Consider the following 263,727-nt stretch of genomic DNA (forward strand, 5'->3'; position numbering starts at 1 on the left):
AAAAATAATAAAATAAAAAAATAATAAAAATAAAAAAATCTCTTCCAAGCATCCTATAGTATTCACTCATTCATTTGGTACATTTCTCGGCTCCCAAGGACTGAATTCCACCCAGAGTTGATGTTGCAAAGTAACTTTGCCTTAAGTTCCAAGATATGTGTTGTGCAGGGAGCCAATGAATTCTCATATCCTTTTAAAAAAAGAAAAATTTTTTTAGGGGCGCCTGGGTGGCTCAGTGGGTTAAGCCACTGCCTTCAGCTCAGGTCGTGATCCCAGGGTCCTGGGATGGAGCCCCGCGTTGGGCTTTCTGCTCAGCAGGGAGCCTGCTTCCCTCTCTCTATCCCTCTCTGCCTACTTGTGATCTCTTTCTGTCAAATAAATAAATAAAATTCTAAAAACAAAAAAATTTTTTTGGTGGGGACATTTGGAAGATTTTGATTTTTTCAAGAAAAAAAATTTTTTTAAGCTTTGGTTTTGTTCTTATTTCTCTATACTCAATGTGGGGCTCAAACTCAGGACCCCGAGATCAAGAGTTGCATGCTCTTCAGGTGCCCCTGAATTCTCATATTCTGATGTTCCTTTCTAAAGAACCATGTCGCGGCCTTAGGGATTCTCTTTTCTGATCTGTTTGTCCTGGGAGATTTCCCTCACCTATATCACCGCTGCTGAGTTAATCAAAACTCTTTTCAACAACTCCTTTCAAGCCTTTGCGTTCCCATTCACAGCAGAAACCCCCTTCGCACTACCTGCTGCTCCTTGGAGCACTGACAGCTCCCTCCCTCTCCCATACCCCAGCCCTCTAAAAACGTAATCAGGAGCAGCTTCTGATGCAATTAGGTTCTGCTGCACAGCAGAAACACTCAGGCACCTTAGCCCGCCCCCCAAAGACTAGACTCCTAGTGGAGACCAGGCTATGGGTATTTTTTTTAGCCTCCCCTGATGATTTTAATACACTACCACGTTGGAGAAACAGGTCTCCAGAGTTTGCATATATCTATTCCCTCTACTACCTGGCAGGCAGGGAGGTGGGAGAGGTAGGGGGGTGAGGTGGTGGGGAGGTGGGGAAGATAAGAAAGCCCGCAATTCCTGCTGCTGCAGCAATGTAACTCTACTTTCTAAGGCCTATGGTAGGAGGCTATAGTAGTATATAGTTCACTTATTTTGTGAGTCAAGCAGGCCTGAGACTTGGTCCAGGAACCAAAAGAGCTTACTATATTCCCTTTACAAGCTTTCAAGGAGGGCTTTCTCTACTGTCATTCCTAAAAACATTGGATTTTTTTCCCCACAGGGTGAAGTTTCAACAAAACACAGAAATTGAACTTTAATTTGTTTTTATTTTGGAGTTGTTCTTTCCAGCCCCAGTTTTGGGAAGGCAGGAGGTTGGGATTCTACCAGGCTAAGGAATATGCTAAGGACCTTTAATCTAACTGCTAGGGCAGGAAGAAAGCCCATTTCCTTGATCTTCCCAGCTCTACACTCTTCTCCTTTCAGCTCCTCCTTCATAATTAAATTAGATGTTACTTTAAGTTCTTATGGTTTTGAGAGTCTCCCTAAAAGGAAAAGGTGACTGATCATTAGAACTGGGGTAAAACCGTCACTTAGAACCAGATAGGACCCAATATCAACAGTGTTGAGGCAGTGTGAAAAAACATTTGTTGCTAATTTTACCCTGGATGTAGTTGAAGTGACCACTTCCACATGCTAATCTATGAAAAAAACTTTAAAATATCTAATTAGGAGGGGAGATGAGAATTACTTAAGATTATTGGGGTGAAGCAAAGAACCTGCTTCATTGTCATGCCCCCAAAACTCTCAGACTCTCTCCCACTGTGCCCTTGCTGGGATAACTGCAGCAGAGTGACCAAGGCTGAAGATACTGCTTGTCTATCCCACATTTCTACTCAAAATGTTGTAGAACTTTAGAAGTGAGGTCATTCAGACAAATTTCTTTATTTTAAAGTGAGACAACCAAAACTAAGGCTAATAATGTGCGCTCGGTCACTGAACTGGAATTTACAAAGTAAATCACTGTATCTGCATCTCCTTTTTGCTGCTTTACACACCCCCCATTATCACTCATAACCTAAGTAATAGACCAGAAGACTCACAGCTCAGAAGGGACAAATTAAGGATTCTGCAAACATTAAGAGCAAGCAAATAAGGACACATGAATCCCTCTCAATACTGCCTGTAAACCCCCAATAACTTATCCCTCAAACCATTTTTTTGCAGCCCCCATCCCTACTTTTCCCCTAAAAAAGGTGCATCCGGGGAAATGGGCACCTAGAATTTTCTATCACAGACGTCATTTGCAACCTACAATGAAGTCCCAACATAAGTAGCCAAATCCTGGCTCCTCACAGTGCACATCTCTTCAGAAGTACTGTCCCTTTCACCGATCTATGCAATTCAGATATTCCAAGAGCCCATTATCCCCTCTCAAATAAAAATAGACTCACATTTTTTAACATTTTATTTTTCATCATGAAGTATACAAATTATAAAAAAAAAAAACCATACGAACCTAAAATGACATTCCAAGACTTCTGGTGTTTACATAGCAAAATTGGACAGAGGGTGGCAGTATTTACTCATTTTACAGACAAAAAAAGAAAGAAAGAAAAAAAAAAAGCCTTACAGTACCAGTTACTTTAAATGCAAAAAATTCTACTAAACACACTGTTACACTAGAAAGAAATAATAAAGACAAATACCATCAGGTAACAACCTAATTTTAGATTGAACTAAAATAGTAGAAAATGGAAGGTAGAAAAAAAACCAGCGCAACAGCAAGGTCCGCAGGTCACTTCCAACTTGTAAAGAAACAGGAAGCAATGAAGGCAAGGACCCTAATCCACCTCCTCAATGGTAGGGCCAGACCCAGAGCCCCCTTTGGGGGCCTGAGCCCCAAAACCGCCGGCCCCAGGGCCACCCGCCCCCTGGTACAGTCCAGTGATGATGGGGTTACACACCTGCTCCAGCTCCTTCCTCTTGTGCTCAAACTCATCCTTCTCCGCCAGGGTGTTGGCGTCCAGCCAGGAAATCACCTCCTGGCACTTGTCCAGCACCTTCTTCTTGTCCGCCTCGCTGATCTTCCCCTTGAGACCCTCATCCTCCACGGCACTCTTCATGTTGAAGGCGTAGGACTCCAGGGCGTTCTTGGCAGACACCCTCTCGCGCTGCACCTCATCCTCGGCCTTGTACTTCTCCGCCTCCTGCACCATGCGCTCGATCTCCTCCTTGCTCAGGCGGCCCTTGTCGTTGGTGATGGTGATCTTGTTGGCCTTGCCGGTGCTCTTGTCCGTGGCCGTGACGTTCAGGATGCCGTTGGCGTCGATGTCGAAGGTCACCTCGATCTGCGGCACCCCCCGGGGCGCCGGAGGAATGCCGCTCAGCTCGAAGCGCCCCAGCAGGTTGTTGTCCCGCGTCATGGCCCTCTCGCCCTCGTACACCTGGATCAGCACGCCGGGCTGGTTGTCTGAGTAGGTGGTGAAGATCTGCGTCTGCTTGGTGGGGATGGTGGAGTTGCGCTTGATCAGGGCGGTCATCACGCCCCCGGCCGTCTCCAGCCCCAGCGACAGCGGGGCCACGTCCAGCAGCAGCAGGTCCTGCACGTTCTCAGACTTGTCCCCCATCAGGATGGCCGCCTGCACCGCCGCCCCGTAGGCCACGGCCTCGTCGGGGTTGATGCTCTTGTTGAGGTCACGCCCGTTGAAGAAGTCTTGCAGCAGCTTCTGCACTTTGGGGATGCGGGTGGAGCCCCCCACCAGGACCAGGTCGTGGATCTGGGCCTTGTCCAGCTTGGCGTCGCGCAGCGCCTTCTCCACGGGCTCCAGCGTGCTGCGGAACAGGTCCGAGCACAGCTCCTCGAACCGCGCCCTGGTGATGGACGTGTAGAAGTCGATGCCCTCGAACAGGGAGTCGATCTCCAGGCTGGCCTGGGTGCTGGACGACAGGGTCCTCTTGGCCCTCTCGCACGCCGTGCGCAGCCGCCTCACGGCTCGCTTGTTCTGGCTGATGTCCTTCTTGTGCTTCCTCTTGAACTCCTCCACGAAGTGGTTCACCAGCCGGTTGTCAAAGTCCTCCCCTCCCAGGTGGGTGTCCCCCGCCGTGGCCTTCACCTCGAAGATGCCGTCATCGATGGTCAGGATGGACACGTCGAAGGTGCCGCCGCCCAGGTCAAAGATGAGCACGTTGCGCTCCCCCTTGCCCGTCCTGTCCAGGCCGTAGGCGATGGCGGCGGCCGTGGGCTCGTTGATGATCCTCAGCACGTTCAGCCCCGCGATCACCCCCGCGTCCTTGGTGGCCTGGCGCTGCGAGTCGTTGAAGTAGGCCGGCACGGTGATCACCGCGTTGGTCACCGGGTAGCCCAGGTACGCCTCGGCGATCTCTTTCATCTTGGTCAGCACCATGGACGAGATCTCCTCGGGATAGAACGCCTTGGTCTCGCCCTTGTAGCTCACCTGCACCTTGGGCTTATCGCCATCGCTGATCACCTGGAAGGGCCAGTGCTTCATGTCCGACTGCACCACCGGGTCGCCGAACTTGCGGCCGATCAGCCGCTTCGCGTCGAACACGGTGTTCTGCGGGTTCAGCGCCACCTGGTTCTTGGCCGCATCCCCGATGAGCCGCTCCGTGTCGGTGAAGGCCACGTAGCTGGGGGTGGTGCGGTTGCCCTGGTCGTTGGCGATGATCTCCACCTTGCCGTGCTGGAACACCCCGACGCAGGAGTAGGTGGTGCCCAGGTCGATGCCGATGGCCGCGGTTTTCGCCATGCCGCTGCCCTGCTCTCTTGCTTGCCCCGCGCTCAGGTTCAGGCTTTGGGAAAGGCGGTCGGAATCCGCGACGAGGAACTCGGTCTTCTCGAAAGCTGCAAACTCGCAAAAACGCCGCGAAAGTTGCGCTAGCGGACGCCTCCGGACAGCCTGGAGCCCCTTTGCCGCTTTGCTGTTTGTCGGCGGCGGCGCGGCTCTGCGCTTATAACGCTTCATCCAGCCCCGCCTTTTCCGTCCTCGACCAATCGCGGAGCTCTGCGGGGCTGCCCGGTCGGGAATATTCCAGGAGTTTCGCCTCGCGTCCCGCCTCCAGGCTTCCTAGAACCAATCTGTGTCCCGGACGCCGCCCCTCCCAGAACTCTCCAGACTCTTCTGGGATTCTTGGGAAGGGACCCGAGTCGTAAGTCGTAAGGGGAGGGAGGAGAGGAGCTGGGGTTGGGTTGTTGTTGATTCCGCCCACCCAGCCTCCGTTACCCGCTGGCGATGGTGTCCCCTGGTATTATAATTGACCGGAAGGACTAGCACTGGGGTGGTAATTGTAGGGCGGTGAGAGGCTCGTGGCGTTTAAACTAGTTTGATGGTTTAAGATAGGATGATGGGATACAGGGGTCCCGGTATACCCCAAATACAGAAAGTTCCCGAGTTTCTCGAAGTGGGTGGGGTATCTGGGGGTCCTAGAGACTCCGATTGGACTGTAGTGATGACGGACGGGTTCGCGTTTAGGACCGCTAATGGATGGGTACAAAGGCTTGTGGGCTGTCTGAGGATTGCCTTGGCTCTCCGCGGAGTTTTTCCCACCTTCGATTTAAAGCGGAAGAGAAGGAAAGATAATACTATAGTTTTGACATCATCTTTAACCTACATGGATGGAATATCTGGGGATGGGGAATTTGAATTTTTTGAAAGAAAATCAATGAAACGGGTGGTTCCTAAACAGAAGAACGTCCCCATCGCCCTAGAAGGGACAGGCTGGGTCAAAGGCGGGGTGAGGGAAAGGCAGGGCTGGATCGGTGAACCCATTTGCCTAGGTTGGGCTCAAACCGGAGGAAGAAAAAAACTTTCCATAGGACTACAGCTGTCTTTAAGGCCTTTGGGGCTTTTCCGTTTCCCTGTTCTTCCAGCCTGTGGATTTGAGCTACCCCTTTCCCACTTTTCCCCCTGTTAATCCCTGGTTCAGAACCCTGAATTCAGTCTTATGCACTCTCCCTGTCGCCCTTAGGCTGTCCGTCCTTTTAAAATGTAGTACAGAGGCTGGGGAGCCGGCGGGGGAAGGATGGGGATGTTCTGTCCTCCTTAGTAGCGTAATAAGCCACAGCTGGGTGCAGGTGGTCCCTTTTAAAAAGAATGTTCCGGAATCCTTATGCTGGGAGGTGGGAGGGGTTGGTCCGACCCAGGTTCTACTTCCAACTCCTTTAAAATTTATTTGTCATGCATTTAATGCAACCACATAGTTTTTTATCCTAGATTCCAACTTCCTGCACGTTATCCTCCCTCCTGCTTTGAATACAAACACATTTTATCATTCGCCCCCCACACACACACACTTTTTAAATCCTTTGCAGGCATGGAAAACCACTTGTTGGGTGCCTGATATAAAAATCTAAGGGACATTAAAGTAATAGCGCCGGGTTCACAACCCATCAAAAATAGGCTCATTGCTGTATACACATGGTTGAACACAGTAAATACAGTGGGAGAAGACAGTTTTTTGTATGTTTGCTTTTATATGAGAAGGCAGTTTTTGATAAAGGGAAGGAATCTTGCTTCTGAACATTTTGCTCCGCTAGAATTGCTTTCACAATCCCGTGTATGTTTGGGCAGGCAAGTGATAACTTTTTTTTTTTTTTTTAACATTCAGATGTAGCTCCCTAATGAGTCACCTCCTAATCTAGTCAAACTGGTCAAACTTAAGGAATTTTCCATTTCTTTATGCAATCTCTGGCGACTCCCCAAGCTTCCGTTTTAGCTGCCCAATGTGTCAACACTTCTAAGGACCCTTAACCTCACCTCCTTCTCCCTCTGGAAACTTCCTTGGCATTAGCTGCTACTAGAGGCAGTTCTGGAATTACTCCTTCCTTCTCTTCAGATCTGCAGTGTAGAATACTTTTTTGGCTGGAAGCAAAGGGCATCGCTGTACCCACTGCCTGGCAGGTAGACATGGTGACAGGACCTCAAATCTTGTTACTGTGTGTATAGCAGAAAAAGATCCACTAGAAATACTGTTTTCCGTGAATCATCAGCTACCCCTTACAGCTGACTTACGTTCTGAGTCAAATCTCTCTATGTGGACTGGTCTGGAAACCCAAACATCTATATTCTTTTCCCATTTCCTGACAAGGAGAGGGTCTCCTGAATTTTGTCTTTTATGCTGGATGCCTCCCAAGGCAAAAAGAAACCCAGTCGCAGGTTTAACTGCTGTGTAAGGTGACTGTAAGAACCCCAAGAGCTTTCCAGAATTTTATTTTGGCTAATTCTGCAATTAGGTTTTTATAGGATTTGGCATTTTAAAGCATCAAGTCTTAGGTTCGCCAAACTGGTGGGGCTGTCAGGTACTTATTTAAGAGTGGGGAACAAAAGAGAGAGAGAGCCAAGAACTTTGCATTGCAGTTAGAGTGGAGGAAGTGAGCCTTCATGACCCTGAAGCTGCCACATTCTTTTTCTTCTCTTCTTTTTCCTGCAGTTTCTCCAACAGTACTATTCTCCTCGGTTCTTTTAGTTTTAAAGATAGTACAATTCTAACGTTAGTTAGGAAAAAGCAAAAGAGATAACTGATATGAAACCCAGAGCCAGGCATTTTTAACAAGTCAATGGCAAAGGCTTCTGTGACTGGGGAGTACTACAGATTTCCAGAAGCTTTTGGGAAAACCTGGGAAAGGGAAAATCTGCATTTGCATCTGACTCTACCTCCTGTCCTCCTCCTTCTTCACCATGCAGTACTTGTAAGTTAACTAACACAAGTCTCTGTATCTCTAACATAGAATTAACAGTATCCATCTAGTAGGATGGTAGCATCAGGAATTAATAGGATAATGCTTCTCAGGCCTTAGTTCTGTGCCTGGGACAGAGCAGTGCTCAAAAGTTTGCTCCCTTTCTCCTGTGTTTGTTGGGATCCCACACTCTAGGGTCTGACCTCTCAATATTCTCGAGGTGCTTACAAGATTGGGGACTACTGCCTGGACAATAATATTACTTTCAGTTTACTGGAGAAACTATCTTAAGATTTTTAGGCAGAGGCTATTTAGTCAAACCTTTTCCTTTTTAAAGACGAACACAAAAGATCAGAGTTCAATGGCTTAGTCTGGTCACCCTGAAAGCTAATTTTAGAACTGATGATTGAGCCTACATGTCCTCATACTCCCTATTTTGGACTCCTCTCAATGCTGGCATATGCATCCTATCCTTCATTCTCTACAGAGAGGAAAACAAATGGCCACAGAAGGGAGTGAAGTGAATGTCAGGCCTCTGTGCACATTAGGGGCACCACGGGATATATGACCAGCTGGGACTCCCTTCCAGGCTGCCACTTCTGATTCATGATCACCCCCTCCCCCACCTTTCCCACACTTCCAGATCTCCCAGCCCCGCCTCCCCCTCCTTTCATAAGAGAATGTTCGGTCCGAAAGGGGAAAGCGGGGTGCGGGGAAGGCGGGGGAGCCCTGTTACTATGGCTAAGCTGGAACATAGTTCACAGAATCTTCTGGAAATTAAATATAGAGCCATGACTAAGCTTGATGTTTTATTTAGGGCGGGGTTGGGGTGTTGGGGGGAGGTGTTGGGGACCTTGGACGGGGCAGTTTGTTGAAGCACGTTCTTACAAGTCAGTCCCCACCCCCGAACCCAGAAAACTCCAAAATACTCCTGAGGGCGCCGGGCCGCGGGATACGGACAGGATAAGGGCGGGTGCAGAGCGCGGAGGCCGCCGCTGGAACCTAGCGGCGGGGTGGCCACGGGATTGCCTGGCCGCTACCAGGCATTTGTGACTTTTTCAAGACGGGATGAAAAAAGCAAAAAAAAGGCGAGATCTTCACAGTTTCTCTCACACTAGGTAATTTATGCGACGAAAGCACTGGAAAGTCTTGTAACTCCTACAACTAAGCGGGGGGGGAGGGGGAGACGGATGGCCAGACGCCAGAGGAGGAGGTCCCCAGAGCCCGAGGCGAGCGCGCACCGAGCTAGGCGGGAACGCGCGGCGCAGCGGTCCCTGCTGGCCTTTCTCTGGCGCAGTCTCGCGGCCGCCTGTCGCTCCTCGCCCCGTGGGGACGTTGGGAGCGGTAAAAAAAAAAAAAGGTCAAAGGCCCTGGGAAGTGATTCTCGTCTTCTGGACTCCGTTGCACGCCCCCATCCCCCATCCTTCGATCCTTAGTTGGGCGCTACAGGGACCGTGGGGACGCGGCGGGCGGGGCGGGTTTCACCCCGGCCTCCGGAATTCGCTCCGCGGCCGGGGCCCTTAGACTTTCTGGGAGCGGTGCTAGGGAAGGGGGGCGGGGCTCGTGGCGTTGCCCTGTTCCAATGCAGCGGATTCTCAAGAGGTGACCCACGGGGACGGATTTAGGGTGTTCAGTTAGGGTGAAGGTTGAGGACAGTTGCCATTTCTTATCCCTACCCTGAGGATCGCCCCCTCACCTGAAATAACCCCATCTCCTCTTTAACCGAAAGTCCATGTCCCTGCCCACTTTTATATTTATAAAATTTTGATTATCTTTTTAGTTTTTGATGACTAAAGATTGGTGTAAAGATTCTCTTAAACAGCAGAAATAACAGTAAGTATATATGTTGCTAACAAAGCAATTATCTTGGGTTCAAACAGTTGCATTATCATAGCCGCTTGCCTTCTGAGGGCTGGCATAGGGAAACAGGTGGGATTGGAAAGGAATTAAGGAAAAATTTGACTTAGAAAATCCTTTCCTCGGGGCGCCTGGGTGGCTCAGTGGGTTAAAGCCTCTGCCTTTGGCTCAGGTCATGATCCTGGTGTCCTAGGATCTAGCCCCGCATCATCCGGCTCTCTGCTCAGTGGGGAGTCTGCTTACTCCTATCGCTCTCTCTGCCTGCTTGTGATCTCTGTCTGTCAAATAAATCTTTAAAAAAAAAAAATCCTTTCCTTACCCACAGTCATTTTTCTTCCATGTACCTCCCCCACCCCCAAAATTTCTTCTGTTACCCAAGACATCACTTTCTCCAGGGATGGCACTGCATTCTCTTTTAAATCTACAATTTTGGAAAAATTTAAAATAATAATAATAAATAAATCTACAATTTTGGGATGCCTGGCTGGCTCAGTCTCTTAAGTGTCTGCGTTCAGATTAGGTCATGATCCCAGTACCCTAGAATCGAGTCCCCTGTCAGGCTCCTTCTTCAGGAGGGAGCCTGCTTCTTCCTCTGCCTGCTGCTTGTGCACTGACAAATGAATAAAATCTTAAAAAAAAAAAAAGTCTACAGTTTCATCAGCCTGCTCTCCTTTGACCTTACAAAGTGATTATTTCAGTCGTCGGTGCAGGTGTATACAGGCTATAACTTCTTATATTGATTTCTTAATAAAGCAACCATTCAATAACTTGACTAACTGGGCCATAGGAACTTATTTTCACCAGGGTTATTTCTAGAGATTTTTCTAAACACTCTGCTCAAAGGTGTTTGGTAGGACCTTCCCAATCTCCACCCTTTTTCCTTTTCCATCCACCTTCCTCTGCCACCTCTCCCCTAAGTAGTCATTGTGGCTGCTGGCTTGAAGAGTCACTGGTATCTGCAAATGAGTCACAAATGTTCCTGCAGCTCTAAGGGGGAGAGGAGGTACCATAGCAAATGCAGGTCCTCACGAAGACTGGTTTACATTGTGGCTAGAGTCCACAGTCCTACAGTTCAAATGTCTTGAAGGTTATAAGCTGGCCTGGAAGCCTAAGCATCTCTTAGATTTCCATTTCCATACTTCCAGGACAAAGTCCACAAGTATGGGCCATTCCCAGGTTGCTGATTTTCTTCAGAAGTGACTATTTACTAAAAGGTTTGGTGGGCTCTGAAGAAAACAAACTCAGAAAATGCTTCTATGGAATATTGAGTGAGACTATTTTTTTTAAAGATTTTATTTATTTATTTGACAGAGATCAGAGGTAGGTAGAGAGGCAGGCGGGGGGGTGGGGGGGTGGGGGAAAGCAGGCTCCCTGCCCAACAGACAGCCCGATTCCGGGCTCCGGATCCTAGGACCCTGGGATCATGACCTGAGCCAAAGGCAGAGGCTTTAACCTACACTGAGCCAGCCAGGTGCCCCGAGTGAGGTTGTTTTTGTTTTTTTTTTTTTTTTAAGATTTTACTTATTTGAGACTATTTTTTATTTTTATTTTTTTTAAAGATTTTATTTATTTATTTGACAGAGAGAGATCACAAGTAGGCAGAGAGGCAGGCAGAGAGAGAGGAGGAAGCAGGCTCCTTCCCTCGTGGTGCGCCTGGGTGGTTCAGTGGGTTAAAGCTTCTGCCTTCGACTTGGGTCATGATCCCAGGGTGCTGGGATCAAGCACCGCATAGGCCATCTGCTCAGCAGGGAGCCTGCTTCCTCTTCTCTGCCTGCCTCTGCCTCCTTATGATCGCTGTCAAATAAATAAAATCTTTTAAAAAAATGTTTTTGTTGGGCGCCTGGGTGGCTCAGGTCATGATCTCAGGGTCCTGGGATCGAGTCCCGCATCGGGCTCTCTGCTCAGCGGGGAGCCTGCTTCCCTCTCTCTCTCTCTGCTTGCCTCTCTTTCTGTCTACTTGTGGTCTCTTTCTGTCAAGTAAATAAATAAAATCTTTTAAAAAAAATGTTTTTGTTGATGAAGTGAAATTCACATAACATAAAAACCACCTTAAAGTGCACAACTCAGGGGCACCTGGGGCACTCAGCCTAAAGAGCATGCAACTTGATCTCAGGGACTCAAGTTCGAGCCCCACATTGGGTGTAGAGTTTACAAAAATTAAAAAATAAGAAAGTGGGTTTAACAGGGATACCAAGTATATCCACAATGATCTGCAACCACCATCTCTATCCTGTTCCCAAACAACTTTGTAACCTCCACATGCAACGGATTCTTAAAGGGGTTTCCTTCCCAAGCCTTGAGGGGTTGTGAAGGGGATTATTTCTAGAATACTAGCAGCTAGGATATGCAGTATCTCAAAGGGAAGTTAATGCATGGGAAGAAAACCTGTAGTAGACCTCCCCCCTTCTCAGTTAACAAATACTAAGCCTTTGTTATCAGTCCCAGTGTTTATCTGATATAATTGTTTGGGATTCCATAAAGCAAAGGCAAAGGGGTAATGATTCTGAAACCCAAGTTAGAACCAACCCAGAACCAGGCATGGTAAAAACAAACAAACAAACAAACAAACCAACAAACCAAAATTCCTGTGAACTTGGGACAGTCTGGCAAAAACGGAGGAAACCAGAGTTGGAATCTAGGTTTAACACCTTTGCTGAACTGAAAAATTTTTTAACCACTAAGGTAATTTTAATTAAGTCTTCCCATGTGTTCACCTGTGCAAGTTATGCACCCCCTCTCAGTGTGGTAGAATGAGGATTTGTAACACATAAAAGGCCCCCAAACAGTGCCTGGTACATAAGAGCACTGATATATTAGGTCCTTCTGCTGGGGCACCAACTCAGTGACAGTTCCTTCTGGATACTCACTGGGTACTTAAAACGTAAACAACCACTGTCAGAAATGTGATACTTCTATCTCAATAACCTCTCAGAAATGAGAACTATAGACTGAGGCATCAAACCAGACTCTTTCATTTTAACGTATGAAAACAAGAGGTCAGAGTGGCTAATCCTAACTGGGCAACCCAGTGCTTTATCTCACATTTCCTCACTACCAATTTAGGACTCACCTGTTCCTTCATGCTGAAAACAGATTATACATCATGGCTCTGACAGACCAGGGGCACTTACAGGAATGGGCAGCCAGGACCTTCCCACGTAGCTGCCTCTCCCTTCTGTCTCTTGCCAGCCTCTCTGGGAACACCCTACCCAATACCCCTTTCCCAGGCCACCCTTACATAGGGTCAACCCCTTCGCCAAACTCAAGGCCACTATATCAGTAACCCTTAACCTTTTCTACAACCAGACCCAACCTACCCAATACAAGTTGTTTAAAAAACAAAAACAAAAAACAAAAAAACTCCCCAACATACCATTTGCCTGAAAGCAGGAGTCCGCTCAAAGCTGTAGGGCGGGGCGGGTGGGGGGTGGGGGAACACCGGCTGCGCGTTTTGGATGTTGAAGGAGCCCCCACCCTCAGGGGCTCCGCAATCAGAACATTATCAAACTGGATCGCAGGCGACGGGACAATAGGTGAGCCTGGTGGGCTCTCACTGAAATGGAACGGCAGTAGGCAAGATTAATAGATCCGTATTTGAGAAAATGTTTGAACGTTCTGTAGTTTTAGTCTAAGGTATGGAGCATTGACCAATCAGGGAAGGGGAATTCTTTGGCAGGAGCCAAGGTGGGTGGGATTTGTCAAAGCTGCTGGGAAGAGGTGGAGGAGCTGATTGATTAGTCTTCAGATAGGAGCCTTACTCCAGCGGAGGTTGGAGAGAGAGAGTGCTTGTTGGTGCTGTCTTGTCTGAGAGTTTTTGAGGGTTTGATTGGGTTCCTAGCAGCCATTTTCACCCCCACTGGCCCAATGTTACTCCCAAGAAATTCCTAATTGAGCGTAAAGGAGCTGTGGAAGGTAACTAAACCAAAGGATGGAGATTCATGTCCCCTGAGGAGACCAAAACATAAAATAATCTTAGTTCAGCAGAAAGACAGGTACGATTGCAGAATAAAACATCACAGAGAAAGGAGCAAGGTAGTTGAGTAGGCCCTGTGAAAATTGAACACAATATATGCTAAGTGCCTCCCACTTGCTTCCAGTTTGCTAAGAATACTCTAGTTCAAAAAGCACTCTCTGTAAAAGAAGGGACTAGGAAAAGATACTTGTACACCAAATTTATGGCAGCATTATTCACAATAGCCATGAAGTAGAAGCAACCTGGGTGTCCAAGGAGGGAATGACTAAATAAGATGTGTTATATACATATAATGAATATTATTCAGCTTTAAGAAGTAAGGAAGCTCTGATACATGCTGTAACATGGATGAACTTTGAGGACATCTTTCTTTCTTTCTTTTTAAGATTTTATTTATTTATTTGACAGATCACAAGTAGGCAGAGAGGCAGGCAGAGAGAGAGGGTGAAGCAAGCTCCCCGCTGGGCAGAGAGCCCGATGTAGGGCATGATCTCAGGACCCTGAGATCATGACCTGAGCTGGAGGCAGAGGCTCAACACACTGAGCCACCCAGGTGTCCCTGAGGACATCTTTCTAAGTGAAATAAGCCAGTCACATAAAAAAATTATTGTGTAATTCTATTAATACGAAGACCTAGAGTAGTTGAATTGATAGTGATAGAAAGTAGAATAGTAGTTGCCAGGGAGGGAGGAGGGGAATGGAGAGCGGCTTAATTGGTATAGAATTTCAGTTTTGCAAGTTAGAAAGATTTCTGGAGGGTGGTCAACAATATGAATGAACTTACTGCTGAACAGTATACTTAAAAAAAAACAGTTAAGTTGGTAAATTTCAGATTATGTGTATTTTTCTACAATTGAAAGTAATGAAATAAAAAAGCCCCGTGCCAAAACTTTATTTCATTTTTTCTTCTCAGGCCTCGGAAGACCATGGCTGCTGCTAAGGGAATGGCCATCGGCATCGACCTGGGCACCACCTACTCCTGCGTGGGGGTGTTCCAGCATGGCAAGGTGGAGATCATCGCCAATGACCAGGGCAACCGTACCACCCCCAGCTATGTGGCCTTCACCGACACGGAGCGGCTCATTGGGGATGCAGCCAAGAACCAGGTAGCCATGAATCCCCAGAACACTGTCTTTGATGCCAAACGTCTGATTGGCAGGAAGTTTAATGATCCTGTCGTGCAATCAGATATGAAACTTTGGCCTTTTCAAGTAATCAATGAAGGAGGGAAGCCCAAGGTATTGGTGTCATACAAAGGAGAGAAGAAAGCTTTTTATCCTGAGGAAATCTCTTCTATGGTGCTGACAAAGATGAAGGAGACTGCTGAGGCTTTTTTGGGCCACCCCGTTACCAATGCTGTGATCACTGTACCGGCGTATTTCAATGATTCTCAACGCCAGGCTACTAAGGATGCAGGCGTGATTGCGGGTCTCAATGTGCTAAGAATTATCAATGAACCCACAGCTGCTGCCATTGCATATGGCTTAGATAAAGCAGGTCAGGGAGAGCGACATGTCTTGATCTTTGATCTAGGTGGAGGCACTTTTGATGTGTCCATCCTGACCATAGATGATGGAATTTTTGAGGTGAAGGCCACTGCCGGGGACACCCACCTGGGAGGGGAGGACTTTGACAACCGTCTGGTGAGCCACTTCGTGGAGGAGTTCAAAAGGAAGCACAAGAAGGACATCAGCCAGAACAAGCGAGCCGTGAGGCGGCTGCGCACGGCGTGCGAGAGGGCCAAGAGGACTCTGTCGTCCAGCACCCAGGCCAACTTGGAAATTGATTCACTTTATGAAGGCATTGACTTCTACACATCCATCACCAGAGCCCGGTTTGAAGAGCTGTGTGCAGACTTGTTTAGAGGCACTCTGGAACCTGTGGAGAAGGCCCTTCGGGATGCCAAGATGGATAAGGTGAAGATCCATGACATTGTGTTAGTGGGGGGCTCCACTCGTATCCCTAAGGTTCAGAGGCTGCTGCAGGACTACTTTAATGGTCGTGATCTCAACAAAAGCATCAACCCCGATGAGGCCGTGGCCTATGGGGCAGCAGTGCAGGCGGCCATCCTGATGGGGGACAAGTCTGAAAAGGTACAGGATCTGCTTTTGTTGGATGTCGCTCCCTTGTCTCTAGGGCTGGAAACGGCCGGGGGCGTCATGACAGTCCTGATCAAGCGCAACTCCACCATCCCCACCAAGCAGACGCAGATCTTCACCACCTACTCAGACAACCAGCCCGGCGTGCTGATCCAGGTGTACGAGGGCGAGAGGGCCATGACGCGGGACAACAACCTGCTGGGGCGCTTTGACTTGACTGGAATCCCTCCTGCACCCAGGGGAGTGCCTCAGATTGAGGTGACCTTTGACATCGATGCCAATGGTATTCTCAATGTAACAGCCATGGACAAGAGCACAGGCAAGGCCAACAAGATCACCATCACTAACGACAAGGGCCGCCTGAGCAAGGAGGAGATCGAGCGCATGGTTCTGGATGCTGAGAAGTATAAAGCTGAGGATGAGGTCCAGAGAGAGAAAATCTCTGCAAAAAATGCTTTAGAATCTTATGCTTTTAACATGAAGAGTGCTGTGAGTGATGAAGGCTTGAAGGGCAAGATTAGTGAGTCTGATAAAAAGAAAATACTGGAACAATGCACTGAGGTCCTTTCATGGCTGGAGGCCAATCAACTGGCTGAGAAAGAGGAGTTTGATCATAAGAGAAAGGAATTAGAGCAGGTGTGTAACCCAATCATCACAAAACTCTACCAGGGAGGATGTACTGGGCCTTCCTGTGGGACGGGGTATACTCCTGGAAGGGCCGCCACAGGCCCCACCATTGAAGAAGTAGATTAATCTTATCTGGAGCTGGAGGGTTCTAGGGTGCCTCTAAGGTGAAATTTCTTCCCCTCATCTTCAAACGTTGTTATGATTATTGAATTGACTGTCCTGAACCTAAGTTACCATCCTTTTGGATTCTGACAAATCTTTTGTATACCATCTTTTCACAGTCCATGTTTCTGACTTTTAGGAAAACTAGGCCCCTCTGAACCATTTGATGAATTCGAATGTCTGCTATTTATTTCTGACCTCCCAACTTTCTTCTTCCTATGTGGATGGTTAAATGTCAGTCAGTAAACTTGTTCCTAAAACAAATTTTTTCTGGTATCTTTATTGATTTATTATTTTTAAGTTTATTATTTTTAAAGATTTATTTTAGAGAGAGAGCACATACACGCATGTGAGCACACATGAGAACGCTGAGGGGAGGAATAGAGAGAGAGGGAGAGAGAAACCCTAACGGACTCCACACTGAGCTCAGACCCCGATGTGGAACTCGATCCCACCACCCTGAGATCATAACCTGAGCCAAAACCAAGAGTCAGACCCCACTTGACTGAGCCACCCAGGATCCCCTGGGGTTTTTTTTGTTTTTTTAAATTTATTTAAGTCATATCTACACCCAATGTGGGGCTCAAACTTATGACCCTGAGATGAAGAGTCATATGCTCTTCTGACTGAGCAAGCCAGGCACCCCTTTTCCGGTATCTTTAGACTGTGAGTGTACCTTAAAAAGTAAGGTAAAGATTTCATGAAGAGTGTGAGTGTGGTCTGATTGTGAACTCATTGTGAATGATTAATTAAACTGGCTAGGGGAAAGTGTTTGAATTTTCATGAGCTAATTGTTTCCAGCAGGAAAATGACTCTTAATCATCAGGCACCTTTAGCTCCAGCTGGAGCAGTTGCTCACTATAGTTTCTGCTTATACTCAGTGAAAGACCGGTTTAGGTGCTTAGGGTTCAGCTGGGGGAACAAACTTCTGATTGATGTTCTCCTTATGACATTTAAAGCTGAGGTCTAGGGCATCCAGCGTCTGTGTACTCATAGAGTCTATTATTACATCCTTTACATGCAGAAAACATTTTTAAAACAAACTGCTGACAAATGGGTACTTTTCTGGGAGATGAGAAATGGAGAATTTAGTAGTCTTATTCCTTGAAGAAAATATTTTCACCTATTGTGTCATAATATCATATATTTATAAAACCCTTAGGGGCATGAGTGTATAAGTCTGTGTAACTGTACACTTGTGTCCTTTAGTGTTTGAGGGAACATATTTGGAAGTCAAATATTAGAATAGGAATTTCTACCCCTGAGCAAGTTTTTGTTTGGTTTTACTCAGTCCTTTACAGGGTGTAAGGAGGGTGTGAGAAACATGGGCTTTTAAAGGGTGTAAGAAACATGGACTGAGATTGGGTCCTTGGGAGAAATATGTTTATTGGGAACCTTTTTAAATTTTATATTATGCTAGTCACCATACAGTACATCATTAGTTTTTGATGTAGTGTTCCATGTTTGTTTGCATAAAACACCCAGTGCTTGGTGCAATCCGTGCCCACCTTAATATTCATCACCAGGCTCACCCATAACCCCAATCCCCTCCCTCCTAAAACCCTGTTTCTATTGGGAACCCTTGATAAAATCAAGATCAGTGCTCAGGCTCCTGATCTCAGGGACTTTGCAACATTTCATTTTTTTTTTTAAAGATTTTTATTTATTTATTTGACAGATCACAAGTAGGCAGAGGCAGGCAGAGAAAGAGGGGGAAGCAGGCTCCCTGCTGACAGGGAGCCGGATGCAGGGCTTGATCCCAGGACCCTGAGATGGATCGTGACTTGAGCTGAAGGCAGAGGGTTAACCCATAGCCACCCAGGCGCCCCAACATTTTATTTTTTAAACTTTTTATCGAAGTGTAACGGATATAGAAAAGTGCATAAATCAGGAGTTTTCCCAAGTTCCTCGACAGTTTTCTTTTTTTTAAAGATTATTTATTTATTTATTTGACAGAGAGAGATCACAAATAGGCAGAGAGGCAGGCAGAGAGAGAGGGAGAGGAGGAAGCTGGCTCCCTGTTGAGCAGAGAGCCCGATGCGGGACTCGATCCCAGGACCCTGAGATCATGACCTGAGCCGAAGGCAGGGGCTTAACTCACTGAGCCACCCAGGCGCCCCTCCTCGACAGTTTTCTTTTCTTTTTCTTTTTTTTTTTTTTTTAAAGATTTTATTTATTTGACAGAGAGAAATCAGAAGTAGATGGAGAGGCAGGCAGAGAGAGAGAGAGAGAAGCAGGCTCCCTGCTGAGCAGAGAGCCCGATCCTCGACAGTTTTCAATAGAGTGTCTGGAGGGTGTTAGCACCGTGGGCAGCACCATCAAGAAAAAAACCCCAAAGAGTCCATGAACCTCTAGAAAACTGGGCTAACAGCTGGGGCTCGCGCCTGCGTCGTGGAAGCCCGCCACTCCGGGAGGAAGTGGGAAGGCAGGAAGGCCCGCCCCTTTCCCCCGGCTTCAGCGCCCCTGCGGCTTTCCACAGCCCGCTCTCCCAAGTCCGCGAGTCGGCAGTGCGCTCCAGTCATTACTCAGAGCTCCCCCGGCTCTTCTCGCTGCGCCTGCGCGATTCTGTGCCGCCCGACGCGCGGGCTTCCATCCCGGTTGCCGCCCGGCCCCAGCCCCGCGGTTCCCGGCCCTCGCCTTCCCCGTCCGGCCGGCAGCCCGCGGCTTGAGCACCATGGTAGGTACCGTGACGTCACAAGGGGGCGCCCTGGGGGAGCGCAGGCGGGCCGAAGGTTGGGGAGCGCGGAGGGGGTCGAGGCTTTGACCCTCGGAGCCAGAGTTGGGCCCTTGGGTTTGCTCTTTATTCTTAGTTCCTGCGCCTTGCACACTGTGGAGCTCATGGGATTTTTTTTTACCCTTATGCGGGAACAAAACAAAAGAAATGCGTGGAAGAGTTGGGGACAGGAGGGGAGGGGAAAGCTTGACCTCGAGGAATATTTCTATGACGGAGGCCAGGCTTTGGGAGGGTGAGAATGGGACGCTTTCTACAGTTGTGCCCACTGGGGGTTGGGGGGTGGAGAGGAGCCCAGGAGAGGTGGTTGATTGAGAGCCCGACCCGGAGAGCGAGAGGGGTGCAGGGCAGAGCATCTCTCTGGAGCTTTAAGTCAGGGGCTCAGTGAAGTGTGTTTGGGCTCCAGCCGGAGTATTGTGTTCCGGGGGCCCACAGAGTATTTTTTTCCTGTGAAGTTTTGAGAACTGCCAGAGATGTGGCCGGGATCCCAATATCAGTACTGGGAGGGGCACTCCTTCCTACCCTGTGTATAACTTCCCCGGTGATATTTTCCCTCTCTCGCCCAATAGCTCTTCTATTCCTTTTTCAAGTCCCTGGTGGGCAAGGATGTGGTCGTGGAACTCAAGAATGACCTGAGGTAGGCACCTGTTCCCGCAAGTTGTAGGGGGTGGGTATATGCGGGGCTCTGGAACCCCTTTTGACAAGTATTATTTGAGGGCTGGACAAAATGGGAGAGATACAAAAGAAATAAATGACCTGTGCCCTTTGGTTAAAGTACTAGAGAGCCATGAGAGGGCAGAGGCATCGCTAAATTTATGTTTTTACAAAACGAACATAGTTTTGTTTTTTTTCTGATTAAACTGTTTACTCAATTATGGAAATGTAGGAATCAGTTCCACAAGTAAAGCTGTATTACAGGGGCGTTTGTAATTTTATTTGCAGTAGCCAAAAATTGGAAACAAATAGCCATCTACAGGGAATGCGTTAAGTTGTGATATTCATGATATTCAGCTGTCACAGAGGAATAGATGTATTGATACGAAGAGCTGTTGCAGAATGGTAGATGTGGCACAACTCCATTTTGTTAAAGAGAACGTAAAGGATAAACCGAAGACCAGTGCAGTCCCTTATGTCTGCTTTTACAGCCTCTACCCCCTTGTGTCATTAGCTCCTAATTAGCAACCAGGACATGGAGTAAATGCTGTATTCTTGGAGAGACTTTTTTCCTGGTCCTTCTAGCCAAAGTTAGTATCTGTTATATAGTCTATTTTCTTCCTAGTAGGTGCTTCTGAAATTGTGATTTCATAAAAGTATGTTTAGTATTTACAGCCTGTCCTTCCTACAGGACCAGGACCATGTTTAAGCTCACCTTTGTGTACCTGAGTTCTGCAATAGGCCTAGTATATCATAGGTGCTTAATAAGTGTGTGCTGAAAGAAGAAAAAATGGCTAACATTTGAGAACATCTTATCAACTAAGCACTATTCTGAATACTTTACATTTATTAACATTAATTCTTTTAACAAGTCTGTAGCACACATACTATTGTTGTCTTACACATGAGGAAACTGAAGCATAGACAGGTTAACTGCTCAAGTCTACACAACTAGTAAATGACAGCCAGAACTGAAGTCCAGTTCTATCTGGCTTGCACACGTTTGCACTCTTATTTATTTATTTTAAAATATTTTGTTTATCTATTTGACAGATCACAAGTAGGCAGAGAGAGGGGGAAGCAGGCTCCTTGCTGAGCAGAGAGCTGGATGTGGGGCTCCATCCGAGGACCCTGGGATCAGGCCCCTGGGATGGTGACCCGAGCCGAAGGCAGAGGGTTTTAACCCCCTGAGCCATGCAGGCGCCCCACATTTGCACTCTCTTAAATTAAAAACGATTGGTTAGAGAAGGACAAATACCATATGATTTCACTAATATGTGGAATTTAAGAAAACAGATGAACATGGAAAAGAGAGAGGCAAACCAGAAAACTTTTTTTTCCTTAAGATTTTATTTATTTATTTGACACACAGAGAGAGGGAGAGAGCACAAGCAGGGGGAGTGGCAGAGAGAGGGAGAAGCAGGCTTCCCTGCTGAGTGGGGCTCGATCCCAGGACTCTGGGATCATGACCTCAGCCAAAGGCAGACATTTAACCAACTGAGCCACCCAAGTGCCCCCAGAAAACAGACTCTTAACTATAGAGAACAAACAGGATTGTTGGAGGGAAGGTGAGTGGGGGCATGGATTTGGTGGGTATTGAGGCCGGCATTTGCTGTGATGAAGCTTGGGTGCTCTATGTAAGTGATGAGTCACTAAATTCTACACCTGAAACTAACATTACGCTGTATGTTAACTAACGAATTTAAATAGAAATTTGAAAAAACAAATAAATAAAAATGGGGTCATATTCTTTATGCAACTGTGAAACTTGCTTTTTGCTTAGCAATATGTTGTGGATATCTTCCATGTCAATAAAGTTGATCTTTAACATTCTTAATGTCTATATGGCATTTTTTTTTTTTAAGATTTTATTTATTTATTTGTCAGAGACAGAGGGAGAGAGAGCGAGCGAGCACAGGCAGACAGAGAGGCAGGCAGAGGCAGAGGGAGAAGCAGGCTCCCTGCTGAGCAAGGAGCCCGATGCGGGACTCGATCCCAGGACTCTGGGATCATGACCTGAGCCCTATATGGCATTTTTTTAAAAAGGTTTTTTATTTTATTATTTATTTGACAGACAGAGATCACAAGTGGGCAGAGAGGCAGGCAGAGAGAGAGGAAGGGAAGCAGGCTTGCTACCGAGCAGAGAGCCTGATGCAGAGCTCAATCCCAGGACCCTGGGATCATGACCTGAGCCAAAGGCAGAGGCTTTAACCCACTGAGCCCCCCAGGCGCCCCTATATGGCATTTTTATTAGCTGGCAGGAACTAATTTAATTGAGACTTTGCTGTTGGACATTTTAGGCTATTTCTTGCTTTTACAAATGATGCTGCCCGGAACATCATTATGTGTGCAACTTTGAACACATCTTTTTCTTTAGAAAAAAATCCTTTAAAAAACTTTCCTTTAAATTAAATAATATTTAAAGTATTATTACCTGATGCTCTTTTAGAAAATTCTGTTTATTTAATTTTCTCAATTTTTAATTTAAATTCCAGTTAACATAAAGGGTAATATTTTCAGGTGTAGAATTTAGTGTTATCACTTATATTCAACACCCAGTGCTCATCCTTAATAGGATGAGCCCTCCTTAATACCTAACTTTTTTAAAAAGATTTTATTGGTTTTTTTTTTTTAAGATTTTATTTATTTATTTGACAGATAGATCACAAGTAGGCAGAGAGGCAGGCAGAGAGAGAGGAGGAAGCAGGCTCCTGCTGAGCAGAGAGCCCGATGTGGGGCTCGATCCAAGGACCCTGGGATCATGACCTGAGCCAAAGGCAGAGGCTTTAACCCACTGAACCACCCAGGCACCCCTAAAGATTTTATTTTTAAATAATCTCTGCACTCAAGGTGGGGCTTAAACTCACAACCCGAAGGTCAAGAGTCACATGCTTAAACAGACTGAGCCAGCCACGGTTCCCACCTTTAGAAACTTTGAATCAGTGTATTCCCACCTGCCCCCAACAATATCTTCCATGATTCTTTTTGAGATAATTTCTCAGTGTGGGAAACATTGACACACTGATGTCAATGTCAATGTCAAACATTGATGGCGTATAGATTGGGGCCATATAGAGAGACAAGTATGGAAGTCAACCAGCTAGGCAATTCTATGAGAGGATTTGTTTTTGGTTTCCTCTTTTCTTCTTTCTGGGTCTTCCATATGGCAAGAGTGACTTACATTATAGCCCCATGTCCTAAAACACGGACTTAGAAGATTTGAAGATAGTCCATTGGTATGGGAGAAGGGTTCTTTCCTCTCATGCTTGTTTTCAGACCATTGTGCCAGATATTAAGAGACTGAATGAAATGACACCACCTATGCAGTTTCGGAAGTGACTTCACCGCTGCAGAAGGTAATATGGTGTTGTCAAAGTCTTTCCAACAGTCAGGGATGTGGGGAAACCATCATAAAGAAGTATGTTTCTCAGGCAGCGGATTTTAAAGACTTAAAATTTATCAACAATTGGGGCCCAACCGAGAACTGCCAGCTTTATTTTTGGCAAGATAAAGACTTTCTTAACCATCTGAAACACCCAGATGCCCCCAAGAGTCCGACACTTAAGCAACTGCACATTACAGTCATTTCGTTAAAGTTTTAAAAATTTTTTTTGAAGATTTTATTTATTTGACAGACAGAGATCACAGGCAGGCAGAGAGAGAGATAGGAGTAAGCAGACTCCCCACTGAGCAGAGAACCCGATTCGGGGCTCAATCCCAGAACACCGGGATCATGACCTGAGTCAAAGGCAGAGGCTTTAACCCACTGAGCCACCCAGGCACCCCAGGTTTTTAAATTTTTTTTTATTTCATTTGTGAGAGAGAGCACAAGAAGGGGGAGCAGTAGGCAGAGGGAGAATTAGGCTCCCCGCCGAGCAAGGAGACCAATATAGGGACTTGATCCCAGGACTTTGGGATCATGACCTGAGCCGAAGATCGACACTTAACCTACTGATCCACCCAGGCAGCCTGAAAGTTTTTTTAATAACAAAAAAATAGCAAGGGCAATTAAAGAATTATTCTTAGGGAGGAAAATATTGATAACCTTTAGCATACTACATATGCACCCAACAAACGCTATCCTAACCTGTGTTTCTTTGTCTCAGACTTAAGAAACCTTTGAGCACACATCAGTGTTTGAGAACCACTGTTCTAAGGAACATAGAATCTGGTGATGACATGCAGGGTAGTTAGGATAAAGGCGGCCAGGATGGAGGCTGGCCTAGACTGAGGTGTAATAAGACCTTGGCTTGTAGAAGTCAAACTAGAAAGAGAATTTTAGAGATGTTAGGAAAATGTCACCAAATGATGGGGACATGGGTCATGGAGGATGGTGAAGTACAACTCAGAATTTGAGGTTGTGAGACTGTTGAGGCCACTCACACAAAGTAAAGAAGTTGGGAGAGAGGTAGCATGACTTGGAGCCTCGGTGACCTGATAACATTCCTCATTCACATTTCAGAGGGCCCAGGGATTGAGAAAAGGAGGGGACATCTTGTGCCTGCATCACCAAGAACAATGTTAAGCTACTTTGTCTACTTTACATATGGGGTTCCAACAGATGTTTGAGAATAGCTGCTGGTTTGGGGTATCAGACAGATGTGGCCTCAAGTCCCTGTTTCTTTTACACTTGTGCACATTACACAATCTCTGAGTCCCTGTTTGGTAAGAGCTACCTTGTGAGGTATCCGTAAAGATTGCAAGTACTATGTGGAACGCGGGAAGTCCCTGTTTCTTTTACACTTGTGCACATTACACAATCTCTGAGTCCCTGTTTGGTAAGAGCTACCTTGTGAGGTATCCGTAAAGATTGCAAGTACTATGTGGAACTCGGGCCTAGTTTGTAACAGTTGTTTAATACTAGCTTCTAAGAGTGCCTTGGCTTGGGTGCCTGGGTGGCTCAGTGGGTTAAGCCGCTGCCTTCGTCTCAGGTCATGATCTCAGGGTCCTGGGATCAAGCCCCACATCAGGCTCTCTGCTCAGCAAGAAGCCTGCTTCTCTCTCTCTCTCTCTCTCTGCCTGCCTTTCTGTCTACTTGTGATCTCTCTCTGTAAAATAAATAAATAAAATCTTAAAAAAAAAAAAAAAAGTGCCTTGGCTTTAGGAGATGTGAGGTCTAAAATAAACACTGCAATAAAAGCGTTGTCTTTCTTGATCCTGGGCTTAGGAATGCCCCCTTTTTAGTTCTCTCTTCTGCCTTCCTCAAACCCCAGCTATGTTCCTATCCATGGTCTGAAGTTGTCTCTCGGTTGATTTTGGTGTAAACTGATTGGGTTCTTTCGTCTTCTCCCCCAACAGCATCTGTGGAACCCTCCATTCTGTGGACCAGGTGAGATATGTAGGAGCCTAGAATGGGGTCTTGGGGAAGGAGAAGGGAGAGTTTCAGGGCTGGGTGTTTGCATCTTGTCTCTAGAGCTAATGATGGTGTTTGTCTTCTTTTCTTAGTATCTCAACATCAAACTAACTGACATCAGTGTTACAGACCCTGAGAAGTACCCTCACATGGTGAGTTGGTGATGGTGAAGAGGAAACAAAAGCAGGAAGTTCCTGGGTGGATAGCTGACATTCTTTTTTTTTTTTTTTGAAGATTTTATCTTATTTCTGTTTATTTGAGAGAGAGAGTACATGAGCTAGGGTGGGGGGCACGGGGGACAGGCAGATGGGACACCACCCAGTGCAGCACCCTGAGATCACTACCTGAGCCAAAATCAAGAGTCAGATACCGAACCGACTAAGCCACCCAGGTGCCCCAGATAGCAGACACTTTTAACGGTGTTTTCTTGTTTATCTCTCTGGGTCTAGTTATCAGTGAAGAACTGCTTCATCCGGGGCTCAGTGGTCCGCTATGTGCAGTTGCCAGCAGATGAGGTGGACACACAGTTGCTACAGGACGCAGCAAGGAAGGAGGCCCTGCAGCAGAAACAGTGACGGTTCCTCCCTGTCCCTCTTCTGTTGGTGACCTTTCACCTCAAGTTGCAGCCCAGGACCCCTCTCCCGTATTTGAAGGCTTTTTGTCTTTTTTTTTTTTTTTTTTTTTTTTGTCTTTTTTGAATATTGGAGACTTTTTTTTTTCTCTTTCAAGGGATGAGTGGATGAGAATAATAATAGTGGGGAGCAGCTCTCCTCTGTTGAGGAGGGGAGGATAAGTAGGCTGGGGAACTGCAGACCTGCCTTGTCCTCAGCACCTGCCTTTCTCACTCCTTCCCTGGATATAGTGAGAGAATCTCCTAGATCTCTCCAGGACAGCATGTGATTCATTTTGGGGATGGAAGGAATCTGTCCCGCATCGGGAATAAACTTATGATGCACATTCGAGTTCTGGTTCTGTGTGTGTTTTGGGAAGGAGCCTGGAGGGTGGGAAAGGGATGTTGGAAGTCGTCAAAGCCCTGCTGCTCTATTATCCCAGCCAAGAATCCAGCCCAAATTCCCAGCATTATCTGCCACTCTTCTCCCTGGTGTAAACTATGTAATACCTCACCTGGGCTACAGCATGTTTCTTGAACATGCCTCTACCTGTATGGCTTGCCTACGATGGTCTTCTGCTTGTACTGTACCCACAAGGAGTACCTGTTGCCTTTCCATGTCTGTCCTGTGAACCTGACAGTTAATGTTATGAGACACCAAGATGCAACCGATGTTGCCAGACTGCCTCCTCAACCCAGCCAAACCACTTCACGCTTTCGGAAAATAACGGATTAATACGAGTGACATAATTTTTCATCGTGGAGAGTTAGGGCTGGGAATGAGTCAAACCGGTTCATTCAGCAAATAGGAGTTTCCTCCAGACTGGAGTTCTCAGTTCTAAGGGGCCTTCCGGGCCACCCGGCGTGACGCCTGCTTCTGCGGGAGGAACCAGGCTCTTGGAGCAGGCGGGGCGCCCCCTGGGTCCTGGGGCGGCAGCGCCCGGCCCGCGGGTTCCCGGGCTGCCCGCTGGGCGCCGCCCTCCCGCCGGCCCGGCCGAGGACCCGCGCGGGGTGCCCGCGGTGGCGCCTGACGGGAGCGCGTTCCCGGGAGCATCCTCCGCTCCTGCGCCCGCGCCCCTTGCCGTCCATCGTGAGCGCGGCGGGCGGCGAGCGGCGCGGCCCCGGCGGGGTGTCGGGCAGGGCAGCCCCCGCCCGCGCAGGCGGAGCACGGCCGCCCGCGCCAGGACCCGCGGGCCCGGAAACGCTCGTTGTCACAAAGGGGGGAACACGTGGGTGCCCGCGGCCCGGCTGCGGTCGCAGGGAGCTGGGGTCGCCCGGAGAACCGCCCACCGTCCCCGCCCGCCCGACTCCTCGACCCCGGCCACCAGGCCGGTCCACCTTCGGCCGGCGCCCGGCCGCGAGGTGGCCGTCCGGCTCGGTGTGACCACCTCCCGCCAGTACGTACCTGCGGCCCGAGCCCGCGTCCCGCCGGGCACCGAGGGGCTGGCTACCCCGAGCCTCCCGCAGTCCCCGAGCTCGCGCGGTCATGGGGAGTCTCCCGCTGGCACTGCCACTCCGATAGCCGGGCCCTTGGCTCTTAAGGCCGGGTCAGACCTCCAGCCCTGGGGGTCCCGGACGCCTGCGGTACAGGAGTCCCCAAGGGGTCCCCTCTGTTCTCCCAATAGGACACCTCAGGGTCCCTCAGTCAACCCCTGTCTCTCTTGCATCTTAGGTTTTCTTCCATCTCGTTCGGACCCCCAGCATAACCATGTCCATCCTGTATGTGTCCCCTCATCCTGACGCCTTCCCCAGCCTCCGGGCCCTTATAGCTGCGCGCTATGGGGAGGCTGGGGAAGGGCCGGGCTGGGGAGGAGCCCACCCCCGAATCTGCCTCCAGCCACCCCCGACGAGCAGGACTCCCTTTCCCCCACCCCGCCTGCCCGCCCTGGAGCAGGGGCCCGGTGGACTCTGGGTGTGGGGGGCCACCGCTGTGGCCCAGCTGCTGTGGCCGGCAGGCTTGGGGGGCCCTGGCGGTAGCCGGGCTGCTGTCCTGGTCCAACAGTGGGTCAGTTACGCCGACACCGAGCTAATACCAGCTGCCTGTGGAGCAACGCTGCCTGCCTTGGGGCTCCGAACCTCTACCCAGGACCCTCAGGTGAGTGGGAAGAAGGGAAGAAGGAGACGGAGATAGAAGAAAGATTGGAATGGGTAATGAGACAGGAAGACAGTGTGTCAGACCTGGAGAAACACTGATCAAGTCCCAGGTTGATGCCTGGTATGATAACCTTGGGCAGGTTTCTTAAACTCGAAGCCTTGGCCTTCCCATGTTTGAGAATGGACGTTTTCATTTTGAACACGTTGAGACGGTAAGAGGTGTGCAGAGCGGTCTAGTGCCAGGCGTTTTAAAGTCTGGGAGTAGAAGTTTGAGGAGTCTTAAGCTGATGAGAAACAGGAAAAGACTGGAGAGTGGCAAGTGGGGTTGGAGAGGTGGCTGTGCTTGGGGAGATGGAGGAAAAGGCAGATGAGGAGGGGAAGGAAAGGAGAGGAGAGAGAACTAGACCAGATTGAGGCTGTGAGTCCTTCCAAAGCAGACTACCTCCTTGCAGAGTTGTTTTTTGTTTTTTTTTTTCCCTAAGATTTTATTTATTTGTCCGAGAGAGAGCACACAAGCAGGCAGAGACTTAAGAGAGAAGCAGGCTCCCTACCAAGCAAGGAGCCTGATGTAGGACTCGATCCCAGGACTCTGGGATCATGACGTGATCCGAAGGCAGTGGCTTAACCAACTGAGCCACCCAAGCATCCCCTCCTTGCAGAGTTTTGAGCACATGTTGGATCCTTAGTATTTCTTGAATGAATGAATGAATGAATGGGATGAATATGTGATTCAGAACCTGGCTTGCTCCCTCATATCCTGCTTACTCTGTATACCATAGAGGTCCCCTCTCTGGAATGCCTTGTCCCCCTCAGCCCGATATATTTTTCTTCATAACACTTACGGAGAAAAATAGGGTAATGCATTCTGTATTCACACCTTTACCGTCTCCCCCATTGGAGTGTAAATTGCACCAGTCAGGGTCTGTGCTTGTGTCTACATTCTTTAGAGAAGTGCGGGGCCTGTAGTAGGTGCTTGATAAATACTTCTTGAAGCGATTACTGTGTTGCCTCCTGCAGTCTTTAACTTCTGATGTTTAATATATTTCACCTGGCACATAGTAAGTGTCCAGCAGGAATTTGTTGAACTAATGGGAATGTTTCTGTTATGACCATTTGACCTCGGAGGTGGGAGCAGAAGGGGGCCCCAAGGATTGGGTGGGGGTGGGAATTGAGGTGGGCCAAACCTTGTCTCATACCCCTTCCCTTTCCTGCTAGGCTGCCCTCGGGGCCTTGGGCAGGGCCCTGAGTCCCCTGGAAGAGTGGCTCCGGCTGCACACCTATCTGGCAGGGGAGGCCCCCACGCTGGCTGACCTGGCGGCTGTCACAGCCTTGTTGCTGCCTTTCCGTTACGTAAGTCACTGGGTCTTGGAGAAGAACCAAGGCAGCCCCCCTTTGACCTTGCTATAGGGTGACCTTGCTATAGGGTATTTCGTTTCTGTTCACCCTCCCAGGTCCTGGACCCCTCTGCCCGCCGGATCTGGGGTAATGTGACTCGCTGGTTCATCACATGTGTCCAGCAGCCAGAATTCCGGGCAGTGCTGGGAGAGGTGGTTCTGTACTCGGGGGCCAGACCCCTCTCTCAACAGCCAGGTGAGGAAGGCTTCTTCTGGGCCTTCTCTGTAGCTTGCTTTCTTTTTTTTCTTTTAGGAATGGCAGAGTCACTCAGGAAGGGGCCTGAGGGAGGACAGGGTGGGAGAGCATGGGGAGCCCTGGGGCAGCTGGAATGGCCCATCTGAAGTATCGTGATGTGGTTGACAGAGAGGATTCCCAGTGGGCTAAGTTGGCATTTCTGTGCCTCTCTCTAGGCCCTGAGGTCCTTGCACCCCCAAAGACAGCTACTCAGCTCAAGAAAGAGGCAAAGAAACGGGAGAAGTTGGAAAAATTCCAACAGAAGCAGAAGACCCAACAGCAGCAGCCACCCCCGGCAGAGGTGAGAAGCTAAGGGTAGAACTGGAGGGTTGGCGCCGTGGTGGGTGGATGATCTCCGTGCCTATATTGTTTCCCTCCTAAGCAGAAGAAGCCAAAACCAGAGAAGAGGGGGAAACGGGATCCTGGGGTCATTACCTATGACCTCCCAACCCCAGCTGGGGAAAAGAAAGGTACGAGAAGGGGGAAGGGACCCCCATCCTTCCTTTCCAGTCTCCTCAGCTGCTGCCTTTCCTTGGTGTTACCCCTTCCTGTTCTGCCCTCGCTGCCACCATTTGGCTTTGGAGGACCCCCAGATCTCCCCGTGTCTGTGCTGTGATGTGAGCAACAGAGGCCTGGTGCCTCTGCTGGCCCACTGTCCCAGCTGCTCCTGGCCTCAGGGAACAACCTGAGGGAACTGACCCTCCCCATCTCTCCCCCAGATGTCAGTGGCACCATGCCCGACTCCTACAGCCCTCAGTACGTGGAAGCTGCCTGGTACCCATGGTGGGAGCAGCAGGGCTTCTTCAAGCCCGAGTATGGAGTGAGTGGGCTCTGCTGCCCAGGCCTGGAGGACATGTGGGAGGGCGACAGCAGGGCCCAGGACCCACTGCCTGGGAGGGGGCTGGGAAAGGTGGTGGGAGGCCTTAGCGTGTGCCCATCCTTCCTCCCCTATCAGCGTTCCAGTGTGTCTGCACCAAATCCCCGGGGAATCTTCATGATGTGCATCCCACCCCCCAATGTGACAGGCTCCCTGCATCTGGGCCACGCACTCACCAATGCCATCCAGGACTCCCTGACCCGATGGTAAGTTCCAGTGCTGTCCTTGGACCCTATCCTTCTGCCTTCTCTGCCTCGTCACTTTTCTCCTTCCTTTTCTTACCTGACAGGCCCTCTGTCCTCTCTTCTTCCATATGGGCCCTCAGCTATGCCCCCTGGTGGTGTTCTGTTTCTCTCCTCATCAGTCCCCTTATTTGATCATCAGCATAAACCCCTAGTTAGGCAACCAGTTCCCCTCTCTTGCAGACTCTCAGTCTCCCTTCTTTTGCTATTAATACTACTGTTATTTTGAGTTAAACAAGAAATACATAAATATATTTTTGTAAGAAATGTAAAGCTTCAAGTCTCTTTGACTACATCCCTGTAGACCTACTCCCGTGCAATATTTAGCCATTATTAACACTTTGATGTGTATCATTCCAGATCTTTCTTACCTATTTACTTACAAATACGTGTATCCATAGTAATTTGTAATTTTGTTTTTGGGTGGTTTTTTCTTATTCCTGTTCTTTAACATAAGGGAGTCAACACTAACTTTTTCCTTGTACTTAGCCATTTATTTTGGAGCTTTTTCCTTGTTCTTATACACAGACTGACTTCATTCTCATTCATTGTTCCATAGCATTTGATACTGTAGCTATCCCATAATGGAGTCTCTTTCTTTTTTTTTTTTTTTCTTAATATTTTATTTATTTATTTGACAGACAGAGATCACAACTAGGCAGAGAGGCAGGCAGGGAGAGGAAGGGAAGCAGACCCCCAGCTGAGCAGAGAGCCCGAAGCGGGGCTCGATCCCAGGACTCTGGGATCATGACCTGAGCTGAAGGCAGAGGTGATGGGAGCCACCCACGCACCACCTTGGAGTCACTTTCTTATTTATGGTTGTTTCCTAATTTTTCTCTGTTGAACACCTGGTTGGAATGCTCATTCCTATATATGCTTTCTCCAGTGCGAATGGAAGGATTTCTCTGGTGTTCTATCAGGAATTGAAACTGCTCAGTTGGAGGGGCATGCTTCTATTCAGTTGCCTCCGAAATGGTCTTGGTGACTTACACCTCTGTGAATTGCCTGGGAGGGTGTTCATTTCCCCATGCCCTCTCTGATCCCAGACATTATCGATGTTTGTTTGCCAGTCTGATGGGCAAAAACATGCTACCTCTGTTGTTCCTGATTCCTGAGGCCGAGTGGAGTCTGTCTGTGTTGCTCAGCCAGTCAGGTTTCCTTGTATACAAATCATCTGTACCTACCTACCTTTCATCCATTTTTCTATTGATTGTGCTGTTTTTCTTTAATTGGTTTGTTGAGGGACGCCTGGGTGGCTCAGTTGGTTAAGCGGCTGCCTTCGGCTCAGGTTATGATCCCAGGGTCCTGGGATCAAGTCCCACATTGGGCTCCTTGCTTGGCAGGGAGCCTGCTTCTCCCTCTGCCTCTGCCTGCCTCTTTGTCTGCCTGTGCTCGCTCGCTTTCTCTCCCTCTGTCTCTGACAAATAAATAAATAAAATCTTTAAAAATAAATAAATAAATAAATAAATAAAATAATTGGTTTGTTGGAAGATTCTTTAATATTCTAGATATTGATGATTTGGTTTGTTACGTTTATTATGTTTTCTCCTGTTCTAGCACTTGCTCCTCTCCCTGACACATTAACAGCGTTAGCAAGTATGTAATCTAATATCCCACATGACAGGTTCCTTTAAAAAGCACTTTTTATTTACTTTAGAGAGAGAGCATGAGCAGGGAAAAGGGCAGAGAGAGAGAGACAAGCAGGCTCTCCACTGAGGGCAGAGCCTGATGCGGGGCTCAGTGTCAGAACCCTGATGTCATGAGCTGAGCTGAAATCAAGAGTTGGATGCTTAACCAACTGAGCCACCCAGGCACCCCTAAAAATGTATTTTAAGACAACTTTTTATCTTTGGAAGCCAGAGTTTGTTTATTTTAAGTTTTGAGAAGTTTTTCTACAGTCCTACTTACTAAATGAACATGGTTGAAAATATTTACTGGACATCACTGTGCCAGCTCCATTCTGGGCACTGGGGATACAACCTCGGATTTAGAATTTTTTTTTTTTTTTTTTTAAGATTTTATTTATTTACTTGACAGAAAGAGATCACAAGTAGACAGAGAGGCAGGCAGAGAGAGAGAGAGAGGGAAGCAGGCTCCCTGCTGAGCAGAGAGCCCGATGCGGGACTCGATCCCAGGACCCTGAGATCATCACCTGAGCCGAAGGCAGCGGATTAACCCACTGAGCCACCCAGGCGCCCTCGGATTTAGAATTTTGCAAGGAATTGAAAGCTGGAAAAACAGAATTATGTTTAATATGTACATAACACACAAAGAGTTATGTTAAATACATACATAACAAACAATGATCAAGTTTTCTGATCAAGATCAGAAAAGAACGAACACTTAGAAACCTCTTAAGGTAGCAGCCTTTTATTTGTTTATTTACTTATGGACAAGGAGGAGGGAGGGATACAGAGAGGGGGAAAAGTGACCCCTGCTGAGTAGGGAGCCCAATGCAGGGCTTGATCCCAGGACCCTGAGATCATGATCTGAGCCGAAGGCAGACACTTAACCAGATGAGCTCCGATTTGCCAGGTTATTTGACTTTGTGTCTTACTAAAGATGGCCTCTCCTACCTCAAAGTTATAAATACTTTCATCTGTGTTCTTCGTTTTTTTTTAACTTTTTTCTAATAGTGTTGAGTTCACGAATCAGACTAAAATTTATCTTGGTGACTATTGGCAAGTAGGGAACTAATCAGCTAGTTGTCCCAAACAGACTTATTCAGTTGACTGTCCTTTCCCTACTGACAGGAAGTACTGCTTTCAGCGAATACTAAATTTGCTCAGATCTGTTTCCAGACACTGTTTTGTTCCCTTAATCTGTAACTCCATTCCTACATAGTAACTTACTGTTTGAATAATCGTAACCCTCTCCTGTGTTTGGTTTCTGGTTGGACACGAGCCTCCTCTTTGTTCTTTTGTCAGATTGCCTTAGCTGTCCTTGCATGTCTCTCCCTGACTAATTTTACAATTGGGAGGATCCCTCCCACCTCCCCTTTCTTTCCTGAGTCCATCAGCTCCCTGCCCAGGAGCCTCTTTTTCCTTCGGTGCCAGGTCCACAGACCCACTCACCTCAGGTCCTCTTGGCTCTTCCCACAGGCACCGCATGCGCGGGGAGACCACGCTCTGGAACCCTGGCTGTGACCACGCAGGCATCGCCACCCAGGTGGTGGTGGAGAAGAAACTCTGGCGTGAGCAGGGGCTGAGCCGGCACCAGCTAGGCCGAGAGGCCTTCCTACAGGAGGTCTGGAAATGGAAAGAGGAGTGAGTGCAGCACCCCGTCCCCTGTCCAGATAAGACCTCTGTAGCCTCCAGCCCTGACTGCAGGCCCAGGTCCTCACAGAGGCTGAGTGTTAGTTGGCTCTGGGGCCCAGGTCACTTTCAGAGGGATGAGTGATCCCCATCCCCTCCCGTCCACCACCTCATTTCTCCCTCCAGCCCAGGCCTGAGTGCCTCCGGGCCTGTCTTTCCACTTCCAGGAAAGGTGACCGGATTTACCACCAGCTGAAGAAGCTTGGCAGCTCCTTGGACTGGAATCGAGCCTGTTTCACCATGGATCCTGTGAGCAGGAAGGGTCTCAGGCCTGGGGCAGGAGTGGGTAGCTCCCCAGAGCAAGTAACCCGCAGAAGAGACCACACACGCTGTGGCCCTCCCCTAGGAGGGGAGCCCACCACCCCTAGGAAACCACTAAGGGCTCAGCTGCAAATAGCACTTCTCAACCCTTGTCCTGGCCCTTTGTTACCTGGGAGCTCAGATTCCCCCAGGTGATACACGATAGGGCCTCACTCCTATGGAGCCTGAACTCCCAGGATTCTCTTCAGCAGCACCTGTCCCTAGCTGAGTGGTTTCTTTGCCATCTCCAGAGTCCTCAGGCTCGTTGCCTGCCTTCATGTCCCCATAGCCCTCTCCTCTTCAAAAAAAGTACTTCTCCCCTCCAGCCCTCAAAGGGGTCTGCATGCTGGACAGTGGGACTCCAAACAGTGCAGGTATCACCAGATCCTGCTGCCTTGGCAAGTCTGCCTGGGCCCATCTCTGCCTCTCTCTGCTCCCTAGAAACTCTCCACAGCTGTGACGGAGGCCTTTGTCCGGCTCCATGAGGAAGGAGTCATCTACCGCAGTACCCGCCTTGTCAACTGGTCCTGCACCCTCAACTCTGCCATCTCCGACATCGAGGTGCCCCCCCACCCCAGCCCAGGATCTCTCCCATCTCCGCCCCCAGCCCCTGCTCCTAGGCACTTCTCTTAATACCCATATCACAGGTGGATAAGAAGGAGCTGACAGGTCGTACTCTGCTCTCCGTGCCTGGCTACAAGGAGAAGGTGGAGTTTGGGGTCCTTGTCTCCTTTGCCTACAAGGTCCAAGGCTCAGGTAGGAGCTGGGGGCACCAGGGTCCTGGGTTGTGTGGAGAAGGGGCCAGAGCTGAGACCGCAAGGCTGCATGTCACCCCAGACAGTGACGAGGAGGTGGTGGTGGCGACAACACGGATTGAAACGATGCTGGGAGATGTGGCCGTAGCTGTGCACCCCAAAGATCCTAGATACCAGGTGTGGTGGGGTGCTGCCCACAGCTGGGGAGGAGTGCTGGCTGGAGGGGCTCCAACCCTGTGAGCGGGTGTGGGATGGGCCCTTAGCCCCTTGGCTGAGGAGAAAATAGGCTTAGAAACTCATCTGCACCTCCTTTCTGGCCCTGAAGATGGAATTTGGGTGTGGGGCAGTCAGAGCCCTGGGTGGGAGGGAGTCGGGTCTGGGCCCTCTTGAAGTTTTGATGTCACCCCCTGTCCCCAGCACCTGAAGGGGAGGAGTGTGATCCACCCATTCTTGTCTCGGAGCCTCCCCATTGTCTTCGACGATTTTGTGGACATGGAGTTTGGCACAGGTGAGCAAGAGGCTATCCTCGGGGGAGAGAAGGAGGCTATGAAGCTCACTACGGTCATTCATCTTCCCTCTCAAAGCAAAACAAACAAGCTTTTCCTGAACCAGCAGGACTTGGGCTGGGTTTCAGGGCACGGTACTAGATACATGAGGAACAAGGGAGGTCTGGGAGCGACATCTTCCAGCAGAGGGGGGTTGTGTGTGGAAAGAGACTTCACTGAGTCCCTCGTGCCTGGGCCGTGTGTACCCCAGGTGCGGTGAAGATCACCCCTGCACATGACCAGAACGACTATGAGGTCGGGCAGCGACATGGGTTGGAGGCTGTGAGCATCATGGACTCCCGAGGGGCCCTCGTCAACGTGCCCCCTCCTTTCCTGGTGAGACTGTAGGGGGTGCAGTGGCCGGTAGAGAGATGTGTGGGGTACCTAGGCATGGTCTTGACAGGGCCTGTCTTCCACCCAGGGCCTGCCCAGGTTTGAGGCCAGGAAGGCAGTGCTGGCAGCACTGAAGGAGCGGGGACTGTTCCGGGGTGTCGAGGACAACCCCATGGTGGTGCCGCTTTGCAAGTGAGGAGGGGGCTGGGGCGGGGTGGGAGGAGGGGCAGGGCTCCTCGGAGCACTCACATCTGTTCCCCCACCCATGCGTCCCCGCAGCCGCTCCAAGGATGTGGTGGAGCCTCTGCTGCGGCCACAGTGGTACGTGCGGTGTGGGGAGATGGCCCAGGCCGCCAGTGCTGCCGTGACGCGCGGTGACCTCCGCATCCTGCCTGAGGCCCATCAGCGGACGTGGCACACCTGGATGGACAACATCCGGTGCGTCGGCCCCTCCGTGTGGGGAGGGGTGCTGGGTGAGGGGCCCGGCAGGTAGGGGGCACAGGCAGGGGGGCACCTTCTTCCCCTGCCTGATGTACCCCTTTCCCCCACACCCTCCCCGCAGGGACTGGTGCATCTCCCGGCAGCTGTGGTGGGGCCACCGCATCCCGGCCTACTTTGTCACAGTCAGTGACCCAGCCGTACCCCCAGGGGAGGTGAGCCCAGGCCGGGGCTGGACGCTGGCCCATCTCCGGGGACTGAGGTGGCTGTGAGTCCTTGCTGATGGGAGGGGGCGGGCGAGCCAGAGGTGGTCCCTCAGTGCTCACTCCGCCTGTGGCAGGACCCAGATGAGCGGTACTGGGTGAGCGGGCGCAGCGAGGCTGAGGCCCGGGAGAAGGCAGCCAAGGAGTTTGGAGTGTCCCCTGACAAGATCAGTCTCCAGCAAGGCAAGGCTGGGCCTGGGGGGTGGATGGCAGAGCTGGGGCTCTGATCCCTGTCTCTGCCTGCTCTGACCTCTGACCTTTGACCTCCCTCAGATGAGGATGTACTGGACACCTGGTTTTCGTCTGGTCTCTTCCCGTTCTCCATCTTTGGTTGGCCCAACCAGGTGTGTTCCTGAGGGACCAGCTCGGGGTGGGATGAGGTCTGGGAGGTGGGTGCTGGGCCTCCCATCATGGCCTGCTCTGCCCCCAGTCAGAAGATCTGAGTGTGTTCTACCCGGGGACGCTGCTGGAGACGGGCCATGACATCCTCTTCTTCTGGGTGGCCAGGATGGTCATGCTTGGCCTGAAGCTCACTGGCAAGCTGCCCTTCAGGGAGGTGCGGAGACTGCCAAGACCTGTCCCGTGGTCCCTACCCTCACCGCCCCCCCCTCAATGCCACAGCTCGGGCTCAGCATGCACAGGGACATGGGGACACAGACCTCCCAACCAGGGAGGTCTCATGGGTACTGAAAGCTGGCTGGGCTTCCCCGCAGTGCTCTGTGACCCAGCTCCCCGTTGGAGGGAGTACCTCTGATTCCCGTGAAGGTGCTGAATGGACTGGCAGGGACACTGAGGGGTCTAAGGTTCAGAATGGGGCCCGCATGGGGCAGGGCCCGGGGCAGGCGCTGGGGTCTGGGTGAGGAGACACGTGGTCATGGGTCTTCCCTGCCAGGTCTACCTCCACGCCATCGTGCGAGATGCCCACGGCCGAAAGATGAGCAAGTCTTTAGGCAATGTCATCGACCCCCTGGACGTCATCCACGGAGTCTCCTTGCAGGTGGGGCTGCGCTCGGGGCCAGGCGGGGAAGGACTGTGGAGCTGTGGCGTCAGCCCCCTGACCACTCCCGCCTCACTCTCAGGGCCTCCACGACCAGTTACTGAGCAGCAACCTGGATCCTAGTGAGGTGGAGAAGGCTAAAGAAGGGCAGGTACCAAGGGCGGGCTTGGGGGCTGGAGTGTGGGCCTGGGGAGGTGCGGCCGCCTCAAGGTGCCCCCCATTGCCTCCTCCCACAGAAGGCAGACTTCCCAGCAGGGATTCCCGAGTGTGGCACCGACGCCCTGCGGTTTGGACTCTGTGCCTACACGTCTCAGGGTATGGCCTCCAAAACCTCTTGGCTGGGCCCCTTCTCCTTCCCCGAGGCCCACCTTTCCCTTCGCCATGACGGGCACAAGTCAGGAGGGAGAATGGTGAGGACGCAGCCTCTGCTCCCACGCAGGTCGTGACATCAACCTGGACGTGAACCGGATATTGGGGTACCGCCACTTCTGCAACAAGCTCTGGAATGCCACCAAGTTTGCGCTCCGGGGCCTTGGGAAGGGTTTCGTGCCCTCGCCAACCTCCAAGGTGAGGACCCACTAGACGGCAAGGTGGGCAGCATCTGCACGGGCTGTACTGATGCCACTCAGGCATCAGGCGTGGCCCGTGCTGGTCAGGATCACAGCGGCGGGGTTGGGTGGCCCAACCCTTACCCTCTAGCAGCCTTTGTGTAACTGAGGAGATGGATGGATATAGGGACGGACAGTTATAGTGAAAGCCTGGGGCGTTGGGGGCCTCCCCCAAGGAGGCAGGAGGCCTGTCCGTTTTCCTCCAAATAACAGGCACATGATGGTTGTCTCGGACCTGTCAGCCTCTAGGAATGCAAACCTGCCCATGGTTCCCGCTCCCCATGGGCTTTTGCCTCCTTCCCTGGGGCATATGGTACCTACTAGCTGATACGCTCCTTTTTCCCAAGCCTGCAGGCCACGAGAGCCTGGTGGACCGCTGGATCCGCAGCCGGCTGACTGAGGCCGTGAGGCTTAGCAACCAAGGTTTCCAGGCCTACGATTTCCCAGCTGTCACCACTGCCCAGTACAGCTTCTGGCTCTATGAGCTCTGTGATGTCTACCTGGTGAGGAGGAGTGGGATGGGGCTGAGGGCAGCAGAGCCCTGGGCCTTTACTTTGCCAGTGGCTTGCCATGAGACCTGGGCCTTCCTCTCACCTTCCCAGTCCTCATAGGCACAGGGAGGGCTGGAGGCTAGACCTTTTCCATCCCTGAGCCCCATGCTTCCTGGTCCCCTAGGAGTGCCTGAAGCCTGTGCTGAATGGGGTGGACCAAGTGGTGGCCGAGTGTGCTCGCCAGACCCTCTACACCTGCCTGGATGTTGGCCTGCGGCTGCTGTCACCCTTCATGCCCTTTGTGACTGAGGAGCTGTTCCAGAGGCTGCCCCGGCGGACACCACAGGCTCCCCCTAGCCTGTGTATTACCCCCTACCCGGAGCCCTCAGAGGTATGGGATGAAGCCTGGAGGGGGCTCTGGTCTGCCCACCAGCCTCCCTCACTGCCTCCTGCACCCCGCAGTGCTCCTGGAAGGACCCTGATGCAGAAGCTGCCATGGAACTGGCCCTAAGTATCACACGGGCTGTGCGCTCCCTGCGTGCGGACTACAACCTCACCCGGATCCGGCCTGACTGTGAGCCTCCGGCCTCCACACCCACCTTGTCCCCTGGTCCCCTCCACCCACTCGGACCAGCATCCGGCGCGGTGGCCTCATGGCACGTCTCCTAAGAGCCACATCTCTCCTTCTTCCATCCCCACAGGTTTCCTGGAAGTGGCCGATGAGGCCACAGGCGCTCTGGCATCGGCAGTGTCAGGCTACGTGCAGGCGCTGGCCAGTGCGGGTGTGGTGGCCGTTCTGGCCCTAGGGGCTCCCGTGCCACAGGGCTGTGCCGTGGCCCTGGCCTCTGACCGCTGCTCCGTCCACCTGCAGCTGCAGGGGCTGGTGGACCCGGCCCGGGAGCTGGGCAAGCTGCAGGCCAAGCGCAGCGAGGCACAGCGCCAGGCACAACGTCTGCGGGAGCGCCGTGCTGCCTCAGGCTACCCGAGCAAGGTGCCCCTTGACATCCAGGAGGCAGACAGAACAAAGGTGTGTGGGGCAGCCGGGCGCTCCTTCTCTGTTTCCCTCACCATCTGCTCCCTCATCAGACCCCAGATCTGGGCCGTCCCGGGGGAACAGGTAGCCTGGGTCCCTTGAACACGTGGGGTTCGTGTAGTCCGTTCTCTTCCATGAGGAACAGGCAAGGGGCGGGGGCACCACCCAGGGTCACATAAGCCAGGTGAGGATGGAGGCAGACCTAGAACCAGGTATCCTGTGCTCGCTTCGGCAGCACATATAGAACCAGGTATCCTGCCTCCCAGCCAGAGCCCTCGTGCCTCACCCAGTGCCCGGAACGTGGCATCCCACATGCCTGGGGCTGCTCTGCGGACCTCCTGCAGTCAGGAAGCCCAGTGGGCTCAGCTGGGGTCTCTCCAGGGAGGAGCAGTGGGGTGAACCACATGGACACAGAAATGAGCAGAGGCTGTTACTGAGCCTTGGCAGCTGAGTGGGCTGTCTGTTCTCCTGGAAGCTCTACCATTGCCATTTTACAAATGAGCACCCAGTGCCTGCCTAGGATCCTGTGTTCCTAACCCTGGTGCCCCACCATTCATCTGGGGGCGGGCCTGCTGGTTCTGAGGCCCCTTTGTTTTTGGGGACTGGCCACTCTGGCAGAAGGCAAGCCCTGGGAGGTCAGTAATGCTGGAAGAAAAGGCAGGTGGTGCTGGGGAGACGGGAGGATGAGGGGGGCACAGGCCTGCCAAGCTCACGCAGTCCCCAGAGTACTCCCCCCATCTTTCCACCTCGGACCCCTCTGCCATTGTGGGCATTGCATCGTTTCTCACCTACTCTGGGCTGTGCCCTGCTGCTGGCATTTGTGTCCTCTCTTGGGCCTGGGTCCTCACCACCCACACCCCCTCTCCTTTGTTCCACCCCCAGCTCCAGCAGACAGAAGCAGAGCTCAGGAAGGTGGATGAGGCCATTGCGCTATTCCAGAAGATGCTGTGATACACCCGACTCCACTCTTCATAACCTCCAGTGTACACCTTGGGGGTGGCAGCAATAAAATATTTTGCCACAAAACCCTCTGTTGTCTGTGTGTGCTAGGACTGGGGAGGGCACAGAGGGCCTGGGTGCCTACACCCGCAGACACAGCGAGCATGAGCAGTGCGAGGGCTGCAGGCCAGAGGCACTGGGTGGGCAGAGGTGTGTCCATCTGGGTCTATGCCTGGCGCTGAGCCAGGCCTGAGTCATGTTGCTCACTCCCTCCTCCCAGCTCTTCTCTGCTCACCTCTGCGCTGCTGCTGCTGCTGAGGGAGGCCCGCCCTGGTGCCGGCTGCTGCTTGGGCCCTTGGGTGGGCATGGGTAGAGGGGCCGGGGCTGCTGATCCTGCCCCGTCCCCTGCCCAGGCTTCCCTCCCGCTCCACTGAGTCTCCATTTAGGTTAATTATAACTCTGACCTAAGTGCCCTGTGACGCCAGGCCCCAGCGGCCCTGCCGGAGAACCAGCAACCAGGTAGGGGAGAGGCCTAGAGAGGGGATTCAGACGTTCTGTATGTGGGGAGCTAGGGAGATGTAGGTCTGGGGTTGGGGAGGGGGCGTCCTAGGGGAGGAGCCTCTGCCCCTCTCCTGCAAGTGTATGTCCCTAAGAGCCTGATAAGGCCCTCGGGTTATCTGGGCAACCGAGGAGAAAGGGTGGGGAAGCCAGGTTGGGACCTGTCAGGTGCTTGAGGCAAAGCAGATGTCCAGGCAGACAGACAGCTGGGCATGCCCTGGACTCGCAGCTGCTTCCTACTTTTAGAGACTTCTGTCTTCCAGGTCCATGTCCCAGCCATGCTCTCCGCAGACGTGCCCCTCTCCCACCTGAGCCCTCTGGTGCTGCCGCTGCTGCTGCTGCTGCAGCAGCTGCCCCCCACAGCTTCCTTCTTCCCCAACATCTGGAGCCTCCTGGCTGCCCCTGGCTCCATCACTCACCAGGACCTGACTGAGGAGGCAGCCCTCAATGTCACCCTGCAGCTCTTCCTGGAGCAGCCGCCCCCAGGTCGGCCCCCACTTCGGCTTGAGGACTTCCTGGTGAGCGTCCCCAGGTCCTGTCACATCCCAACTGGATTCCCCAATTCCTTGGGACTTCTACTCACTGAGGGCTCTGCTTGCAAAAGAAGGGACATCCTCTCCTTCTTGCCTCCCCACCTCTACCCCCTGTAATGAGTTCCCAAGGGTCCCGGTCCTGAAAATCAAGAGTCCACACTCCTTAGAAAGATCCAGAATTGCCCCTCCCTCATAGGGTCCAGCACTCAATTCCTTGCACACCTCACCTGAGGAAACGTGGGCAATGGTCCACTCCCAGGGACAACCTATCCCCTAACCCACTCTCTATAGGGCCGCACCCTCCTCGCCGATGACCTCTTTGCTGCCTACTTTGGACCTGGATTTCCTTCCCGGCGGTTCCGAGCAGCCTTAGGTGAGGTGTCTCGTGCCAACGCAGCCCAGGACTTCCTGCCAACATCCAGGAACGACCCTGACCTGCACTTCGATGCGGAGCGGCTAGGCCAGGGGCGCATGCGCCTGGTGGGGGCTCTCCGGGAGGCCCTGGTGGCAGCCAGGGCCCTGGAGCACACCCTGGCCCGCCAGCGCCTCGGGGCCGCGCTTCACGCTTTGCAGGTGAGAATAGCCTGAATCAGTCAGGGGGGGTCTTTGCTCTGGGTCTTCCCATCCCCCAGAGAGAGGTTTCCTCGGGGTACCTCCTTGTCACACCTCCCCCTGCTCGAGAAGGGATGGGGTGCTGCTTGCCAAAGCCCTGAGGCTGGTCCCTAGTGTCCCAGCTGTGAACTGGCAGCACTTCCAGTGGGAGCAGCAGGAGGCCATTGTGGTCCGAGAGAACACAGAGGCCAGAGGTCTGGCCTCTGGGCTCTGAGGGAGATGGGAGCAAACACTGGGAGACTCTCACTTGAGGAAAGCTCCCTCCTGGGCAACAGGCAGAGGGTGTGGAGGGAACTTGGGGCATCTGACAGCAGCCGCGGCATTGCAGAGGTTAAGAGGACACTTTCTAGATGGGGAGACTCAAAGGAGTGGGGGTAAGGGCTGGAGATCGTGATGACAGTCGCCTTCTGCTCCCCTGCACCCAGGATTTCTATAGTCACAGCAACTGGGTGGAATTGGGGCAGCAGCAACCACACCCTCACCTCCTCTGGCCGAGGCAGGAGCTCCGGAGCCTGGCACGAGGTACAGCCATGACCCTGGTTCTGCGGGAAACCCACAGAGCTGAGTCCTGTCAGCCTACCCAACCCCTGTGTCATATCCTCAGGTCACATAAGATGTGACATTGCTTCTTCTCTGGAACAACCTGTGAGGTCCCCCCAGCCCAGCCAAAGGCCAGGTCACTTAGATAGCGTCTCCAAGATCATACAGGGGAGGACAGCCAGAGCCAAGGTCTGCAGACCTCAGCTGAGTTCTCTTTCATGTGGCTTCCTCACCCAATATGGCTCTCCCTCAGAGTCCCCTCTTCCTTCCACCTGAACTATGGCCGCCTCTTGTCTACTACAAGTTGGCTTCGTGTCTACAGCCCACATAGGGCTCAGTCCCTGCAGTACTGCTCACCACGCTTTCTGGGTTTCCTAGCGCAGTCTCTGTCTTATATATTCAGTCTAATCACCAGACAATCTCTGAGGTTTTTTCCCCTCCAAGCCTAGAAGAGTACATATGGGCTTGGCAAGCTGGGAGGAAAGCCAAAGTTTGGATGGACAGGGATAAAGGTCAGTGGTGGTAGAATCTTGGGGTCTAGACCCCTGTTCTCTCTTCCCAGTGGACGATCCTACCTGCTCTGATTGTGAGGAGTTGAGCTGCCCCGGGAATTTGTTGGGCTTTACACTCCTCACGTCTGGCTACTTTGGAACTCATCCCTCCAAACCTCCAGGTACCAGACAGAAGTAAGGGGAGAAAGTCCCTTCCTTTCTTCTGGCCGTCTCCCTAGGGATCTCAGAACTGTAGACCCTTGTTCCATTTCCTATGGCTTCACTTCCCGGAAGAAAGCGAGGGCCTTGGGAATAGGGTGGGTGGATGGAGGCCCACTGAGGAGGCCATGATTGTTGGGAGGGAAGATCTTCTTACTCAGCTGCTAAGACTTCTCCATTACCCAATGGCAGCTTCTGGGGACTGACTGGAGGGATCAGGGGATCTACTGTGTACTGTGATGACTGACCCTTCCAGATTTACTCTAGATTTGCCCTCCACAAAATGTCATCTTTCTTGCTGATCCTTTGCTAAAGGCTGAGAGGTCAGGCCAAGTCAAAAAGGGCCTCACTTTCTTAGGAGGCAGTGGCTTGTTTACCTCCACACCCCCCAGATCTCTTTCCCAACCCAGGGAAATGTAGCCATGGGGGCCGTTTTGACCGGAGCAGCTCCCAGCCCCCACGGGGAGGCATCAACAAGGATAGCACATCCCCAGGCTTCTCCCCCCACCACATGCTGCACCTCCAGGCGGCAAAACTGGCCCTTCAGGCCTCCATCCAGGCCTTCAGTCTCCTGAGAAACCGCCTGGGAGACAGAGGTTTCTCCAGGTGAGTGGTCTCTGCGAGACGCGCTCCTCAGTGGGCATGCACTCCTGGGGGACCTGAGTAGTCAGTGGCTGGGGACAAATGTGCAGGCTCTTCCCTGTGTCTCCGGCCTGCTCCCCAGACTGCTGGACATCAGCCCAGCCTCCAGCCTGAGCTTCGTCCTGGACACCACAGGCAGTATGGGTGAGGAGATCAATGCTGCCAAAATCCAGGCTCGCCACATTGTGGAACAGCGGCGGGGCAGCCCCATGGAGCCTGTCCACTACGTCCTGGTGCCTTTCCACGATCCAGGTAACTGTGGTTGGCGAGGATAGTGGAAGGAAAGTCCAGGGCAAGGGGTAAATGCCACTGGTGGGGAAGTGGGGTCTCATGGCTCCACTTCCTTAACAAAATGGTGACACTTCCCGTGGTTGAGTCTTTACCGGTACCTGTGTGCATATAGCAAACAACTGGGCACGTCTGGTGTTTCCAAAATGGTAGCACTTTCCATATGAGGTTAATCATGATCTGTGCTTAGGCAGGGGACTCTGCTTCCATGCTAATCAGCCATTCTCAATTCCCTCCATTTCCTGTGGATGGATGTTGGGATAAGGGCGGGGGTTGGTGGGTGCAGGCCCCCGTGAAGCCTCTGAGACAGCTAGTTATAGTGTATTTCCTTTCCCCACTGAAATGGAAGTCAGACCCTCTGCCCTGGGTTGACCAGTCACTGTGCATCCTTAAGCTGATCATTTAGCCTTTTTTGCCTCAGTTTCATCGTCCATAAAATGGGTCAGTACTTGTCTTATCCCGCCCATCTCCTAGGGTTGAAATGACCGCCAAATACCCATAGGACTGAGAATTCCCTATGGGCAGGAGTTGAGTCCAATCTACCTGCATAAATCTCACAGTAGCTAGCATTTAATAGGGGCTTAACACATATTTGATGGAGGGTTTTTGTTTTTTTTTTAAAGATTTTATTTATTTATTTGAGAGAGGGACACAGTGAGAGAGGGAACACAAGCAGGGGGAGCTGGAAAGGGAGAAGCAGGCTCCCCACAGAGCAGGGAGCCCAATGTGGGGCTCCATCCTAGGACCCTGGGACCATGACCTGAGCCAAAGGCCCACGCTTAAAAACTGAGCCATCCAGGTGCCCTGGAGTTTTGAATAATTAAGAATTTAGCACTTATTATGGGTCAAAGCACAATTCTAAGGTTTACAAAATCAACCCATTTAGTCCCAATGACTCTGTGAGGTAAGTACTGTTATTTTTCTGGTGAGGAAATCAAGGCCCCAGGTCTTTTCATACTTACACGCGTACCTGATAAAGGCCTGCTCAGGACCACAGGAGATGCTGCCATTTTTTGAAGGAAATGAGGTCCATTTCCCCCGAAGTGTAACTAGCCCTTGCCCTGCCCATATAAATATAAGGGAAAATTGTTATTTCAATACTTGTTCACCCTAGGAGCCTAGCCTCGACAGCAGGCCTCTTGACTGGGGAGGTGGTCCTGGGTAGGGATGGGGACCCCGCTCCTCACTCACCTCAACCTCCTTTCTCCCTCCCCAGGGTTTGGTCCTGTCTTTACAACCAGTGACCCTGACAGCTTCTGGCAACAGCTCAATGAGATCCATGCTTTGGGTGGTGGAGATGAGCCTGAGATGTGCCTGTCGGCCCTGGAGGTCTGCCTTACCACCCCCCCCACTCCATCTTCTTCCTTTCCAGGTCCTACCACCCAGGGGAACTCGAGCCTTCCTGGGACCTCCACCTCCCTCCCCACCTTCAGAGCTCAGTCCCCCTAGCTTCCCTCCCGGTTTCCAGGGTCCTTTGTCCTTCAGTTCTGTCCTCCCTGGTTCTACCCATTCACCTGCTGCCACCATGTTTAATGCCAGCACTCTCCCTCCCTGCCAGCTGGCTCTGCTGCACACCCCTCCGCTTTCAGACATCTTTGTCTTCACTGACGCCTCCCCGAAGGATGCCATGCTCACCAGCCGGGTGGAATCCCTGACTCAGGAGCGGCGCTGCAAAGTGAGCACAGCTGACGGGGACCTGATGTCAGCCACCCAGGGATGTGGGGCACCTGAGGCTGACACCTTCACAACAAGCATCACCCCACACTCTGGCGGCCGACCCAGCCTTGGGAAAAGCAGACAATGAGTATAATGTTTTTGGATCCCTTATTTGATGCTGAATTCATATTTGAACCTGTCGCCAATAAACCTCTTAAAAAACTGGGGATCTAGTTGCCAACAATCCACCCTGTGGGTGACATATGGTGACAAGTACAAAGGAGTGGCGACTGCTAAGTGAAGACCTTGGGGTCGTGTCACTGAGAGACCCAGCAGTGGCAGTCGGAGGGCAGACAGGGACCTTGCCACTGGTCATCAGCTCTGTAGAGCCCTTGGGCACAGGAGACCCCTGTTTACAGTGGGGGAGTTCTCAAGTACTGGCTTCTCTTCTGGGCACAGGTGACATTCCTAGTGACTGAAGACCCATCGAGGGTTCAGGGCCGAGCTCGGCGTGAGGTCTTGTCCCCTCTGCGTTTTGAACCATATGAAGCAGTGGCCCTGGCCTCAGGAGGAGAGGTCATCTTCACCAAGGACCAGCACATTCAGGATGTGACCGCCATTGTTGGGGACAGCATGGCTGACCTGGTGAGTAAGTGCGGGCATGGGAGGGACTAATGCTTTCCACTAAGAACTAAGGGTATGGGTGACACGGCTTCTCTTTCTCACAGGTTAATGGTTTAACCCAGCGTGTTGCCACTACAGTCAGAAGGGTGGGAAAGGAGGTTTCTTTCCCTCTGAGATCCATGACTACCCACCTTCCACATTGCTCCTTCCCTATGAGTACTGTCCCCTGGCCCCCAACCTTGGCCTCCAGTAGTCTGTCCTCAGGGCCACCACAGGAAATCCTGCCATCTTTTAAGGAGGGACAAGAAGTGAGGGCTTCACCCTCAATCCCTTGTCTCCACTTTGTCACTGACCATAACTCCATCCCTGGCCCTGGCTCCCTCCCTGTCACTGGCCTCCCTTCTCCCCGTGTGACTTAGTTTCCTTCTGTCTCCACCCTTCTCCTTAGTTCCCACCTCATTCAAGGCCTTATCTTCTCCTGTGTTTTGTGGTTCCTCCCATCCTTCAAGGTTACCCTTCCCCTGGAGCCTCCTGTTGTGGTGTCTGGGAGGCCACTTGTGTTCCGTGTGGATGCGCTGCTCCAGAAGGTCACAGTTCGGATCCACAGGGAGGTCAGCAGCTTCTGGATCAGAAACCCTGCAGGTACTTCCCCGTGTGTGTCTTGAGGCAGAGGGAAGAATGGAGGAGAAGGGTGACATACTAAGGGATGGGGATGGTTCCCTGTGCCAATCGCTTGCTCCCCCACTCCCATCAGGGGTCTGCCAGGGCCAGGAGGAAGGTGAGGGGCCTCTAGGTCACACACGTCGCTTCGGGCAGTTCTGGATAGTTACCTTGAATGACCCGCCACAGACAGGGACCTGGGAGATCCAGGTCACAGCTGAGGGCACCCCCCGGGTGAGAGTGCAAGGTAAGGAGGGAGCTACTCCTGAGAAGGGAAGGGAGGGGAAGGGAAGGCTGCAGAGCTCAGAGAGCACTATCAGTCACATTCCTCTCCGGAAGGTCTCTGATTGCCTTGACCCTCCTCAGCTCAGACAGCTCTGGACTTCCTCTTCTACTTTGGGATTCCCATGGAGGATGGCCCCCACCCTGGCCTCTACCCCCTGACTCAGCCAGTTGCAGGTATATCTATCCCCCTGCCCCAACTTGTCCATTATTATTTTTTAAGATTTTATTTATTTATGAGAGAGAGAGAGAGAGAGAGAGTGCGCACTTGCTCTCACGAGCTGGGGGGAGGGGCAGAGGGAGAGGGAGCAGCAGCCGGATGCAGGGCTCAATCCTAGGATCCCCGATCATGACCTAAGCTGCAGGCAGATAGATGCTTAACTGAGGCATTCACGTGCCCCCATTATTTTTATATATATATATTTAACTTTGTATTGAGTTATAACCTGTATAACGAAGTGCACTAAACTAAAGTACACACGGGGCAGACTTCATATAACGAACCATGTAACCAGTCCTTGGTTCCAAATTTAGAACATTTCCAGCATCCCAGAATCTTTCCTGACCCTGCCCAACAGTAACCCTCAGAGGTAACCCCTTTTCTCCATCTGTACTCCCCAGGAATAACCCCTATTCCAAAAGCCATTCATTATTTTCTCCCTGTCTCTATCTCCTGCGGACCTCGTTCTCCCCACCTGTCCCCGACCCTGTCCCAGGCCTCCAGACCCAGCTGCTGGTAGAGGTGACAGGGCTAGGCTCTAGAGGCAAGCTCGGAGACCCTCGACCACACTTCTCCCACATCGTCCTTCGAGGGGTCCCTGATGGTGCCGAGCGGGGCCGGGTGCCTCTGGAGCCCACAGGACCGCGGGAGCGCAATCTCCTCACCGCCTCGCTTCCACCTGCGCTTCTGTCCACCACGGGACCCTTCTCCATGGAGCTGATCGGCCAGGATGGAGAGGGGCGAGGCCTGCACCGAGCGGCCCCCCAGCCATGCACCGTGGTTCCCGTCCTTCTGGAGGTGAGATGCCAGGGTAAGGTGCGCGTGGTGAGGGCTGCAGCAGCTGCTCCTGCCCTGACCCACCCTCTTCCTCCACAGCTCGGTGGCTCCCCAGGGTTCCTGGCTCCAGGCAGCAAGGCCCTGCTCAGCCTCCGCATCACTAGTTTCTCAGGTCCTCAAGATCTCGACCTTAGGACATCTGTCAGCCCCAGCTTCCCTCTCACCTCCAATCTCTCCAGGTATAGCCCCTGAACCCACCTGCTCAGTTCTGGTGAACCTTTTGGTTCCTGGCATTAGGGTCTGATGCCTGAAGCCCCGCCTAAGAGCAGCCCACTCTGATTGGCGCTGGGTCTCCGCCTGCCCGCTGGCGCTTAGCTCGGACCCTCGGACCACTGACTCCCAGTTCTTCAGAGCTTGGCCCTCAGCCTGGTGTCTGTGTCCACTTGGTAGGGTTCGCCTGGAACTGAATGAGTCTGCCTGGGGAAGCCTATGGTTGGAGGTTCCAGACTCAGCCACGCCAGACTCAGTGGTGACAGTGACTGTGACCGTGACAGGTCAAAAGGCTAGCCCAGGGCCTCCCACTCATGCTTTCCTCCGGCTCCTGGTGCTGGGCCCTGCCCTGCAGGTGAGTCACGCCTATTCCCATCTCAGGCCACACAGCCTAAGAGGAGGGCCCTGTAGGCTTAATTTGGGTACAGACATCCTGACAGCCTCTCTCCCTTCTCCCCAGGACCCTCTGGCCGCCCCTGCCCACTCATCTGGCCCCATCCTCACCTCGACCAGCCCGGCCTCCACTTTGGTGACTCAGGGAAGGACCGGGGGAGGGCGGGTGGACAAGCCCTGGTGGGGCACAGTTGGCGGGGTGCTGCTCCTGCTAGGCCTAGCCTCCTGGTGACACGGAGGGATGGCTCTCTAGAGCTATTTGCAATCTTGCCCCGCTGGTGAGAAGGTAACGTGGGCCTTGGGACCCCACCTCTCCCAGCTGGGATGGAGGTTTTCCTTCTCTTGCACTTGTCCCTCTCTTTCTTAGTGAGATCGGGATAGAGGGCAATAGATTTTCCCACAGTGCACTTTTTTTTTTTAACCCTGGTGGGAACTAAACCAAATACCTCTTTTTGGAGAAAGTTGCTTCCTATCTCTCCACAGCATCTCCTTATTCCACTATTTATTCATGCTTTCCCAAGGTCAGGTAGAAGGAAAGATATATGGAGAGGAGACTAAATTTGGGAGTGGGGTTTATTTATAGAATTGTTCTTATTTAAAATTCTGAAGAAGTCCCTATTTTATTTTTGTATTTAAAGTTGAAGGACAGTTTCAATAAACATGTGTTCTCTAGAGCGGGATTTCAAAGAAAGATCATTTAAGCATATCATATAAAGGAGAATAAGGGCAGAAGAAGATGAAATGGAAGTTTTCAGTTGCAGAGAAGAAACTTTACACCAAGATGTTGGGACTTCAGTCGACCCACCACCTGGAGCCATTTATCTGTTAAGTCAAGAAGCAGAATGAGGAGACTGGGGGTTCTGACTCAGCCTTCCCCCTCACCAAATGAGGAAACCCACAGGAGGCTTTACACACGGGTTGGGCCCTTCTGCATCTTGGGACAGCCCAGCTGAGGGGTCTCTCCTTTTGGCCAAATGCCTCCCTTCTGCCTCAGCAACTCCTGAAGAAGAGGAGAGAAAGAGTGTGGGCATCTGCCCACCGCCCTCCCCACCCCAGCAAGGGTCCAGAGCTTCCGCCCTATACCCCCCCCACCACCCAATTCCTACAGTTTACCTGTTGCTGCTGTAAGTTCTGCTTCCTTGGCCTTCCCTTCCAGTCCTGGGCAGCACAGGAACTAGCCTTATTTAGGGGATATGGGGAGAGTGGGGGTGGGGGAGGGGGTAGGGTTTGCTTTTTTTTCTGTTAAACATTGATCCCAAGTCCCCTCTCTACCAGCACCTTCCCAAAAATCTAAACGAAAAACAATAAACTCACCTTCTCCTGAATCAGATTCTGCAAACACATATTCACCTTTTGAATCTGGGCTAACTGGAGGCCACGAGCCTTTGAGTGTAAATCTGTTAGAAAATTCTAAAGGAGGAGTTGGTGGTGAAAACTTGGGGTCCATCTGCCACTCTTTCTGTCACCACAGGCCATACATTTTCTCCATCTGGATCCCCTCATCTCAGTAGCCCTCAAGGCAGGTGGAAAAACCTGATACTCTCCACTCCCATCTCTTTAACAATCCAGTTCCTCCATCCCCCCCCCGCCCCCCCCCGCAAATAGCACAGTACCCCTTTCCTTATTCCTTATGGATCCTCCCTGTCTAGTCCTGCCCCACTGAAATAATCCAGGCCACTCCCCCATCTCAGTGGAGTGATCCAGACCATGTCCCTCTGAATGGAATGCAGGCCAGCCTCCTCTAATCCCAACAATGAACACCAACCTAACACTTGGTGGCATCCAGTCATCAGCTGCTTCCAGTTCATGATCCCTACCTGTTAACTCTTGCCTTTCCAGGGTGGTGTCAGGCTCTGCCCCCATGTCCCTGCTCCCCCACACAGCACAGCAGCTACTTACCTCACCGAGGGCCCCTAGATGCAGCTGTTCGTGCTGGGCCTCCCTCAGACGGCCCTCAAACCAGGCCTGGCCATGCTCCAGCAGCTCCAGCCCCTGCCACAGGGCATCCTGCTCCCTCTCTCCAGAGCCTGCATCCTCTGCAGCTGGGAAGGCAAGAAGCAGAGGCTGACTTGCTCCACAGCAGGGCTCTGGGCCGTGGCCCTTCCTCTCAGCCCTTGGTTGGGTTCACTGTCTGGTCACGGAGTGTGACTCCAGACTGACCACTGAGCACCTGGAGGGCAGGGGAGAAGACTTACGGGTCCTCAAAGTTGAGTGGAAATGGAGGGGCAGATCCAGGGAGCGGGCGTCCCTGGGACCACTTGCTGGACTAATACTCACCCAGAGGAAAAAGCTACGGGCCCCTGGGTCTCGGCAGCTTGTTCCCAGTGGCAGCAGCAGAACCGTGTAGGGAGCCTGGACCCGGGGCGGTCCACCAGGACCCTGGCTCTCCATGGCTCGGAGGTGGGAAGGGCAGAGCCACGCCCACAGGTGCCCGGGCTGGTCCCTCCCCTTCCCTCCTGCCTTGTGCCTGTCCTACCTTGTTTTTCAGCCTCCCAGAGCCCCTTTCTGCTGTGTCTATCTGAGGCTAGGGTGCCCCTACTTAGGAGAAAGACCATCTCTGTTGGGCTTCTTTGTCTTCCCTTTCATCTGCTTTTGTAGTGTCTGTTGAGACACCTGGTTCTCCCCCTGGGTGGAACCCAGGGTCCCCCTACCAGCACTGTCACTGTGGGTTTGTGTGTGTTTATTTTTAGTAATCTCTACACCCAACGTGAGATTCGAACCCACAACCCTGAGATCAAGAGTCGCACACTCCCACACTCCCAACTGCACCAGCCAGGCACCCCGTTGTCCCTGTGTTTCTAATGAGGCAGGGTAGGCCCCTTTGTGGACTTCCGCTTGGTGTTTCATCTTGTTCTTATTCTTTTGTTTTGTACTAGCTGGTCTAAAGAAACAATAACTTTCTCTGAAGTAAACTTTATTCCTAATACGAAACAAAATATGCAGAAAAGCTGAGAATTCTGGGTCTGAGGAAGGTGAGGAAACAGGGCGTGGCAGCCCGCTGGGGTCTTGGAAGGTGGAGGAGGGCCAAGGAAGGGCTCTCAAAGGATGGCAGTGGCAGCAGGCAGCACTTCCTTATTCATGAAAAGGTCCAGGTCCAAGTTGGGATCTTCCAAATCCAGTTTCAGAAATTTATCAACTAATGTCTGGCAACTGAGGGGAGAAAGGACAGCAGGGTTTATGGCAGAATAGAAAGCTGTGTCCCCAGGCAGAAGGGAGAGGCTGTAGCACAGTGAACCAGGAAAATTTAGGGATTTCAGAAACAAATCATGGGTCTTTGAAGGGCAAAGAGGCTGTCTGGGTCCCTAAAAGGGGAAGAAGAACTGTAGAACATGCCGGAAAGAACTAGGACACTGGCCATACACTCACTTTTCCATCTGCTTCTCCTTCAGCAACTCTTTGACAGGCTTGATGGGTTTCCCACTGCGGATCAAGTCTGAGACCTAGCAATAGGAAGTGGGGTGAAGTGGGGAGTTGGGTAAGAGAACCAGAAATAAGGATCAGAAATCCCATAGACCCAGAAACCTAGGCCCCTGAGAGGAGTAGGGACAATGGTAGGGAGGCCTGATGGAGGTGTTTGACCTTTGGATCTCACCTCCTTGCCACGAGTAAGGAGTTGGTCAGGAAGCCCAGCCTGGGCAGCTGTGTGGGAGGCATGGCTGGCCTTGGCAATGCCTTCACACACCTGATAGAAGAAGACAAGGTCGTCCCCATCCTCACAGGTCTCCATGGTCTTAAAAGAGATAGATGGGGAAGTGAATCATGAATCAGTCTGTGCCCCGCCCTGAAACCCCTGGCTGATCCCTGTGGGGAGTGAGAAATGGGAAGGATGCCTCTGTTCTAGGGAGCCTGTTCTGGGTTCTGGTAAATGTTCATCCCAGGGATCCCCAGAGGGCTAGACTGGTGTCCTTACCAAATACTGCAGAAGGGGCCCCTGGGGCAGCAGCTGGAGCTGAACAAGACTCAGAAAGTTGGTGGCCACAAAGATGTGAGGGCACGCGGGTCCAAGTGCCAGCCAGTGTCGGAGGACAGCAGCTAACAGCGCGAGCCCGTCTACCTGCACACAGGGCAGGGGTGAGGGTACTGAACCACTGGTGTGCCCCCTTATACACTCCACCTGCCCTAGCTATCCCCATCTTGTACTTTCCTGCCCACATACCCCCATTTCTCTCCTGGGCACCCCATCCCTCCATTTTCCCCTCCTCGGTTTCTCTTCATTTTGTCTCCTCACCGTGTTGGTTCCCTTTCCAAATTCGTCAATGAGGACCAGAGACTGCTTGGTGGCATTGTTTACTGCTTTCGCCACCTGCTGGGGACCAAGTGGACAAGGGAGAGTTTCAGTAGCGTTCAAGGCCTGCAGTGAACTGACCAGTCTGCCTGTGGGTAAAGCTGCTTCTGTGTGTGTCCACCCTACTAGACTGCAAGTTCATTAATGGCAAGACTCGGGTTTTGTTCACCCTTTCATTGCCAACAGTGCTTCATGCAAAGCAAAGGTTCAAAGTTGATTCTCCCAGTCTCTGAACTCGGTGCTCCCTGCCCATAATATAGAAGGCACGCAGCAGAGGGAATGGTTTTCTTGTTCTGATCATTTTTCAAGAATAGAGTTCCTTCCTCATTAACACCCTCCACTGGTCCCACCCCCCCTAACTTTGCTCCCTTTGACCTGGTTGAGGTCGATCATAAAGGTCGAGAGGCCCAGGGAGATGGATTCACAGCTGTGGATTCGGGTGAAGATGGCATCTACAGCCCCAATTTCGGCTTCCTCTGCTGGCACGAAGCTGCCCACGAGGGCCATGAATGTGATCAAGCCAACCTAAATAGGGAGGAGACAGGGTCTTGAGCCTGGTGGTGTGGGCCAGGGTGGGGGTGAGGCAAGGCTGAGAGGTGAATTATAGATCAAGGAGGGGTGGACACAGTTTAAGGAGAGCCCCTCAGCTCTCTTTAGAATCACAAAAGAGGGTGGAAGAGTGGGCAGTGTTCCCAAGTGTGAACAGCACGGACCTGTTCAGAGTAGGGGGAGGATTTCAGGCCACAGAGGGATCTGTTAGAGCACGGCTCTCTCTCAAGTAGAGAGAACATGTGTGCACAATGGCCTTTCCATGACAGGTCAGGTCAGAACACCTGGGAGGAGCTGCAGGGACCTGTGTTTGGAGGCAGGAGGGAGATGGAGACAATGAAGAAGATGCCAGAGGCCCAGTGTGCAGGGACTCTCCTCACCTGTTTGATGTATATGCTCTTCCCTGAGGAGTTGGGTCCAGTGATGACTTTGACCCTCCCTCTGTCCCCACCACATTCTGCAGAGTTGGGCACGAAGGTTCGGGCACAGAGTTCCATCAGAGGATGTCTGCCGTGGGTAGAAAGTCACCTCACATGTGGCCTCTCAATGCAGACGAATGAAGCCACCAGAAGATGGGGCCTTTGGGCCCCTTGAGTCTATGCCTCCACCCGCTTCTGTTCTCACCTGCCATTCTGGATTCGAACCCCAAGGAGCTGGGGAGAGTAACGGGGCCTTGAGTAGCCATAGTCCCGGGCAGCACTGGCTAGAGCCAGCAGGACGTCCAGGCGGGAGGCAAGGTCCAAAACCCGGGTCAAGACAGAGGCCCGTGCCAGCACCTGACATTGCAGCTGGTACATCAGCAGGGTCTCCTGGTCTGGGGACAGGGGAGGGAGGAGCTGGGCGTCAGCTCCAGGAGAAAATGAAGAAGAGACAAGCCCCAAGACACCAGAGGTAGTCTGAGACCTTCCAAGACATTGAGAGGAAAAGGTGCGGAGTCAGAGTGAGAGAGAGCAGAAGGAAAGGAGCCTGTAGACTGTCTTCCAAACTGCCCGCTCCCCTCCAGCCTTTTGCTTCTCCTCACCCCGGATGTCACAGTGCAGGTCCCCCAGCAATGCGTCCAGCTCCTTGGTTCGAGCGCTACGATAGTGCAGCTTCTCCTCTGACAGGAACTGGGAACAAGGGCTCAAAGCTATGGGCTTTGTCTCCTTGGTCTAACACCACCTCCACCCCACCCTGACTTTTTTATTCTTTTAAAAAAACTTTTATTTAAAAATATAACAGATATGGGGTGCCTGGGTAGCTCAGTGGTTAAGCGTCTGCCTTTGGCTTGGGTATTGGTCCCAGGATTCCGGGATTGAGCCCCACATCGGGCTTCTCCGTCTCCCACTCCCCCTGCTTGTGTTCCCTCTCTCACTGTGTCTCTGTCAAATAAATAAATAAATAAAATAAAAACATACACAGAAAATTGTATAAAACAAATACATGGCTTAAGGAATTATTATGAGGCAAATACCCTGGTAACCAACCATGTAAGTTACAAAGTAGTTAAAAAACTAAAATTTTGGGCGCCTGAGTGGCTCAGTGGGTTAAGCCTCTCCCTTCAGCTCAGGGCATGATCCTAGGGTCCTCGTTTCATAAAAAGACCCTTAATCCATTTTGAGTTTATTTTTGTACGTGGTGGAAGAAAATGGCCCAGTTTCATTCTGTTGCACGCAGCTGTCCAATTTTCCCAACACCATTCATTGAAGAGACTGTCTTTTCCCCATTGTGTAGATTGACAAGGGTGTCTTATTTTATTTATCTCAGAGACAGAAGGGGAGAGAGCATGAGCTGGGAAGGGGGGAAAGGGAGAGGAGGGGCAGAGATAGAGGGAGAAGCAGATTCCCCACTGAGCAGGGAGCCCAACATGGGGCTCAGTCCTAGGACCCAGAGATCATGACCTGAGCCAAAGGCAGATGCTTAACCGACTGAGCCACCCAGGTGCCCCAATAAATAAAATCTTGGAAAAAAAAAATAGATTAACTGACCATATAATCACAGGTTTATTTCTGGGCTTTCTGTTCTGTTCCATTGATCTACATGCCTATTTTTGTGTTAATATCATACAGTTTTGATTATTACAACTTTGTAAGGTAACTTTAACTCTGGAATTGGGTTACCTCCGATTTTGTTTTTTTTTGTTTTTTTTTTCAAGATTGCCTTGGCTATTTAGGGTCTTTTATGTTCCATTCCAATTTTAGGATTATTTGTTTTAGTTTTGTGAAAAATGCTGTTGGTATTCTGATGGGGACTGCATTAAATCTGTAGATCACTTTGGGTAGTATAGGCATTTGAACAATATTTGTTCTTCCAATTCCAGAGCATGGAATGCCTTTCCATTTCTTTGTGTCACCTTCAATTTCTTTCATCAAGGTTTTATAGTTCTTGGAGGACAGGTCTTTCATCTCTTTTCCACCCTGGCTTTTTTCCTTTTTAATCTCAGAGCTGGGAAGGATCAAAGTAGAACTATAGAAGAGACATTTCATATTGGGCAGTGCTGATAGGGTAAGGCCCTCCCTCAGCTGCTGACTTATTTCTTTTACCTCCCCCTATAGAAGTCAAGGGTCTTACCATGAAGTCCAGTCCTTCAATCTCAAAGTCACTAGCCTCTGCCATGGAAGGCAGGCGGGGAATAGAGAGAAGGAAGCCAATCTGAGGAGAGTAAAGAGATAAAACAGGGAATAAAGTACCAAGCACTGGGATGCCTAGGTGGCTCAGCCAGTTAAGCATCTGCCTTTGGCTCAGGTAGTGATCCCAGGGTCCTGGGATTGAGTCCCATGTCAGGTTCCCTGCTCTGCAAGGAGCCTGCTTCTCTTTGCCTGCCGCTCCCCCTGCTTGGGTTCTTGTGCACTCCCCAACAAATAAAATCTTTAAGAAAAAAAAAATACAGTACCAGGCACCTCCGTGGAGGACAGAAAGATTCCTGTGTTCTGCAGTGCTTCGAACCTCAGGGGCCTAACACTACCGCCGGGTGTTCATCATCTTCCAGCTTCTCCAGGAGCTTTCTTACCTAGCAGTCTGTCCTTCATAAGCCTACTATCTCCCATGAAAGATCCCTGGGGGTTACACCCACCATCTTGCCCTCACCAGAGGGATGTAGATGACACTGCATGATGGAATACGGGAGTCCAGATTCTCTAGCTCCTTCCTGGCAACCTCAGTGAGGAAACTGGGAAGTCCCATCAGCCTTCGTTTTTCTAGGAGGGTGGAGGACATGTGGGTATCAAAAGGAAGGCTCCTGCCCTGTTAGCAACCCATCCCCAGTTGTAGTGCCCGCCTATTGATGATGGCACCATGTCACCTGTGCAGCACTGACAGGCTGCACACCCAACACTCACTCTCATCAATGTCAGGATCTATGTTGGGGAGGACTGTGAAGCGGTTTTCAGCAAGACTGCCCTCAAAGTCCACCTGAGGAGATAAAAAGTCCAATTGCTCATCACCTAGAACTGTCCCCAGTCCTGTTCCTCACCTCTCCTTGGGCCCCTATTCTCCCTGCATTTCCTGCTTTGATATTAACCCTCCAAGCATGCCTCTGATGCTCTGCCCACTCCTCTCACCATCCCATTCTTTGGTCATCCAACTGAACTTGATGTCTCCCATTTCCAACACCATCCTCTAATCAATCCCTCCTCTAATCCCTTCAACCCCATCCTCTAATCCCTCCTCTCTCCCCTAGGTCCCCAAGGGCTCTGCCTCATTCTTCCACTCACCACCTTCCCAATGAGGTTAGCAATATGGAGCAGGTCGTCAGAGAACTCTTGGGCAATGTCCTGAAAGAGCTGGATGGACTGGGGCAGGGAGCGGCAAGCATCCCTCAGACCGAGGGCACTGTACACAGTCTGCAGCAGAAATGGACAGAAGGTGGGTTGAGGCGAGGGGACGGAAGGACAGAGGAGAAAACACAATAGGACAGACAGAAGATCTCAAAGGCAAAGAAGAAACAATAAACGAGGAAATGGCATCTGTCAAACTCTGCCAGGCACTCCACTCAACACTGAGGCCACAAAGAACTAAAATATGGCCCTTCTCCCAGAGGAGCTCATGTCTAGTGAGGAAAACAGAAATACACCCAGAAGATTTAAAAATAAAGTAGTAGGTGCTTTCATAGAGGAGAGGATTTCATATTGAGGAAGGAGAAAGAGAAGAGGGGATATGAAAGGCAGAGAATTACATGTACAGAAGGGGCAAGACACACTAAGTTAAGGGAGCAGGAAGAGAAAAAGGGTGAGGGTCACTGACAATTAATTCCACAGGGTGAAGGCCAGTGTCCTGAGGTGGCTGCCAAGGTTAGACAGTGTGGACACACTGACATCTACTGAGCCTTACTCGATGACAGAGGACTCAAGTATATGAATCAAAGGTTTATAATCTAGCCACGATGGAAACAAACAAGCACCAAAAACAATGGCTACCCACAAAAAAGATTGATCAAGTTATGAAACTGACTAAAATTATTAAGGAAGTTCAGAGAATAAGACTAACTCGGGCTAACATTATTGGAGATATCTTTACAGAGAAAAGGAAACGAGGAGCCCCTAGGTGACTCAGTTGACTGGGCGCCTGACTCTTGATTTCGGCTCAGGTCACTATCTCAGGGTCTTGGGATTGAGTCTGGAGTCAAGTTCCACACAGGCATGGAGCCTGCTTGAGATTCTCTCCCTCCCTCTCCCTCTGCCCACTCCCACCTTCCCTGGCCAAGTGTGTGCATATACTCTCTCTCTCTCTCAAAAAAACAAAAACAAAACAAACAACCAAACTAGGTCATGAATAAGGCTATTCAAAGGAACGAGGGTGTTCTGGTTGAGAGCATGAACAGGGCAAACAGCAGTGGGAATAAAAGCTAACACTTTCTGAATGTTTACTAAGTGAAAGGCAATATTCTAAACTCTTCACATATGTTAACTTCATTCATTCCTCAAAATAATCTTAGGAGATAGGGACTAGTATTATCTCCATTTTACAAACAACAAACCTGAAGCACAAAGAAATAACAAAATTTGCTTAAGGTCTCACAGAGAGTAAACAAAAGAGCTGGGATTTGAACCCACATGGCTGGTGTTAAACACCACTCTATACCAAGCAGAACGTGGGTGTCTTAGTCGGTTGGGTGTCTGCCTTTGGCTCAGGTCATGGTCCCGGGGTCATGGGATTGAGCCCGGCTTTGGGCTCCCTGCTTGACAGGAGGCCTGCTTCTCCCTCTCCCACTCCCCCTGCTCGTGTTCCCTCTCTGGCTGTGTCTCTGTCAAATAAATAAATAAAATCTTAAAAAAAAAAAAAAGAATAGTGTGGGTCTCCTCGGCAGAGTACCCAAATGCATAGCCTGGCCAGCCTGAAGTAGAGGATGAATGTGGAGTAGTGGAAATGCAATATCCAAACAATCACCTATAACTGTCCATGTTCAAAGAAAATTGCTATAGATAATGAGAAGCAGGTTTCACACTGTCAGAGAAGGAAGTTACAAATGAGGAAAGGAGGAATACCCTCTGTGGTATTGACCTGTAATCAGAGGTATAAGTATGAACTTGTGGGTTCTTTAATATATAAATAGACTTAGGAATATAGGTATGAGTGCATGGGTTACCATACATGGATCTATTTCTTAGCTCTGTCTCTGGTGAGACATGAGATACCCCAGTAGCAATAACCACATCTAGTGTCCAGATCCTGCTTTCTAATACTATTCTCCAAAGAAAGTAAACAGGACTCCTTGGAGAAATGGTTGATTCCAGAGCTGGGGCAAGGAAAATATGAACCTGGAGCATCTTGTAGTTGCAGAAAGTTAGGAAATGTTCAGAAATGCACTGGGGGCCATGTCAGAAGGGCATTATCAGAAGGGCAGTATCTGAATCTGAAAAGTCAATCTGAAGGCCAAATGGGCAGTTAAAAGTCAATCTGAAAAGAACTCTCAAGGCTTTTAAATAGAAAAAATTAAGCAAAAATAAACAATAGCATTGAATTATAAATAATAAAATATGAGATAACTGGACTATGGTTATGTAACATGTTAACATTTTAAAAATAATATATTAACATTAAGGGAAGCTGAGTGAAAGAAAGGTATATGAGAACACCCTGTGCAATTTTTGCAGCTTTTCTTTACGTCTTAAATTTTTTTTAAAGATTTTATTTATTTGACAGACAGAGATCACAAGTAGGCAGAGAGGCAGGCGCAGGGGGGGCGGGGGGGGAAGCAGGCTCCTTGCTGAGCAGAGAGCCCGATGTGGGGCTCGATCCCAGGACCCTGAGATCATGACCTGAGCCAAAGGCAGAGGCTTAACCCACTGAGCTACCCAGGTGCCCCTTAAATTATTTCTTAAAAAAGAAATTAAAACAAAACAACAGAAGGATAAATCTTAAAAATTTTATAATAATCTTTTTTTTAAAGATTTTATTTATTTATCTGCCAGAGAGCAAGCGTGGGAGAGAGAGAGTACAAGCAGGGAGAGCAGCAGGCAGAGGGAGAAGCAGGCTCCCCGATGAGTAAGGGGCCCAATGCAGGACTCGATCCCAGGACCCTGGGATCATGACCTGAGCTGAAGGCAGACACTTAACTGACTGAGCCAAATCTTAAAAAATTTTTAAAGAAAATGTTATTAGGTGGAAATGAAGAGAAAGAAACTAAAATTCGTTACCTATACCTTGTTTGGATTACATTTTGGAGCTGTGTTAATATTTTACATAATTATAAAGGTAAATTAAATATTAAAAACTAATTCCTTAAAATCAAAAATAGAATGAAACATATGGACATGAATATATATTCAGGTAGTGATATAACCACACAGACAGGAACTATTCCAAGTTACTAAAACAGTAATATGACTGTATCCTTAGTAGGGACAGAAAGAACTTCCCTTCTTCCCCCACCAAAAAAATCTCAAATTATTTTCAGCAATAATATCGTTGGTAGTAGTGCTGGAATTGCTATACTAAGACTGTTGTGGGTGTAATGTCAGAAAAAGCAAATGAATGATATTCTGATCTTATCATTCTTACTGTTACCGAGAACCAGAATTTCCACTATGGAAGAAGGAGTGTTGAAGAGGCTAGTATAGGAATATACAAGGTAAGAACCCTGTGCTTCTGAATTTAAATTGCTGGCATCGGTACCAATTTATCATGTATTTTACTTTTTAAAAATTCCTAGATATGTCTGCAGAAAAGCCTTTAAAGCAATAAGCAAACCATGCTGTGCACCCTCTAGGATTCAGACTGTGATACAGAAATGCCGTTTTTCATTAAAAGGAACTGGTGCTCTTTGGAGAAATGTCTGATTTGGATCAGAACCAAGAGATGTAGGGGTGCCTGGCTGGCTCAGTCAGCACAGCATGCAACTCTTGATATCAGAATTGTGAGTTCAAGCTCGCTTAGGGTACAGAGATTACTTAAAAAAAAAAAAAAGAAGAAGAACCAGGAGATGTAAATGATATATCTGGTACATCTTGTCAAACCAGAGAGCAGGAGGGAAGCTATCAAGTGGGGACACCTACTGGGGTCATGTTTAAAGGACTCAGAAGACAACATGAAGAGGCTCCCATTGGCCACAGATGGAACAATCTGAACATGCAGAAAGATTAAAAATGCAATCGACTGAAACACATGTGTAAATCTGAGCTCATGATGATACTAAAACAACAAAAACCACACTGGCTACAGTGGGGGATGGAGGGTGTTAGGGAACTAGTACCTTCCTGTATGCTGAGAGCTGGTAAATAAAGGCAGGGGAGAAAATCAAGCAGTTTCTATTATATTAAATGTACCACTGAGTAACCAAAAAGCAGATGAGAGGAAATTTCTCTTTACAGAAACATTCAGACTAATAAATGGAGAAAGAATGACAGAGTAACATTATTTTGTAATCCCTAAGGAATTAATGGACTTCATTATGAAACATCAAAGCCACTAATGTCACAAAAGGAAAAACAGACATATCGGGCATTATATTCCTCTGCTTATAAAACAATATTAAAGGGGCGCCTGGGTGGCTCAGAGGGTTAAGCCTCTGCCTTCGGCTCAGGTCATGATCCCAGGGTCTTGGGATCATCAGGCTCTCCGCTCTCTGCTCTCTCCTTTCTCTCTGCCTACTTGTGATCTCTGTCTGTCAAATAAATAAATAAAATCTTTTAAAAAAATTCTAGAACAGAGTAAAACATGCCAAAAACACGTACAGAATGTAATCTGCGAAATCCGGGTTAAGGAAAACTACTAGGCAAACAATCCAACTTCTTCACCAAATAACTTGCAAGGGGAAAAAGAGAGCTAAATATTGAGATAGAGATGGAGGGAGAACAGTGAAATGAAAAAGGAACCCAAAAGGTGACTTCAAGAGACATCATCCCATTATATATATGTTGACTTTATTTGCATCCTAATTAAACAAAATGTATTTTTTTTAAATCATGGCATTTAAGAGAGGATTAGAAATGTGTACATCAGGGGTGCCTGGGTGGCTCAGTGGGTTAAACCCTCTGCCTTCGGCTCAGGTCATAATCCCAGGGTCCTGGGATCGAGCCCCACATCGGGCTCTCTGCTCAGTGGGGAGCCTGCTTCCTCCTCTCTCTCTCTGCCTGCTTGTGATCTCTGTCTGTCAAATAAATAAATAAAATCTTTAAAAAAATGTGTACATCAGATAATTGATGATATTCAAGAATTATGCTAATTGTTAGCAAGATCATGGTATTGCTTGTTTTTTTTTTTTAAACATTCATTTATTTATTTATTTGACAGACAGAGATCACAAGTAGGCAGAGAGACAGGCAGAGAGAGAAAGAGGAGGAAGCAGGCTCCCCGCTGAGCAGAGACCCTGATGTGGGGCTCGATCATAGGACCTTGGAATCACGACCTGAGCCAAGGCAGAGGCTTTAACCCACTGATCCACCCAGGTGCCCCTTGTTATTCTTTATTTTTTTTAATATTTTATTTATTTATTTGTCAGAGACAGAGAATGGCAGGTAGAGAGAGAAGCAGACTCCCCACTGAGCAGGGAGCCTGATGTGAGACTCGATCCCAGGACTCTGGGCGTTGGTAGTATAGTGGTGAGCATAGCTGCCTTCCAGGACTCTGGGATTATGACCTGAGCCGAAGGCAGAGGCTTTAACCCACTGAGCCACCCAGGTGCCCCTTGTTATTCTTTCTCAAAGTAATTTTCTTTCAGCAATCATACTGAAATAGTTATGGGTGAAATGATATAATCCAGGAAGGAGAAAGGGGGAGAAGATATACATCAAACAAGATTGGTTATGAGTCTAGGTGTTAAAACTTCATGGTAGGTACATGGGGGTCATTATATTATTCTAATTTTTTTTGTTAGTTTCCACAATACAAAGTTGTTGTTGTTGTTAAAGTGTTGGGATAAAGTTAGATGGGTGAGCAGAGTGCAGAGGATCTGGATTGCTTGCTGAGAGGCTTAACCTGGACCTCTAAGCTTCTCGAAGGGAGGCCTTACCTTGTACAGAACCTGCCAGTCGCTGGCCTTGGTGTGGGACAGCTTCATGCGTTTCAGAATCAGCTACAGTCAGACAATGGGACGACTGTTTTACTTCTCCCACTTTAGTGCCCCCCAAGAAGCCCAATGTACACTATTGACCCTCAAACTCCTTCCCCACCTCTCTGCCCCCACCCTGGGCTCACAGGTACATTCTTGATATGACTCAGCAACCGATGCAGCATTTGAGCCATGTCCAGATTCTGAGGTAGGAGGAAAAACTGAATGACATCCAGCCGAGAATTTAGCTCTCCCAGGTCCTGAGTTGGACGTGTGAACCACAGCCTAGAAGTGAGGGATAAAGTAGGGGAGACCAGAAATTACATCTGTTGTCATCAGTGTCTTTTTTTTTTTTTTTTTAAGATTTTATTTATTTATGGGACGCCTGGGTGGCTCAGGTCATGATCTCAGGGCCCTGGGATCAAGCCCCACATTGGGCTCTCTGCTCAGCAGGGAGCCTGCTTCCCTTCTCCCCACCACCCCCCACCTCTGCCTGCCTCTCTGCCTACTTATGATCTCTGTCAAATAGATAAATAAAAATCGTAAAAAAAAAAAATCTATAAAATTAGCTTTCGAAAAAAGATTTTAGGGGCGCCTGGGTGGCTCAGTGGGTTAAGCTGCTGCCTTCGGCTCAGGTCATGATCTCAGGGTCTTGGGATCGAGCCCAGCATCGGGCTCTCTGCTCAGCAGGGAGCCTGCTTCCTCCTCTCTCTGCCTGCTTGTGATCTCTCTTTGTCAATAAATAGATAAAATCTTAAAAAAAAAAAGATTTTATTTATTTGAGAGAGAGTGAGCTTGAGAAGGAGGGAGGGTCAGTGGGGGAATCAGACTCCTCGCTGAGCGGGAAGTCCAATGTGGGGCTCGATCCTGGGACTCCAGGATATGACCTCAGCTGAAGCCAGACACCTAACCAACCGACTGAGCCACATAGCCCCCAATCACTTGTCTTGATCTCAATTTGTGAGAGTGTATGTTTGGAGGGCCCTGGGGATAGTGGTGATATGTATCTGTACTGGCAAGCCCCGTATCCTATCTATGCGGGTATGTTTACACATATTTACTAAAAATCTCTGCATGTGAGCACGACTCTGTTTATCCTGGTTTTGATGGATGTGACCATGTGTCATTCCATGTGGATAGCGATGGCGCTTGTCAATATTTAGAGGGAGAGCAGCGTATTGAGGTATTTGTGTGCCAACGCTCCAGCTTTCTCTGCGGCTGAGTAGGAGAAGATGAGTCAGCATGAGTTTATCTGCATTTAGCTGTGAAAAGTGCCTCTGGGTGTAATGGCACAGACGGTAGTCTTTTCCTGTTCTTCTGTAAAAGTATATAGCCATTCCATGCAGAATGGTAAGTCCTCAATTCATGATAATGGTCATCTCTGCAGAGAAAAAGGGACTGGGGAGGGACACTTTACAAGGCTTCAGTAAATTGTCTTTTTTAAAGACTTGTACAAATTAGTATTTATTTACTTATTTATTTGAGAGAGAAAGCATGAACATGGGGAGGGCCAGAAGGACAGGCTCCCCCCTGCCGAGTGGGGAGCCTGACGCAGGGCCTCCATCCCAGGACCCTGAGATGATGACCTGAGCTGAAATCAGATGCTGAACTTACTGAGCCACCCAGCTCCCCCCTTTTTTTTAGTAAGCTCTATGCCCAACGTGGGGCTTGAACTCATGACCCCAAGATCAAGTCACATGCTCTACCGACTGAGCCAGCCAGGCACCCCTTTAATAATTCTGCCTTATTCTTAATTTTGCTGGTGTAAACACAGAGGTGTATAACATCATCATAATTATCATCATTATGTCTACCCTTTGTGTGCCTGAGGTATCTTCTAAGAAATTAAATTAGTATACAATAATAAATGTCTCATCTGGTTTGTCTAATTCTGGGTGTCCTTGTCTTTTGATGGCTATGAAGAGTGTGAGATTCTGCAAGGACACGTGAGCCATGAATTCTTTTCTGCATTACAGTGGGCCATTAGGCATGCTATTTTATATAAGAAACCTGTGGAGACACTGGGGCCTGGGGATATGCCAGGATATGCCATACCATAGTCGAGGGCCAGTTACCCTGGGTTAGGATACCCCACGTTAGAGTGAAGCGGAAGGCTGAGTGGGATTCAAGGGTGGGTTTTAGGCACCTCTGCTCCTTAGCCACAGACAGCTCTACTTGCAGCAGTGTAGGCCAGACTGAACACCTGTCCCCAGCCTGGAGAGCTTTGCCAAGCCTCCTGTCTTGTAAAATCCTGAGGTTTTTCTAACTTATGTACTGCTACTGCCAGCAGAAAACTTAGACAAGCTAAACCTTCTAAATTCTACAGCTGAGAAAATGAAGCCTTTAGAGAATAAGCCTTTAAACCGAGGCATCTGGGTCAGAGGTTCGGGTGTTGGGCTGGCTGGCCTGGGGGCGTTCCCCAGATACTTATCCAAAGTTACTGTCCTTTTAAGAAGTATAGTTGGGTCTTGAACTCAGGTGTGCAGACGGCTAGAACAGTGCTCTTCAGAGCATACTGTGACATTCTGTCACCTTCCTGGTGCCCCATCCAGCTGGGCCGATTGTATCCTTCGTTCATAATTCAAGTTATGATTCCATGTCCTACTGGAACCTTCCTGGGGGATGTGCACTCCTTCCCAACTTAAACTCTGTTCTCTTCTCCCCTAAGAACGCCTTCCTTCTCATCCCTGGCTGAGGAGAGAGATCTGCACCTGCAGAATGTGGCGATAATTAAATCATCCCAATTGCCTGGAGATGACCTCACAGATTATCCTAAATTAACCTCCAAAAGACACACAATGCAGGGCAGGTGAGGTGGGGAAAGAATTGTGCACCTGTGGGCTAGCAAAGTTTTCAGCTCTGAGTCTGCAGAGAAGATGTGATCAGCAGGCTTGCATCTGGGTACCATGCTCACTCACTGCGTCTACCATATCCAAGGCCATGTGCCAGGGACTGAGGCCACAGGCAGGACCCCTGTATGGAGCTTGCAGTTATGAGAGGGAGCAGGTTCACTGACCACTAACTCCAAGCTGATGTGACAGTGCAACCAGGAAACATAAACAGGCACTAAGTAACGGGAAGATGGGTGCCAGTCTCCCCACAGGTGCCTGTGAAAGTTTCACGGAAAAGGTGATAGTGGGCTGGCACCTTGAGGAGGATGTAAGATTCTGACAGGGGAAGAACACGGGAAAGACTTTCTGGAAGGAACTGCATAAACACAGGCTTGGTTATTTCCATGATGGAAAGTGGCCCAAAGGATTGGAATATAGGGTGGATCCAGAGAGAAAGGATTTAGGCAGGGCTCAGAAGATAATCATGGAGGGCGCTTGGAGGGCTCAGTGGGTTAAAGCCTCTGCGTTCATCTCAGGTCATGATCCCAGAGTCCTGGGATGGAGCCCCACATCTCTGCTCAGCGGGGAGCCTACTTCCTTCTCTCTCTGCCTGCCTCTCTGTGATCTCTATCAAATAAACCAATAAAATCTTAAAAAAAAAAAAAAAAAGATAATCATGGAAATTCAAGTTGACATAAGTGGGAGGGGCTTTGAACACCACACTGCTGAGGATGCTGATCTTCACCCTGGCCAGGAATGGGGAAGTCTCCTGAGGTTTCTGTTATTTTGTTTCTACTTAAGGTTTAAAAAAGTGGAGTGACATGCTCAGATATCTATTTTGGAATGACAAGTATTTTGGAATGAAGGACAGATTAGAGAAAGAAGAGATTAGAGGCAGAGAGACCAATTTGAAAGTGACTGCGATGTTGGAAAACATTATAGCTGGAATTAGAGCAGTGGGAAGAGGAAGGGAGATGGCTGAGAAAGACATCTCAGGGTAGAATCAATAGGCCTTACTGAATAATTGAATATGAAGGGTGAAGGCGAAGCATCAATCCAAGGTTCAGCACTTGAGCAGTATTGCCAGCAATGCCATTAGCTAGAGAAAAAAAGGATGCAGGAAGAGGAACAGGTCCAATGGGCATCAGTTTAGATGTTCTGAGTTTGAACTGCCTGTGGAAATTGCAAACGGGGATGATGTGAGGTGCACATTCCACATATGGAAGTTGGAACCAGAGACACAATTTTGAAAGTCATCAGAAAAGAGTTTAAATTTGAAGTATGGTTTTTATAATTAAAGATAGTACCATGTTGGATGCGTGGCTGGCTCGGTCAGAAAAGCATGTGACTTTTGATCTTGGGATAGTGAGCTGGAGCCCCACGTTGGCGGGTATCCTGTACTTAAAATTAAAAAAAAAAAATCTTTTAGGGGCACCTGGGTGGCTCATTTGGTTGGAATCTGACTTTGGCTCAGGTCATCTCAGGGTCTTCGGATAGAGGCCTGCCTCAATCTCCTTGTTCAGCAGAGTCTGCTTGTCCCTCTCCCTCTGCTCCTTCTCTCTCTCAAATGAATAAAATCTTTTTTAAAAAATCTTTTAAAAATAAATAAATGAATAAAGCCCAGGGTGCCTGGGTAGCTCAGTGGGTTAAGCGTCTGCCTTCAGCTCAGGTCATGATCCCAGGGTCCTGGGATGGAGTCCCACATCAGGTTCCCTGCTTGGTGAGGAGTGGGCGTCTCCCTCTCCCTCTGCCTGCCACTCCCCCTGCTTGTGTTCCCACTCTCTGTCTAATGAATAAATAAAATCTTTTTTTTTTAAATTTTACTTATTTGACAGAGAGAGGTCACAAGTAGGCAGAGCAGCAAATAGAGATAGAGTGGGAAGCAGGCTCCCCGCTGAGCAGAGGCTGATGCAGGGCTCGATTCCAGGACCTTGAGATCAGGACCTGAGCCAAAGGCAGAGGCTCAACCCCCTGAGCCACCCAGGTGCCCCAATAAATAAAATACTTTAAAAATAAATAAATAAATAAAGCCCTACCATATGGGGTAGAAACTTCTAGTTATTAAGAAAAAAGAAAATGTGACGGGGCGCCTGGGTGGCTCAGTGTGTTAAGCCGCTGCCTTCGGCTCAGGTCATGATCTCAGGGTCCTGGGATCGAGTCCCGCATCGGGCTCTCTGCTCAGCAGGGAGCCTGCTTCCCTTCCTCTCTCTCTGCCTACTTGTGATCTCTCTCTGTCAAATAAATAAATAAAATCTTTAAAAAAAAAAAGAAAAAAGAAAATGTGCAGCCTAAGAAATGTAGTTAATAATATTGTAACAACTTCACATGGTGACAGATGGTTGCTAGATTTATCGTGGTGATCACTTCATAATGTATATAAACGTTGAATCACTATGTTGTATACCTGAAACTAACATAATATGGTATGTCAACTACACTTCAATAAAAAAAAAGATATTACCATGTGTGGATTAGTGTTTTGTGACTGTGTTTCTGCTGCTTGTGTGTGTGCAAGTCTGTATCATCAATAGGCATATATGTATTTGTGCTGACAACATCAAATGAAGATAACATGAGCTAACCCATGGTAGCCAGCATTTGGAAAAGGGCAGTTGCTTTTATTACCAGCAGATGGAGTGGTGTGTGTGAGTGGAGGACTGCAGGCCTAAGCCTGTGGCATGTCTGTGAGACTCACCTGAGCAGCTTCTCTCCCCACTTACAACGGCATCTGTTGAGGATTCCTGTGAGGAGGAGCAGGAGCCAGAAGTAAGCTTGTTATAAGGCAGAGGCAGGGAAAGAAATGTTGCAGATGTGTCTAAACCAAGGCATCCCAGCCAGAGGTTCGGGCAGGCTGGCCTGGGGGCGTTCCCCAGATACAGGACACAAAGGCAGCTAAAGCCAGCGCGCCTGGCCGCAAGTCTGAGCCAGGATTACTTTACATGGGCTTAGGGGAGGGAGGGGCACTGCCTGGACCAGTCAGCCAGAAAAATACACAAGAGTTGTTGTAGTTGGAATCACCAAGAGCCCAATGCATATGTAAACATTAAACACAATCCACCGAGATATGCACAGTGAAACCATGTAGATATTTGGGGCGATGTCCCCACTACACCCTAAAGCCAGAGATATCTGATGAAGACTCAATGCCAATAAAACACAGGTAGTTATGCAGTTATGTAACTCTCTCTCTACACTGGGCCTCCCCAAGTCCCTGGACAGGTGCTCAACTAGCAGAAACAGTCATACAAGCCCAAGGAATGAACATGGAATTGGTAAAGAGAGAGATGATAGGCTAATGACACTGGGCAACTGTGGGCCAGGGGAGATGCCCAAGCTCAGGGAAGGTACAAAGATGCTAAGAGAGCTGGATGGGAGTGGAAGAGACATCTGGCAGTGGGAGTGAAGTGGGGAGAGAGGGGCTAGGACACGTGTTTGGAGGCAGCAGCTTTTCTGGCAGGCTTTGGCAGTGAGGGATGAGGGAAGGGGCATACTTACCAAAGAGGCTGAGCCCCTCTTTCAGTCCACTGGCCACTTTGTACACTGAGGGATGGGACTCACTCTTAAATATCTGCAGAACACTGTCGGGGAGAAATGGAGGAGTTTGAGGTAACTTGGGTTTTTAAAAGGAACTAGGAAAATGGAATGGAGGTTGGGAACATGTTCCTGAGGACAAGGGTTGCTGTGAGGTTTGTCCTGCCCTCCTCTCTGCCTCAGTTTGTCTCTTTAGGATAAGTGACTCAGGAAGGCAGGATATCTATTTGACACCTTTGTGCCTTTCTTCCTTTCTCCTCGCCCTCTCTTCCCTTCCCCTCAAAGAGACAGACCTTAATAACCCCAGGACTAAAGAAACTGGAGCCTCATTAGGATTATTATGGCATTAAACTTAATCCTTTTCCCTCCCCGGAGATGACAACCTGCCTCCATCTCCTTACCTGTACGTGTCTTGATCTATGCTTACCAGATGGGTCCTGAGGACAGAAAACAAGCAAAAGTGAAGGTGGCTGGGGTAGGGGCAGTGTGAGTTCCTTGCTAGGTTCCATCCTTCTCAGTCTTCTCCCCAGAGCTCTATATCCCCTTCAGCGGTCCCTGTATGTCCTAGAGCACTTTTCCAGATAGGACACTGCCCACTTCCTGCATCCCCCACCCATCTTACTACTCAGGCCTCCCAATCCCACCTAACTTTGCTTGAGGTTAGGGCGAATCACGTACAACACAAATTTCTTAAAGCCCAGGATGGGGACGCTGACATTATAGTCTTCCAGTTCAATCCCAATCCTTCTTCGACCCAGAAACTTGAGCAAGCCTCCAAGGGCCCGAACCTGGAAGGGGATCAGGAATGGAACTGAGGTCAATCCCAATGTCCTTGAGATTGAACACCACCAGGGAAAACTATTATTTTCCAGCGCTGGACTAGTATCTCCCAGGACTCAAAACCAGAAATGGGGTGCTTGTCCCTTTCTCCAGCCTGCTACATCCCAGCCCCTGCATCCCAGGACCCTTCTCACCGTGAGGACGCAATCAAAGGGAATAATAGAGGAGAGGAAGAGGATTTTCTCAGTGGCAGTCATGGAGTCTGGAATGAAGGCGTAGTTTCCAGAAAGGAGGCGCTGTTTGCTTATCTCCAGACCTATTTTGGGGGAGGTATGGGAGAGAAAGTTCACATAGCCCAATTTTTCACCCCATTTTAAAAATGAGACAATACTCTCTGACAAATAAACAAATAAAATCTTTTAAAAAAATTAATAAAAGAATGAGACAACAGAAGCAAGAGAGATGATGTGACTTGCCAAGCTGCCACAGGCACTTAATGGAGAGCTGAAACAAGAACCAAATCTTCCCTGTCTATTTCTCTCTTTATTTTACATTTAACATAAAGATCTTTGGCTAAGGGCACAACCTGACAAAGATAAGTGACTCAGGAAGATATCTATTTGGAATCTGGAATCAAAAAGATCATCTTAATAGAGGAATGAATAACACTAACGTTAACACTTAACATCTAATTAGGATAGAACATTCACTATCCTTTTTGCAATCCTGGGAAGGTTGTTGTTATGGAAGTGTCTTATGGATCATCAGCCTTTCTTTTTCTTTTTTCCTAGGGACAAATGCCTTTGTCTTAAAGGTGAAATTTTCAACAATCAAATCTATCCACAAAGTGTCACCACTCCTTCTTCTCAGGGAAGGCCCTCAACCCTAGACATGTCTATGTGGAAGTTTCACAAGGTTTCAGGTTATTAAAGGGTAGGGAGCAGGAGAGATCTTGAGGACACTGGTCATGGGACTTAGAGAACACAAAGGGTTAGGATGAGATAAAGCTGAGGGGAGACTTGGGATAATGGGGCTGGTGTAAGAAGAAAGGGTAGGGAAACTGGGATAACGGGCTGGGCAGAGCAAAGGAAGTACCAAAATCCACACTTGGCAAAAATACGATTTCAGGTCTCTTCAGCTCTCTGTGCTCCTGGGAGGCTGTGGAGGAAGCAAAGAAAGGGCCATTAATCTGGACATCTCAGTCCCCTGCTTCTGTCCAACCTTCCCTCTCTCCCGATTCTGGCCTCCTGGCTGTAGCTCCCTCCAAGACCCTTTAGTCTCCTGGAATATTTCATAGTTTAGTCCTTCCCCATTTTCACTTTTCCCTTACCCAGTCCTTACCAAGCTTCCCTAGAAACCGAGTCATATTCTCATCCTGTTTGGCACTCGTAACAAAAGACCGGGGATTGATTTCATCCAATACTTAGAAGAAGAATGGAGACCAAATAAGTTAAAGGATCTTTACCCTCTATCTCCCTTTACCCCTCCAGGAAACCCTCCGAAAAAACAAACAAAAAAAACCCTCATTTCCTCCCTCAAAAAGTAAGGAGTGCTCTGTGCTCTGCACATTGGAAGCATAGGTATGAGTCAAGCATGAAGTTTTGGAAAAGAGTAGTGAGACTGTCAAGGTGGTACCAGGGAAGAGGAGGGCATTGGAGGTTGACGCTACACTATAAACCTCTGAAGGACAAACATGACTGATTTGCCCAGGACTATATGTCCAGCACCTGATACACTGTAAACACCTAATAAATGTCCCTTGAATAATGAAATGAATTCCTATAAACAACAGAGAGAGCCTCTAGGAGTCAATAAAATAGATTGAGTCAGGTGAGGATATATGAGTGAAATACACATCCTGTCCCAGAATAGAGGAACCCATGGTTCTGCCCCCACCTCTCTGGAGAAGCCTGAGACTCTCCTGATCCGGAGCATCTGGCATGAAGTGGATGGTGGAGTCACTAGTGTCATAATAGGCAATGCCCAAGTATCCTGAAGCCCACAGGACACACAGATGGGTCTGTCCCGGGAGGAAGAAAGGAAACATATTTGAACTGCTGGGTTATGCCATGTCTTGCTTAACTATAATCATTTTATCAAACCCCTGAGAGAGTCATCATCGCGGTTCATTAAGGTGAAGCAGCAGAGGCATGCGACTAGCTAGCTCTTCCCAGCCCATTTATTCTAACATCCCGAGGGGCCAACCAAAGCCCGGCTCTCTGGACCCAAAAGCCTGCTCCCAAGGCCACACCAAAGACCTCGGCCAGCTCCTGCTCGTTCTCCTCCTCCGCCTCCGTCTCCCCACGGCCTGGCACCGGTGCCGGGCTGGGAAAGCCGGCCGAGGCTTCCCCGGGCCCCGGGTTCTGCGGCGTCCTGCCTGGGATCACTCCGACGGAGGCCATGGCCTCGGAGTTTCTGCGGGTGCAGAAAATGAAGGCAGTTCAGGAGCGAGGTTTCACCGCGAGGAGCCTGGGGTAGGGGGTGAACAGAAACGCAAACCCACCCAGGACTTCTGGGAGGGGGCTGAGGTGCAGGGCGGCGAGGGCCGAGGAGAGCTGTGGTAACATTTTGTCTTTAACATCTGTGGGACATTTTTTTAAAAAATATTTTTATCGCCCAACAGAGAGCCCGATGTGGGGCTCGATCCCAGGACCCAAGCCGAAGGCAGAGGCCTAACCCACTGAGCCCCCCAGGCGCCCCGTCTGTGGGACTTTGACAGGCGACTTCTCAGGTACGTCACTAAAGTCCAGACTATGCAAAACTTCACTCGCCCCACCCCCATTTCGGTCACGCGGAGGTTGTACTTTGGCTGGAGGGCCCTGTGGGACGGGGGTATGTATCTCTCCTCTCTCCGCCATTACCAGTTATACTCCCACGATCGCAGCCTTAACCTCCTGAGTTTCCCACCCCAGCCGTGTGCAACTCGCGGCGTTTTCCGTCACCTGGGTTGCTACGTGCCCGAAACCGCTTCCCTATCAGCCCTAAGCCCGCTGGAGAGTCTTATGGGAGTGAGGACTAGGTGCGCGCGCACACGCCCCGCCCCTCCTAGCGGCTATTGGTCGGAGAGATCCGGATCCTGCCTGGAGATCCAACGGAGCGCGAGAGAGGAGAGAATGGCGGTGGTTGGGACGGTTGGACACTGATTGGCCTATTATGCGAATAGGGGCGGTGCCAGAACGTTCAAACTTCCCGCCCGTGGAGTTGCTTGGCCTTCGAGCTTCTGGCCTTCCCGGTTTCTAGGCTTTGATTGACGCGAAGTAGAGCCTGTGAGAAAGTCGGAAGGGGAGCTCGAGTCAGAACCCGGGGAACTGGTCTAGGGGTGTTGAGGGGGGAGCTGGCTAAAGGGGCAGACGCGAGTTGCATTTTTTTCTGCAGAGTGGAGATAAGCAACATTAATTAAGCCTATGCCAACAACTCTAAATTAATATTTGTACCCACGAGGGACACCTGGGCGGCTCAGTTGGTTAAGCGTCTGCCCGCGGCTCAAGTCAGGATCCCAGAGTGGGATTGAGTCCCCACCCATCGCTCAGCAAGAAGCCTGCTTCTCCCTCTTCTTCTACCCCTGGCTTGTGCTCTCTCTCTCTGACAAATAAATAAAATCTTTAAAAAATAAATTTGTACCAAGTTCATATTTGTGAAAGCTTAGGACAGTTCCTGGAAAACTAGTAAGAGCTACTAATATTTCAAATAAGTAGAAATAAGTGAGGCTCCTATTTTAGTCCTCCTTTGCCTATTTCCTTGATGCAGGGTATGACCACCCCCAGGAGGGCAATACTGTGCCAGACTTAAATTTTGGTCTCCCCAGAGGAGCGTAGAAGTGTTCAAATTACACCAAACTCCGGTGGGGAGTAGACCTGAGAACACCTACACCCCCAACTGAGACATGTCTATAGCCCTCTGCAGGTGCACACACCCACACCCCTAAAGACAGAGGGGTGTCATTTACTCACCCAGCAACTATTTAGTGCCTACTCTGGACCAGGTGGCAGACTCAAAGTACTGAACATTAATTATGGGCTTCATGAAGCTTACCTTCTAGTGTGTGTGAGAAGAGAAGCAAGGAGATTATGAGGGGGACAGAAATAAATACATACTTTTAAAAATAGATCCCTTGGGATGCCTGGGTGCCTCAGTCAGTTAAGAGTCTGCTTTCAGCTCAGATCATGATTTCAGGATCCTGGGACCAAGCCCCACATCAGGTTCCTTGCTCAGCGGGGAGCCTGCTTTCCCCTCAGCCTGCTGCTCCCCCACTTGCGCCCTCTCTCTCTGACAAATAAATAAATATGATCTTTTTGTAAAAAAATTAAGTTAAATGAAAAATAAAACAAAATAATATCCCTTAAAATGCATCTTCCTCTCCAGCTTTGTCCTAGGTACCCTGAGACGGGGAGATCCCATCCAGGAGGTGAGACAAAATTGTGGGTTAACCCGCTTCCACCACGCAAGGACTGGAAAATCCCCTCCAGCAAGGAAGGTAGGGGAGGGAGTTAAGGACTAGGTTAATGGTTACCCCTGGCAAATTGTTGAGCAATGGAGCTATGGAAACCTGGAAGAGACGTCACAACTCTAAGGCGTGTCAGGGAGCGACACACCTTCCAATCTGGGGTGAAAAGAGATTAGAGACTGGTTTACCAAGCCAAGGCAGGAGAGGGAGTGAAATAAAAAACCACCCTTTGAAGGAAAGGTTAGATACGGAGATAGGAGAAAAGCAGGGGCAAGGAGGTGAGACCAGAGGGAAACATCTCTGATAGAGGATTTGGGGGTGCAGCCCAGGGGGCACTGCTGGATAGTACCAGGAGAGGGCAGCATTACCTGTCATCTGGGAAATTAAGGAGAAATACCTTGTGGGTAGCCATGCCAGCCACCCAAAGTCAATATTGATCGAACCAGCTCTAGCCATAAAGCCATAGGACAGAAAAAGGCAGGAAAGAAGCTGCCAAAACCTGTTTGAGCTCAGGCCTGGCCCCATTTGCCTGAGGCATCTCCCACAAGGGAGATCTTTGTGGGGCAGATTCTCTGATAGACATTGATCGGCTGGAACAGAAGAGGGTCCTGAGTAGGGGTGTTCTGACCTCCTTTCCTCATGTGGAAGGGATTTGTGTGCAGAATCTGAGGATCACCCATGGAGGAGACCCTCCCCCCCAACATATACACTCATGAAATCATCCTACAACCTTACAGGATCTTAGAATTCAAGGGAGCAAACACTGAATATATCGTCTCACTGGGGAGGAGAGAGATAGGCCTTCCCCCAGGGAGGCGAAAACCCACAGAAGAGGAAGCAGGAGAGGAAACCACTAACTGCTGGTTTCCAGCAGCACGACTCTCACTCCACCCCAGTCCTCCTCAAAGTCTCCTTTTCTTTCAGTGTCAAGTCCTGTTTTGCTCCTCTACGTCCTTCCACTTCCACTGTGTTTTTCTGTAACACAGAAGGTCTGTTAGACAACAGGTGGTGAGAAAGAAAGAGAAGATATGGTAGGAGAGAGATTCAAGATATGGAGGCCGGAATGTGTCCAGTTTGGAGGACATATTTTTAAGCCGTTTTTCAGCAGTTCATAAAGAATTTGACAGAACCTCCAAAAATCAAGTTACTCTTCCTCTACCTCCCTACTTATTTGTGTCCCCAAGGACTCCACTTACATTATGCCCTTCTGATCTTTGCTTAAGACCAGCTACCATCCCCTCCAGGATCAGTGCAACTCTATTATAGGGCCACAATAACCCCACTCTCCACCCGCCCCCATTCTCTCATCTTCAACATATCAGTGAGAAAAGGGCAAGGGGCACAGGAAGGGGCCCCGCAATGGGGGCAGAAGTGGAAGCATTTAAGCTGACTAGGCTACTGAGGAGGAGCTGACCTCCCCCAGAGATGAGTCCCTTTGGCTCAGCTTCTTGTTTCCCTAGCAGGAGTCTTGGGAAATCACCTCCCCTACCTTTCACTACTCTCTTCCCCCAATCTCAGTGTCTACTTCCAAGTCGGTCCTGCTGGAGTCTGGGAGGAATGTGGGAAAAGGAATAAACGACCACCTTCACATTTTCAAGTTCCCCCCTGGGACCTCATGGGCTTGACCAAGCTGTTGGGGTCGTTTCTTGTGTGAGGGTGGAGTGGGAGTGTCCTCTGATTAATACAGCAGGGAAACTGAGGCAGAAAAAAAAAAAATCCCGTGTTCAGGGAGACGGGTGGAGAAACAAGAAGGTTCCCAGGATTCCCTCTCCCTAACACCCCCATCCCTTATCCTCTAGGAGACCTGAGGCTCCCTCTCCGGACCCACTGCCTAGATCGTCGAGTCCCGCCCCCCTCCTGTCCCCTCCCCAGGTTCAGGGCGGGGCCGGTCGGTGAGTCAGCGGCTCCCTGATCTAGCCCGGGAGGGGATAGAGCTGGAGGGGCGGGGTGTGGGGTACGCTGGTCTGGTGGGGAAGCCGGGTCTTGAGTGAGTGGGTCTTTTCGGGCTTGTGTGGCGCTGAAGGGACAGCCCTAAGTCTGGGGGAGAGAATCCCTGCCTGTGAGACCCGCCTTCCCCGGCCCGAGCCCCTCCCAGTTCCCCCAGCGCCTGCCGCTTCCTGGTCCCCGTCGCAACCATGGCTGAAGAACAACCCCAGGTTGAATTGTTCGTGAAGGTAGGAACACCTTCTCGCTCCTAGGCCGGCCTCCCCATTCTTGGAAGGCAACTCTCACCTTGACCCAGCTCCAGTCTTGACTCCCCAATCCCTTCCCTCCTGGACCCCCACCCAACCCCACGTGCAGTCTTTAGTGTGCGCGCGTTGTTGGGGGTGGCCTCGGGAGGGGAAGACGGTTGTTGTGAGTGCGGGTAATAAGAATTCTGTGCTTGACCCTGAAAAGTTTGTGGAAGTGCAAGTTTCAGCAGCCTAAAGGGCCGGAAGGTAGAGAGGAGGTCCCAGGAGTTGAGACTATTCACGGGGTTTGGCGGGGCGGGGTGGGGGGGAGGCTGATGGAAGGACTGGGAGAGAAGGGAGCAGTGGGACTCAACAGGGTTTGGGAGGGTCAGAGGGAAACATCAGGACATGTGGTCATAAGAGAAGACCAGAGTGAGGGGTGTCTTGGGAGAGACTTGGAGAAGTGATAGAGAGAGAGAGAGAGAGAGAGAGTGTGTGTGTGTGTGGCGGGGCAGGTTTCAAAGAAGAGGGTGTGGCGGGGAGGGCTGAAAGGAGATCCCCAGCAGAGGACTGGTGGGGTGGAAGGAGATGGAGAATGGGAGTGGGGTTCTAGCAGTGCAGCCCGAGAGAGGGTGGGCCCGAAAGGGTCCCCGGGACTTGGAGAAGCGAGAGAAAGGGAGGTGACCATATGGGAGTTTAGCTGGGGCTACCAGGAGAATAGGTGGGGAGAGGGATCAGAAGGAGGAAGAGAACTGGGTTAGGGTGTTTATGGTTTGGGGGTTTTAGAAACAGGAGAAAGAGTCACCCAGCTCTGTCCTCTCTCAGTGGGTGTGGATGAGGAACGGTGGTCCTTTGGCCTTTGGAGATGAAAGCGCAGACAGCGGACTAGCGGACTTCACTCTCTCTGTTCTGCTCCCCTCCCCACTGCAAGGGCATTCTTACCCAATCCCGGACCTCATCTCTGCACCTCCCTCTCCGTCTGTGCCTCCTTGTTTGCACATTCTCCCCACCCTTCACTTTCCTGCCGCCTTTCTCTCCACTTCCCCCCTTTGTTCATCCTTCTTTGTGTGTTCCTGCTGCTTTTTCCCTCCTTGCTGCTTGGGGCTTCTGGGGAAGCCATTACCTCTCCCTGTGCCCAGCCGTGCCTGGGTCCGCCCCCCCTTAGGTGTGGTCCCCACCTCACTCACACTCGCCTCAAGGGCTATTTTTATTCGTGGGTGAGGCTGCCCTACAGAGTCTGGCCTTGGGTCCAGTGTGAGGAGAGTCATCTGGAGCCGGGGCCATGTGTTGGGAGACCCCGCAGGTAGTGTGTGGGGAAAGAGGAAGGTGGCCCTCCGCTGCCCAGGCCTCAGCCTCACAGGTCCCTGCCCCCACTCCTTGCCAGGAAGGAAGCCGCTGAGGCAGAGACAGTGTGAGATGAATCACTCAGCCCAGGGGGAGGTCCCTTGGGGGATGAGGTCACCACTTGCCAATTAGAGGGCAGCCCCCCTCTGCAAAGCCCTCTACATCTTTAGAGGCCCTGGGCCTCTTGACTCCCCACCCAGCTGCCAGAAGGAGGGTGGAGGTATAGAGAACCAGAACTCTGGCTTCCAAACCCCATGGTACCTTGCCCATTCTCGGGCTCTACTCCATTCAGGAATCCAGGAATCCAGGCCTCTAGCCTACAACCCTGGCCTCACCAAAGTCCCTCTCTAGGGATATGGGAGAGTTAAATACGCTTTTGTATGTAAAGTGCTTAGGATACCAGGTAACACTGCATTACTGTTTGTCTTCCCTCTCTAGGGTCCAGATCCTCCCGAGTTCTCCCAAACCCAATCCCTCTGCCTACCTCCCAGCTGTCTTGAACTCTATGGGGAACCAGAAGCTGACCTTTGCAGAAAACTTTCCTGCTAACCTGCCCTTAGGTTTACTCTGCCTCCAGAGTGGAGAGCCCATGTCTGGGGAGAGCTGTTAGCCCTGAGACTGTGTGTCATGATTAGGCAGAAAATGGTGTGATCTGGGAGGGGGGTTGGGCAGAGAATGGCCTGTGGTAGGTGGGGTGTACCAGGCCTAACCTTGGGGTGGGGGTTACTTTTCAGGCTGGCAGTGATGGGGCCAAGATTGGGAACTGCCCCTTCTCCCAGAGACTGTTCATGGTGCTCTGGCTCAAGGGAGTCACCTTCAATGTCACCACTGTTGACACCAAGAGGTGGGCCAATTTCTGTTCCTCTTAACACCCCATTTGTGTGCGTGCTCACCCATCCTAGTCCTTTCATCCTGCGGCCCTTTCATCCCCCAGGCCCCGCCCTTTACCCAGAGCTCCTTTTTCTTTCCACATGCTTCATCTCCCCTTTCTGATTCTCCGAAACCTCATTTTCCTGTCCCGATGCCTCACCTGTTCTCAGGAGGACGGAGACAGTGCAGAAGCTGTGTCCAGGAGGGCAGCTCCCATTCCTGCTGTACGGCACGGAAGTGCACACAGACACCAACAAGATAGAAGAGTTCCTAGAGGCGGTGCTTTGCCCTCCCAGGTACAAGGACACTTGGAAAGGAAGGGTTGGGTAGCTGGGAGATTCTAGGGGAGGGAGGTGGAAGGAATGGAAAACAGAAATGGTGGTGGGCTGGAGCACGGGAGCTGAGGCTCCTCCCCGGAAGATAGCTTCTCCTGTTTCTCCTACTGGCTTTCAGGTACCCCAAGCTGGCAGCTCTGAACCCTGAGTCCAACACGGCGGGGCTGGACATATTTGCCAAATTCTCTGCTTACATCAAGAATTCAAACCCAGCACTCAATGATAGTGAGTCTCAAGGGTTGGAGGCCAGGGTGCTAGAAGGAATGGAGAAGATCCAGGGATTGGGAGGCATTAGGGGCACCTGGAAATTCTGATATTGGGGAGATGGAGCAGATGTCGCAAACCCTCACTGCCTCCCACCGCAGCCCCCTTATTTTGTTTAAACTCAATATTTCCTTGCATTTTCATTGCCTTTGACTTTAGGTTTCTCTTCATTTGCCACCTAGCCTCTTGTGTACCACATGTTAGTTGGGTTGGCTGCTGGCCTGTTTCGTGGCAGAAGAGGGTTGTGCTTAAAAACAGTGACTCTCTGGGTGCTTGATTGGGTGTCTGCCTTTAGCTTAGGTCTCTGTCTTGGGGTCCTGGGATCCCTGCTCGGCGGGGAGCCTGCTTCTCCTTTTCCCTCCGGCTCGTGCTCTCTTTCTCATATAAATAAATCTTTAAAAAGGCCTGGGGGGGTGGCGCCTGGGTGGCTCAGTGGGTTAAAGCCTCTGCCTTCAGCTCAGGTCATGATCCCAGAGTCCTGGAATCTGCCCCACATCCCATCTGGCTCCCTGCTCAGCAGGGAGTCTGCTCCTCCCTTTCCCTCTCCCGGGGCTTGTGCTCTCTCTGTCAAATAAATAAAATCTTAAAACAGCAGCAACAACAAGGACTCTAGATCCAGACAACCTACACCTTCCCTAGCTAGATTAAACCCTACTAGCTGGGTGAATTTGGGCAGTTCATTTAATTTCTCTGTAAATCCATTTCCAGATCCATAAAATGAGGCTAACAATGCCTGTTTCATGGGTTGATGTGAGAATTAAGAGTTTTTGTGTGTAAAGTGCTTAAAATAACACATGGAAAATGAACTACATTTGTGTCGGATACTATTATTTGGACTGGCCCCACTCCCAAGGCCCTCCTGGACTATGTTGCTCTCCTGTTGTTCTTACCAATTCCCCTTTCTTGCACAGATCTGGAGAAGGGGCTCCTGAAAGCCCTGAAAGTTTTAGACAATTACTTGACATCTCCCCTCCCAGAAGAAGTGGATGAGACCAGTGCTGAGGATGAGGGCATCTCTCAGAGGAAGTTTCTGGATGGCAATGAGCTCACTCTCGCTGACTGCAACCTGTTGCCAAAGCTCCACATAGTACAGGTGGGTGGTCATTGTATGAGCAGAGGGTGGCCTCTGGGATGGCTCTTGAAGAAGCTCCCACACAGGTTCCCTATGACGACGACTCCAAAGGTGATTTCTTTCTTAGGATGGTTTCCATGGATTGCCACCAATAGCAGACACACCCCATTCCTTCTCACCAGTCATTGCTTCAAGGCTGTTGCTTTAGAGAATTAACATTCGGTGATACAGGCTGTGGGTGCAGACTGGCCGGGAGTAACATATCCCAATGTTGTCAAGAGTGCTCTTCCTGTCTCTATCATTGCCAAATCCCCACAAATCACACAAAGCAGGCTTTTCTTAAAATCAGAGCTTTAACTCTTTTTATAGCATTGGTCTCCACCAATAGCCTTGTGATGAAAGATGAAAACTGCTGGTTCCCATGTTTTTTACTCAGCCTCAAAGCTGTGGTTTAGTTTGTGAAACATGGGCCTAATGTCAGTCTGCACAGACCTCTGTATTGAACATCTAGGTACTAAGTACTGAAAGACACAAAGATGGATGACTGACGATTGGTCCTTGCCCTCAAAGGATTTGAAATCTAGCCAGGAAGTTAGAACAGTCACATGAAAGTTAAGTAACAAAACATGATTAAAAGCCAAATGAAAAATAGGGACAAAAGTCACTGTGGAAATTCAAGTGGAGAATTCTCTGATGTGTGAATTACATCTCAGTAAAATCAAGAAGAGAGCAATGGCACCATGGAACAGGGTGGTCTGAAAAGGAGCTGGTTAAAAATGGCCAGGATTTCAGTGAGTGAAGAGGAAGAGTGAAGACAGAAGATCGTGAGGAGTTAAGAAAGCCAGTTGGATGATTCATATAGGAGAGAAGAATCACAGAAAGAGAAGCCAGATAGCGGGGGTTCTTGAATTCCTGGTCAGGAAGGCAAGATTTCATCCTGGAAGTCTTGGGAGAAGGGAAAGACCCAAGAGCCAGGGCTGCTCCCCTGAGGCTGACATGTTGATCCCATTGAACCCTCTCCTCTCCCCACCCCCAGGTGGTATGTAAGAAGTACAGGGGATTCTCCATCCCAGAGGTGTTCCGTGGAGTCCATCGGTACCTGCGCAACGCCTATGCTCGGGAAGAGTTTGCCTCCACCTGTCCAGATGATGAGGAGATAGAGCTGGCTTATGAGCAAGTGGCCAAGGCCCTCAAATAAGTACTTTCTGAGGCTCCCTCTCCCACTGCACAAAGGCAGCAGCTGGTTTCCACGTGGCTATCCAAGGGACACACTCCAAAACGGCCAGTGGGCAGAGAATCCTGGAGCACTTGTGCAGGGCTGGCTGGGGGGCTGAGGGGAAAGATGGGGAATCTAGGTAAGATTTTTATTGTGGGGTGGTGCGGGTAGGACAATGTATTTCAGTAATAAAATACAGAATGAAAATATAGTGTCGTTTTACACAAAGGGGTCTTGAGTGTGGCTAACACGGGAATGAGAGGTGGGTCAGTGACCTTGAGCTCAAGGCAGAAGCGAGGAATTTAAGAGGGATATTGGTGGTCAGGCTTCCATTCCTTGTGCCGGTCCACCGTAACGCTGTCTTGTGGTCCATGTCGCATTTGCAGCCCAGCCGCCGGGGCAAGCCAGATCTGGGTGGGCCTGGGCAGCACTCACGGGGCGGGGCCAAGTTCTGAGGAGGGGAGCGAAGTCCCCCCGGAGTGGGCGAGGCGTAGCAGGGCGGAATGGGCGTGGTCTCTAGGAGCCCCGCCCCGTCCCGCTTAGACAATGCCCCGGAGCCGCCAGGCCGTCGCGCCCCCGCCCCACCGTAATTCTTGAGCTCGCCTACCCGGCGACCCCCTCAGAAGCAGAGAGCTCCAGTCCCCGAGGCTTGAAGACTAGGACTCCCTTCTCCAACTCTGTCCTCAGGGGGGTGGGGCCCCAGCCAACATCACAGAACGCAGGAGTCGGGGTGGCCACTGGAGGTAAGTCTAGGGGTTGGAGATGTCCTCTGGACCGTGCGCGGGCCGGAGCTTGAGGATGCCGGGCCCGTGCCTGCAACGGATAGAGTGCAGGAGGCCGAAATTCGGGTGCGGAGCTGAGCGGGGTAGACTTTGGGGAAGATGGACCGGGAGACGGGGTCCTGGAGCCGGTAGTGGCAGCTGCTCCCTGGGACCACGCCCCCGTTTCCCCGCCCCTTGGATTTCGTTTTAGACCTCTCCCAGTCCTCGGGGACTCGGTCTGGTTTATACTGGGTCGCGCTAGGGGCAGCGGGACCGGCCCGGGTGGAGGGAGTTTTAACTCCTTGGATTCTAATTTCTCCCTCGTTACTCCTCTTCTCTTTTCTCGTTTGGGCATTCAGGACTTCCATCTTCCAGGCCTTGACTCTCTCCCCAGCTGCCTCCTCCTGTCCCATAACCCCTTTGGGTCCCTTGCCGCACTTCGGGTCCCTATGGCAGCGAGCAGCTGAGGGTTAAGGGGGCGGGACCGTTGCATTTTTGGGGAGTGAGCGCATCCTAGCGGCTGCCAAGAGGGGCGCCTAGCAGGGACCTCGCAAAGCCCCCTAACTGGGGCAACAGGTGTTGTGAAAATTAGGGGTCCGGGTCTTGTTCCTCGGACTCCTTCCAAAGAAGCAGACCAGACCCAGAAGGGTGGGGGGTGGAATGGGGTCGGCAGGAGAGGAAGGTCTGGAGGGGGTGGGGCGAAGTGGGAGGGGCGCCCGGAGATGGCAGAAGGAAGACCCGGGCGCTCTTAACCACCCCCCTTACGCCCTTCTGTGCATGTCTCTTATTCTGCCAACCCCACTCCCCTTTTCTGTCTCTTATCCCAGACAGGTGAAGTAAAAAGAGAAAACTAAGAAATCAGCGCGGCCGGAGGGGCGCTGTGTGGATGGGATGGGGACGCCAGGGGAGGGGCTGGGCCGCTGCTCCCATGCCCTGATCCGGGGGGTCCCTGAGAGCCTGGCTTCGGGGGAGGGTGCGGGGGCTGGCTTCCCGGCTCTGGACCTGGCTAAAGCTCAGAGGGAGCACGGGGTACTTGGGGGTAAACTGAGGCAGCGGTTGGGGCTGCAGCTGCTAGAACTGCCTCCTGAAGAGTCGCTGCCGCTGGGACCGCTCCTCGGTGACACCGCCGTGATCCAAGGGGACACGGCCCTAATTACGCGTCCCTGGAGCCCCTCCCGCAGGCCGGAGGTGAGCGCCGCGGCGCGGTTTGGGGGGTTAGGGGTAAGGAGGAGCTGGACGTGCGGGGCTTTAAGAGTTATGGTTGGGAATGTCTCTGCTCCGCGCCCTCTTTCCTGCTCTAAGGTCGATGGAGTCCGCAAAGCCCTTCAGGATCTTGGGCTCCGGATTGTGGAGATGGGGGATGAGAACGCGACGTTGGATGGCACTGATGTTCTCTTTACGGGTGAGGCTGAGGTGCCTGCATCTCTGGGCTTTGCATTGGGAAGCAGAGCTGGGGAGACTAGGCCATGTTGGGCCTTGTTTCCAACTCACTCTGGCTCTCAAACCTCCGCGGCCTCCCTGGGCTCAGGCCGGGAGTTTTTCGTAGGCCTCTCCAAGTGGACCAATCACCGAGGAGCTGAGATCGTGGCAGACACGTTCCGAGTGAGGAGCGGGACCAGCTTCTTGCTGGGGAAGCGGGGAGCGGATGGGGTGGGAGGGGTTCACGGAGGGGGCGCGGAGTAGAAAGGAGCCCAGAGCAACCTGTGTTTGAGGGAATCCCCCATCCCTCCCGCGTCCCAGAATAATTTCTTTTGTTGCCCCTAGGACTTCGCTGTCTCCACAGTGCCGGTCTCGAGCTCCTCCCACCTGCGCGGCCTTTGCGGCATGGGGGGACCCCGCACTGTCGTGGCTGGTAGCAGCGAGGCTGCCCAAAAGGCTGTCAGGGTGAGGAGGGTGGGGCCAACAAAAGTGGGCGTGGCTCTTGGCCCCTAAGGCTGAAAGGGGGGAGGTTCAGAGACTTAATTCCAACCCCTGCCCTCATGGAGCTGTCCATCTGGTATGAAAACACGTCAGAAAGCAAGAAGTTACTATGGCAGGACAGGAAACACAGTCGATTAACATCGTCTTCCCGAGTTTCAAGAAACTTCTCAAAGGTGGCATCTAAGCTACGAGGAAGGATGGATGACATGGACTGGTGGGGGCTGGAGAAGGGGAGAAGAGGGCTGCAGGTAGTAAGAACTGCATGTGGGTCTGAGGTGGAACTTAACAAAAGTCACTAAAATGCTTAGAACAGTGCCTGACACATACTAAGGGCAAGTACTTGCTATCATAATCATGCAACAGATGTTAATTGTGTTCCCAGCCCTTAGTGGTGGTAGGGTCACCAGACTCGGTTGTGGGGAGGCTCTGAGACTTGACCACTTCCCTCTTTTTCCCTTCCTCAGGCGATGGCAGTGTTGACAGACCATCCCTATGCGTCCCTGACTCTCCCAGATGATGCAGCTGCTGACTGTCTCTTTTTGCGACCTGGGCTACCTGGTGTGCCCCCTTTTCTCCTGCACCGCGGAGGCGGGGACCTGCCCAATAGCCAGGAGGTGAGAGGAGGCAAGAGCTCCACTACTAACAACAACCAGAGGAAGGAGTCTCAAGCCTTCCTAGTGGGACACAAAGAAGGGGTACCTTCTCTAGAAGCATAGCCGGCTCCAAGAAGGGCCTGTCTGTGGCCTCAGAGTCTTACTCCCCTCTCCCATTTCGTGTCTTTCCTGCAGGCATTGCAGAAGCTCTCTGATGTCACCCTGGTACCTGTGTCCTGCTCAGAACTGGAGAAGGCAGGCGCTGGGCTCAGCTCCCTCTGCCTGGTGCTCAGCACGCGTCCCCACAGCTGAGCTCCTGGCCATAGGGTTCTGGCTGGCTAATGTTTGGGCAGCATAGGGAGTAGAAGTGGAAGGAGGCTTAGACAGAGGACGGTGAATAGGTATAGTAGTGGGGAGAGGGCCCCAAGATGGGGGGGAGGGCTTAGTGTGGGAAAAATGATAGAGTCCCCTGGGTGAGTCCTCTTCCTCGGAACTAATAAAACAGAACTGACCTTTTAGACTGGGCTGTGGCTGGTGTCTTAACTGGGATAGGGGCAGGGCTGAAATCTGAGGTTGAGGTTAGTCTTTCATTCATCAAACCCTCATTAGGCACTTACTGAGTCATTGCCCAGCCCTATTATAGGTGTTTGGGTGCAAGATGGACAGGATAGTATTTCTATTGTGGGGAGCATACGTGACGCAGAGAAGAAAGAGTAGGGTGGATCACTCCTTATCTAAATGTCAGATGATTCAGAGACTGGTAGATTACCAACCCACCCCTAATTGATAGAAAGGAAGAAGTAACGCTTCCAGGGGCATTCATTTTCATTCATTCATTTACTGAGGCTTAGCAGTAGTATAAAAAGGGTCAGTCTCCTGAGAGCAGGGAACTCACAGTACATTGAAACTGAAATACAGGTTGTGATGGAACAATTTACAGGGTGTGGTTGCTAAGAGATAAATAAGGAGACTGCCTACAGCATCAAAATCAAAATGTATGCAGGGGTAGGCAAAGAGGGTCAGGAATGGCTTCCCAGAAATGGCTACATTTCAGCTGAGTCTTAGGGATGAAGAATTATTAGGCAGGAAGGTAGTGGGGAGAAGGAAAAAAGGGTGATCTGGAAAGAAGGACTTGCCTGGCACAAAAACGTATTTGGAGGCTGGGGAGAATCTCTCCCAGGCTGGCATGCTGTGCACATGTGGGGGTGCCAGAGACAAGTCTGGAAGGTAGGCAGAGTGCTGCCAGCACCTTGTACCCAAAGCCAAGGCCCATGGGTCCAAGAAAAGGTCCTGGAAAGACATCCTGCAACTCTGGAATACAGGTTGTGAGGAGGAGGTTTGCATTTGGGGAGGACCCCTCTGGCTTCAGGGAGGAGGGCAGGGGCAAAAGGATGAGGTGGGGCTATGAGTCACCCAGGGAGGAAATGAGGAGAGTATATTCAGGTGGCAGCCCTGGGCATGAAGAAGGGTATGGATTTCACAGTGACATTAAAATAGAAAGACAGGACTTGGTTCGTTGTGTGGGAGTGAGCAGAACAAGGTCTGCATGACTCCCAGTTTCTGGCTTAAGCAACTGGTTGATCAAGAGAGACTACAGAGGAGGATTAAGTGAGTGACAGTGAGTTGGGTTTGGGATATGCTGTGTGCAGAATGTCTATGGCTGACCAGGCAGGGCTGTCCCGGTAATAGATGGGAAATCTCATTACTCGAGATCTGAGCTGGAGAGAGTTCTGAGTGTTGTTTGCAGAGGTGAGGCTTGAGGACTGGCTGTGGATGCCAAATTCCCGGAAGAGAGGGAAGTCAGATAAAGGGACGAACCTAGAATAGTGGGGAATACCGTGAGAATAGGGAGGAGGGCAGAGGAGTCCAAAGGGAAGATGCCAGCATTAAAGAAGGAAGTAACCAAAGACCAACTAAAAACTCTACTGGGCATGGCCATTAGGACATCACTGGCAACCTCATAGAGAGATGAGGAGCAGTGTGAGTGGAGTCAAGGAGAAGACAAAGTATAGGCCCCTGGTTCAAAGAGCTGGACTGTGCAGGGGAGGGAAGAGACAGGACAACTATCTAGGACTTGTTGATGTCTTAAGATAGGGAGACAGGGCTTGGTCAGGTTTAGAGAGGGCACCAGTGGTGAAGAAGATGTGAAAGTTACAGGAGAGATGGGGTAACTGAAGGAGCAAGATCAGTGGCAGAGCAGAGAACCCAGGGCTCCTGACTCCCATACTAGTGCTCATTTCTGCCCTGTGGTACATCCATTGCCAGATGAGGGGCCAAGAAGGAGAGGGGAGCTGTGGAGAGCTGGGAGCCTTCAGCTTGTGAGGTTTGGAATAAGGGCTTCCCTTCAAACTACAACCGCATAGATGGTCGAGGCATCAGCTGGGACCATGGGGGACAACCGGAGGGGCCTTCTGAGGGCCAGATGATCCAGGTCTGCGTAGAGGAGGCTCTGAAGGGTGGGGAGGAAGGCAGGAGAGTTTAGAAGTCTCACTCGCTGGGGGATTCAGGCCTCTCTCTTTCTCAGTCCACTCTTCTCAGGGGTTTGTTTGGTCTAACCCCCTTCCAATCGCCAGGCCCTTACCGCCTCCTGGTCCAGGTCCCCAGTCTTAGGCTCCTCCTTTACTGGCCTCTGGGGCTCGACTTTCGCGAGTGGATCTATATGAGGGGGAGTGGTGAACAGAGCTGAAAAATGGAGAGAAAGGGACCAACATTCTGCTTCCAGCAAGGGCTCAGACTCAGGAATTGAGAGGTGGGAAGTGTGGGAGCAGTAGAAAAATGGGGTGGTTAGTCTCACCAAATCTGGGGAGTGGTCGAGGCGGGTGCGGGGGTGATCGTCTGTAACGGATGTATAAGTCTTTGAGAGCCACCAGTTTTATCTCGTCTTCCTCGGGGCCAACAGCAACCCAGCAACTCAAAGGCTCAGACCCGCAAAACAATTTAGGCTCCACCCCTACAGATAGTTCCGCCCACGCTCTGATCCTGCTCGGGCTCTAGCGTCGCCTCCCTAGCCAGGGCTCCGCCTACCAGCCTGTGGCCTCGGCCCAAGGGGTGACCTCCCCCCCGCCCCCTTCCTCTATAAACCGCACGCCGGAGCTCTAGGTCTAGGTTCTGTCTGCGAAGGTTCTGGTCCTACCCCTCCCGCCTCGGGTCCCGACCCATTTAACCAGGCCCCGCCCATTGTGCTCACCTGCGCCACCACCAGACCACGCCCAACGCCCCGGCTCCCAGCACCAGCCCAGCGCCCAGCAGGGGGATCAGGAGCTGGGGATTCACGGACCCTGGGTGAACGGAGGACAGGGTGGTGACGAATACTGAGGTCAGGGGTGCGAGGACAGAGAACTAGATCTCCCGTCCAGGAAACCTCCCGCTAAGGCCTCTCTCCTGAGGGTGTGTCAGTGAAGTCCCTGAGCAAAGGCCTGGACATACCGTGGGTAGACCCCGGTGCCCTGCAATCAGCCCCGTCCCCTAGCACGTGAAGCACTGTACGGCTTTCTTCTTCGTGGCGGCCCCTGCAGAAAAAGGTGCCTGAGTCCCCCGCGCTCAGGAGCAGCTCCAGCCGCCGGATACTGGGGTCCAGGGCACGTAGGCGACCAGCAAAGGGCTGGACTGGAGACACAGTAGGGGTCCCGCTCGAGGAGGCCCACAGTATTGGGCGGCGTCCTTTGGACAGGCCCTTGCAGGCAGGGAAGCTAGGCGCCCAGGCCCAGCGGATGGGATGCGAGACCCCTACGCAGGAGAAATTCACCCGGTCTCCGGGACGGCCGTCCAGGGAAGCTGGGGTTGGAGGGGACAGGAGTTAGGGCAAGTCCACAGGGCTAGACTAACCCCACTCCCGAACCCCATTCCCGTCTCCTCTCTTTCCCCTCTCTTCTGCGCTCCCGCCAGCCTGGATCATCCCCCACACATCAACCCTCCCCTCCCCAGCACCCGCCGCCCTTCAGTCTTTCCTCGAGCCCACTCCCAACTTTCCTGGCGGAAGATGGCTTACCCCCGGGGTCTCCCTGGGCCCTTGACAGCAGCAGCGGCAGTAGCTGCAGAACCAGAGCCATGGCTGGGATGTATGTGGTGGGGATAGGAGGCAAGTGTATCAGCGGAGGAGACCGGAAAGAAACTCGGGAAGAGGGGGTTGGGAGTGGCACGGTTTGGGGGCTCTGATAAGAGCGGGGCGGGGCTACCAGCCTCCGGGATCCCTCTGAGAGTCCTCGCTGGCTCTCTTTCAGCCCTCAGACAATACTCAGTTGAAAGTGGTGCTCTGCTGGTTATGGAAGCACTTTCCTGTACTTTAACTCCCGCGGGGTAGCAGTGGCCTGGAGCATCCTGGCTGTCTGAGTTCAAATCCTGCCTTAGCCATCTACTAGCTGAGTGATGTGGGAGAGTCGTTCAACTTCTCTGGGCCTGTTCATTCATCTGTAAAACGGGGAGAAAAAGCACCTACCTGGGGCGTCTGGGTAGCTCAGTCGTTAGGCGTCTGCCTTTGGTGCTTACGGTGATCCCGGGGTCCTGGGATCTAGCCCCACTTTGGGCTCTCCACTCCGCGGGAAGCCTGCTTCTCCCTCTCCCACTCCCCCTGCTTGTGTTCCCTCTCACGCTGTGTCTCTGTCAAATAAATAAAATCTTAAAAAAAAAAAAAAAAAAGCACCTGCCTTCTAGAGTATTGAGAAATTTAAAATAGTAACACACCTACAATGCCTAGAACAATGGTTGACATATAGGAGCACTGGGTGCTCATCATTATTGTTATTACTGCAACTTCTTATTCTAGCTTCTCCTTCACCTCTCTGTGCCCACGCTGTCCCTCCTGGCCAATTGTGCCCCACCCAAACTGGCAGGTTTTGGTCTGGGAGACACTTTGGAACGGGCCACATGCCCCACACCCTGGACTTCATCGGCCCTCGCCCAGGCTAGGCCAAGCCCTGGTTTAGCCAGAGCAGGTTCCCAGAACCTTCTGAGGGCCTAAGGCAGCACCTCTGCAGGGAGCCCCAGCCTAGGTCCTTGCTGTTGTGACATCACAGAGGCCCTTGGTGACATCACAAATCTTTCATCTTTCATCCTGCGGCTGAGCAGGGGTTGGGAAGACCATGTCAACGCTGAATCCAGATGAAGTTAGCCCCTTCTATCCTCAGTTTCTGCTCACGCGCCCCTACCAATGCCCCCCAAGGACCCAAATTGGGCAATGAGTGTAGGCTACACCCCATTATCCATTTCCTGGAACCAGTAGGTGCTCCCACCATAGCCACTGTAATGTCACAGGGGCTTCAGTGATGCCTTTTCAAAGGACTGTGCAGGCAGGGCTGTCAGCTGGGAACCAGGAAGGGTGTCTTGGCCTGAAACCAAGAACCAAAATGGAGTTGGCCATAGTGTGCCTACCTTCCAGTACCTCTCTCTCCCATCGCTACTCCCTCACCCAGTTCTGCTTAGTCCCTCCCCACCCCTGGTCATCAGGGTATAAATGGGGAAGGAGGGGCCACCAGAGGCAGGGAAGGGAGGGACCTTTGGGATTATAAATTCCAAAAAGGCCACTGACTCCCAGAGCTGGATCCCTGAAACTCTACTCTGTCAGCTGCTGCACTTGCTACCATCCCCGGGGACCCTCATCATGAAAGGCTTTCTGCTGCTCATCCTGTCTGCTCTGCTCTGCTGGGTCTCAGGTGAGCACTGGGGGACCCCCAGGGACTTCTACACCTTCCCCCACCCACTGTGCTCCATTGCCCACTGCTTGGGATCTCAAGTACCCCTAGCTCCAACCAGCGCAGCTCTCCTGTGACGGGGTCCTTGCTCCATTTCTCAAGGACCCATGTCTCCTTTACGCTTCTCCCCACCTCCAAGACCTACCCTTCTAACTTGCCAGAGCTCTACATCCCCTGTCCCCCACTCCACGACCAAACCCAGCTTACTGCTTTGTCCTCTCATCACCTGCACTCAGTGGAGTCCTCCCAGAAACCTAGGCGTCCAGCCTGGGGCTTCTTGTGCACCCCACCCTCCCCACCTCCTCCTCTAGATTCTGTTCTCAGTCATTCAAGCAATAGCCTTTCCTAGTTCACCCCTGCTCTTCCCCAGAGAGCATACTCACAGGGACACCAGCTTTCTGGAGGGTCCCAGTGATGATCTAGAACCTCCTGGGGAACCGGGGAGATAGCCCGGTTTTAGGGAGGGGATGCCAGGGCTGCTCACCCCCAGGGTGAAGTGGATTTATTTCACAGAGGTGCAGTCACTGGGCTCCTCTGCCCTTGGACTGAACCCCTCCTTCACCAAACTTTGCTCACGCAAGCCTAGAATTAGCTGAGGTGGGAGCCTGGAAGGTGACACTTTTTGCATCCAGCCCCTCTCCATCATGGAATGGTGCTCAGACAGCACCTGACCATCTGCTTGTCAGATATTATTCTTTTCTGTCTGAGAGCTGCTGGAGAGGATCCCTCAGGTCTGGTTTCTCTTCCCACCCTCATGGTGGTCCCAGGTGGGGAGAGTAAATCGCTAAAACTGGCCACAGGTGGTTTTGTTGCCAGCCTCAAGTCCCAAGCCACTGATGCAAGTGTTGCAACCATGACTTTTATTTATTTATTTTTTAAGATTTTATTTATTTATTTGAGAGAGATCAAGCCGAGCACAAGCAGGGGAAGCTGCAGAGAGAAAGGGGGAAGCAGGCTCCCTGCTGAGCAGAGAGCCTGTGGGGCTGGATCCCTGAACCCTGAGATCGTGACCTGAGCTGAAGGCAGACGCTTAACCAACTGAGCCACGCAGGCACCTCAAGAGCCATGGTTTTTTATTTGTAGTATTTCTTCTCATTTCAAGTCTCCGTCTGTGACATCTTCTGAATTCCTTCATCTTTTCCCCACCTCCTCCATTCCTTGCCCATGGTAGTCTCACATTCCATCTATCCCTGGCCCTGTGTTTTTGTTGGTAGCTCTGCCCCTCTTGACTCATCCCCAAATGGGGTGGGGTGCAGGACGATATTTAGGGTGTAGGCATTCACAGAGCAACAACTCCACCCTCAACCACTTCCACTATTTCTGTTTCACTCACCTGCTCGGTCACTGTCAAACCAAACAGGTCAGAACACCTACTTGACTGGCTCTTCTCCACCCTACCCCACAGCTCGGCTGGTCCCCAGGTGAGTCAGACACCCCATCCCCTCAGCCTGACTTGTGTCTTCTAGCTGACATTCGCTGTCACTCCTGCTACAAGGTCCCCGTGCTGGGCTGTGTCGACCGGCAGTCCTGCCGCCTGGAACCAGGACAGCAGTGCCTGACAACAAATGTGTACCTCGGTAACACGCCCCTCTTTAGTAGGGACAGGGGGCTGGTGGGAGACTCTATGACAAGGACCAAGGCCCAAATGTGGCTCAGACTGCAATGAGACACACAGTCCCAGCAAGGACAATATTTGGCCAAGTATTCTTAAGTGCCAGTCACCATTCTATGACTTTATACGGATTGTGGGCAGCAACAAGGCCAAGGACCAGGACTGGGGTGAGGGGGTGGGGGACGGAAGTGCAGAAAGACAGTCAGACTTACTGAGAAGAGATAAGGAGGGGAGGGGCACGGGCAGAGTGGGGAAGGAAGCCTGGGCAGGTGCATGGGCAGGGGGACACAGGCACAACAGGTACCCGTGCTGGCTGACCCCACGGTCCACTCCTACCCTCAGGTAAGATGTGGGTTTTCTCCAACCTTCGATGTGGCACACCAGAAGAGCCTTGTCGGGAGACCTTCAACCAAACCAACCACAAGCTGGGCCTGACCTATAACACCACCTGTTGCAACAAGGACAACTGCAACAGCCCAGCTCCTCGGCCCACCCCAGCCCTGGCCCTCGTCCTCCTCACCTCTGTGGCCGGCCTTGGCCTCTGGCTGCTGCACTGAGACTCACTCCATAGCTGTCCCTCCTCCCACCTACCTTAGCCTGAGTTTAGCCTTAGGTCTCCTTGTCCCCCAGCTCCCTACACTGGTCTTTCCTTAACTCCCTTCACTCAGAATAGCATTTCTCCAGGCTCTTCACATTTCTGTAATTAGACAGCGGTCTCCCCACCTATCCTTCCACCTTACATTCTCCACTGACCTTCTCCCGAGTCCCTTCCTATATCCCTCTAGACCATCCCAGATCCTCCAGTGGTCCCAGAAGAGCTCTGCACTTTGCGTCCTGCACTCTACCATGCCCAGCTCAGAGAGGGATGGAGATCTGGGCCTGAAATGGGACTTCTGTCCTGTCCCCCGCAAAGGCTCCCAGGAAGGACCTGATGACCTCACTGTATGGGGTTGATTCCCCAAACCCTCGCTCCATACGTACTTCATCCCCATGCTCACCTCTTTGCATTTTGAGTAATAAATTTCTATGTCTGATAAACTGTGTGTTTTTTTGTCAAAAGACTTGTCGTCAGAGGCTCCCCTCTTGGGAGATAACACTCTCAGCTCCTGCCCTTCCCCAAGCATCCTCCAGGGACTTTCCCTGGGAGGCTGGTCTGGGGCAAATGGAGAAACGGGTTTTTCAGGCCTCCATCCTTTTTCCTTCCTGTGTCTGGGGTTGACATACACGTCCAGTGTTTGGAGCAACAATCCTTAACCCAAATTTAGGCCACACCTCTGATGTACTGCCAAGAAGGAGATGCGGCCTGACTTGCGGGCTCCCCACAAAGGGTAGGAGAGCTGCGTGGGGATGGAACACAGGACCCTCTTAGCAGGTTAGAGTCAAGGGCCTCACTTGGCCCCATTACTAAGCAGGGCAGCAAGCAACCCTCCCATCACGGTGTTTCCATTTCCTTTCTCAATCCTATAAAGTCACATTGAGAACCAAGTTGCAAATGGGAGAAAGGGGAAGAAACCCACCCATGTTCTTTGGTTCCCGGTGACCCCCATTTAGCCCAGAGCCCACTCCCCCCCGTTCAGTGGTCCTCACTGCTAAAGAAGATTCTCCCTAGCAATAGGCCCCAGGGGTCACTTAGGGCAGATTCTCCATTGTCCTTTGGGGGTTCGTTGGTAAAGGAGTGCACTGTTGTAACTAAGTCCGCTGACACTTGGTAACTAGAGCATGGATGGCCCCATAATACTCCTGCAATTCTCCCATCAGCGAAAGATAGATGGCATTTTCCAGTCAGCTCTAGAGTGGTGAAGAGATTTTAATGGCTCACAGAGGGTTGTTTGTCTTCTCACCTCAGCTCTCCTTTGTTCCCTTGCTCCCTTGCTCCTCCCGCCCCAGCCTACTAGTCTCTCCACAGTGCTGGCAAGAGCCAGGCCAGGGCGGCGGCTGCTGCAGCCAAGACACATGGCGGGGCCACGGTGCTTGCCACAGCGCTGTTACACAGGTCTCCGACGCAGCATTCCCTGTGGGTTGTGTAAGTCACGTCTCCCACCAACTCCGTTTCCACTTGATTGCAATGATGGGCCGCCACACAGGCTCGATAGTGATGAATCAAGGTCACTGAGGCTGAGAGAGAAAACAAGACTGCGGTGTTGGACTCTTGGCTTGAGGACTTGCCTTTTAGGGCAGAGCGGATGTGACTTCCAGGAGCCCGGAGGGATTCTCTGTCCCCTCCAGAAAACACCTCCATGAAACCAAGTAACCAAAATGAACACTGACATTGCTAGCCCTCTGATTCAAAGGTGCTGAAAAGGCCCGACCTCCCTTCGCTGTGCTGTTCTGGCCAAAAATCCATGACTGCAATCTAATTACGAGAAAATAGCAAATAAATATAAATTGAGGGATGGTCTCTAAAATAACTTATGGGGACTCTTGAGAAGTGTCAAGGTCATGGAAGACAAAGATGCAGAACTGTCCCGGATCAGAGGAGACTAAGACATGGTGAGCCCTAAATGCAAGGCGGGATCCTGATTTGGACTGAAGCCAACATCCCTCTTGTCAGTTCAGGTGGAAAATGAATACTCCATGTCCTGTCACCCTCAGGCACAGCTGGACCGGCCAACGAACACACAAGCCTAGGCTCAAGGGACAGGAATGATGGCTTATCACTCAAAGAAACCTGCGGACAAGTAGTTAATCATCACTATTCTAAAGACATAATCATTGGCTGGGCCTAATGAAATGTCTAACATGGAGAATAAAGAAATTTTTTAGATTCCAAGGCGGTTGAGATGGAAAAGACTTCTGGGGGACCAGACAAAGTGGCACCACAGCGCCTGCTAGCACAACCTCATGGGGCTCCAGTCAGCAGAGCCCACCTTCTCAGAAAACCCCTATCCCCGGGACGCCTGGGTGGCTCAGTTGGTTGGACGACTGCCTTCGGCTCAGGGCGTGATCCTGGAGTCCTGGGATCGAATCCCACATCAGGCTCCCAGCTCCATGAGGAGTCTGCTTCGCTCTCTGACCTTCTCCTCACTCATGCGCTCTCTCACTGTCTCTCTCTCTCAAATAAATAAATAAAATCTTTAAAAAAAAAAAAAGAAAGAAAACCCCTATCCCCAATTTTGCCCTCAAAATCTCTCACTTGCCAGCTGTCAGGGGGAAGGGTGGGGCTTTTGAGCATCAGCTCCCTGTTCTCCTGGGTGACACCACACTAATAAATAGCCTACTTTTCTTCACTGCAGAAGCTCTGTGTCAGATTTTATTGGCTTGCTGTTGCAAGCGGTTGATGAACTCTCATTTGGTTTGGCTATAGGACCAGAAAAAAGACGACTAGATCATCTGGCTACACTGAATAAGGTTTGTAGATTAGTTGGTATTTTTTGAAAGACTCATTTATTTGACAGTGAGCGAGCAGGGGGAGGGGCAGAAGGAGAGGGAGAGAGAATCCCGAAGCAGACTCCCTGCTGAGCCAGGAGCTTAACTCAGGGCTTGATCTCAGGACCCTGAGATCCTGACCTGAGCCAAAATCAAGAGTCAGAAGCTTAACCCACTCAGCCACCCAAGTGCCCCTAGTTAACAGTATCGTACCAGTGTCATTTTCTGATTGTGATCATTGTACTATGGTTATATTAGATGTTAGCATTACAGGAAGAGAGGTGAAGGAGATACAGGAACTCTACTATTTTTGCAAAATTTCTGTCAATCAAAAATTATTTCAAAATCATATACATGTGCGCGTGCACACAAACACACACATACACACACACACACACCCCAGTCCTTAGCTAATACCTGCAAGTTTGGTTTAATATTTTGGTCCCTGCGTTCAAGGGACAGAACTTTTTAGGGACAGAACTTTTTCAATGACTTAGGAGTGAATGGGCCTTTGAGACTCTGGAGAGTTAAGAGGAGGAGGTGACAGGGCCAGTGGGCTGCTGAGGGGCTCAGTGCCAGAAGGGGCTCCAGACCTCTCTACTCTGCCATGGCACCATCTGCCTGGAGCCAGACTGAGCCTGGGGGCAGGGGCGGGCTGGGGGAAGGGGGAGAAGCTGAGGACTCACGGTTTCCAGACAGCTGGTTCTGCCCGGGGCCAGGCTGGGGCTTGCGCTCCAGGAAGCCACAGTGCTCCCCCTCCCCGCAGGTGGCCACCGTCTCTTTGCAGGAGTTGCTGGAATCTCCTTTGCACTCGAAGCACCGCATGCGGGTTCCTGGCAGAAGAGAAGAGGCGCTTGACCTGGGCTGACCGGGAGCCAGCTGGCAGAGGCAGACAGGGCTTGGCTGCCTTCTTACCCAGGGCAGACCCCAGTAGGGTGCTGAGCAGGACCCCGACCAGTAGAGAGTTCATTGTGTCTGCCAGCAATGTCAGTATCACCTCTCTCCCACCCCCCTCCCTGGCCCTGATCCGCCAGCCTTATATCCCCCTTGCCTTGGGCTTTATAGGGCAATAAAAAGGGAGTAAAGAATCTCCCCCAGCAGGCACTGGGGCCCCACTAACGACAGGGAGGCCCCCCCCACCCCGCCCGCGGCAGAAAGAGCTCCTGGCGTCCTCCGGAATCCCCAGACAGCTCCATCCTCAGCAGCGGTTCTCAGGCTGTGGCCCCAGAACTCCTGGCCAGAGGGTCCTCAATGGTCTTCCTTTCCCACTTGCATACCTACAGGAGGTTGCCTTTTCTCAGCGTACTGTCTCCAAAACAACAGGTCTCAATGGCCTAAGGGCAGAAGCCATGTGACAACTGGGCCATCTTCTATTCAGCCTTTTATGTAATTCCCCAAAGTGGAGAGCAACACTCCTTTTCTGTGTTGTTGGGAAAGAAGTTACTTTTCACAAAACTGTGTTTCGTTAACATGTGATAGATTTATTATTTTTATTTTTAAATAAATCTACTTAAAACGCTCTGTGTTGATTTTGAATAGAGTAAATACCAATATTAACCCACACAGAGGAAAAACTCTTTCGGGCCTTCAGTAATTTTTATGAGTATAAAGAGGTCCTGAGATTAAAAGAAAAAAAAAAGGGGGGGGGATATCTATCTCCTCTGCCCTCCTCCCTCCCCTTTCTTACTCCTGATACATCCTTGCTCTGATTCCCCAGATCAGGCTCTCCTCCCTCAAGGTCATAAACCTCAGTTTTCCAGAATCTACCATCACCTCCTGAATCTTTTCCCCGCATTCCTTCCCAGTCTTTCTGCAACAACCCCCCCCACCACCAGTGGAAACACATCTGTCCCTCTGGCCCCACCCATGATTAATTCCTTCCTCCACAGTAGTAAAACTGGGAGAGATAATTATAGGGTACAAATGTTGAGGCTTGGGGGGATCAAAGGGATGTGAAGCTGGGTGGGGTCCCACTTATGCAGCTGAGCTTTGTGTGGAGGGAAGGGTGGGAGAGTGCATTGTTGGTTCCACATACAGACACCACGCTGGAACAATTCTGGGCCAGGCCTTCTAGGAGGGTGACCTTGAGAGACTCCAGTGCACGGAGAGGGGAAGGATGGAGCAAACAAAGACAGGGAACTGAGCTGACAGAGCCCAAGAACAGCTTGAGACAAGGGGAGGTGGGGAGGAATGAGGGGGAAGGTGACAGACAGAACTCTGGAGCGGCAGACACAGCTGAAAGCACAAAGCACAGCACAGAGAAGACCCCGAAGGCTAGACTCAAGTAGGGGGCAGGGAGGATGTGAGAGGTGTGGGACATAGGAGCTGCGGGACCAGGGCCTCTACTGCGTCAGGCTGGTGAATCTGGTCCCGGTTCCACCCCCCAGATTCACTTCCTAGGTGTGTTTGTTTACTGGTCCCTCCCTGCCTCGCTCAGATCCTCCAGCTCTCCGGATCTCTGGGTGCAGATCACATTCTCCCAGACTCCTGAGCCCTGGGTCCAGCCATGGGTCCCTCCAGCATCTTCCTGTGCATCCTGTTCCTCTGTGGGGCACTGGGTAAGGGGGTGCAGGTGGGAGAAGCAGGGATGCTGAGCAGAGATTTGCATGGGCTTCAGAAAGAAGAGCTCCTGGGAATGGCCTCAGGCCAGGAGAAGGTGGAACCAGAAGTTTCTTTTCCAAGGCATTTGAGAATGAATAACTCTCTCTTCCTTGCAGCATCTTGACATGCCTCTGTCCTCTGTCTCCCCTGTTCCTTATCTCACCTCTTGCTTCTTTGCAGGGAACTTGCGGTCAGTGTCAATTCTTATTTGCTCTCTGTCTGGGGCACGATGTGCTTAACTTTTTCACTGTCACCCCGCCTTCCTGGGTCTGGCTTTTGGTGTCACGCTCTGCCTTCGTCTCTGACTCTCTTGGCTTCTGTCATATCTGTGTGTTTCTCACAACCTCTGGATCCCTCTTGCCTCTGCGATTTTTGTTTTCCTGAGTTGTCTCTCCTCCCTTCCCTGTGTCTCTTCCGCGACTTCTGTCTGCCCTTCTCCTTCCCTTTCCCCGCTTCCTTCTCCCCACTTTGTGAGTCACCGCTCTGCATGAATCTCTCTCCCTTATCTGGGCTCCAGCCTCTCACAGGCCTCTTTGTCTCTCCTGTTCCTCTGCCAACCACCCCCCCAACAGGTCTCACCACGCCCCCGTCCCCTGCCCGAGGTCGGCTCCGCTGTTACACCTGCAGCTTTGCCAAACCCTGCTACCCGGTTCCCACCGAGTGTCAGGAGGACGAAGCTTGTGGCATCAGTATTGGCACCTCAGGTAGGACTCTGGCCCAATGGCCCTTCTCTAGGCCAGTCTCCATCCATCCATCTTGCTTTTCCTGCTGCCCCACTGCCCTTACCTCCTTCCTGCCTGGACCTCAGCATTCTCTCATTCTGTCCCACAGAGCAGAATGAGATCATCGAGCGGAAGGGCTGCCTCCCACGGGCCCAGTGCCCTCTGCGGGGCCATGCCACCTACTGGTCGCGCTCCTACGCTCTGCGGCACCACTGCTGTGAGCAGGACCTGTGCAACACAGCCACCACGCTGCGGCCACTCCCCAGCCCCCTACTCGCCGCCCTGCTCCTCCTTGCAGCCAGCTTCACCTGGGGAGGCCCCCTCCTCCGCTGGCTTCAAGCCAATCTGCAGCCTTCAACCCAGGACTCTGCCCCCCTCCTCACCGCCCTCGAGACCCCTGCATCTGAGATATGCCCAAGAACCTGATTCTGTAGAGAACTCCGATTCCCAGCCTCACACCTTCCCAGACCCCTCCCAAGGTCTGGTTCCTGTGGGCACCACTCTAGCCTGGATAGGCACCTGCCCAGAGCCCCGCCTCATAAACAATATCTGTTCTAGGTCTTTTGTCTTTTCTAGATGCCCACAGCTGATGCCCTATCTCAGCTCCAGGTCTTGGTCAAGGCAGGCAGTTTATTGAAGCTGGGGGTCCCAGGCAAGGGGATTGAAGGGGCATCAGGTATGGTGAGGAGGACAGTCTTGCTAGGAAAGATTAATTTGGCAGTTCGGGAACTCAGGAAGGAGGTTCTTGGGGGAACTGTGAAGAGTAAATTTAATAAAAGTGCTATCTGAGAGTCTAGGACACTGCCGTGTGTGTGTGTGTGTGTGTGTGTGTGTGTGTGTGTGTTTTCTCTTTCTCTCCCTCTCCCTCACTCCCTCTCTCTCTCTCTTTAAAAGCAAGCTAGAGCTGCCTAGTGGGTTGGGCTGGACTGCTGGGACCTGAACTGTTAACTTTCACCTCATTCTCCCTCTGTGTCATTTGTGTCCTCCTTCTTGCTAATAGCTTAGCTTGAGCCCCTGTAGCATGGCGGCTTTCGATGACACTTCTGAGAAAGATTTCCTCCAGTGAGGCCCAAATTTGAGCAGACACACAAAAGGGTGTCTGGTGGAGTTGCTTGTGATGGTGTGTGGGGGAGACTGGCTCCTTTCTGCCAGAGACCAGGAACAGACCAGTTAGGAGCATCGGTGCCCTTCCCTGCTCTACCAGCTCAGGCTTGTCCATGGCTCAAAGACAGCCCAGCACACACCCCACCAGGGAATCCACCCACCGCCCCTGTGGACACTCCCTCTACCCCCAGAGATAGCATGTGACTCTAGGGCCTCCCAGGGTGTCAGGATGTTGATAAGCCTCTCACAGCTCGGCTCCGGATGCCACAGGAAGTGCTAGGATAAGGAGGGCGGCTGGGAGTGCACCCCACCCCCCCACCGCCCCACCCCCCACACCCCCACACCCCGTCCTGACTCAGTGTGAGGAAGTCTGAGGTCTGATTAAAGGTGCGTGTTCTCCTTCCACTTCTCTGTGCAAACGAGACGGAGCAGGGATGAGGGGATGGGGGTGGGGGGTGGTCGGGCTTAATTTCAGGGCAACCTGAGTCTTCTTCCAATTCTCTGTCATTCAGTCCTCCCACCTGGTGCTTCTGTTGTCTTCTCTCCCTGCCTGTCTCTTTCCTCTAACTTGAGTCCCTTCCCTTCTCTCTTCTTTAGTTGCCTCCATTTGTCCAGTGGTTTCCTGAGACTGACTCTCCAAAATTGCTCAAATCTCTGGATTCTCCTGTCTCATCTCTGCCCATCCCCACCCCTCCTCACCCCCTGGCAGCCACCCTGGGCTCCCCCTCAGTCCCATGGTATTGATGGCTCAGGACCACCCCTTTACTGGCTGCTATGAAACAGGAGATCACACCTGTGATCTCACAGGTGACATTGCAGAATAATACTTTGCTTTCCTTCAGCGCCTCTGAACACACACACACACACACACAGCGTGACTGCTGGAGACCAGGTGGACTGTAGGGCAGCACTCGAAGCCCTTCCCCTCCTTGCCAAGGTTTTCAGGCGAAGCCTCAGGTGCCAGATGGCCAGAGGGACAGCAGGTCACACTTCCAGCAGATGTCATGGAGATCATTTGATCTTGGGGGCAGGTGGGCTGTGGGTTTTGTGAAGCAGAAAGACAGATTAAAGATACTTTCATTCTCTACCTCCTCAGGAACAGGGGCCCCCATACCCACCCCAACCCCAGTCTCCTTGGGATTTAAGCCTGCACCCCGGAGTGTTCCTCACCTGAGACGGGCCAAATGGATGTTCTCATAGACCTGGATTTCAGGTTTGAACTGAGGAACTGAGGCACCTGGGAAGAAGGAGCCACACGGGGTGCAGCAGAGAAATCACCAGATAACTCAGAACTATATTCCTTACTACCTCCTCCCCTAGAGAAGGTAGGGATAGAGGCAAGACGTGAGCCCAACCCTCTGCCACCCACCCACTCACACCATGCTCTCTTCTTTCCCCCTGGGAGGGAGGGACTCACCTCTGCACTGAGTCCCCTGGGCCCTCTGTCTGCAGAGCACGATGCTGACGGCCAGGATGGTGAACCCCTGACCCACTGTGAGCAAGAGCATCACAATCCAGGACACGTCCCAGCCCGTGGAAGGGGCACAAAGGGCAGGGGAGGCATCCGTGGAGGCTACAGTAAGGGCAAGACAACAGGGATAAGGAGGGAGGCAGTGAGGGGTTTGTTCCCATGCCCCAGAGAGAGGCTTTCCCCCTGTAGTCCAGCAGGCTCTTACCACCAAAAGACTTCATAAGCTTCTTTGTCCCTAGTTTCCACCATCCCACTTTGCCCATTTTCAAGCCTCTCATGTTGACCCCATCAGCTTCTGTTGGTAGCAAATATCAACACACCTGTACCCACCTATGGACAGCTAACTCCAGAACAGACCATCAGCCGTAACTGCAGTTCTTCCTCATATCCTTAATAGTAACCCAAACTTCCAGGAAAAAGTAGTGCCTTCCAATTCATTCTTTCTTTCACTCATTTAGTCCACAAGCATTCCCTGAGTGCCCACCAAATGCCAGGCACCGTATTAGGTGCTGAGGGTGTAGAGGGAAGTAAAACCCATTAATTGGCCTTTGCTTACCAAAATAATGTCCATTTGCTCCTCCCTCCTGCCTCATAAATGGGTCATTCTACGTTCAATAGCATTCTTTCCGTGGGTAATGGACTTCTAATTGTTAAAACAATTATATATATTTTCCCCTTCTATTTTCACTCACAGTAGTCCATTATAACATTAGCACATGTATCTTTACTTCAAAAGACAATTCCCCCATCAATAATTCTTTTCTTCATGTCTGCTATGAGATATTCCATAAAAGTCATAGATCACCCTATTTGTAATTAATGGTATATTCCACCAGAATCCTCATCCCTTTTGGCCAATGGTCTCTTCCACCAGAGAGCTGGCTTAAACAACCCCCTTCTCTATTAGGGAGTTATCAATGAGAAAAAAGGCCCTCTTCCTACAGGCGATGGTCTGCTCTACCAGAAATCACCCCACCCACCCAAATCTGGCCAATTACAAAGTCATGTCCACCTCCTCTAGCCAGCAAGTGCAGAATGTGCCAGAGGCAATATCTTCTCCCAAATCCTCCCTCAGTTTACCTGTCAGGCTAAAGCTGACCCCTTTGTTGTGAGGCATGAGGCAGCGGATGATTCTTGATCTATGTTCCTCCGACTCAGAGAGTCCCTCCCCAGGACACACCAAGAGCAGGGCAGCCCCATTGCCCCAAAATGACTGTACACGGCCTCTCACAGGACCCTTTCCCTCTAGCCAGGTCACAGAGTCTAGGCGTCTGGCAGGGGCCACAGAGCACACGAGGACAGAGCAGCGGGATCCGTCGGCAGCCCTCGAAGATAGCTGGGATCCTGTGGGGAGAGAGGGACCTTAGTTCTCTGCTGGGCTTCCTGACCCCCAGTGGCCCCCGATTTACATGCCTTCACTAACCTCTGAGCACGGAGACATCATACATCCTCCAGTTCTGGTACCTGTGGTGCTGACCCAGCACAGCACACCAGTACCGACCAGCGTCTCCCTCCTTGGACCCTTCCAGCCACAGTGAGAAGTTTCCCAGTAGTTTGAGCCTGGATGCCCTGGTGGGCTTCCCAAGCTCTGGGGCTGGCCTGACCACTTGGACTTGGGCCACCAGGGCAGTGGAGGAACCTGCTGCTGGGCTGTGGAACCAGGATAGGAGTTCGTCTCCACTCAGGGTGGGCGGTAAGGGACATGGCAGCTCCAGCACCTCCCCTGAGGCTACAAAGATGGTCTGGATATTGTCTGTGGGGAGGAGATTGTATGAGACTAGAAACCGCCATCAGATCAACAGCTCCCACTTGACCTCCAGCCCCCAGCTTCTGCCCCTCCTGGGGACTCCCCCAGCGTGGGTCTGGCTATGAGCACTTTCTCAAGTGACAGCTACGAAGAAGTGAGGAGGGGAGGATAAGGTAGGGCCTTCTTCCCCTCTCCTCCAGTGGGTGAAGGAATCTGAAGGCAAGAGAAAAAAGGCTAGAATAGTTGGCAAAGACCCTTTCTCTTCCTCTCCTTTCTCCTTTTCCGGATGCATTTTCTCATCTATTCTTATTTTCTAAAGGAAACTGCACATAACAACAACAACAAAAAATAGACAACAAAACAAAAGCCCCCAAATTAAAAAATTAAACATTAGGGACACCTCAGTGGCTCAGTCAGTTAAGCATCAGCCTTGGGCTCAGGTCATGATCTCAGGGTCCTGGGATCCAGCCCGCATCAGGCTCCCTGCTCAGTGGGGAGCCTCCTTCTCCCTCTGCCTGCTGTTCCCCCTGCTTGTGCTCACTGGCACTCTCTCTCTCTCTCTGATAAATTAATAAATAATTTTCAAAAGATTAAACATTAAAAAAAGAAAGAAACTATACATAACCTGGACCCTCATTGTCTCTGGGTCTTCCCAAGAATTAGAGGAAGGGGGGAATCAGTTGGGGTAAATCTATCTCCTTGAGTCAAATGCCTTCCCCAGGCCTCTGAGGAGAAACAGCAGTAGTTCCTTACAACCTTCCGAATAACCAAAGAATCCCCCACTTCCTCCTCCTTACCTGCAGCAGACCAGGGGGCTCCACATAGGAACAGAAGGAGGAGGAATAAGACCGCCATGGGGAGAGGCTGCCAAGTTCTCTTGCCCAGGACCTGGTGTCCTGTAGAGGAAACAAAACCCAGATACAGTCCACGCTCCCTGGTTTGGAGTGACATGGGCCTCTGAGGGGATGGGAATGCTGGGGAGATAAAGCCCAGCTTCATGTTTACTGGGGAAAAAGTGACCACCACCTTTCAGTTCTGAGGGGGAAAAGACCCAGTCCAGGGTGTTCTGAAGAGGATCTCCTTACACTTCGGACTCCACATCAGCTGAAGGAGACAGATCAAAGACTTTGTGCTAAAAAGCCTCTGCAGAAGTGGGCACAGCTGTCTACCTTCATTCAGTCTGGAAGTACATTCTGTGCTCTTTCCTCCACCCTAGGAGAGATGCCAACCATGAGCGAAGAACCTGAGTCTTCATGTTGGTCTCCACAGAACCTGGCATAAGACTGCATACCTAGTCAATACTCCATAAATAATTTAGAATGACTTTCCCTGAGGCTCCCTGGCATACCATTGACCTCTTCTGAGCCCCTGATGAGTGTATTAAGTTACTACTGAAGGAAATGGATAACAGGGGCCTGGAGAATTCACCAAATCCCTCTACCCCGGGCAGGATTCTCAAAGCAGAGTTTCATATAGCTCTAATAGTTTTTAATGTGTTATTTGTTTATTTATTTATTTATTTTAAAAAGATTTTATTCATTTGACAGAGAGAGATCACAAGTAGGCAAAAGCAGGCAGAGAGAGAGAGGAAGGGAAGCAGGCTCCCTGCTGAGCAGAGAGCCCAATGCAGGGCTGGATCCCAGGACCCTGGGATCATGACCTGAGCTGAAAGCAGAGGCTTTAACCCACTGAGCCACTCAGGCGCCCCAAATGTGTTATTTATTTTTAAAGTTTAGTTTAAAAAAAAATTTTATGGGTGATCTATTTTTAATTTTCTATTTTTTTTTAAATTTATTTGTTGGAGAGAGAGTGCGGGAATGTGAGGGTGGTGTGCCACAGAAGGAGAGGGAGCAGCAGACACCCCACACGAGCTCTGCCCAATGCAGAGCTCAATCCCAGGGCCCCCGGGGGGATCCTGACTAGGATCATGACCTGAGCCAAAAGGTAGACACTTAACTGAGGCACCCAGGAGACCCTTTAAGTTTTTGTTTTAATTCCAGTTAGTTAACATAACAGTGTTTTATTAGTTTCAGGTGTACAATATAATGCTTCAACACTTCTAAACATCACCTGGTGCTCATGACAAGTGCTCTCCTTCATTCCCATCACCTTTTCCACCCATCCCCCACTCCCCCAACCATCAGTTTTTTCTCTATAATTAAGAGTCTGTTTCTTTCTCTCTTTTTTTTCCTTTGCTTGTTTGTTTTGCTTCTTAAATTCCACATATGGGGATGCCTGGGTGGCTCAGTCAGTTAAGCATCTGCCTTTAGCTCAAGTCATGATTTCGGGGTCCTGGGATGGAGCCCCACATTGGGCTCCCTGGTCAGCAGGGAGCCTGCTTCTCCTTCTCCCTCTGCCACTCCTCCAGCATGTGCTCTCTTGTGCATGCTCTCTCTGTGTTAAATAAATAAATAAAATATTTTTTAAAAATTTCACATATGACTGAAATCATATGGTATTTGTCCTTCTCTGGCTGACTTATTTTGCTTAACATTATACTCTCTAGCTCCATCCATATCATTGCAAATGGCAAGACTTCATTCTTTTTTATGGCTGCATAATATTTTATAGAGATATATGTGCATGTGTGTGTGTGTATGTGTATACACAAACGTATCTCACATCTTCTTTCTCCATTCATCAATCAAAGGACACATGGGCTGTTTCCATATATATTGACTATTGTAAATAATGCTGCTATAAACATAAGGATGCCTGTTTCTCTTTGAATTGGGTGTTGTTGTTGCTGTTGTTTTTAAATATTTTACTTATTTATTTGACAGACAGATCATAAGTAGGCAGAGAGAGAAGAAGGGAAGCAGGCTCCCTGCTGATGACAGCCTGATGCGGGGCTTGATCCCAGGACCCTGGGACCATGAACCAAGGTGAAGGGAGAGGCTTTAACCCACTGAGCCATTCAGGTGTCCCTGAATTGGGTGTTTTTTAACTCTAAAATTCTTTTCCTTTTTTTTAAAAAGATTTTATTTATTTGAGAAAGAGAGAGAGAGCACAAGCGGGTGGGGATGGATGGATAGGGACAGTGGGAGAGGGAGAAGCAGGCTCCCCACTGAAAGCCCAACTTGACCTGAGCTGAAAGCAGATGCTTAATCAACTGAGCCACCTAGGTGCCCCCTTAAAATTGTTTCTGATTAAACATTCTATGCAGGGGCGCCTGGGTGGCTCAGTGGGTTAAGCCGCTGCCTTCCGGCTCTGGTCATGATCTCAGGGTCCTGGGATTGAGCCTCGCATCATCGGGCCCTCTGCTCAGTGGGGAGCCTGCTTCCCCCTTTCTCTGCCTGCCTCTCTGCCTACTTGTGATCTTTCTCTCTGTCAAATAAATAAATAAAATCTTTAAAAAAATATTCTATGCATACCAAAGACTATATCAAACGTAACATAATAAGTAAAAGAAGCAGGAAACAAAGGGCATGATTTGTATGATTCCATTTCGGTAAAGTACGAAATTAGGCAAAACTAATCTATGAGTTTAGAAATAAAGATAGTGGTTACCCTTGGTGGGGCAGGTAGTGATCTGAGGAAGATCTTGTAGATGTGGTATAATGTATTCTTGATCTGGAGGCTGAGTACATGGATATATTGAAATGGCACAATTTTCTGTATAGGTGTTTACTGCAATAAAAAGTTAAAGAATGTATATTTTATGTGGGTGTAAGGTACAAGGAAAAAGAAAACAAACCTGAATCTCTAATAAGAAACAGTATTACCATTTCAAAGGTTCTCTATGCTGTGTTACACTATTCTAAATTTGCTCTTTGTCTTTCACTCTCTTGATCATTAAATTTTATTTTTGGACGTTATATGTCCAAATGGTGTCAGGTTGTATGTAACCTACGGCTTTCTTTTTTCCCCTCAACATTACGGTTTTGATGTTTTGAGATTCGTCCACGCTTGAGAGCGATAATTCATCTTTTCTCTTTTTTTGACCGTATTTCACACCCCTTAACAATACTGAATACTCCTATCCATGACTGCGATGCAGCTCTCCGTTTATTCAAGCCTTTGCTTAGCTCTTTCAAAAACGTTCATAATTTTCTTCATGAAATCTTGCATTTCTTTGATTAGATCTATTCCTAAACACCTTTTCTTTTTTGTTGCTCTTGCCAAGTGCTCCTAATCATTACCCTTCATTCCCACTGTCGCTCGAGAGTCTGCCAATATTAAGGAATTTTTTTTTAAAAAGGCGGGGGGGTGGACTTAACTACGCCTGATACGTTCTAACTCTCAGCGTTCCAAACGCCTCCAACTAATTTCTGACCATTGCTCTATCCGTAGGTCCATCTGCACGAAAACCGTCTCAAGGAGCGCGGAAAATGTCTCCCCAGGGCTCGAGGCGGAGCCTGTACGTGCTGACGTCAAGGGCACGCAATACCTTAGAGGCCGGGGAAGGGCGGGGCCAGTAAGGGGACCTGCTGCTGGGAGAGCAGCGGCCGGAGCGGGGGCCATGGCGAAGCTGCTGAGCTGCGTCCTAGGCCCCCGGCTCTACAAAATCTACCGGGAAAGGGACTCAGAAAGGGCCCCGTCCAGCGTCCCCGAGACTCCAACTTCAGTCACTACCCCCCCTTCCAGCTCCTGGGTGAGTCGAGTTCTCCCCTGGTCAAAAACATGGTACGGCCCAAACCCCTTTGCGGCCTTTGCTCCCCAGCAGCGCCCATTATTGGAAATCGGGGGAGCCTGCTTGTCAAGCCAGTTGTCTGCAAAGTGCTCTTTGTGTTTCCTGGGTTAAAGTCAATTCTGCGGACCGGCTTCCTCCTTTATCGCCGTTTGCCACCGCTTTCTCATTCTGACTACCACTCCTTGCTTTTTCCTTTCGCGGCCCCCCACCCTGTCTTTCGTGGTTCGTGCTGGTCCCAATTGACTCTAAGTCCTGGAAGAGACCCTGCGCGGATTCGAGAGCTGGATGATTCTGCCGTCAGACTCTCGATTTCTTCTGCCTCAGTGCCCTCCCCAGTTCAGTTTTATCTTCCTTCCACCCTGGCCTTGAATTTCAAGATGATTTCTACATACGTATCCGCTGACCCCCACCCAACCGCCCACCCTATCTTGGAGGCCCTAGGGTCATCACATCCGTGAAAGCTGGGGGTGGTGGTAGACTGTGCCCCTACATGTTTTCTGCCTTTTCATTGGTAGTCTCAGACTGTGTTTATTGCCTTCCAGAGCTGCCCGCCCTCAGCCACATTCTCTTCCTTAATCACCCCACTGTTACTTCTGATCTTCTTTCCCTCTTCAAGTTGTCACAGTGTCTCTCCTTTCTTCTCTAACTCCAGTCCCCATATGCACATGCCCACAACCCATTTGAAACTGGGTCGTGAAAAAGGATCACGAAATGTCCAGTGAGGCTGTCACTTTTGCTCGCAAGTCCAGGCCCCTATGTTCTCGTGGTCTGAGGTAGGAAATTGAGTTTAGAGTGGGGGTTGGGAAGAGCGGCTTCTTAGGGAGCCAGGGATGTCCCAGGAGGGATAACTTTGGAGGCTAGAACCCGGGTACACACGTCTGGGCTCTCAAAGGGAGAAGGAAGGACTTGTCAGTGGACATGGTCCTTGACTCGGCTGTCTGTTTTGGCAGGATACGTACTACCAACCTCGTGCCCTGGAGAAGCATGCTGACAGCATTCTGGCACTGGTATGTCTGCCCTGATGTCTGGGACTGCTGCATCTTTTCCCATCCAGTTGCCTTCCCGAACTTTCTCCTCGCCAGCCTGGGGGAAGGCAGCGCTCCTGGGGGGTGGGGGGATGCTCTGGGCTCTGCAGCCAACCTCTCCAACATACATGTGGACGTGCTCTCAAGCAGACATACTTGGCATTCCCCTTTGGTGTGTGCACTGCTTTCTGTGGGGCAGCCTGAGCCCTGAGGAAAATGTGTTTACTCTTGGGACTGTCTGCAGGTGCTGAGTCCTGTGGTCCCCAGTGACCTGTCCTCCCTGGCAACTAACCTCTTGGCTGCAAAGACAGCTGTTTTCTCTGGCAGAGTTCCTATGGTGACGTTTGTGCATCTCTTGGGGACCAGGCCAGGCACTGTCCTGAGCAGGGCTGATTGAAAAGGCTTGGTTAATTTGAGCAGAAAAAGAAACTGGCCTTTAAATTTGGTGAAATTATGTCTGGAGACAAGAGGAAGAAACGGGAACATATACCTAATCTCCCCAGCCTCTGTTATGCTCTGATATGTTGCCTTTCAACAAATATTAAGCACCTACTGTGTTATGCACAGAATAGGTCCTTGATATGATCTCCCTCAGGTTATCCACTTTGCTCAGAGCCTAGGCCTGGAAACGGCAAACCTATGTGTGTGTATTGATTGCTTGTCCCTGTCTCTCTGCTGCAGGCTTCAGTCTTCTGGTCCATCTCTTACTACTCCTCTCCCTTCGCCTTCTTCTACTTATACAGGAAAGGTCAGTGTGGTTTCAAAGGTGGTGGGCAGGTTGTTGGCAAATAAGCCAACCCCCGCTAAAGAGGAAAGGGGACCTGTGAAGATGGCTTGGCTTCCCTCTTCCATCAGGCATCTTCTTCCTCCAAGGGCATGGCTGTCCCAAAGAGAGGGTATGGGGTGGAGGTGGGGGCTGTCCTGGGAAGAGATGCCAAGGGGCAGTGGGGAAAACTTCTCACATAATGCCTCTCCCCTCCTAGGTTACTTGAGCTTGTCCAAAGTGGTGCCGTTTTCTCACTATGCTGGGACGTTACTACTACTCTTGGCAGGCGTGGCCTGTCTCCGAGGTAGGTCCAGAGGGAGCCTGGTTTTGGAGCTAGCCTTCACTGGGTAAATACATATTATATAGCTTTTGAAAATATAATTTTTTGCTGGGTGCTGAGGGGGAATAATTGGGAATGGTGAAGACATGATCTTTTCCTTAAAGGATTTGGTTGTAAGTATGAAAAACTAATTGGCAGAAAACTTTGGTATTTTCTGGAAAAGGTGCATATAGCCTACAATAATTCTGCACATATCCACATATATGTTTGTAATAATCCGAAATTGGAAACAAGTCCATGGCCACAAATAGTAGGATGGATAAATACTTTCAAGGGTTCTAGTTCTACAACAGAACACAACAGAGCAATGCAAGTGAACAGATTTAAGCTACACTTCGTAACACAGTTGAGTCTCAAAATTGTTGCATTCAACATTACAGATAATATATGTGCTAACCACTACACCATGGAACCTGAGGACTCAACATTACAGATAATATATGCAGTGTATTTTCACTTACTTGAAGTTCAAAAAGGCAATGTAGGTGGCAAAGGCATATATAAAGGCATATATAAGTGGCAAACACAGGCATGGTTATCTTGAGAATCAGGAGAGATTACGTGGGAGAGGGAGGGAACAAGACAGAGAGGACTCTTGGAGGGATGTGACTGTTCTCTTCCTTGACTCAGGTGATGGTCACATAAATGTTTGCTTTTTTTTTTTTTTTTCTTTTTTAAACTGCATGTGTGTTGTATAAGCGTAGTTATATCTCACAGTTTAATAGTGAAGAGATGATCCAAATCATTGCCCCTTGGCAGGTGCACATGACAAATACTGGGCGAAGGGATGCTTGGAGAGGGAATGGCAGGTCAGGAGCTGGATGGCTACAATTGGGCCCAGACAGGGGTGAGGACCTTCTGCCTGCGGTGTTCTGCCTTCCGATCTTCACCGGTTTGGGCTCCCTCCTCAGAGAGTCCTGCCCTGACCTCCTGATCTAAAAGTAGCTCCCGGGGCGCCTGGGTGACTCAGTGGGTTAAGCCGCTGCCTTTGTCTCAGGTCATGATCTCAGGGTCCTGGGATCGAATCCTGCATCAGGCTCTCTGCTCAGCAGGGAGCCTGCTTCCCTCCTCTCCCTCTGCCTGCCTCTCTGCTTACTTGTGATCTCTCTCTGTCAAATAAATAAATAATCTTTTTAAAAATAAATAAATAAAAGTAGCTCCCACTACTCGGTTTTGTCCTACATTTAAATTTTATTTATTTTTAATTTGGGCACAAAAATTAAATACAGAAGAGCTCAGAGAACACAATACTATAATAATAATTTTAAAAAAGATTTTATTAATTTATTTGACAGAGAGAGAAAGCAAACACAAGCAGGGGGTAGGCGCGGAGGGAGAGAGAGAAGTGGAGTCTGACATGGGGTTCGATTCCAGGAACCTTGGGATCATGACCTGAGCCAAAGGCAGATACTTAACTGGCTGAGCCACCCAGGCGCCCCAATATCATAAAGAACTGAAATGCTTATGTTCTGTGATACTGTTTCAGATACCTTTGGTCAATAAAATACTGAAGCTTTGCATTTCGAGCTGGCGTTCCCATTGGAATCTTCCCCAGTTCTGTGTTCCTCTTTCCCCAGAAGTCACCATTGCCATTTGGCGGGGTTTCTTTCTTTCTTTTTTTTTTTTTTAAAGATTTTATTTATTTATTTGACAGAGAGAGATCACAAGTAGGCAGAGAGGCAGGCAGAGAGAGAGGAGGAAGCAGGCTCCCTGCCGAGCAGAAAGCCCGATGCGGGACTCGATCCCAGGACCCTGAGATCATGACCTGAGCCGAAGGCAGCGGCTTAACCCACTGAGCCACCCAGGCGCCCCAAGCGGGGTTTCTTTCTTGGTCCACATTTTTATACTTTTATGAAAGATACGCCTCACTTTATCAAATCTAAGCTGTTATGAATTGTAAAATGCATTTCGATTCAGTTTTTAAATGTGAAAGGAAACAGATGTTTTAGAATCTATGAAATACGGTAACTAAAAACAATATATAGCCCTTCTTTTTTTTTTTTTTTTAAAGGTTTTATTTATTTATTTGACAGAGATCACAAGTAGGCAGAGAGAGAGGAAGGGAAGCAGGCTCCCTGCTGAGCAGAGAGCTGGATGTGGGGCTCAATCCCAGGACCCCGGGATCATGACCTGAGCCAAAGACAGAGGCTTTAACCCACCGAGCCACCCTGGCACCCGTATAGCCCTCTTTTGTTCATTTTACATTTTTGGCACAACTGGCATCACACTGGACAAACCATTCTGCACCTTGCTTTGTTCTGCATATCGTCTGGGGCCTCTACCCCTGATGATAATAGCATTCTGGTTCATTCTGGTTTTATTTTCTTGGTAGCACTTACCCCTCTCTGAAATGTTCTTGTTTACTCGCTTACCATCTTTCTCCAGTCCCACCGCACCCCCAACCAAAGCCCCAGCTCTCAGTGCTGGAACCTGTGTGTCTCATTTCCGGTGCCTCCCATGTCATTGGTGCCTGGCCCATGACACCTGTCAGGTCAGTGAAAGCAAAGAAGTCAGGGCTTCAGATTCCTTGGCAGTGAAGGGAGAGCAGATGTGACCGCCAAAGGGCCAGGTGAAGAGAGGAAAGAGCTGAGCATTGAGGATGGCTCTTGTTTCAGAGAGGGAAGTGGAAGGGAGGCTGGGAGGAGCAGTCTGGATATCAGAAGGTGGCAGAGATGGACCCAGGAAGCAGAGGAGGAAGGAGTCTCGTGGAACAGGAAGAGTGCTGAGAGCACAGTTGGAAGAGAGCGGGGACAGAGAAAGGGGACTCAGCATTCAGTGAGGAAGTGATTGTGGGGCGAGAGCAGGAGCCAGGAAGCCAGATGGCAGGGAGTTAGACTGTACAGAAAAGAGAAGGAAAGCAGGCAGCGGAGAACGCTGGCAGGGAGAAGAGAAACTCCGCGCTCACCGGGGTGAAAAGTAAGGTTGCATGTTACTATGGTAAGACTGGGAAGGTGAACATTCTGGAGGGTGGAGCATTGGTAGCCTATCAAGAAACAAACTGAAGAAGCTGGGTGGGAGGGGAACACCAAAGCTACATATGAAGGAAGGGGGTCAGCTCGACTCGCCTGTTTCCCCAGACTCTGGGCCATCTGTTCCTTTTCCTCCCACTTCTCTTTCCAGGGCCTTCTCCTTGCCCATCTCTAAGCTTCTTTCCGAAACTTACTCAGCTTGCTCTTCCACTTTTCTTAACGCTGTATCCTGTCCTCTCTCTCCCAGGCATCGGCCGCTGGACCAACCCCCAGTACAGGCAGTTCATCACCATCTTGGAGGCAGCACATAGGAACCAGTCTGCAGAAAACAAGGTGAGAGGTGCCAGACGTCCGGGTTCCCTGGCGGCTGCTTCCTCAGCTGCCTCCCTGGAGCACTGGGCACCAGCTTCTGCCTGGGCAGAAGGTGGGTTTTGCCACAGACCACACTGGGTTTTCGCTTGCCCATCTCTGTATCCCCTCCCACCCTGTGTAAGTGAACTGTCCACCCAAGGAATCTTCCTCCCCACCACTCCTAATGGAGTGTTCCACAGTGTTTCTTAGAAGGGGGTCTTCTCTCTATCACAGCAGCTCAGTTCTGTAAATGGTGTTAATTTTTTTTTTTTTAAAGAGTTTATTTTTTTATTTGACAGAGAGAGATCACAAGTAGACGGAGAGGCAGGCAGAGAGAGAGATAGAGGGAAGCAGGCTCCCTGCTGAGCAGAGAGCCCGATGCGGGACTCGATTCCAGGACCCTGAGATCATGACCTGAGCCGAAGGCAGTGGCTTAACCCACTGAGGCACCCAGGCGCCCCAAATGGTGTTAATTTTGTCCATGTGCATCGAACACCATGCTAGTTTGGTTCAGAGATGGGACAAGATGGACAGGTATGTCCACTCTTGTTCCCGGAAGCACAGCGTGGTGCCAAGAGGGAGAAAAGCTAGGGCACAGTGTCCTTGGAGTTGGGCCAGCCCAGCTGGTGCTGGAGTGTGATTATCTTTCAGAAGGGGCTTTGGGGCCCTATAAAGCTCTTTCCTGTTACAAAGGGGTTCCTGGGATCAAACAGCTGTGACCACCGTCATCATGCTCCACACTGTCATTTATGGAGCTACGGAATGATGTCCTGGCACGCCGCTGTCTGAGGCATTTTGCATACACCCTTCCCAGGCCTCACAACAACCACATTAGGTGGTATTATTATACCTCTGAGGAAATAGACACAAAGAAGTTCAGTGACCAGCAGAGTCACGGAGCAAAGGAAGTGGCTGGGTCTGGATTTGCCTCCAGGTCTGAGCAGAGTCTGCCTGAAATTTGCTTTTCTTCATTTTGTTTTGTTTTGCCATTTACATTTTTGTACAGTGTTTCTATTGTTCCTTCTTAGTCAAGTTATTTTTGAAAATGTCAAAAAATTTCTGTGAGGGAAAATTAAAAAACAGCTCTTAAAATATAGCACTGGGCACTCTGGGGATGAGAGAGGGAGTACAGCAGAATAGAAGACACAGCTTCCGCCACCCTCAAAAAGCACGTGGGCAGACTGAGTGGGATGACCAGAGGTGTAGATGGTCTGGGTGGCCTCACCAGCTCCTGACTGCAGAAGTTGAAGGAAGGGAGGTGGCCATGAGGATGCAACTGTCGGAGAGGGCCTCATTCAAGAGGTGGTCCCAATGCAAAGGAAGCACCGTAGGCGTGACTTCCCTCCTTCCCTCTCACCCAGCCTCCAGGACAGCATCAGGTAAAGACCCAGTGGGGGAGAGGGCATGTCCAGCCAACAGACCCCCCACAAGCAACAGGGAGAGAGGCCCGCTGGAGTGGCGGGGATGTGGAGTGAGGACTCCAGGACTGGGTGCTCCAGTTCAGTCCTCCTTCAGAAGCACCAGCACCTCCAGCCACCCGTTCTGGGTGTGGGTCAGTCTTAAATTTTGGAAAAGCAAAGACTGTTAAGTTTCTCTTCTAGAAGCAGTCAGGCCAGTCTTGAGAACAGATAGAGCCTCCTCTCTTGCCTGATTTTTCAGGCCATAACAGAGCTTACTCTCTGTGAACTGGGGGAGGGCGGGGGGCGTGGATGTTGACTTGTTTCCCCCTCCCCTGATGTGCAGGGGTGAGTCTTGTGGTTGATGAGGGTGAGATAAGGTTGGGTAGGTAAGCCTGCCCTCTTAGTCGCCCTTTTCCTCCCCCTCTTTCTCTCCCTGCCCACCACAGAGGCAGCTCGCCAACTACAACTTTGACTTTAAGAGCTGGCCAGTCGACTTCCACTGGGAAGAGCCCAGCAGCCGGTGAGGTTCCAGTTCTTTCATTCCCTCCCTGCTCTGTCCTGTCCCGCACCTCTAGCCCCATTTGGGGCTCCAGGGCCTGCTCTCCAGCGCCATCTCCTCGTTCCTAGATCCCTGCCCTCTGGACCTCAGATGTCCAGCTTGCTGCTCCTGACTCCATCCTCCCCTGCATCTTTCCATCCTCAGGAAAGAGTCTCGAGGGGGCCCTTCCCGCCAGGGTGTGGCCCTGCTTCGCCCAGAGCCCCTGCACCGGGGGACAGCAGACACTCTCCTCAACCGGGTCAAGAAACTGCCTTGTCAGATCACCAGGTGGGAAGCAACAGGGAGAGAGGCCCGCTGGAGGGGATGTGGAGTGAGGACTCCAGGACTGGATGCTCCAGTTCAGTCCAGGACTGGGTGCTCTAGATGTCATTTACTGGGCCTTGAGCTGTTTGTAGTAGTTTCTAATCTCGATTTGTATATGAAGAAAAGAGGCTCAGAGAAGTTCAGAGTCTCACAGAAGGATTGGGATGAAGGTGAATGAAGGATTAGGATATTAACACGATTCTGTCTGATGACAAAAGCTCTTTCATTTTGTTATTTTTTCAATTTATTTAAGTAAGCTCTGCACCCAACATGGGCCTTGAACTCAGGACCCTGAGCGCAAGAGTGACATGTTCTACTAACTGAGCCAGCCAGGTGCCCCACAAAAGCTCTTTTAATGAGGCTGGGAGGGAAGAATGAGGTTGGGGGTGCGGTGGAGACACATAGCCCTAGCCGGAGCAGGGTCTGGTGGCAGCTGTGTCCTTGTCCTGGACCCTCTGCACCTTGGCTATTCTACCTTAAGCGAGCTAGTTTCTGCATCCGTAAATAGCCCACCTCATAGGATTGGTGAGATTAGGTAGGGTAACCTGTTCACAAGGGCTTCCACCTTGTGTGGGGCCCTGAGCGCACATGACAAAGCCCAAGTAAGTCATAGCTGTAGTGTCACAGTAGTAAGCATTGGTACCTTGCCGTGGTGCAGGTGCTGTGGGGATTTTCTGTTGCTGGGGCCTGGTTCTGGGATACCAAGGAAGTGGGAGGGTTTAACGGTCAGTGTGGACAGTGTGCCCCCTTGTCAGAGGGGCAAACCGGATTTGCAGCTTTGAGGGGATGCTGGATGGAGTGGTACAGTGTTTTTCTGGGGACAAATCCTATTTCAGGATTAACTGGAAATGGTTAATTGCCTTTTTTAGGAACAGCACCTACCTATGTGTCGAAAGTAGCACGTTGGTTCAGTAAATATTTTCATCCCCTACTCTGTGTCAGGCTCTGGCCATCGGCCGCATGGCAGATAGAGGGCACATCTCAGTAAATGGAACAGTCAGGTCTCTGCCCCCGTGGAGTCTGCAGTCTGGTTTGGTGTTTTTCAAACAGTGGATCTTGGGGCACCTGGATGGCTCAGTCGGTTGGGCATCCAACTCTTGATTTTGACTAAGTTCATGATCTCAGAGTCTTGGGATTGGCCCGCCTCTAGTGCTGTGCCCCTTAGGGAGTTTACTTTCCTCTCCTTCTCCCCCTGTCCCTCGCCCTGTTCTTGTACACACACACACTTTCTCTCTCAAACAAGTAAATCTTTTTTTAATAAAGATTTTATTTATTTATTTGACAGAGATTACAAGCATGCAGAGAGGCAGTTAGAGGGGTGGGGGGGAAGCAGGCTCCCTGCTGAGCAGAGAGCCCAATTCAGGGCTCAACCCCAGGACCCTGAGATCATGACCTGAGCTGAAGGCAGAGCCTTAACCCACTGAGCCACCCAGGCGCCCCTAAGTAAACACATCTTAAAACAAAATCCAGACCATGGATCTTGACCCATTCAGGAATCTTGAAATCAATTGAGTGAATTATAGCTATCATTTTTTTAAAGTATTATTTAGCTGGGGACTTTTAATAAGTTTCATTTTTAAGATTTATTTATTTAAGAAAGAGACAGCCAGAGTGCACACCCGCAGTAAGGGGTAGAGTGCGGGAGGAGCAGAGGGAGAGAGAATCTTAAGCAGACTCACACTGAGTCCCAGCCCAAAGATCATGACCTGAGCCGGAACCAAGAGTTGGACATTTAACCAACTGCACCACCGAGGCCCCCTCAGTAGTAATTACACATTAACAGAATCATAATTAGTAATAACTTTGCTTTTACTTACCATATATAGAAAATATCATCTCCTACATTTTTAGTATATGTACAGATGTGTGTACTGGGCCACAAATAAAATGTGCCCCTTATAAAAGGTTGTAGTAAAAAAGTTTGAAAAACATCAGCTTGGTACATACAATATTTCATTAAATCCTTAAGGAGGAACACAAACACATGAGGGTCAAGAAAACAAAACTGAAGTTCAAGGGTGAAGCGGGCCCCAGGGTCTCTGGGTACTAGGTCTGGGATGGGCCCTGGGCCCTCCTGAGCTCAAGGGTCGGCTAACCCCTGTGTTCCCCACAGCTACTTGGTGGCACATACCCTGGGGCGCCGAATGCTCTACCCCGGCTCTGTGTACCTGCTCCAGAAGGCCCTCATGCCTGTGCTGCTGCAGGGCCAGGCCCGGCTGGTGGAAGAGGTGAGGCACCCCCGCCCCGCGCCCCGATCCTCCTCCCCCAACCAAGGATGTGACCTCCCACCCCTCATGTCTCCCTCACTCAGTGTAATGGGCGCCGGGCGAAGCTGCTGGCCTGTGATGGCAACGAGATTGACACCATGTTTGTGGACCGGCGGGGGACAGCAGAGCCCCAGGGACAGAAGCTGGTGAGAGGGAGCAGGGAGCCCAGAGGCAGTTGCGGGGGGCAGCAGAGGCTCTGGGGATCTCAGGCCTCCAGCAGCTCCGAGGAAAGACAGCTGGAATAATCCCTGTCTCCCAGCCCCACCCTCAAGACCTCTTCTCTCGGAAAACCCTGCCATAGCAAAATGGAGCAAGTAGAGGTTGACATTCAAGGACCAAAAAGTGATCTTGTAACGGTCACCACTTAGGCAGCATTTCTACAACCCTGTGGCAGAGAAACTAATTTCTTATGTCAACCCATTTTATAGATGATGAAAATAAGGCCCGGGATAATTTTCCCAGATCACACAGTAAGTGAGAGAGCTGGGATTTGAACCCGGGCTGCCTGGCCTCCCAAGTGGGCTGCCTCCATGAAGCAGTCCCGGAAGGAGCCCTGAGCCAACAGTCTAGGGAGCTGGCTTCTGGTCCTGGCTCTCCCCAGAGCTGTCCATGCGAGTCCATGCGAGCCCCATCATCTCTGGGCTTTGGCATGGGACACCGTGGAATGAGTTTATCCGACTCTGTGTCTGGAGCCCAGAGATGGAAAGCAATTGGCATACCACACAAGACAAAGTGTCATGGGAAAAATAGACTCAAAAGCCAGAAAGGAAAAAAAGTATCCCTACCCATTTCTGAGGGCTGGCCCCATGCTGGTCTTCCAAGGAGAAGTGGACACTGTGCTGGGTGATTAGTACTTCCTCTTCCTCTGAGGGCTCAGTTTGCTAAGCATTTGCATCCACTTTGCTTCTCTTCTTATACACCTTGTGGGTTGAGAAATTTCCATTCCCCTTGAAGAGAACAGGCCCTTTTCTCTTTCCACATCCTACCACATGGGGCATTTTCTGTCCCAACTTGGCTCCTTCCCAGCCCTCCTTCCTGCCTCCCTCCACAGGTGATCTGCTGTGAGGGGAACGCGGGCTTCTATGAGGTGGGCTGCATTTCTACGCCTCTGGAAGGTAGGCCTGTGGTTCGGCTCTCTTTGTCCCTGTCCTTTGGAATGGAACGGCCCCACCTTCCCACACCAATAGAACCTCCCTGCGCCAGATCGTGTGTTCCAAGTGAGGTTTAAAACTCACATCTGGGGGAAAGTGTACTCCCCCTTTGCTAAGCATACATCCCTCCCCTTGGGCTGTGTTCCTAACAGGATGGCCTTCGTTCTGTCCCCACCACACCATCACATACCTCTCCCTTCTGCTGCCTCACAACCTCTGGTGTCATCTCCCCATTCTGGGAAGGCTGGAGTTACTTGCCTCTGAGTTTGAGAATGTTTAGAGCTCCAGGGTTCAGTTGCTCTTTCCCCCAGGGCTGGAGGGGTTTGAGGGAGGTGTGGACCATGAGCTCCTAGCCTGTCCCCCTCCTTCTTTGCAGCTGGATATTCAGTCCTGGGCTGGAACCATCCAGGCTTTGCTGGAAGCACGGTGAGACCCTCTCTGAAATCCCTTTCTTTTCCTGAATTATGGTCTGTCTCCCCCTGGTTAGCCACTAGAGTTAGGGAAAGGAGTGGCTGTTTCTGGTGGGGGAGCTCCCACTCACCTGTCACCTGGGTGCTAAGGGCAGGGAGCCAGACCCCTCCTCCTACAGTGGGAAGCGGCAGGCAGGCTGGTTTCTGGAGAGTGCAGCCCTTCCCACCAGCATTTTCTTCTGCACCCTCCCTGTCTGTTGCAGGGGAACTGCTAGAAGAGTCCATTTTGGGAGCTTGTCAGTGACCCAGGTGGCCTTTGGTGCTGACTCACTCCAGTCTTTGCCCTTCCTCCTGCAGGGGGTGCCATTTCCTCAGAATGAGGCCAACGCCATGGATGTGGTGGTCCAGTTTGCCATCCACCGCCTGGGCTTCCAGCCCCAGGACATCATCATCTATGCCTGGTCCATCGGCGGCTTCACTGGTACCAGCCTACCTCCTGCCCCTTTCCTCCCAATTTGTGTCACCCCTACCCCACCCCAAGGAGAGGTAGGGAAATGCATGGGGGGCCTGACAATGGGGTCGAGGCTTAAGGGAGGAGAGGATGGAGGTGGGATATCTGTGTGGGTCTGGAAGAAGGTATCCTGTTTGTATACATTCACATTTCCTTCCACTCTTATGCCCATTATTTTATTTGCTTATTTATTTATTTATTTATTTATTTTTAAAGATTTTGTTTGAGAGAGAGAGAGCGAGGGGGAGGGGCAGAGGCAGAGGGATAGAGAGAATTCCAGGCAGACTCCCTGCCAAGCATGGAGCCTGACACAGGGCTCAGTCTCCCCACCCCAAGATCATGATCCAAGCCAAAACCAAGAGTCAGATGCCTAACCAACTGAGCCACCCAGGTGCCCCCTTTTGCCCATTATTAAAAGAAGTAGACCAGGGTCCTGGGCAGGGAGCACATCAGGGAAGCGAATCTTTCCTCTGCACATCTTCGATGCACTTTGATGTTCTCTCTCAATCTTTTCCGGAGAGTGCCCCGGCCAAGTGACGTGAGGGGTTAAGGGAGACCTTGGTCTAACCTAATAGGGAGGATGGTGTCAGCCTGTAGGGTCAGTGGGACAGGGGTAGGGTGGTGGGCAGGAGCCTCTCAGTCCTCACCCTTCTTTCCTATCCTGGTACCAGCCACGTGGGCAGCCATGTCCTACCCAGACATTAGTGCTGTGATCCTGGATGCCTCCTTTGATGACCTGGTGCCCTTGGCCTTGAAGGTCATGCCAGATAGCTGGAGTGAGTACAACTCCCAGGCCTGCCCTTCCAGGGAAGGGGTGGGCTGGTACTGGGAGTTTCATTCTAACTGGAGATGGATCCTTTTGCTGTAGGTGGGGAGTGGGTAACCCCACTATTTGAGAAGCAGGAGAACTCCCCTGTCTGGGGCCTCGGTTTTCTCTGTGAGCATTGGGGACCTTTGTGTTGGGCAAGGGCTTTGTCTCTGTTATCCCTTCACTTTTATCCCACTCCAGGGGGCCTGGTGACCAGGACAGTGAGGCAGCACCTCAATCTGAACAATGCAGAACAGCTGTGCAGGTGAGCGAGGGCCGGCCAGCAACACCCTTCTGCTTGGTATTCGAGCAGATCTCCCAGTAAGGCCAGACTTTGGGCAATGGGGCCCATTCTTTAATATTTTCTCATCCTTGGGTGATGGGCTAGCCCATGAGGCCCTGTATAGTGGGGGATGAGAAGGCAGCCCTTTGGGGGATGGGCAGTGGCCAGGTGTTACCGTCTCCCTCTGAACACTCTCTCCCCACAACGCTCTCCTCTGAAGGTACCAGGGCCCCGTGCTGCTGATCCGCAGAACCAAGGATGAGATCATCACCACCACGTGAGTACCGGGGAGCCTCTGCCCTCCTGGATTCCAGATGGAACTAGGAAGTTGCCCTTCCAAACTCTGCCCCTGGAAGGTGTCCAAACCCTCCCTCCCCAAACTCCAGCCTCTTCAGTGTCCATTCTTCCCACCCCCAGGGTTCCTGAGGACATCATGTCCAACCGAGGCAACGACCTCCTGCTGAAGCTCCTGCAGTACCGGTGAGCCAGGGGTGTGTGTACTGACATGGCACAGCGGGGAGCGGGGGAGGAGGGCTTGGGGTGAAGAGTGAAGGGAACTGGGTCCTGACTTCCCATCCCCGTGCTCCCTCTGTAGGTATCCCCGCGTGATGGCAGAGGAGGGTCTTCGAGTGGTGAGGCAGTGGCTAGAGGCCTCCTCACAGCTGGAGGAAGGTGCATGCAGATGCTGTGAGGCCTTTGGGTGGGGACATGGCAAGGCCAGGCACTGACTGGCACTCCTCTCTCCCCCTGAGCAGCCTCCATTTACAGCCGTTGGGAGGTGGAAGAGGACTGGTGCCTGTCCGTCCTCCGCTCCTACCAGGCAGAAAATGGGCCTGACTTCCCCTGGAGTGTGGGTAAGGATGTCCTGGGGCAGGAGAGGGTGTTGGGAAGAGTCCAGGAAGGGGATGAATATCCGGATGTATGGACCCCGTGTGAGCGCCTCTTCTCTGCAGGGGAGGACATGGATGCAGACGGAAGGCAGCAGCTGGCCTTGTTTCTGGTGAGCTAAGGGGTGGCGAAGGAAGGGGGTGCCCAAATGGCCAGGGGACACATGTAGGGCTTGGGGACAGCACTGGAAGTGGCAGCTTGTAGAGAGTGGGTGGTGGTTTCACGGGCCGTGGAGGTGTTTGGTGGCTACTGCTCACTGCAGTGTTCTGCACCCCACCTGTCCTGCCCTCTTTCTTCAGGCTCAGAAGCATCTGTACAACTTCGAGGCCACCCATTGTACCCCGCTCCCGGCCCAGAACTTCCAGATGCCCTGGCACCTCTAGCGGCCACAGTGGGACTCGTTCTGAAAGAGTGGGACAGGAGGAGACATGAGGATTGTGATTCTCTGTGTTTATGTTGCTGTTTGTAGTTTGTGGAAAGTGGGGGACTGTCCCCCTTCTCACTGCCCTCTTGCACGTTTCCCCTCATCCATCCGGCAGTACCTAACCTTGCCCGACACGCACCCTGCATTCGATGAATGAATTATTCCTAATAATTAATAAAAAGGTATTTTTTCTACAGTTGGGTTAAGTGTTTGACTTCCTGAATGTCCAGGAGCCTGGGGCTGAAGCCCCAAATGGCTGGGTTTTGGGGAACCCAACCCCAGCCAGCCTATTTAACCCTTCCCATCCCTGCTGTTCCCCCAGGCCTTCAGCCCCCAACCAGAACTGTCCTCATACAGTGGGTCCCCAAGCCTCCTGTTTGCTGGTCTGTAGTATCATCACGTACAGCCTCCCCTGCCGGCGCCCCAGTCCGCCCTGCGTAACCCTGCAGCCTCCCCAGGAGCTCACAGCTTTGTTGCCTACAAAGGGTTCTAGTACCTGATTTCCCCTACTCAGGGATCTTCTATGGATTTCCAGATTCAACCCGCATGGCTTCACCATCAGTACCCCCAGTGTTTCTTGCGAAGATCTTGCTATTCCCATGAGGAGTGAGGAACAGCCCACTCCTTATGTCTTAAGCAGCAAACCCTGCGCACCTCCTCACTGTGTCATCAAGTCTCCTTCAACAACAGAGCCTGTCAGGGACAGAGGCCAGAGCTCCAAGGGCTCATGTTCTCCTAGAGCCACACTTCACCGTTCTGGACAGCTATTAGAAGAAAATCCTTAGTTTAAACCTGAGGAAATTGGTTTCCTCTAACTTCTGTCCTATTTCCAATCCTTGGATTTCATGGAACAGAATAAGTCCTTCTCCCACCCATCAGTATGTTCCCTGGCTACTTCCTTCTTTGGGAACCTCTTTTCTAGATGACACTCCCCCAGATTTACCACCTTGGCCACTGTTTTGAACAGGCTTAACATGGGCAAGCAATAAAGTTCTGTTGTCCTGGATGGCCGCTGACTAATTTCAGTGTCTCCTGGGCCCCGGGGCATGAAGGTCCTTCTGCAGTCTCTGGGACAGGAGCATACTGAGTCTCCACTGGAAGGGTGATCTCTGAGACTTGTCAGGTGATATGACACATGATATTTGGGGTTAAAAGAGAGGAAGTGGCCACAGCTTCACCACTTTGAGCAAACACTGGAGAATTGATGCTGGCGTTCTGCTCCACTGTACTGTCCCAGGGGGCAAACACGGTGGGAAGTGTGGAGCAAGAAGCTGTAGGACCAGTTGCCAGGTTCTGAACCTCACCCTCCCTCATCTATGAATACAGTTAATCCCTCGGAAAACAAGTCTGTTCAGCTAAATTAACAACCTCCTTGAATGCAAATAGGGGGTACCTAGGCCCACCTTACCACCCTGGAAGCAAAGGACTCCCCCTTCTTGGCCATGGCAACTAGGGACTCCATTTATCTGCCTCTATCACCACCTCCCCCTCCCCCCTTCTTCCTGGACATACTATAAAGAACAGTGGATGTCATGAGGAGCCCTTGGATATCTGAAGTGGATAGCGAGGGTTAGGTTTAACATTTGAATTCTGGACACCCCCCACACAGGCAGGGGCTTTAATCTACCTCCTTAGATTACTCCTTAGATGTGTTGGTAAAGCTCACATCAGCTGTCTGTTTTCAGACCAACCACCCACCGGGGTTGGGACCAACTCCCTGTCCACCCCTCACCCTATATAGCAGGGTTCGGAGGGTCTCAGAACAGCTGAGATGCAGATCCCTCATCTGCCGGGGCTCTAGACCTTGCCCTACTGGGCACCAAGTAGGGCCTGGACGGCCAGGCATCCCCGAGGAGCTGGGCACATTTGGTGAGAGGATGTAGGCTGAAACAAAGAATTAGCACCTGGGCAGGAAACCTGGGAAGGAGAGGGGGTCCCTGGGCTAGGCCATCCCTCATTTCCCCCTATCTTATAGATGCAGGCTCGCCCTGCACTGCTTTCAGCGAGAGCTGAAGGGGTCAGCTCTGGGCTCCGTGTTTGGGGTGAAGATTTGCTCCACTTCCCCAGGAGTGTCAGGTGTTTCCTTCCTGGCTGTCACAAGTGAATGAGGGCCAGATACCTATCCACTCATTCATCATCCAGCCACTCAACAAGCTATCCCAACTCCCTGAGGGAGGAACCGAATCATTCATTTCTTTTTTCCATTTATTTATATTCGGGTTTAAGATCGCTTCCCCTGCTCCTCTCCAGACCGTCTGGTGTAGCCTTTCCGCTAACAGAACTTGGCTCTCGCCCAGCCCAATCATCCCCAGCCCCGTCCCTTGCTGGCCCCGCCCCATTCCCCGGACGGCCGCATTCTATCCTCAGGCCCCACCTCCTTTGTTTCGTCACCCGGCGGATTACCCACCGGAATCCCTGGTCCCGAGGGAAGGGCACTCAGCGCAGATACCGCCCGCCGCTGCTGTCACTATGGCGACTACAGCAGCGCCCCGCCTCTTCACCCTGGAGAACCTCCTTGGAGCCCGTCACCGTGGCAACGAACTCAACGAGGCTGTGCCGCGCCCTGTCGCTTATACTGGGGAGTAATAATATGAAACAAGGCAGCTTTGCCGGCGCTGAGGCCACGCCCTTCCCGAAGAACACCTCTTCCAGCCCCACCCAGCCCAGCCTGGGTGTGTTGCCTCCTGCAGAGCGCACCGCCTGCGGTCTTCTAGTCCCCAGCGAGTCTTCTGGACTCCTTCAGGGAGCCCAGCTTTAGCTACCCATAACTCCCTAGTGCTTGGACTTGTCGCTACGGTTATATTCGAGAGAGGGGTTTCGAGGACGCTCTTTTGTCCCCCTCGCTTCAAGAGTAGCCCCCGCTCTCTGATTCTCTTCTACCACTCTGTCGTTCCTTCAGCAGACATTTCGGCTGGTACTGGAGCCCCCCCCCAACACCAACTTCATTACTCTGACTTTTTCAATAACACGTTTTTCTTTTTTCATTCATCCCAAAGCTCTTGGGAGCGCAGCGGCGTGCGCTTTCCTTTCGTGATTCTTCTTTCCCGTGCGTCTTCTTGGAGCGAGTCTCTGTCCATTTCTTCCCATCTTCCCCGTCAGCACCCCGAGGACGGATGATTTTTGGAAGGTCCGGGACTTTAAGCATGGAGCCCTCCGGCAGGGCCGCACCCCAAACCTCCAGACCCGAAGCTGGAGCAGGGGATCCGCTCTGTACGCCCAGCTCTTCCCATAGCCCACCCACACCTAAAGTAAAAACCCAAAGGGGCGCCTGGGTGGCTCTGCTGGTTAAACGTCTGCCTCTGGCTCGGGTCGTGATCTCCGGATCCTTGCTCACAGCGGGGAGCCTACTTCTCCCTCTTTCTGCTGCTCCCCATGCCTGTACACTCTCTCTGACATGGATAAATAAAATATTTTTAAAATAATAATAATAATAAAGTGAAAACCCCAGGTCTCTTACAGAGACCGAACTCGAAAGCAGCAAGCTGAGTCCGCCAACACTTCGAGCCAAGCAGGCCACGCCTTCGCCCCATACCACAGCAGAGGAGGTGGGCGGGGCGCCTGGGACGCCCACCGCCGCTGATTGGTTGCTGAGCAGCCTCGGCCTGGGAGGGTTGGTGGCCCGGCAGCGCCGCCTTCCGGGGAAGCCGCGTAGTCCTCTGGTTGTCCTTTAGGGGTGAACGTCTGGGTCCCACGCGGGCACGGTTCTCCCAGGTTTTCTTCCCAGCGGTTCCCAGGCGAGAACGGAACTTGGGCTGGGGGCGGCCCCCGCATCCTCCTGGGAGCTCTGAGGTGCAGTCAAGCTCGGAGAGCGAGGGTACTGCGTCGGAGCCCGTGGGCGCCGGAGATCAGAACCACTGACCTGCAGCTGAGCTTAGGCGGGCAGAGGAAGGGGGGCGTAAGGAAAGGTGCTGGCCACCCGGAACCCCCACAGAGGCCACTTGGACTGAATAGGTCCCTGGGGACCCAGATGTCCTCGCTTTGGGATTTCTTACCGTTCCACGTTTTCTCCATCTTGGAAAGTGGTAATCACCAATCACCTCCTTGTGCAAGCCTATTCCCCCATTTTTCCTCTTTCCGTATTCAGTAACTCCAGATCTGTCCAGTCTTTCTCCTAAACGTTGGTCAGATTCATTCCTACAGTCTCCTTCTCTCTTCCGCTAGACCATACCGCCATCTTGTGACTGGACTCAGGAATAGCTTCCTAACTGGTTTCCTCACCTTGGCAATCTTTTACAAAGAGAAATCTGATCTTGTTGATCCTTTGGTCAGTGCCTTTGACTGCCCAGGCGCTCCTGGGAAGCACTCGTCTCCCTCCCCACCCCCAGTTATTCCTTGTTGCTTTCCCCACTAGACTGTGAGCGCAGGGATTTTGTGCCATGTTGTATCTCCAACATCTGTTACTTTGAATAAACTTCTGCAGATTAAATATGAAAGTTTCGGGACGCCTGGGTGGCTCAGTTGGTTAAGCAGCTGCCTTCGGCTCAGGTCATGATCCCAGCGTCCTGGGATCGAGTCCCACATCAGGCTCCTTGCTCGGCAGGGAGCCTGCTTCTCCCTCTGCCTCTGCCTGCCTCTCTGTCTGCCTGTGCTCGCTCTCTCTCTGACAAATAAATAAATAAAATCTTTTAAATAAATAAATAAATATGAAAGTTTCCCTCTCATTTCCTCTTGCCAGGGTCCTGTCCCCGAGGTAGAATATTAGGCCTTAATGGGATCATGGGTGAGGACACTCTGTCTCTCTGGCTATCCTGGCACTGATTTCCACCTCAAATGGGTGTTCCCTTCCTCTTGGCCAATTTCTCTTCCACCAATATAAGCCCCAACTGGAGGCTGGTGGGCAGTCATGCATCTTATGACAGGCCCTGCAGGTCGCTGAAGTATGGGGTCCCTGGGCCTCCACAGCATCCCCCAAGTCCTACACACGGTCCTTTTAACAGCGCTGGTCATGATGAGCTTGGTATTTGGTAAGTGGCTCTAAGGGGTCAGAAGGGTCTCCTGGTCTGTGCTTAGTGGAGAAACCCACAGATAGCAGGTGTATGGGTACATCTGCCCAGGATGCTCAGGTAAACCTGGCAGGACGAAAGATGGGATGGATGGGCTTGATGGAATAATGCTTAGGGACTGGCAATAGACTGATGTTCACTCTGAGGGAGATTTCTAGTTTTTACCTCAGGGCCGTCTAAACAGCAGTGACCTGAATGGAGACACTGAAGAGATGCCGTTTAAATCTGAGGCAGTGCAAAATAAGGAGGGTCACTGGAATGTGCTAAATGATAGAACTAGGATCCCCAGAATAGAACAAGCCTCAGTCCAGCCTGATAATCTTTTCACTTGGCTGCAAAACACCACCTGTGTAGAAATAGGACTCAAAGTATTTGTTCAGTATCTGCCTCACACTAAGTGCTCCTTAGTGCACTCCTCATGGGTCTGGGGACTCATTAACATGTGGTCTGGGCCAGGGACCAGAGAAAGAGGGAGCTGTATATCCTCGCGGTTGGGGAGGACTTTAGTGACAGCGTTATTAATATGAGTGAAAAGACCACCAAACAGAGAATGTGGTGGTGGGCTGCTTGACGTCTGGTCTGTCTACACAAAACACAGACTCCTCCTATCTTGTGATGATACAGTCTCGTTTTCACCTCTGAACATTACAGATTTAAGGAAGCATATTCAAAAGCGAGTCCATAGTGGTGGGGGGGGGGGACTGTAAAACCAAGTCCCAGAGGAAGAAATGTCCTCACTGAACTCCCCAAAGCTGGAATGAGGGGCCCCTGCCCAACCTTTGAACTTAGAAGCTTTCAGAGTGCTGGGCACACGTTAGCCCCTCAAATACATGTTGAACGAGTGAATGAATTCCTTAATCAGTTCCTTATTTCAGGAGGTGTAAGAGAAGAGAATGGAGATTTTAACAAGGACTTTAAGGCCTCTGATAGAGAATTAATCCAGATGGTTTTCAAGAAATGGAGTTCTTATGGTTTTCTGAGATGGGGAGGTGGGGAAGGGGTTGACCGACCAGGAAATGAGGTAGGTTTGGAGTCAGTTGTTTCTCTGTGTTCTAGGTGATTTTGATCCTGATTCGGTTCAGCTCCCCAAATACCTGCGCTGCTATCGATGCCTCTTGGAGACCAAGGAGTTGGGTTGCCTTCTGGGGTCTGACATCTGCCTCGCCCCGCCTGGCAGCAGCTGCATGACTCTCCTCATAAAGAACAGTGAGCTGCTTGTCTTTGGCTCAACCCATTCCCGAAATGCATCTCTCTGCTGCACCCTGCGTTGGGTTCCTACAACCTCTAGACACTGCTCCCCATCCTGGTCTCTTTCCTTACCTGCCTTCAGAGCCATTCTCGGTCTCCACTTCCACGCTCCTGTTCCTTCAGCCTGCCATTGACCAGATTCTGCCTTCCTTACAGCACCCAGCCTTGTGATCACCAAATCCCCCAGTCTGTCCTCAGACTGCCTTCTCCCTGCCTGTGAGCCACAGTTCCTGCAGACCTCTCTCCCTCGTCCACTGCTTCTTCCTGGTCTCTTTCCTTGGGTCTTGGCTTATTCTCCTTGACCCTTAAGGTTCATGTTCACCAAAGTTTGGGCCTTAGCGGTCTTCCCACTTCACTCTTCCCAGAGGATTTGCTCGGATTCCTCAGTTTGAATGTTAGGCCCAACTGTCATGTCAAGTGGCCCTCTGGACAGCTCCACCTCATTTTCAATTTGCTGACAATTGTCTATATTCCCTGTTCCTCATGCCTACTTTACCACACAATCCCTCACACTTTTCTTTCTGCTCTCCCTTTTTCCTTCCTTCTCTCTTTTCCTCCCTCCCTCCCCCCCTTTTCAGCAGGGGCCCCCTCCCTTACCCTTTTTAAAACACAAAGCACATATTATGTGCAAGCACAACCCTCTGAGATACATACTGTTATTACTACACCCCACCCCATTTTACAGATGAGAAAACAGAGGCACAGAAAGGTCAATTCTTTGCCCAAGTCTCCTAGAAGCTGAGTCAGTTTGTGGTGATTCCAGAAACGGAGCTCTTAACAACCACTATGTGAAATTACTTTCAAATTCAAGTTTTTTTATTACACTTCTTAAAAATAGATATGGTCCAATATCAGAGTACTCAAGCATATCAAAGAGATGCCTCTCCCAGTTTTTTCTTATATGGTCCCAGCCAAAGTGCTGGTTCCCCTGGAGCAAGACCCAGCTCAGCCCCCTCCAACCATTACTCTATTTTGAGTGGCTCTTTCCCACCAACCTTCCACAGAATCCATAGCTGGTAACTCCCCCTGCCATCCCTGCCCCTGGCCAGTTTCAGGAATTACTGCCTTTTGGGGATCCAGGGAAGGGTGTGGGGACAGTGATGCTAAGTCCATATGGAGTGAGGGGATGGAGGGGTTTGGGGGTGTGCCTGGGACCTGGGATCTATGTATCATTGGTTGCTGCCATCCTTCCCCAGACAGTGGTTCTGACATCATGGTGAGTGACTGCCGCCGCAAGGAGCAGATGAGTGACTGTTCATATACCCGCTCTTCTCCAGTGTTTGGCTTCTGGATATTTTCTCGATGCTGCTTCCGGGAGTTCTGCAATAACCCCCAGAACAGAGTCTTCTATATTCCTTAGAATTTCTGCAGAGAATTTTAGAATAAAATCCTGCCAGTTGCCTTTCATCTTCCCGATTTCCAGCTGGCTGGCACAGCCAGAACAACTTCCAGTTCCTTCTACCAGCCCTCCAGGCCTCCCTCGATAGGATCTCAGCCCTATCTTCCTCTTGATTGACACCCCTCAACACTCCTATTCCCACTGTCCCTTCCCTGGGCTCCCTCTCCAGAAGTCTCTGAGTTTTGCCTTCAAGTCCTCACGGTCTGACAGCTTTTCTCCTCTCTCCTCCCACCTCTCAGCTGCTCCTTTGCCTGCCTTTGCCCCTTCTCCCACTATAGGCCTCTCTCACCTCAAGTACCCAGGTGTTCCAAATAAATTGGTGTGCAAACTATATGGCCTGTCTCTTCTGGTCGTGGTGGAAGCTGAGATCCTGCCTGACTTCCCCCCTGTGGGGGCGGGTAAGGGGCTCCCAGCTCTGCTGAGCTCTGCTCCTGCCCAGACTCCAGGTCTTGGATTCACCTCTAGGCACAAAAAGGTGAAGAGGAACTGGAAGTGCTCCTGCAGGGATGGCTGAAAGGGCAGGGGGCAACCTTGGCAGTGGGGTCAAATCCAGAGCTGTGTGAGAACTGGAAGGGAGGTTCACAGGGGAAAGAAAGGGTGCTGGTGGGAGTGGAGCTGTGAGAGGCCCAGGCCTGGGGAGGGGTGGGGGAAGCCTTCTGTGGAAGAGTTGCTAGGTCTCGTGGAGTCCTGGCCTGATCCCAGGCTCAGCTTCCCTCTTCAAGGACTGTGAAGTTACTGCAGAATTTTGGGCCTTGCGTTCCTCAGCCTCTGAGACTGTCCTCCCCTTTGCCTTGCTAGAGCTGTACAAACCTAGACTTTTACACCAAAATCAGAGGTGTGGAGAAAAGTGGGCCTAGACCACAGTGGGTGCACACAGAAGGTTTGGACCTATTTTTGGACCTCCAACTGCTCCCTGACAATACATATTAATACTGGTGCTTCCCACCAAAGCACAGACCATTAAAGGGGCCATGGAGCTCTGTTAACATTTGGACAAAATGTAAGTGAAAATGTACGCTCTATGATGCCATGTGTATCAAGCAGACAGAATTCCTCTAAGCAGCTACAACTCAGGACAGTGGCTACCGCTGAGTTGGGAGACATGCCTGGGAGGGTGCACAAAGGCAGCCTTGGGTGCTGATAAAGGCCTTTATACTGACTCGAGGACTGGTGACACAGGTGTGTGGTTTACAAAAACTCATGGTGTATGCAAACTTCTGCATGTTTTGCCAGAGGTTTAAAAATAGGCCAGAGGGGCACCTGGTTGGCTTAGTTGGTACACTGTGTCACTTTTAATCTCCGGTTGTGAATTCGAGCCCCACACTGGGGATAGAGATTACCTTTAAAAAGTAGTAGTAACGGGGGACGCCTGGGTGGCTCAGTGGGTTAAGCCGCTGCCTTCGGCTCAGGTCATGATCTCAGGGTCCTGGGATCGAGTCCCGCGTCGGGCTCTCTGCTCAGCAGGGAGACTGCTCCCCTCTCTCTCACTCTCTGCCTGCCTTTCTGTCTACTTGTGATCTCTCTCTGTCAAATAAATAAATAAATTAAAAAAAAAAATAGTAGTAGTAACGGGCACACTTGGTGGCTCAGTTGGTTACGTGTCTGCCTTTTGGGCCCTGCATCAAGCTCCCTGCTTAGCTGGGGGTCTGCTTCTCCCTCCCGCTCCTCCCTGCTTGTGTTCTCTCAAGAAAGAGGGGGAAGCAGGCTCCTTGCTGAGCAGAGACCCTGATGTGGGGCTCAATCCCAGGACCCTGAGATCATGACCTGAGCTGAAGGCAGAGGCTTAACCCACTGAGCCATCCAGGTGCCCCTGCTTGCGTTCTCTCAGGTAAAATCTTTCAATGTTTTAAAAAGCAGTAGTAATGGGCGCCTGGGTGGCTCAGTGGGTTAAAAAGCAGTAGTAATACATACACACATGAATGCCACAATCTGTATGTACCTTTGTCCCTAGGGCATGTGTCTATTTTGGAGGCTCTCATTTTCACCTGTACACACATTTACATGCATTCTTTCAAGCCTATGAGGTACTAGCCCCTCTTTGACAGGTGACCAAACTAAGGTAGGGACAAACTTATCCAAATGGCAGAGGAGCTGGGATTGGGTACCCCAACCATAAAGCTGTACTACTTTTCAGATAAAGGTTTCACAACCCCAGCACTGGTTTATGAGATTCAGAATGAGCTGTACTCATTAATACCAAGCCCAGAGCAGTGTGTTTACTACACAAATGGAAAAAGTTGTGAATATTCATTACTGCTTTCTGTATGCTTGTAGTTTTTCAAATGGAGTATTAAAATTAAAGATCTAGCAATGGCAGCTCCAACCATGTATCTCTGAACACCCCCATGCCCCAACGTAGCTCCCTACTGAGGGGTCCTGAGTGCCAGGATCCTAAAAGGAACAGGCAACAACCCAGATCCCTCAGCACCAGGTAACTGAGATACAGACCTTGGCCCCTTGGTTTGCTCCTGAGTTTTCCTGGTTCAAAGGTTTTTCTACCTCTCTTAGATGGAAAACGCTGATGTGATCAGAGTTTAACTTTCTATGTTTTGTTTCTAGGGAAACCTTCTTAAATTAAAGATTTTATTTTTAAATAACCTCTATACCCAATGTGGGGTTCAAACTTAACTCCAGCATCAAGAGGCGCATGCTCTACTGACTGAACCAGCCAAGCGCCCCTAAAAAGCAAATCAAAGGCTGAGAAATCATAACCCTCACAGCTGAACAGATCTCTAGCTATGCAGAAGGTGGGATGGATATCGGCTTTTAGGGGACAAGCCATGAGGAAGCCACAAAGGCCAAGTAGAGTAGACCAGGCTGTAGATGGTTTGATCCCCATGCCCAATCAACCTTCTTTTTGCTGAGCCTGACCCCATAAACAGTGTGACACAGACTCAGCCCAGTCCATTTATTGTGGAGGTTGTGGAGAGCAAGCAGGAGATGTGGAGCAGAGCAGGCCAGACCCTCACCTCTCCTCTCCTTTGGCATCTACTCAAGTGGGTGTCAGTGGGGCTGAGGAGGCCAGGGACTGCAACAAGAGAGGAGAGAAACAGACGACCAGAGCAAGGGTGGGGGTGGAGGCAATGAGGCAGGGACAACACAGTGCCTAGTCAGAAAGTGTGCAGGGAAGTCTACCCTTCGTTCTTCTTGTTGCAAGTTCAGTCTGGGTCTCAAGATAGGCACAGGATGTGATCTACAACCAGATCTAAACGGGGGCAGGTGACCAGACTGACAAAGGATTTGAAAGATGAGGGGGGATGACAGGCTCCGGTGACAGGAAAGGGATGAGAAAGCCACTATGCCTTCCCCAGGCCAGCCTGGGCAGATTCTGAACTCATTATTTTCTAGGAGGGGCAGCACTGCCAGTTTCTGGGAAAGAAAAGATCCCAAAGCCACAGTCCTGCTGCGGAAGGGAGGTCAGAGAAATCAAAGAGCAGAGAACATGGGTGCTCTAGGAGGGCAGCACAGGGGGCTGTGGTGTTAGAGAAAAGATGCTGGAATGGAGTGAAATCCAGGAAGCCTAAGCCATCAGGGCCTAGCCCAGGGAAGAACCAAAAGTCCTGAATTGTTGAGGAACAAATATATGTGATGTAGGTCAGCAATGGACAAGTTCAGGTTCAGGGGCAGGATGGCCAGGGGGTCCAGGCCTTTGGGCTCCTTCCCAGCATGGAAGCTGCGGAGGGGCAGTGAGAGATTCAGGGCCTGGTAGAACCACTGGATCTGGGACTCGGACAGGGGCAGGGCCCAGGCCCCAGCCCCAGCTGGAGGATCAGCCAGGGGATCAGGCAGGGAGCTGTGGACCTGGGGACTAGACCAGGAGTTGCAGTAATCATACTGGCAGCACTGGGCCTGGTACCAGTATTCTGAGAAGTAGGTATTACGTTTTTCTTGGCAGCGGTAAGAATTATACTGTCCACAGCCTCGGATGAGGAAACGAATCTTGGTATCTGGAGAAGAGGGAACAGCTAGCTAGTAACCTCCACTGCCTCCCAGTCCCCAAACCTGTTATCCTTACCCTAGACTCTCCCCATGCCTCACCCAGACCCGACTTCCATCCCAGACTCCTTCCCTCTGAAGGAAGGAAAAACGGGCTCAGCAAATCTCCCTGGAACCCTAGACCCCTCCTTCCAGGATCTTGCTGTCTTCCTCTTGCACCCCAGGCCCTAAGCAGCCTTCATCTGAGAGGAAAGGAGACCAGGCCATGGGCTATCCCACCAGCAGCCCCTTCCTGGGGCTTGACTCACCATAATAGATGGTGATCACCATACACGGTGACGGGGTGCTGATGGTGCACTTCTCTGAGCCTGAAATACACCCTGCAGAAGGGTCTTCTAAGAGGCAGAGGTGGCAGGTCCGGACTTCAGGAACAGGAGCTGGGGAAGAAGACAGGTGGGATGGGAGTGTCGGCTCATTCCAAGTTCTGCTTGCGGGGAGCCCGTGAACCAGGGCTATAGCCCCACCCCATTCCAGGACTGTCACTTCTCCCTCCTCGCCCCTGGGCCCCACTTACCTTTTCCCACTGCGAAGCCCACCATGACCAGCACACCTACAAGCATGTGCACCTTCATGATGGAATTCTGGGGAGAAGGGCAGTCCCTGAGGGGTATCCTGAAACCCCACCTTCCTGTGACCATGCTCTTTGGATCCTGAGCTGCAGGGTGGTTTTAGTAGACAGTTTGAGCAGGAGCTGTAGACGCAGAGCTATATTCCTCAGCTGGGGGGAGGAAGTTATTAACTTGGCTGGAGAACGGCATGTCCTCACCCACAAGGTCGGCTTCCTGAACGTGGGAGCAGTGTCCCAGACAACACCTGGGCCTTTATCCAGCTGTCTATTGTTCTCATGCCCTGAAAAGATCTATTCCCACTTCAAGGGTCCATGAATCAGCTTCTGTCTCTGGTACCATATGCTGTCCTTCCCACAGCAGAACGGTCCCTATTGTGCTGGGAAAAACTTTGGCCAGGCACCCAGGGTCCCCATCCTTCTGAGAAGAGTATATCTCAGCTCCCCCAGCAGGGGGCGCACAGACACCACCCTGCAGCAATTGGGGACCTTGTCCCTCTCCACCCCTTACTTCAGGACCACTTGCCCTGTAAAATCAAAACCGGAAAATTTTGTTGTTGGTTATACTACTTACTTACGGTACAAATAAATAAACAGCCTTAGGTGGCTGAAAAAGAATGAATATGTCTCTAGACTTTGAAATCTCATTTTCCCCTCGGGCTGTGGCCTTGCACATCTCTGCATTCAGTACTAGAAATTCTGCTCTGCTGCTAAAAACCTCACCCAAATCCACTGGGCACCAATCTGTGCTGGTTTTCAACTTGAGGAGGGTGGGCCGGGCCATGAGGGCCCCTGGAATCAGGCACAGCAGTACCCTCCCGTCCCCCAACCCCAAGCACCAGCAGACCAGCTCATGGCCTTTTCTTCCACTTTATTTCATATTCCCACCACAATAATGACTCCTTTAATTTAAACTAAAAACCATAGAGGGATCCTGAAAGGGTGGCAGCAAAGGATCGGAGGTGTCAAAGACTGAGGGTCAGGTGGGATGGGGAATCAGCGAATCGTCTTGACTGGGCTCTTGAAGTTGCTGGCGGCTTGGAGCTGCAGTTGGTAGGCCATTGGATGGATCTTGAAACCGTAGAGCCTGGGCCGGGGCAGAGGTCAGAGAGGCAGCAGTGTGAGCCCCACCCTGGCCCCACCAGTGGCCTGAGTTTCCACCTCCCCACCCTAACTTTTTCATGGGTCTGCTCAGTGCTTAAGAACAGTGGCTCCCAAATGTCTTCCCTCCAGGATACTGGGAAACGTACTTTAAAAAGCCATTAAAACTCAAATTCTAGGCTACATGTAAAAACACACACACACACGTATGTGAGTGTATGTTTGTGTGTGTGCAGATCAGCACTTGTTTCAATATAATACCAAACTGTTCTTCCCAATAAACATGATGTTCTGGGAAAATAAACCACACTTGTTCCTAGCAAAAAGTTGAACACCCAAGATGATGACAAAAACAGTTACCATTTAAATGGTACTTCAGGTGCCAAATGTTTTTCAAAAGCAACTATTTAAATATACCTTATCGGTCAAGTACTATCATCATCCCCATTTCACGGATAAGGGAACCAAGGCACAGAGAGGCAAATACCTTTCTCAAGGTTACATGCTCTGAGAAAGGCAAACCTCAAGAAAGGACCATGCCCTGTCTTCCCTTCTCTCGAGGGAATCCCAAACCTTTCCTTTGACCCTGGTTGATTCTATCCCTGCTCCCCACCTGGGCACAAACTGGTTGGCGGGCCGCTTGGGCCGGTACTCGGGGTGCACCATGAAGAGCATGTGAGGGAAACCGGTGCCGAAGTAGGCGCCGTCCGTGTGATGGTGCCTCGATGACTTGGGTGTGTACACGTCCATGCACTTGGGGCAGTAGAGCTTCACCATGGCCTCACCTGGGATGTCCGAAAGGCCTGGGAGACAGCCAGACTCAGCAGGCCGAGCACCCCCAAGCCTGCCCCACCTCCCTCCAAGACTCAGGCCCAGACTTGCTGAGCCCCAACTCCTTCCCAGGAGTACCAGCCATTTGATGTGGCCTCCTTTCCCTTCTCCAACACTCACCGATGGGAAGCATTGGCTGGTTCTCACAGTACACACGGGGACAGTAGCCAAAGTCTCCCTGCTGGTACTTTTCCAACTGAGGCGAACAAAATGAAAGGGGTTGGTGGGTAGGTATGAACAGAAGAGGCAATCCCTTCGTCAGCCCAACCCACATTGCTCTGTCCTCTACTCCTGCCTTTCTGTCCAGAGACCCCTTCAAGCTGGCCCAAATGGGCCCTCATACTCTCCTGCTTCCTCTGGAGGTTAGGCAGGTTACAGACCATCAGAGCCATTCGCTGTTTGTTCCCTGAGGAAGAGGCAGACTGCAACAACTTCCTGTCCAAGGTCACATCTCCCTCCCTGTAAACACCTCAGTCAGCACAACCCCAATTAGGATTTAATTCCCAGTCCCTGTATCTGGGGTTCTTCCCCTCGTCTCAGCTACATTCCTTGACAAGGTTGAAAACACGTGACTCCTCGCTGCAGGAACCTCTGCTTCCCTTACTGCCTCAGAGGAGTCAAGTGGGAGCAGAGACGCCTCACCATCTGGGCGATGCCACGGTTGGTGAGGATATAGCGGGCGTGGATCAATCCATAAAGCATCTCGGCTGCCTGCTCAATCAGGTCGCTCTGGTTGGGGTTGTCTTCCAGCTCTTCATCTGAAACATGGCCCCAGCCGATTGAAACCACTTGTCTTACAGCTTTCTTAGATGTCCCACCCATCTCCAGGGGCTGCTGGCTACAGTTTGCCTGGCACTCATCTCTGCACCACCCATCACCTGGGCATTTGACCCAGAAACTCCAAGAACCCAAGGCAACTCTGCCTTCTCTCTACACTTCTTTAGCCTTTTCTCTCTCTTTCCCTCCCGACTCTCAACAAATAAATGAAAAATATCAATGCAAAAGATGGCACTCTAGACTAAAAGGTAAGGAAATGAGACCCATGGGGAAACTAGCATCAGGGGATAGAGCCAAATTACAGGATCAGAGTGTGGGAACAGGTGGTGTAAGTCACAAAACCAGGCAAAAATCAGATGGGGGACCAAAATGAAGGACAGGACTTTGGATAAAAGGAGTCGGAGAACCAAAAGAAAATTTGTAAATTCAAGAAGCAAATAAATAATATGAAAACAAAAACAAAAACAAAAACACACACACACACACAAAACAACCCCGAAGGTGCCTCACCAGGCTCCAGGTCCAAGATCATGTCTAGAGCTTGTCGATAGTGAGGCACCTGCTCATTGAGTCCAGTGAGATTGAATTTGTCCTGGATGTAGTCCTCATCCACCTGTCAGGATGTGGAAGTCAAGAAACTCATAGCAGAATCCTCAGCTTTGACCTGGGCACATTGCTCTAACTGGTGACTTATTCTCAACACAACTGCTTCTGTTTCCCCTCATAACCCAATTCCAACTCAGCAGAAGTACTTGAGTCTCTCTCCCCAGTTCACGTACACTGCCTTTCCATAAAAGCTTTTACTTTTTTTTAAACAGCTATATCAATCTCCTCCTTAAAGAAACATTCCTTTCAAAATCCTGGTTCCCACTCCTGCCCCACATCTCTACAAATCTATTTTGTCCTCTCCTTAGGGGAAACTGGATTTCCAAGGAAAAGTGGAGACTGAACAGCTTGCGTCCTGTGGGCAGTTACAATCCTTTGTATTATCGGCACACAACTTTGCACGTTACAAAATATTTTCACAAACAACATTTTAATTCTAACAGACTCCCAAAATATGGACTACCAGTAGCAGTCTAATAATAATAATAAAGTTGACTTGTCCAATGTTACATTGCTGGAAGATAACAGGCTTGGGACTTGGACAGTCTTGCCACTTCACAAGTTAGTGAAGGGGACTACTGAAGGGACTTTTCCTTGACAGGAAAACGTTTCCATAACAGCCTGTAAGAGAAGTGTATGGAAACTAAATATGTGGGAAAATACATAGCCAAACTTTGTGTGCAGATGCCCGGGAGACCGAGGAGAACTCACTTCACAGAAAAATTCATTGCCACGGAGCCCACAGAACCAGGAAATCCAGGACACCTCCTCTGAGCTGCTCATCTTCACGTCAGCTGGGGGGAAAAAAACGGTCTAAGTAAAGCCCAAGCTCTCCCACCCAGCCTCTGGTATCCTCCCTCCTCCCACACTTTGCTCTCCAACAATGAAAGAATTTGGGGCCACCTTTCCTTAAAGGATCCTAGACTCTGGAGCACACCTCTCCAGTTCCTGTTATTCACACCTCAGCCCCTTTTCTGAAATTACAGATTCTCTGGAGTCCCACCACTCTTCGAGTCCCACCACTTTGGACAGGTATTAACCATCAGTCCTACCCATATCCCTAACGCTGCCGAAGACCTGCTCCCTTTCCTCTTCATGTCAACTCGGGCAGGGCCGTCGGCTCAAGATCTCTACCCCACAGGTCTCTGCATGTCCCCTGCGCCTTTCCCAAAGGTTTCGAAGTTTATCCTTTCCAAGCAAAGGTGGGCCCCTTTTTCTCTCACGGCCTGGGGGTCGCCGTGAGGTCCCGCCTCCGCCCCTCAGGCCATCCCTCCCAGCCTCAGTGCCGGACCGGGTCACTTCCTCCCCCACCCCCACATCAACGCTCGGAGACCCCATGCGCCGCGCCTAAAGACAGGGAACTCGCCGCGGTGACGACCTCAGACTCACCGGCTGGACGGGGACCGGGAACAGGGCGGGGGAGGGGAGTTGCCGCTTCCAAGGAACCGCGAGGGCTACAACGCAGGCCACAGACCCGACCGCGGCAGCCGAAGTGGGGTGGGGGGGGTTGGAAATTGGGGAGGGTGGGGAAAGGGCAACGCGCAAACGCCAAGGGTCGGGCGCCGCAGTGAACGCCGGGAAATGAAGTCCCTAGTAAAGAGAAACTGGCGAAACGAGAGAAAGGCGAACTACGAATCCCAGGATGACTCAAGAACGACCCTGGCGTCGCGAGGCCCAGGAGTAGGACGCTCGGGGGGCCGGGCGAAGCGAGGTGCCACCGGAAGCGGAAGCGCAGTACCCCGGTCTGGGTCAGGGAGTATGGGAAATATAGTTGTAGGATTCCGCGGCTGAGGGGCCGAGAGGGGGCGGGGAAAGGAACAAGGCTGGCGGGCCGGTTTCCTGTCCGTACCCTCACGCAGCGAGAGTCGGCTTTAGGCGCTCTCCTGAAGCCCAGGGTACTGACCTTATCCCCGGCCAACCCACCGTGTCCTCATTGCCTGTCGAGCCTCTCGCCCAAGTCACGCCCGCCACTGAAGGCCCCGTCGGGTCCCCAGTTTCACCCCGGGGTCTGGTCTCCTCAGGCGGGAGGTGAGGCCGGGCTCCTTCCTGTGGGAAGGGTGGGCTGGGCTGAGGTGAGCGGTGTGAAAACCGGGACGGCCCCGTGCGCTCACCTGTGGTGGCGCCAGCCATTCTGCTGCTCGTCCCCTTGCACTTCTCCATTTCCTCTTACGGCTTGAATTGGGGGGGGTCCTCTGCTGCGGCCACTAAGTGTGACCTTCGAACCCTGGTCAGAATAATGGTGAGGGGCAGCGTGATGTTATTTCATTTCACGGCTTCGGGGCATTCCACAGGTTTCGTTCGCCTCCTCAGAGCCTTCTTAACTCACAGAGTGGTTTCGCAGCTCCAAAAAAATGAGCCCGGAGCGGGGGCCACGTTCGGGGAGGCGAAGGGCATTGTGGGGGCGTTATGTTAAAGTAGGACCCCAACCGACGGAGCCTCTGTCCTCGCGCTACCTGGGCACGTGGCATTTTGAGCGGATGCTGTTGGAAGGGTCCCGGGTGGGGAAGCTGAACCTAACTTTGCAAACCTAGCGCTTTGCACATGCCTAAGCCCTCAAGTTATGTTTTGTGTGTGTGTCTGTGTTTTTTCCTAGAGACGCGTGCGTTTTCGGGTCATTTGATCGTCAGTTCCTTTGCTTAGAGTGGCGCCGTTTCGCCGTACGGAGACTACGAAGTCATAGAGACTGGAGCTTCTCCCCCTGCTCTCTCTCTTATTTCTGTGTTAAAGCCTGTTTTTATTTGGGAAGATGAGACCGGGACATAGGATCAAGAAAGATTTAAAAGGCTAGGCTGATTGTTTTCTTTTTTCCTTTTCTTTCTTTCTTTTTTGGCTGATTGTTTTCTTAATGGTACATCTTATCTGGTGGTCAAGTTTCAGAGAGAAGCTGTTTTTATTATTGGTGAGGACGGGGGTGGGGGCAGAACGCAACCTCTGGGCAACCTCATTGAGTCTTCTTTGTTAAAATAACCTTTAGTAAATTGTATGGGGCTGTTATCATAGGGTTCCCTGTTTCTCCACATGACCTATGGTCCTAGGTTGTGAGGTCACTTAGGGAACGAGAGAGTTTTTTTACTTTAAGGTTATTTCTCGTCCCAGCAGGTCTCTGGGGGGTGGCTCTGGTCAGTGCAGAGCCCCCAAGGGATTGGCTTGCTTGTCTCATACTCCCTTAATCTAGTCTCATCTTCTCAGTTCTCCCAAAAGCAATGTCCAGGCCCTCCCTCATCAGCTTCACTCCAGCCACCAACCCCAGTGACCTCTGGAAAGATGGGCAGCAACAGTCACAGCCTGAAGAGCTGGAGCCCACCTTGGATGGGACTGCAGCCCGGGCTTTTTATGAGGCCGTGATTGCAGATGAGAGCAGGGTCCTTGAATCTGAGAGATCTCAGCCTGAACCTACCAGTAAGAGAAAGAGGAAGAAGAGAAGAATGATGAGGGAAGCTGCTGCAGGAGCCTCAGGAGGACATGGACAAAGGAGATCCCTTGAGGCAGAGGACAAGATGACCCAGTGGATACTGAGGGCAGCTCAGGAGGGAGACCTGGCAGAACTAAGAAGGCTGTTGGATCCCCGTGAGGAAGGGGGAGCCGGGGGCAATATCAACGCTCGGGATGCCTTCTGGTGGACCCCCCTGATGTGTGCTGCTCGAGCAGGCCAGGGGGCTGCTGTGCGTTATCTCCTGGGCCGTGGAGCTGCCTGGGTAGGCGTCTGCGAGCTGGGTGGCAAGGATGCTGCTCAGCTGGCCGAAGAAGCAGGTTTCCCTGAGGTGGCGCGCATGGTCAGAGAGAGCCATGGAGAGACGAGGAGTACAGAGAACAGGTGAGGGGAAGCCTTAGCCCATGCCCATCTTTCAGTGTGTTCTGCCCTTCCTAGCCACTCCACACCAGAGGCTCTAGAACAGAGCTGAAGTTTATCTTCCTGATCCCCAGTATAGGTTGATAAGGCAGTGTAATAGAGTGAAAATAAATATGAGCTCCCTGGGTTTAAATCCTAATTCTACTTACTTGGGCAAGAACCTAATTTTAATGTGCCTCATTTTCGTTATCTGAGAAATGCAGGTAATAAGAGCACCTGTTAGGATTTAATGGGTCAGTATACGTAAAGTGCTAGAATGATGCTTACCACATAGTAAGCTGTATATATATTAATTGTAGCCATTATTATGCTTTGCCCAAGAGCTTGTGAGGCCTGGTTGCCATTTCTTCTCCCAGCTGTTCCCCTCTGGGTCCCTCACTGCTAAGTGGGTTGGAAGGCAACTTGTTTTTTAGTAGAAAGACTGGAAGGACTTCCCACCTTGCCACCCCACTCTGAGGCCTCAACTCTTTCCCTGCCCTGAACTCTTTCTCTTTTTTTCCTCTGCAGGTCCCAGTCCCCTTCCCTCCGGTACTGTGAGACCTGTGATGCCCACTTTCAAGACTCTAACCATTATACATCCACTGCTCACCTGCTGTCACTGCCCCGTGATCTCAGGTCCCCCAACCTGCCCATTGGGGTTTCCGCCTCCAGCCCAGGCTTCAAGTTGCTGCTGAGGGGTGGCTGGGAGCCTGGAATGGGGCTGGGACCCCAGGGTGAGGGCCGCACCAACCCCATCCCAACTGTCCTCAAGAGGGACCAGGAAGGATTAGGCTACAGATCAGTGCCCCAACCCCGAGTCACACACTTCCTGGCTCGAGATACTCGGGCCGTGGCTGGGAGGGAGAGAGCCCCTCGGGTGACCACACTGAGCCGGAGGGAGAAGAGAAGGCAAGAGGAGAAGGACAGGGCCTGGGAGCGGGATCTGAGAACATACATGAACCTTGAGTTCTGACCTTGGTAAGTAAGGTCTGATCCTGGTCTGTTGCTAAAGTCTGAACCTGGACCTAGGCACTTTCGCTTTTGCTTTCTGGGGTCTCCAGGTCCCAGATCCTCAGATTTTAGTCGGTGGGCTCTGCCTTTGGAAGAGAGGAGCTGAGAGCTGAAAATAAATCAAACTTCTTCCTCTTTTGTGTTTATTCACTTTTCTGGAAGCTGTTGTGGGAAAGCTAAAGTCTGGGAGCCGCATGCACTTGAGCCAGAAGGGGTAGCCCTTGTGGCATGATCGGGCCACCTACCTGCCAGTCTGGTTAATTTCCAGGGCCTAGCTCCTGCCTGGAATGCTCCACCTATTCTTTCAGTCTCCTGAACCAGGAATTGCCCAAGCTCTATGCCAGTCTCGCCTACCCCAGGAAGCATCTCCTGACTTATGCAGCCAAGTCAATCACTTTTTATTTTATTTTATTTTTTCAATTACTGATTTTTAAATGTTATTTATTTATTTATTTATTTATTTAACAGAGAGAGACAGATCACAAGTAGGCAGAAAGGCAGACAGAGAGAGGGGGAAGCAGGCTCCCTGCTGAGCAGAGAGCCTGATGTGGGGCTCGATCCCAGGATACTGAGTTCATGACCTGAGCTGAAGGCAGAGGCTTTAACCCACTGAGCCACCCAGGCACCCCTCAATTACTCAGTTTTAAACAAGATCAAATACTATATGCTAAGAAGAGTAAGACATTCCCAACTTTCTAATGGCTCATAGCTAGAGGAGGAGGAAGCTATGTGATCAAATATACAATGCATGGTGATAGGGGAAGCCTGGGAAAGCTCATGGAGGTGATGAGAATAGATAGGGTCTTATAGGAAGAGGCCAATGGGCTGGAAGGGCCTAAGAATATCCGGCTTCTAGGATGATGTTAGTGGAACTAGAGCCCGAACCTCCCAGTGTACATTTGGCCTTCCAAATGTAAACTTTAAGTCAGGGTTCTTCATTTTACAACGTGAAAACGCCTGAGGGCAGGAAGCATGTACTGTTTGTCAACACTTGTCTCCCCTTCCCTTCTGCTGCTCATACCAGGTGCTGGGCCTAAGGAGAGCTCACTGTTGTCAGACCCAGGAAGTAAAATCTGCATGGAGGGACAGGAAAGATCTATACAAGTCCTAGGGAAGCTGCGTCCTTTTCCAGAAAAGCCTTTCATGAAGTCTTGGACATGAAAAGGAGGAGTTGGGGGTGGAGGGTGCAGGGAAGAACCAAAGAGCAGGAGGCTAAAGGGAGCATTGGTGACCCAGGGACGTATGGGCGACGGAGAGAGATTGTTAGGTTTATACTGCTGCCCCGACACTGCTAGACCTCAGCTGGCGCCCTGCGCAGTGGCGCTACTACCGGCGCGGGGGCGCGGGGGGCGGTGGATCTGTAGGGTCCGCCCCGCGAACTGCGGGCTCCGCCCCCGTCTGTCCCTCCCGCTTCGGTGCAGCTGCTTCCGGGCTCTGCGGCTCCCGGCGGCCTACTGAGGCCGCGGCCCGATGCTGGGCCCGGGAGGAGTCGCAGCGCGCAGAGCCCGGATGCCTGGGTCCTCAGGCAGGCCCGCGCTTGGCCTCGCGACGAGAATCTCCCAGGACATCTCTGGCCTGACCTTGCGGAGATCGCGTCTCACCTGCGTGCTCGGGGACTGGTCGGGCCACTTTGTAGGATTCCTAGCTCTCTAAATCGAGAAAAGAACGCTGCTGACAGGAGTTTGCTGAACACCTCTCTCCTAACCCCCAGTAAGAGACTGCCTGCTTGAGCTCCCTTAGGTCAGCAGTTCAGGACTGTCCAGATTGGGAGCACCTGAGACCCAGGGCCACCTTCCTTCCTTCTTGGATGGAGCACCGCCTCCCCAGTTTCTGGGGCACCTTGGGGCGTGGCCTTGGTGAGTGAAACTTGGGGTGCTGCCTGTAGGAAAGGAAACCCAGAAACCCAGGGAGGACACCGTGGGGTGATCCAGGCCTTGTCAGGTCCTGGGGATTCTTGGCCTGAATCTTGTGTTTTGGGGTGGTGGTGAATGAATTTGGATGTGCTTCCCCACTTTACCTCAAAACTGAAAAGGAACAAGCCACTTGCCACACTTGAGGCCGCAGGACATCCAGAGAAGTGGGGAGCCACTTGTGAATTCATTGTAGGACTCACGAAACAGCAGTTGTTCTGAGCTTGAACAGACTTTGGCTTCCGAGGAGACACAGCCCCCAAACTTGAGGGCTGAGTTCCAAACAGAATAGAAGCAGTTACAGGAAGCAGCTCCAGAATTTGGGGGCTCACTACACATCCCAACCATGTTCCTGCGACGGCTTAGTGGCTGGCTACCTCGCCCTTGGGGCCGCCGGAAACCAACGAAGCCCGACTTGCCTGCCCCAGAACTCAGACGAGTGGACAGCTCCTCTGAGAATTCAGGGAGTGACTGGGATAGTGCCCCAGAAACCATGGGAGATGTGGGGCCTCTCAAGACCAAGGACCCAGGATCACGGAGGAGCTCTGAGGCTGCTCCAGAACCAAGTAGGGAGGTCCAAGATGAGCAACTGCGAAGCAACAGAATGGATTCCTTCAAGTGGGACAAGACTGTCTCTAACATTCAAGAGTCTGGGAGACTGGGGACTGGAGAGACTGTTCTCAAACAGGGCCAGGATTCTGTGGGCTCAAGTGGCACCAGACCTGCAGTGTCCCCTGAAGGGGTACTAAGCCCCCCTGGGCCAGAAGCCCCAGTGGAGAAGCCAGGACGGCGTCAGAAGCTGCTGGGCTGGCTGCGGGGGGATCCAGGTAGGGGAGCAGGAGCTCCCTTGCAGTACCTGGGGGGCCCAGAGGAGTGTCTGCAGATCTCAACCAACCTGACTCTCCACCTGCTGGAGCTGCTGGCCTCAGCCCTGCTGGGGCTGTGCTCAAGGCCTCTGAGGGCAGCTTTGGATGCATTGGGCCTGCGTGGACCGCTGGGCCTCTGGCTGCATGGGCTGCTGTCCTTTCTGGCTGCCCTGCATGGGCTCCATGCTGTGTTGAGCCTACTTACTGCTCACCCCCTGCACTTTGCCTGCCTCTTTGGTCTCCTTCAGGCCCTGGTGCTGGCTGTCAGCCTCCGGGAGCCCAGTGGAGAGGAGGAGGCCACTGACTTGGATGGCGAGAAATTGGAGAGGGAGGGTGAGGAATAGAGGGAAGACCCAGGAAAGGGGCTGTGACTGCAAGATGAGGTGTGACCTAGTACCCCCATCCTGAGTGGGGTGGGAGCAAGAGTGAAGATAGTGTGGCCTGTAGGAGGAAAGTGGGGGCCATGACCCAGATTATAAGCACAGGGACCTCAGGGATGGGGAAGAAACCCCAGAGTGTGAGGGCGTGGTCCCCCTTCATACACAAGAGAGAGTAGAGCTGTTTAGGATATTTGTTTATGGACAATGGGGATACTGCCCTTGAATTCACCAGCTGTCGTTACTTTTTGCTTTTACATTTCTCCCACTTCCAGTTTTTTCTTTCCACCTTTACTTTTTAAAAGAAAAAAATAAGTGTGGTGGTGAACAATAAAGACTAAAGTGTCCTCTTTACCTTTCAAAACTACCCAGGGGTGGAAGAGACCAGAGACAGGACAGACAGGCCTCTAACTAGGGTAAGAGGGTCGTTGGAGACCGAAGGGAGCCCTTGGATCCTAGGATCTGAGCCACCTAAGGAAGAATGGGACTGTGAGGTGGGTGGATTAAGGGGTGTGGATAGGAGCCAACAGTGACAGGGGCCTGCAGGAAGGATCTGGGTGGTCCCAGGAGCCAGGGGGAGTGGGGATGGTGCAGGTAGTATTGGCAGGAGGGCCAATTCAGAGGGGTTGGCAGCTCAGATAGGCAGTATGGGGAAGCACTGGAGCTTAGAGTTCTCACTCAGGTTAGGGGTTTGCACACTCAGCAATAAACAACTGTAATCACACCAAATCCTAAATATACCACTACAAAGAGAGTTACCATCACTTAGTGTCCTTCCTGATGCCGTCCAGCTGGGGGTTTAGGTGGTAGAAGGTCCAGGGGGAGTACTGAAATGGAGATGGGGGATTGCTTTCTGGAGACAAGCCCAAACTGAGATGAGGATTGAAAAATCATCTTTATTACTCTTGAAAGGGAGCTGGGAGTCTCCAGCTTCTCCTCCCCACAGCACAATTGCAGCTCCCATCATATCCATCTGGGGCACAGATGAAGCCACAGGTCAGTTACTGGACAGCTCGCAGGCCTCTGGTGGGAGGAGGGAGAAAAGAAGAGGGTGGAAAGGAAGGAACTCCAGGGAGAAAAGCAAGGTTGGTGGTCATGGGGTGGAAGAGAATGCATTCCTGCTTTTCCCCGTATCAAAGAAGGGGTCCCTGAAGCCCTTTCCCCTATATGTCTCACCCCCTGCCCCTTTTATCCACCGGAAACTCAAGAAACCTCTCTTTTGAGTAGCCTAGAGCCCATCCTGGCTCCCTCAGGTGACACCAACACCATAGCTCTTGGCCACATCCTTCTGGTGCCATCACAGCCTATGACACAAATGGATGTGTCAGCACAGCCACTCTAATGATGTCAGCCTTTGACCATGTCCTCCAGTGACATCACTTGAGTCCCTTTCATCCGGCACCTGCAGAAGACTTGGTGAGTCCTAGTCCTCTTCTGTGGGACTTTACCCCCTCACCTTGATTCCTGGGAGTCCGTAAGAAGGCCTTGAAGTCCAGGCAGGAGGTCAGGGACTGGAATTCCTTCACACACTTCTCAGGAGGGTGTGGTGAACGATCTGGAAGAGCAGGGCAGGGCCAGGCCCATCAAAGTCCCAGATTCTCAGTACCTCCCTGGTAAGGACGGCACCCAGCCCCTCCTGGGATGATATCATAGGGCCCAGAGTGAGAGGCTCTCCTGCCCTCCCGTTGTTTCTCTCCAACCCCTCCTGCCTGGCATCCCCACTCACTGTAGAGGAGGAAGCGCTGGTAACCCTGGCCCGACTCTTTCAGCATGATTCCACCGGGGCATGAACTGGAGAAGAGCTTGGTCTTCATGTCAGGGCGGCCTGTTGGGGGATGGGGGTTGGTGGAGAGTGTGAGGACAGAGAGGCAAAAACAAGCAAGCCCAGGGTACTTGGGGAGGGTGAGGGCTGGAGAGAACCAACCTTCAGTTCTAAGATCTGTGCTCTCCTCAGTCAGGTGGTAGATCCATTTCCGGGGCACACAGAGTCCATTTTTCCTGCAGAAGTGGTGGCAAGGACAAAAGACTGAGTGACACCCCAGCCACACAGTACCAGCCTCTGGTACTGGTACCATCTTATTTCTCTTTGAAGTCTGGGTCCCCTTGGGTTTCAGGCTACCAAGGTACAGTTGGTTAGGCCCATCTCTCTTCAGAGGGAAACTAAGAGAACTGTTGAACTTGGTGGGCCAAAAATAGTGGCTATCCCAAAGAACCTAGCTCTTTGTGGGTGGGCCCTCATTTTCTGGGCAGAGACTGCCACTCCTGGTGCCTCTGACTCCTCGCCACTCACATGCGGATGGTAGCGCGAAGCTGGAGCTTCATGGGGGTAGAGCCTGTAGCCATGTTGAAGACAATGTTGTCCACAGCGTCAAAAGTCACCAACTCCTCCTTGGTGGGAGCTGCCCCTGCGATAAAGTACCACCTGCCCAGGTGTGGTTCTGGGAACTGCAGAGAACGAGGGGATCAGTAGAGGGTGGGTCCCCACTACAGGGCCACTACAGGGCTTCAACCTCTTCATCATCACTCTTAAAATGGCAGGACTTAGCAGTGGAGTGGCAGCTGCTTTTTCCCAGCGAGGTGTTGGGTTATGACAGGAAGTCATTAAGTGACTTTTCCTTTGTGGCCCCTGAGTAACCACCCACCTCCCAATTCTACCATGTCTCCACATTGATGGCCACAGTATGGATGGAGATATATATATATATATATATATATATATATATATATATTTTTTTTTTTTTAACTTGTTCTCACATTCGTTATTGTGATACACCCTTTCTCCCTTCCTTTCCCAGCGTGGTTCTGGTCATCCAAGGCAACCCACCCAAGTCCCTCAGAGCCCCCACCATCGGCTTCCCCCATTCTCAGTCCATACCTCTTTCCCATCCACTCCCTGAGTTGTCAGTTGACTGTACTCAGGGCACCGGTAGATGGAGTTAAGGAGAATACCACAGAGGTAGAGCAGAGCTGCCCATATTTGGTGGAACATCTTCAGGCAGGAGGGAGCTGGTGCTCTTCGTGAAGTGGCCTGTGCCTTAACTGCTCCCTCTCCCCCTGCTAGTTATTCAGTCCACTCTGCTCCCAGCCCCCTTGCCTTGACCCTTGACCCTTTCACCTGCTAATGAGTAACTTCAACCTTGTTTTCCAGCCCAAGTCTGGATTACCCACAGTGTTGGGCCTTCCTCCCCCTCTTCTAGATGCCATCACACTCCATAATATACCCTGGCATGTCCAGGGTGTCTCAGGAATCATGAGAGCTGAGTCCTCTAGGTAGAAGCCTGTGGTCTTTCAGCTAGTATCTGAGCTAGATATTTGTTCCGTTGTATAGCACTGAAGAGAGGTGAACTGATTCTTTCATTCATTCACCTAGCAAACTGTTGTGAGTCCCAGCTGTTTGCCCAGCTAAGCCCTAGAGACATAAAAATGAATGACATAGTTCCTGGCCTTGAGACCAGAAAAAAAATACTAGCTGTGTAAACGAAACAAATCGTTGCAGTACACAGCCTGGTAAGTTTTTTTAGAACAGCTATGAACCAGGTGTTGGGACCTGGTGGATGGGAGGCCTTCTCTCTGAAGTTTGTAATTAGGGGAATAGTATGTACACCCCTGAGAAAAGTTCACTGATGCAAGCTCCTTCACGCAACATTTATTACTAGAAGGAAGAGGCTACGTCACATAAGGATTAAGAGGATAGATATTGGTGTTAGTCAGAATGGGTGCAAACCCTAACTCCACTATTTGTTAGATCTTGGACAATTTTATTAATCTCTATGCCTGTTTTTTTTCCTTTTTCACTTGTAAGATGACCAAATCATCAGTCTCATAGGATTAAAAAAGAGATAATGCATGTAAAGCCCTTAGCAAAGTCCTGCACATGGTTAATTCCAAAGTAAATATTCGCTATAATTAATGTTTGTAAAGGCACCTATTACAGTTTCTGGTGGGCTATAGGTTCTCAAATAATAGTAGGGAAAGAATTGTCAAGAGGCACTCATTGGATAGTGCCAAGTGGGTGGACCAATTAATGCCATAAAAGATGGGGCTTCCTCAATAGGTTATGTATAAAACACACAATGCCAAAAAATTTCTAAGAGGTGAGGCTTGCTGTGGGCTTGCGATTTCGTTGAAAAGAATCAACTGGGCGATGGGTATATGAGAGCCCATTATAACATATGGAGGTAATGTTTGCCACTTTTTATAATAAGAAGCAAATATATATAAAATGCAACAATTTATTGGGGCAGTAAAGTAGAAGTGCTTGACCTACGGTCTGGTAAGCCTGGACTTGTCAGTTCTGCCACTTACATTCACCTAAGTGTGCTCCCCTGTAAGTTGTAGTAACTATCTCAGGCGTTGAAAGGCTTTTAAATGGGACAATACGAAAAATCCTGAGCAAATTGGCTGGCACACCCCAAGTGCTCGCTGAACAGGTGTTTATTAGAACACTTAACTGAAACAGTACTGGGACCTGGGTAGTAACTACGAATTCCAGAAAGGCTGTGGACACCGGGGGCAGCCAGGCCGGCAGCAACGCGGCATGTCTAAGTCGAAGCGCCGCGGGGTCAGAGGCCATGCCCGAGGGCGGGGGTGGGATGCCGACTGCTAAGTCTGCCCATCGATCGCAGTCTGCGCCAGCCCTTCGACGGCCCCTTCAATATCCCAGGATCGGAGTCTTGGCTTTCGGTCCTTGGCTTGCAGTCTGACTCCACTCGCTCCCAATTCCCAAACTTGGAGGCGCCCTTTCTGACGAAAGTCCTGAAAAGCAGTAAATCCTTGGTGCTCCAAAACATGGCGTGTCCTCCCGGCTGCATACTGCCGGCGAGGAATATGGCGCCCAACCCGCCAAACGCCCACCGGGCAGCACCGAGGTCAGCCCCAACGACGCAATCGCACGCGAGCCGCCTCCAACCGCCTAAAGAAACGATGACTTCCGGAGGCGCCGAAGGAGTAGCGCCGCGATGGCCGGAGTGAGATGACAGCATTTTAGGAGGCCAGCACAGTGCCGCCTCAAATTGTCTGCTAGCCAAGACTTTAAAATAGATTCACGAGGCACAATCCCCAGTCCCCAAACTCCCAAGAGGCACACAACTGTCCAAAGCCTCTCGAAGAATAGCATCTCATCTGGTAATTACTTTCAGGCATTTATACTAGCCACCCCAACCTCCCAAGGCTCAAGCGCGTGCACAGAAAAAAATGAACAGCGTTAGCGGGGAGTAGGGAGGTGCCTAAGAGTGTACGCATGCGTACTGCGACGGACGCAGGCGCAGTACGGTCCCCCGGGCGACGGTGGTGGCGGCTCCTCGGGGTGCTCGGCTCCCTCCCATCCAGGCCGGCCCCGGCCCGTCTTGCCCCAAGGAATTCACTGTTTGGGGCCGTGAACTTCCTCATCGTGCCCCACAAAAATTAAGCTTGGGGACCTGGGGGGAGCCGGAAGTACCGCCTAGCGATCCCCAAATACTATCGGGGAAACGGAAGTGGCCATCGGTGGCAAGTTGGGGGAGACCGGAAGTGACGGTACCGTGGGGAACTCGGGGGCGGAGCCCGGGGTGGTGGTGTTGGTAGTGGTGGGGTGTGTGTGTTTGTATGTGTGTGTCTGTGTGTCTGGTGTGTGTTGGTTGCGCCGCTCTGTTGGAACATCGGGGGAAGGCGGAAGAGGGGGGCAGCTAGCCAGTCTGGCCCCCCGTGAGTGTCCGTCATCTCGGGTCTGTCGTGACTTAGGCGGGTTCGATGGGCGTGGCGTGGCGCGCGTGCGCGAAACCACTGTCTCCGCAGACTCTGGCGCGATCCCCCGCTCTCGTGTGCTCCCCAGGGTTTGCCGACCTTTGGGGCCATTGTGGTATCGCGACTGGTGATGACACTGGTCTCCTGTTTCCTACCTTCCCGGCTCTCTAGCTTGACTGTCCCTCCCTTATTGTGATTGGCATCATGGAGCCCCTCCCATCTTCCCGTCCTCCAGCTCCCTGTGCCGTCGGTCTCCTGCCCTTTGTGTTTCTCTCCCCGTGCCCCGGAATCAGAAGGGGGATGGGGGCGGGTGTGAGTGTGTGTGCTTGTGTGGGAGAAACTCTTTAGGTATAAGGGCGGAGACTCAGACCGGGGAGGCTTCCGGGTGTATAAAATCTGCTTCGGGCGACAGCAGGCCTCCCTCCCTCTATTCTTCCTTAGGGAGCTGTCGGCCATGGAGCCCAGTGATAGTACCAGTACCACTACCAGTATGGAGGAGCCTGACAGCCTGGAGGTGCTGGTGAAGACCTTGGACTCTCAGACTCGGACCTTTATTGTGGGGGCCCAGGTGAGACCCCAGCACTTCTGGAAGACACGCATTAACTCTTCCTCTTATAGGTCTCTTATCCTGAGAGAAGAGCATGATTTTTTGGTCCTTGAATCTTCTTTCATTGGTTCATTTGTTCATATCTTAGGACAATTTCTGGTGTTTCTTGTTGAGTGAGAAGGTATGGCTTCTGTTGAATGAGGCAGATTTTGTTCTGCCTTTTTCCACCTTGATAGAACTCAGCACAGAGGGAAATATGGAGGAAGGAGGAATCTGTATGCCATCAGCATGAGTGAACCCCAGCCCAAAGGGACAGACATGGCTCCTGCCTTTGGGAAGGGAAACAGAACAGAGATCCAAAATTCAAGTCTTAAAAACAAAAATCGGTCAGGTCTGTATTGTGTTTTTAAAGGCTAGAAATCAGAGCCCATAGCTCAGGTAGATCCCTAACAGACTGTTGAGTGGAATTACTAGTATCCGTGGCATAATTTGAATCTTTTGATTTTAATGCCAGAGACATTAAAAGCTGTTTTTGCCATTAATTCCTATGATACTTGGAGACAAAATCTTGAGGGGTTGGTCCATAGCTTTTAAAATGTATACAAAAAAACCGTTTGGGCTTTTGTGATTAGTTGTATATAAATAGTCTGATACTTTCTCAAGACTAACTTGTCCAGTTAGGAAAGTGTTTGTTCTCTTTTTGCTCGGTTGAGTCTTCTTTCCTTAACTTGATTTTTTTGCTCCCCCCTTCCTTGTCATTGCATTTCTTTTTGAAATTGCAGAGTTGTATCATTTTGTGTTTGGGGAGGGTCACTGGTATCTGTAGACACACATTCCTTTGGGAGCCAGGGAGAGAAGGGAATGTCAGTTAGCTTTTCTGTTTCTCAGCCACATAATTTTCTTGTGGGCATATAACCTGAAGTTTTTAATGTTTATTGTCTGTTTTGACAGGTGTTAACATTTCTTAGTTTGGGGCTTTGCACAATAATTATCTCACAATCAAGACAAATGGGTAGTGATGTTATGATTGAGTGGTTTTTACCCCTCACTCCCAAAAGTCAGTTGTCCCCTCTGTCCTTTCCATTTTTCTACATTCACTGATGATTTTTGGTGTCTTTCCCTTGTAGATGAATGTAAAGGAGTTTAAAGAGCACATCGCTGCCTCTGTCAGCATTCCGTCTGAGAAACAACGGCTCATTTATCAGGGACGAGTTCTGCAGGATGATAAGAAGCTCCAGGAATACAGTAAGAGTTTGGGGAAGGCAGTTCAGAGGTTGAGGGATCAGCTGAGGCTTTGGGCTTACCTGATCGTATAATGCCTTGGTGTGTATTTTTTTTTCCTGCAGATGTTGGGGGAAAGGTTATTCACCTTGTGGAACGGGCTCCTCCTCAGACTCAGCTCCCTTCTGGGGCATCTTCTGGGATAGGTTCTGCCTCAGCCACCCATGGTGGAGGACCCCCACCTGGTACTCGGGGGCCTGGGGCCTCTGTTCATGACCGGAATGCCAACAGCTATGTCATGGTTGGAACCTTCAACCTTCCTGTAAGCTTGTGTTCCACTTAGGCCAGTTTTTGTGGGGAAGGGCGGTTTGGTGTGGTAATAGCAGAGAGCTCATAAGACAGGAGTCTCGGTGTTTAGATTGGGTTTCCAGGTTCCTGAGGTCTGATACGGCCTCAGTCTTTGAGAAAAAGGGTGGGGCTCCAAAGAATGAGTTGGAGGTGTGGGGGCCTTAGTATTTGGCTTCTCCCAGAGCAACTTCCCTTACCCTTTTCCCAGAGTGACGGCTCTGCTGTGGATGTTCACATCAACATGGAACAGGCCCCGATTCAGGTATCACGGGCCTGGGAGGGTCAGGGAAGGGGATCTGGGAGAAGGAGGCCATAAGGTTGGGGGAGGACCTGGCTGAGGAGCTGGCTGGGTCCTGGTTCAGTGGGTGGTAGAGTTCATGCCTCTATCTCAGACGTACCCTCATTTTATTTTTCTTACTGTATAGAGTGAGCCCCGAGTACGGCTGGTGATGGCTCAGCACATGATCAGGGATATACAGACCTTACTATCCCGGATGGAGGTCAGTGGCCAAGGCTGGCTAGGGTTGGTCTGTCTCTTCATTCTCTCTTACTGTTCTGTGTCTGCTTGGCAGTGAAGGCGTGACTGGCCAGATCAGCTGGATTCTTCCTGCCTAATCTGGTCTCTTCTTTGCAGTCTTCACTCTTTGGGGGCAGAAAAAGTATCTTTGTTGGGCTATCTTGTTCCTGCCAAACCTTTGGGTGCCTGGTATTTGGAAAGTGTGTTGCAAACTTAGTAGATAACTCTTGTGGCATCTTTTTTCAATTACAGAAAACAGTTCATGCTTTTTTAATTAATATATTTGATGCTGAGATGTCCCAGTTTCATTAGTTTGTGTTGTGAGTGACTGTAGCGTGGGATTTTTTTTTTTTATTAAATTCTCCTCATGGAGGTTTAGGGAACCATCGTTTCTCTTTTCTGTTAGTAACTCTCAAGTATTATAGTTTATTTATTATGCATCTTGTTAAGTTTTGTGCTGGTTGCTCTCCGGAGGGTCAAAGAGACAGGTGCAAAGCCCTGCTTTCAGGGAGCTTAGTTAGAGCTCCTTCTGCAATTTGTTCTCTGTTGACTGAGTAACTGCGGCAGTCTCATTTTGCCTTTGGTATCCTGAATCTCTCCCCTTCAGTGTCGAGGGGGACCCCAAGCACAGCACAGTCACCCGCCCCCACAGACGCCGACTGTGGCCCCGGAGCCTGGCGCCTTGAGCTCTCAAACATCAGAACCAGTTGAAAGTGAAGTGCCTCCTCGGGAGCCCATGGAGGCGGAAGAAGTGGAGGAGCGTGCCCCAGCCCAGAGCCCAGAACTCACCCCTTCTGGCCCAGCCCCTGTGGGCCCAACGCCTGCCCCAGAGACAAATGCACCCAAGTGAGAACCCTGAAGGGACCCTTTGGGAGGGGGTGTGGGGGGTCCTCAGTGAAGGATGAGAGCCGGGAAGGGTCCGGTCCGATGGGAGAAGGGGGGCTACCGCCAGGCAGTGTTACCTGTAGGGTTAGCGTAGAGGGGCAGAGAGAGGCTCTGGATCACCTGAGTGGGGTTGGGGCTGACATTTGAGCCAGAAGCACTGCTATCCTTGGGGCAAGGGAATCTAGGTGGTGGTTCCTGAGTCCAATCAAGACTCTCTTCTCTGAGTTCACACAGGCGGTGTTTCTTCCTTCAGAGTTCGTTCCTTGCCATCATAGGGATGGGGTCATGTGGTGGGGAAGGCAGAAGCAATTATTTTCTTCTCCATGTCTCACCGTGGGTGCAGGTATAGGGTGGATGTTCTGCTGGTCCTGGAAGGGATTGAGCCAGGGGTGTGGGAGGCTGCGGAGAGAGAGGGCAGCGTAGTCTAGGTCAGTTGGGAGGCTGGGGATCCGAGGAAAGCCTCAGCTCGCTCTCTCGGGTTCGCCCACAGCCATCCTTCCCCAGCGGAGTATGTTGAAGTGCTCCAGGAGCTCCAGCGGCTGGAGAGCCGCCTTCAGCCCTTCCTGCAGCGCTACTACGAGGTTCTGGGCACCGCTGCCACCACAGACTACAACAACAACGTGAGCACCACCTGCCCCGTCACCCCCATTGTGTCCCATGTGGAATGGGCTGAAATGCAGATAACCCTTTCCCCCTAAAAATGATATTGTCTGCAACAAAATGGCTTTTTTTGTTGACAGGGAAGTAAGTGACCTTTTTTCCCTTTTAGGGAAGGGGATAATCTTGGGGATGTCTGATGTTTTTATTTCTCAGTTCTTTGAGCGAGTTACTCAGGAAGCGCATGTAAGGGAGTTAGGAAGCTTATGTAGAGTGAGGAAGAGGAGTAGGTGATGACGTGCTGATCATCTAGGAAACTTTTTTTATATATGTGAAATAGAAATTATTTGCTGAGACTGGGCCCACCCAGAATCTTCCCAGGCTGTGCACAGAGGTGTAGAGAGCATGGTGTTTTTCAAGGGTGTTACTGCTTTTGTTACTGAGGTTCATTTCAGCCTAATGTCTTTTGTGCTTGGGCCCGGGGGAACAGCAAGAGGGGCGTGAAGAGGATCAGCGCTTGATTAACTTGGTGGGGGAGAGCCTGCGGCTGCTGGGCAACACCTTCGTGGCGCTGTCGGACCTGCGCTGCAATCTGGCCTGTGCACCCCCGCGACACCTGCACGTGGTCCGGCCCATGTCGCACTACACCACTCCCATGGTGCTCCAGCAGGCAGCCATCCCCATTCAGGTGGGTTGGGTGAGATTGGAGGGATGGACAATGCACGGCTATTGGTGGAACAACCCAGAGTAGCTATCAGGCTTGAAGTGACAGGGGTAGGGACTTTGGAAATACAAAGGGATGGAAAATGGAGAGGTTGGAGAAGTCTGTCTCAGGTGCCCTTGGTTAGGCTCTTGTTTTCCTCACTCCTGCCTTATCTGTATCCTCCAGATCAACGTGGGAACCACTGTGACCATGACGGGGAATGGGACTCGGCCCCCCCCGGCTGCCAGTGCGGAGGCAGCTCCCCCTGGTCCTGGGCAGGCCTCGTCCCTGGCTCCCACTTCTACCACTGTTGAGTCCTCAACCGAGGGGGTTCCCCCGCCAGGGCCAGCTCCCCCCCCGACCACCAGCCACCCGAGGGTCATTCGGATTTCCCACCAGAGCGTGGAACCCGTGGTCATGATGCACATGAACATCCAAGGTGAGTTAGGGCCGGTCGTTGGTAGAGCAGAGCTGTACGCAACACGGGACATGGGTTGGCACGGAGGTGTGAGGGAGCGAGGATGTGGACAGGAGAGGCCACGGCCGGCTGCTGGAGCAGAGGAATGGGGCAGAAGCTTTAGTCCGCTCGTGTGGGGAGGAGGGACTAGTCCTTGCAGATTTGTGTGCGTGGTGAAGGGAGTGCCTCCTCCCTGTCCAGATGGAGGGAAAAGCAGGCTTTCTGGTGGGGGGGATGGGGCCTGAAAGATGCTGATCTCAGGAGGGTACAGTTAGGCCTCGGCCCCGCCTGTCTCAGGGCCACTCTCTCTGTCTCCCTGCCCAGATTCTGGCACACAGCCCGGTGGAGTTCCGAGTGCTCCCACTGGCCCCCTAGGACCCCCTGGTCATGGCCAGACCCTGGGTAAGAGTAAGGGCATCAGAGCAGGCTGAGCTCTGGGTAGAGAAGGGGTAGGGCCAAGTGGGTGGGTTGAAGGGGGTCCAGGTTCAAGGTTACATCAGACCCGCCCCCCAGGCTCCACCCTCATCCAGCTGCCCTCCCTGCCCCCTGAGTTCATGCACGCCGTCGCCCACCAGATCACTCATCAGGCCATGGTGGCAGCAGTTGCCTCCGCGGCCGCAGGTAATGACCCGGAAGGGGAAGCTTGGGAGGTGGGGCACGGTCCACGGTGGTGGGTGCTGCTGGCTGGAGGGCCAGGGCCCAGCCCTCAGCCCTCTTTGGTCTCTCCCCTCTGCCACCCATAGGACAGCAGGTGCCAGGCTTTCCGACAGCTCCGACCCGGGTGGTGATCGCCCGGCCCACCCCTCCACAGGCTCGGCCTTCCCATCCTGGGGGGCCCCCTGTCTCGGGTACTCTAGTGAGTAAGGGTGTAGGAGTTCTGGTGAGGGAGAGTCTGGGGAGAGAATCCTCTGGTGGGGAATGGATAGGGCAGGACTGAAAGCCTCCTCTCTCTCTGTTCAGCAGGGCGCCGGGCTGGGTACAAATGCCTCTTTGGCCCAGATGGTGAGCGGACTTGTGGGGCAGCTTCTGATGCAGCCTGTTCTCGTGGGTGAGTCCTTGTTCCTCCCCGCCCCCCAATGAAGGGATGGCCACAGCTCTGGAGGCTGGTGCTCCTCTCCTGGTCTCATGGGTGCTTCCCTGATCTCTGCATAGGTCCTTTGTCTTTGCTTTTGTGCTGGGGAGACTGGAATAGCAGTGCTGTGGTGTCTTTGTTTTTCCTTAGAGTTTAGCTTTTCTCTTTTGGTCTCTCTAGCTCAGGGGACTCCAGGAATGGCTCCGCCTCCGGCCCCTGCCACTGCTTCAGCTAGTGCCGGCACCACCAATACCGCTACCACAGCCGGCCCTGCTCCTGGGGGGCCCGCCCAGCCTCCACCCCCTCAGCCCTCCGCGGCTGACCTGCAGTTCTCTCAGCTCCTGGGGAACCTGCTGGGGCCGGCGGGGCCTGGGGCCGGAGGGCCTGGCATGGCTTCTCCCACCATCACCGTGGCAATGCCCGGTGTCCCCGCCTTTCTGCAGGGCATGACTGACTTTCTGCAGGTGAGTGGCTGGCTTGCTCTTCGGCTTACCCTCCCTTTCCCTGAGCCCAGCTAGGCACTGGCGTCTTGTTGCTATGATATTGCTGCTGGGCTCCTGCCTCTGGGGGCCTGTCGGTGGGAGGGAGCCCTGGGACTTCCTTGACTCTGATCCCTGCCCCCCATTTGGAAGAGGAAGACAGGGCTGTGAAGGCTGCTTTCGTACCTAACCTGTTCAGCGGGAGAGGGGCTAGCACTCCGCCTGCATCTGCCACCTGACCACACGTGCTTGTTCTGCTTCTGGGAGAAAAGACCAGAGCGGAGCTCTCCATCTTCCAGGCTCCTTTCGGTGTGTGCCTTACTGGTGCCTTGTTCCCATTCTCACCTTGTCTTCTGTTGTGTGTTCCTCCTCTGTCTGCCAGGCAACACAGACGGCGCCTCCGCCCCCTCCACCACCCCCGCCCCCACCCCCGGCCCCCGAGCAGCAGAACATGCCCCCACCGGGGTCCCCTTCTGGTGGCGCAGGGAGTCCTGGAGGCCTGGGTCTTGAGAGCCTTTCACCGGAGTTTTTTACCTCCGTGGTGCAGGGTGTTCTGAACTCCCTGCTGGGCTCCCTGGGGGCCCGGGCTGGCAGCAGTGAGAGTATCGCCGCTTTCATACAGCGCCTTAGTGGATCCAGCAACATCTTCGAGCCTGGGGCTGATGGGGCCCTTGGTGAGCAAGCCGGGGGTGCCTTGGCCTTCTCCAGGGAGGGGCAGGTCAACTGCCTCTGTCGAGGGGTGTGGCTGAGGTGGGATGAGGCTGACAGGCTGGCGGTGGGTGGGCAGGCCAGGTGGTAAAGGCCACTGCTGACTTCGGCTCCTGTTCCCAGGATTCTTTGGGGCCCTGCTCTCTCTTCTGTGCCAGAACTTTTCCATGGTAGATGTGGTGATGCTTCTTCATGGCCATTTCCAGCCACTGCAGCGGCTTCAGCCCCAGCTGCGATCCTTTTTCCACCAGCACTACTTGGGTGGCCAAGAGCCCACGCCTGGTAACATACGGGTAAATGAAGACCCTCCGCCCCGGAGCTCTAGCTCTTGCTCAGCTTCCATTCCTTTTTCTGACTATTTATCCCCTAAAGCAGCGATTGCTCCAGCCCAAGCCCTGGACTTACTAGAGGTGGAGGGGAGGGCAGTGTCTTGAGGGCTGGAGCTTGGCTCTAAACTTGTGCTGTTTCTCGCACAGACGGCAACCCACACGTTGATCACGGGGCTGGAAGAATATGTGCGGGAGAGTTTTGTGAGTAGCCCTTCTCCATCCCCTTGTCTCCCAGGTGTTGTCAGGGTAGCTGCTGTTCCTCCTGCCTCCTTGATATCCCTAGTTTTGCAGGGTTCCTGAAATGGGCTATCTTTGTGTGTCTCGTTTCTCAGTCTCTGGTGCAGGTTCAGCCTGGTGTGGACATCATCCGGACAAACCTGGAGTTTCTCCAAGAGCAGTTCAACAGCATTGCCGCTCATGTGCTGCACTGCACAGGTCAGGGGCAGGCAAGCAGGGTTGTGGACATCAGGGGTGTCAGAGGCACAAGGGCTGCCAGGTGCCAGCGTCCCCTCCTCGCATCTTGCCCACAGACAGTGGATTTGGGGCCCGTTTGCTGGAGCTGTGTAACCAGGGCCTGTTTGAATGCCTGGCCCTCAACCTGCACTGCTTGGGCGGACAGCAGATGGAACTGGCTGCAGTCATCAATGGCCGAATTGTAAGCACCGCCCAGCCCCCCATCTCCAGCCTTTTACTTTTTTAGAGTTCTATTCTTTCTGCTGTCCTGCAGTTCTTGTTTTGTTTTTTTTCTCCGAACTGTCATCCTTTACTCTTTGATGCCTTTCAAAAGTGGGTTGAAGATGTTGTGTTCCAAGGCTGCTTTTTGCCCTCAGCGTCGCATGTCTCGTGGGGTGAACCCATCCTTGGTGAGCTGGCTGACCACTATGATGGGACTGAGGCTTCAGGTGGTTCTGGAGCACATGCCCGTGGGCCCTGATGCCATCCTCAGATACGTTCGCAGGGTCGGTGATCCCCCCCAGGTAAGGGCCCCGATGGGCTATGGGGTCAGGGGACTTGAGGGAACTAGAGAAGCCTGAGAGGGCCTTTCATGTTCTCCTTCTCTGCCCAATTTCATAGCCCCTTCCTGAGGAGCCAATGGAAGTTCAGGGATCAGAAAGAACTTCCCCTGAACCTCAGGTAACAGGGAGAGGTCAAGGGGCCAGATAATGGGGAGCGGAGGGCTTCAGGTGGAAGGGCTGGAGGCTAGGGATGCTGAAGCCTGCATCTTCCTGCTGAACTGCAGCGGGAGAATGCTTCCCCGGCCCCGGGCACTACGGCAGAAGAGGCCATGTCCCGAGGGCCACCTCCTGCTCCTGAGGGTGGCGGCTCCCGTGACGAGCAGGATGGAGCTTCAGCTGAGACAGAGCCTTGGGCAGCTGCAGTCCCCCCAGTAAGTGTCAGGAGGTGAGCTGGGAGGCCAAGGACAGGCAGAAGTTGTGCCAGTTCCTCATTATCTTCTCCCTCCCCAGGAGTGGGTTCCGATTATCCAGCAGGACATTCAGAGCCAGCGGAAGGTGAAGCCGCAACCCCCCCTGAGCGATGCCTACCTCAGTGGTATGCCTGCCAAGAGACGTAAGGTTGGTCTGCCTCTTCCCTGAGGATCTCTCTCTATCCCAGTTTCCCTGTTGTGTTCAGAATCAAACTAGTTAGAGCTGGAAGGAATGCTTCCTATTCTTGTCCTATTGCTGAGTGGACAAGGAAGCTTTCCTGGAACTTGACTTGCTCACAGTGGCGGCGGCACACCTCACGCTAGCACATGCCAATAGTGCTGTCCTCCTCCGGCCACCTGACCCCCGTGTGGCTGGGGCCTGTTCCCTCAAGGTGGGCTTCCTCTCGTGGACTTACTAGCTCTGAGTGTTGGATGGCTCGACTCATCCTGCCCCTCGTGTTTTGAAGAGCAAGTCCAGCGCATGCAGTGCGCTCTCGGCCAGAGCCAGATAAAACTAGGAAGGCATTGCTGCGGTCAGAATCACCCACGGGCCAGTTCCCTTCTCTCGGCTAGCCTAGAAACTCAGTGGTTGGCTCCTGGAAAGGGTGAGCTGGGCGGTGGCAATGGATCTGACGTTGATCCTCTTTTCCCTCCCGATCCCCTGTCCCCCAGACGATGCAGGGTGAGGGCCCCCAGCTGCTTCTCTCAGAGGCCGTGAGCCGGGCAGCTAAGGCAGCCGGAGCTCGGCCCCTGACGAGCCCTGAGAGCCTGAGCCGGGACCTGGAGGCACCAGAGGTTCAGGAGAGCTACAGGCAGCAGGTGCCCCCACCTTGAAGCAGAATAGGGATGGTCTAGCGGGAGGGGTCGGGTTAGGGCCCCTCTTCTCTGATTCCTCCAGAGACTCACTGGTCAGTTTGGGGCTACAACTTGGTGTTTTCTAAAGAGATTCTCCCTAGTGGCATCTGGGAAGGCTCAGTGACGCCATTATCGGGCTCCCCACAGTGTGGCTGGTGGGAAATGCTAGCTCCTAAGGGATGGCCTTGCGTGCTTGCTGGGATCCTAGGGCGTTTGGCTGGTGCCTCTCCAACCTGTTTGCTCTCTCTCTCTAGCTCCGGGCTGATATACAAAAGCGACTGCAGGAAGACCCCAACTACAGTCCCCAGCGCTTCCCTAATGCCCACCGGGCCTTTGCTGATGATCCCTAGCTCTTTGCCCTATGGCCCTCCCTCACCAGGGGACCATTTCCCCCATCTTCCTTCACAGTATTTAAGAAATAAAAGTCAGATTTTCCTGGCTCTTTTGTCTCTTAGTTGTCTTTCTTAACTAATTTCAGTTTTCCTTGAGCTTGTTTAAAATTCCTAGTCCCTAGGAATCCAGCAATAGAAGACAGCTTTTAACCTTCCTGGCAAGCAGCCGGGCACTGCGTTTTACTATTCATGTGGCACAATGCTGAAATGAAGCCTGGTGACGGCAAGCACACACAAGCATCTTACATGTAAATGAAAGTTCAGATGGGCAAAACCTATTTCTAGGTTAGCATCGGGCTCTCAAACTATCTGGTAAAAAAACATTCAATCTCCAGGCAACTGCAGACCTGAAATACAGTCTTAGCATGACTAGCGAAGTCTGACAGTGGTGGCACTCATCCCAGGTTTGATGGGCCTCCTGTTCATGTGCTTGAACGTGGAGTCCACAAGACAGCTTCAAAGGCATGTCCTCTCAAGTCTGTAACAGGGACCAAAATGATACAAGGCTGCAAATTCCTTGGTACTCCGATGCAGCTGCAGACCCCTCCCTGTTTGGTAACTTAGTGCTGGACCAAAAGAACGTGGTTGAAGACGTGCTAAGGCCAGGCCATATACTTCACAGCTTCCACCAGGACCTCTTGGGACACTTAACTCAGGGACATAAGAAGCCTCATGATTCTGCTGTCTTGCAGGACAAGCCAGAAACACTGGCTGACAATCCAGTGGGGTTGTGGTACCAGAAGCCCCTGACACATGGGAGCCAAGAGACCTCACACACTGGCCCAGAAATGGATTTGCTCTTAACTCCCAGCCCATGAGACTTAAATATGTAAATGAGTGGTCAAATTTTGAGGTGGCTTATTACAACAGATCACCGGGGTTAAATTTCCTAAAACCACTCCACAGATCCCTGGGCACTGTACTGCTACGTGAGACTGCAAACAACCAACCCATCCCCAAAATCATTTCAGAAAAAATTTTTAATCCTTTTATTATTCTTTTTTAACAAACGGCCCCAGGGATAGGGGACCAGGGGAGGGGGGTGGAGGGGAAGTGAGGCCCCAGCCCCACAACCCCTCCCCACCCACCCCTTTCCCCCTTATATATTTATAATCTATATACAAGCCCCGGGGGGTAGGGGGCAAGGGGAACTTCCTCAGCGGGGTGGGGGCAACCCAGGCTCCTTGTCTCCTCGGGACCCAGGCTCCTCTGCCCGTCGGGAAGGCCCCTCTCGAGAAGGTGGCCCCGCCCGCTCCCAGGGCTTCGGCATCCAGCGCAGGGCATCTGGTGGGGAGGCCTAGGGAACAGTACACAAGCAAGGGTAAGTCATACCAGGAAGCCAAGGATGGAAAGACAGGAACTTAAGTGGTAGGTAACTCTTGAATTTTGACTTGGGGGCACAGGAGTCTCTCCCTTCACCTGCTGGTAGAGGTCGATGCGCTGGGTGCGGAAGACTCCGCTGTAGGTAGAAGGCGGGGCCTTGACACGGGAATTCAGGCCAGAGAAAGACCTACAGGAAGAAGGGTGTTTAAGGCAAGCATGACACCTGCTCCCTGCTCCCCTAAGAAAGCAAGCCCTTAAGGAAGGGCAATCTGCATCCCCACTCCCTCTTCTTGCCTTCCAGCTGGGGGAGTACGAGACGACCCAGGTCCCCCAAGGTTGCTGCTCAGTTTCCGATAATCCTGGAACGGCTTTAGTTCCACTGGGTGCAGCTGAAGGAAAAAAATTCATGAGCCTCCTGCCTCTCAACCCAGTTCCTCTTCAGATTCTGAACCCCTACCCCTAGTTCTTACGAGATCCCTAACCCTTCGCTTCCTGTACCTTACCTCTGCTCGCCCCAAGCTAGGGGGGAAAGGTCTGGCAGGTGAAGGCAGCACCCGAGTAGCAGGAGCAGGTGGGGGCCGCACAGCCAGGCTGGGGGGCTGCAGAGCAGGGCCCACAGGTAACAGAGAAAGGGGTGGTGGGGCAGGTGGCGGCGCTGGTGGCAGGGAGCCAAAGTTCACCACAGGCAACTGTGAGTCCACCATGGGTAGAAGCATCTACAGTAAGAAATACGGGCCAGGGGCGGGAGGGGGGATGGAAGAGAAAAATGTCAGAAAAGCAGAAATATAGTTAAGACAAACAAATAAGCCAGAGGCTGGTCACAGAAATAGAATGAAGGGCAAAAAGCATGACAAAAGGTACCTGCTGGGCAGGGGCCCCTGAGGGGAGGAAGCCACTTTGGCCACCAGGTTGCAGAGGAGTAGAATAAAAATCTGAGGGGGATGGCAGATCCTGGCGCACCTGTTAGGGATCACAGGGATTGGTGTCAACTCTCCCAAAAGCATTCTCTCCCTTTCAACTCCCGAAGCCCATCACCTGCCCACCTCTTACCTGAAGCAAGGGTGGATCGGGCAATGGGCTGGGGCAGAAAGCTGGAGAGTAAAGGAAGGAAGGTGGAGGATACAGGATTCCTCCAGCTGGCAACTTCCCCAGCTCTGTTGCTTGCAGTGCGGAGAAATCCAAAAACTGGCCCTTGACAGCGACCCCAGAAAGCAGTGCTGAGGGGGGCGCTGGGCCCGGGGGGAGGTACAGGGGCTGTGATCTGGAGAGGGAAGACAAACAAACAAATTAATTAACTAATAAATTAAAAAATTTCAGGTGCAGGGGAGGAGTCAGGAAACCAGAATCACTTTATTCATTTATTCTAAGCTAAGTCTACCAGCTTTTGGTATCTCTGAAACAGGTCTTCCCCTTCCCTCCCACGGAAACACAGTTCCCTCCTCCCTTCTGAGATCAAAAAGGCATCCAGTCTTACCTGTAAGGGTGAAGGGAAGGTGTCCCAGGGCGGAAGCCTCCATTGTTGGGATGTAACTGAGAATCTATGGCTCCCCCTGAGACCTGCGGGAGGGCAAGGCTGGAATAGCTCCAGTTTTTCTGGTCAAGAAAAGATTGCCCGCCCCACCTACTACGGTAAAAGCAAGGAGAAAAACGAAATCACAAATAATGATGGTTTGTAACTACACAAATTGAAAAGGCTGGGCTGTGAGGGACAGCAGGCAGAAGGGGGTCATGGGACAGGAAACAGGACCTACTTGTGAACTGGGAGGCCCAGGGCTGCCGTAGAAGACCTCAGGGTACAAGCGCTGGCCTGAGGAGCTGGGCTCTGGGCCACAGCGCCCAGAACTCACGTTCTTCGATTGTGGCTCAGCTGAGGCAGAAGAACTGGGGAGCAGCTCCCAGTCTCGGGATATGGGGATGGCCTGTAAAGAAACCTGATTAGGAGCAGGATCAGCTTCCCAGACATCCAGGTCATACCCAGCTATTTTCTCCAGAAACTGAAGGTCTTTCCACCAAATCCTCCTACTCACCTCACTGACTGAGGGGGTTAGTTCTTTCTCTGCTTTTAAACTGTCTCCAACCACTAGACGAAGGTCCGAGTCCTGTGGCAGTGGCAAGGGGAGACCGTCCCGTGACTCAAGTTGTGTACTGTCCACATCCCACCTCCAGTCCTTCCCTTCTCTCCACCTATCCCGAGATACTCAGATCCTGCCCATGCTATACCTTGTCACTGGTGCCAAACTGGACTGGGGGGCCAGGTCGATGGGATGGCCGGAGGGAGCCAGGCTCTGGGCCTCGGTCTGTCCGCTGCAATCGTTCAGTGCCAATGGGGCCAGGGGGCAGAGGCTGCTCCCGGGGCAGCTCCTGGGTTGGGGAAGTAAAAGGAAGCCCAAATGAAGGAATGCCCACAACACACAAGCACAGAGAAAGTGACAAGTGTATGGCCAAGGTCAAAAGTCCCAGAAACATTCCTCTTTTCTTGATCTTTTACCTTTCTGTCACCATCATGGGGAGCAGGTGGCCGTCTCCTAGGAGGTTCAGAGGGTTCAGAGCCAGGGGTACCCTCACCAGGAACAGCATTCAGGGGTGAGGGACCTCCAGGCCGCTTGGGAGGCCCCTCTGCTGTCCCCTTGAGTCCTCCATCAGGGGAACTTCGCTGGCTGCAGGGACCCGATGACACCTGAGAGTCCCCACTCAGGTCCACCCCACTGTCAGACTGACTCATCTGAAAGGAGTAGAGAAACAGTTAAGTCACGGCAGAAAACACCCCAATACCTCACTGATGTTTACAAACACACCAACTGAAACACAGAACTACAGGGTTAGCCCCAGACAACACAGAACAGATGGGGAAGGATCCCAGCCAAGACAAACCTCAGTTCCAGCCACATCCTCAAAAGGGCTCAGGGGTTCCATCCAGGGCTCCATGGAGCCAGGCCGGTAACTCTTCCGGCTAGCGGCTGGGAAAATCACCAGGGGGAAAACCGCCAGAGGTGAGAGACTGTCCTGAGACCGCCCTGCCCTCTCAGCCCTCTGATATAGCCTTTCCCACCCCTCCTCAGGCTTACTCACCAGTATGTAAACGGTTCCAGATGTGAGGGGTCAGGGCCTCTGTACCTGCGTCTCTGCACTCTCCCTGAGGGCCTGGGCCCTCGGGCTTTGGGCCTAAGAATCCAGAGCTATGAGAAGGCGGCAAAGATTCCTAAAAGTGAGAAAGGCCAGAGACAAAACATTAATAAACTGGGAACAGGGAACTGGAAGAGGCTGGGCGAGTATGGGGCAAAAAAGATGACAACCAGTGATTAATACTGAGAATTTGGAATAAGGACATAATGAGAATAGGGAAATGAAAAAAGGTAACAAGAGCCTTCAGAAGTAAAAGCAATGAAGCCCAACGTCAAGCTCCAAATCTCTCACCTCCTGCAGCAGCTCTGGTTTTCTGGAAGGCCGCTCCCTCCGTTTTGTGGGGAAGGAATTAACCCCAGCAGAGTCCCGGGGAGTCCCATTCACCCCTCTCACCATCAGCCCTGGCTCCTCGAAGTGGGGGTCTAGGAAAAAGGGAAAATCCGTCAGCATCTGCTTTATCACTGACTTTTGCTTTTCCCATCAGCCACCTCCCAATCCTTCCGCCCTGGCTCAGTGCAGACACCCAAGATCAGGGCCCCCAGGCCAGACTTCCTCCCTGCCTCCTGACCTCTGGGGATGGAGATGCTCCCACCCACAGCTGCTCCAGCTTACCTGAACTGACACTGTTGTTGGTGGTGGCTCTCTGAGGGTCGTATCGGGTTGGGGTCCGAGGGGAGGGGCCTTGAGGGGTTTGGGGAGGCCCAGGCTTGGGCCTTGGGTGCCCCCCTGGTGCAGCTGCACTCCCTTGGCGGCTGCTGAGTTGGGCCAGAGCCTGTTGGATGCCAGCAGGGTTGCTGTGGATAACTTGGTCCAGGCGGAAGACAGCAGAACTGCTGGGTGGAGGGGGAGGTAAAGGAAGCCCTGGGGGCCGCTCCTCAGGAGGTCGGCTGAAGAAAACAGAGCATCAGCTCCAATATTCCCGGAATTATTAACATTTTCCCTACCAGTCCAAACTTCCAACCTCTCCCTCTTCCCCATTAAAGTTTAGGTGTCTCTGAGGACGTCTAACGAATTTCTATATGCATGCAAAATTAAGAAATAAATACATGCATGCTCGACTTATCAGCAATCACTTTCCAATTACCTTCCCTAGACAGGACTGTTCAGGGCCTAGCAACCCATGCCCTTAGACCTCAAACTCCGTGGCACCCAACTTCCCTTTCCTTCAGGTCTTCTTCCCTCCCCAACAGTTTAACCTTAGAAATAAACTCCAAAGCCCGTCCCTACCCACCTCCGGTTCTTGGGAGAGGGCCAGCTCCTCTTGTCCCCTCGCCCTGGGCCGGTCCTCCCTCCAGGTCCCCCACCACCTCCGCCACTGCTGCTGCCACCACTGCCAGCCTTGCTGCCTGGGCCTGGGCGCCGATTCTGCCTTTCCATGCCGGGCCGCTGACTCGAGAAGCTCCGCTTGCTCAAATCCTTGGCTCTCTGGCTCAGATCTCCACGGGACATGGCTGAGAGGCCTGGTCCAGTTCCACCTCCACCACCCCCAGGAGTTCCCACAGCTTTGGGGGCCAGCAGTGCGGGTGGGGGAGCCTCCTTGTCCCCCCGGCGCTCACTGGCAAAGTCGCTGCTCTCTGATGCAGTTTCCCATTCCTCATTGGCTTGATCGGAGTTCTGGTTTGACAGATCAGGAGACTTGGCAGCTGCCCGGCGAGGGGGTGGGGGCACAGATACTGTCGTGAGGGTCTCCTCTGCTCCAGAGGTGGGGGCTGGCAGGGCTAGGGAAGAGGGCTTGCCCTCAGCCCCTCTGGCAGCGTTCTCCCGTTCCTGTTTCAACCTCCGGAACCGAGGCGGTTTGTCCTGCTGCTGAGCCCTCCCATGCCGCCTTCGTCGGGGCCGCTCACCATCTTCCACACCCATGCCCATGTTGCTGCCTCCACTGCTGCCTCCCCGGGCCACAGGGGACAGAGGCCCTGGGATCAGCTTCTCTTTCAAAGGCTCCTTACTTGGTGGCAATGCAGCTGTTGGAGGCTTCTTGGGAGCCAGGGACTTGGTGGGAGGGCTCCAGCCTGGACAAATGGGTGGAGGGGGCCTCCCACCCCCTCGCCCTCGGCGGGATGGCACCCCTCTGGGAGTGAAGACACGCCCGCCTCGGGCAGTGGAAAAGCGGGCTGGGGCAGGTGAAGGAGGGGCTCCGGATGGTGGAGGAGCAAGAGGGATTTGGGTGAGCACTCCCTCCTTGGGCGGGGGAGCCTCCTTGTCTGAGGGAGCCAGATCGCTCTCGTGGGTCTCACTGCCCGTTTCCGAGCCCCGCTGCCGACGCCGCTTGGGGATTTCTTCGTACTCTGAACCCTCGCTTCTTGTTTCACTGGCAGTGCGGCCTCGGGGAGCAGGGGGATGGTTTGGTCCCCCTGCTCCACCTCCACGCCCATCGTCTCCCCGGAACTCTCGGTAACTACGGAACTCTCGGCTGCGGGCTCCCCGTCCCCGGCCCCCATAGGTCCCCCGAAAACCCCTCCCTCTGGCAAAATATTCGCCTCGGCCCCGGCCCCGGCAAGAGGCAGGACCCACTCTTTCATAGGAGTAATCCCTTCGAAGCCTTGGGGCAGGGGAAAGATTCCCACTGGGCGGGGTCTCCTTGGGGACCCCTATCTTCGACTTTGCCGCCTTGAGGAGGTCTGGCTTTGGAACCTTGGGGCTTTCATCGCCTTGCTCTAGCGGCTTGGAAGGCAGCTCTTCAGCTTTCGTAGGTGGTAGGGGTTTCTTTATAGGCCCAGCCCGGCGGGGAGGGGCCCCTGGTTCCTCTGGAGGGATCCCACGACGACTGCTGCCTGGGCGAGGGCCCCAGCGGGTCTCAGTGCGGCTCTCTCTGCGAGGTGGAGGGGGGCCTTGGCCTCCAACTCCACGGGTAGGCTTTCGGCCGGCTTCTGGCCCTGTTAGCTGTGGAGCCTCCTCCTTGGGGGTTTCCTTCTTGGGTGGCGGAGCTTGTACCTTAGTGGCTTCATCATTGCCTGGGGGCCAGGGGAGTGGACGGGGCCCTGGGGGAGCTGGTTCATCCAGAGGGAAGCGAGAGATCGGGGGCCCAGTGGCTCCATTCTCAGGAAAGCCTGGGTAACTGGCCAAATAGGGTGGTGGGGGAGGTACTGGAGGAGTCTCACTCCTAAAAATGGACACAGAAAGTAGAAATTAAGTAACTTAGAATGAGGAAAAGCAAAACCTGGTGGAGAAAAAGAACATTCTATTACCCCACCGACACTCCTCTCACATTTATTCCTCACCACTAATCCAAAGAACCTTTTCTCCTAACCCAAGTCCTTTCACTGGCAAATGCACCCACTTCCACTACACAGACTCACCGCATCCCCTTGTCATCCTCATCGGCAGCCTGGCGCAGTGGGGAGGTAAGCGGGCGGGGATCATTGGGTGTGGTGGTGAAGACATCTCCTACCCAGGCCAACTTTGGATCCACTGGTGGGGTGCCCCGCTCCCGCAAGAGGGGAGGTGCATGGCGCTCAAACGGTTCTGAGCTTGAACCCCCACTGTCTGAGCGCTCCCGGGGAACTAAGCCTAAGAAAACAAGAGGGATGAGAAAGCTAACCCTCTTCTATGTGACAGGACATGCAGCTCAAGAAGCATCTCCCCAATCTACTTCTGTCAGTCACGTTGACATCAACTCCTCCATCTCTTATTACAGGCAGGCTTGACCCTGACACTCTACTGAAGGAGTTATCTTATTCACTCAGCTTCCCTATGAATGAATTGATGAATTCCCCCCAAATAAATCCAGGCCAATGGAAGCCCATTGTTTCTCCCCCAGAGCCATTCCTGAAACAAAGAGCATTCTGAGCAACACTAAAGCACATACCCACCGTCCTTCACCCATGACCCTTCATCTGCACAGCAAAATGCAGACATCTGCTTCCCAGGACTGCAGTGCCCCCTACCCACCCCCTCAAGGGCTCTTACCAGAGGGATGCACACCAGGAGGATAGAAGTCCAGAGGGGGCCGGCCCTGGAGGAGCCGGGGGTCCACGTAAGGAGGTATCATCATCCAGCGGGGATCAAAGTTCATCGGGGGCATGGGTGGGGGACGGCCCAGAGCACCTGGGTATAGGGCCTTGGGGGGCGGTGGCGGAGCCTGTGGAGCTGGCACAGCCCCCATGGTCACAGGCTGTGGTGGTGATGGCGGGACCGGAGCAGGTGGAGCGGAACCCTGTTGATGCTGCTGCCACTGCTGCTGTTGCTGCTGCTTCAAAAGCTGCTCCTGGTGAAGGACAGCAGAGGGGACAAGAGAGGCATCAAAGCCCCTGCCTCGCCCCCAGAAGGAAAGGAAATAAGCCCATAAACAAAGTTAATACACAGACATGACAGATACTAGGACTAGATGGACACCAGGGTGATGTACCAGAGACGGCAGTGTTAAGACCTGGAAGGCACCTTCTGAACTGGGTACAAGAGAAAGCCAGGAAAAGGAAACCGCTCTTATGAGGAAAAAAAAGAAGGCTCTCACCTGCTGCTGCCGCTGGAAACGAGGTGGCAATGACTTCTGGTATTTGGGGTAGCCCAATCCCTGGCTGGGGGGCTGCCGGGTGGGACCAACCCCATCACCCTTGGATTCCACCTTTGGGGCTGGGGTCGTGGCAGGAGAGGGAACTTCTTCTGGTTGTTCAGAACCCTCTTTTGAGGGCAGTTGGGGTTCCACTGCATTGACAAAAAGATAATCATCAGGCTGATCTGGTCCCCAGAGACCTGTGATCAACAGCCCGCTAACTCCGCTCTTACCTCCAACACCCTCTCTAAAGAAGAGCCAACGATGGTGGCATGTACTACCCAGGAAACCACGAAAGAAAGGTCACTGCTCACCAGGAACTCAGACAGTAAAACCTCCCCCAACTCAGATATCCATACGAACAAAGAAACCCTTTTTTTCTCCCACCACTGATCGTCTGATAAACTGAAACCATGCCTTCTCCTTCATTTCCTCCCAACCTTACCACCTGTGCCCTCAGCCCCAACGGAGGGAAAAAAAAGGACACCTAGAGTACCCTATCCCCATTTCCGTACCTGGGCTGGCTTCGAAGCTGCCACTGCTGGTGCTACTGGTACTGCCGCCACCACTCACCAGCGTGGGAGCTGGAGCCACACCTGGAGCGGGGGCCGACTGGGCAGGAGCGGATGGTGTTGGCTCTTCCAATTCTTTTTCTGGTGTTGGGGCTGGTGCTGGTGGAGGAGCTGGAGGTGCAGAGAGTTCTTTAGGGACTGCAGGTGGCGGAGCTGGGGCAGGAGGGGCAGCAGGTGGGACAGCAGGCTCTGCTTTGAGCCGCTTGTCAGGTGCCCCAAACTTCTCATCAAGTCGCTTGAGCTTTTCCGCGCAGGCTGCCCGGCGCTCCTCTTGCATGCGACGCTCTTCCTCCTCTCGTCGGCGCCGGGCCCGCTCCACAGCCAGGGAGATCTCAGATGAAGATTGTTTTCGCCGCTGCCGCCAGGCCTCATCCTCATCTTCGGGTGCTGGGGGCTTGCAGGGAGGGCCCCCCCGATCCTGTCAATGGGCAGACCCGGCAGGGCCAGAGGTGTCAGTCGTCAGATTTCTTATCTTCTCCACAGACTGACCAACTGTCTCTAGCTGTGGGGGCAGGCACCGGCCTTGGGTTGGTGGCCTCTTTGGGTAGGGACAAACTCATCCTAATCTTGCTTCCTCTCTCCTTTCAGAGACCCGAACACCCAGGGCTCCTTGTTCTTCCTCACCAGCATCCCATTTCTTTTAACCCAGGCTCCCATAACACCAAAGATGTCCCAGAGATGCTCTGGATGCTTTTCAGAGCTGCTCCACTGCTTTACACTTCCTGGAGCCCCTTCCTGACCCTCCCCCCAGCTTCCTCTATCACTAGTGCTTTAACTTCTCAGCTGACACTCATCTCCCACAACTGACCCTTCTCAACCCCTCATTGTAGACACTCACTGGGTAGTCCCCAGGGGGGCCCCAGTTCCCGGCGGGGCCCCGGTGAGGTGGGGGTGGGGGAGGCTTTGGGGCAGGAGGCCCCGGCTCTGTCTCTGGAGGCCGAGAGGTCTCTGCCCAGGCCGTCTTAGGAGGGGGCGGTTCGCTGCCGGGGGAGTTGCCCTTTTTGCCATCTGCTTCAGGGGGCCGTTCCTCACCAGCAGCTGATTGGGACTCCTTGCTGTGAGCAGACCAACAGTGGAATTAAAATCAGCTGAAAACCAGCTCCTTTAAGAGGATAGTACTGTGAGAGAAACTGAGCCCCCAACTCACTGGCCCTCAGCTCCCTCCTCATCAGAGTCTCGCCCGTCTTCCTCATCGCTGAACTTGAGCTTTTCAGTGTAGTCGACCTCTTCGTGGGCCCCTATGGGGAGAAGGAAAAAGTGATATCCTAAGTATTCTGCTCTCCTCAGCTAACTTCTGGAACACAGGACAGGGTCGGGTATTATGGAGTACAAATGCGCTCCCAACACCAATCCCTCTCTGCATGAAGCCACACTGAGAGTCCTGGCATTCCCACACCTCTCAGTTCTTTACCAGATCTTGGCTTTCTGCCATCTGTTTCCCCTACCCTTCAGCATCTCCTTTTCTCCCACACAATTTCACCCACACAATCCCCTATTTATTCATCAGATTTTGACTTTTGAGATCAAAAGACTTCATCCTTCATATGCACTGACCTGCCCAACCATCATCATTCTCCTGGTCCAACTGGTCAAACTCTTTGAGGTTATCCTCTTTAAGAATCGAAGGCCGACCTACAGGCTCTACAAGGCGCATTGGCGGCCCTGAACCTCGAGGGCCTGCCACACGGGGGAAACGGCTGTGTGTGAAAAGACAAATGGGAGACAGAGTGCCGAAGATGGCATGTTGTAGAATCATATACAAGACTCAGCCTCTAGGCCGGAAGACCATCTCCCTAAGAGGCTTCCCTTGCCCCAACCAGAAACCCACACCTGGATTACTCACCTGGGCCCATCAGGAGTAGGGTATCGGTAAGGCCCCTGGGGTCCATAGGGTGGAGGAAATGGGAGATACGGGGGATACATCTGCAAAATGGCCCAAGAGCAGATGCTTAGAGGAATAAATATGCAACCAGCTCCCTAAACCTATCATCCCTCCCTCTGTCATAGGTCCCGGCTTTCTTTCTGTCCCCTCCAAAGGCTCAGTCCTAGTTGGTAACTCTCTAGTTTCAAGTGCAACCACTCCAAAACAAGATACGCAAACTCACGAAGGGCGGCATCATTCCGCGGTAGGGAGGGAACTGGGGTGGGCCCGAAGGCTGTAGCGCCCCCCGGGGATCATGGCTGTGATGAAGTTTGGAGTCTGGGCCCTCCAGCTCATCAGGGCCACGCCCACCTCCATCCCTCCAAGTTGTAGAATCTGTATTTTGGAAAAAGCAAAAAAGGAAGATAGCTAAAAATGATGGAGAAAAAGGTGAATACGCCAGAACTTAGCTCTGAGATGGAGTAAGGTACTGTTCTGTACAAAATATAACCAACCACTCACTCACTCACCCAACTCACAAATGTTAACCACTCACTTTGGGGGCGGAGGCTTGGTCCGGGCCCAGACGACTGTTCGGCAGACTCCCTTTCCTTGGCAGCCTTGTCCTGGTCGCCAGCCGCCTGCAGGGTCGGAAATTCCTCTCGAGAGAATCGTGACAGTAGGCTTGATGCCCTTCCACCTGTTGGGGTTCAGAGTAGCAGACCAAAAAATACCCAAAAACCCCAAAAAACATATTTACTGAAAACGTACCACAAAACTCAAAGGCTCTGATAGTACCACGTCATCAAATTCCTGCTTTAAAACTCACCCCCTACACACTGTGTACCCATTCCCCAATAAACAAGGTCAGTTCTGGGACACCCCCTCGACCTCCCATAAGACAGAAATGAACTTGCTCATGTGGCCCGTGAAACCTAATATGGGGCCCAAAATTTAGCCAGAGAACCAAAGAACACTTTGCTAAAGGTATAGTGCAGGGCTCCTACCTACCACAGGGCACAGAACAAGCTCCCCAAGCAGCCCTGCACTCACCATCTCCATGTGCTCCATGGGTGACGCTGGCTTGTGCCCAGGACTTTACCCCGCTTGGAACCGAAGGAGTGTTCTGGGGAAGCAGAGAAATAATATGATGTGAGTGGTGGAACTACAAACCATTCTTACCCCCAGCTATTTAATACCACCTAGTTCTTCACACACCTCGGGGGCTGCTGGGGGTCGTTTCTGCTGGTTGGAGGCAGGCGTCTGTGAAGCCGGCAGTGGCTGCGATTCCGGCGGCTGAGCGGTTGAGGCATCGGAACTAAGGAAATGGTAGGATGGAAAGGTTATCCAGGACCTGAGTTGCCTCCACTACTTGTCCAACTGATGGAGGACAGGAAGTAAACCCAAGCCCATCTGTTACTATTTACAAGTACTTGCAACAAAATACTATAATTTAGTCACCCCATATAGGCTGTCCTCTCTTTGTTGATCTGTTGATCCCTTCCTTCCACCTCATAGAAAGGTAAAAATGTCATTCCTTAGTCCTCTAACTAAAGAGCCCTGGAATAACCAAGAGGCTTCCCTCGGTCTCTGGATCTTATGTGGCTGGGCTAGACCAAGCCTCAACCCATTCCTAAAGTTAAAGTTAAGACAGTCATTACTCTAGGTCCCCCAGACCTCTGTCTACCTCTTGGGGTCGGACTGCTCCTGTTTGCTTGCCCATCCTGTTCCGTCTTTCGGCACTAGTGAGACGTTGGGGTCATTGCCTTTGTTCTCGGCTTTCAGGCTTGGAAGGTTGGCTGGGGGTGGCATACGCCGGGCAATGGCAACTTTCCCAAGACTCTGCAGGCCATGGCGAGGGGCAACTGGAGAAAAGATAGGAGGGTGAAGAACGCCCCACATGGACAGACAGTTTCCTACACTAGGCCCCATTTGTACCACCTTAATGTCTTATTACCAAACTTTTTTAAAGAAACCATTCCTTCCTTTGCCCTCAGCAACCTCTAAAATTCCACTGTAAACAATAAGATGCATTACAGTTGATGCTTCTCTGTTGGATGGTTCATCTTGAGCCTGCAGGAAGCAAGCTGGCCCCAGAATTCTCCAAGTCCACATTTCTTTGCCTCCAGTTCTTACGTGTCCAAAGACAGGGAACTATAGACACGCCTTTGTAGGAGGGTCACTGGTGTTCATTCATCCAAAGCCCAATGTTCCCTATGGGACCCAAGATAAAGCTGGGAAGTATCTATTGTTCCTCTAGACTTTTTTTTTTTTTTTAAAGATTTTATTTATTTATTTGACAGAGAGATCACAAGTAGGCAGAGAGGCAGGCAGAGAGAGAGAGAGGAGGAAGCAGGCTTCCCGCCAAGCAGAGAGAGCCCGATGTGGGACTCGATCCCAGGACCCTGAGATCATGACCTGAGCCGAAGGCAGCGGTTTAACCCACTGAGCCACCCAGGCGCCCCTCCTCTAGACTTTTAATACTTGGCTATAACCATTTCCCTTCAAAGAGCTTTAAAATGTATGCCCCATTCATGCCCAGCCTCTAGGAATTAGGAACATCTTGGCAGGACCCTCACCAGCGGGTTTCTGGATCTCTAAGGACTTGCCCTTATACGTATCAAACAGGTTGAGCGAGGAATACTTCTTTCCATCCTTCCCCTTGGCAGTCGGCCCCGAGCGATCGGACATTGCGCTGGAAGCTCATTGAGTACGTTGGGTCCTGCAGGCACCTCCCCCAAAACGTGCCGGAGCCTGTGGGCCAAACACCAAGTGTTTCAGTCTCTGCTCCCTTTACTGACTCCAAGAGAAACCTAGATGCTCGTTTGCATTTTCACTAGGGGCCCAGATACTTGGCCCTCTGATGTCTTTTTCTCTAGCCTGTTCATACTTCCCATCTCTTTAAGCAACTCCCACAGAGCCCAAATGCCATGGTCCCTCTTTCCCCCAGACACCTCTTGCCAAGGGAATCTAAATAAAAAATCTAGTATCCTTCTGGTAGTAGACACACACTTCTTTTGTGCCAGTCTATTATAAAGGTAGTCACTTCTTCATTATCCTAAGAAACTCCCTCCACAAAAAGCATTCCAGAGACATATGATAAATCACAGCAAGTCCCAGCCCTAGAGACAACCAGAAAGAGGCATACAGCTCCATCCTGCAAGGAACAGAGCTTTAAATCCCTGACTTATTAGACACCAGCTCCCTAACTGTGCCCCAGGTTCCTTTCCCAGCAGCCTCACTCCCATCTGAGGAGGTTTACACGAAGGTATGCCGGGAGTTTAACGATTTTATGAGCTTGCTCAGCCAGACTGGGGGCTGGTGCCAGATAATTCCTCATGGAATTAGGGCTCTACATACTCCCAAGCTACAAAACCCCTAGTATTTGGAATATTCACCCATTTTTTTCCCTATATTTGTCCCCATCCCAGCTCCTGGAAAAAAAAAAAAAAGATGAAAAGACTGGTGGGCTCTGCTTACCCTATGCAGATGTGAGAAATACAAAACATTACGGAGCCACCTCCAGCACACTCTTTAACCATGGGGCCAAAGCCAGATGAACTTCATTTTCCTCCCCTCAGTAAGAATGTTCATCAGCAGTCATTTCTTTTCCCAATATCCCTTCCTCCCCAAGCAGGCCAAACTCTGCATCGTCAGTGGGTTCCTGAGTGACCAGGCATTCATTTATAGGAAGGAATGGCGTACAGGAAAGAAATGGGAGGTGGTGGGAAATCCAGGCAGACCCGCGATAAAAAGCTGAGTAAAATCGGGATAAAACCAGGGAAAAGTTTTAGACAGGTAAGATAAAGGAGCGGGGTTTGCCCTATAGGTATTTAATGACTCCAATCTTTGAAAAATAAATACATGAAGGAAAAGGGGATAGACAAATAGCGGAGCAACACTAATAAAAAAGGGTCAACATGAAAGGACGTGGAAAATAATACACTTAACCAGAAATGGTAAAGAAAAGATACAGAGCAAAGTAAGAGGGCAATGTCAAGGCACCCAAGGAAAAAAACGAGGGGAGGTGAGACAGAAAGGAAACAGGAAAAACAAAAAAGCACAGAAAGACTGAGGAACATAGAAAGCAAAGATGTAGAATAAAAGCAGGGTTCCAGGATGGGAGTGACTCGACGCGAAGAGGAGCGTCAAGAAAGGGGAACCCAAGTACTGGGTGGATGGGAGGGTGGCCCAATATGGAGGAAAGGAGACTCTCCGAGGATCCGCGGGCGCGGCCCACCCCAAAGTGGCGGCGAGGAAGGGGACCCACAGATTAGGGTGAAGAGTCCAAGAGCGCAGCTGAGAGTGGGGAGCTCAGGGCCCAGAAGAGGGGGGTCACCCCATGAAGCCAGGAAGGTGGGTGGTTAAGGGCAGGCCATAGACTCTGTGTAAGGGGTTGGAGGTCCGGGTACCAAGCTGGGGTATCAGAGGGGGAGGGGCAGGCAGTCCCCGGCAGCAGGAGGACAAAATGGCGGCGGCTAATGGCAGCTTCTCCTCCCCACCCCCCCGCCGCCGGCCCGCCACCGCCGCCGCCGCCGCCGCTACCACCGCTCCCGCGCCGGAAAAGGGCGTTAGCACTCGGCTTCCCAGACTCACCTGGCCGGGTGCGCGGGGGTCCGGGACCGGGGCCTAGGGGGTCCCCGAGGTGGGATGGCGGTGGGGCGGGGGCGGATGGCGGCGGATGGCGCCGGGTTCGGCTCCTCCCGTCTCCCTCGCTCACTCCGCGGCTAGGCTCCGACTAACGGCCCATCCGGGCAACCGCCGCCCCCGGGAGCACCCCCTCCCTCCTGTCTCCCTCAGCGTGTGGCACGCCCCCTTATTTGCATAAAGGGCGGGGCACCTTCTACCCTATCCCTCTTTACTTCGAGGGCTGTCCTTATTTGAAAAAAAAAAAGGCAGGGTGTGCAGATCAGGCATAGGTTATTTGCATAAAGAGGAGGGACTTTCAGGCGCTAGGATGCCGGTTGGCTAAAGAGACGCGCCCCCGGCGTCGGCCGTTAAGAAGCGTAGAGGGGCGGGAATGCAGTGGCCGGCAGCCGGGCGGTTACGGCGCAGGATTTGTACGACGAATGCGGGGGGGGGGAGGGGCGGAGCGTGCGTCGTGCGTTCGTGGAAAGATCGGAGCCGAGAAACGTAGGGACGCCGAGAGTGGAACGAAACGATGGAAGACTGGCAGCGCTTTCAGCAAAGGAGATGGAGCGAGAGCACGGGGCGGAAGGGATTGGCTGCCGGGGGGCGGAGCTTACGTAACGAGGGAAGAGTCCCGACTCACGCGTCCATTCGCGAGAGGTGAAAGCATCGGAGAGGCGGGGCCTTCTAGTTATTAAATCACGTAATGCAAATGAAGTGGATAGGCAGGCCATCCCGGGGTGCAGGGGAGGGTGTCGTAGGCCCCATGCAGCGTAGGCATTCTTTTGCTAGTTATATTTATTTGCATAATACATGTAAAACATTTTAACAAAGGTAGGATAGGAATGATCTCTTATCAACATATCGGCAACCAGTGACTAAGACATTTAATTTTATAACCTACAATTTTTATAAATATATTTGTATATCTGATATTATTGGCAGTTTGTATTCCCTTCACAATGGGTTTCATTCTACGAAATGTACTTGTTCCCTCCTTTGTCTCTCCTATTACTGTGCTCCAATCAGACCTACTACCCTTCAGCAAATCATTCGAAAACTGTATTTCGAAGGCGTGAGAGATAACCACAATATATTATGAAAGTAGAGGGATAAAATCAGATCCTGCATGCGGAGGTTCAGGAATGCCTCTAAAAAAACGTGGATCTTATTAAGAAATGGGAAGAACTAGTCAGGATTTAGCCAAGTTTGAGGAGAGGTTGCACAGCTCAGGCCCAGTGAACTGATGAGCAGAGGCATGGTTTTGGCGACCCGTGCCTCAGCTGGTGTGACTGAATTAAGTGCCTGTCCATTATGGAAAGTGAGAGCCGGAAAATTCGCAAGAATCTGATAAGAATTTTATCCTGAGGCACATTAAAATAGTTGAGATGCAGTTGCTAAGCATTTGAAATGGTTCTCGTGTCCCCCTCCTCCCTGGTCTCCTACCACAGCAAAATTTCTTGGAAGAGTTATCCATCCTCACTGTCACCCATTTCCTCCTGTCGGTCATTCTTTTTTCTTTCCTTTTTTAAAAAACATTTTATTTATTTGACAGAGAGAGACAGTGAGAGAGGGAACACAGGCAAGGGGAATGAGAGAGAGAGAAGCAGACACCCTGCTGAGCAGGGAGCCTGATGCAGGGCTCAATCCCAGGACTCTGGGATCAGGGCCTGAGCTGAGGGCAGCTGCTTAACAACTGAGCCACCCAGGTGTCCTCTGTCATTCGTTCTTAAACGAACTCCAGTCAAGCCTTCACCCCAATTTTTTAGCCAGTGTGCTAAAAGGACATCAGTCTTATGTCTTGAAATAGCATTTATATGCTGATGACTCCCAAATTCATATCTTCACTGCAGACCTCTCTGACAAACTCCACACTCGGATACACAGCTCTGTACTTGACATCTCCACTTGGTTTTCTAACAGATCATTTCAAATTCAATATGTCCAACACTGAACATTTGATCTTCTCAAAATTTGCTCTCTCCACAGCCTTTGTCATATCAGCTGATGGCAACTTAAAAATTATTGTTAAGGCAAAAACCCTGGAATCTTCATGGACTCCCTTCTTTATTTCACTCCCCACTTTTAATCAGATGGGAACTGCTGTCTTGAGAAAATATCCAGAATCCAGCCAATTCACTTACACTGCTTCCACCTTGATCTCTTCTCACCTGGGTTACAGTAACTTGCCTTTAGTCTGCCCCTGCCCCTACTGCCTATTCTCTGCACTGCAGCCAAAGTGGGCCTTTTCTCAGAGGAGGCCTCAAAGGACTCCCTTGCTCAAAGTCCTACAAAGCCTCTCAGTCTCTCTTAAAGTCCTTAGGAGTGGCCTACAAGACCCTAAATGATTTGGCCCCCTGATTTTATCACTTTCCCTACTTCTGCCAGGCATGTTTCACCTTGGAGCCCTTTTGCTTCTCTTTCCTCTGCCAAGGTGACCCTTCCCCGCAAAACCCACAACCCTTACTCCTTTACCTCCATGATGTCTTTTTGTACGGTGTTGGTCGTCTTCTCACCTACCCTGATTACACATTCAAAATTTTAATCTTCCCTGACCATCATGTTACCCCTGGACCCCTTTAACCTGCTCTACTTTTTCTTCTAACATCATATAAATTTTAAATTATAGTTATTGTTTATTGTGTGTCCTCTTCTCATACTATTTTCCACAACAGAGTATAAACTTCACAATGGCAAGGATCTTTGTTTTGTGACTCTTATAACCCAAGCACCTAGAATAAGGAATGGTACAACGTTGATGCCCAATAAATGATTTTTTTAAGATTTTATGTATTTATTTGACAGAGAGAAAGAGACGAAGAGAGAGAGAGCACAGGAGCAGGAGGAGGGGCAGACCTAGGGAGAAGCAGGCTCCCCAGTGAGCAGAGAGTCCAACTCAGGGCTTGATCCAAGAACCCTGGGATCATGACCCAAGCCAAAGGCAGACACTTAACTGATTGAGCCACCCAGGTACTTCCCACACCTAATAAATTATTTTAAAGTCTTTTTATCAAAGCATATTATATTTATTTATTTTTGATGAATTTTCACAAAATAAGCAGAACATGTAGCCAAAAATAAAACCTTGACTAGCACCATGGAAGCTGCTAGAGGGCCTCTTCCAGTCACCGCGCTCCCCCAAGGCTTAGTACTATCCTTAGAACAACATACCTATATATATATATATATATATATATATATATATATATATATATATATAAATATTTTATATATATATATATATAAAGATTTTATTTATTTATTTGACAGAGAGACACACAACGAAAGACAATACAAGCAGGGGGAGTGAGAGAAGGAGAAGCAGTCTTCCCTCTGAGCAGGGAGCCTGATGCAAGGCTCGGTCCCAGGACCCTTAGATCATGACCTGAGCTAAAGACAGACGCCTAACGACTGAGCCACTCTGGTGCCCCTATAACAACATACGTTAGTTTTGCCCTCTCTTGTACTTTATACAGATGGCATTGTATAGTAAGGGTTCTCCTGTGTCTGTCTTCTTTTGTTCAACATTATGTTGAGGAAGTCCATCCACACTGCTGCATGTAGTTGTGGCTTTTTCATTCTTGTTGCTGTGTAATAATAGTCTGATGTATGACTAGAACCCAATATATTTATCCTGAATGAATGAATTATTTAAGTTCCAGCTCCTTTGTATCCTCCGTGGTGTCACCAGGGTTGTTGCAAAGATTAAGATAATTAGTACACAGAAAGCATTCAGGGTGGTATAGGGTGGGTGCTCAATAACTGTTGATTTTTTTTTATTTAGCTATTTTATCCAACTTGCAGTGATATCTTCCTCATCTGAAGTGCCACACAGTTACCGTAGCACATTTTAGGAGGCTAACCTGGCTTCGCCACTGGGAAGAGCCAACACTCCTGTCCTCAGTACAGGAAACAAGCCGGGGTAATAATTAGATTATTATCTGGGATAATAATTAGATTATCCCTTCCCAGAAAGTCAGGAAATCTGAAAAAGTGGCCAGAGACTGGGGAATGCTAGAGTTAACTCATCTGGACCTGCTGGAGGAAAGGTCTAGGAATAGCCTTACTGAAGGCTTGGGAACTCTGACTTTCCTTCCTTCTCTGGGATTGGCTTTTTAATCTTTTCTGCCATCCAAGTATTCTGTATCCCCAGTATCTATACTCAATATCCTCCAAATAGAAGTCCCCTTTCCCTTCATTAGGCTCAGTTCGGCAGCTTGTCCCCTAAAAGGACCTCACTGACTCATTTAGTGCTTAAATTATCAGATGTTATAGTTTTGTGAATCCTTTACTCAATTCAATAGCGTCATCAGTTCTTTCATCCATCTATCTATCCATCCATCCATCCATTCAAGTTTTAAACATTATAAAGGGCTTCTGATACATCAGGCACTGTGAAATAGATCATCCCCACTTTCAGATGAAAGACTGAGAAAGGTTTAGTGATTTTGTTAGGTAAACAAAGACTAATGATGGAGAATATTGGTTCAAGATAACCCTTGCTTGGGGCCCCTGGCTAACTCAGTCAATAGAGCATGTAACTCTTGATCTAGGGGTTGTGGGTTGGAGCCTCACATTGGGTATAGAGATTACTTAAAAAAAAGCAAAATCTTAGGGGCACCTGGGTGGCTCAGTGGGTTAAGCCTCTGCCTTCAGCTCAGGTCTTGACCTCAGGGTCCTGGGATCGGGCCCCGCATTGGGCTCTTTGCTCGGCAGGAAGCCTGCACCCCCCTCTCTGCCTGCCTCTCTGCCTACTTGTGATCTCTTGCTCTGTCAAAAAAAAAAAAAAAAAAAAAAAAGCAAAAGCAAAATCTTAGGGGAAAAAAGAGAGAATCCTTGCTCTTCCCCATGGGCCTGGGTGATATTTTTTTGTCTGTACATGTCTTTTTGTCCCATCTAAATTCCTTGAGAACAAGGCTATCATATATCTGGACTCTCCCTTGAAGTACAAAACCATCTGCTATAGTTGACACATTACAAAATTGTGGATGGATTGTTCATATGGGCAAATCCTTTGTTGCACTTCCCTCAATGATGCTTCACTTTTTCCCAGACCAAGGGAAAAAAATCCCCCCAAATGGAGACCAAACTGACTTGATCTGGAGAAGGATAGTTTATTTAATTTAGTGTACCTCTGGCCCACAATTCTGTGCCCTTTTTCCATGCTGGGGTCTTTAGAAGTCCCATCAATCTCACCACACCTCCCCTACCACAAATTAGGGCAACTCAGAGATATTTTTCTTGGCTGGGGGACCTGCTGGCTTCTCCTGTTCTCTTGCTTTCTCCTCGTACATCAGGATCCTAGTTGAGATGGGAAGAGACAGAGGGATCACGGGACTGTCTTCTCAAGAGAATAAATCTTAGGCTACTGTGAAAGTCAGGAAGAGGACAGGGGTTATTATGGTCGAAGGAGAAGGAAGAAGAGTAGGGATGGCCAAGCTAGGGGCTGCAGGGACCAGAACAATGGATAGGGATAGGAACTTGGAAGGGTCCCTCAAAGAAGGGAAGAAATAGACGCTGAGTAATGTATGGGTGAGCCTGGGGGTGGGGTAGGGTTGAGGAAAAAACAGGTAAGCATAGGAAAGGTTGGCACTGGACCCTCACATTTTTAGGATGGCAGATCTCTTGCCCAGCATCATCTTGAGGAAGTCAGAGTAGCTGAAAGTCTCCCCAGAGCTGCCAGACACCTCCCTGATTAATTTCTTGAGCTCCATATGGGTCTTGGGAACCCCAAGTTTCTCCAGCATCCGCTTCAGGGACATGATATCTAGAGGCAGAGGAGAGGGGATGAGAAGAGGGAGCCTCTCTCTCTCTCTTTCTTCGCCTTCCCATTCCCATTCTCGTCCCTCCTACTCTGGTAGCTGGGCCCTCTCCCAAATCACCAGGAATAAGCACAGTAGGAGAGACCTCCCTCTTCCTGGGTCTGCACATGCCCCCATCACCCTTTTCTCACCAATATCTCCGTTTCCATTCAGGTCAAACTCCATGTATTTCTCTGGATGAGGGGAGAAAGCAGATAGGGTAAGCACTGGCTGGAGGGTCCCAGGGAGGGGCAGCACAGGGGATTGAGAAAAGGGCCACTGACTAAGGGCTAGGTGGGGAAGATGTGGAAGGAGGAGGTAGGGCAGGCAGAGGAAGTGCGGGTGGGGTTGAGGGGCCCTGTTAAGGTGTAGGGAACAAGAGAGGGTGCTAGAGGGGCAGCCCAAGGAAAGAGACTGCAACAAGGGGGAACAACGGAGGCAGCCTCCCTTTTTCCCACTACGTATGTAGACTCTGCGTCTCTCCGGTCCCTTCTCTGTTCTTGAGGAAATCCCACCCTCCTCACTCCCCCTCTGCCCCTTCAGTTTCCCCCTCACTCTTGAAGGTTTCCAGTTTAGAGGGCAGATCCTCATCACTGCTATATTTGGGATCCTCCAGGAATTGCTGTGGGGAGAAAGCAAGGAGCCAGGATATGTCCCCTGGTTCAGGGGCCCCTTCCCCCCAGGTCCTGCCCCCTTAGATCTTCCTTTTACCTTGTTGATTTCATCCAGTCTCTCTTCCTGCTGGGCCTTCAGCAGCCCAAAGGCTTTTCCTCCTGAGGGGACACAGAGGTTCATGTTTCCTCACCCCCCATTCCTCTTCTTTCTTCCACGCAGGCCCAGGGTCATCACAGTTCTGCCCTCCTTAAGCCTGTTCTCCACCTCCTGGCCCTGCCCAGGTCTGTCGATCTCCCTGCTCTCATTTTAGGCTCTGCCTCTTCTACCTTCCTTACCCTGTAAATCCCTGGTTTGGCTCATAGCTCAGTAGAAGCTGATGGAGAGACCAGTAGATAGGTGGACAGAGACCGAGCTGGAGCTCTGTCTACTGGCTCTCCTCTCCCATCAGCCTTCTCTGAGGCCTCCCTCTTGAACTTCCCCTTTCCCCTCATTCCCTCCTCCTCCAGTCCCAGGCCTCACTTCCCCCCTCAGCTTCTGCTGACACGAGCACCCCAGGAGGAAGGGGCCAGGGGCTCTAGGATTGAGGTGAGAAAATAACATTCTCCTCAATTCCTCTTAAGGAGAGCCCAATCTGTGCAGGAAAGAAAGAAGCTGCTGGAGGTATGGGGGAGGGGTATTTACTCTCCGGAACAAATAAATGGTCTTTGAACAGGTCTGGAGGGTCAGGTAAGTCTTAAGGCTTGCATTTTGTCAGGTGTCACGAGTCTGGGCACACAGGTTTGGGTACACAGCCGAGGAAGGGCTGACTGGATTTTTCTATAATGTGAATGGGAGAAAAATCTGAAGTCCACGGGCAGATCTAAAAGGATCTGAGGCTAAAAGAAGCCTCCCTCCGGGTCTGAGGCACTTGGAAATAGGGCAATGCCTAACACATGAGTCGTATTTGTTCACTTTCAGATGTGCAACGGAACCCGCTCATCTTATCTCCCCTGAAATAGTTCGTGAAATCTACAGAGCTCAGGAATTCAAGAATTTAAGTAGATTCTCTGGGGGAACTGAAAGTGGTGCTGAGAGAGACAGTATTTGTGGACACAAGAACCAGGGGGTGAAGCTGATGTTAAGGGCATGTGAGTGTGTGTGTGTGTGTGTGTGTGTACGTGTGCCTGCGCACGTGCATGTGTGATTCGGTGTCAGTCACCACGGGTTCAAGAGAGTGGTTAAGTTGCCTCTAAAAAATGTCTTCCCCACTCACATCCTGTTTCCTTTTTTGTTGTATGGGCAGTCGCTTCCAGGGGAGAAGAAGCTAGCACGTTCCCCTCACTGAGATGTTTTTGTTCAAACTCATCACCCAGGGGTTCCTGGGTTGTTCAGTCGGTTGACTGTCTGACTCCTGGTTTCTCAGGATTGTGAGATCTAGCCCTGCAGGGGGCTCCCTGCTCAGTGGGGAGTCTGCTTGAGATCCTCTCTCCCTCTCACTCTGCGCACCAACCCCCCTCAAATAAATAAATAAATAAATAATCTTAAATAAATATATAAATAAACAAACCACAAACTCCCCACCCAGAGCTCCACCCACCCTGCGCCAGCATCGATGGAGACACCTTTCTTCTCCTCTCGCCTTCACATTACTTCCCCTTCTGCAGCTGGGAGCATTCACTTCTCACTGCCTTCTCCCTGACCCATGCAAGTTGGGGGACATGCTGGGGTGAACTCAGAATTCTGGACTTCCCTTTACTGTAGCTGCCTCTCTCCTTTCAGAGAAAGCTGCAACCATACACTCATGTCTTAGCACCTAGTGGGGGAATTCATTTCTTTATTCATATTTTCATTTGACAAATAATTATCAAGTGCACAGTGAATGCCACCTCAGTGATCCAAACACATGTAGGCTCTTGTCCTCGTGAACAGTCTAACTGTGGAAGACAGACCATAAAAATAAACATATTGGGATGCCTGGCTGGCTCAGTCAGTGGAGCATGTGACTCTTGATCTTGGGGTTCAAGCCCCACAGTGGATGTAGAGATTACTTACAAATAAAAAAAATTCTAAAAATGATAAACATATCAAAGGTGGCAAGTACCTATGCAGAAAAACAAAGTACGGAAGGGGGTTAAGAAGTGCTGTGGTAGACTGTTGTTTTATTTTTATATTATTTTCTTTTTACTATTTTTAAATATTTTATTTATTTATTTGAGAGAGAAAGAGCTTGAGCTGGGGCGGGGCAGAAGGAGTGGGAGAGGGACAGGAAGACTCCCTGATGAGCAGGGAGCCTGTGGGGGGACTTGATCCCAGGACCCTGTGATCATGATCTGAGCTGAAGTCAGATGCTTAACTGACTGAGCCACCTAGGGACTGCAGAAAGGCTTCTCTGAGAAAATATTTAAGCAAAGATTTCAAGTAGGGGGATATCTGGCTAGTTCAGTGCAGCATGTGACTCTTGATCTCGGGGTTGTCAGTTTGAGCCCCATGCTGGGTGTAGAGATTACTTAAAAATAAAATCTTAAAAAAAATTTCAAGAGATATGGAAATAAGCCATGTAGCTATATGAGAGAGGAGCATTTCAGACAAGTGCAAAGGTCCTGAGGAAAGAACATGTCAGGATAGCTGGAGTGTTTGTGAAGCAGCAGGATGGCCAGTGTAGCTGGAGCCAGGTGTATGAGGGGAAACAGGCAGGAGATGAGGCCAGATTGTGTAGGGCCGTATAGGCCATTGGGAAGGCTCTGGCCTGTATTCAGGATGAGACTGCCTCCCAGACTATTCCTTCCATCAAGAATGGTTTGGCAGACTACCCTAGGGGTCTAGAGTTAGATGCTCAGAGAAACTTTCTGGGATAAAGTAACAGCTACTCTGACATGGGGCACAAATGGAGAGTTAGAGTATCTAGAAGGACAAAAGAGTGAAGAACAAAACCCAGCCTAAACACAGATGTGGGGAAAGCCTGTAAAGAACAGACATACAGGGGGCGCCTGAGTGGCTCAGTTAATCAAGCCTCTGCCTTCAGGTCATGATCCTCAGGTCCTGGGATTGAGTCCTGCATTGGGCTCCTGGCTCAGCAGGGAGCGTGCTTCTCCCTCTGCCCGCAATTCTCTCTGCTTGTGCTCTCCCTCTTTCTCTCTGGCAAATAAATAAAAAAAATATTAAAAAAAGCAAAGAAGAAGAAGAACAGACATACTAGAAGACATCACCCACAGACTCAGGGACCCAGCCCCCAAGATCACCCAGCCAGAGAAGGCTGGCTCCTAGTAGCAGGGGTGAAGGGGGACTTCTGGGTAAGGGTTAGAAATGGTTGGGGGGTGCGTTAGGGGGCAGCTTTGAAGAATCCATGAGAACACGGAGATAAGGAAAGTAGATAGCTCCCAGACAGGCTGTAAAATCTAGATCTGAGCAGAGATAATGCAGAAGCTCCTTAAAACAGTGGTTCTCTCGGACTGGCCTTCCTGCAGCATTAGGCGGAAGTGTGTTAGAAATGTGCCTCGTTGCAGGGCGCCTGGGTGGCTCAGTGGGTTAAAGCCTCTGCCTTTGGCTCAGGTCATGGTCTCAGGGTTCTGGGGTCGAGCCCCACATCGGGCTCTCTGCCCAGCAGGGAGCCTGCTTCCTTTCCTTTCTCTCTGCCGTCTCTCTGCCTACTTGTGATCTCTGTCTGTCAAGTAAATAAATAAAATCTTAAAAAAAAAAAAGAAAGAAAAAAAGAAATGTGCCTGGTTGGGCCTCAGCTCAGACCTACTGAATCAGAGACTCTGGGGATGGGGCCTGACAATAGGTTTTTAACAAGTGCCTCAGGTGCTTCTCACGTGGTCAAGTGTCAAAGAGTCATTGCCGGGAAAGAAGTGCCCTAGCCTGTGAGGCTTGCTGAACCCAGACTGAAGGTGTCAAGGTAGCTTAAGCATGGGTTAGTGGGTGGTGGGGCTGGTCAGTCTTGGAGGAAGAAGAAAAGGAGGAATCACAGAGGCCAGGCCTGTTTGTGTCCAGCCAAGCAGTCAGGGAGACAACGCTGAGTGGGCTCAAGAAATGACCCACCAGAAAGACCCCATGAGATCAGAATCCCTGTGAACCGGCCGCGTGTTGCTACGGGCTCTTGTTATGATTCCATGCTCTCCAGGGGGAATTGCTGCTTAGAATTAGGCTCCATGGAGTGTGCTTACAGGAAAAGCATACGCGGGCCAGAAAACTCGTTGGTGTGTGTATCCTGTTTGCCTCTATACCTTCCCTCTCCCACTTTGCTCTCTGCCACAGGAGGCTAACCTGTACAGAGCATATCAAAGGCACCTCTGGCTTCCAATTGGTTTTGGCTATTGGAGAGCCTAGCAGGAAAATAGCAGGAAGGAAGACATTAAGCAGTGGGTGTTCGTTCTACTGGCTCCCTTCCCAAGAGGTCACCTTAGGCTGGCGGAAACCTCCACTTATGCACAGTGCTTCTCTCCAGGCAACCTGCACTGCAAAGCTCTATCTTCCTCTTGGATTCAGTAACCCAGGAGATAGATGTCAGGTGGTCTGTGAACTTGGAAAGGAAAAAATGTACACCCCTTTCTCATATTCAACATTACATGCATTGCTTGTCAAAATCCACATCTCAGTTTAAAATTCTTTTTATTTTATTATTTTTTTAAGTTTATTTGTGTGATCGCTGCACTCAACATGGGGCTTGAACTCCCAACCTTTATTTTTTGTTTTTAAAAGATTTTTATTTATTTATTTGAGGCAGAGAGAGAGATCACAAGTAGGCAGAGAGGCAGGCAGAGAGAGAGGGGGAAGCAGGCTCCCCACTGAGCAGAGAGCCCAATTCTGGGCTTGATCCCAGGACTCTGAGATCATGACCTGGGCCCAAGGCAGAGGCTCAACCCACTGAGCCAACCAGGTACCCCTTGAACTCCCAACCTTAAGACCAAAAGTTGCCTGCTCTTCCAACTGAGCCAGCCAGGGGGCCTCACAGTTTAAAGTCCTTGTTCAAGCAATAATATAGTTTGCACTGATGTGTCTTTATTTTTTATTTATTTATTTGAGAGAGAGAGACAGTGAGAGAGAGCATGAGCGAGGAGAAGGTCAGAGAGCGAAGCAGACTCCCCATGGAGCTGGGAGCCCGATGTGGGACTCGATCCCGGGACTCCAGGATCACGCCCTGAGCCGAAGGCAGTTGTCCAACCAACTGAGCCACCCAGGCGTCCCTGTGTCTTTATTTTTTAAAATCTAACTTCAAGGTGTCTGTGTTTTAAGCGAACTCTACCCCCAACGTGATGGGGCTCAAATTCACGGTCCCAAGATCGAGAGTCACGTACTCTACTGACTGAGCCAGCTGGGCTCCCTAACTGCATCACTAATGAAGTTATTTTTCCATTATTGTAAATAATAATGTTCATTTGAATACAGAAAGCTTTATCCACTTCTACAATTTTTTTAAGTAAACTCTCGACACAATGTGGGGCTTAACTGACCTATATTTTAATTTTTTAAAATATTTTTTATTTACTTATGAGAGAGAGTGAGCATGCACAACCAGGGGGAGCTGCAGAAGGAGAGGAAGAAGCAGACTCCCTGCTGAGCAGGTAGCCTGATGCAGGGCTCAATTCCAGGACCCCGAGATCATGGCCTGAGCCAAAGGCAAACGCTTAACCGACTGAGTCACCCAGGCACCCATTGCCTGTATTTTAAATGTCTTATCTTTTATATAACGTGGTAATAAAGTACATGATTTATTTATTTATTTATTTATTTTTTAAAAAGATTTTATTTATTTAACAGAGACACAGAGAGAGAGGGAACAGAACACAAGCAGGGGGAGTGGGAGACAGAGAGGGAGAAGCAGGCTTCCTGCTGAGCAGAGAGCCCCATGCAGGGCTCGATCCCAGGACCCTGGCATCATGACCTGAGCCAAAGGCAGACGCTTAACCGACTGAGCCACTCAGGCACCCCGGGACCTAAAGTACATGATTTATTAAAGTGCATGATTTATTCTATCTTCTAACTTCTTTTCGAAGTTATTTATTTATTTATTTTTAGTAATCTCCAACCCAATGTGGGGCTCAAACTCACAACCCTGAGATCAAGAGTTGCATGCTCTTCCAACTGAGCCAACCATTCCAACTTTTTATTACTATTTTGGTAACTGAAATTCAATGTAATTGATTTACTTTGTTATGTATATTTTTTTACTTTATGCTTTATTAGAATGCCAAACACATCTGTGATACAGCCTGAGGAAGAATTGCTGCTGTAATCTTTTTCTCCCTTCATCTTTAGACCTGGGGTGGCATATCCCTTGGGATTCCCCTATACCCCATTCACCTTTGTAAATAAACTAGCTCCTCAAATTAGCCTAATTTTTAAAAAAAAATGTTAAAAAAAATTTGTTTATTTGAGAGACAGCGAGAGAGTGCATGAGCAGGGGTGGGGGCAGAGGGAGAAGCAGACTCCCATTGAGAAGGTCTCAATCCTGGGACTCCAGGATCATGACTTGAGATGAAGGCAGACACCCAACTGAATGAGCCACCTAGGCGCCCTCTGATCAGCCTAATTGGAGGGTGCTGTTTCCTATTGGGACTTGGGCTGATACAGTGTGCGTGCGTGTTTAAGTGAGTGTGCGGGTCTGGGAAGAAACAGAGTTCTGAAGCTTTATTTCTCAGTGTAAATGGGCAGAAGGGCTTCCTGGTGTATGCATGCACCAGACTCAGGAGCTTGGTTAACAAGAAGCTCTCCCTGAAGCAAGGCAGAGAAGCATCAGCCTTACTGAAAACCTTCGATTTTCTAAAACATCTCCTTGGTGGGGGACACCTGAGTGGCTGAGTGGTTAAGCGTCTGCCTTCTGCTCAGGTCATGATCCCAGAGTCCTGGGATATAGCCCCACATCAACATCAGACTCCCTGCTCCGAGGGAAGCTTCTCTCTCTCTCTCTCCCCCTGCTTGTGTTCCCTCTCTTGCTGTCTCTCTCTCAATCAAATAAATGAATAAAATCTTTTAAAAATTAAAAAAGAAAACATCTCCTTGGGCACCTGTTTGGCTCAGCCAGTTAAGCGTCTGCCTTTGGCTTGCATTGGGCTCCTTGCTCGGAGGGGATCCTGCTTAAGTTCCCCATGCTTGTGCACTGGCTCACTCTCCCTCTTTCCTGAAAATAAATAAATAAAATCTTTAAGAAAAAAATAAAACATCTCCTTGTAGGGCTTTGAGGGGAGCGTAGCAGCAATTTATTCCCAAATTTCACCTCTTGTCTCCTGGAAACCATACTCAGCCATAAGGAGATTGCACACACACACAAGCACACAAAGGCATGAGTGCTACATTCACAGCATACCTAGATTCCAAGTCCTGTGTTTGTGTGCCCTGATTCCAATCAAACAGGCAGTCCCCAGCAGTGCCTCAGGGAAAATCAGGGAGAGGGGGAGGGTCCAAGTGTCAACTCTGAAAAAAGCAAATATTCCCTCCTGAGGGGAAACGCCTCAGCCCAAGGAGAGGCTGAGCGCAAGACTGACCAAATGGTTTCAAGTACTGGTAAAGTTGGGGGCGCCTGGGTGACTCAGTTGCTTAAGTGTCTGCCTTTGGCTCAGGTCATGATCCCAGGATCCTGGGATCGAGTCCCACATTGGGCTCCCCTTCCTCTGTGGGAGCCTGCTTCTCCTTTTCCCTCTGCCTGCCATTCCCCCTGCTTGTGCTCTCTCTCTCTCTCTCTGTCAAAGACATAAATTAAAAAAAAAAAAAAAAAGTACTGGTAAAGGTGGAGAGAAAATGTTTTGAAATGTCCAAAGAGACCCAGAGGGGGCATATCTCAGAAAGTGCCGGCAAGGGACTCCTGGATGGTTCAGTCGGTTAAGTGTGTGCCTTTGGCTCAGGTCATGATCCTGAGGTCCTGGGATCCAGCCCCACATTGGGCTCCCTGCTCACGGGGATCCTGCTTCTCCCTCTGCCTCTGTTGCTCCCCAACTCATGTTCTCTCTCTCACTCACTCTCTCTCTCTCTCAAATAAATAAATAAAATATTTTTTTAAGGTTTTATTTGAGAGACAGAGAGATCACAAGCAGGCAGAGAGGCAGGCAGAGAGAGAGGGGGAAGCAGGCTCCCTGCTGAGCAGAGAGCCTGACGCAGGGCTTGATCCCAGGACCCTAAGATCATGCTCTGAGCAGAAGGCAGAGGCTTAACGCACTGAGCCACCCAGGCGCCCCTTAAATAAATAAATAAAATCTTAAAAAAAAAATGAACATTTAAAAAAAGATACCTGGCTGGCTTAGTTCATAAAGCATGCAATTCTTGAGCTCAGTGTCTTGAGTTTTAGCGCCATGTTGCACATAGAGTTTACTTAAAAAAAGAAAAAGAAAAAAAAAAAAAGAAATGAACAGAGATTCTGTTTGGTTAACTATGAGAAAAAAGGTAAAAAAGAGCAACAAAATCTTGCCGTTTGCAATGACATGGATGAAACTAGAGGGTATTATGCTAAGCAAAATAAGTCAGGGAGAGAAACACAAATACCATATAAATTCACTCATATGTAGAATTTAAGAAACAAAACAGATGAACATGGGGAGGAGAAGGAAAAATTTAAAAAAAGATAAAAAGTCATAAGAGACTCTCAATTATAGGGAACAAACAGGGATGCTACAGTTGGGTGGGGGGATGGGTGATGGCATTAAGGAGGGCACGTGATGTAATGAACACTGGGTGTTACATGCAACTGATGAATCATTAAATTCTACCCCTGAAACAAATAATACACTATATGTTAACTAAATTGAATTTAAACAAACAAACAAAAAAGAGCAACACAATTTACTGACAGATGACAACACACCAGAAATACATTGCCAAAAGCTGGTGGAAATCGCAGCCCAAAATTCCATCATGAACTGAAAAACAACAAAACTTGCTATAGTCCTTTAACAGTGAAGGAAGGACACATATCAGAAATGCAAGTACTCAGTGAACAGATGGTGGATAACAAGAGGGTATGGAAGGGAACAGGAGGAAAGATTCAGAAGAAAAATACAAAACTATTTCAAAAATGAACACTAAATTTCATGGGAGAATGAAGACATAATATACATTCAAAATTTTTAAAATCATAAATGACTGTTGTGAAATGTTTTTCTTTCTTTCTTTTTTTTTTTTTTAAAGATTTATTTTATTTATTTATTTGACAGACAGAGATGAGTAGTTGGCAAGAGGCAGACAGAGAGAGAGGAGGAAGCAGGCTTCCCACAGAGCAGAGAGCCCGATGCGGGGCTCGATCCCAGGACCCTGGGATCATGACCTGAGCCGAAGGCAGCAGCTTAATCCACTGAGCCACCCAGGCGCCCCTGTTTTTCTTTCTTTTTAAAGAATATTTAATTTATTTATTTGAGAGAGAAATAGCATGAGTATGAGCAAGGGGGAGGGGCAGAGAGAAGGACCCCTGCTGAGCAGAGAGCTCAATGTGGGGCTTGATCCCAAGACTTTGGGATCATGACCCGAGGAGCCAAAAGCAGAACCTTAACTAACTGAACTACCCAAGCACCCGAAATGTTTTTTTTTTTTCTATTTTTCAAATTTGAGTAGTTGTTATCATGAATAAAAGCTGTGAAATGCTTTTACTGTATTGACTGAGATAGTCCCATGGATTTTCCTCCTTAACCTATTAATGTAATGAATTAATCGTATGGACAGAATTGGGAAGTGTATGAATAGTGAATTATTTTCCTAGGATAAAGACTGCTTGGTTAAGTTGTTGTTGTTTTATTTTTATTTATTTATATATATATATATATATTTTTAAAGATTTTATGTATTTATTTGACAGAGAGAAATCACAAGTAGATGAAGAGGCAGGCAGAGAGAGAGAGGGAAGCAGGCTCCCTGCTGAGCAGAGAGCCCTATGCGGGACTCGATTCCAGGACCCTGAGATCATGACCTGAGCCGAAGGCAGCGGCTTAACCCACTGAGCCACCCAGGCGCCCTATTTATATATTTTTAAAAGATTTTTTTTATTTATTTGACAGAGAGATCACAAGTAGGCAGAGAGGCAGGTAGAGAGAGACGGGAAGCAGGCTCCCTGCTGAGCAGAGAGCCCAATGTGGGGCTCGATTCCAGGACCCTGAGATCATGACCTGAGCCAAAGGCAGAGGCTTAACCCACTGAGCCACCCAGGCACCCCATGTTGTTGTTGTTTTTTTTTTTTTTAAAGATTTTATTTATTTATTTGACAGAGAGAGATCACAAGTACGCAGAGAGGCAGGCAGAGAGAGAGAGGAGGAAGCAGGCTCCCTGCTGAGCAGAGAGCCTGATGCGGGACTCGATCCCAGGACCCTGAGATCATGACCTGAGCCGAAGGCAGCGGCTTAACCCACTGAGCCACCCAGGCGCCCTGTTGTTGTTGTTTTATTAAAGATTTTATTTATTTATTTGACAGAGAGATAGAGAGAGAGCACAAGTAGGCAGAGTGCCAGGCAGAGGGAGAGGGAGAAGCAGGCTCTCCGATGAGCAGGGAGACCCATGCAGAACTCTATCCCAGGACCCTGGAATCATGACCTGAGCCAAAGGCAGCCGTTCAACCGACTGAGCCATCCAGGTGCCCTTGGTTAATTAAGCTGTTTTATATTATTTATTCAATTCTGGTTTAGGTTTGTTAATATATTTTTAAAATTTTATTTATTTATTTATTTGACACAGAGAGAGAGAGAGAGAGAGATCACAAGTAAGCAGAGCAGCAGGCAGAGAGAGAGGGGAAAGCAGACTCCCTGCTGAGCAGAGACTCTGATACGGGGCTCCATCGCAGGACCCGAGATCATGACCCGAGACAAAGGCAGAGGCTCAACCCACTGAGCCACCCAGGTGCCCCTATTTTTTAAATATTTCATTTATTTATTTGACAGAGAGGAATACGAGCAGAAGGAGCAGCAGAGGGAGAAGGAGAAGCAGGCTCCCCAGTAGGCAGGAAGCTTGATATGGGGTTCCATCCCAGGACCCTGAGATGATGACCTGAACTGAAAGGAAGATCCTGATCTGAGCCACCCAGGCATCCCTGTTAAATTTTTTATTACATTCTTTTTTTCTTGCATTTATGTTCATGAGTGAAATTGTTTAATAATTTTACTTTCTCAGATCGCCATTGCCTGGCTTTTGTATCGAGATTACATTAATCTCATGAAATAAGTGGAGAAACTTTTCCTGTTTCCTGATCACTAGAATAATCGTTATATGACTGGAATGATCTGTCTTGAAGGTTTCATAACTATCTGGGCTTGGTGATTTTTTTGATGGTTAAATTTTTTTCCCTAATTTTATTTATTTATTTATTTATTTATTTAATCTCTACACCCAACATGGGGCTTGAACTCATGACCCTGAGATCACAAATCACTGAGCCAGCCAGGAACCTCACTGATGGCTAAATTTTAAACAACTGATTCAATTTCTTTAGTGGTTATAGGTATATCAGCCTTTTCATTTTTTCTTAAGTCAGTGTGGTCATACATTTTTCTAGAAAATTATTCATCTTGGGGGCCACCTTTGGCTCAAGTCATAATCCTGGGGTCCTGCGATGGAGCCCTGCTTGGGGCTCCCTGCTCAGTGGGGAGCCTGCTTCTCTTTCTCCCTCTGTCCCTCTCCCCACTCATTCTCTCTCTTTCTCTCTCTCATAAAAATAAATAAAATCTTAAAAAAAGAAAATTATTCATCTTATCAAAATTTGCAATGTAAATATTTACTGTATCTGATATTATATTCCCTTTAAGTTATTTATCTTTTGTGTGTGTATGACTTTTTCTCCCCTTTTCCTTTCTTGCATAATCAATTTGGTCAGAGATTTTTAATATTAGTAGTCTCTGTAAATATGTAAAATATTTAAAAATGTTTCCTGCTCAAACAACATGTGTTAGGGAGGATGTGGAGAAAGGGGAACCCTCTTACACTGTTGGTGGGAATGCAAGTTGGTGCAGCCACTTTGGAAAACAAGAAATTAAAAATAGAGCTTCCTGGTGCACCTGGGTAGCTCAGTGGATTAAAGCCTCTGCCTTCGGTTCAGGTCATGATCCCAGGGTCCTGGGATCAAGCCCTGCGTCAGGCTCTCTGCTCAGCAGAGATCCTGCTTCCTCCTCTCTCTGCCTGCCTCTCTGCCTACTTGTGATCTCTGTCTGTCAAATAAATAAATAAAATCTTAAAAAAAAATAGAGCTTCCCTATGACCCTGCAATTGCACTACTGGGTATTTACCCCAAAGACACAGATGTCGTGAAAAGAAGGGCCATCTGTACCCCAATGTTTATAGCAGCAATGGCCACGGTCGCCAAACTGTGGAAAGAACCAAGATGCCCTTCAACGGAACAATGGATAAGGAAGATGTGGTCCATATACACTATGGAGTATTATGCCTCCATCAGAAAGGATGAATACTCAATACTTGTAGCAACATGGACGGGACTGGAAGAGATTATGCTGAGTAAAATAAGTCAAGCAGAGAGAGTCAATTATCATATGGTTTCACTTATTTGTGGAGCATAACAAATAGCATGGAGGAAAGGGGAGATGGAGAGGAGAAGGGAGTTGAGGGAAATTGGAAGGGGAGGTGAACCATGAGAGACTATGGACTCTGAAAACCAATCTGAGGGTTTTGAAGGATGGGGGGCGGGGGGAGGTTGGGGGAACCAGGTGGTGGGTATTAGAGAGGGCACGGATTGCATGGAGCACTGGGTGTGGTGCAAAAACAATGCTCTATTGTTTTATTTCATTAATTTCTAAAAGTATCTTTATTATTTAAAATTTTAAAAAACTATTCAATACTCTTTTTCTAATTTTTAAAAAATTTTATTTATTTATTTATTTATTTATCAGAGAGAGAGAGAGAATGCACAGATAAGAGCACAAGCAGGAAGGAGCAGCAGGCAGAGGGAGAAGCAGGCTCCCTGCTGAGCAAGGAGTCTGGTGCAGGATTCCATCTCAGGACTCTGAGGACTCTGGGATCATAACCTAAACCAAGGCAGATGGACTCAACCGACGGAACTACCCTGGTGCCCTCTTTTTCTAATTTCTTTCTTTTTTTATTATTAAACTTTTAAAAAAATATATTTATTTATTTGAGAATAAGAGAGAGAGCCGCACAAGTAGGGGGAAAGGGCAGAGGGAGAGGGACAAGCAGACTCCCTGGTGAGCTGGGAGCCCAAAGTAGGTCTCCATTCCAGAATTCTGGGATCATGGCCTGAGCCAAAGGCAGACATTCAACTGACTGAGCCACCCAGGTGCCCTCTTTTTCTAATTTCTTGAAATAACCGTCCAACTCAATGACTTTCAAACTTTTTCTTCTTTATTTTCTTTTTTCTTTTTTTCTTTTTTTTTTTTTTAGATTTTATTTATTTATTTGACAGAGAGAGATCACAAGTAGGCAGAGAGGCAGGCAGAGAGAGAGGAGGAAGCAGGTTCCCCGCTGAGCAGAGAGCCCGATGCAGGACTCCATCCCAGGACCCTGAGATCATGACCTGAGCCGAAGGCAGCGGCTTAACCCACTGAGCCACTCAGGCGCCCTCTTCTTTATTTTTTGGAAGATTTTATTTATTCATTTGAGAGAGACAGAGAGAGGCAGAGAGAGCATCAGCAGGAGGAGAGGCAGAGGGAGAGGGAGAGGGAGAATCAGACTCCATGCTGAGCTGAGAGCCAGACTGGGGCTTGGTCCCAGGACCTAGAGATCATGACCTAAGCCCAAGGCAGATGCTTTACCATCTGAGCCACCCTTGCGTGCCCCCTTTTTAAAAGATTTATTTATTTATTTGAGAGGGAGAGAGAGCAAGAGAGCATGAGGCAGGGGTAGGGGGGTGGGGGGATGGGGAGTAGGGGGGTAAGGGGAGGGGGAGAGGGAGAGGGAGAAGCAGTTTCCCAGCCCTCAACAGTTTAGATAGGCAGGATTTTCAGTATCGTTCAGTACAAAATATTTTAAATCCTATTATTGTATTTTCTTTAGCATTTGAGTTATTTAGAGATAGGTTTCTAAAGTATCAAAATACAGGGGCGCCTCGGTGGCTCAGTGAGTTAAAGCCTCTGCCTTCGGCTCAGGTTGTGATCTTGGGGTCCTGGGATGGAGCCTCAAATAGGGTTCTCTGCTCAGTGGGGAGCCTGCTTCCTCCTCTGTCTCTTTCTCTATCTGCCTGCCTCTCTGCTTACTTGTGATCTCTCTCTGTCAAATAAATAAATAAAATCTTTTAAAAAAATAAAGTTTTAAAATACATTAGAAAACACTTAAAAATTTTTTCCAAGCATATAATAAATATTCTTTGTTACTGCTCTTAAATTGTCATGGCTTTTGGTCAGCAATTGTATTCTATATGATTTTGATTCTTTTTTTCTAAATGTCTTTGTTGTATGTGAAAATAACACATATTTTCTAGTTTTTCAAAGATTCTACATATTTCCCTATATCGAGCTTGTTAACTATCTGGTTTCTCTCCTCTTTGTCTTTTGTAGTTTTAAATTAAAAGTTAGTTTTCCCTTAATATTTTAGATTAATTTTTTTATAAAGAATCTGGCACAGAGAATCAGAGGGCATCTGCGAATGATCCCAGTCAGACTTGGTGGAGTCTGGGAAGGCTTCTCAGGAAAGGAGCGATCAGCTCCCAGAGGAAAAAGTGGAATGCCTTTCCAGCTTTGACTCATTCTCCCACCCAGAGAGAAAAGGAGGAGAAAGAGCGTGAAAGATGGGTTGGGTGAAAGAGATGTGTTGGGGAAAATATAAGGAAAGATGGAGAGGCAGAAAGAGATGTAGACAGAAATGAAGGAAGAGAGGGATGGAGAGATAGGTGCCTAGCGCAGGGAAGGTGCTTACCAAATATTTACTGAATGAATGAATGAGTGAACAAGCAGATGGGTGTGGAGGGAATGGGTAAAGATGTGCGGAGAGATGTGGGATGTGGGTGGAGACATAGGGAAGAAACAAATGATGTGAATAAAGATTGTGAGAGGAAAGAGTTGTGGACAGAGATGTGGGAGACATGAGAGAGAAGAAGAAAGATGTAAGGGAAGAAGAAGACAGAATGCCTGGCGTGTGGGAGGAACTCAGTAAAACTGTTGTTGAATGAATGAATGGGCCCCAAGACTTGGAGAGGGAGTTGTGGAATGGATACTGAGGAGAAACCACACTGTCCATCAGAGAAGCTATTGTACTGGTTTCATCCTGAGATGACAATGGCTTTAAAGAGCAGTGACAGTTGGGGCACCTGGGTAGCTCAGTGGGTTAAACCTCTGCCTTCGGCTCAGGTCATGATCTCAGGGTCCTGGGATCGAGCCCCATGTCCCGCTCTCTGCTCAGCAGGGAGCCTGCTTCCTCCTCTCTCTCTCTGCCTGCCGGTCTGCCTACTTGTGATCTGTCGAACAAATAAAGAGAATTAAAAAAATAATAATTAAAAAATAAACAGCAGTGACAATTAAGAGGTGGGAAGATACTTGAGATATTTTAAAGGCAGAACGGACAGGACTTAGAGACTGTTTGGAAGAGGGAAATGAGGGATTACCCCAGGTTTTTGTCTTAAGTGATGGGGTGGACTGTGCTTCCATGCGCTGAGATGGGGACCATAGGAGCCCGATGTAGTTTGGGTGGACCCTGATGATTTTGAAATGCCTGTGAAACACTCTGGAGGAGATGTCTAGAGGACAGCTAGATATTCTGGACTTGGACCTCAAGAAAGAGGCCCCAGGTAAAGGTGTAGACCGAGATGGGGATGTAGACTGGAGTCTCAACAGAGAATAAGCAGTAGTTAAAACTGGCTATAACAGGACTGCCTAGGTAAGGCCCGTGGTAGAGGCTCACAATTTGTTGAATGAAAGTGAGAGAGAAAGAACCCAAAAGTCCACCAATAGCTGAATCACGTGAAAGCACATGTATAGGGTACAGGAGTCTGGAGGGACTTACGCCTAATTGCTTTTATTTTCCTGGGAAAGGGGAGGTAAGATTCCAAAGTGGAACAACTTCCATGGTGACATGATCCAAACTGTAGGCCATGGAGAATCAGGGTGATTGTTGGAGTAGACCAGGTAAAGCAACTGTGAAATTAGTATATTGAAAAACCATTTGTTGGGGCACCTGGGTGGCTCAGTCTGTTGAGCATCTGACTCTTGATTTCTGCTCAGGCCATGATCTTGGGGTTGTGGTATCGAGCCCTGAGTTGGGCTCTGCACTCAGCACGGAGTCTGCTTAAGATTCTCCCTCCCCGCACCCCCTTCCTAGTACACATTCTCTTTCTAAAAAAAGAAAAGAAAAGTAAAGAAAAATCATTTGCAAGATGTGTACAGGAGTGTTCATACAACCCACTTGTCCTCATCAGGTGAGTGGATAAATAAACTGTGGTACATCCATATTATGAAATAGCACTCAGCAAAAAAAAAAAAAAAAAGGATCAAGCTACCGATACACACAACAATAGATGAATCTCACAGACACTATACAGAGTGAAAGAAGCCGGATACAAGAGGGTATACTATGTGATTACACTTACACAAAGTCTAAGAATAGTGTAATATAGGGGTATACATTTGTAGGGGTATAAATCAGTAGTTGGTTCTGGAAGGAGAAAGGGATTAACCAAAAAGAGGCATGGGAGAATTTTTCTAGAGTGATGGAAATGATCTGTATCTCACTTCCAATGTTATTTACAGGGGTATATAGATTTGCCAGAGAATGTCGAATTGTGTACTTAAGATCTGTACACTTCAAATGTTTCTTAAAAGATCTGCATCTTGCTGTATATAATTATATCTCAATGTTTAAAAACATCATTTATGTGGACATGAAGTCTCCTAGAGAGATGGCAGCAGTTTGAAATAGAAAGGAAGCTGGAGAGTTAGGTGCCTGCTCCTGGTGAATGGGAAGGAGATTAGACCGTGACGGCAAGGGGGCAGAAGGTGGTGAGGTCCAGTGCATGAGACTCAGAGGAGAAGCTGTGGTTAGAGACTGAAAGGGGAACATGGGGGCCGCTAGTTCATTGAAAATGTTTGTAAGGACTTGGCTAGAAGAGAAGTCACCCACATCTCACCACTACCAACACAGGAGGAAACCCGCAGTAAGATGGGACACGGTGCTGAGATTCCAGGGTTCCTTCTGTGTCTTCACCTCTTTTCCTGCTCTGACCTCTGACCACCCTCGAGGCAGCCCATGGCACAGTGTTAAAGAAGTTAGACCAGAGGGGCACCTGGCTGGCTCTGTGGTGGAACATGTGACTCCATCTCGGAGTGAGTTCAACCCCATACTGGGTGTAAAGATTAATTAAAAATAAAATCTTTTGGGATGCCTGGGTGGCTCAGTTGGTTAAGCGGCTGCCTTTGGCTCAGGTCATGCTTCTCCCTCTGCCACTCTGTCTGCCTGTGCGCTCTCTCTCTCTCTCTGACAAATAAAATCTTTTAAAAAATAAAACAAAATATTTTAAAAAAATAGTTGGTTTCTAGATAAATAAATAAATAAATAAGCGAGACCCAAGACAGGAGCACATTCACTTCATAACTTCTTTTTTTTTTTTTTAAAGATTTTATTTATTTATTTGACAGAGAGAAAGATCACAAGTAGGCAGAGAGGCAGGCAGAAAAAGAGGGGGAAGCAGGCTCCCTGCTGAGCAGAGAGCCCGATGCGAGGCTCTATCCCAGGACCCTGAGATCATGACCTGAGCCGAAAGCAGCGGCTTAACCCACTGAGCCACCCAAGCGCCCCACTTCACAACTTATTTATTTGTTGCCTTTCCTCTTGAGTCCCTGGTAAAAGTTTCTTTTGAAAGCATCCATCCTTGAGCTGGTTAGTGCAGCGGTTCCCATCTTGTGGGTTAAAGTTCCCAAGAGAGTCTCAGAGCTATTGAAAAGGATCCCTGGAGCTACACATATGCTAGGATTCATTCTAGATGGACTTAAAAAAAATTTCCAAGGGTAATCTTTGGAATTCCAATTTTTGGATGTTGGAAATCTTTGGTAGAGACAAGAGGTGGCGAGAGCGGGGTATCCTTGAGTTCAGGCACAGCTGTAACAATGGTCATCCTGGCCCCTGACTGGGGAGGACCTGGGGGCTAACATACGATGGGCACCCCGTACAGTGAAGTCTGGATGTTGACAGATACTGTTCTCATCTCACGGGTGTGTGAACCAGTGGAACCAGGACTCCATATTAGGCTGACTTGACTTCTAAGCTGCATCACCCTGGGACAGGGAGCAGCGCTCTGTGTGTGTAACTGTGAAAGTCTGGAGTTTGATCTTCAGGCCAGTTGCCCATTCCAGCCCCTGACCCCTACTCCACCGGTGGTGATCTCTACTCTCTCCTCAAATCGTGGGCTTCTCACAGTTGAGTAGAAGAGACAATTTCCTTCACAGTGACTCTCTGGGGGCAGATATGGTCTGTTGATAGGACGAGGCAAGGTAAGGGACTAGGCAGAAGCTGGAATTAAGGCCCATTCAAGAAAAACCACCTACCGGTGTCTTGGGCGTCCTCATGCTCCATGACCACCAGGGGGCAGTCCTTGCCTTGCCACAGGACCTCGGTTCCATACCCTCAGATTAGAGGCCCAGAGGAGGAAGACCCTCTACTGATGAAGAATGGCTGAGTCAATCCTCCCCAGATTATGTGGTGTGTGGCTTGTGTAGGTGGTTGGAGAGGTTAAATAATTTGTTCAAGATCATGTAACTAGTTTGTAGTGGAGCTGGCATTTGAGCCCAGGCTGACTCCACGCCAGCATTCTTAACCATGACATTGCTGCTTCTCCAAAACAAAACTCTAGATCACTGCAGTGATCATAATATATTATGAAACCGAGCTAGAAACAGGGACACCCAGGGAAAAAAAGATGCATTAATATAAAAGGGGCCAGGGGCACCTGGGTGGCTCAGTGTGATTAAGTTCTAGAACCTAGGTGAGGTTCAGTGGGCTGAGGTCCGGAGCCGATGACCAAGAAAGAATTCTTGAGACATCTTTGGTGCAAAATGGACAGGACCCATGAGCAGGAAGAGCTGCTGCCCCGGGTTGTGAGGGATGGCAGGTTATATACCTTGCGGTTGGGGGTGGTGGTGAAGGGATGGGAGTTTTCACATGTTAAGGAGGGCCTACAAGGTGCCGGGAGGAGGCCTTGCCCTTGTGGCTTGATCAATGTTGTCTTTAGGTCAGCCATTAACATCAAGATAGTTGGGAGATTCTTGGTGGGGTGTTATGATCCTGCTATCATTTACATTCCCTTCTACCTCAGCCTCCTCCAGTTTATGGTGGGGAGGGAGACATTAGGGCTTCAGGAACTGAGAGTTATTTGCCTCTGGAAATTTGTGCTATTGATAAGGTAACCTCCCTGTTTGTAGATCTCTAGGACATCTGTAGAGCAAGGGAGATTCCTGTCCTGAAGGACTGTGATCTCTGCAAGTTAACTATTTATCGTTTTATGGCGGTCAGGGGTGCCTGAGGAATGCTACACGTATTACGGAGGGGAGCAGGTGGAGAGGATGGTGCAAGGTGCCAGCTTTTGCTCTGTCCTCAGCCAGCCTCCTGCTCCCTCATCAAGTGGGTTAAGCCTCTGTCTTCTGCTGGGGACATGATTTTAGGCTCCTGAGATCGGGGCCCCACATCGGGCTCTCTGCTCAGCGGGAAGCCTGCTTCCCCTTCTCTCTCTACCTGCTGCTCTGCCTACTTGTGATCTCTATCCATCAAATAAATAAATAAAATCTTGAAAAAATATATATATAAAAGGAGCCAGAGAGGATTGTGTGGTGAGGGCTGGGTCCATGCCTCCCCAGGTATTGCGCCTGTAAGCCTGTAATCCTCCTTTTCTATGTGCTGTGCTGTCACGTGTAGGTGTGTGAGTCACATACAAGAATGTGTGGTATAGTCTTGAACCAATCCCTGTACAACCTTGGCGTTACAGACTCAAAGTCTTTCCTTTGTGTCTGTAAGAATATTTTTCATGTAAGGGGCACTTGGTAGTTTCTCAAGAAATGCTAGCTAAACAGCGAATAAAATAATAAATGAGTGGGTTTACCAGTGGGTGGCAAGTATTGCCAGGACACAATGAGGAAAGCAGACCTCAGCGAGAGGTATATTCCTTTAATGGAGATCTGAATATGAATGAGTGCAGACCTCGCCATCAGGTTGCTTTCACTCAGCCAAACCTCCCAAGTCAACACATCTAAGTAAAACAGGTTGATTGCTATGCAAATGAACCTTCCAAACAAAGTCCCTAGCAACCGCCTGCCTCCACTGCCAATCAGCTTGCTTCTTCTAATCCCCTCCAAGAGAGAATTTCTAGAGCAGTCCTGGCGGTGGGTCCGCCTAAAGGGAAGAGAACAGATGGGGTGGGCGGGGGCACTGTGGAGTCCAGACAAGGGGGGAGTAGGTTAGCACTGAGCCCAGGAGGACTCCTAGAGGCTTATTCTGGGTAAATGGTTGGTCTTCTTGAACCTCAGGAGGTAGGGGGACCACATCCTGTTCTCACCCTCCCACCCTAGTGTGAGCCCTCCCTTTCCTCTCAAACTCTTAGGCCACAGGACGATGTGTTGCCCTCCACTTCCTAGTGACCTATTGACCACTGCCATTAACAGCATCCTCTCTCCTCAAGGAGGCATGCTTGTGATGCCCGAGGTCCTAGGCTGTTGAGGTTCTTTTTTTTTTTTTTTTTAAGTATTTTAAAAAAGATTTTATTTATTTAACAGAGATCACAACTAGGCAGAGAGGCAGGCAGACAGAGGAGGAAGCAGGCTCCCCGCTGAGCAGAGAGCCAGATGAGGGACTTGATCCCCAGACTCCAGCCAAAGGCAGAGGCCTTAACCCACTGAGCCACCCAGGCGCCCCTGTTGAGGTTCTTGATAAGGGATATGTGAGTCCTGTGTGTCATAGGAAGCTGCCCACCTCCATCTGGTGACCAAAGGCCTGGCCACAAGCAGTGGGTTGTTCTTTCTCCACCCTGACCTTACTTCTCAGATCCCCTTTGCCAACGGGAACACCCTCCGACATGACCCAGATGCTGTTGCTCATCTTTATCATGGTCCATCCAGGTGAGAGGGCTTTTGAGGGGTGTGGGGCCAGGAGGAGCAAGGATGGGGAAGGCTGACATGGAGGCCTAAGGGGAGTGGCCAGGAAAGGAGAGTGGGAGCTGGTGGGGTCCTCCAGAAGCCGAAGTAACGTGGACACCCCCAGTTCACAGTTCCCTCCATTTCTCCATGTTGCCCACTGGGTGGGTCATACTCCAGCTTCCGTCCCTGAGGTCCTTTTTTCTCAGCCACCATCCTAGTAAGATAAAGTTGAAGAACCAGTATAAAGGGCTTGAAGGGAGAAGAGGTAAATTTTTTTGGAAGGGGTCAATTTTAATTTGATGAGCTTAATAAGCTTATTAAACAAGGCTTATTATCTATGGTCTAGATATAATTAGGAGTTTGGGAGACCTAATTAACTCTAAGGGAAGTTTCTTAGTGAAACCGATTTTAATTAACTGAGAGACGTTAACTATCAGCCATACCCATGAACTAAATGCAGCGTGGACTCCAGACCCACAGTTTTAGCATCAGCTGGGAATCTGGGCAAATTCTCAGGCCCCATTCTAGACCCGCTGAGTAAAAAACTGGGGGAGAGTTGGGCCCAGGAATCTGTTTTAACCGACACTCCAGGTGATTCTGATGTGCTCTCAAGCTTGAGAACCGCTGAAGTACACAAATGGCAGGTAAATTTCACGAACTAGAGAATCTAATTGGAGATTTTACTAATTGCTTTAATTCATCCATTTGGTTGAGTCAAATTGATGTCAATCAATTATTGCTATGTCTTCACCTGAAGACTTTATTAGTTAATGCTCTTTAACAAAAAACAAAGTAGCGAGGGTGGTGTACCGTATACAGTTTGCCATTGGTATGAAAGTAATGAAATAATATAGTTAATTATTAGTTAGCCAGGCAGCCACATGCATTAATGAGCTCCAATTTCAATGGGACAGGTTAAGTTTCAGCAAGACACTACTAGTGAAGGTAGTCGGAGAGTGATGGGATGGGGTGAGGATGACAGTTGGCGCAGGAAAGGATTTGAAAAACTATTTAATAAGCCATTTTAAGAAATGAGGCTGGTGGAAAGGAAGGTGTTTCATGAGGTAGCAAAGTGCTTGACCCTCTGGGTCCTCCATGGGTGGGGACACAGCTGGGATATTCTACCGCAAGTTCTCTTGTCTTTTCTCTGTACTGTAACCGCGGAGGTGCTTCTCTGGGTCTTCTCTCTGCCTGCCAGGATCCTGTGCTCTCTGGGTGTTCCAGCCCCCTGAGATTCACACCCAGGAGGGCACCGCTGCCTTCTTGCCCTGCTCCTTCAATGCCAGCCGAGGGAAATTGGCCATTGGCTCTGTCATGTGGTACCGGGACAAGGTGGCCCCAGAGAAGGAAGTGAGGAATGGGACCCCGGAGTTCAGGGGCCGCCTGGCCCCTCTTCCCCCTTCTCGTTTCCTCTGTGACCATCAGGCCGAGCTGCACATCTGGGACACCCAAGACTGTGACGCTGGAGTCTACGTGTGCAGGGTGGAGGTGCTGGGCCTAGGTGTCGGGACAGGGAATGGGACTCTGCTGGTGGTAGAGAAAGGTGAGATGCGAGTCCCCACTCTTCCTGGAAGTTGGGGGTCTTTCCCTGAGTCCTCTGCTCTCTGTCCATCCCTGGGCCTGGGTCTGCGCCTGCTTCTTCCTTAGGCCCCCTTTTCCCCCTTTCTTCTACCGCCCCCATGCAGGACGTCCTCGGCTAGGGGCCAGCACCGTCCTCCTCCTTCGGGCTGGATTCTATGCCTTCAGCTTTATCTGTGTGGCCATGGGCAGCACCGTCTATTACCAAGGCAAATGTAAGGAAGGGGGCCAAGGCAGTGGTGGAGAGAGAGCTGGAGGAGGGGGAGACAAAGAAGAGCAGGAGAAGGGGTGCGGCACCGAGCAACTCCTGTCGTTTCTCCTGCAGGCCACCGTCACCTGAGAACACGCTGCCACTTCTTAGATGCCTCTGATGAGTGATTCCAAACCCCAGGCATCCAATTCTCTTCAAGAGACCCCAATAAATTCTCCTCTGCCCTGCCACTAACACCTTCTTAGGAGTCTCATGTGTTTCCTTTTCCATTCTCCAGGTACCCCAATATGTCCCACTCTGGGGTCCCCCGACTCTTAACTCTCCCTTCTACCAAGCCCAGCCTGGAAAGGTCCAAGGAGCGAGCTTCCCAGTAACCATGCCTGGAGCCCCCTCCCATCACCATCTCAGGGCTCAGAACCTCCAGCTCTCTGGGGTGCAGGAGACTGAGGCAGACTCTCCTGAGAACTGGGTAGTGTCAGATCGGACCCCTACATGTCAAGTCCCCATTCCAGCCAGGCCCACGTGTGGGCTCTTTCTGGCCTTCAGGGGAGCCTGGTCCTTCAACACCTTTCTTTCCCTGAGAAATTTCTACTCAGCCCCAGAACGGGTGGGAAGATAAGTCATGTAAGTGTTGATGGCGGCCCTGTGGAATGGCACAAAGCTGAGTTGCACTGAGAAGCCTGAGACACAGAAGATGGTGAGACACAGTGTTTACTGGGTGGACCGCAGGGTCGGCCTGAGTTCAGGGAGGCGTCCGGGGGAAGCTCTGGTGGCTTAGTTCTTGGCGATGCAGGCATATTCGCTGGTGTCCTCCTTGGTGCCCTCCCTATGGCCGGAGTCGGGCCTCTCACTGCTGGCCATGGGGAGCAGAGATGCGTAGTGGAGCTCTTGCTCTGAGAGCTGGGCCTGGGGCAGGGAGGAGTGCTGCTGGCAGGTGGCCAGAAGAGCCCCTCCCCCGGTCCTTCCTCTGTCCTGCTGCCCACCCCCTTGCACCTCTCTGTCTCCTCAGCGTCCCCACCTCTGTCTCTGCCAGCCTAAGCCCCTGTTCTCTTCTCCCCTCGCCTCTTCTCCCTGGGTCTCTGTTGTTCTTATTCTCCATCTCTTTCTCTTGCCTGGGTCTCTCTCGTTCTTTCTGTTTCTTTCTCTGTCTCTCTAGTTTCTTCCTCTTTCTCCTTTCTGTCTTGGTCCCTTTTCCTTTCTCTACACTATTTCCTTCTGCTCTTCTCATTCTTACGTCTCTCTTTCTGCTTTTTTCTCCGCCTCTTTGGCTCTCTTATGCCCCTGCTTTCCCTCACTTCTCTTGCCTTCACCTCCCCTTCAGCCCTCAGCCTCCTCTTGCCCCCATCACCTGGTTCCCAGCCCCCAGACTCACCCAGCTTCTCTCCAGCCTCCTCACTGGAAGAAAAGAAGAAGCTCAGCAGGCCCTTCCCTCCCTTGCCCCCCCGCCCCAGAGGGTATTTCCTCACTCGCTGACATCTCTGTGGTTCCCATGGCCAAAGCCCCAGTCTCTCTTTTTGGACACTCTTTTCTCTCTCCCACCTTCCTGTCCCAGGGCGGGTGGGAACTGATGGGGACTTCTGGGAAAGCAGTAGGAACAGGTGTGGGTGGGGGCGACCCCGGGGGATATGTTGTGGGTGATGGGGCTTACCTTTCCGATGGAGCCGACATAGACAGGCGGACACAATGACCACAGCCAGGAGCAGGAGCCCCCCCAGCCCCAAGCTCCCACCATATAGGTAAAGACATTCCTCTGCAGGGCAAAACGGTGGGTATCAGGGTCCCATTTCTTCCTTTGTTGCCCCATCCTCCTGGTTGACTGTGGGCATCTCAGCCCCACTCTCCCAACAGTTTTAGAGGTAGAAAAACATACTCAGGTTCTTCACTCCAGATCGGGTTAACTCACCTCCTACCAGAGGTGCCCACCTCTCACCGGTTCCCTCACTCATCCCCGTGGTTGACTCACTCACCCCTCAGGGGCTTCCCATGGCTATCCCTGCTATCTCTGGGTCTCCCCATGAGGTCCCTTGCCCACCTGCACCAGCTGTCCCCTGGCCATCAACTCGAGGATGGACAGATACTGCTTTCTATCCTCTCTCTGTTCCCTAAATACTCCCCACCCTCCCTGTGCCGCCCATTACCTTTCATTTGGTCGAGCACTGAAGACTAACCTGGACGTCGGTAACCTAGCCCTGCTCTGCAAGGCTAAATGGCCTGCGCCAAGTCACGTGTCTCCAGTTCCTCATCTGCAAAGTGCGGTGCCCTCTGTTACAATTGTTCTAGGGCTGAGGAGCCCCACTGATGTGCCAACCCTGACCTAAGGCACTTTCCTTTTGTCCTTGCTAAGCCTCACAATGAGGGTATTATGGTGCCTGTTTTAGTGGTGAGGAACCTGAGACTCTAGTCCAGACTCTAATGAGGAGGTCCAGCCTAGAAGTGGGAGAGCTGGCCTTGAACCCCAGAGCTCCAGAGGACAACCCCTTTCTTCTCCCCTAGGCTAACCAGGTGGTTCATGGGGGCCTCTCCAGCATGGGGTAGTTCTAGGTTCTGGTGAGGGGCTGACATAGGGGGAGGACCTGGAGTTTCCTGGTTGTGTGTGTGTGGACCAGTGAAACCAAGGGGAGGTGGTAACCAGAGCTACCTGGTAGCTGGGACGGCTCCTTCAGCCCAGAGCCACTCTGGGGAGCAGGGCCCTACATGGCTGGTATGGGGAGCCACTTCCCATGGACAGACACTGCTGAGGCTGAAGTGGGGCACGGAGGAGTGTCTGGGCCCCATAACTTCCCCTCAGGCACTTCCTGCCCTGCAACCACTGGTTCCTGTTTGAAGGCAAAGAGGGGGGTCGCCGTCTTCACACCACCAGAGCCAGCTGCACTGACCAGGGTCTGGAAACTGGAACCCTGCTGGGCTCAAGAGGAATGCTGGGGTGTGTGTGGGGGTGGGTTGGGGAGCAGAAACACAGGTGGAGAGGAGGGCCTGCAGTCACCATGAGGGGAAGTGGAGGCAGAAGTGGCTTGTATTTAATTCTTTGGGGAGCAGAGACAGAAGCTGGACAGCAGATGCCTCCAGGGCTCAGAGAACCCCAAAGCCATACTGTCTTCTGTAATCTTAGCTTCAGCTCACCGTGGGGCGTGACTGCCCCTCCCTGCCCCGTTTTCCCATCAGGTTTCCTGCTCTCTCCCAGCTTATCCAGAGCCTGTGGCCTGTGCGTAGACAGACTCCAGACTGTGGGAGCTGCCTGGGTAGAGAGGTGCTGCCACTTCAAACATTCTTGCCCTTCCTCCAGCTTTAACATCTCCCCCAGTCTAGATGGCTCCCTAGCTTTGTCAGGAGAGGAAGTTAGGCTTTGAAGGTTAGTTAGGGTTACAACATCTTTCCTTTCAGACTCTTAGGACTGTAACTAAGCCTCTAAACTCCCTCAGCGCCAGCCATCCTGTTGCTTCTGCTAGTAGTCAGTGAGCGGGTACCTCCTCTAGGTACCTTTCCTCATTAACTTTTCCCCAATTACCCCTCCCACTGCTTCCGCTGAGAGCTCATGATCCCAGTGTGTATGTGTAGACACACACCCAGGCTCCCATGTCAGAGTGGAAGCTCTGGTAGATTTGGGGTAACTTGCCTGGTGTTCTGGGGCTGAATCTAGCAGGGCACGTGACTGATTAACGACCAGAATCAGAGGCAGCTAGACTAGGTAGATTTACAGGAATACATGAGTACTGCTGATAGTCTAGGACAGAAAGCTGGTGACAAGTTGGTGTTGTGGAAGGAAGTGGGGGCAATCTAGGTAGACTTCCTGTAGGAGGCAACATTCTGATGTTGCGCACAGAAAAAAAAAAGGGCAGTGATCTGAGACCTTCTGGATAGACACCTGATGAAGGCCTCTTAGTGACACTGAGATAGAAAGGGAGATGGGTGCTGGGGGACTGCACACCCAGTCGTTAAGGAGGGTGAAGACTGGGGAGCTCATGTGGAGGCAGGAGGTAAGGTGGATATCTGTGCCTGGGTCCACATGCATTTGCATCTCCTTCTTCAAATTCAGAAACTTTTTGGCGTTTCTCCCCTTTCCCCCCATCCACAACACTCCCCACGTTGGACAGCAGGACAATATTCACGGTTTTTTTCCGACACATTTTATTATTAAAATGTTCAAACAGAACAAAATTGAAATAGTTTTATAGTGAACATATCCATACCACCTCCATTCTAAAATGGACAGTTTTCTATATTCGCTTGATCACATACCTACCAATCTATCTCATTTTTTGGATACCCTTCAAAGTTGCAAACATTAGTACACATTTTACCCCTAAAGCTCTTACCATGCTTATCAGTGACTTGAGTCCCGCTTTTGTTTCCCCATTTCTTTTTTGGGGGGCTGAGGAAGGCAAGATTTACATACATTAAAATGCACAAATCTGAAGTCAGCACTCAGGGGTTTTTTTTGTTTTGTTTTTTTAAAGCTGTCTTGTGATCAAGGCTCTAGAGCCAGACTGCCTAGGTTCAAATCCTGACTCTGCCACTACTGTGCAGCCTTCTATAAGTTCCTTAACCTCTCTGTGCCTCAGTCTCTTCTTAGAGTTTTTGTCAGGATTAAAAGAATTATTATATTTAAAAAAAAAGAATTATTATATATAAAGTGTGTAGATTAGAGGCAAGCACTTGCTAAGTGCTATTTGTACAATAGCTATATGTTATTATTATTATTACCTAATCGCAGAGATGTCATCAAGAAGGGGACATGATCTGAGACCACCTCCAACTTCCTTGGACCTGGTCTTTTCTCTCATTGCACTGTCTACCACACCATCTGTTGCTGCTTTGTTTTGCTTCCTCATTCATTCGTCCTTCATTTATTCCAAAACATGTAGTCAGCACCTGCTAAATAGATGGGGCTCACTCTAGACAGCAAGCTCTTTGAAGGTGGGGCCATGCCCTATCGCTCTCCCATCTACACTCTGTGGAGGAAGGGAGGTAATGCTCATTTCCATCCCTCCTCAGTGAATCAACAGGCAGTGGAGAGGCTAAGGTCCCTTTCAGGTGATATATATATTTTTTCCTTTAAAGTAATGCTCTTTTTAAAATTTATACTTTTAAGATTTTATTTATTTATTTGACAGAGAGAGAGAGACAGTGAGAGAGGGAACCCAAGCAAGGGGAGCTGGAGAAGGAGAAGCAGGCTTCCTGCTGAGCAGGGAGCCCGATGCGGGGCTCAATGCCAGGATCCTGGGATCATGACATGAGCTAAAGGCAGCCACTTAACTGACTGAGGGACCCACATACCCTCAGCTGCTATTTCTGTGGCCTGGCTTAACTCGACTTCTCACCAAGCTCTGGGGGTTACGGGTGAGTGAAGGAATGGAAGGAGGAGATTTGGTCTAGTGCCGGCATAAGCTCTTCTCAGGGACCCAGATATCCATTCCTCAAGACCTCTGTTCTTGTCCTCCTATTTCAGCCCTTGACCTCAGGTACGTGGACACAGCCCTCCTTCCAGCACCCACCACTCGGGTGTAGAAGAATGCAGACCGCCCTTGAAATCTGGAGTGTGGTGTTCTCCTCACGTAGCTCTGCTGCCTGACTTTTTGTGAGCTACCTTCCCTCCCTGGGCCTCAGTTTCCCTCCCTGATGAACCATAAGATCTCTAAGGCCCTCTCCAGCTCTACTCTATAAGCCTGTCTCTTCACCCCAACTTCTTCCCTAGTTCAGAGAACCTGGGCATCCAGCTGCCCCACCCCAGCTCTGGGTAAACAGGAAGCTGGGTGAGGGGAGCAGGGGTGTTCGGAAAGTCCCAGCCAGGTGTGTGGGTCTATGGGGAGGGGGTGGCCCCACCCCTGAAGTATGAAAGCCCCCCTGCCCTGGCCCTGGCTCAGTCTCAATGGGGTCACTGGGGCTAGAGGGCCGGGGTAGGAGGCCCCAGGGGAAGGGCTGCCTCCTGCTGGCTGTGGCAGGAGCCACTTCCCTGGTGACCCTGCTGCTGGCTGTGCCTATCACTGTCCTGGCTGTGCTGGCCGTGGTGCCCCAGGAGCAGGGAGGAGGCCTGGTGAGTAGCCGCAACGAGCCTGGAGGGGCTGCGTGTTGCTGATGCCCACTTACCTCTAGCTATGCCTGGGGCTCTCTTGTCTCCTCCTGCTCAGTCGGCTTGGCTGTCCCTGATGGGGATGCCTTGTCTGCCTCTTTGTTGGTCCTCTTTCCATTGTTCCCATGATGCTGTTGTGTCTTGATAGCTCCAAGCTTCTTCCTGGTTGTCTAGCTGTTTCCTCTTCTCTTCCCAAGACATACTCAGGCCTCCATCTCTGCCCAAGAACATATGCCTTGCTGGCTCTCCCTCTCAGGGAGATGTGTGTTGGGGATGCGGCTGGTAGTCAAGACCCCAGGCTTGGAGCTTGGGTCTGCGTTGGGAGGGGTGGGGATGGCATCAGCTAACACTGAACTCTGGGCACTGTGACCCCACCCATCCAGGTAACAGGGACTGCTGACCCGGGGGCACAGGCCCAGGCCCAGCAACATTTGGGTAAGAGCAGACCATCTCCCCTTCCCCTACTCCGGCCCTTCAGGGATGCCCAGCTCCCATCCAGCTGCATCCCTCGGTGAACTCATCCTTCCCGGAATCCCGTCCTGGTGCCCTGTCCTCTCGGGGGTACCGTGCACAGAAGGCCGCCCTGGCCCGCAATCGTGGATTCTTTCCCCCCTTCTAGGGTCACAGGAGCTGCCAGAGGAAGAGGCAGAAACAGATTTCAGCTCCAGGCTTCCCGCCGCCCACCTCATAGGTAAGGATCTCAAAGGTAGTCCAAGGATGCTAGCGTTGCTGCCCACAGTCCCTTTGCTCTTGTCATTGCAGGGTTCGCTTTCCGACCTGCTTCACCACCTCTGGTCCCTAAAACGCCCACCTTCCTCTCCTCCCGCATTCCATCTCCTTGCTTCTCTTCTGGAGCTGTCAAAACCCCTCCTACATCTCCCCACTACCCCACCACCCGGCTCCGCACCCCACACTCTGGTGCCCTCAGTCCCCTCCCCCAAATCACTGCAGAGGTGGCGCGTGCGCCCTCGCCCCGCCCCCGGGCTCGGATTCTGCTGGGGGTTAACAGACCCAACTCTCCCACCTGTTCACCCTCCCAGAAGTCCCGGGCCAGGATCCTTCTTCCAGAATCCGGCACCCGAGCGCCGACAGGCCCCGTTTTCTCCGCAGGCGCCTGGACGAAGGGGCAAGGGCTGGGCTGGGAGGCGAAGAAAGAAGAGGCGTTCCTGAGGAGCGGGACGCAGTTCTCGGGCGCCGAGGGGCTGGCGCTGCCGCAGGACGGCCTTTATTACCTCTACTGTCACGTCGGCTACCGGGGCCGGGCGCCCCCTGCCGGCGGGGGCCTGCTGGACCACTCGGTCACGCTGCGCAGCCGGCTGTTCCGTGCGGGGGGCGCCTACGGGCCCGGGACTCCCGAGCTGCTTCTCGAGGGCGCAGAGACCGTCACCCCGGTCCTGGACCCGGCCCGGACGCGCGAGTACGGGCCCCTCTGGTACACGAGTGTGGGCTTCGGCGGCTTAGTGCAGCTCCGGAGGGGCGAGAGGGTGTACGTCAACATCAGTCACCCCGATATGGTGGACTACAGGAGGGGGAAGACCTTCTTTGGGGCGGTGATGGTGGGGTGAGGGCGGGGGAAACAACTGCCTGGTAGGAACGTGTGACTCAGCCCAGGTATTGGGGTCCCAGACCCCAGGGACCCCGTGGCGGTGGGGAAAATGCAGGATACTGTCCGGAAACTGATGGCAAACCTGAAGAAAATAAAGAATGTAAAGCTTTAGTGCTGCCGAGCACGGGTGCCCAGGTCTCTCATGTCTTGATTCAGGGTGGGTACTGCAAGGGGTGGTTACCTAGACTTTTCTTCTGATTGCTTGAAATAATTCATATCACTTCCTGTGGCTTCTGCCCTCTAAGAAGGCGATCGGCTGATTTCCCACCCACCCCCTGTCTCTGAATGAACTTGCCCAGCATTAGCCCAGTGGGAAGATGGAAGAAGGGGATCTCCTTAAGCCCCAAAGCATCTCCAAGCCTCCTTCTTCTCAGATCCCCAGAGCCCGCACCAGACTCCATCTGCGTTCCTTTCTTTGGGGTCCCTTCTGTCAGTGAGAAGGGATGCTGACAAGGGAAGGCAGCCCTGCTTGGAAGAACCAGGCTGGGAAGAAGGAATAAAGCTCTGGGGGCCTAGCACTTCTTCCCTGCTGCCTGCCTGGCTGCCTGAAGCCCACTTTAGCCACTACCCCACAGTCCACTGTCCTCCAAGGAAAAATACACAGCTCATTGGGTGTGAGGGAAGAGGCGGAAAGATAGGGCCTGGGACATCAGGGCGAAGCTGGGGAAAAGAAGAAGAAAGGAAATCTGGGGCCATTGGCCCTATCCAGGGTGAGATGGAAAGTCCTCACCCCTTGTTCACACCTCAGGTCTGCTTTCCATATGTCGGCAAGTGTGGGGGCCCCAGGGTGAGTAACAGCAGCCCCTTCACCCCAAGCACCCCATGACCGACTTTCAGCTCCGGGCTGAGAGAGGCAGAGAGGGACCCAAGGCCCTATCTAGGTCACCACAGTGGGTCATCCCACCGCTGCGGCATACCACACAATTTTCCCCTCCCAGCAGCCTGTCAGGAAGGAAAGCCCAACTTCCGAACCCAGTGGGGACTCCCACTCTCTGGGTCTTCACTTCTGACTCCATATTTCTGTGTCCAGAAGAACTTTCCTGATCAGAGTTCTCTTTCTAGCCCATCTATCTCACAACTGTCCCCTCATTTTTCACCAAGAACATCTGGGAGAACTGACATGTGAGTCCTTCACCGGCAGCCTATTCCTGTTTTAAATTTTCTTTTGTTTCTTCAATTTCACTCACTGAGAGACAGAAGCAGATAGAACAGCTGGTGGCTGGACAAAGAAGAAATTCAGAATTCTCAGGCTTACTCTGCCAAGTGTTATGCTGGGTGCTCTGATGCAGCTTAGGCCTTCTATTTTCTTGTGGCCCCTTATGCAGGAGGTTTTCCTTGCCCCTTATGCAGGAGGTTTTCCTGTCTTCCTTGGGGAGATGGGGCTCAGTAACTGATTCAGGCTGTACAGTTAGGGCTTCTGGGGGATCTTGGGATCAGGAGATTTGGAGCCCTGATGCCTGAAGGTCTGGAAGTCCTTTGGCTGTGATTCAGGTGCCTGAGAATGTGGCCCTTCCCAGACTCTCTCTAGCAGGCTGCAACATCAGGAAATCTCACCTGAGCACTTGAGGTGCAGGACTTCCCCACTGGAATTCCCAGAGTCGGAAATTCCCAGGCCCTGAGGGAGAGGTAATTAGGTTCAGGCTCCAGTTTCCTGGGGGAGGGGCTTATTTGCCCAGGCTTTGTTAAATGCAGGGCTCTTGAGCCCCAGTAGTCCCCTGGGTGGGGACTGTGTTCAGACATCTTTTTTTTTCTTTTGAACTTTTATTTGTATTTATTTTATGGGTTCAAAGATCCTTTTTTTTTTTTTAAAGATCTATGCATCTATTTGAGAGAGAGAGATTGTAAGCGTGCGTGCACGTGTGAGTGAGCAGAGGGAGGGGCAGAGAGAGAGGGAGAGCAGCAGACTCTCTGCTGAGAAGCAGGGCTCCATCCCACCAGCCTGAGATCAAGACCTGAGCCAAAATCAAGAGTTGGACACCCAACCCACTGAGCCACCCAGGGGCCCAGGCTCAGGGATCTTTTTTTTTTTTTTTTTTTTAAAGATTTTATTTATTTATTTGACAGACAGATCACAAGTAGGCAGAGAGGTAGACAGAGAGAGAGAGATGGGGGAAAGCAGGCTCACTTTGGAGCAGAGAGCCCGATGCGGGGCTTGATCCCAGGACTCTGGGATCATGACCAGCCGAAGGCAGAGGCTTTAACCCACTGAGCCACCCAGGTGCCCCCAGGTTCAGGGATCTTAAGGCTTGTAGAGAGAGGACTTCAGAGAGTGGCCTTCCACCCCCAAAGGAGAGGAAGATGCAGAATTAATTCGATGAGACTGTGTTTCTTTTCTAAGCACATTTTATTTCTCGCCACTGACCAGTAGGGCGGTTACAGACATCACTCCCCTGGGGAGCAGAGGTTCAGCGATGCAGTGACAGTCAGTCACCAAATCAGCATTATTTAGATAACTCGATCAGATAAATATTTTTGACAAATGAAAGCAAAGAGAGGCACAGAGGCCAGGAGGCCCGGTGGGAACAGCCTAGAGTTCAGCTCCATTTTCACAGAAAACATGTCTGAGCCAAGGCAGCCCCTACATTTTGTCTCCCAGGACACCCCAGCCTCCCAATAAATACATTCATCAGTAAATAAATAAATAATAAATAAATAATAAATAATCACAAGTGCAAACATAAATAGAGAGAACTGGCCCCATTGTGGGAGGGGCTGGGCTTTCCTTCTCAGGAAGAATCTGGAGACATTTGAAGAAAGGGAGGCCTGAGGTCCATTCATGTCAGGTGCTAGGTGAGATCTTCTCAAGGAATGTTCTGAAGTGTTCTAGCCAAAACGAAAAGTTCCCTGACCCCCACATTCCAAGTGTTCCAGGTTGCATTTAGGGATCCAAACCTGCGGTGTCCAGTGAGCGCTGGAAGCCCCAGTTTGCATTCTTGGTGGGGGCCAGTGCTCCGTTGTCTGGGTCACACATCCCTGAATCTTAGGTTTCTAAGTGTTGTTGTTTAAAGTTCTAAGCTTGAGGTCAGGCTCTGAGCCCCTAATTCTCTTTCTAAGCCAGAAGGGGATAGGGGGTCGGGGGAGTGGATAATAAAAGGTTTGAGGTGGGCAAGGATGGACATCCCGCCCCCTCACAGGGCAATGATTCCAAAGTAGACCTGCCCGGATTCGGCAAAGTCGAGATAGGCAGGCAGGTTGATCTCAGCGCTGAGTCGATCCCCCTTCTCCAGTTGGAAGACCCCTCCCAGGTAGATGGGCTCGTACCAGGGCTTGGCCTCAGTCCCCTCTGGGGTTTCCCTTTGGCAAGGGCTCTTGATGGCAGACAGGAGGTTGACCTTGGTCTGGTAGGAGACGGCGAAGCGGCTGATGGTGTGGGTAAGGAGCACATTGGTGGAAGAACATCCTCGGCCCTTGAAGAGGACCTGCGAGTAGATGAGGTACAGCCCGTCCGATGGCACTATTAGCTGGTTGTCTGTCAGCTCCACACCATTGGCCAGGAGGGCATTGGCACGTCGGCTCAGCCATTGGAGTTGCCCCTCAGCTTCAGGGTTTGCTGGAGGGAAGGAGAGAAGGAGGGCGGGGTGAGTCAGTGTGACCCTGTCAGTTACACTCTCTACATCCTGGCCCACAAGTTCTGCCCACCCCCCACATCCGGTTCCTGTCCCCTCTGTCTGTCTTCCCACATCCCATCTGGCCCTGAGGTTCTCAGTATCCCCCTCAAGGCCAGTGAGTCCTTCTCATACCATCTTCAAGGTCTGTCTACCCTCAGCCTGGTTCAGCCCCCAAATCCTATCCCTACACATCCTAGTTGCTTCACCGTCCCCCAGCCGAATCCTTGGAGCTCTTACCTACAACATGAGCTACAGGCTTGTCACTTGGAGTTCGAGAAGATGATTCTGAGGAGGAAAGAGGAAAGAAAAAGGTGAGACCCTTAAGCTTCCTGGAAAAGATCCCACTACTTTGACCTCCAAGCCTTCTCCGCTCAAACCGAAACCCTGAATTTCCCCCACTGTGGCTATCTCAGGACCAACCCCCACCCCCACCCCCACCAAGCCCAGAATCTGGAGAGGGGCTTTGGAGATACTTACTGACTGTCTGGGCCAGAGGTTTGATTAGTTGGAGGCCATCTGGCAGCTGCTGGGGAAAAGAAGGAGTTTTAGCATCAGAGAAAGTCACCCCAAATGAGAAACAGCTAGGCTGCTTCTATAGCTCGTACTCTAGTTTCCTCTCACCATTCATCCATTCCCCATCACTTTCACTGAGTGTCTTCTACGAGCCGGACACGCTCTTTCCTTATCTCTTTCCTCACATCTCTCCTTATCTCTCTCTCGTATTGTCCACATTTTTCTGTCTCACCATCTTTATTCATATCACTTGTTCTGTTCCCATCTCTCTCCCCACACCCCATGTCTCTCCACACATCTCTCTTTACATATGTCTGCGGGCTCATTCATTCATTCAAGCAGCATTCAGTGAGCACCTTCTGTGGGTTCCCTCCCTCTCTCTCTTCCCCCATCTCTCTCCATGTCTCTTTCTGCCTCCACGTCTTTCTCTACATTTTCTCTCTCACCAGTCCCCATCAGCACACCTGTTTCCCCCACCCCGTCTCTCTCTCTCCCTGGGTGGGAGAATGAGCAGAGTCTGGTGAGGCACTCACCTCTTCCCTCTGGGGGCCGATCACTCCAAAGTGCAGCAGGCAGAACAGTGTGGTGGCTCCTGCGACGAGGAGGAAGGAGAAGAGGCTGAGGCACCAGCACTTTCGGGAGCCCTTGGGGGCCCCTGCCTTCTTGGGGAGTGCCTCCTCGCCCAGCTCCACGTCCCGGATCATGCTTTCAGTGCTCATGGCGTTCTTTCCAGAGGGGCTCAAGTCCAGCTGGGCGATGGTAGAGCCCTGGGGCAGTGTGTATTAGAGGGAGAGAATCGCTCTGCTGCTTGTCTGGGGGTGTGTCGTCTGAGAGGTTATTTCCAGGGGGATCTGGAGTTGCTTCTGTCTCTCCTGGCTGGTGCCCTGGTGTCCTCTCTGAGGGAGCTTCTGCTGGCTGGGTGTGCAAACAGCTGCATTTATATACCCGTGGGGCGAGAAGAGGGCGGGGAAAGGCTCTCATTCAACAATCGGAAAACTTCCTTGGTGGAGAAACCCATGAGCTCATCTGGAGGAAGCGGTAGTGGGCCCTACACCTTCTGTCTCGGTTTCTTCTCCATTGCGGGGGCGGGGGTTTGGAAAGTTGGGGACACCCAGGCATCAAGGATACTTCCTATCCATCCTACTCGAATTCCGAGGGAGGCTTGCTGGGCCAGTCACTGTGGCGTATGTAGGACCCTGGAGGCTGGACCCCAGTTTCCCTCTGCTGGGAACTGGACCCTCAGTTCCCATTCCCTCCATTTTTTGGTGGGCTCGGGTGTGTGGCCTGTTTTCCTCTGATTTCTAGACTGGACTTAGGTAGGTGTAGAGCTAGACCTGGGAAGGGGTTCAGAATGTTGACCCCTTGATGGGGAGAAAAATTGGGGGGAAAGCTATGCTAGGTCCTGAGACATGTGTTGGTGTCCCTGGGGGGAAAAGGAACTTGAGAGAAGGAAGCTTGAGGTGAGGGATGTGGATGGGGTCTCTGAAAGGGCTGGGGAGGGGTTGGTAATTGGCAGGGACATGCCTGGGACAGCCCCAGTGGGAGTGAAAGCAACCCTGGGAATTCACGAGCCCCATGAGAGCAGGCCTTCTCCTTTCATTCTGACAAGAGACTCAGCAGGGCTGGTTTCAGTCTTGGCTTCCAAGGGAATCTGAGGCCCTGAAGCCCCCATCCGTCAGAACCCCTGTGTGTAGCCATGTATCCCAAAGAACTCTAGGCGCCCTCTGGATTTCTGGAGATAGCCCTAGCTCTCAGAGCCCCTCTGTGTGACCATGTCTCCTGAGACGTCTCCTGTACTTCCTATCTCCCCAGTCTTGATGGTCTCCCATTCCATTCTTCCAGAGGGACCCCATGTCCACCCCCATAGTCCTGAACACTTTTTGGTGTGGTCACTTCCCCCCCAGAGGACTCCTGTAATCCCCATTCCTCAGAGCCTCAGAGTGGTCATATCTGCCAGTGGTCCCCTGACCTCTGGGGATGCTCCTCCAGGCCTTGGACCCCCATTTTTCCTTTCTCTTCCCAGCTTATCCTTTGTTTTCCCTGCCGTGTTCTGGCTGCCTCACCTCTTTGATTCCGCCACATTTTCCCAGAGCTCCTAAGACCCCTTCATCTCCTTGTAGTCCACAGTTCCTGTCTCTTCTGAGGCCCCTGTTCTCCTTCCACTTCTTAGAGACCTGGGAAATTTTCCCCTTCCAGACAGACAAACATAGTCACACAGCATTTCAGAGAAAAGAGGTTTATTGGGCTTCACAGAAGGTGCAGCTGTCTCCTCATGGGGTGTTTGTTTAGTCAATCAGTGACTATCTGAAGAGTCTTTTGCTTCCCTCTAGAGCTCCCTGGTATCTCAGGCCCGCTTGTCTTCTCTTTCACTGGATTATCCTTACGCCGATGTTCTCTCGCTCTTCATCTCTCGAGCTATTTCTCTCTCTCTCTTCTGGTGGCCCACTATTATTCCCTCCCCTCTATCCTCCATAAATAAATAATTTAATTTTTTCCCTTCATAAATAATCTCTCCTCCCCTGCCTCCTGTCATCCTCCCGGCTTCTCCCGGTGTCTGCCCCCTCCATGTCCAGGGCTAGGTCTTCCTTCGACTGGCAGGACAGATGAAGAGCCCTGGGCAGGAATTTCTAGGCAGACTTGAAATCCTCAGCCTAGCGCTGGGGTTTGCAGAAGGGAGGTATGATCCCTAGGGTGCCTAGAATTCCTTCTTTGGAAGCTCTAGGTAACATGAGCAGGGGAGACTTGAGGCTATTGGAAGGGTCAAAAGAGAGGCATGGTGACCCTTGAAGTAGTTGGAATGGAGGTAAAATGGGGAGAAGGTCTTGAAACCAATTATTTTTCTTTCTGGATTTTTCTACAGAGCAAAGGCCCCAAAGAAGACACTACTAGGGCTGAGGAGTAGGTGGGAGACGCCATCTGTGTGAGTGGAGAGCTGATCTCCCTGGGTGAGCAGGAACACAGCTCCCTGGTACACAGAGCGCACCCAAGGTCCCTGTGGCCCTGGGCACACGGACTTCTGAGCGCTGAGGAGAGGCACATGGAAAGGGTACTGGGAGGAGAAGAGCTGGACCTCATGGGCCAGGTAAAGAGGAGTGGGGGTGGCCTTGGGGAAGCAGCCTTCCCCAGAGAAGACCACCTGGGAGTAGACAAAGTAGAGGCCACTGGTGGGGACCAGGAGGGAATTGTTGCTCAAAGAGAAGCCATGGCGGAGGAAGGCACGATCCGTGTTGGCTCTCCAGCGCAGTGAGTTCTGGGTGCTGGGGTCTCCTAGGAAGAACCAGAGGGGATAGGAAAGGTCAAGAACCTGGGAGTCAGCACTCTTAATTCCTGAGGAAGTAGGTGCTGGGGCAAGCTCCTGGGGGATGGCTGGGAGGACAGAGGGGAGTGGGATACCTCTGTTCTGAGGTGTGGGGGAAGTTTGGGGAGAGGTGCAGTAAATGCATGGTCGCTTGAAGGGGGTGTAGGAGAAGAGCTGGGGGTACATGTCCAGGGGGCCCGGTGATGTTTACCAATAAGATGAGCAGCAGGTTTGAGGGTGCTTGGCGCCAAGTGCTTCTGAGGGTTGTGGTAGGCAGTCCGGGCAGCTGAGGATGAGATGCTGGCCCCAGGAAGCCCCTAGGGGACAAGAGTGTGGAGCGTGACTCTAGGGCCCAAAGTTTGGCGGGCGCCCCCCTGCAGCCCCCATTCTCCTGCTGCCTCACCTGGGCCTCAGGCGGCAGGGCCAGCAGCAGCCCCAGAAGGAGGAGGAGGGGGGCGCTGCACACCCGCAGGAGGTAGAGTCGTCCAGGTGGTGTCATGGGGAGAACCAGCGGGGAGAGAGACAGTGAGCGGGGCGGGGCACGGGGCGGATGACGGGCCTCCTGCCGGCGGAGACAGCAGCGGGAGAGTCAGAGCCATGGCGAGAGAAGGGGACAAGATGCAGTCAGGAAAACCCCGGTGTGAGCAGGGGGGCACAGAAAGAGAAACAGGCACGAGAAGGGAACAGAGAGGGAGCGTGGCAGAAACAGAGAACGTGTGACAGACACAGAACAAACACTGACTGATGAAGAGTCAGAGAGCGGGGAACAAACCACACGGACCCCACCCCCCCCGCCCCTCCCGCTCCAGGCTCAGCCCCAGGCAGGAGGTACGGGAATGCCCGGGCGCCAGCGGAGGGGCAGGAGTGCCCAGGGGAGTGAGCCGCCCAGGCAGCCCCAGGAGACCGGGCGGGAGAGTCTCACCTGCTATGCGGGGCCCCTGGGCCTGGACGCTTGGGTCCCTTTATAGAGGAAGCGGCAGTGGCAGCGTGGCAGCGTGGCAGGCGGCGGGCGGGTTCTAGGCCCGGGCTGGGCCTGGGGAAGCCCCCAGGGCTGAGAAGATGCTGCCGTTTCAGTCGAAGGCAGGAAAGGCTGAGGCCTAGGAGTGAACCACAGGCTGGGGGCTCAGACGACTGAGTTCTGGGAAAGGGAGCAGGGTCAGGGGAATCGTGGGCTGGGAGGGCCAGGGAGCGGGGTCAGCCTTAGGAGTTCCAGAGAAGGGACAGTCAGTTCGGGGAGGAGGGGGATGGGAGCAACTGGGGCGTGGGCAGGAGGCCAGGTTCCCTGAAGAGCAATTATATATAACACCTCTGCACCCTTGGTTGATTACAGGCACTCTTTGTGCCCATTTCCTCCTCTTCTACCCTCTTCCTTGTCCCAAATGGTTCAAGTCGCCCTCGTCCCAGTATGTGTATTTTCCCGGTCCTCTGGCAGGTTTTCTATCAAGAAGTTGCATTATATACCCCTTTGCCTGGGATATCTGGTTTATGCTTGTTGTCCCGGTGAAAATGTACACGGATCTCCCTTTTGCTCTCACAAAGTCCTGGTTTGGAAGATGAATGTCATGGTTCCCCTATTAAGAAATGTTGCCACAGATCATGTTTTTTATTTTTTTTTTTTAAGATTTTATTTATTTATTTAACTGAGACAGAGAAAGAGAGAGAGAGAGTGGGGAAAGGCAGGAGAGGGAGATGGAGAATTCCAAGCAGACTTCCTGCTGAGCAGGGAGCTGTGATGTGATGGAGCACTCCATCCCGGGATCCTGGGATCATGACCTGAGCCGCCCAGGGACCCCAGATCAGATTTATATAACCCCAAACACACACTCTGCGCTGGAGGAATGTAGCAACTTCTGAAGTTCGCTACAGGGAAGGCTTTGGAATTCCACACAGGAGGAACTTGAGGGTGGGTGACTAGGGTAGGGTGGGGATGACCAAAGGACTTTTCTGGAAGCTGTGTTTGCAGAGCCAGGATGCTGTTTAAGATTCCCCCCTTTTAACTTGGGTACAATAAGGCGCATGTCTCTTAAGTTTATAGCCTGATGAGCTTTGCCATCTGATTATAGCCATAAAGCCACCATCCAGTTCAACATATTTGCAGGTCCCCAGAAGGTTCCTTCATGCCCCTCTCCCAGCTGATACCCTCCAAAGATACCAATCACTTTCTGACCTCTATCACCATAGATTAGTTGTTCCTGCTTCTGAATGTCATAGAGATGAAGTCACACAGAATGTACTCTTTGGGTTTGACTTCTTTCACTCAATGCGATGTTTGGATTCATCCATGTGGCTGCATTATCAGTATGTTTTTTTTTTTCTCATTAAGATGTAATAGTCTATCGTGTGAATATACTCTAGCTTACTTACCCACTCTTCTGTTGATAGATGTTTGGTTTGTCTCTACTTTTTGGCCACTATGAAAGATGTCGATATGAACATTCTTAAAAATGAGCCAGTTTTCGCTTAATTTGTAAGAAAAAAAAAAGATTTCTAAAGATGATTTTGTCCATGTTTCAGAAGATTGAGAAAATTGGCTATCTCAAATATGGTTATCTTTATTGATGTTGGTATGTTTTCATTTTGAGAGTTTTGAATGGCTAAAGGCCCCCCCACCCCTGTGACATTGGGGATACTGTTGTTCTCCTCTAGCACAATGTTGCTGAGTAGTCTTGGGGTCCCGTGGCACAGAAGTAACATTCCGGGTGTGTATGAACCATTTCTCTTGCTTTCCTCCCCTTTCTTGAGGCTCTTTGCCTTTCATGCCTTCCTAGTCCGATAAGACTATTGTTTCTTTTCATTCTCCTTCCACCTCTTTAGCTTTCTCTCTATTTCACAAACACTTATTGAGCACCTTATATAAGGCATTGAGGATTTATATGAGAAAGAGAGTCCGCATGCACTCTGGGACCTCAAAAACCAACAAGGAAGACAGGAAAGTTAGCAGATAATTACAATAGAGTGTGATGGAGGGCTTATGGTTGTCCACAGAAAAACCACTGAACTTGGCTTGGGGGAGGGGTGCTAGGCATTAAGTGTTGAAAGAGCCTGAGCAGGGGGGGAGCGGGAGGGAGAGAGAGAATCTTAAGCAGGCTCCACGCCTAGGGCAGAGCCCAATATGGGGCTTGACCTCAGGACCCTGAAATCATGACCTGAGTCAAAATCGAGAATCAGGTGCTTAACTGACTGAGCCATCCAGGTAGCCCTTCACTAGCACTTTAGGATCACTTGGTGTTCTACCAAGATGACCTTGAAAACCTTGTTTTGGATAAACTCAATAGTCTCATTCTTGGGGCTTTCTCCTAGATTGTTACACACTGCAGAAGAGTCATGTCACCAGAAGGGGTCTTCTGCTCATCCTGGCCATCTAACCTGAGAGAGCCCTCAAGATTTCTCAATCTTTCTTTCTTGATTCGCTTTCTACTCCTGCAATTGATGTTCTAAATCTCTGCGCCTTTTACACCTCAATTTTACCTCTTTACTCTCAGTTGGTGAAGCTGTCATCTATTTCATTGAGCTTAAGGCCATCTGAGCTGATCTCTTCACTTCCTTCTTTTTCCTTCACTTTATTTATACTTTGGGTACGAATAGGAGCAGAGATGAGGCTTGGGAGGTAAGCTGAGAACACATTCTGAAGGATTTATTAAATTTTTAAAGGTAAATTTTTAAAAAAGATGTATTTATTTGACAGACAGAAATCACAAGTAGGCAGAGAGGCAGGCCCAGAGACGGGGGGAGGCTCTGCAGGGAGCCTGATTCAGGGCTCGATCCCAGGACCCTGGCATCATGACCTGAGCTGAAAGCAGAGGCTTTAACCCACTGAGCCACCCAGATGCCCCTAAAGGTAAATTTTAAATTAATAAATTTTATTATTTATTTATTAGAGAGAGAGAGAGGGCGAGCACGAGCAGGGGGAGCGACAGGCAGCAGGAGAGGGAGAAGCAGGCTCCCCACTGAGCAGGGAGCCCAATGTGGGCCTCAATTCCAGGACCCCAGGATCATGATCTGAGCATGCCATTCTGAAGGGTTTGAAACGAAGAAAAGGAGTTTGGATTTCATTCTAATTATGATGGGGAGTCACCAAAATTTTTAAGTGAGAGAGGGACTCAATGCAGATTGGTACATCAGAAAAATGCATCTGGAAGCTGCATGAAGAATGGATTGGGTACGGGAGTTGAGGGGCTGGAGGGGAAAGCAGAAGGTGGAAACAAGTTACAAAACTTATGCAATAACCTGGCAAGGAGATAATAGGAGCTTACACTTAGACTGAGGCAACAGCAGGAGGATGGAAGGGATGAGAGAGTTTCTAGGCAAAATCTACAGATGTGGGTACTGAGGGTACTGAGCAGATGTGATGGAGGAAGAGTGGCTACAGATACCCGCTTTAAGTATCTTCTTCTAGCAGCACCTGGGTGGCTGAGTCAATTAAGCATCCAACTCTTGGTTTTGGCTCAGGTCATGATCTCAGGGTTGTGATATTGAGTCCCAAGTCCTGCATTGGGCTCTATACTCAGTGGGGAGTCGCCTTGGGATTCTCTCTCTCCCACTCTCTCTGTTCCCCCACTTCCCAAGCTCTTGCGTGTGCTCTCTCTTTCTTTAATAAATGAATAAATCTTTTTTTATGATTTATTTATTTGAGAGAGAGAGAGATCGTGAGCAGGGTGGGGGGGCAGGTAAGAGGGAGAAGCAGACTCCCCACCAAGCAGGGAGCCCGATGTGGGGCTTGATCCTGGGACTCTGAGAACATGACCTAAGCAGAAGGCAGGTGCTTAACCAACTGAGCAACCCAGGTGCCCCTAAATAAATAAATCTTTAAAAAAATATTTTGGTCTATAGTTTGGTTTCCTCTTATTCTTTTAACCTACTGTCTCTTACATCACGGTTGGTTTCCCTTTTGGTCTCTGCTCCTTTCCTTTTCTCCATGTCTCTCTTTCTCCAGAGTTCCTTTTCCTTCCTGTTTTCTCTTTCTGCCTCTCTAATGATAGGAGCTGATGGACTAGGAGACCTCAGTTATATTAAAGTATAAAACAGGGTTGCAATTAACGATGAGAAACTGAGAAAGGGAGAAACTTAGGTCAGAGAGGAAGACCGGGCATTGAGGGACAAAAAGGCGAAGGTGCGAAAGAGTGGTAGGAGACATGAGAGACAGAGAGGAAGGAGGGCAAGAACTCGGCTGAGGCTCAGTGTCGCAGGCGTTTGTGATATGCTGAAGGACGCTCCTTGAGATGGGCCAATCTTGGTTTCAATCTCAGTTTCGGAGGTTGTGTGAAATTTGGTTTCTTTCTTGGAGAGGCCAGCAGTTGGTTTGGGGCTTTCCCTGGGTGGGAGGGGTGATGACTAGAGTCTTGTGCCCCAAACTCAGGGAAATACAGTTTCTACAGTGGGCTATGTTGAGAAACGAGTGAAATCTCAGGCCTCTAAATGACGTTGAAATGACATTAGCTTCAAACTTGAACTTAGCCTCAAAACCTATATTGGGATTTATTTTATTTTATTTTTTAAAAGATTGTATTTATTTATTTGACTGAGAGAGAGAGACAGCAAGAGCAGGAACACAAGCAGGGGGAGTGGGAGAGGGAAAGTAGGCTTCCTGCTGGGCAGGGAGCCTGATGTGGCACTCGAGCCACCCAGGCACCCCTATATTGGGATTTAATACTAACTTTGACCCTAACTCAAATATAACCTCAACCTAAATTGCAACTCAAACTACTCAATGGAAACCTCAAATCTAAACACATTCCAATAAATAAGTCTGAAAATAAACTTATCCTCTAAACTAACCCAATCTTGTTTCCTACAGCTTATTTTGAAATCAACTCATCTCCACACCCGACCTTATAGTTAAACCTGACTCAAAAGTCAAGTCCAATCTAAGCCACAAAACTAAAGGTGAGCTTTCTCCTGTTTTATTCCATTATTCATCCATCTCTTCATTTAAGGTGCTTTTTTTTAACTCCCCTCTTATGTGCTGGGCACTGTGCTAGGCAATAAGGAAATAGAAGCAAACAAAGCAGACATCCTAGTAAGGCAAGGCAGAAAGGAAATATACAGAAGTCAGTAAGTAGTGCTAGAAGGAAACAATACAGGGGACGTGAGGAGTGGCAGAGAACTGCTTTAGATACAGTGGTCAGGAAGTCCTCTCTAAGTGGCATTTAAGCTGAGACCCAAATGACAAGTAAGAGTGACCAGGTGAAGGTTTAGTGGGCAAGCATTCCAGGCAAAGGGAAGAGCTACTGCAAAGGGTGGAAGGCAGAAATGAGCAGGGGGTGTTGAGGGACAGAAAGGGAACTGATGTGGCTGGAAAAGAGAGAGAGCAGGAGCGGGGTGGGCGATGAGGTCAGAGAGAGGAGCCAGATCATGCAGGACCCTTCAAAGAGAAATAAAGCATCTGACTTTTGTTCAACCATGGGAAGCCTTTAGAAGGTATAAATACGTATGTTTGTATGTGTGTGTATAAAGGCGGAGGGGAGGAGAAGTGGGTGGGGAGGAGGAAGAGGACAGAGAGGAATGAGGCAGAGGTGACTGGATTTATGTTTTTAAAAGATCCTGTGTCTAGGGCACCTGGGTGGCTCAGTCAGTTAAGCATCTGTCTCCAGCTCAGGTCATGATCCCAGGGTCCTGGGATCTAGTTCCACATCCAGCTCCCTGCTCCGTGGGGAGACTACTTTTTCTGTCTGCCGCTCCCCTGCTCATGCTTCTTTCTCTTGCTTGCTCTTTCTCCCAAATAAATAAATGAACTCTTAAAAAAAAAGAAAAAAAAGATCTTGTCTAGACTGGGTTGTAGGAGGAAAGAATGAAAGCAGGGACATCAGTTAGGAGACAATGGCAGCGATAGGAGGAGAGAAGATGGTGGCAGCCATAAAGAAGGAGAAAAGTAGACAAATGTGGTGTATATTTCAGGGTAGAATTGTCAGGACTCTATAAGGGAGTGGATGGATTTTAGGGGGTGTTGGAAGATAGGAAGACTGGGAGGAATGTGGATTCTGATGAAGTAGGAGAACAAAAAGTTCAATTTTGAATATGTTAAGTCTAAATCCATTGGGCAGACATCCAAGTGGAGAAGACACTTGGCAGTTGGATAGAAGTCTGGCTTTCAAAGGCAAGGTCAGAGCTAGAGCGACAACACTGGGAGTCATCCACATGAAGATGGCATTTAAAACCATGGAACTGGAAGACATGCTTTGTCTTGTGCTTCCCCCATTGTTTTTTTCCATCATAATAAATACTATGTACCTTCCATTCTAAATTCTAGAGGCAGCAAACTCCTGTTTCCGGAAGCAAAACCCTCCAGGCTTTTTCTTCTCCTGAACTCTCACTGGGATCTAACCTCCCTGGATTAGACTCTTTACCCCACAGGATACTTCTACCAATCCATTTTACAATATGCTGTGGAACTCCTCATAGATTAAAATTCTCTGCCTCAATTTTTAAAGACTCTTCCTCTGGCATAGAACCTGGATTTACCCTAATGTTTCTCGTTTTCTCTTTGGTGAAGTCTGCTCTTCCTTCTACCCAGTCAGAAAGGGCAGGGGGCAGAGGAGAGACCACTATTCAGCACCACTGGTAACCTCCTTTTCTTCTCTTGAAGCCTGTGCCTTTTGCATTTGCCATGCTCTTCCTATCTGCTCAGTAGTCTTCTCTACCAACATCTTTATCACATTCTTAACAACTTTAATTCTAGCTCAGTTTTTCTCCATATCTCATCCCCACTATCATCTTTAGAGACTTTAAAACCACACAAAACGATCTCACACAGTCCTCTCAGTGCTTCAACTTTCTCAGTTACAAAGCTTTACAGCCTCTTTCCCTGCTCCCATTTAGGCACCCATGAGCAAGGTCGTATCTCAGACCTCAGCATCACTCGAAAGGGCTACATCTTTGAGATCTTGAGCTCCAATTTTTCCCTCTCACAACCACCATTCACTTTTCACCCCCTCACTCTTCCCTCCCATCATATTAGTTTCTCCATTCTCACCAAGACTTCCAACCCCTCTTCTTTCCTTGTTTTCCTTGTCCATCTGGTTTAACTTGCAATGCATGGTCAAACATTTCAGCTACTTTCACTAGCACTTTATTAGTTTTTATTATTATTATTATTTTTAAAGAGAGTGTGCGCAGGGGGAGGGGCAGAGGGAGAGAAAGAGTCTTAAGGCTCCATGCCCAGGGCAGAGCCCAATGTGCGGCTTGACCTCAGGACCCTGAAATCATGACTTGAGTCAAAATCGAGTCAGGTGCTTAACCGACTGAGCCACCCACTAGCACTTTAGGATCACTTGGTGTTCTACCAAGATGACCGTGAAAAACTTGTTTTGGATTAAACTCAATGGTCTTATTCTTGGGGCTTTCTCCTAGGCTGCCACACACTGCAGGAGAGTCATGTCACTAGAAGGGGTCTTCTGCTCATTCTGGCCATCCAACCTGAGAGAGTCCTCAGGATTTCTCGATCTTCTTTTCTTGATTCAATGTTCTACTCCTGCAGGTGATATTCTAAATCTCTGGGCTTCTTACACCTCAATTTTACCTCCTTACTCTCAGTTGGTGAAGCTCTCATCTATTTCATTGAGCTTAAGGCCACCCAAGCTGATCTCTTCACTTCCTTCTTTTTCCTTCACTTTATTTACATTTCATCTTTTTTTTAAAAAAGAAACTTGAATACAACTTGTATTTTATTTATTTTTTATTTTTTAAAAGATTTTATTTATTTATTTGACAGACAGAGATCACAAGTAAGCAGAGAAGCAGGCAGAGAGGGGGAGGCAGGCTCTCTGCTGAGCAGAAAGCCCGACACAGGACTCGATCCCAGGACTCTGGGATCATGACCTGAGCCAAAGGCAGAGTCTTTAACACACTGAGCCACCCAGGCGCCCCTTATTTACTTAAAAATGTTTTTTTAAAAACATTTATTTGAGAGAGAGAGCAAGAGAGAGAGAGAGTGATCAGGCACAAGCAGGGGCAACAGCAGGAAGAGGAAGAAGTAGACTCTCCCCTGAGCAGAGAGCCCAAAATGGGACTCGATCCCAGGACCCTGAGATCATGACCCAAGTCGAAGGCAGATGCTTACCTGACTGAGCCACCCAGGCTCCCCCTCTTTTTTAAATTAAATATAAATTTAAATTAATTTTAAAATATATTTTTTCATTTATTTGAGAGAGAGAGCATGAGCTGGGGGAGGGGCAGAGGGAGAAGCAGACTTGGGGCTAAGTACGGAGCCTGGCCCAGGGCTAGATCCCAGGACCCCAGGGTCATGACCTGATCCAAAGGCAGACACTTAACCGACTGAGCCACCCAGATGCCCCATCTTTCTTTTCTTTTGACTCCGAGGACTCTTCATCCTGTCCAAGGCTGTTCCTTTTGCTCTATATTTCACTTCCTGTGTCTTTACTATATTTTCCACCCACCCCTCATATTTTCAGGATCTTTCTCTCTTCGTGCACCCTGCTTTCATTTCACAAACATGTTCAATTTTATTTCTTGAAAAAAATCTTTCCCTGGACTTTGTTTTTCTCTTTGCCATTTCATCTCTCACCTTCCTTTTCTGTGTGGTGTCTCGAGACTAGCCCCCTTAACTACCCACTTTTTTGGGAACTGGTAACATTTTCCTCATCTGTAAAATTCGTGGGTTGCCCTAGAGATGATTCTTAGTTATCTTCCATATTCACCATTCTATGACTTTGTACCCACCACCTCCCTTTCCTCACCTCCTACTCATTCCTCAACCTATGTAAAGTGATTTCTGCCCCTCTGGTAAGTGGAAACTGTTTTCTCAAAATTTGTAATTGTCTAGTTCCTGAACCCAAAGGATCTTTCAACCTTCCCCTACTCGACCTCTTTGAAACATTAGATGTGGCTCTGTCTCTGCTTGGCACACCCCTCCCTTGCCCTACTTCTCTGACCGCTTCCCCACCTCCCTCATTTATTGATTCCTCTTGCTTAGACCATCTTTGGGGCTCTTCTGGTCATCTTCTCACAAGGATCCTGTGCACTCCGAGGCTCAGTGTCCACTAGGAAGGGAATGATGCCCAAATCTACCCCTCCAGCTCACACTTTACTCTTGAGTTCCTGACCTGCTTGCCGGAAATCTCTGCCTGACTGTTATGGCAGCATGTCAAACTTAGCAGGCCTTCCTTGAACACTTGATTACTCTAACGAGGTGCACCCCCCTTATGACCTGTAGTTGTTACTTATAGATTGTTTATCTCATTAGACTGCAAGTTCTATGAGGGCAGTGACTTTATATTTCATTTAAACCTTTTGTCTAGCAGAGTGTTCTGCTCCTATCAAATATAATTTGTGCTTGGGGCGCCTGGGTGGCTCAGTGGGTTAAAGCCTCTGCCTTCGGCTCAGGTCATGATTCCCGGGGTCCTGGGATCGAGCCCCGCATCGGGCTCTCTGCTCTGCAGGGAGCCTGCTTCCCCCTCTCTCTCTGCCTCTCTGCCTACTTGTGCTGTCTGTCAAATAAATAAATAAAATCTTTAAAAAAATATAATTTGTGCTTAATCAAAATATATTGCTTCAGTGTCTGAAACAGAATTCCTTCTCTTTCCCTTCAGCTTGGTGTCTCCTTCTAGGCTTAGGGAATCATCTTTCTAATCCTCTAGGCTCAAAATTCAGAGCCATCTAAGGTTCCTTTTCTAAGATTCCTTCCACTGTCCTATCGGTTGTCTTGTGCTAATGACTTATCCTCTCAAAGTCTTTAAGATCTGTTCCCTCCTTTAATGCTATTTGGAAGTACTCAGACCTAAGTGAAAGTACACAAGTTTTGGAGTAAGATGCGCTTAGTGTTAATCTGCTACTTTTTATCCATGTAGCCTTAAGCAGGTTCAGTATGTTTATGAGCCCTGGTTTCCTCCTTATTTATTTATTTGACACACACAGAGAGAAAACAAGTAGGCAGAGAGGCAGGCAGAGAGAGTGGGAAGGAGGCTCCCTGCTGGGCAGAGAGTCCGATTCGATTTGGGGCTCAATCCCAGGACCCTGAGACCATACCCAAGCTGAAGGCAGAGGCTTAACCCTCTGAGCCACCCAGGCGCCCATGGTTTCCTCTTTATAATGGAGATCTACCACCCATCTTCTGAACAGTTGTCGGCAGGATTACTCCTGTTGGGAAAGGGTTTGACATGGCAGGTGTTCATAGAACCAGTGATCGGATTGTTGCTTTCTTCTTTACTCCTCATCTGTAACCCCTGCAGCACTCTCCTGTTCTCTCCCTCTCTTCTGCACAGCTGCCACTAGCACCGAGACACACAGGAAGAGGTTCCAGACCCTTTACCTTGGCCTCCTGCGGGCCTCTCTTCAACACGTGCTTACTCACACTTGTGCTTTGTCTGTCTCAGGACATTCATCTTTTCCTCAATATACTGTTTTCTGACTCCTGGTCTCAGCTGAAGCCATTTCACTTGTCTACGGAGCCTGTCTCTTCATCTCTACCCATAGAAATTCTGCCCATTCCTCAGCACCAGTCAAATGCCCTCTCCTGGTTCAGAGTCTTCCCCCACCCCTTTTCTGTATCCACTATGTCTTACTCCCCAACATGTACTCAACATCATGCCCTGAATGACAATTAGGTATAGACCTCGCTTCCCCTGTTGGATGGCAAACTTGCAGTAGTCTGGATTTCTCTTTGGGCTACTTGTTGCTCATTTGAACTACACTAAATAGAGTCCCTCCCAGATCATTTTCCTAGCTTAACTCAAACTAGCCCCAAGCCCAATCTCCCAATTGACCCTTTTTGATCTCACTGGTCTTGTTCCCTAATCCTGTTTTTCTAACTGAACCCCAGCACGTCATCCTTCACCAAGAATTAAGTCCTCGTTCCAGCTCTCGAGAGCAGATGCACACATTCACACCTCCCCAGTGTTTCACAGTAGGCACTGAGTCATCCCTTGGGGATCCCTGGGCCCCCCTCCCTGCCCCCCACGGTGGACAGGATGCCTGCTGCCTGGCCCCAGGAGGTCAGAGGAAGCCAGGGCCTCTAGGGCTCAGTATTTTTATCAGCCTAGGAAACAAGAGACACAGAAGCGGAAACCCTGTGGTCAGAGAAAGTGAACAGCCCTCATCTCAGGGGAACCCCCAAGAGGGCTGGGGGCCAGACACCAGGGAGGGACGTTGAAAAGAAGGTGGTTTGGGGGCCGGGTATCAAGGCTTATTTTGATTTGGTTTTATGTAACTCTTGCAGAGTGGAAACGATGCACTTCAAAACCAGAGAAAAATTTGTTGGATGGAGGAGCAAATTTGGACATCAAAGGTTTCTGTTGCTTATCTCTCAACCCCCAGCTTAGGGATCCGAACCCCAACTCCCCCAACTCCCAACCTGGGCTCTTTGCATGCCACTTCCGAAATCTCCGGCCTGTGAGAGGAACCGGACGCCTGGGTTGCTCACAGATCGCAGGCTCTTCTCTGAATCACAGCAGCTTCCTCTCACAGGATCTTTCTCACCAGCCCTTCCTCCTCCTGGTGAACAGATGCCTGGTCCCTGGGAGGCCTTCCATCTCCTGGCTGTCTTCTCCCAAGGTCTCGGGCCCACCCCGTGTTCCCCTGCTTCCACGGGCTTCCCTCCCCATGCTCTACCGCCCTCTGGGTGCTCTTGAGTACACCAGGGCTCCACACCTAAAAAATTCGTTTCTGATTCTTAAGATTCTCTGTTGTAGACTGCACACGCCAGCGTATGCCTGTAACTCTTTTCGTGGATTTCCCTGTTGTGTCCTGGAGGATGGCAGTGGCGTTTGGTACTGTCTGCAACTTCCTCTCCCCGTTGTGGGGAGCCTGAGTGGAGATTGAGTATGGAACAGTGAAAGGGATGGTGCCAGACCCCCTCCCACTGTCCCTCAGGACCTTTTCCTCAACTTCAGCAAAAGGGGTGTATCTGGAAGGCCAAGTCTAGACTGCCCAGAGATAAAGCCTAGGTGTGGGAGAGGGGCAGAAGCTGGAGAGGACTGGGGCCCTGAAGGAGACCTAGGATTGAGGAGCTAGAGGGGAGATGGCCTTGGGTGTGGATCCCTGGTTGCCCAAGAACAGATAATCCAGGTTACATAATTTGGCTCTTTCCACCTCCTTCCCCTGCTCCTAATTTTAGCAACCGAAATTCCACTCCCCCACAGGGCTCTTCCTCTGTCCATTCTGCTTCTATCCCATCCTCCCACAACCTCCTCATGGTCCCCAGCTCCAGCTGCCCCCAACTCAGACCATTCAGTGACTCAGCAAAGGGAAAGCCCTGTGTTGGGGGAGGGGGTATTCAGTGGGGAGGAGGATGTGGTTCTGGCTGGGGAACTGGGGAGAGGAGGGAAACTGGTTTTGTTCCTTTTTTCGTCTCTGTTCATGTCTATTTCTCCAGTCACTGACAGTGGAGGAGCACAGCGCAGGGAGTGGTGACTGGTGGGCAAACTGGGTCTGCTCAGAGCTGCCTTTGTGGCTGGGAAAGCAGGGCCTTCTTGGCTCCAGCTGAGAGCCCATCTTGGTGTGTACGTGCATGATGCAGGTGTGTAGGAGCTGCGGGTTCTGGCAGGCGGGGTGGGAAAGGAGATGTCATGTATGATGAAAACCACAGCAATGGAAAAAGGCAGAGGAGACACCAGGAGTGAGAATGTGGAACCAGGTCTTATTAGGAAATGGAGGAGTCAGGGAGCAGTGGTGGTGGCCCATATCCTCCCCACTCCCACTCGTTACAAGTTTCGCTCCCACCCCATATCCTTCGCTGCGTAGCATCAGCCTCTTCCTCATCGTCCCCATACCTGACTTTCCCCTCACTACTGCCCTGCCTCTAAGGATGCATTCCCTGCAGTTTCTCACTCTTTCTCGGGTCACTTGAGGGCCTCTGCATGGCGGTTCAGGGCTTGAGAAAGGGCCGTCACAGCCCCCATCACACGGCCCAGCTCCCAGGTCTCAATCTGGCTTCGGAATCGCTGCAAGAAGCGGTCAGGGTGCCAGCGGACCTGCTGGACCCTCAAGTACCTTCTCAGGGCCCCCTGCTCCTCCAAGGGGGGGCCCCTGGCCACGAGGGCTGCGGCCATGGCCTCCGGGTCCCCTCCTCCAGGGCAAGGCCAGGGCACATCGCCAAAGCGCCAGAGGCTACCCCTCCCTGCTCCTCTTGGGTGTTCTGCCCTGGGCCCAGCCCTGGCTGGCTCTGGCCCTCGGTCCCCACGAGCCTCCTGTGCCCTCTTTGCTCGGCTCTCACGCAGTTCTTCCTCCTTGGCCCGGGCTCGCTCTCGGAAGAGCCGCTGCTCCTCCTCCTGCTGTTGCCAGCTGTGACTGGAGCCCTCAGCCCGTGGGGGTCGGCAGGCTCCCTCTGCCTCTCGCTGTTGCTGCTGGTGCTTCTGTGCATGCTCCCGGGCCAGGCGCTCTGACCAGGCTGAGAAGGACTCGGGCTCCTGGGTCTCATGGGAGGCATCATCTGTTTGGGAGGGCAGAATGGGGGTGGCTGGGAAATGCTGTTGAGGAGGTGACAGTCAAGAGGGAGGGCAGTATAGAGGAAGGGGGTACAGGAGGCCAGCAGGAACATGCATGCGGTGGGTACAGAAAAGCAGTCAAGGGGAAGAAGGGCAGCTGTGGATGGGAATGGATTCCTCACCTTCAAATCTCCCAATGACCTCTTGCCACTCATCCTCCAGCTCTCCCTGCAGCTTCTGCCTCCATTCCCGCTCTTTAGAGGCCTCGTCCTCCTCCTCCTCTTCAGCAGAATCCCAGGGGGGTCCCCAGCCCAAAATTTGCCCAGGGGTCTCCCCATCCTTATTCTTTATTCCCATAGCAGAAGGGCAGCGACTCAGTAGTGGCAGGAAGAAGTCCGTGTAGGCTGTTGGTGGGAGAGCAGTGAGCAGAAATTAGCTGGGACTCCCATTCCTTGACACGGCTGCCATCTTGAATCCTGCTGGTCACTCATTCCCTTGGTCCTACAGCAATGGAAATGGTTGCCCACACAGAAGCCTCCTGGGTATTAGGAAATCACTGTCACTGACAAATATTTACTGATAGCTTACCACATGCGTGAGAAGTGTGGTAGTTTAAAATAATCTGATCCGAGGCCCTACAAACTATTTTAGTGTCCTAGGAGTTCTACTGTGTTAAATGACATTTTCCAGCCTGCCTCCAGACACCCTGGGCAATGTCAAAAACCTCTAACTATGTATTTCATTTTTGGTTTGAAAATATTGTCACTTCACAACTCTTACTGTGTGTTTCTGACCCAAAGCTATACTTCAGACTGGTAAAATAACTGAACATTTTACTCTGCAACATTATAAATATATAAATAAAGAACAGGAACCATTTCATATCACTTTTCAATAAACTGAGTAAAATAAATGTTTTCAGGGAGGGGAATGTCTCTCAGTCAACCTCATACAGTGCATTCTGGGAGAGGGGTGGGGAGGTAGAGGGTCTACACCAGCAACAAGTTTAAGCCACAGATATGTTCTCTGCAGCAAAGCAAGCTCTTTCCAAATTGACTACTGATCTAGGGCAGGAGAAAGGGGCTGAGATAGAGGGTCCCACCCAGGTGCTGGCTGACAGGAGGGTAGTGGTAAAAAGCAGGACTGATGTTCTTGAACTCTCCTCTTTCCTGAGCCCTGACCTCACTGCATCCACTCTAGCATCAGCTGAAGGCCATGCTGCCCACTTTACGGCCAGCCTGGCACTCTACCCCTGGCCCAGCCCACCCCCTATGGCCACCAAGCACCTCTTTCACTCCTGGGACAGAGGAAGGTGGTGAGGCACCCTCCCTTCCTGCGGACCTACTTTCTCTCCTTAGGGCAGGAGGAAATGGGCGGCCAGTCCTTAAATCTTTACTTTGTGGTGCTGCCAAGTACTGGCCACCTGGCAAAAGGATGGGACAAGGGAAGGGTTATCCTGTCACTGCCAGGAAGGTAGGAAGGTAGGATAACACAATGGGCCCACCTTGGCTGGGCAAGGCCCATCGCCCCCCACCCATCATCTCTTGGTACACTTGCGTGCTGCCCAGCTTAAACCCCATCAGGATGAGAGGAGGAGGGGCCACTTCTCTTTACCACTGATGTGACCTGTCACCAGCCCTCTCCACCTGTCCCACCCAGCAAATACCTAGTCCTATCTTTCAACTGCTTACTCCTCACTACAGTTCACAGCAGGTACAAGGATAGGTGCGTGTTCAGGCTTGCACAGGTTTTTAAATTCATGGGTTTTAAGGACTATAAAACATGGTAAGTAAAATATGGTACAGAATATTCAATAACCCCTAAAAATGTTCGTGTGTGGAAAAAGCTGGCTATGAAACTACACATAGGATTCAACCACAACTGTGTAAAAGAAGAGACCAAATACTATGGTTGCAAAAAAAAAAAACAGACTAGAAAAAAATATGTAAAAACCTTAGTCTATGGATGGCTGTCCTCCAATCTTATTTGGTTAATATTTTATTTAAAAATTTTAAAAAGATTTTATTATTTACTTGGCAGAGAGAGACAGCAAGAGAGGGAACACGAGCAGGGGGAGTGGGACAGGGAGAAGCAGGCTTCCCACTGAACAGGGAGCCTGATGTGGGGCTCCCTCCCACAACCCTGGGATCATGACCTGAGCTGAGGGCAGATGCTTGAATAAGCCACCCAGGCACCCCTGCTTAATGTTTCAATATGAAAGGGATATAACTAATGAGAAAAATTTCTTTTTAAAGAACGAAGAATACATTTAATCGCTGTTAACAGTTTTGCTATGGTCTCTTCCGGTCCTGTCTGGGTACAAATGCATACACAGGATGACTTTTTTTCAGAGATATGTCATCATGCTATATGTTTTGTTTGGCAAATTGCTTTTTTCACCTACCATCTCATTTGTACTTTTCCACAGGAGCGTACACAGTCTACCTCATTCATTTTTATGACCATGTAGTGTTCCGCGATGTGTATGAAACAAACATCTCCCCACGCCCAGTCAATAGACTTTGTTTCCAAAAATGTTCGGCCTCCTACATTTGTCTTTGTAGACTCCTTACAGTATTTCTGTGGGGTAGATTATCAGAAGTGGAATTTCTGAGTCAAAGGACACGAGCGATTTTACCAAACTGCTCTCAAATTTGTGCCAACATATACTCCTACAGAGACTATAAGAATGCCTGTGTTGTCCTTTACCAAGATTGAGTATCATCAACAACCCTTTTAATTTCGCTCATTTGATATATGAAAAAATGATCTTATTAATGAAGTTTACTGTACTTTATATGTTCTTTGGTTTCTTCTTTTTTTAAAAGATTTTATTTTTAAGTAATCTCTATTCACGTCCCTGAGATAAGAGTCACAAGCTCTGGTGACTGAGCCAGCCAGGCGCCCCTGGCTCTTTACTTCATTTGTGAATGACCTGTTCATATTCTCTGCCTACTTTTCTCCTAGATATTATATATGTAGACATGAGAATTATTTATATATTATAGATATCACCCCCGGTGTCGAGTATTTGTAAATAATTTCTCCCATCTTTGAAAAGTTTTTATGTAGTTAAATCCATATCAGTATTTTCTTTTATAGCCTTTGGCTTTACTGCATCCTTAGAAAAGCTTTCTCCCCTCTAAGATTATAAAAATATCCTCTTGTGTTTTTTTTCTACTATTTTTTTTTTTAAGATTTTATTTATTTATTTGACAGATAGAGATCACAATAGGCAGAGAGGCAGGCAGAGAGAGATGGAGAAGCAGGCTCCCCGCTGAGAAGAGAGCCTGATGTGAGACTCGATCCCAGGACCCTGGGATCATGACTTGAGCCGAAGGCAGAGGCTTTAACCCACTGAGCCACCCAGGCGCCCCTCTACTATCTTTTTATTTATCTAAAAAAATGTAGGGGCGCCTGGGTGGCTCAGTGGGTTAAGCATCTGCCTTATGCTTGGATCGTGGTCCTGGGGTCAAGCCCTGTACAGGGCTCCCTGCTCAGTGGGGAGCCTGCTTCTCCCTCTGCCAACTGCTCCCCCTGCTTGTGCTCTATCTTTTTCAGATAAATAAATAAAGTCTTTAAAAAAATGTAGAAAGTATAGTACAATAAGCACTCCTATTCCTCCCACAAGGTATGTTACTGTTTTGTAATTTTTGCAACATTATTTTGTCTTCAAGAGATAAACTATCATAGATAAAACTAAAGATTTCTCTAATGCTGCCTTCTAAATTTTATTCCCCTCCCCAGAGGAAACTCCTCCTATGAATTTGGTACAAACCCTTCCTGTCACACTTAGATCTTTAAGCAGCTGTACTTCTGAGTCAGTAGGACTGTTCCTCAGATGGGTCAAATACTTCAAGGTTGTTTATTAAATAGCTCGCTGCCCTCTGGTGATTTGAAATGTCACCTTTATATTCAATTTAGCAGTATAGATCGACTTCACAGTGCTCTTTAATTAGTATGGTGTACTTTTATATTGGGAAAAATATGTATGAAAAAAAATCTGAAGTAAACATGTACTTTGCCTTAGTGACAGAAGCACTGCTCTTCCCCTCTCCATTTTGAGACGTGATTTCTACCTTAAAGGGATGTTCATACTAACTGGCACAACACATTTTTGAAAGACCCCTATACTGGAAGCTCATATTGAGTGATGATTGACTGAGGCATGGAGGAAGAAAAGGTAAGGCGGGGGGTGTCAAAGAGGGCTTCAAGGAGGAGGCAGGGCTTATGTTGGGCTGGGAAGGGAGGATAACTTAGCAAAGTAAAAATCAGGTGGATGGGAAGGCAAAAGGTAAGAGACAGGCAGTCTTGTGAAAAACACATTTGGGGTCACTGAAGACAGAGCTACGTAGCTGAAGCTGCAGGTTTGTGGTTGTGCTATGGTAGGAAAGGCTGTAAAGGCAAACGGAACATAAATCAGACAGCTCAGCTATCTGCAAAACAGGGCCACAGCTTACTCCTACTGTGCAGCTCAAAGTGAGTAGCGGGTGGTAGAGGTTTGGTACTGTGCTGGCACAGAGCAGAAGTGCACTCAATGTGACATTAAAAAAAAAAAAATACCTGGCTGCCTTTGGACTTTTTTCTTTTTGCAAAGACTGTGAGAAAATGACCTATTGTTTCTTAGCGTTCACTAGTTCTTGTTGTGTGTAGAGAATGGTTATTGTCTGACTAAGGTATATTTATATGAGGGTCTTCGACACCTAAGACCACTTCCCCAGGAGGTGACAGGTCCCAAAAGGAAGTTACCGAAAGCCATTCATTGGCATCTCATTGGTTGTGACCACATAGCCCAGTCAATCCAGCAGGAACTGCCTCACCCCTTGCACCTAACTTGGGAAAGGGGGAAAACCTCCCTTTCCTTAGGGGAACCTGGGTCATTCCATCTGTTCAAAGAACGTATTTGCATTTTAAGACCTAATGGTCTCTAAAGCAGCTCCAAACTTAATGAGATGGGCCACTCTACCGAAGAGCCATAAGGCCACCTGGTGGCAGGGCTGTCAGGGAACAGAAGAAGCAAGGCCTGAGAAGATACCAGGGCTTGGTTGGGAACTGAGGACAGGTCCCCCTTAGGAAGACAACCTGTTGGCCAGGGTATTTCAGGAAGTTCCTGAACGTTCAAGACCCTAATTTCCTCATCTGTAATTGGATAATAGTATCAATCTCATACGCTTCTTAGATGTCAATAAAATGAAGGAAGATCCTACTATGAGATAGATTTTTATTCCTCAAAAACCATAATTGGGTAGTATAAGAATAAAAATAACAATACTTTTCATCTGGTGGGTGCCAAACCTGTACCAAGTGCTTGCCTCATTTACTTGTCACAACTTCCATTTAGAGAGGCAAGTTAAAAAATAAAAAATAATAATTAAAAAAAGGGATTAAAATTGGGCTCATGGAAGTTAAGCTGCATGTCCCTGGTACACAGCCTGTAGGTGGTAGAGTTTGAACTTGGAGGAGGTCTGGAATCTGCCACAGGGTTCTCTGCTCTCTTGCCATGTTTAATGTCAGCTGTCAAATTAGATGCCTACATTTTGCAAACCTCCTCGTTTTAAGTTTTTGGTTTTTAAAAAATCTGAATATGCCAGCCTATCTTACTATATTAAAGGGAATTAAAGAAAAGGTTTATTTTTCCCCCCCTCTGGGGAAAGTTTTGGGGGTGAGAGGGGTTTCTGCTGGGGAGCTAGAAGATGGTAATAGTAGCAATCAAACTGGGTTGTTCATCCCAATCTAGGGATTTTCCTCTACTGTTCTTACTTTAGAAGGAAAATCTCTAGGAGGGGAAAATTGCCAGAGGATTTTATTTTCCTAAAGGCTGCTACCTCTACAGAGCTGTGTCCATTGTCAATAGGTCCCCATCTGAAACCCTGTGTCAAAGGTTTTTCAGAACTCAGATGTTTTTGGGATTTCGTAGATCGTAGATCTGATCTGAAAGTACATACACTGTATATTCAGTAGCTGGGGAGGGCCTGGGCCACTCCAATAATCAAACACGTGAATGTTTCTGTGAAGAAATGTATGAACATTGACATCTGTAGGATGAAAAAGACTCACAGATAGTCTCTCTTTAGTTCAGGTTAGTTTTTCTCACCAAACGAGTCTGGTGAAAAATGTTTGGGTCTTAGTGTTTTTGAGTTGCAGAGAGGACGGTGAAGGGAGTACGGACGATCTGTTGATAACAGGAACACTACTGGCCAACATCTACTGTGTGCTAATCACATGCCAGGTGCTCTAATTACGTAGTGTGTCATAAAAATATATGATACAGCATGGTGTTTTGAACATGGGCGCTATCACTGTGTAATTCTGTAATGTATCACACAGGGCAAGACAGTTGTTAAGAGCACAGATGATTTTAGCTAAGCTGCCTGGATTCTAATTCCTCATCTGAGAAACAGGGGATAATATTAGTACTTATTGTTATGAGGATTAACTGGGCTGTTTTGTGAGAAGTGCTGGGACATAGTGAGAACTGTTGTTATTTAATTCTGCATGAGGGCAACCTAAGCCTCAGGGAAGTTTAGTAAATAGCCCAAGAATACACAGCTGTTAAGTGTGGCACGGGGATTTGAACCCAGGCAATGGAACTGCAGAACCTAACCTCTATCTTACTTTTTGCACTGCAGGCAAACAACCAGTCAAGAGACACAGGAGCTATAACCTTATAAGTTGTGAAATTTGAAGCTGCTGTTTTGAGAATGTTGGGTTCTTCAGACAATGGTAGCTCAGTAATATAAAGTCACAAATGCCAACGGGGTCAACTACCATCCCAGGCACAACTAGCTTATTTTTTAGCTGCTGGCCTTCATCTCATTTGCGGTCAATGGCTCACGACCTTATTCCCCACCAGGAAAACTCACCATCAGGGCCCTGGCGGGCAGCAGCGTGCAGCGCCGTGTCCCCGTGGCGGTCCTGGTGGGCAGGGTCAGCCCCAAGCCGAAGCAGCAGGCACAGGGCGGGGGCATCGTGGCGGGCACAGGCCCGGTGCAGTGGTGGGGGTTGCCCAGCGTCTACATCGAGGCCTGGGTGTCGCTGGAGGAGGGCCTGGGCCCGGACCAGCCGTCCTGCAGACAAGTAACGACGGAAGCGACGTTCTCGGCGTTGGCGGCGGGTAGTGGAGGCCATGGAAGTCTTGGGCTAAGGAAGAAGGAAAAAAAGGCAGCTGTCAGGGCCCCAGCCTGGCCTGGTCCCTCCTCCGCCGCCCCTGACATCCCCTCTGGTTCCTCCCTTCGGCCCCCCTTCTTCCTACATCTTCAGCAAGAGATGAAGTCTCTCCTAACTCTCATCCCTCAGCCAGATGCTAGGTTTGAAAAAAATTTTGAAGAGGGCTTGGGTCACATTTTTTAACGTAAAATTTGAGAAAAGGGTAATTGCTTTGAGATTCATTAGCCCAGATAATTTTTAATAGGAGACTTTGAAAAAGACAAAGAATGATGGGGAAAATATTTATCAACAGAAATCTGAATTTAAAAGTCACAGATAATTTCAAATAATAATCTAGAAATGGAATATGATGTACCCGGCAGACAGATGTGGAGGCTTCTCCCTCTGGGACCTGGGGGGAGGGGTTACTCATCAGACCTGCCCCCCCGCCCCCCTAAGTAACCCCAAAGCTGTAGGCCCGAGGCCTGTGTTTAAAACGCTGCGAGGAAGGGAGGCGGGAAGGGCGGGGACACTCTATGCTGGCGGAAATGGCGCAAGCCGAGACGCAGGTAAAAGGCGGAAATGAACTCGTTACCGGATGTCGTCTCTCTCTCCGAGAGGGCGAGGTGTGTGTGTTTCCTCAGTCGGGTCTCGGGTGGGGAACTTGAAAACTTAAGATAAAGGATCCGCCTGAAACCGGAAGACTGGACGACAAACGAGGAAAAGGAGACCAGCATGGGAGAGTAAAAAGGCCGATTTAAAGATTTATTCTCTCCTCCCCCAGCCGGGAAGAGAGAGGAGATGGTTCAGAGAAAGTAGATGATAAGAGAGAAAACAGGGGAGATAAGAAGGATTAAAAGTCATAGTAAAAATGGAAAACCACGACGAGGCCAAGAATAGGGGTAGATAAAAAAAGACATGTGTAAAGACATAAAGAAACAACCGTAGGAGAAGGCAAACGAAATGGATGCAGAAATTTAGACTTGGGAAAGATAAAGGGAGATGGAAACGGGAGGGAGTGAAAAAAAGAGGGGAAGAGAAGTAGGAAGAATTCAGGGAAACCCACCATCCTCTTCTCCCAATACGCGACACATGTTGACTTCTTTAGTTTCTCAGTCCATTTTCAGTCCCTCTGCGTCTCCTTCTCACTCCTCTCTGGTCCTGCCCCCACTCCTGGACGTTCTGACCGGGAAAACCCTGCACCGGCTGCGATGGTGCCAGACAGCTTTGGGCCTGGTCTCTGCTGCTCCCAGGTGGTCCTTCTGGGTACTGCCAGTGTAGACCTGGGAGAAGAGGCCAGCCATCAATGGAGGATCAGTTTGGGGGAGACACCGGTGCGGAAGGCTGAGCAGAAAAGGGGAGCACTAAGACCCAGGGGTAGTGGAGGACTGCAGCAAGGAGCTGGTGGAAGAGAAGTAGGCGGTGTACGTGTGTGTGTTGGGGGTGGGGTGGGGTAGCCATCTGGTACCTTAGTAGCATCCAAAACATCATCAGCCATAACCACAGAAATGGCCAGTCAGTCCCAGGGTATCCAGCAGCTCCTGCAAGCCGAGAAGCGGGCGGCTGAGAAGGTGGCAGATGCCAGAAAGAGTGAGTCTCCTCCACTCTCCATTAGGAGTCTGGAAAGAAAATTGGGTGGGTGGGGGGACAATAAACCTTCCAGTCCCTGGGAAAATCCAAGGTTGGTGGGGAGGAAGCTGGGGCTGGGATGGCTGATTAGGAGGAAAGAAATGGGTGGGTGTTAAAATCTAGCACCTGGTTGGCTCAGAGAAGGCAGAAAAACTTTCTGGAAAGGAATGACCATACTATCTTGTTTTGTGAGGGGGTCTACCCCCACCCTCTGTCTTTTCTTTTGCTTCCAGGGAAGGCCCGGCGTCTGAAGCAGGCGAAGGAGGAGGCACAGATGGAGGTGGAGCAGTACCGTAGAGAGCGGGAGCAGGAATTTCAGAGCAAGCAGCAGGCGGTGAGTTGTGGGACAGTTGAGAAGGGACTCCAGGGTGCAAGTTGGTGGGTGTATCTGATAAGGTGTGGACAGGGTGACTGTACAAGAAAATAAGGTGGTAAAGGGCTGAAGGGGACCATTAGCAGGGGCCATGTTATTGATAAAGAAGTGTGATAACGAAGAGAATCTGAGACATTTGAAAGACTTGTACAGCTTTTGGGGGGAATTGCCACCATCTATGTGGAGTATAATGTCATTTGGGGTGGAAGGCAGAGTTTTATGGTCACGTATAGTGAGGTGGTGGGGGTTTTACAGTCTGTTTTAGGATGAAGTTGCATGTCAAGTCTCAAAGGAAGGAGAATTGTATTGCTTTCTTTGGTGTCTGGCTATTTCCATGGGATGGGGGTGGTTTTGACAAGGCCTTTTCTTCCTGGCCTTGCTCCAGGATCTTCTCCACCTGCCTGGACCCTTCTTTCTCTGTTTCTGCTTTTGCCTTTCTCTCTTCTATCCCTTTCCCAATCCCCCCAGGCCATGGGCTCCCAGGGGAACCTGTCGGCTGAGGTGGAACAGGCTACAAGACGCCAGGTGCAGGGCATGCAGAGCTCTCAGCAGAGAAACCGAGAACGCATCCTGGCCCAACTTCTTGGCATGGTTTGCGACGTCAGGCCCCAGGTCCACCCCAACTACCGGATTGCTGTCTAGGATCCACTGTAGGGCCTGACTGTTCCCTTCCATTTCCCTTTCTCAATCAATCCCCCAATCAAAATTACCTCCCACCATCTTCGCTGCTTATTTCCCACTTTCTCTCCATTCCCTGGAAATTCTAGGGGCAAGATCCAATAATTCTGTGACATTTAGAAGTTATCCTGTTCAGATCTGAATCTCCTTATTGTTCCTTAACCTTCACTGGGACCTTGTAAACTCTCAAGTCACCCTCACCCAACTCCTCTTAAAATTTGTAGTGTGGAGAAGTCAGGATGTGGAAAACAATTTGGTTTCAGAGCCTGGGACACTGAGGTCCCTTTCCCAACCCTGCCACTTGCTGGGACAGGACAAGCTACTTAACCTGTAGTCCAGTGTCCTCCTCTACAGGACTGAAATAATGATGATGACGACGATGACGGCAACGATGTTACCTACCTTATAGGGTTGCTGCAATGATTAGGGATCACTCTGTTAAAAGCCTCGCATGGTTTTTGGCATACAGTAGCTGTGATTCAATAAATGGCTGCTTTATGGCATTATTACTACTCCCTGCCCACCTGCCAAAACCTAAACACAGCTGTTTCCTCTTATTTGTCAATGGCTTTCTAATTCTTATTCATTCTGTGACCCTAATAATTCTCTGAAGAATTAGTTCTTCCTGCCTCTTTCTCCCCAGAGCTTTATGATCCCTGAAAAGTAATGAAGACCTCACTTAGCCTCTCTACTGTGATTCCAGGAAGATGTTGAATTTCTTTGTCTTTTTGTCTCTAAGTTATGTTATGTCTTTATTGGATTTCCCCTTTTCCGATTTCCCCAAAGACCCATCAGATGCTCACTGCTTCCTGAGACCTAAAGTGATGCTATGTTCCCTTGTATGCATGGCTTTCCTTTCTGCATTCTCAATATCCTTCCCTTTGTAACAATGAAAAAGTGTCAATAAAAGAACTATGGGCAAATCAACTGGTGTGTTAAAGCAGCTTCCTTTTGCTTCAGCATTTCTCATTTTCAGTCACTCTCTTGTTCCTTATTTACATATTCCCCAGATGCCCAAAAGGGCTGTTCTTTGAAACTTGTTGGAAAAACAAAAGATACTAGTGTGTTATTATTTCTCTAAAGTGAGGAACATACGTGGTTACTTGTTGGGAACCTGAGAACTATAGATGGCAGGTATAGAGAAAAACTGTTGAAGGAACAAGCACTCTTTGTCCCTTACCTTGCTTTCTTTTTCTTTCTTTCCTTTTAAAAGGAAGATTATTTATTTATTTGAGAGAGAGCAGAGCGAGAGAACGTTCATGGCAGGCAGGGTCAGAGGGAGAGAGAGAAGCTTGAGCAGGGAGTCTGATGCAGGACTGGAGCCCAGAACCCTGGGATCATGAACTGAGCCAAAAGCAGACGCTTACCAGACTGCGCTACCTAGGTGCCTCCAAACTTGGAATACTTAGGGTCGGAAAAACTGCCCAGAAGGGCACCATCCTTGAATCACTGTTATTTCTCTTGGCCACAGAAAGCACTGCTTGCTTCACCAAAAAGATTTTTTTTTTTTTTTTAAGATTTTATTTATCTGTCAGAGAGAGAGAGAGAGAGAGAGAGAGAGAGCAAGAGGGAGCACAGGCAGACAGAGTGGCAGGCAGTCCGATGGAGAAGCAGGCTCCCTCCAGAGCAAGGAGCCTGATGTGGGCCTGGATCCCAGGACCCTGGGATCATGATCTGAGCCAAAGGCAGCTGCTTAACCAACTGAGCCACCCAGGCGTCCCACCAAACGAAAGATTTGAACCAATGAGGTAATCCACAGTGTAATTATTAACCAGACTCAAGCAGGGAGGCAGGATACAATAGAAATAAAATGTATTTGTATCCTGGCTCTGTCACCTCACTAGCTTTGTTACTTTGGACATGTTGCTTTATTTGTTTGCTTGTTATAAAATGGGAATAAGGATACCTATTCCTTACTGTTAAACAATTAACTGTGATAACAGGTAAAGAGCCAAACGTTTGCCGTCATTTTTGACATCAGACATCACATCTGACTTCTGAGGCGTTATCAAAGACTGGGATATTAAAGACTGGGATATTCAGGAAAAAATTCAACCTGGACAATGGGGCTGCTGGCAGCGGGGCTAAGGACATTCTGGTCGAGTTAACAATATTTGTGGGATGTTGTGTAACCCTCAAGCCCTGCCATTTATCTTTAACACTTGAGGCGGAAACTAGACCCCCCCACCCCACCCGGTGCCCAACTCAGTGGTTTCAGGACAACTTCCTGCCTCGAATTTCCTGCCCATCAGCTTCAGGGACCTTGGGGCATAAACTACGTGGACCAACATTATTTTGGGCAAATGCCGCTCACTGTCTCCACCCCTGAGAAAAAGGGTAGGGTGAGGATCCAGGAGCGCGCTTCACGTTCGTTCCTACCTCTCAGCTGGGGTCAGACTAGCTATAGCGCAGACGCACCCGGGTCACCTTGACTACCGGGCCAAGGACCCCGTGGGAACTCTCAGTCCGCGCCATCCTGTTCCACCGAGCGGGGCGCCCACGGAGAGGTGCCTAGAGAGAAGACCTGCCCGGCAAGAACCTAAGGGAAGAGGTGAGGGACGTGGAGTAGACGAGGATAAGAGAAAAAAGGTAACAGCGGGAGTTGCTAGTTTCCTTAATGTCTTTTGTTACTTGCAGTAGCGGAGGAATTAGAAGTGGCTTAAAAAAAAGAAAAATCCATACAGGCACTTTCTAAAGGCAACCCCACCGCACGCGAAACGATTGACTCTGGAAAGATCGTCTTCCGGTCCCTTGCGCCTGCGCGCTTGCAGGCGAGAAGGCGGGAGGCTCGGGGATGAGGGAAGCCGAGAACCGGAAGTGAAGGCTGATTCCCTCTTTCGTCGCTGTTGCCGCCGCCATATGCGCTCGCCTTGCTCAGGTAAGTTTTGGCCTTCAGTATCATCCGCCTCCATCTGCGTCTCTTTGCGGTCATCCTGTCCAATGGACTCCTGATACCCGTTCCACAGGCTATGGTCGGGTCCCTGGGGCCTAGCTGGGTCTTTATTTCTATTGCCCGCATTCCTTTTCAGAGCTCTAAGAGTGTCGGGGGCGGGGGAAGAGGTAGGGATGCTAGGGGGCCCAATCCAAGATGGTGGCCCCAGCGCCATTGTGTTTCTTTTGCTCCCTGCTCCTTTGCTGCGCTCCTTGTTTATCGGAGGCCCTGGCGATGGTGAGAGGCGGCGCTAGGTGTTCTCTGGTCCCGGGCATTTGCGGAGGGCGGGGCTCTTTTCACCTTCTCTTCTCTCTGGATCCACTTGATGGCCCAAGGTGGGAATAGGGGGAGAAGCCGGTTTCCGGGCCTAGTTGGACTTTTCTCATCTGGACTTAGAACTTTTGTTTGGAACATGTTCCGCTTGTTTATGCACGGTGTCATTGTTTGATTTTCGAAAGGGAGTCCACGTGAGAAGTAACGCAAGGGTGATGTGAGACCCCTTGCTACGGTTTCTGTTAAAGCTGGAGTGAGCGTCTCTCTCAAGTAGTTCTTCCTTCTCATATATGGAAAAGAGATGAATACTTTTCTGGCTGAGCCGTTTCTCTTACACCCCCCATCCCCGTCAATCACGCAGGGATTTCTTATGCACTAGAAGGAGGTTACTGAGGAGTGGGAGGTAGATGGCAGCCACATGATGTTTTTATTTTGAGAAATGAGCGCTTTCTGCAATGATGACCTTAATCTATCACCCTTGACTGATGGCTGCTTTGTTAGGGAGATTATAGGGAAAGCGCAGTGTTTCTTTTAAGGACTTCTCGTTATCTTGTTCTCTCCATTCTCTATTCCCGTCTCATATTTTGCTTTTCATTTTCTGTTTTCTTCATTACTGTTACAGATCAGGAATTCATATGCTGGTTCTCGCCTTCCTACTTCTGGTTTATGCTACTCTGATTCTTATTTTTTTGGGAATTTGTGTCTTTTTTTTTTTTTAAAGATTTTATTTATTTATTTGAGAGAGAGAGACAGTGAGAAAGAGCATGAGCGAGGAGAAGGTCAGAGAGCGAAGCAGACTCCCCATGGAGCTGGGAGCCCGATGTGGGACTCGATCCCGGGACTCCAGGATCACGCCCTGAGCCGAAGGCACGTCCAACCAACTGAGCCACCCAGGCGTCCCGGGGATTTGTGTCTTAATTACATCACTTAGGGCCACTGTGTTATATTTGTTCTTGCTTTTATGTTTTGTGGTCCTTTTAGTTTTTTTTTCCCAGGTAAAGGTGTCATAGTTTAGGGAAAGTGGGAAGAGTGTGGGGATGGGAAAGAGGTGGTGAAGTCTTTGTTTGTGACTAATAAGTCTTCCATCTGTTTTTTCCCTAGCTCTTCGCTCTTCTATCACAAACTAGGTGTTTTTTTTTTTTTTTTAAACTGTTGCTCAAGCCCCCACTTTTCTTGTTTTCACTTAACTCTGCGTGAACCCATCCAGAGACCCCTCCCCTTCTCCCCCTGCCGGCCCAGTTATGGCAGAGAATGATGTGGACAATGAGCTCTTGGACTATGAAGAAGATGAGGTGGAGACAGCAGCTGGGGGAGATGGGGCTGAGGCCCCTGCCAAGAAGGATGTGAAGGGCTCCTATGTCTCCATCCACAGCTCTGGCTTTCGTGACTTCCTGCTGAAGCCAGAGTTGCTCCGGGCCATTGTCGACTGTGGCTTTGAGCATCCATCAGAAGGTAAATTTTTTTTTCCAGTATAGAGTATTCATTAGGCTCCCAAAGGATACAAGAAATAGGTGTGTTCAACAGTCCCTCAGGTGATACATACTTTAGGCTAGATCAGGAAATAAAGGGTAAACAATTATTTTAGCAGTAGCAAAGATTTATATAGATTGTCTTTCCATATATGATACTTGAAAAGCAACTTAAGGGGTCTGCCATTTGTTCTTGTGACTGGTTTATTCTTCTTGTTTACTTTTTTTTTTTTAAATTTTGTCATTTAGGTTTCTAATTTTGAAAGTCTAGAGAGGAGCTGGTTGGACCTTTAGTCCCTCTCTGTTGGGCCAGGCCAGCTCTGGTCTCTGGAAACCTTGATGGCTGATCTAAAGCGGGTGGCTTCTGGGTCAGCTACCAAGCCCTTCAGAGTTGCTGGGTTACGTGGTCTAAGGCGTGGCAAGCTGAGTAGGAGAAACAGCCTGGGGCAGGCACTCATGTCCTAGATTTTCACAGGTTAAGGAGGATAGGGACAGAGTCAGGAGCACTAAAAGTGAGCTGTTGGTAGGTGCAAGACGGTTTTTAGCAGGATGGAGGAAGGGGCACTGGAGTTGGAGGCTAAAGCAAGAACGAACTAGGAAGGCCTGCTTTTGGGATGAATTTGAGGGAGAAGAGAGGTAGAAAGGGTCTGGAAATTGATAACCATTTAAGAAATTGAATGGTGAAAAATAGGCTTGGCGTGGTGAAAAAAAAAAGTGGTGGAGTTACTTGGAGACTGAAGTCTAATTTATTTATTTTTTCTCCCCTGCTTGTAGTCCAGCATGAGTGCATCCCTCAGGCCATTCTGGGAATGGATGTCCTGTGCCAGGCCAAGTCAGGCATGGGGAAGACAGCGGTGTTTGTGCTGGCCACACTGCAGCAGCTGGAGCCAGTTACTGGACAGGTATACTTGGGGAGAGTGCTGTGGAGGACATTTTGGTTAGAAATATTTGAGAGGGGTGTTTTGTCTTAGCCCTGTGATGCATTCAGAGTTTGTTGCTAAGATGATTTCTGTCACCTTTGATGGCCATAGGGGATATTACATGGTAATGATGGGGTTAGTAGTTTAGATCTCAGAACTGAAGTCATTTATGATCTGTCAGATGTGCTTTTGTGATGGTTTGCTTCCCCAGAGGGCATAGTAAAGGGATATATTGTTTGTCTCCATCTACTCACCCGGCCCCAGGTGTCTGTGCTCGTGATGTGTCACACTCGGGAGTTGGCTTTTCAGATCAGCAAGGAGTATGAGCGCTTCTCTAAATACATGCCCAATGTCAAGGTAAGCCAGGGTAAAGAGACCTGGGAGGGTGAAGTGTGGGGCTTTGAAGGCATTGAAGATTTGTAGACTAGCAGTCTTCATGTCCACAGTTTGTTAAATTACTTTTATGTGAAAGTCATGTACAGGTAATAATAGTTGGTAGTTTTCTGCAGACTTTGGTGTGCAAGAGATTTACGTTATAGGGTTCACTTTTGAATACGCATTGTAATTTTAAGATGTTTGCTATGTTCTAATCTTGGAGAAGCTAGTTTGCTTTGGTTTTTAGCAAGAGAAGGCTGGAAGCGCCAAAATATCTCTAGTGTTGTGTGTGAATTTTGAGGATTCTTTAAAATGGCAGGAAATTGAAAGATGTTTGGGGGCCACAACAGAATAGAGTTGGGTTTTCCATATATAATCTTTTTTTTTTTTTAAAGATTTTATTTATTTATTTGACAGACAGAGATCACAAGTAGGCAGGTAGGCAGAGAGAGGAGGAAGCAGGCTCCCCGCTGAGCAGAGAGCCCAATGTGGGGCTCGATCCCAGGACCCTGGGATCATGACCTGAGCTGAAGACAGAGGCTTTAACCCACTGAGCCACCTAGGCGCCCCTTCCATATATAATCTTAGTTTTCATAGTGTGGTCCCCAAGCCCATAGTTCGGATGAAAATGCAGATTATGTGGGTACCACCCCAGACCTACTGGGTATGAATATGCATTCTAACAAGACCTCCAAGTAACTGGAGTTTGAGAAGCACTGATGTGTAGAACTTCCTACTGTCCACTAGGATGTGGTGAACAATGATTTTGTTGGGATTATTGGGATTTTCTCCTGTTAATCATTACTTCATGTGTTGAGTTCCTAGCCCTAACCTAAAAATAGTCATTTTTTTTTTAAAAAAGAGATTTAGTTTATTTATTTGAGAGAGTGAGCACGCAGGAGCCAGTGGTGGGCTGAGGGAGAGGCAGACTCCCATCTGAGCAGGGAGCCCCACATAGGGCTCAATCCCAGGACCCCAGGATCATGACCTGAGTGGAGGCCAGATGCTTAACTGATGGAGCCAAACTAGTCTTTTTAAAGATTTTTATTTATTTATTTATTTGAGAGAGAGACAGTGAGAGAGAACATGAGCGAGGAGAAGGTCAGAGAGAGAAGCAGACTCCCTGTGGAGTTGGGAGCCCGATGCGGGACTCGATCCCGGGAGTCCAGGATCACAACCTGAGCCGAAGGCAGTTGTCCAACCAACTGAGCCACCCAAGCGTCCCCAAACTAGTCTTAAACTAAATAAAAAGTAGTAGTAAAAGCCAAAGTAGCAATAATATCTGTGTGGGCTAAACATGCTAGAGTAATGTAGAAGGCCTTGTAATAGAAGACTTGTGTTCTCCTATCTCTAATCTCACTTCACAGAAGGTAATTGTTAGTTAACGTTTTTTTTTCTTTTTCCCTAATGGTTCTGTGACACCAAGTATTAGTTGTTCTTCTCTCATTTTATCAAATTCCAGATGTTTTTGATTTTTTTCATGAAAGAGTAGTTGGTTTACGTTATTCTTTTGTTACACGAAAATTAATTTTAATTCCTTAAAGATAATTTAAATGCCGTATGTGTGTGTTACGCTTATTTCGGTTTTTACATTGTCTGATTGTTGTTCTTCCACCAGGTGGTCTTGTTACTGGTTGATTCTAAAAAGTTGAAAACCAGAGAAGTTTCTATTGTTATGATTGTTTAAACATTTATTGTTGGGCTCATTAGCGAGCAAGGATTGCACTTCCTCCTCTGTAGGTCTAGTTTACTAGCTTATGTGGCTTAAAAGAAATTTTTTTTCTTTTTTAAAGATTTTACTTACTTACTTGATAGGCAGATCACAAGTAGGCAGAGAGGCAGGCTCCCTGCCGAGCAGAGCGCCTGATTCGGGACTTGATCCCAGGATCCTGGGATCATGGCCTGAGCCGAAGGCAGAGGCTTTAACCCACTGAGCCACCCAGGCGCCCCTAAAAGAATTTTTTAAAGTTTATCATTATTATTTTTTTTAGTAATCTGTACACCCAGGGTGGGGCTCAAACTCAAAACCCAGAGATCAAGAGTTGGATGCTCTTCAGCTTAGCCACCCGTGTGCCCCAAAAGAGAATATTCTTTGTGTTAAGACTGAATACAGGGGCGCCTGGGTGGCTCAGTGGGTTAAAGCCTCTGCCTTCAGCTCAGGTCATGATCCCAGGGTCCTGGGATCGAGCCCCACGTTGGGCTCTCTGCTCAGCAGGGAGCCTACTTCCCCCCTCTCTGCCTACCTGCTATCTCTGTCAGATAAATTAAAAAAAAAAAAAAAAGACTGAATACAAATTGTCATGACGTTTTCTTACTTTTGTTTAAAATTGTGCTAAAGTGGGCGCCTGGGTGGATCAGTGGGTTCAAGCCTCTGCCTTTGGCTCAGTTCATGATCCCAGGGTACTGCTGGGATCAAGCCCAGCATCAGGTGCTCTGCTCAGCAGGGAGCCTGCTTCCCCGCCCCCTGTCTCTGCCTGCCTCTCTGCCTACTTGTGATCTCTGCCTGTCTAATAAATAAATAAAATCTTTAAAAAAAATGAATTAAAAAATTGTGCTGAAGTGACTTGTTTGAGGTTGGGCTAGTTCTACAGAATAGCCTATGTGTGGGTTTGTCTGGTACTCCCTTAATGGTGTTGTTTAAGTTTTTTCTTTCTAATTTCCTTAAACTGAAATACATATTTGAAAGCTTAATTAATTGAAGTTAAACGTTTTTGGCAAGTTGTTTTGAGTTGATAGGCTTTGTGTATCCTGTTGCAAACTTGGTTGTCCTGTAATAAGTGATTTTAGTTTTTTTGTGACAGTCTCATCTTGTGATTAATTTTTCTTTCTTTGAAACTAGAAAGCAGTTTCTGGTGTCATTTGATAGTGTACTAAGGCTCAGATCCACAACAAATATTCCCCTTACGTTTTTATTTTTAAAGATTTTATTTATTTATTTGGCAGGCAGAGATCACAATTAGGCAGAGAGGCAGGCAGAGAGAGAGGAAGGGAAGCAGGCTCCCTGCTGAGCAGAGAGCCAGCTCGATTTGGGGCTTGATCCCAGGACCCCAGAATCATGACCTGAGCCCAAGGCTTTAACCCACTGAGCCACCCAGGCACCCTCCCCTTATGTTTTTAATGTGGAATAATATGTTTATGTTGAATCAGTAATTTCATAAGGTTTATGCAAAAAGGCATTTAAAAATCTGAGTTCAGAGGCTCTGGGGGTGTTCGGCCAGTTGAGCATCAGACTCTATATCCTGGGTTGTGAGTTCACACCCTACATTGGGCTGTACACTGGGTATGGAGTCTACTTTAAATAGAAAGTAAAAGAAATATCTGAGTTTAGTTAGGAAAAAACTTGATATTCCATCATGAGTGTTTTGTGATACCTTGCTCTGGTGATTTCTTGTTACCCCCCCTTTTTTTAAATTTGTTTATAATTTACACCCAGTGTGGGGCTCAAACTCAACCCTGAGATCAAGAGTCAACATGCTTGACCAGCCAGATGCCCTTGCTATCCTCATTCTTAGAATGAAGTCTGGCCACAGAATCAGGGGAAGGAAGATTATTAGATTAAGTCAGAAGAAAATGCTAGTCCTGACTGCTCTGATTAGCCACATAACTTTGGGCAAGTCTCTTAGCTTCAGTGTTTGGGCATCAAAATAAAATTTAAAATAAAATCTAAATAAAAATTTTAGATTGGGTGATGTTTAATATACCTTGTAGCTTTGAAATGTTCTAAGAATTCATTTAGATTAAAAGGATGGGAACTGTGGGGAGATTGGACTCTTTCCTTGCTTGTGAGACACTGTTTTCTCTTGGGTTAACATAGGTCGCGGTGTTTTTTGGTGGTCTGTCTATCAAGAAGGATGAAGAGGTGCTGAAGAAGAACTGCCCGCATATTGTTGTGGGGACCCCTGGCCGCATCCTCGCCCTGGCTCGAAATAAGAGCCTCAATCTCAAACACATTAAACACTTTATCTTGGATGAATGTGATAAGATGCTTGAACAGCTCGGTGAGTGGCAACGGTGGGTGGGGCTAGTGATCTGGGAGTTGCCCTTCAGAGCCAGATGATGTTTATTTGCTACAGGAGCACTTCAGTGCCAGGATGACTCTTAATCTATCACCCATGACTGATGGCTCTGGTTCCCCTCTTGGTTTTTGTTAGGCTTTTTAAGCAGCCTTGGTGATCAAGGGGAGGTGTGTTTTGTCCTTCCCTTCTGTGATGGAGGTTTCTTTTTCTTTGAGAGGAGTGATTGCTGATCTTAGACATTAGTCACACCACTGTTCTTTCCTTTTTAGCTTCTCATTGGGGATGTTTGGGGAGATAATAAACTGAAAGAGGACAACTGTTTACTTTCTCGCATCCCCTGCACAGCATATATCAGAATTTATAGCTGAATAGATCTTTAGACCTAAGATTAATGTGGAGAGTTTATGGGATTTTCTGTAATCCAGTATGTCACAAGAAAGGCAAATCACCTGTAAGAACCCACATTTAATACACGAGACAGTGGGGATGGACATAGCCCCAGGGATAAGTCATTCCAGATATCTTTGGCTGTTACAGATGGTGACCCATAAAGTGGGCTTCAGATAGAGGGATCTCACTTGCCTGGCTGGATAGAAAGTACAATCCAGAGGAAACATGGAATGGACTCTGACAGCTAGAATGTAATTAGGTGTGCAGTATTTGTGAAAAGTTGGGCAAGGGGAGAAAGGGAGGAGGGCCTTGTAAAGCATTTTTCAAGGGTTTTAGGCCTGTGAGCCTCTGCTGTGGGCTTCATCTTCATATCAGAATTGTGAGATTCAGGGTTTCATTATCTTTTTGACTGGTTAAAACAATCATTTAAAAAAAACCATTGCCTGGTTAAAACAAAGCTGGAATCGGATCCCTGAGTCTTTATTTCAGATTCCACTGGGATACTGCAGTGGATGTGATTTTATGTGAATAGAGTGAATAGAGTACCTGAGACCAGTCTTTCTGTGAAATGAATCTTGCTTACCCTATTCCAGCAGTCTTCACCTCATTGGGGAGGCGGTCTCTGGTCTTTGTCTCTGACATAATGCTTTTTTCTCCTATGATTTTTTTCCTTTCTCTTGTAGACATGCGTCGGGATGTCCAGGAAATTTTTCGCATGACCCCCCATGAGAAGCAGGTCATGATGTTCAGTGCTACCTTGAGCAAAGAGATCCGTCCCGTCTGCCGCAAGTTCATGCAAGACGTAAATACCCTTCTACCTTCTCTCCCTCCACTCCCTGCCCACTGCCTCCTCCCCTTCCGCGCCCTCTTCCTCCAGACTCCCTTGTCCTTCAAGTGCCAAGAAGGGGGCACGTGCCCATCGGGGAGTGATGACTCCTTGAAGAGACACACAGAGGCAGAGACAGCTAGCGTTAGGGTCTGCGCGGGCGCCAGGGAAACTCCGGAAGACTTGGTCGGGTTAACTTGAGAGCGGGTAGTCTTCGACCTTTTTTTTTTTTTTCCATCACAGCATTTTTGAACCTCTTTCTTTTTGGGGGAGGGCAGAATTTTCTGCCCTACCACCCACCCGTCATCTCCTACATAGTCCTTTACAGCCACGCACCCTCAAAGTGGCATCGAGCCGACAGTTGGAGCCTTCTGCTTCCCAAAACTCATAACCTCCCGGTGGCAGGCGAGCAAGAGAGGGACAGACAGATTGCAGGGCATGTCCAGAAGAAGAGCAAACAACACAAATGAATCCGCTCCCTCCCCACCTCCAGGGGTGGGGGCCTTTGGCACCTCAGTCCCCGATCCCTTACTCCTTCCCGTCCACACCTCCTCGCACCCATCCGGAGTCTCGGTTGATGTGAGCCGGCAGCAGAGAAGCACCGTGGAGCGGCGGGGGAAATGCGGACGGCACCCAGCGGTGGATGGCGGCAGCGGAGGCCGCGGGGAAAGCTGACCAGGAAGCTGAGGACCAAACCAGCCTCTTTTTCCGTTCCCGGTTTTTTTCCTGAATCCAAGGCGTGCCGTGCTCCCCGTTTCCCCCCATATGTGTTGGGGGGAGGGGTGTCCTGAAAGGGGGGGTAGATTTTTTTTTTTCTTTTTTAAAACAATTTTTTAATGCTCAGAGGAGAGGGATATGGGAAAGGTAAAGTGAGGAGCTCCACTTGGATGTGACCAGGTGGGTGTCAGGGTTTGGGGCTAGATGGGGCCTGTTGTATACACAGTGCAGTGTATTCTTTCCCCATCCCGTACTGCTCCTTCCCATGGGGTGTTAACTGTCTTTAGCTATACTTGGGGCTAGGATTAGATTTGAAGGAGGCCATGGAACTTTTTGAAAAGCCTGCCTGTACTAGCCTGCTTTCTGGGATTGGGCTTCTGGTTTTCTCCTGTGCCACACTTCCTTTCCTGAAATCTTGGACCCTGGGTGTTCATGTTAATTATGTCCCCAGGTTAGTGAAGAGTGCTAGGAAGCTTGGACTCAGGAGTTGAGTTTTGTGTCAATTTATATTTTTTTTATGTTGCCTTCCTCCCCTTCAAGGGTTTTGTGTGTGTGTGTGTGTGTATGTGCGTGCGTGTATGCGCGCGGATGAGTATGTGTCTGCTGCTCTGAATTTGTTTCTTAACACCATTTAATGGTACCATCCCTGTAATACTCTAGTTGGTTTGACTCTTAGTTCAGAGACCAGTGCCATCTAAACTATTCCCGTGTAGTCTGAGGGCAAGTTGTTACTCAACTTGAGTAACCTTTGCTTTTCTTTCATGGCATTTTTGAGACTGTCCATTGTAGCATTCTGATCTGAAGATATCCATTCTCCTGATGTGGATCTGATTTTCTTAGTTTTGTTTTTTTAAAGATTTATTTGAGAGAAAGCACTGGCAGGTGGAGGGGCAGAGGGGGAGGGAGAAACAGACTCCCCATTGAGGAGGGAGTGTAATGAGGGGCTTGATCCAAGGACTCTCAGCTCATGACCTGAGTTGAAGGTAGATGCTTAATCCACTGAGCCACGCAGGTGCCTCCTCATTCTCTTAGTTAAGAGAATACTCTAATGAAGCAATCCTTGTCTTCCCCTGTATTTTTACAACTATCTCTGAGTGAACTCTGACCCACCAGTACCCAGACGTTTAGACCACATTCTCCCTTTGGGGATCATCTCCCATTTTCTTTACTCTGGCACCTCCCTTTGAGGTAATGGCATCTTGCCAATGGGTGGTTCCCACTGCTCCTTTTCCTTTCTGGAAAGTTCCCTTCCCATGCCTGGTTGAGGTTGGGCAGTCTTAAAACTCATGTCTGATAGGAAGGAAATTAGAGCTAATGTGGAAGAGACCACATTAAAAGGGGTATTTTTGGGGGTATGGTGGGATTTTCAGTTTTCTCTTCTCCCCATCCCCCCATGGGGTGTATTGGAGATCAAGTTCCTCCACCCCCCCAGGTTTAACCCCCCCACTCTGCCCTCCTCCCGTTCCCCACCCCTACTCCCCCCCTCCCCCCCCAGCCAATGGAGATCTTCGTGGATGATGAGACGAAGCTGACGCTGCATGGGTTGCAGCAGTACTACGTGAAACTGAAGGACAACGAGAAGAACCGGAAGCTCTTTGACCTTCTCGATGTCCTTGAGTTCAATCAGGTCAGTTGTTCAAGGTCCAGTAGGTGGATGAGCACGTCTCCAACTGTAGCAGAAACCTGGTTAAGTATCCATTTATTGAAGATGTGCCGTAATGTGAGCGAGAACGGTAGAGAAATTGGCTTTAAATGCAATTCTTTTAAGTGAGAATTTTTTTTTTTTAAAGATTTTATTTATTCATTTGACAGAGATCACAAGTAGGCAGAGAGGCAGGCGGGGAGGGTGGAGCAGGCTCTCTGCTGAGCAGAGAGCCTGATGCGGGGCTTGATCCCAGGACCCTGAGATCATCACCTGAGCCCAAGGCAGAGGCTAACCCACTGAGCCACCCAGGTGCCCCTTAAATGAGAATTTAAACAAGGTGAGAGCTGCTTTTCTGTTACATCGCTGTCACAGCCAGGTGTTTTATAAAGAAAAAGCTCAATAAAGAAAGTTCTTAGAAAATTCTTGAGGGGATTTCATAAGCTTGTAAAAATTCCAAAACATTTTGGGTTTGTTAGGTTTTTAAATTTGTTTCTTCTCATGCTATTTACTGAGAAGAAATGCCCCATCACTTAACCTGTTTTGTGGATTTACTAGCACCAAAAACTTACTGAAATTAAGGTAGATTGCTTATATTTGTTTCTAATGAGTAGGAAATACTGGTCATGATCTTTCCAGACTTCAGTTTTATTTTTTATCACTTTCTCATTTTTACCATTAGCTACATTCTACCTGGTAGTTTTGGTTACTACTCTCTGTACCCTCTCTGCAGCATGTCTGCTCAGGAAAAATCAGAGCTGAATAAGAAAGGCTTAAGTTAACATTTAGAACAGAGGAGGAATATGTGATGGGGATTAGGATGAATTTCTTTAGAAGAGTGGAGTTACTGAAAACTCTTCTTGTACATAATCTCTCACGGATCGCACATGGACCCACGCCCCCTAACTGTCACACACCCAGGTGGTGATCTTTGTGAAGTCTGTGCAGCGTTGCATTGCCCTGGCCCAGCTCCTAGTGGAGCAGAACTTCCCAGCCATTGCCATCCACCGAGGGATGCCCCAGGAGGAGAGGTGAGTCAGAGATGGAAAGATGTTTTGTGTCCTTGGGAAGGAAAAGAGACCATTGAGAGAAGGGACTCAACATTTTTCCAATTTCCTTTCTCACAAAGGCTTTCTCGGTATCAGCAGTTTAAAGATTTTCAACGACGAATTCTTGTGGCTACCAACCTATTTGGCCGAGGCATGGATATTGAGCGGGTGAACATTGCCTTCAATTATGACATGCCTGAGGATTCTGACACCTACCTGCATAGGGTAAGCTCCACTCCCATGTGGGCATCCCAGTGTCCCATCTTGCTCCCTGATTTTTTGTCTCCATACCTAATTGTCTCACCCCTCCTTTTGCGAATCTTCCTACTTGGGAGTCGTCCCAGTGCTACCCTCTGTCTCCTTCCAGGTGGCCCGAGCAGGTCGGTTTGGCACTAAGGGCTTGGCCATCACGTTTGTGTCAGATGAAAATGATGCCAAGATCCTCAATGATGTGCAGGATCGATTTGAAGTCAATATTAGTGAGCTGCCCGATGAGATAGACATTTCCTCTTACAGTGAGTATGGGTCTCATGGAACTGGCTCCTTAACTCTTGAGGGTCTCCTTTTTCCCTGGTGTGTCTGAAATCTCATTAGGTACCTAAAGTCTCTGGTGTATAATGGGCACTTGGCAAGTTCATGTCCCCCTGATCTTGATGCCCCTGTTGGGATGTTTAGTTGACCTGTAGGTCTCTTTCTCTTGACAGACTATTTATCTTTCCTCACTCCCATCCTATCCTCTGCACCCACAAACTCTTAGACCTCTGCATGCATGGGGGCTGGTCCGTGTCTTGTCCATGTCTTGTCCTAATTGTGCCATGTTTTCTCTGCAGTTGAACAGACGCGGTAGAGGACTCACCCACCTGTTTGGAATGTGACAGTCCGTCCCTGTTCAGGAGATGACAGCGGGCATGGGGTGAAGGGAGACACTACTGCCACCTACCCCTGATAACCCCCCCCCACCCCATGGCTTCCCCCTTTTGCATCACCACCACTCCTAAACCCCTATTTCCCGAATTGTCTGAATTTTTTTTAACAAAACTAAAAAACACATGCGTCTGTGGTGTCTGTAAGTGTTCCATCCCTTTATTGGATTTGGGGTGAGGTTGGACCATGGTTCAGTGTATATTCCTATAAGGACTGTGTGCCCTGCTGTGGGGCCCAGGTCAGATGACAAGGGGTCAGAGGGGAGGGTGATGTGACTAAGAATGCAGAGGCCATGGATCCTTGCTACTTCCCAATTGTTCCCCTTTGTGGAGGTGTCTTCATTTTTCTTAGTGGCTTGGGAGGGGCTAGGATGTTTCTGACCCAAAGGCCCAGTATGGGTGGTATGTAGTGTTTCCAGTGTTAGAAGGTAAAGTGGGAACTGGTGGGAAGCTTAGGCGTCTCCTAGGCTCTCTCGGTGTCTCCTCATCTGTTCCTTCAGCTTCTGGATCTTGAGCACCAGGGCCTGGGCTTCCCAGGCCCCTTCTTGCCCTTCCAGTAGGGCCTGGTATAGCTCCAGCTGCTGCTCCAGCAATTCCTCCGCTTGAGCCAGCTCAGCTGTGGGGCGGGGTCGGGGACCCTGAGTTGGCGGGGCAGAGGGGAGGAAGCATCAGCCAGGGCACAGGGCTGAGGCTTGGGGCGGTCTGCCTCACCTTTGAGCCCTATTAGATTTTTTTTTTTTTTTAAAGAT

At 50.3% G+C, this 263,727-nt stretch overlaps 33 protein-coding genes and 3 non-coding genes across 71 annotated transcripts in view; 19 read left to right on the forward strand and 17 right to left on the reverse strand.

Annotated features, from left to right (window-relative positions):
* Positions 1-2,455: 2,455 nt before the first annotated feature.
* Positions 2,456-4,941, reverse strand: LOC122911515 (heat shock 70 kDa protein 1). Its single transcript, XM_044256274.1, has one exon. It carries the CDS (start codon positions 4,773-4,775, stop codon positions 2,850-2,852), a length of 1,926 nt encoding a protein of 641 aa, XP_044112209.1. The 5' UTR covers positions 4,776-4,941; the 3' UTR covers positions 2,456-2,849.
* Positions 4,942-14,458: 9,517 nt separating this feature from the next.
* LOC122911522 (heat shock 70 kDa protein 1-like) lies at positions 14,459-16,684 on the forward strand. Its single transcript, XM_044256288.1, has one exon. It carries the CDS (start codon positions 14,459-14,461, stop codon positions 16,382-16,384), a length of 1,926 nt encoding a protein of 641 aa, XP_044112223.1. The 3' UTR covers positions 16,385-16,684.
* Positions 16,685-18,868: 2,184 nt separating this feature from the next.
* On the forward strand, positions 18,869-26,120 carry LSM2 (LSM2 homolog, U6 small nuclear RNA and mRNA degradation associated). Its single transcript, XM_044256296.1, has 5 exons — positions 18,869-19,097; positions 19,721-19,788; positions 25,104-25,134; positions 25,251-25,310; positions 25,608-26,120. Exons 1-5 carry the CDS (start codon positions 19,095-19,097, stop codon positions 25,731-25,733), a joined length of 288 nt encoding a protein of 95 aa, XP_044112231.1. The 5' UTR covers positions 18,869-19,094; the 3' UTR covers positions 25,734-26,120.
* An 845-nt stretch (positions 26,121-26,965) lies between these two features.
* VARS1 (valyl-tRNA synthetase 1) lies at positions 26,966-40,713 on the forward strand. Its single transcript, XM_044256309.1, has 30 exons — positions 26,966-27,165; positions 27,441-27,863; positions 29,078-29,212; positions 29,314-29,452; positions 29,668-29,792; positions 29,877-29,961; positions 30,211-30,311; positions 30,447-30,574; positions 33,712-33,876; positions 34,092-34,173; positions 34,666-34,785; positions 34,872-34,980; positions 35,062-35,156; positions 35,397-35,487; positions 35,736-35,860; positions 35,946-36,049; positions 36,137-36,295; positions 36,420-36,510; positions 36,636-36,741; positions 36,832-36,902; positions 36,989-37,114; positions 37,451-37,555; positions 37,638-37,706; positions 37,792-37,870; positions 37,995-38,122; positions 38,511-38,666; positions 38,839-39,045; positions 39,117-39,228; positions 39,356-39,681; positions 40,570-40,713. Exons 2-30 carry the CDS (start codon positions 27,477-27,479, stop codon positions 40,636-40,638), a joined length of 3,795 nt encoding a protein of 1,264 aa, XP_044112244.1. The 5' UTR covers positions 26,966-27,165; positions 27,441-27,476; the 3' UTR covers positions 40,639-40,713.
* Positions 40,714-41,014: 301 nt separating this feature from the next.
* VWA7 (von Willebrand factor A domain containing 7) lies at positions 41,015-50,063 on the forward strand. Its single transcript, XM_044256321.1, has 17 exons — positions 41,015-41,145; positions 41,448-41,702; positions 42,009-42,290; positions 42,755-42,851; positions 43,432-43,542; positions 43,990-44,185; positions 44,304-44,473; positions 45,726-45,838; positions 46,068-46,184; positions 46,625-46,810; positions 47,299-47,431; positions 47,544-47,696; positions 47,816-47,908; positions 48,448-48,749; positions 48,828-48,967; positions 49,179-49,353; positions 49,459-50,063. The coding sequence occupies exons 2-17, from the start codon at positions 41,463-41,465 to the stop codon at positions 49,621-49,623; spliced, it is 2,673 nt and encodes an 890-aa protein (XP_044112256.1). The 5' UTR covers positions 41,015-41,145; positions 41,448-41,462; the 3' UTR covers positions 49,624-50,063.
* Positions 50,064-50,278: 215 nt separating this feature from the next.
* Positions 50,279-51,782, reverse strand: SAPCD1 (suppressor APC domain containing 1). The gene is given in 6 exon segments (XM_044256334.1): positions 50,279-50,391; positions 50,505-50,621; positions 50,706-50,801; positions 51,291-51,410; positions 51,413-51,433; positions 51,669-51,782. Coding segments are annotated over 6 exon segments (561 nt in total). The 3' UTR covers positions 50,279-50,298.
* Positions 51,783-52,288: 506 nt separating this feature from the next.
* On the reverse strand, positions 52,289-74,954 carry MSH5 (mutS homolog 5). Of its 2 annotated transcripts, XM_044256347.1 has the most exons (26): positions 74,928-74,954; positions 73,776-74,097; positions 73,092-73,248; positions 72,730-72,853; positions 72,175-72,255; positions 71,929-71,991; positions 71,028-71,149; positions 70,732-70,841; positions 70,455-70,490; positions 70,018-70,100; positions 69,218-69,263; positions 63,838-63,976; positions 63,653-63,715; positions 57,918-58,046; positions 57,543-57,615; positions 57,292-57,401; positions 56,776-56,856; positions 55,247-55,334; positions 54,850-55,039; positions 54,606-54,732; positions 54,052-54,201; positions 53,620-53,697; positions 53,302-53,445; positions 52,984-53,121; positions 52,758-52,831; positions 52,289-52,541 (listed from the first exon to the last, which is right to left on the reverse strand). In XM_044256347.1, exons 3-26 carry the CDS (start codon positions 73,233-73,235, stop codon positions 52,430-52,432), a joined length of 2,505 nt encoding a protein of 834 aa, XP_044112282.1. In that variant the 5' UTR covers positions 73,236-73,248; positions 73,776-74,097; positions 74,928-74,954; the 3' UTR covers positions 52,289-52,429. The 2 variants fall into 2 exon arrangements, with proteins under 2 accessions (XP_044112282.1, XP_044112290.1); XM_044256355.1 differs by lacking the exons at positions 73,776-74,097; positions 74,928-74,954 and adding an exon at positions 73,695-73,764.
* A 2,248-nt stretch (positions 74,955-77,202) lies between these two features.
* Positions 77,203-82,758, forward strand: CLIC1 (chloride intracellular channel 1). The gene is made up of 6 exons (XM_044256393.1): positions 77,203-77,451; positions 79,527-79,636; positions 79,833-79,958; positions 80,116-80,222; positions 81,173-81,354; positions 82,370-82,758. Exons 1-6 carry the CDS (start codon positions 77,413-77,415, stop codon positions 82,529-82,531), a joined length of 726 nt encoding a protein of 241 aa, XP_044112328.1. The 5' UTR covers positions 77,203-77,412; the 3' UTR covers positions 82,532-82,758.
* Positions 82,759-82,958: 200 nt separating this feature from the next.
* DDAH2 (dimethylarginine dimethylaminohydrolase 2) lies at positions 82,959-86,341 on the forward strand. 2 transcript variants are annotated; one of them, XM_044256368.1, is made up of 7 exons: positions 82,959-83,292; positions 84,138-84,498; positions 84,613-84,712; positions 84,839-84,912; positions 85,075-85,194; positions 85,695-85,844; positions 86,019-86,341. In XM_044256368.1, exons 2-7 carry the CDS (start codon positions 84,202-84,204, stop codon positions 86,133-86,135), a joined length of 858 nt encoding a protein of 285 aa, XP_044112303.1. In that variant the 5' UTR covers positions 82,959-83,292; positions 84,138-84,201; the 3' UTR covers positions 86,136-86,341. The 2 variants fall into 2 exon arrangements, with proteins under 2 accessions (XP_044112303.1, XP_044112313.1); XM_044256378.1 differs by lacking the exon at positions 82,959-83,292 and adding an exon at positions 83,495-83,886.
* A 46-nt stretch (positions 86,342-86,387) lies between these two features.
* On the reverse strand, positions 86,388-90,286 carry MPIG6B (megakaryocyte and platelet inhibitory receptor G6b). The gene is given in 8 exon segments (XM_044256406.1): positions 86,388-88,272; positions 88,405-88,478; positions 88,618-88,658; positions 89,011-89,101; positions 89,250-89,597; positions 89,812-89,953; positions 89,955-90,146; positions 90,148-90,286. Coding segments are annotated over 8 exon segments (1,020 nt in total). The 5' UTR covers positions 90,175-90,286; the 3' UTR covers positions 86,388-88,167.
* Positions 90,287-91,260: 974 nt separating this feature from the next.
* On the forward strand, positions 91,261-94,160 carry LY6G6C (lymphocyte antigen 6 family member G6C). The gene is made up of 3 exons (XM_044238163.1): positions 91,261-91,471; positions 92,977-93,087; positions 93,465-94,160. The coding sequence occupies exons 1-3, from the start codon at positions 91,273-91,275 to the stop codon at positions 93,677-93,679; spliced, it is 525 nt and encodes a 174-aa protein (XP_044094098.1). The 5' UTR covers positions 91,261-91,272; the 3' UTR covers positions 93,680-94,160.
* An 853-nt stretch (positions 94,161-95,013) lies between these two features.
* On the reverse strand, positions 95,014-97,458 carry LY6G6D (lymphocyte antigen 6 family member G6D). The gene is made up of 3 exons (XM_044256463.1): positions 97,404-97,458; positions 97,175-97,321; positions 95,014-95,237 (listed from the first exon to the last, which is right to left on the reverse strand). The coding sequence occupies exons 1-3, from the start codon at positions 97,456-97,458 to the stop codon at positions 95,014-95,016; spliced, it is 426 nt and encodes a 141-aa protein (XP_044112398.1).
* A 1,451-nt stretch (positions 97,459-98,909) lies between these two features.
* On the forward strand, positions 98,910-100,610 carry LOC122911599 (lymphocyte antigen 6G6e-like). Its single transcript, XM_044256448.1, has 3 exons — positions 98,910-99,046; positions 99,662-99,793; positions 99,921-100,610. The coding sequence occupies exons 1-3, from the start codon at positions 98,995-98,997 to the stop codon at positions 100,235-100,237; spliced, it is 501 nt and encodes a 166-aa protein (XP_044112383.1). The 5' UTR covers positions 98,910-98,994; the 3' UTR covers positions 100,238-100,610.
* A 1,316-nt stretch (positions 100,611-101,926) lies between these two features.
* Positions 101,927-104,988, reverse strand: LY6G6F (lymphocyte antigen 6 family member G6F). The gene is made up of 6 exons (XM_044256432.1): positions 104,931-104,988; positions 103,810-104,139; positions 103,467-103,730; positions 102,333-102,488; positions 102,086-102,152; positions 101,927-101,951 (listed from the first exon to the last, which is right to left on the reverse strand). Exons 1-6 carry the CDS (start codon positions 104,986-104,988, stop codon positions 101,927-101,929), a joined length of 900 nt encoding a protein of 299 aa, XP_044112367.1.
* Positions 104,989-108,528: 3,540 nt separating this feature from the next.
* Positions 108,529-123,417, forward strand: ABHD16A (abhydrolase domain containing 16A, phospholipase). The gene is made up of 20 exons (XM_044256420.1): positions 108,529-108,727; positions 109,717-109,773; positions 110,473-110,539; positions 110,775-110,861; positions 114,114-114,199; positions 116,064-116,137; positions 116,321-116,443; positions 118,593-118,707; positions 118,791-118,892; positions 119,798-119,861; positions 120,274-120,323; positions 120,665-120,788; positions 121,490-121,594; positions 121,828-121,891; positions 122,130-122,186; positions 122,327-122,389; positions 122,505-122,581; positions 122,665-122,763; positions 122,863-122,909; positions 123,097-123,417. The coding sequence occupies exons 1-20, from the start codon at positions 108,596-108,598 to the stop codon at positions 123,178-123,180; spliced, it is 1,677 nt and encodes a 558-aa protein (XP_044112355.1). The 5' UTR covers positions 108,529-108,595; the 3' UTR covers positions 123,181-123,417.
* A 4,647-nt stretch (positions 123,418-128,064) lies between these two features.
* Positions 128,065-130,832, forward strand: LY6G5C (lymphocyte antigen 6 family member G5C). Its single transcript, XM_044256526.1, is given in 3 exon segments — positions 128,065-128,230; positions 129,281-129,430; positions 130,669-130,832. Coding segments are annotated over 3 exon segments (480 nt in total).
* Positions 130,271-136,197, reverse strand: LY6G5B (lymphocyte antigen 6 family member G5B). 2 transcript variants are annotated; one of them, XM_044256494.1, is made up of 3 exons: positions 135,382-136,197; positions 135,116-135,244; positions 133,766-134,818 (listed from the first exon to the last, which is right to left on the reverse strand). In XM_044256494.1, the coding sequence occupies exons 1-3, from the start codon at positions 135,503-135,505 to the stop codon at positions 134,400-134,402; spliced, it is 672 nt and encodes a 223-aa protein (XP_044112429.1). In that variant the 5' UTR covers positions 135,506-136,197; the 3' UTR covers positions 133,766-134,399. The 2 variants fall into 2 exon arrangements, 1 of the variants encoding a protein (XP_044112429.1); XR_006385493.1 differs by lacking the exons at positions 133,766-134,818; positions 135,382-136,197 and adding an exon at positions 130,271-130,837 and having other exon boundaries at positions 135,116-135,344.
* An 89-nt stretch (positions 136,198-136,286) lies between these two features.
* Positions 136,287-140,269, reverse strand: CSNK2B (casein kinase 2 beta). 2 transcript variants are annotated; one of them, XM_044256521.1, is made up of 7 exons: positions 140,137-140,269; positions 139,459-139,541; positions 138,652-138,754; positions 138,007-138,122; positions 137,485-137,560; positions 137,147-137,336; positions 136,287-136,519 (listed from the first exon to the last, which is right to left on the reverse strand). In XM_044256521.1, exons 2-7 carry the CDS (start codon positions 139,528-139,530, stop codon positions 136,429-136,431), a joined length of 648 nt encoding a protein of 215 aa, XP_044112456.1. In that variant the 5' UTR covers positions 139,531-139,541; positions 140,137-140,269; the 3' UTR covers positions 136,287-136,428. The 2 variants fall into 2 exon arrangements, with proteins under 2 accessions (XP_044112456.1, XP_044112449.1); XM_044256514.1 differs by lacking the exon at positions 140,137-140,269 and adding an exon at positions 139,800-139,818.
* A 207-nt stretch (positions 140,270-140,476) lies between these two features.
* Positions 140,477-143,722, forward strand: GPANK1 (G-patch domain and ankyrin repeats 1). The gene is made up of 3 exons (XM_044256479.1): positions 140,477-140,775; positions 141,341-142,561; positions 143,105-143,722. The coding sequence occupies exons 2-3, from the start codon at positions 141,951-141,953 to the stop codon at positions 143,547-143,549; spliced, it is 1,056 nt and encodes a 351-aa protein (XP_044112414.1). The 5' UTR covers positions 140,477-140,775; positions 141,341-141,950; the 3' UTR covers positions 143,550-143,722.
* Positions 143,723-145,015: 1,293 nt separating this feature from the next.
* On the forward strand, positions 145,016-147,494 carry C1H6orf47 (chromosome 1 C6orf47 homolog). The gene has a single exon (XM_044256538.1). The coding sequence runs from the start codon at positions 145,844-145,846 to the stop codon at positions 146,705-146,707; it is 864 nt and encodes a 287-aa protein (XP_044112473.1). The 5' UTR covers positions 145,016-145,843; the 3' UTR covers positions 146,708-147,494.
* Positions 147,495-147,616: 122 nt separating this feature from the next.
* APOM (apolipoprotein M) lies at positions 147,617-150,163 on the reverse strand. The gene is made up of 6 exons (XM_044256550.1): positions 149,616-150,163; positions 149,031-149,185; positions 148,665-148,738; positions 148,467-148,565; positions 148,197-148,295; positions 147,617-147,763 (listed from the first exon to the last, which is right to left on the reverse strand). The coding sequence occupies exons 1-6, from the start codon at positions 149,727-149,729 to the stop codon at positions 147,738-147,740; spliced, it is 567 nt and encodes a 188-aa protein (XP_044112485.1). The 5' UTR covers positions 149,730-150,163; the 3' UTR covers positions 147,617-147,737.
* Positions 150,164-151,995: 1,832 nt separating this feature from the next.
* BAG6 (BAG cochaperone 6) lies at positions 151,996-163,045 on the forward strand. Of its 25 annotated transcripts, none has more exons than XM_044256564.1 (26): positions 151,997-152,254; positions 152,903-153,029; positions 154,136-154,253; positions 154,355-154,551; positions 154,786-154,839; positions 155,003-155,077; positions 155,702-155,940; positions 156,470-156,599; positions 157,067-157,264; positions 157,466-157,718; positions 158,034-158,138; positions 158,250-158,357; positions 158,480-158,592; positions 158,697-158,784; positions 158,989-159,272; positions 159,670-159,961; positions 160,119-160,288; positions 160,472-160,525; positions 160,657-160,759; positions 160,855-160,979; positions 161,155-161,301; positions 161,399-161,458; positions 161,565-161,711; positions 161,791-161,898; positions 162,423-162,569; positions 162,860-163,045. In XM_044256564.1, exons 2-26 carry the CDS (start codon positions 152,916-152,918, stop codon positions 162,953-162,955), a joined length of 3,525 nt encoding a protein of 1,174 aa, XP_044112499.1. In that variant the 5' UTR covers positions 151,997-152,254; positions 152,903-152,915; the 3' UTR covers positions 162,956-163,045. The 25 variants fall into 25 exon arrangements, with proteins under 25 accessions (XP_044112615.1, XP_044112559.1, XP_044112661.1 ...); XM_044256600.1 differs by having other exon boundaries at positions 158,700-158,784; XM_044256609.1 differs by having other exon boundaries at positions 158,061-158,138.
* A 1,042-nt stretch (positions 163,046-164,087) lies between these two features.
* PRRC2A (proline rich coiled-coil 2A) lies at positions 164,088-179,091 on the reverse strand. Of its 2 annotated transcripts, none has more exons than XM_044256763.1 (31): positions 178,962-179,091; positions 176,945-177,119; positions 176,053-176,230; positions 175,584-175,683; positions 175,419-175,491; positions 174,922-175,065; positions 174,610-174,761; positions 174,348-174,427; positions 174,059-174,201; positions 173,652-173,742; positions 173,343-173,559; positions 172,448-172,922; positions 171,894-172,084; positions 171,350-171,647; positions 170,740-170,950; positions 168,675-170,543; positions 168,056-168,330; positions 167,735-167,865; positions 167,390-167,519; positions 167,192-167,277; positions 166,809-167,042; positions 166,541-166,681; positions 166,348-166,419; positions 166,072-166,239; positions 165,795-165,877; positions 165,371-165,581; positions 165,182-165,280; positions 164,824-165,036; positions 164,615-164,709; positions 164,417-164,507; positions 164,088-164,294 (listed from the first exon to the last, which is right to left on the reverse strand). In XM_044256763.1, exons 2-31 carry the CDS (start codon positions 177,054-177,056, stop codon positions 164,154-164,156), a joined length of 6,504 nt encoding a protein of 2,167 aa, XP_044112698.1. In that variant the 5' UTR covers positions 177,057-177,119; positions 178,962-179,091; the 3' UTR covers positions 164,088-164,153. The 2 variants fall into 2 exon arrangements, with proteins under 2 accessions (XP_044112698.1, XP_044112706.1); XM_044256771.1 differs by lacking the exon at positions 178,962-179,091 and adding an exon at positions 177,846-177,942.
* LOC122898309 lies at positions 176,414-176,544 on the reverse strand. Its single transcript, XR_006382978.1, has one exon. It is a non-coding gene; the product is annotated as a small nucleolar RNA SNORA38 (small nucleolar RNA).
* A 5,001-nt stretch (positions 179,092-184,092) lies between the features above and the next one.
* AIF1 (allograft inflammatory factor 1) lies at positions 184,093-185,883 on the reverse strand. Its single transcript, XM_044238174.1, has 6 exons — positions 185,746-185,883; positions 185,507-185,568; positions 185,351-185,417; positions 184,948-184,989; positions 184,599-184,761; positions 184,093-184,295 (listed from the first exon to the last, which is right to left on the reverse strand). The coding sequence occupies exons 1-6, from the start codon at positions 185,768-185,770 to the stop codon at positions 184,211-184,213; spliced, it is 444 nt and encodes a 147-aa protein (XP_044094109.1). The 5' UTR covers positions 185,771-185,883; the 3' UTR covers positions 184,093-184,210.
* A 20,420-nt stretch (positions 185,884-206,303) lies between these two features.
* NCR3 (natural cytotoxicity triggering receptor 3) lies at positions 206,304-208,387 on the forward strand. Its single transcript, XM_044248231.1, has 3 exons — positions 206,304-206,346; positions 207,521-207,907; positions 208,050-208,387. Exons 1-3 carry the CDS (start codon positions 206,304-206,306, stop codon positions 208,280-208,282), a joined length of 663 nt encoding a protein of 220 aa, XP_044104166.1. The 3' UTR covers positions 208,283-208,387.
* LTB (lymphotoxin beta) lies at positions 207,846-215,956 on the forward strand. Of its 2 annotated transcripts, none has more exons than XM_044256790.1 (5): positions 207,846-207,907; positions 213,600-214,184; positions 214,604-214,655; positions 214,840-214,911; positions 215,331-215,956. In XM_044256790.1, the coding sequence occupies exons 2-5, from the start codon at positions 214,020-214,022 to the stop codon at positions 215,783-215,785; spliced, it is 744 nt and encodes a 247-aa protein (XP_044112725.1). In that variant the 5' UTR covers positions 207,846-207,907; positions 213,600-214,019; the 3' UTR covers positions 215,786-215,956. The 2 variants fall into 2 exon arrangements, with proteins under 2 accessions (XP_044112725.1, XP_044112719.1); XM_044256784.1 differs by lacking the exon at positions 207,846-207,907 and adding an exon at positions 213,455-213,490.
* On the reverse strand, positions 208,849-210,399 carry LST1 (leukocyte specific transcript 1). The gene is made up of 4 exons (XM_044256803.1): positions 210,292-210,399; positions 209,802-209,903; positions 209,526-209,548; positions 208,849-209,059 (listed from the first exon to the last, which is right to left on the reverse strand). Exons 1-4 carry the CDS (start codon positions 210,296-210,298, stop codon positions 208,928-208,930), a joined length of 264 nt encoding a protein of 87 aa, XP_044112738.1. The 5' UTR covers positions 210,299-210,399; the 3' UTR covers positions 208,849-208,927.
* A 2,189-nt stretch (positions 215,957-218,145) lies between the features above and the next one.
* TNF (tumor necrosis factor) lies at positions 218,146-220,849 on the reverse strand. 2 transcript variants are annotated; one of them, XM_044238196.1, is made up of 4 exons: positions 220,481-220,849; positions 219,912-219,957; positions 219,672-219,719; positions 218,146-219,376 (listed from the first exon to the last, which is right to left on the reverse strand). In XM_044238196.1, exons 1-4 carry the CDS (start codon positions 220,664-220,666, stop codon positions 218,955-218,957), a joined length of 702 nt encoding a protein of 233 aa, XP_044094131.1. In that variant the 5' UTR covers positions 220,667-220,849; the 3' UTR covers positions 218,146-218,954. The 2 variants fall into 2 exon arrangements, with proteins under 2 accessions (XP_044094131.1, XP_044094122.1); XM_044238187.1 differs by having other exon boundaries at positions 219,912-219,960.
* A 1,387-nt stretch (positions 220,850-222,236) lies between these two features.
* On the reverse strand, positions 222,237-224,200 carry LTA (lymphotoxin alpha). The gene is made up of 4 exons (XM_044238207.1): positions 224,168-224,200; positions 223,649-223,753; positions 223,457-223,562; positions 222,237-223,214 (listed from the first exon to the last, which is right to left on the reverse strand). The coding sequence occupies exons 2-4, from the start codon at positions 223,742-223,744 to the stop codon at positions 222,802-222,804; spliced, it is 615 nt and encodes a 204-aa protein (XP_044094142.1). The 5' UTR covers positions 223,745-223,753; positions 224,168-224,200; the 3' UTR covers positions 222,237-222,801.
* Positions 224,201-236,813: 12,613 nt separating this feature from the next.
* Positions 236,814-245,999, reverse strand: NFKBIL1 (NFKB inhibitor like 1). 4 transcript variants are annotated; one of them, XM_044256866.1, is made up of 5 exons: positions 245,833-245,999; positions 245,362-245,437; positions 244,484-244,760; positions 237,803-238,024; positions 236,814-237,625 (listed from the first exon to the last, which is right to left on the reverse strand). In XM_044256866.1, the coding sequence occupies exons 3-5, from the start codon at positions 244,746-244,748 to the stop codon at positions 237,036-237,038; spliced, it is 1,077 nt and encodes a 358-aa protein (XP_044112801.1). In that variant the 5' UTR covers positions 244,749-244,760; positions 245,362-245,437; positions 245,833-245,999; the 3' UTR covers positions 236,814-237,035. The 4 variants fall into 4 exon arrangements, with proteins under 4 accessions (XP_044112801.1, XP_044112791.1, XP_044112781.1 ...); XM_044256856.1 differs by having other exon boundaries at positions 245,362-245,470; XM_044256846.1 differs by lacking the exon at positions 245,362-245,437.
* Positions 246,000-246,174: 175 nt separating this feature from the next.
* ATP6V1G2 (ATPase H+ transporting V1 subunit G2) lies at positions 246,175-248,373 on the forward strand. The gene is made up of 3 exons (XM_044256879.1): positions 246,175-246,356; positions 246,629-246,729; positions 247,237-248,373. The coding sequence occupies exons 1-3, from the start codon at positions 246,275-246,277 to the stop codon at positions 247,408-247,410; spliced, it is 357 nt and encodes a 118-aa protein (XP_044112814.1). The 5' UTR covers positions 246,175-246,274; the 3' UTR covers positions 247,411-248,373.
* A 1,723-nt stretch (positions 248,374-250,096) lies between these two features.
* On the forward strand, positions 250,097-263,103 carry DDX39B (DExD-box helicase 39B). 2 transcript variants are annotated; one of them, XM_044256816.1, is made up of 11 exons: positions 250,097-250,324; positions 251,753-252,103; positions 252,895-253,022; positions 253,305-253,397; positions 257,230-257,413; positions 258,505-258,623; positions 260,860-260,991; positions 261,928-262,037; positions 262,136-262,280; positions 262,423-262,570; positions 262,886-263,103. In XM_044256816.1, exons 2-11 carry the CDS (start codon positions 251,893-251,895, stop codon positions 262,900-262,902), a joined length of 1,287 nt encoding a protein of 428 aa, XP_044112751.1. In that variant the 5' UTR covers positions 250,097-250,324; positions 251,753-251,892; the 3' UTR covers positions 262,903-263,103. The 2 variants fall into 2 exon arrangements, with proteins under 2 accessions (XP_044112751.1, XP_044112759.1); XM_044256824.1 differs by lacking the exon at positions 250,097-250,324 and adding an exon at positions 250,526-250,615.
* Positions 251,065-251,142, forward strand: LOC122898284. The gene has a single exon (XR_006382954.1). It is a non-coding gene; the product is annotated as a small nucleolar RNA SNORD83 (small nucleolar RNA).
* Positions 257,464-257,540, forward strand: LOC122898285. The gene has a single exon (XR_006382955.1). It is a non-coding gene; the product is annotated as a small nucleolar RNA SNORD83 (small nucleolar RNA).
* An 8-nt stretch (positions 263,104-263,111) lies between the features above and the next one.
* Positions 263,112-263,727, reverse strand: part of MCCD1 (mitochondrial coiled-coil domain 1) — a 1,438-nt gene continuing 822 nt past the window's right edge. The window contains exon 2 of the mRNA XM_044256892.1: positions 263,112-263,616. Within this exon, the coding sequence (XP_044112827.1) occupies positions 263,431-263,616 (186 nt within the window). The 3' untranslated portion in view covers positions 263,112-263,430. The remainder of the gene's footprint in view (positions 263,617-263,727) is intronic.

Source organism: Neovison vison, chromosome 1 (genome assembly GCF_020171115.1).
Source record: "Neovison vison isolate M4711 chromosome 1, ASM_NN_V1, whole genome shotgun sequence".
Lineage (NCBI taxonomy): Eukaryota > Metazoa > Chordata > Mammalia > Carnivora > Mustelidae > Neogale > Neogale vison.

What these genes read in the sequence shown, in the direction of transcription:
- VWA7 (XM_044256321.1), top strand. Translation starts at nt 41,463, where the DNA reads ATGCTCTCCGCAGACGTGCCCCTCTCCCACCTGAGCCCTCTGGTGCTG. An exon ending in GGAGACAGAGGTTTCTCCAG is followed by an intron (nt 44,186 to 44,303) that starts GTGAGTGGTCTC and finishes CCTGCTCCCCAG; the next exon opens with ACTGCTGGACATCAGCCCAG. An exon ending in CTGGATCAGAAACCCTGCAG is followed by an intron (nt 47,432 to 47,543) that starts GTACTTCCCCGT and finishes CACTCCCATCAG; the next exon opens with GGGTCTGCCAGGGCCAGGAG.
- ATP6V1G2 (XM_044256879.1), top strand. Translation starts at nt 246,275, where the DNA reads ATGGCCAGTCAGTCCCAGGGTATCCAGCAGCTCCTGCAAGCCGAGAAG. An exon ending in GGTGGCAGATGCCAGAAAGA is followed by an intron (nt 246,357 to 246,628) that starts GTGAGTCTCCTC and finishes TTTTGCTTCCAG; the next exon opens with GGAAGGCCCGGCGTCTGAAG. An exon ending in TTCAGAGCAAGCAGCAGGCG is followed by an intron (nt 246,730 to 247,236) that starts GTGAGTTGTGGG and finishes CAATCCCCCCAG; the next exon opens with GCCATGGGCTCCCAGGGGAA.
- LOC122911522 (XM_044256288.1), top strand. Translation starts at nt 14,459, where the DNA reads ATGGCTGCTGCTAAGGGAATGGCCATCGGCATCGACCTGGGCACCACC.
- BAG6 (XM_044256564.1), top strand. Translation starts at nt 152,916, where the DNA reads ATGGAGCCCAGTGATAGTACCAGTACCACTACCAGTATGGAGGAGCCT. An exon ending in TAAGAAGCTCCAGGAATACA is followed by an intron (nt 154,254 to 154,354) that starts GTAAGAGTTTGG and finishes TTTTTCCTGCAG; the next exon opens with ATGTTGGGGGAAAGGTTATT. An exon ending in GGGTCGGTGATCCCCCCCAG is followed by an intron (nt 161,302 to 161,398) that starts GTAAGGGCCCCG and finishes CCAATTTCATAG; the next exon opens with CCCCTTCCTGAGGAGCCAAT.
- TNF (XM_044238187.1), bottom strand. Translation starts at nt 220,666, where the DNA reads ATGAGCACTGAAAGCATGATCCGGGACGTGGAGCTGGGCGAGGAGGCA. An exon ending in TCGGCCCCCAGAGGGAAGAG is followed by an intron (nt 219,961 to 220,480) that starts GTGAGTGCCTCA and finishes TCTTTTCCCCAG; the next exon opens with CAGCTGCCAGATGGCCTCCA. An exon ending in GCCTGTAGCTCATGTTGTAG is followed by an intron (nt 219,377 to 219,671) that starts GTAAGAGCTCCA and finishes CCTTCCCTCCAG; the next exon opens with CAAACCCTGAAGCTGAGGGG.
- VARS1 (XM_044256309.1), top strand. Translation starts at nt 27,477, where the DNA reads ATGTCCATCCTGTATGTGTCCCCTCATCCTGACGCCTTCCCCAGCCTC. An exon ending in TCTTTGGTTGGCCCAACCAG is followed by an intron (nt 36,903 to 36,988) that starts GTGTGTTCCTGA and finishes CTCTGCCCCCAG; the next exon opens with TCAGAAGATCTGAGTGTGTT. An exon ending in TGCCCTCGCCAACCTCCAAG is followed by an intron (nt 38,123 to 38,510) that starts GTGAGGACCCAC and finishes CTTTTTCCCAAG; the next exon opens with CCTGCAGGCCACGAGAGCCT.
- AIF1 (XM_044238174.1), bottom strand. Translation starts at nt 185,770, where the DNA reads ATGAGCCAAACCAGGGATTTACAGG. An exon ending in TAAACTGGAAACCTTCAAGA is followed by an intron (nt 184,990 to 185,350) that starts GTGAGGGGGAAA and finishes CCCCTCATCCAG; the next exon opens with AGAAATACATGGAGTTTGAC. An exon ending in GAATGGAAACGGAGATATTG is followed by an intron (nt 184,762 to 184,947) that starts GTGAGAAAAGGG and finishes CTCTGCCTCTAG; the next exon opens with ATATCATGTCCCTGAAGCGG.
- LOC122911599 (XM_044256448.1), top strand. Translation starts at nt 98,995, where the DNA reads ATGGGTCCCTCCAGCATCTTCCTGTGCATCCTGTTCCTCTGTGGGGCA. An exon ending in GTTCCTCTGTGGGGCACTGG is followed by an intron (nt 99,047 to 99,661) that starts GTAAGGGGGTGC and finishes CCCCCCCAACAG; the next exon opens with GTCTCACCACGCCCCCGTCC. An exon ending in CATCAGTATTGGCACCTCAG is followed by an intron (nt 99,794 to 99,920) that starts GTAGGACTCTGG and finishes TCTGTCCCACAG; the next exon opens with AGCAGAATGAGATCATCGAG.
- CLIC1 (XM_044256393.1), top strand. Translation starts at nt 77,413, where the DNA reads ATGGCTGAAGAACAACCCCAGGTTGAATTGTTCGTGAAG. An exon ending in ACCACTGTTGACACCAAGAG is followed by an intron (nt 79,637 to 79,832) that starts GTGGGCCAATTT and finishes ACCTGTTCTCAG; the next exon opens with GAGGACGGAGACAGTGCAGA. An exon ending in CAAAGCTCCACATAGTACAG is followed by an intron (nt 81,355 to 82,369) that starts GTGGGTGGTCAT and finishes CCCCACCCCCAG; the next exon opens with GTGGTATGTAAGAAGTACAG.
- C1H6orf47 (XM_044256538.1), top strand. Translation starts at nt 145,844, where the DNA reads ATGTTCCTGCGACGGCTTAGTGGCTGGCTACCTCGCCCTTGGGGCCGC.
- LY6G6F (XM_044256432.1), bottom strand. Translation starts at nt 104,988, where the DNA reads ATGGCGGTCTTATTCCTCCTCCTTCTGTTCCTATGTGGAGCCCCCTGG. An exon ending in AGCCCCCTGGTCTGCTGCAG is followed by an intron (nt 104,140 to 104,930) that starts GTAAGGAGGAGG and finishes TCCTCCCCACAG; the next exon opens with ACAATATCCAGACCATCTTT. An exon ending in TGATGTCTCCGTGCTCAGAG is followed by an intron (nt 103,731 to 103,809) that starts GTTAGTGAAGGC and finishes CTCTCCCCACAG; the next exon opens with GATCCCAGCTATCTTCGAGG.
- LTB (XM_044256790.1), top strand. Translation starts at nt 214,020, where the DNA reads ATGGGGTCACTGGGGCTAGAGGGCCGGGGTAGGAGGCCCCAGGGGAAG. An exon ending in AGGAGCAGGGAGGAGGCCTG is followed by an intron (nt 214,185 to 214,603) that starts GTGAGTAGCCGC and finishes CCACCCATCCAG; the next exon opens with GTAACAGGGACTGCTGACCC. An exon ending in TCCCGCCGCCCACCTCATAG is followed by an intron (nt 214,912 to 215,330) that starts GTAAGGATCTCA and finishes TTTTCTCCGCAG; the next exon opens with GCGCCTGGACGAAGGGGCAA.
- NCR3 (XM_044248231.1), top strand. Translation starts at nt 206,304, where the DNA reads ATGACCCAGATGCTGTTGCTCATCTTTATCATGGTCCATCCAG. An exon ending in CTTTATCATGGTCCATCCAG is followed by an intron (nt 206,347 to 207,520) that starts GTGAGAGGGCTT and finishes TCTCTGTACTGT; the next exon opens with AACCGCGGAGGTGCTTCTCT. An exon ending in TCTGCTGGTGGTAGAGAAAG is followed by an intron (nt 207,908 to 208,049) that starts GTGAGATGCGAG and finishes GCCCCCATGCAG; the next exon opens with GACGTCCTCGGCTAGGGGCC.
- GPANK1 (XM_044256479.1), top strand. Translation starts at nt 141,951, where the DNA reads ATGTCCAGGCCCTCCCTCATCAGCTTCACTCCAGCCACCAACCCCAGT. An exon ending in ACGAGGAGTACAGAGAACAG is followed by an intron (nt 142,562 to 143,104) that starts GTGAGGGGAAGC and finishes TTTCCTCTGCAG; the next exon opens with GTCCCAGTCCCCTTCCCTCC.
- LTA (XM_044238207.1), bottom strand. Translation starts at nt 223,744, where the DNA reads ATGACACCACCTGGACGACTCTACCTCCTGCGGGTGTGCAGCGCCCCC. An exon ending in CCCTGCCGCCTGAGGCCCAG is followed by an intron (nt 223,563 to 223,648) that starts GTGAGGCAGCAG and finishes CTTGTCCCCTAG; the next exon opens with GGGCTTCCTGGGGCCAGCAT. An exon ending in ACCTGCTGCTCATCTTATTG is followed by an intron (nt 223,215 to 223,456) that starts GTAAACATCACC and finishes GGTTCTTCCTAG; the next exon opens with GAGACCCCAGCACCCAGAAC.
- LY6G6D (XM_044256463.1), bottom strand. Translation starts at nt 97,458, where the DNA reads ATGAACTCTCTACTGGTCGGGGTCCTGCTCAGCACCCTACTGGGGTCT. An exon ending in CCTACTGGGGTCTGCCCTGG is followed by an intron (nt 97,322 to 97,403) that starts GTAAGAAGGCAG and finishes CTCTTCTGCCAG; the next exon opens with GAACCCGCATGCGGTGCTTC. An exon ending in GAACCAGCTGTCTGGAAACC is followed by an intron (nt 95,238 to 97,174) that starts GTGAGTCCTCAG and finishes TTTCTCTCTCAG; the next exon opens with CCTCAGTGACCTTGATTCAT.
- APOM (XM_044256550.1), bottom strand. Translation starts at nt 149,729, where the DNA reads ATGTTCCACCAAATATGGGCAGCTCTGCTCTACCTCTGTGGTATTCTC. An exon ending in AGGGAGTGGATGGGAAAGAG is followed by an intron (nt 149,186 to 149,615) that starts GTATGGACTGAG and finishes CGTTCTCTGCAG; the next exon opens with TTCCCAGAACCACACCTGGG. An exon ending in CACAGATCTTAGAACTGAAG is followed by an intron (nt 148,566 to 148,664) that starts GTTGGTTCTCTC and finishes ATCCCCCAACAG; the next exon opens with GCCGCCCTGACATGAAGACC.
- PRRC2A (XM_044256763.1), bottom strand. Translation starts at nt 177,056, where the DNA reads ATGTCCGATCGCTCGGGGCCGACTGCCAAGGGGAAGGATGGAAAGAAG. An exon ending in GAATGATGATGGTTGGGCAG is followed by an intron (nt 173,743 to 174,058) that starts GTCAGTGCATAT and finishes TTCTCCCCATAG; the next exon opens with GGGCCCACGAAGAGGTCGAC. An exon ending in CAACAACAGTGTCAGTTCAG is followed by an intron (nt 167,866 to 168,055) that starts GTAAGCTGGAGC and finishes CCTTTTTCCTAG; the next exon opens with ACCCCCACTTCGAGGAGCCA.
- DDX39B (XM_044256816.1), top strand. Translation starts at nt 251,893, where the DNA reads ATGGCAGAGAATGATGTGGACAATGAGCTCTTGGACTATGAAGAAGAT. An exon ending in GGGATGCCCCAGGAGGAGAG is followed by an intron (nt 262,038 to 262,135) that starts GTGAGTCAGAGA and finishes TTTCTCACAAAG; the next exon opens with GCTTTCTCGGTATCAGCAGT. An exon ending in CTGACACCTACCTGCATAGG is followed by an intron (nt 262,281 to 262,422) that starts GTAAGCTCCACT and finishes GTCTCCTTCCAG; the next exon opens with GTGGCCCGAGCAGGTCGGTT.
- LST1 (XM_044256803.1), bottom strand. An exon ending in ATGTCGGCTCCATCGGAAAG is followed by an intron (nt 209,549 to 209,801) that starts GTAAGCCCCATC and finishes CTTTTCTTCCAG; the next exon opens with TGAGGAGGCTGGAGAGAAGC. An exon ending in GGAGGCTGGAGAGAAGCTGG is followed by an intron (nt 209,060 to 209,525) that starts GTGAGTCTGGGG and finishes TCCCTGCCCCAG; the next exon opens with GCCCAGCTCTCAGAGCAAGA.
- ABHD16A (XM_044256420.1), top strand. Translation starts at nt 108,596, where the DNA reads ATGGCGAAGCTGCTGAGCTGCGTCCTAGGCCCCCGGCTCTACAAAATC. An exon ending in CTTCTACTTATACAGGAAAG is followed by an intron (nt 110,540 to 110,774) that starts GTCAGTGTGGTT and finishes CTCCCCTCCTAG; the next exon opens with GTTACTTGAGCTTGTCCAAA. An exon ending in AATGCAGAACAGCTGTGCAG is followed by an intron (nt 121,892 to 122,129) that starts GTGAGCGAGGGC and finishes TCTCCTCTGAAG; the next exon opens with GTACCAGGGCCCCGTGCTGC.
- MSH5 (XM_044256347.1), bottom strand. Translation starts at nt 73,235, where the DNA reads ATGGCCTCCGTCGGAGTGATCCCAGGCAGGACGCCGCAGAACCCGGGG. An exon ending in TCTCAGGCTTCTCCAGAGAG is followed by an intron (nt 72,256 to 72,729) that starts GTGGGGGCAGAA and finishes TCTTCTTCTAAG; the next exon opens with TATTGGATGAAATCAATCCC. An exon ending in CTAACCTCATTGGGAAGGTG is followed by an intron (nt 57,616 to 57,917) that starts GTGAGTGGAAGA and finishes TTATCTCCTCAG; the next exon opens with GTGGACTTTGAGGGCAGTCT.
- LOC122911515 (XM_044256274.1), bottom strand. Translation starts at nt 4,775, where the DNA reads ATGGCGAAAACCGCGGCCATCGGCATCGACCTGGGCACCACCTACTCC.
- DDAH2 (XM_044256368.1), top strand. Translation starts at nt 84,202, where the DNA reads ATGGGGACGCCAGGGGAGGGGCTGGGCCGCTGCTCCCATGCCCTGATC. An exon ending in GCCCCTCCCGCAGGCCGGAG is followed by an intron (nt 84,499 to 84,612) that starts GTGAGCGCCGCG and finishes TCCTGCTCTAAG; the next exon opens with GTCGATGGAGTCCGCAAAGC. An exon ending in TCGTGGCAGACACGTTCCGA is followed by an intron (nt 84,913 to 85,074) that starts GTGAGGAGCGGG and finishes TGTTGCCCCTAG; the next exon opens with GACTTCGCTGTCTCCACAGT.
- LY6G5B (XM_044256494.1), bottom strand. Translation starts at nt 135,505, where the DNA reads ATGGTCACAGGAAGGTGGGGTTTCAGGATACCCCTCAGGGACTGCCCT. An exon ending in GGGCTTCGCAGTGGGAAAAG is followed by an intron (nt 135,245 to 135,381) that starts GTAAGTGGGGCC and finishes CTTCTTCCCCAG; the next exon opens with CTCCTGTTCCTGAAGTCCGG. An exon ending in GGTGATCACCATCTATTATG is followed by an intron (nt 134,819 to 135,115) that starts GTGAGTCAAGCC and finishes CCTCTTCTCCAG; the next exon opens with ATACCAAGATTCGTTTCCTC.
- LSM2 (XM_044256296.1), top strand. An exon ending in GAACTCAAGAATGACCTGAG is followed by an intron (nt 19,789 to 25,103) that starts GTAGGCACCTGT and finishes CTCCCCCAACAG; the next exon opens with CATCTGTGGAACCCTCCATT. An exon ending in CCCTCCATTCTGTGGACCAG is followed by an intron (nt 25,135 to 25,250) that starts GTGAGATATGTA and finishes TTCTTTTCTTAG; the next exon opens with TATCTCAACATCAAACTAAC.
- NFKBIL1 (XM_044256837.1), bottom strand. Translation starts at nt 245,199, where the DNA reads ATGAGTAACCCCTCCCCCCAGGTCCCAGAGGGAGAAGCCTCCACATCT. An exon ending in CCTCCACATCTGTCTGCCGG is followed by an intron (nt 244,761 to 245,142) that starts GTACATCATATT and finishes CTTCTTCCTTAG; the next exon opens with CCCAAGACTTCCATGGCCTC. An exon ending in TGCCCGCCAGGGCCCTGATG is followed by an intron (nt 238,025 to 244,483) that starts GTGAGTTTTCCT and finishes TCCCACCAACAG; the next exon opens with CCTACACGGACTTCTTCCTG.
- LY6G6C (XM_044238163.1), top strand. Translation starts at nt 91,273, where the DNA reads ATGGGGAAGGAGGGGCCACCAGAGGCAGGGAAGGGAGGGACCTTTGGG. An exon ending in TCTGCTCTGCTGGGTCTCAG is followed by an intron (nt 91,472 to 92,976) that starts GTGAGCACTGGG and finishes TGTGTCTTCTAG; the next exon opens with CTGACATTCGCTGTCACTCC. An exon ending in GACAACAAATGTGTACCTCG is followed by an intron (nt 93,088 to 93,464) that starts GTAACACGCCCC and finishes TCCTACCCTCAG; the next exon opens with GTAAGATGTGGGTTTTCTCC.
- CSNK2B (XM_044256514.1), bottom strand. An exon ending in ACCGTGGCATCGCCCAGATG is followed by an intron (nt 137,561 to 138,006) that starts GTGAGGCGTCTC and finishes TGTTCGCCTCAG; the next exon opens with TTGGAAAAGTACCAGCAGGG. An exon ending in GCCAACCAGTTTGTGCCCAG is followed by an intron (nt 136,520 to 137,146) that starts GTGGGGAGCAGG and finishes GCCCCGGCCCAG; the next exon opens with GCTCTACGGTTTCAAGATCC.